Consider the following 288,358-nt stretch of genomic DNA (forward strand, 5'->3'; position numbering starts at 1 on the left):
AGCTGAAGAATAAATCCAACTAACCTGCCTAAAGAGGAGGTAATATGCTGAATCTCGAAATAATAACACTGCCCTGTAAGTTTCATTTGTGGCTTTTCACTTTAAGCTGCTGCAGCTCCTGTCACATACTTGTAGTGCTCTTCCATCACTGCACAGTACTAAATATGTAGAGACTTGAATTCTCAACACCTGGCCGAATAATTGTTGACTCAGTTGATATTGATCAACAACCATAACAAGCCCCTGCGGACGTATCGTGGTTGTTTTGTGCCGTTGGACGGGAAAAACTTTTCTTTTTTGCTCCTTTCAGCGTATTCATTCTTTATACGGACACGGTGTTACTTGGCAGCATAAACAGTACGACAGAAAGAGAGAAGAGAGACGAATACAACAAATAAGCCTTGCCACAACACAACACAACATGGCTGCGCGTCGTCCCCAGGAGGTTGAATGCGGAGGCCCGCTGCCCGCTCGCCCGGCCAGGTACGCTGCTTTGCTCTCAAGTCTTGGGGTGATTAATGAAATCTTAACGGCAGGCCAGACACAAATATTCATCACCTGGCTGCCCCTATTGTAATGCATGTGGAGAAGCCGGAGCGTGACAGAGGAGAGGGGAGACGAGAGCCGGCCCAGAGACAAAACACAACATGGGGCAAGGGGATTATTACCAGGCCCACGGAAACAACGCTTTTTGTTCTCCTCAACAAAATGGAGGCCTGTGATTTATGGACAGCCAGCATCTGTTTGGAGCAAAGGGAGACACAGATTCATGTCTGCTATTATGGGCTGTCCATGTTACCGGGGTAAGAATTTGAAAGGGGGGGCTAGGGTTGTTGGTTCGCGTTGGTAGGGGGTTGGTTTTGCTGCCGTTAAGAGCAAGACCTTCTGGGAAAGTACACCGTGTCAATTCCTCGTCGTGCTGTGAATCTGTGACATTGTAGTGTGTGGGTGAGGTGTTGTATTACATTGTATATCACAAACAGATGTAGGCCTACGAGCCATCCGGGGCCATTTTTTTTTTTTTTTTTTTTCTTTGGGAAAGAGTCAAGTGTTTGGTGGGTGGGACTGAGAGCAAAACACACACACACACACATAGACACAAAAAAGTTTGATACACCAACTGATAATGTGTTACCACGCGGAGCAAGAGGGAGGATGAAATCTATTGTATCATCACTCCTCGCAATAAATACGGCTTTGTGCGCAAGACTGATATGATCATTTTGATTTATGACATGCATACAAGACTTTCAGGAATCCCTGGGACTGTGTGTGCGTGCACGAGGTCGACCGTGTTTCTGCGTGTGTGTGTGGATTTTTAGTGTCTTTGAGAGGAGCAGCGGCAGAGGGACAAAGAGACACACATAAATACAGATGGAGGGAACGAAATAGCCAAGCAGCGGAAGTGAGACAGAGTGCAGTAGACAGTGAGGGAGATTGTGTGTCGGTGTGTGCAGTGTAGCATTGACTCCTGCGTGCTCCCAGTGATAGATAGTGTCAGGTTAGGCTGCTCAGTGGCAGGTCTCACACTGTCAATGCTATGGCTGTGGGGAGAGCAGGGGCCTGAAATGTTTTAACACCCATCGCTGATCCCTGTCAACATACACACTAACACACACGACATCAGGCGGCGCAGGCTGATACGCACCGCGTATACGTGCACCTGAGTGTGTGTTTCCATGTGTACACGACGCCCCGAGTGCCCGTGCGTGTGTGTGTGTGCGTGTGTAACAGTGCACACTTCACATTCTTTTGTGCATAGCATCATCTCGTCTCCTCCCTGAAAAACTACAAAAAAACTACTTAACATCTCCGAATCACAGCCTTAGAAAACAATTATACCAGCCCATTTTTTTGTTTTTTTGTTTTATAAGGATCTTTTTTTTTTTCTTCCTCCAGGCTACAATAGAGAGAAAAAAGCCCCTCATTGTTCCATTGTTCACATTGTGTCATTCTTTGCCTTGGAACAGCGATTGTTTGCTGCACAGTTAGGAACACAATGGTGTTCACATAAAAATGAGCCACTTAGCTCTCACACTAAACTGCAAATTGCAGAGCACTGCAGAGGAGAGTCAGGCTTTCCAAATTCGCTTATTCACATTTTCCGCTCCTTACCAGCCCTATAAAAACCAGCCGCTTCTGCTGAGGTGGACAGAAACGGTGACAGCCGTAGCGTACACTGTATCGGTATCCTGTGTTTTGATAGAGTAAGAGGAGTGATATTCAATTATATGGGGAGAATTTGTATTATCATTCGGCGTAAACATTTGGAATCAGCTCAATATCCTGTTGCAAATAATATCTAACAACAAAATATTAAGCGCAGACATGTGCAACACAGTTCGTGGAAGTTAAAGGGGGGAAGTGTGTTCAGTGTGACATATACGCCTCCAGTGGGAAATCCTTTCTGTTTCTGTGAGAGTCCTGTGCTCACTTTTACTGTAAATCTTACATAGCACGTGAATATTTCCCCCAGCTTGCATAGCAAAAGGTGGCATGCTGCACCGCTGCAGCTTTAAATCTGAAAAGTGGCCGTGAGGTGCTCCCTTTGACGAGTGACTGGAAAGTATTGTGTCATCCGTAAAGAAGAAATAAAAAATGGTGCACAGGAGTGGGTGATTTTTCCAGGCGCTGTTAAAAAATAGTTTTGCATGGGTGCCTTTGCTCTCCTGTTAGTAAAACACGTCTCGGAGCCCTCCCGCTGCCGTGACCGAGAACGAAGTACTCTCTTGGGCCAGACAAAATCAATTCCTCACTCGGGCAAATTTCCTCCTTCCCTGCTTCTTTTTTTTGGAGTCCAGCTATTTGTTTTTAATGCTGGCATAGACTTATGGCTCGGGGAAGGCAGTTATGCCAAACATTATAAACTACACCTCCTGACAAACATTCAGAACGCCATCGAACTTTCATTCATTTTTGGTGGTGTCAGCCTCAACTTTCCGAGGCTTTGTTATGAAGAAGTAGTGTTGTAAATTCCAGTTTCTCAAATGTGGCACGTACCTTTTTTTTTTTTTTAAAGAACGCACATCCGTCTATGTCTTTCCAAAGCCTGCATTTATCATTGAGATCTGTTTATTTGAATGATCCCCTGGATGAATTACCTGTGTCGGTACATGCACAGCATTTACAAGAGATAGAGGGTTTTTTTTTTTCCTGTGGGAAATCAGAGTCTCTGACTCAGTAGCCAGCACTGCCATTAAATCAAGTAGAATCCCATCTACCACTAAACACTTATCCCGAAGTACAACATTTGTGTCATTAAATGCTGTTGCTCACTCAATCATGATTTACATGTAGGTTTTTGTTTTTTTATCAGGGCTGATTCATACAAGTGACTTTTAAATACAAAAAAAATCCATATACTTGCTGCTCTTTCCACATGATTAGGAAATGCTTTAAAAGTCTTCTCATCGAGTTGTATGCAAGACATTCCTATTCTTATCGATCGCAAATGCCAATTTACAAGCTATAGATTTGAAATATGGACTAACACATTGGCATAAGAGGAAGGCCATTGTATGAGCACAATTCCTTTTTTGATAAAAAAAAAAATCCCCTTGTGAGCAATCATCTTTGTGTATTTGGCCAGAGTCGGTTTCACACGGTTTTCAGCTCCTCCTCCACTCTTTCTGCATCGACCCGGGGTGATTTCCATGAGAATCAACGCGGCGATTAATCACAGTGTTCCTCCACTCCCAGATGTCATTCAGGGCCTTTTAAAGACATCAGCGCTCTGTGATGTTTATGGGAGAAGAGAGAGATATGTGCTTGGCAGCCCAGCCCAAAGACCCTTGTGCAATCTCCCTCTGGGACACTCATACAGTCAGTGAGCTACTACTGTCCTGGATCGTCCAAAACACAGTCCAACTTCCTCCAACAGAGACAGAAACAATCAAAACCAGGCCTGACCGACAGATGTACTCAATATCTGATTGATGGTGTTTAGAAATCTTCCGGATAGTCCCACACGCTCTCTGTTGTGTATTTATATCTGTAATTTTTTTTTACCAAAATGTACTAAATTTGCTGAAAAAAATAGCAGACTTTTTTTTCTCTGACTGACTGGGTGATTTGACAGTTCAAAGGGTTATGTAGACATTTTCGGAGCTAGGTTTTCAGCTTACCGCTAATTACAGTAGTTTTACTTGTTAGACTCACACATCAGTCTCTGCACTCACCATCGCCCCTATGCCTATGGTACCTGTAACTTAACTTAATTTGTTGCTCATTAGACATTTTCAAGAATTACTTTTATAAAACTTTATAAAAACAACATTTCCTCCCCTTTACTGGATATCATAGCCCCAAGGCAACAGAAAGTGTTCTGACTCTCACACCCTATCATTTATAAATATTTCACTTTTTTGTGTGTTTAAGATGAAAACATCATTTACCATCATTTGATTTGTCTGGGAAAAAAACGTTGGACTTTGGGGTGGGAACAATCTCTCACAAAGTAGAGAAACAGATAAGGGTAATATAAATTTGACGATTTAACTTGTTGGGGGAAGAAACTTTCCCCGTGGATTTAAGGACATTCAATTGTCATATATATATATACACACATTTTACATATATGGCACATTGTTCGCCCTGCTTGAGGCTAAATAAATAAATCTATAAATATACACATATTTATAGATTTATCGACTCCATATTAGAAGACCAAAATCCTCCAAATGGTAGGATAACCTTAACCCAAGCCTTACCCCTAACTTAAAGATAATAACAATAATTACAAAATGATTTGCATACTGCAACACAGTGTGCAAAAAATATATCATGTGGCGACAGCTTAGTCATTACATGATATATCATATAGTATTAAGTGAATATAGCTGATGATGCTTATAGTGTAAGAGCAGCTTCTCTCTGCTTTATAACCTGCTGCTGGACCAAAACAAACAAATCATCAATATTGCTTTTTTTCTTTTTATTTAATAAAGTAAAAACACGGCTGCCTCCACGGGAAGTACAGGCAGAAATGAGGACAACAAAAGCAAGTGGAGGGAAATTCCCCTACATGAACCGAGCTAAAAGGTTGAGAATTCCGCGCTCTACCGGGTCCCTGATAATGAAGGGGAAAGCGAACGGCTTCCAGTGACGTCTGAGTGAAGGTGGTGGGTGGAGGGGTTAGCTCAGTTTAAAGAGCCTAGTGAAGTCAAAGACGTGTTAATAAACAGTTATGGAGAGCCCCGGGGGGGAGGGGGTGCTCGGGAGACGTGAGGATGGAAGGAAGCAAGAAGGGTGAAGGGGTTGGGGAGGGCAACGGGTGCTGGGTGGTGGGGGTCAGGATCATGGTAGTCAAACTGCTGTTTCCTCCTGGGGAGAAGAAAGGAGTTAATGACACCCTAGAGCTTCCCACCCCCACCCGCCGCTCCTCCCTCTCCTTTATGGAGGCTGAGCGACACACACAGCCCTCTCGGAGGTGAGGAGGCCAGGGAGACAGCCATGCCGTCCCACTGCCCCGCTAGCGGGAGGCTCTAACAAAAAGGAGGGAGGAGGAGGAGGAGGCGCGATAACTGTGATTATTATTACTAAATATAATATTAAACAGTCAGTGCGGGGGCGCGGGGAAAGGGATCCACCCATCCGCCCACATGCTCACGATTGGAAAACTCTGTTGAAGATGCGGGGACAGGTTTAAAGACAGCGCCTTTTCAATGCCAGGGGAAACGGGAGGGGTTAATGAGGGGCTTGGTGAACGAGCTTATGGCAGGGTGAGGGGTGAGGGAGTGTAGGGGGGAGAGGAGAGAGGGGTAGCGGGGTGGGATGCCTGGCTGCCGTGGTGTCAGCGGAGGAGACGGCGGAAACAGACCCCGGAGACAAAGCTGAGACAAGGCGACAGTGAGCATGTCTTCTCCCCCACAAACCAGGGACAATCAGTAACAAATATGTCAACGTGTTTTTTGTGCTGTAATTGTAGCTTCCTCCTTTGGCCAGGAAGTGTAATTTTTGAAAAGGTGAGAGGCATCATTTCTCCCAGTTTTGTCAAAATGAGAAGCCGGGGTGTCTGAGGAATCACATGTATGGAGAGAGTAACAAAGTAGCTTCCCCCGCCGTGCCATTTTGAAAATACCACAATGTTGTCGAGGATATTTTTGTTACTGATATCTCGTCTGTTATTTATCATGAACTGATACATCATTTCCCCAAGTTTCATGAAAAGTGGAACAGTGGTGACAAACCAGCGAACAAACAAATAAACTGACACAAAGCCTTTTTCTTTGATACACTGATAAAAGAACGAGTTAACCTGATTCTCTGTGACGAAAACGACAGCAACGAGTAGCATCCTGACAGCCAACGGGGAAGTGTTGACCATTTGTATGTCAAGTTTAGACAACACCAGGGCAAGTCAAGGTCACAGGAAAATCGGGGTAAAGACAGTAGTTAAGTGCTGATGTGCTGTGGCAGCAGCCCTGAGCAAAGGGGGCACTAAGTACGGGACGGTCCAGGCTGGAGACCCAGGACTATAAATCCCTCCTCTCCCTGTCCAAAATTCATTAATGGCCACACAAAGTGGCCAGCGAAACCAGATGGAGGGGGAAACGAAGGGGGGGGGGGTGTATGTTGGTGTGTGTGTGTGTGGGGGGGGGGGGCTCTATTCTTGGGACGCAGTGGGTCCTGGGGTAGCGGATAACTGGTTCTACTCCAGTGTAGTGTGAAATTATAAAGCGTTACCTGCTTTAATTTTCCAAATACAAATTAAATCCTCAGTAAGCTGACTTTAAATCAATAGTTTCATTTAAGGGGCCGCGTGATTTAACAAAAATGAAAACTAGCTGGTCTGCTCAATGGAGCCGGGTCATAAATCACAGAGCTTTGGGAGGCAAAAAGCCGATTTGACTTGTATATGGAGCGGCCGGTGGCCAGGGGGGAGCGCGGCGGGGAAATGAACTCAGGCTTTATTAGGACTCATATTGACCTGCCTCTCCTCTACCAGCAGCACCTTCACTCTCCCAGCGTCATGCAGCAAACACCCCCCGATTGAAAAACCAAGAGGCGTTCAACTGGAAAACATTTAAGTCACACGCAACCCTGAGTGAATTTTCTGTTTGTTTTTGCTCCTCAATTCTTGCGACTTTCTGGTTCAAGAGGAAAGACAATAAAGAGATAAAAAAAAACATTCCAAAACTTTTAAAAAGGGGGGAAAAGGTAAACTTGAATCGAATCTGGAAACAACAGAAACAACAAATGTATTGTCAAAATGCAAGAAGAGGGAAGAAAAAAACACATGTCTCACCGGTGAGGTTTTTATTTGTACATCAGTTGTGCATGCCAACATCAAACATTTAATGTCAGCATTCTTCAGAGACACAGACGAAAAGAAGCGAGATGCAAGGCTCACATTGTCATCAAACAATCAAACAGTCATCCGCTTCTCCAAACAGCTTGCAGCTCAGCTCAGCTGGCACCAGACACTCACATTACAATAAACATCTCTCCTAATGTTGTGCTTACACCACGCCATGCTTACACAGACACAATGCACACAGACATGAAAAAAAAATAATACTCTGTTTAATAGGTCGGCCTGACAGCTGGAAAATGGTAGTCAGAACACAAGTCACACACAAAACGGCGCACACACCGTCACGCAAAAGATCAGCACTAGTTGAAGGCGCCGTCAATACTTTGCCAGAGGATAATAACAATAAAGGAAGGAGGCTATGAACATTATGCTTGATTGTGAATGAATGGCTCAGAGCGCCACAATAAATCCATTATCAAGTTGTTATGTCATACTTAAATTCTCCCCCAAAGTGTTTCCATATATCTTGTCAGTGGTTCATTAGCCATTTGGACAGGTAAAGCTTTCTGAGTTCGGCCCACAGCTGACCCCATATTCTGCCTCTGTGTTCCACTTAAAAATAATGGACATCCCCTGTCCCGCATCCATCAATCACACGGCGAGAACCCCCCTGGAAAAATAGTTTCGAGGGTTAGGAATTACAGTTACAGCGGCTTTCTGACTGTGGATAGATTAGCCAGGCATTAGCAGTGTTTCATTAACCTTGCGTTAAGTGACATCCTCACATGATTAATGGACATTATTAACAAAAGGGAGATTGTATTTCCGAAAATGAACCTTTTGTGAAATGTCTGCCGCATTGTTAATAGCTTTGTTTATTAATCATTCATAGGAGAGGGCCTTCATTTCTGAGGTAGTGATACATAGAATGGCTATGAAGGAGACTGACAGCAGCACTGAGTGAGGTCCACGCAGAATGCAAGCATTTGTCTGTCGGGGAACACCATTTGCATGTGAAGTATTCAAACGTTTCATGCAAGCATACGCAGTGCTGGGAAATAAACAAGTACTGCACTGAAATACAATTTCAGGGTACTTTTCCTTGACTGGAGTATTTCCATTTCATGCAACTCTATACTTATAGGTCAGAGGAAAACAATGTACTTTTTACTCCACTGCATGTATTTGTCGACTAGAGGGACCAGCTACTCTTCAGATTAGATTCAGATTTGACATAGATAAGAAGCAGGATTTTGGCTTGTGATTTTGGCTTTAAATAACTTTTTGAGGCCCCCCAAGTATAAATCACTCAATATTTTACAAAAATAAAAGATAATAGACACATCCCTCCCCCCAAAAAAGTTTTGTGTATCATAACTTTGTTTTAATCATTATATTTTCCTTCTTTGCTACCCCTGTAATCATTCGAAGACCCCTCAGATTTATCTTGTGACTCTTTGGAGGGGCCCGACTTCTTTGTTTGGAGCCACTGGACCAAGGTTAACAAAATATATGTAAAGTAGTTCAAACTAGCTAAACAACTGGACCCACTGTAACAGTAATTTTCTAAATGCTAATGCTAATTGATAAATCGGCCACAATCTAACAGCATCATGTATTAAACTATAACACTCTTGGGGCATTTTTAGTTTTGATACTTCAAGTACATTTTGCGTATAATAAGCCTGTACTTTTACTTGTAATTTTCAAATTGTTTCACTTATTTCAGTAAAGGGTATGAGAACTTCTTGCACAACTGGACATGTGTCCCTTTTCCAACCGTCAATCACTAATATAACACAGTAGTGAATCAAATTTCAGCTATTATGAAGGCTTTGACATTTGCTGTTATAAAAACCAAGCGTGGGGCACACAGGAGGTGATGCATTTGACATTTTAGATTAAATGTGAGCACTGATAACCACTGTGGCTGAGCAGACAACGAAAAAAGCACCACCTATAGAGACTTAGAGGGAAAAGACACCCCACAGACACCTTGATTGACACACGAAAAACCACAAGGCAAAGACATCAAAGCAATGTATGGGGGACAAAACACAAGCATTTTGAGGGATTACCGCTTTAACTCTGTTTCCTTTTTCTGTTGCCTCATGTCACAGCGAGCTGCCTGTCCGTGACGTGGGCCGGAGAGTGGGCGAGAGTTCACATGGGAGACGGCCCATCCATCACCTCTCATCCTGCCCAGGGCTCTTCTGAGGGTTGCTGTCCTGCTCGGTGAAAGGCAGCGGGTGAGGCAGCAGGTAAGGCCGGGGAGGGGGTGTGGGGGAGGGCATGAGATGCTGCTGTCCGGGCCTCCTGTCCTGCTGTCTGGAAACTCTCCAGGCCACATGGGAGCTCGCGGTGCTGTCGGCGCTGTCGGACGACCTGACAAACCCGGGCTGCCGTCACATCTTCCTCGTGTATGTGGGAGGTATGAGGTTGCAGGTTTGTTTGAGCGCACACCTGTGTTTGTGTTTGTGTGTGTGCCCTTGACTGCCATGAGTGTTTGTAGCAGGCTTTTTATCTGCGCCCCTTCTGGGGTGACATACTGCACCCTCCCGCAGCTTAGGCCTAAAAATATATATATATATATATATATATATATATATAAAGCAGCATAAAATGAAATAAAAATGTGAGTCTAGCCGTCAGGTCTGACAGGATAAGCAGCTCAATCATCAACTTGCTGGCTGTCAAATCCCCAAGCCCGGCACAAACACACACACACACACACACGCACAAACACACACACACACACACACACACTCGCACACACACAAGCATAATGCAAGAGGTTAGAGAGCCACCAGAGGGGTTGCATCAAATTCTAGGACCGGCTGAAAAAAAATAGGTATTGCCCCCCTCCACTTTTTTCTCAGCAGTATGTATGTGAAGCATGGCGTCGCTATGGAAGAAAACTGAGCTCCATCGCTTTCTTCTCTGTCTGAATGTTAAAAATATCAAATCGAATGCAGGAAGCTTGATGTGTTTGCATGTGAAATCTGAGATTTCATTTTCCTGTAAACGCTGGACTCTCCCATCCTCTCCACCTCCTAGTCAGCCTGTGGTGGAGGTCTTCCTCCCCCCACCCCACCCTCCACTCCTCATCACCGTCCTCCTCTTCTGTGTCCCACAGCCTGCTGCCGGGCTGGAGGATGACTGACGCTGTCATAACGTCTGGCAGTCAAACAGACCCGCTCCTGACGGGTGGCGGCAAACGCAATGTGACACAGCCAGCAGTATCTGGTTTCTCCTGCACCGACTACATTTCACATGGCTCAGAGGGGCTTAGAGCGGCCACGGGGAGGGCGTCTCTGTGTGTGTGTGTGTGTGTGTGTGTGTGTGTGTGTGTGTGTGTGTGTGTGTGTGTGTGTGTGTGTGTGTGTGTGTGTGTGTGTGTGTGTGTGTGTGTGTGTGTGTGTGTGTGTGTGTGTGTGGCTGTAGGAGGTAATCGAGCAGATGTCAGGAGAGAGTCTGAGAAAGGATGTGTACACTGAGGGACGACTGAAACCTGTCACATTGATTTTCATTGGTCTAGTAGCATGGGCGTGTGTGTGTGTTAGTGTGTTTGTGGAGTGTGTAGAGTGTGTCCATGTTCAAAGCAGTGGTAACTGAACAAATGTAATCACACTGTAGGAACACACTGTAACATTCACTTGCAGTTTGAAAACCCAGTTGCATGTAGAAAGAACCATTAAAGAGAAGTATTGACGTAAAAAAAGAGAATGATGAATGTATTTGATTTTTGAAAACAAACCATATCAGATTGTGCTCGGAACAGGTGCCAGTATAAATGGCAAGTTCATGAATCATGATCCATTTTAAGCGAGCAAATTTCACATTTTCACATGTTGTATTTTTCAGATAATCATGATTCCCCGTTAACCCACTAAAAAAAGAAACACTCCAATCATTCATGTCTGGCAAAAAGAAATAGTTTAGTACAGATTTAAAGCTGCCTCCGCAGCACCGGCGTGAAGAAAGAATGATTAAAAGAAATCAGCAACACCCATAAAAAGACAATTTTTGTGGGATTAATGAGCGTGCTTCGTGACAAATTTGTTTAAAAAATGATGTATGAAAGGATCTTTTTCATTCCCCTCTCATTTCTTTTCCAAACCAAACATATTAACCTGTACAAGGTGTCTTACCTGGTTAGTCGGGGCATTTATTTTCTGAATGAGACGTTAAAAACACAAATCATCAGAATAACCATTATTTTTAGCCACATTCTCAGATTGCACTGTAACTCCACATGTTCTACAGACAAAATGAACTGAGGTGCTCTCAGATGAAATGTCACAGCCATATATCCTCAGGCTCCTTTTAGTGTTAAAGCAGCCACAGTACGGCTTGTTGAACAACACCGGCAGAAGCATGACATCCGTTCACCTACCTAGCTCCTTCTTCTGCCTCCTCCTCCTCCTCTATGAATCCTAGAAGCAGAAGATTCCCAGCAGAGGAAACACAGACGCTCTCCAGGTTCTAGGTTAAATACAGACACCACACGGCCGCCACAACGCTCATCACAACCCCTCATCCCGCCATACATAGTGTGCCATCTTTTGGCCGCTCGTGGAACTGCTCCCTCCTTCCCTCTTCTCTTTTCCTTTTTTTTTTCCATTTTCAGGAAAAGATCATAAAATCAGTGAAATAAAGTGAAATGGTTGTCTGGGGATGGATATGTCCCTTGCAACGTGAAGTGGAACTTGAGGAAATCGACGGATCTCCTGCAGCTTTGCGGAGGACTATTGCTGCAGGGCTCTTTTTTTTTTAAAACCCTTACAATTTATGCAGGGCTCTCCAGCCGTAAAAACACACATTTCTGCCTTCTGATGTCTCACACGCTCGCTCCTGATGAGAGGATTGGACGAATGAATGAGCCAAGAGCTGAAAGTAATTATGGCGGTTAAAAACAATTAGACATAAATATTACAACTTTGTAAATCACAAGGACTTGTGTGTGTGCTTGTGAGTGTGAATGGCATGCATGCATACACTTCCACACTGCAAAATACAGAGAGAGATAGAGATATTCACCTTCGAAGGGTCACTCTCCTCTTCCTGGCTCATTAAAAACAGCCCCATTAGCAGTGTTCCTTCAGAGCCTGACTGCCGACAGATATGTGAGCGTGTGTGTTTGTGTGCATGCGTGTGAGTGTGAGTGTGTGTATACACTGGATTGTAAAGACATGCAGCGTTTTGGAGGCCTCTGGGCTGCCGAAGAATACATTAAAAGCAAAGAGCCCCTCTCCTCTTCCTGACTGACTCCTGCTGGGACTACTTAGCATTTCTGGGGTGAAAACTTCTCCAGCAAGGTTGTCAAACACTATATACAAATTACGGTGGAGCTAAATTGCTCCCGTATTTAACTTTTGTGGTGGCTCGTGTGTGTTTTTCAGCGTGTGTTTGTCTTGGCCTGATGAAGGCTGTATTCCCTCGATGCACTACGGGCAATGTCGCTGGAAGGTAGAGAGCAGATTTGTAAGAATTGCAAAAGAGACGTTCAAAGCTGCAAATCCCACAAGAGTCCAAGACAACTTCACAATCGTTTGCTCATGAAAATTCTGGAGGTTTTAATGTGTTTTTGGGTCACAGATGGCAAGAGGAAGTAAAAATATCTAATTTCTTTGCAGTCATTGTACCATAGAGATTTAAACTGAAAGATTAAAATTAAGATTAAATGCTAATCACAATCAGTTCACATCTACGTCTGTCCTTGTTTCCTCATAAAGCTAATGAGTGAGGTTTGATTGGTAAAAGCCTGATCTCGGATCAGCACTGGAAGTCAGTCTCCAAACTATTTTATAAGGTGTCTGTACTGTACTTTGTCGCTCTGTTTGAAAGAACTACTGCATGTTTTAGACCTGTCATTTTGGAAATTTCAGTGGCCTACTCTGATTCTTAACTTCTGCTGAAGTAACAAATACATCATTGTAAAGATATTCCTCATGTAGACAAACTCCTTTCAAAAGTAAAGGCACAGAAGTATTGTCAGCAAAATGTACAAAAAGTTTCAAATGTAAAAGTAGTCAGTGTGCAGAAAACTGGCATTGGATAGTTAGTACTTATGCATCAACGTGTAAGTATCATTTTACAGCTGTAGCTGGTGGAGATGAAGCTACTTTTCACCACTTTAGTTTGTAGTTTAGTCCAGTGTTCCCCACACTACGGTTCCATCCCCCTCCAGAGGGTCACAAGAGAAATTTGAGGGGTTGTGAGAGGATTAATTGCAAGGATAAATGAAAACACAAAGCTTTGCTACACAAGTTTGTATATATTTTTGGACTTAATTCTAAACTCTATGTACTTTTTCTGTGAAATGTTGAATAGTTTCACCTCTTTGGGCCTGGATCAGTTATTTAAATGGAACTCCATTTTATATATAAGTTTATAAGGGAATTTCTCCTTTTGGTGTAATTGCTGACAACTCGTAGACATCCGAAATGTGACAAGTACAAGTACACACTTTTTGTTTATTTGTTGTTTTTTATAAGGGGTCACAAGCCTCTCAACATTGTGATACTCTTTAACAAGGTCATTCCACCACCCGGGATTTAGATTTTTTCTTTTTTTTTTTCTTTTAAGGTAGTTTAAGATAAAGACTTGAGAATAATGTTTTTGAATATGTATTAATTTAGGTTTCATAACACTTAAAAAATGTCCTCTATATAATAATTTAATGAAATTCATGTTTGCCTGTGAGGACAATTATTATGATTTTATCAATTTTCTTATTGATATATTTATATTTTAATTGAATTCCAATTTAATTCTAGCTCAGAATAGTCAAATTAATTGTGTCTATAGTGATCCTTAGGACAGAAACACCAATGTGTGTGTGTGTGTGTGTGTGTGTGTGTGTGTGTGTGTGTGTGTGTGTGTGTGTGTGTGTGTGTGTGTGCGTGTGTGTGTGTGTGAAGTATCTTGTAAGAGTGATAACAAATCGCACCTCGGCTCACCACCACCAGTCATCCATTAAAACTGAACCAAGATTCAAATACTCCACCCATCAGAGGTGCCAATAACGAGGAGCCCCTTAGAAAATTACAGGGGAATTTTAGGATGCTGGCTAACGGCATTGGCACCGACACTTTGCCAATACACATTTAGTTGTGTGCTGGTGCGGCTGGCCCGGGGTGCCGGCGGAGACTGACACATCTCTCTTGAGTCTGTCCAGGCGGGAGATTGGCCTGTCTGTCAGCGGCCAGGTCGCTGCCATTACCCATGATCACCCCCAGCTCTTCTTACCCTTTTAACCCCCCACCCCTGCACTAACATAGCCTCTTCTCCCTTTGTCCGCAACATCCCTCCTTGTTTTCCTCTCTTACTGCCACCTCTGTCCTCCATTCTTGTATTACAGCAGTGTTGTAGTGGTAAACAAAAAAGCAGTTTAAACTCTGCCCTCCAGTCGATGATCTTAATGAGAGCAAAACAACCGACGTAATAAAAATCAGATAAACCTGCAGAAAAGCTCTAATTAATGGGCTTTTTGCCTATCATCATTTGGTTTATATGATACATTGAAATTACTCTGGAGCACTGTCAGTTATGTTACAGTACAGTACTGATTAGAACTGATACTGCTAAAGTGCCAATGTGTCAATGCTAGATAATTATTTTAGTTTAATTGCACTTATTGAATAGAGATACAAAAATGTGATTATAAGGATATAAATTAAACTCAAATTCTTAGCTTTTGTTAAAAACCATACTCAATTTAATTAAGTCTGATGTGGTTCATATGCTTTTTTGCGTTGGTTAAACTAATTTTATTGACTCTTTCTTATATTATCTAATCATTTTTTTTGCATGAGGTCAAATCAATTTTAGTGATTTTTAGTTAAAAAATGGTTGGAAAATGTGTCCTCCAAGTTTTATCAAATTAACAGTGTAAATAAAACGAATTTGCATTGGAATTAATTAAATTTAATGTAAGTTTTTTTAAATTAAAGGTGACATGAGTTTTTGAGGGTTTACACCTTTAAATCTCTGCATCCTCCCCTCTCAAAAGAGGTATTTCCATTATCAAATTACCATCATATTATGAAAATTTGTAGCCGGAGAGGCTGATGCTAAGCCACCTTCGTCACATGCCCGCTATGGGATCGTGTGACCTCCCTGTAGAAACACATGGGAAAAGCTCTCTGCCCTTGAACAAGGTTGGAGACCATCACTAATTACCAGAGAGGAGGGCGGAGGGCTGGCGGAGACTGTCGTTTGATGGAAACACAATGCCCATTTTTCACGCAATAATCTCCTCCATGTACAGATCTAAGTGAAAGAATGATAATAAAATGCCAGCGTTTCTTCAGGCCTTGTTATCCTCTGTGATTTGGCTTTGCTGGGGGAAAACTACAGCGGAGTGAGGTTTGAGCCGCTGAAGGAGAAGAAGAGATGAAGGGTATCGGACGGCATTTGTTTCAACAAGAAGGGCTGGGGGTGATAGAGCAGGCGTTGAGCCAGAAAAGAGATGACCCCCCCCTTTTTTCTTAATCTGCTGCGATGGTCGTGTCAATTGGTAAAGGGGGTGTGACCGATAGAATAGATTCCCAACTTAAAGGCTTTATACGACTCCCTCCCTCCCCTTCTTTAATTCTCCTTCCTTGTTGTCATCCTGCAAAGGAGCGGAAACAAAGTGTAAAAGAGGACGACTGAAAGATCTCTGCCAAAAAGTGTAACGTGAAGTTTAAGCTGCAAGAAGCAGCTGGCAGCATTAGCCGGTTAAGTATCAGCACCAGAGAAGGGGTAATGAATGTAGAAGGGGAGACATATGAAATGTCATTAATGTTAATTCTAATCACTTTTTGGCTATTAAGCACAAATTAGTGAAGGCAATGTTAAATGTCATGGTCTGTCCTGGGATTCACATAAGAGAGGGTGGGGGCCACCTAGGTTCCTCATTTACATACTTAAGATCCAACTTAATTCTCACAAGGGGTGATGGAAAATGAAGGCGAGTCGTAACCCGATGACGATGAAACGCAGGCTGGGGGAAAAACACAAACGTTTTCTGGCGGCTGATTCTTCATTGTTCGTGCTCAAGGTTATTTTCATGAGCTTGTCGTCGAACGTCATTCCCTTGAATAATTCCGCTCAGGCTTTTCCTCCCTCTGGCTTTAAGGTTTGCGCTATTTAAGACCAATCATGTCAATGTGGAGAAGAATTAATCCTGCTTAAAAATATCTTACATGACTAGAATGTATGTTAACAGCCCCCTGATTCTGTCTCTGGATATAGACTTTAGTTTGGTAGAGCGGGAGATAGTTGAAGTAAATAATCATGCGGGCTAGATATCAAGAGGAGTTCATTGTCAAGTTCACTTACATACTCACAGGGGCTGTATTTTCATGTAGGTACTCTGTATCTGTCAAGCGCTCCAATCCTGGAAAGAAATCAAGGAAGTGAACAATGCAACATTTTAAAAGGAAGTCGAGCTAGAGCCCCACAAAAACCATGTCATGTAATTCATTGCGATGGATAGATTAACCTCAGTGCACCGCAGAGGCCTCTGCATTCTTGTCCACATTGTTCTAATGGCAGCCCACGGTCTTTGGGAATATCCTGTTTTTATTTTTTTTCTTTCCTTGCTGCTCTCTCTTTCTTTCCTCTGTGGCTACAGTTGACTGTGGGAGAGTAAATAACATTTGATATGCATAAACAGCCCCTTCCTATTCATTACTGTCAGCGCGTTGGAGTGCAGGAGGCGGAGGTCAGCATGTGAAGGTCCTCCTCAGGCAGGAGAAACGCCTGTGGTAGCTGTCACTCCTCAACTCCCCACCACCACCACCACCACCACAACTCAACCCCCAGCCCTCCCTCCATCACCTCCTCTTCCTCCCCCTCCCTCCCTCACTCCCCCTATTAGCACAGGCTCCGGGTCATAACCTTTCCGTGGCATTTTGCGATTCCACAACCCTTTGATTAGTGCAATATTTACATATTTCACAGTGGTGAGGGCGTTCTTGTGTCGCAGACACTTGAAGTGTTGTAAATGCGTTTGGCCTTTTGCCTGGGAAATGCGGAGGAGTCGGACTCTCTGGTGGTAACTGTAGTCAAGGCTGCCGCGCTGATATACAGCGTAGTGTGTTTTAAGTATATTTACCCCTCCACCGCCCACGCTGCCGCAGCCACTGCACATGTACAAGTGCCATTTGGTTCTGCCATGTGGCCTCTTGTCCTCCTGAGGAAGGCCGTTTAGCAGCCATTAGAGAGGGATAGTGCTCCCTGGTGGCAGATATAGATCATGCCCTCTGCCTTGGACGGTACACAGCAGAGCTCTAGAGGGTTACATGCACAGAAGAAGAGAGGGAGCTACTCCAGACCGATGACTACAGTTCATTCTTGACTGCAGGAACAGCGCTAGAGAGACCAGAGAATTGTGGATGAAATGCAAGGTATACTCATGGTGAGCCACATAATATAGTGTACTGAAACAAGGGTCAGAAACTGGCCTGCTGTTTTATCATTGATTGTGGTTTGAAGTTTGGTTTGTAGAAGAAACACATGCAGGTACTGAACTGGATACCAGTCGGACAGCTTTACCCAGTTATTGTTATTCAATTTGTGATCAGACAGTTTTAAAGTGTTAAATGGAAGGATTTTAGTCTTACAAGTGTACTTTTAAGGATGGCAGCCTGTCAATTTGTCAGTCCACCACTTTGGCTTAGGCTGAAATATCTCTACAACTGTTGGACCAAGGGCATGGGTTTGCATATTGATCTTAGGGACATGTCCCTACCAATCTTTGGGTGAATTCAATCGCATTATGTTTTGAATGAATGTCATATTAAATTATTTCAATGTGCCCTCCCAGAGGCTACGTCTCCCAGACGACCTAGCATGCTTGCATTTGATTGGCTGAAAGGGAGAAGCCCATCTGAAGGCTCACTTGTCATCACACACATCGTACTTACTGACGGCAGGGAGTAGGAGTGAGCTGACTTCAAGTGCTTCAGTTATTTTGACATGGGGAAAAGTTTGGACTGCAGTGTGGCGTCTTTCCTCTGACCTGTAGCTCTGTGTATCTGTCTCTGTGTCCCCCTCACTTAGAGACAGCTTTGCTCTGTTCGGGATTGTCTCTGTACTGGCTGGGAGCTGGACTTTATCGAAAGTGGTGAAGTTACATTTGTGTGGACAATAAGCCACATGCAAAGAGTCCAAAACAGGGTTCTTTATCTGTCAGACAGTCCGCATAACGTAATACACATCTAAAAGCAGAATGTTTATAACCGTTATGAATGGCCAAATATGAAAAGCTGTCATATTAGATTTTTCAAATGGGGGTCTCTTCTTGAAGTTATTCTTGGTGTTGCACTCGTTTGAACAACACAAAAAGTGATGAAAGTATTTGCGTGGAGAATGAAAGAAGAGAGACTCAGAGGGTAAATCTTACCTACTTTCTTACGTCAGTCATGTGTGAAATGGGCTTGTTTTTCAGATTTTGTTTTAGTAAAGTTACGAAAATTGGCAAACACAGCCCCCTCAGATCCAAACTCAAAAATGTGTGGAGGGAACGGGATTCCAATGCTGTTGGACAATCAAAATCATTAGAAGCATTCTGATGTCTCAACTGTTCCCTGGAACAGTTTAAATGTTGTTTTAGGCTTTCTTACCTTGATCAGAACATGATTCTGATTGAAACAAGAAGTCCTTTAAGTGGTCACATAATATCCCCCACAATGAGATGTCTTTCCAAAAACCCTGTCTTAAAGACCGGTATTGGTTGAACCCAAGTTGCACCCAGACATAGGTAGAATAGACGAAAAAGTTATCAGTAAACATATAACCCTGTGGTAAAAGCAAAGACTTCGAAAGTCAACAAAAACGCTTTTCTTTTGCAACATAAAGACGTGAAATAAGAAAAGCACATAACACTGGGTTCTCCACCACATCTATCCATCAAATCTGAGTCAGCCTGACGTTCGTCGTATTTTCCGCCTCAGTCAGTCATTCAGTCAGTCAGTCAGCTTCTCTCCGCTGTGTGACAGAAAGAAGAGATGTCAGCGAACAGGTTTTTCCAGGGAGCTCAGGGCCGTAACGTCTGCCTTCGCAGTGACGGATGAGGTTGGGAAGAGTGACGGGCAGCTGCAGTCTTTTCTCAGCCCGCGGGCCTGCCTGGCATTAACGTTATGTGCCATGTTCTCAGAGGGAACCTGTCAGTCACCCGTCGCTCAAACCGACAGACAGATGGTGCACATAGACACGGAACATGAAAGAGACTGGCAAAGTAGCGACGAATCCCTAGGTGGTCCCTCCTAGTTGAAGGGTGAGGGTTTCTCATCACCGTTGCTTGGCAGCTCGACTTCAACCGCACGGCCACACATGGACATCAAGGTGCCAACGGGCCCGGATGAAGATCAAAGTCGCTATCCATCAAATATGTCACATGCTATGAAAGGGAACAGCTTGCAGTATGGCTTAGGTCTGATCTGTTTTCACCTCATCCTCATGAATCATGACCACTTTCACTGTCCTCTGCAGGACGTGGAAATTGTGTGTGGAGCCAAATCAGAGCCACATGGGTTTTAGAAAATAGATGCAATTAACATTCAGCTAGTTGATTTTTGGGATGAAGTTGCAGATCTGACCACATTTGTGGCATAAAATAGCTAGAGAAAAGCATTTCTCCAAGGATGGCAAGTTTGTTTGAGTGTGGAAATACTTCTATAGGAGCTTGTTCCCCATAATGAGATACTAAAATGCCAGAAATGGGAAATATGTAAGATAGAGATGTCAGACCCATCGATTCATCCATCCAAATAAGCAGATACCTATCCCATTATTATAAAGGTTGTGATAATCCTGGACACTGGATACGTTAGTCACACCAGTTAGGTTGTATCCATGTTCGATAAAATGTATATACCAGAAAAACAACATTAGAAATTCCTCAAGTACTCTGTAAATGTTAAAGTGGCTATAAACATTACTTTATAATAACAATGTATCATTTTCAGTTTTAGCAGAATGCTTCTTTTCACTAATAAAGCTTTAAAACAGCAGACAGACACATAGCAGAGTGTTTAGCAGCTTAAGAGTCAGATATGTCTCTCAGGAGCCGTGAGAGACCAAAAACAGAACCAAAAGAGAGTGAATGCTGGCATTATATTGTCCAGGTGGCCAGAGGCATGACTCCAAATTAATGGTAACATCCCACTATGTGTTGAAGTTAAAAAGAACACAACCGGCTTTCAGGAGAGAAAGTGAACAAACTAAAGCCAGGTTATATCCAGGTAATAGCTGTATTATAACTCTGTATAACTGTGGTTTATATTTCACCATAGATGTTACAGGTTAAGCAGATAGGTGAATGTGGTTTGTCTCACTTCTTGCTCACACAAAATGAAGCTGGTTTAAATTAACTGTTAAACAGGAATGTAAATAGGAAAAGTACCTATTGCATGAAAAACTAACTTACAGACAGGCTATTTGTTACTTCAGGTGGAACAGCACCAAGTCACTGGCCTGTTAGACAGGCTATTTGTTACTTCAGGTGGAACAGCACCAAGTCACTGGCCTGTTAGGAATCTGAGGGTCTGCAACCTTTGCAGTGACTTTCTGGGAGACAATATCCAAAAAGGATACAGTTTATGGAAATGAGGTTACAAACTATGTGCAACCATGGTTATTTAGAGCTTCTAGTAAATCTAACCTGCATGTATATGGACTGTGTGAGAAAACCAGAGCACTTAAATGAAACCCAGATATGCTGGGACAAAATATAAACTTAACAGTGAAGGTCTGGTGTATAGGATTTGGGGGTATCTATTAGCAGAAATGGAATAGAAAATGTATATTTTTTGTTTTCATTTGGGTATAATCACCTAAAATTAAGAATTATTGTGATTTTGTTCTCTTAGAATAAGCCCTACATAACTTCATAGGTAGTGGGTCCTCTTTACATAGTCCATCGTGTTGCACTGCCATGTTTCTACAGAAGCCCAGAACAGACAAACGAAATACCCGATCTATCGAAGGCCTTTCGCGTTTTTACATTTCCTGAAGGCTACCGTAGTTTCCGGCATGGTACTGCCAGCCTCAGTCTACCTCCCGTTGGGCCTGAAGTAGTGTTATTATGGTAAGGGTGGCCCTGAGTGAGGGAAACGTAGGCAGCAGCCTCCAGGTCTGAAAATGAAAGCCCGTTCCTTAAACTTACATTCTTTCTAATGGCCATGAGGGGGCAACTCTTGTTTGCAAACAAAAAAGACAGAATGTCTATGAGAAATTTACTCACTGCTTACCTGAATTATTGCATCAGTGAACATTTTTAACATGAGTTTATGGTCTAGATTGCTAGTTTCAAGTCTACTTCAATACAACATAATATTCCTTTTGTAAATAATGGTCCTATTTAGAGTAAAATAGACCTTTAAATAAGGGTATGCTTGACCTTGTGATTGACAGGTCGCTACCATGGCATTGTCCAGTCTGTTATCAGTGTCTATGTGTTACAACATAAACCCTATCACAGCGTGTTTTCAGTTCATAAAAGTTGATTTTAATAGTTTGGTTGCCTAAAAATGTCTTACATAGCACTCTGTTGTACTACCAAACCAATGAGTGATGTCACAGTGACTACATCCACTTCTTATGTGTAGTCTATGGGTGAACAGCTATCCACAGTTTTGCATTAAATCCTACACACTTGTCCTTAAATATAAAAGCCCCATTTACTTTAATCACAGGACTGCCTTTTTGAAAAGTGGCATGGCTAACCATAGAGTAAAATCCCAAGAACTGTTTTATCAATTCATTTAAACTTAAATTATTGCTAAATCAAAGTTTGTTGTAGGTTTTTGTGTACAGTAGCAGCAGTCAAGGATGAATCAAGGACATTAATATTTAGGATGGATATACCAGTACAGCTTGTGTGCACAGTGCTGAAAGTAACATCCGATGACAGTGAGTGACCATGGCAAGAATATGTTGTATGAGAGACACAAAAGAATTTAAAGAATATGCCCGGTTTTTAATCAGAGATGGTGCACTTTTTGGATGTTTGTAAATTTCACACCAGTAGTGTGAGTCAAAGGAAAAAAAGAACATTTGCAAACTGCGAATCTGTGTGAAGCTTTTTCATCTAAACTTGGACGTCTTCAGTCACAGTTGCTGAGGTAGATTTTAAACAAACAAGCAAAACCAGATGAAACACCGCCAACAGGTGCCATTTTGTGTGTCTTTTTATTGTGGACATGACATTACATCTTTTTGAAATGATGTACAAAAGTGTAACAGAACTGAGAATGGCTCAGACGAGGTAGAGCTTTCACATCGGTTGCTGGCATGAAAACTACACAGTATAAAAACAAAAACAACCCAGAAAATCAAATTAAACAAACGCTCCTGTCTGCCTCTGTCCTCTAATCCTTTTTGAAGTGATAATAAATACAGATATCAACCAAATACATTTGGAATAATAATGTCTTCTAAGGTAAATTAATCATGAAGTTCACAACAAATAAAAAAAAGCAATACGGACACAAATAATACAACTTAAGAGGCATGATAAAAACCCAACCAAAAGATAAGAACAACACCTGCCAGCCCCTCTGGGAGGGCAGCCATGACTAGCTATTGAACAAATCCTACAGTTTAGCAAAGAGAAGGACAAAAAACACACTCTTACATCTTTATGAAAAAATTAAGCACTGCTGCACCTAGCATTATCAAACTTTCAATGAGGAAACAAAGCTAAAAAGCTGTGCCACACAGCCGTCGAAGAACAAATCATTTGTCATTAATATCTATGGAATCACCCTAACAAAAAGCCGCTAAACCAGAAATGACATTGAAGTGTGTTAGCTGGCACCATTAAAAAGACACTCTCAAAGAAACCTTAGCTAGAGTTGGACAAAATGAGAAACGGTTAAAGCAGTAACCTAGTCTAAGTGCACTAGTAATGCCATTTGGTTTCTACCGCTGTATATAAGGGTTTGGTAAGAGTGGATTAAAGATAAACAGTTTATATATACACTCACTCCTGCTTCATAGTTTTTCTAAGTCACACTTCGGAGTACAAATTCATAACTGAGGAGTTAATCTTAAAGGGAATTCTGTACAACATTGGTATTAGTACTACACTACCTCGAAGGCTAGAGTATCCGTTTTCAAGTATTTTCACTACCCACACCTTCAATATACACATTTGTGTATTATTAGGCATATTCAAGCACACCACGTAGTATGCATAACTCAACAACCCACTGGTATAGCAACCATTTCATCATCATGGGGAAAAACTGCTGAGGTCTCAAAATAGATGGGAAGTACAGTACTCTGTATGCTCCGTAATCTAGAACTGTTTTGAAATTTGGATTTTATGCGTATAAAAACACATGTTCCACTCTTGCTCTGTACGTCTGAGCTGCTTTCAACTGCCTTGCTTTTTTCCCCTCTTTTTCCTCGATGTGTCAAAGCCGTTGAGGAGAGAAAAGCCCAGGACACGAAAACGGCATCTCCTCCTAGCAAAGAACAGTACCGGCTTCACACCAGCCTGTTAACTTAAAAACAGGCTTTCATTGCAAAGGAGGTAGAGGGAGGCTGGAGTACACAGGAGTTAGTCAACCTCTTATACAGTATGGAGAGGTTTGAAAAGAATGCACATACACATAGAAATGCACACTATTACACACAACTGTGTTTAGGCTGTGACGGCTCGACAGTTCAATAGGCTTCAAAACGTCTCCATCTCGTCTTATCATACCTGAACTCTCTGGAAGCCTGACCTCCTGGCTGCTCTCTCTCTCCCCCCGGTTCTCTGAACTCCTCCCTCTTTCCTCCCACAATGCGAATCTTCACATTGCCATTTTAGAAATTAGACCGACGGTATGGGAGTCTGGCTCATTATTCTCCTAAATGCTTTGGTAACAAAATCCGCTCTGCGTCTCTTGTTGTTTGCTATGTCGGACATGCATGCAGATATACAATGGACATGCTGAAATAAATGTTTGCTTTATCTGTTCAACAAACCTGCCAGTTTTAAAGGAAGAGTTTGGAACATTTTGGGGAATAAGTTAATTCATTTTCTTGCTGAGATTTAGATATGAAAATGGATACCACTCTCATGTGTGTGCACTAAATATACAGCAAGCAGCCTGTTAGCTTAGCTTAGCACAACGACTGGAAACAGTGGTAAACAGCTAGCCTGGCTCTGAATTTCCAATCTCAAATTGTTTAAATTAAGTAATTTTCAGAGGCCTGAGTGAATACAATTTTTCAGACTTTAGCAAGATTAGAAAAGTCACAAAATATAAACCTAACTTCATGTCGATGTTTTGTTTTTGAATCAGGTTACAATAGTGCTGAGGAATATATGTCGCAAACAGGCATTTTAACAGAGAGACTGGGTTTGTTTTGGTATCAAAGCGTTCATCACATAAAAACCAACAGGCCAAAAAGTCATAGTTGTCCTTTAGCGATATAAAATTAAGATGCATCTATGCTGGTAAAAACTTGCAGGACCATATTCTCTTCTGCAAGTGCACAAGTTGAAGTTCAATCTGTGAAATCATAAGCTGAGCTAGCGTCTTCCTGTCGTCCCCACTGTTCTGAAGTCAGTCAAACTCAAAGTCAGAAGTGTCGGAGTCGGAAACACTCCTTAATGCGATGGAGTTATGGAGGAAAACTGCTTCCACTCAGTCCCTTCCTCTTAAATTGACAATAATTGAATGACCATAAAAATGGTACGCTCATTTATATAGGCTATTAAAAACGCACACTCTTTTTAATGAGCACTAAAGCAGACACCCCCATTAGCGTTCTCTCTCTCTCTCTCTCTCTTTAATCCAACCTCTCGCCGACTCCCTCAATGTCCTTCTAATCATCAGCTACACAGCCTCAGAGTGGTCACTGCACTCCTAACATTTCACTCTGGAGTGGAGGGAAGTGAGTTTAACACGCAGACACAAATACACACACACACACACACACACACACACACACACGCACACACGCAGATGCAAGTCTTTATCTTCATGAACCCAGAGGAAAGAACAAACTTGCAACGCATCAATTGTCTGTTGAGGAATTGCAGAGCATCTTCTCTCTCATCTTTCTCTGATGATTGGTGTCCTGAGGAATGCACAAACTCTTATACAATAAAGCTTTAAAAAAGAAAAGAAAAAGGGAAAGAGGGAGGCAACTACAGCAGCCATGCAATGCAACAATCCTTGATTAAAACGCTAACAGTTGCATTCAAGTTCAGCTTTTCTTTGCTTTTCCTATAAAGCTGCGCTGGGCAACTTCACGAGTTGGTACCTCCGAAATGGCAGCAAGAGGTAACTCTTTGAATTTTGAGGGCTTCTATATTCAGAAATCCTTTAAGATGATGTAAACTACACACAATTTGCTTTATTTTGCCGACCTACAAACTAAAGAAGCAAAAGATCAATCAGCTTTCATGCTGAGGAGACACTTTATATTTCACTCTTCAACAGAAATTCTTCCTGTCAGTAAATAAGACACTCTTCTCTGCTGCAGCCCCACATTGTGATTTTAAAATTGCCTAGCACTGCTTCATCCAGCTTGTTATGAAAAAGAAAAAATCCCGAAACTACAAGAGCCTTCATTGTTGAAAATTCTTCTTAGGGCATTAAAGGATAATAGGTGGAGAGGAGAGTCTCAAAACGTCTATCATGAGTCTTGGGTCCTACTTTCAGGAACGAGTGGTGGTGATTTTGGGGTGTGTGATTCCCTGACTAGTCTGGTCTCAAGTCCGGAGCCTGGTCTAGCAAATGGTCTCTACTGCTGTTGTTGTTGTTGTGGCATTGGTGGGTGTTTGGCTGCCAGCGGTTCTTGCTCTTCATGGCCTAGTATCAAGCTCCTTGTGTCTGGGTACTGGCTGTTGTCAAAAGGCATATGGTGGACACTCTGGACGTGCGTCTTTAGGTTCCCTTTCTGAGATGCTCGGTATGGGCAGAGCTGGCAGCAGAATGGCCTCTCCCCTGAGGAACAAACACACACATTAAGTTCAAAGGTCAGAGAGCACGTCATACATTGGATTTGGAGAGGACAAGGCTTTTTTTTAGAGAGTTTTGAATATACAGGGGATTTTACAAGACACAACGATGTAAGCCACGGATGAGACTCTGCAGTGGAAACAAACAAAAAAAAAAGATGGAGGAACAAGCAAACACAGACAAACATAAACCAAGACACACGGCGGCATTAAACTAGAAATACGGGATTATTATTCAGGTCAAGAGGAGCATTCACATTTAATTTTTTACACCTAATATCACTTAGAAAGTTTGCTTCTCTCTCCTGACCCAGATGGACAAACTCTTCCTTTCTCTTTCCTGCCATCTGGAGAAGAGCACCACACATCCCCCTGTCTGAACAGTCCTAATTTCGTCTCCATGTATTTTTTTTCTCAATCACCCGGGCCACCCTATGCCCCCACACACACTTCCAAACACGCTCCACACATCCCGTACTCTCTCTTCTAATTAGACTGACCTACAACGGCACAGACACCTCGGCAAAAATATTTAAAAAATAATAATGAAAAGAAATGCAACACACACCTGAACAAAACAAATGAGATTGCCATTTAATTGCACCTAATTATCATTTTGATAAATGGAAGAGTATCAAAGCGGGAAAACAAATGACTCCCCGTGCCCCTCCTGCACCTTTCTCCCCGAAGAAGAAACGGGGAAATATAGCTGTTATCATACATCATCAGAAACACAACGGAGAGGAGGAAGAGGAGGGGGGTTGGCGGGTTAGGGTGGGGGGAGGTGTGTTGAGGAAGAGAGAGATAAAAACTAAAAAAGGTATAATTAATCACACATAATTCCCCCCAAAAAATAAACAAACAAACAGCTGGAGGGAAGGCGAGGGCGAGACGTGGGAAGAAAGCGAGATCCTCCACGACACCGTCCTGCGAGGAAACATCGCTGACGGGACCCGTGCACTACATTATAATAAAGGTTATCGTCACCGTAAAGCAGCGTCAACACTACATCTAATTGGACCCCTCCGCCGGCGCCTGCTCCCATCATTCATCGCGTGCGGTAAATCTGAGACCTGTGTGTGTGTGTGTGTGAGATGTGTGTGATTAATTAAGATGGAGGCGCAGCGCGTAGAACCCAGCTCTCTCCGAATGTCAAAGCAGAACAGATTTACTCCTCTGTTCCTCCTCTGTCTCAATGACTGACTCTAACAACTCTTTAAAGACTAAACTACAGGGAATGTTTTCTACATGTTTGTGCTAAAACCCTTTAACACGTTTTTCTTGTTCCTAATAAGTGACATTTACAAGCATCTGGTAACTTTTCCTCACCTACTAAAATACCCACTAACCCTTCAAGTGCAACTAAGATCAAACATTTTTTCAATGAGACCTCTGCGGTGTGAGTACTGGATGAACACAATAATGTCAGGTGTGATCCAGCAGCATATGAGAATGCCAGGTGTTAATGCCAGGTGCAGAGAGTGCCACATGTGACTGTTACACATGGAAAAAATAAAACATTCACAAAAGGATGGGGGCTGTGTGGGGTTTGACACAGACACACATGCAGAGACGAGACATTAAGAATACGAAAACATGCAGAAGCGATGAGGGAGCCCAGTGGTTAGCCATCGTGCCACATACTTGTTTGGGAGCCTCAGAAGCGGTGGTGTGAGCGTCAGTACCTCTGTGGAGTCCGTTAAAATCAAACCCAACTGTTGGGGGGAAGAAGGAGGATGGGGAGGGGGAGGGGGGAGGTAAAAGGAAGTGGAGGGGAGGAAGGGGAGGAGGGCATTCGGTTAAAAGCTCTACCAGTTCCACACAAGCATTTTTTTTTTCTTTTTCCTTGCAACACCACCACCACAACCACCACCCGCACACACTAGCGTTTGCCACCAGCGCCCTTGCTAATAGAGGGGGAGTTGGCAGTGATGATGGTGGTGGTGGTGATGATGATGATGATGATGATGGCGGCGATGATGGTGATGGAACCTGGTGGAGGCAAGTCAGTGATTTAATATGACGCATGTTAATGGAGGCCTCGGGGTGGCTGGCCTTTTCTGCGTGTGCACGTCCATGCTGAAGACAACCGTCGGTGACAACATTAATTACAGCTTCTGCGAGTGTTTACAGACCCTATGCATGGGCGTGTGTGTGTGTGTGTGTGTGTGTGTGTGTGTTTGTGTGTGTGTGTGTGTGTGTGTGTGTGTGTGTGTTTAGAGCAGGGCTTGGGGGGAAGCTGAGCGCTGCATCACTTACCATTTGGCCTCTGTCACTTAGAATCACTGGCTGTGCCACATATCATTCACACTCTCTATAAAGAAGCTACTTATCTCATTGTCTAGTGTGATCACTGCCGGGCCCGGTTGATGGACATGACAGCACAGGAGAGGGAAGAGGAGGAGGAGGAGGAGGAGGAGGAAGTGGGAATTGAAGAGGGAGGAAGGCAGACAAATAGGAGAGGAGAGGAGACAAAAGCGAGAAGGACAGGCGAGAGGAGAAAAGGTGATGGAGAGGAAAGAATTGAGGAAAAGGGGAGAGAGAGAGAGGGGAGGAGAGACGGAATAGGTGGGGTGAGATGAGACAGGAGAGGAGAGGAAAGAACAGGAGAGCAGAGTGGATGATGGGAAACAAGAGAGGAAGAGTAGAATAGGAAAAGTCTCATACTTAAAATGAGAGAGGAAGAGTACAGGAGAAAAGATGTGATGAGAGGAAACAAGAGATGGAAGGAAAAAGAACAAGATCAGAAGATAGGGTGAGATGCCAGGAAGAAAAGCAGAAGAGAAAAGGTGAGATGAGAGGAAACCAGGAGAGGAAATTAAAGTGCACTAAAGAAAAGTAAACAGGAAAAGGAGAAAGTGGAGGAAAAGGCAGGATGTCTAAACTGAGCTGTTTAGTGAATGGCATTGGGACGCATGCAAATGGATTCATAAGGTTGGCGTGGACAAATGCTGTTCTGCTTCATTAGAATGCGCAATTCCATCTCTCTAATTGACATGTGATTAATAATGTATACAATTTGTCACAGGTCAGTATCCGGAGCAAATCATGTTTCAGTTTAAAAAATAGAGACAGCTGCCCAGCCCAGGGCGGGGAAGGACTCACAGACTTGCTGTCACACTCAGCTGAACAAAAAGATCTGTTTTGATTTATTTTGGAGAAAGCAGGGACGCAGCGGACGTATGGAGAGTGAGACGATGAAATATCGTGGAGAATGTGAATCCCCATGCATATATTCCCTATATCCCATGTGAGTGTTTCTGGGCGAATAAATAGCGGCGAGGGCGATAATGTGTGTGCACGGCTACCACCGGAATGAGTGACTGTTGAAGGATTGGCCAAAAAAGTGGGAACATCTAGTAATACATGAATAACAAGTAGTTAAAGAGGTTGCTCCACAGGTTAAAGCTGGACTTTTCTTACGTACAGAATGCTAAATTGTCATTCTTGTTCGCTGAGGTTGTTTAACTAATGTTAAAGGAGTTGATTGTTCTGTTTGGGCTCCTGGAGACCAAAGGCCCTGTTTAATAGCACAAAAAAACAAATCCAACATTATTTGATCACCTTGATACTTCATGGCTTCTAATCGTTTTAGGAGAATTTGCTTTTAGACATGATTCATGCACATATTCGTGTTTTTACCTTAATAAAAAACATTTTGTGGGTTAATACTTTTCTAGATATTGGGTTTAATAAAGTCAGAAGAAAAAGGAAAGAATATATCTAGGATAAAAGCTTGATTTTGCAATTATTATTATTATGATTATTTCTACACATACAGCAGTGGAGTCTTTGTGATCCCAACAATGAGGAGGCAAAGCCCATTTCAACAAAACACCAGGGTTTAAAGTGGTGATTTAGTTGACTTATAAACACATTTTTAAGTAGGTGTTTCCAAGACAAGCTTCTGGAAGAATGCGTACGTATGTAATCTGTGTTCCTTTGGGTGTGTTAGTGTGTCACCATCTTGTGGCTGTATTTACCTGTATGGGATCTCATATGCGTACGCAGGTGGCTGGGCTGACTGAAACTCTTCCCGCACTCATGGCAGAAATACTGACCCTGCCGCATCAGAGACCTCAGCATCCCTGATCACATACACAAACACACATACAGAGAGAGAAACACACGATGAAACAAGGTATCACAGAGCAAATCTTAGTACAGTTCAATCACAGGTGCATTATAACAGTGGTAAAAAGAGGTATGATATAGACTCAATATATGGTATGTACCGTTAGCTGATACAGCTGTGCTAAGATAGTTCTAGAAGTTATTCAATTTAAGTCAACTTTTTTTTTTACCATTTCATCAAAGTTTCATAATTCTGAAAATGAGAATGGTATCCTGTATATATATTTAATTCCCTAAAAATCCCCACAATGGAACAAAAAAGTAGTGCTCATGTTATGTACACTACTTTCTGCAAACAATACCACAATGCAATTTGTGTCGCATTATATAGATGCTAAATGTACTGTTACTGTCATGACCATGATTCATACTGCAGAGTAAAGTACTGGGAGTCTATTCTTAGAGCACTGGTGACTAAAAGCAACTTTTGAATGTTATTCCAGATCAGTATTTCGTTCTTGCTACACCCCTTTCTATTTTATCAGACCATATTAGACAAATTCTGGTCTTGATTGAGTGTCTCGTGCTGTTTGCGGTCTTGATTTTTCTCTTAATTCTTAATCTTAATTTCATGTGCCAAAAGACAATTAACATTTTAAAATATTATGCGAAAAATTTAAAAATGTTCAGTAGAGTGTGCTTTGAATTCATGACTTTTTCTTAGGAGGGGTGGAAAGGTGGACATCAGCATCAGTTTATTCCGAGGCGGAAGACTTGAATGACGCAGTAAAGGTCAGTAGTGGGCAGAGAGTGAGCGGGTGTACACGTAAGCTCAGAGCCTGGCTGCAGCGGTGGAGGTGGGTAGCGTCAGTAGTGGACTCTTGCATGCAGGCATCATTAGTATGTCTAATGTGTCATTATGAGCGGCTAGCTCCAGGGGCTGGACTGCAGCTGTCACACAGCATCATCTCAGAGGATGACAGCCAGACACACACACACACACACACACCGCATAAATTACAGGCAATTAAAACGCCCCGGCTGTGATGTGCCCGCTCCGCTGCCCGTGTGTCACATGTCAGGTGTGTGTGTGTGTGTGTCAGCATGTGTGTGTGTTTCAAGAGTTGTATATGTGTGTGTTTGGTCCAAAGGGAGGAAAGGAAGGCATAGACTGGCTACACACACATATACACACACTCGCAGTGACACAATGACACTCCCATTACATGCACATGTCAGATTTACATGTTAATGGCCTTGAATGGCAAAAGAAACTTGTTGAATTTTGAAGACTTCAAATCTTGTAAATCCTGTCATGTGACATGACGCGTGTAAATGAGAAATCAGGAGTGTTTTTTCTCAGTCGGTCCGTAGTGGGGGTGGGGAAAGATTATACCGTTGTTGATAAGTTCCTTTACTTTCTTGCACTGATGGTATTCATGCAAACTTTTAAATACTCTTGAAGCTTGCCATCCAGTGTTGATAGCTGATACAACAATGCATAAAAATCATGGCACTCACACGACATTAAAACCTCCTCAAATGAACTGCTCGGCATACCTTTCACTTCTTGTTTCAATGCTATAACACCTAACAAGAACATAGTTATGTTAATTGCAGGTAAATTAAATGTAAAACTTTATTTAAATTTTAGATGCTAGCAGTCCCATATATCAGCTAATATTAGCTTATTTAAGATATACTGTGATCAATGTATGTGTCTGCCAGTACAGAAATGCCAAAGTAGGTTCGAGGTAATTTAGAAAAAGTTTGTCACTAGAGAGCACCTCCAAGCTGATTTTTTTTAACAGTGAAATGTCCCGCTAAAAATATATCTGTATATATCTGTTTAATACAAAGACATCAGTATTACATTGTATTAGGATAGATTAGATTAGATTGTATATTGTTTATGAAAATAAAATACTGTTGACTGATATATCATTAACCGATTCTTTTACCTCCCCAATATCAGTTTCAGTATCATCCAGTCACTCATTTTTTATATTACTATAAGAGCAATTAAAACCAATAAAAAAGGCAAAACCAAACAGTATCCAACTCAACAAAGTCAGTAAAAGTTCTGAAACTATAGTGAGGCAGTATAAGAAAAATCCCACCGGGTAGTTATTTGTTAAGTGAAGCCCAACTGTGTTTGGTAAAGCAGACTAAATGCATGCTGAGTGGCCATTCAGTAAATAAACTTGTTGTTACCTGGTAAAGAATGCTGGAAGAGCAGTATTTAAAATGTATTAACATTTTTATAATTCAGAAAACTATTGAAGGACCTGTCGGTCATGTTATAATCATGTTTTCTGGTGTGTGTGTGTGTGTGTGTGTGTGTGTGTGTGTGTGTGTGTGTGTGTGTGTGTAAATGTGGTCAGAGCAACTGGAGCCACAGAAGAAAATGAGGTTTAAGGTTCAAAGATAGTTGGCTCCATTTCATGTCAATGTGACTACTACCGACACACACACACTCATGCACACAAACACATACACGTACACGTGCATATGCACTCCTGTGACCTCTCCTGCTGACAGATAGATGGGGGTTTGGTGATTCTTTGGTGAGGGGGATACCTACTGCACAAACCCCTGGCATTAAAACCCAAAGCACTAAGGCTGGGCATACACCTGGGCAGTGCCCAATAGTTGTGTTTATGTTTGTGTGTGTGGAAAGTGGTGGGGGATTGGAGGGACACAGGGAGGACAGGGGGGCGGAGGAGGTGACAGAGAGTGTCTCTGGCAGCCCGACTGCTGGCCTCTGGATACTCTACTTCTACTCTGGGCCGCCAGCCCTTCTCACTGAAGCACTAATGAAAGACAAGACAGAGCTGGACGGAAAACACAAGCAGACACACACACACACACACACACACTCATACACATATTACAGGGAGAAACAGGAGAAAGACTCAGTTGCTCAAAAAAGGTCACTTTATAGCTTGTGACTCAAAGGGCTAAGGCGGATCGTGACGATATGCGCCTGGACGGCTGACAGCGATGTCATGTGTCTGCTCTGGGGCTGTTGTCTTTGACCCCTGGCTCCAAACAGCCCCACTTGACCTTAGAGACACAACTGAAAATGGGCAAATAATACGCGTGTACGGTAATGACCATTTCCAAAGCAGCTGGTGGGGTAATTATTCTGTCTCATCTCTCTCTCTCTTTGCCTCTTATTTTCCCGGTTTCGCCTCCCTCCATTCGCATCTGTGCGAGTCTCTCGTCAGGCGGAGCCGTGACCTAAACAGTTTGTGACAGCTTTCTGGGAGAGTGGAGCTGGAGACTAGGCATGCCTCGCAGACCTGAGAGTAGCAAAGGTTCTCTCATGTCTCTCACATGAAAGAAAAAAAACACACACACACAAGCACTCATTTTGCATCTAAAAACCCAAACACATATGGACACACATGCACAGATACGCATATACACATGCTGCCCCAGATACAGCTCACGAACATGCAAAGCACACGGGTGTGTGCCCGTTTAATGGATCTCCTCTTCATTATTCAAACGCTTGTCAGATTCAGGCAGTACATGTGTCTGTCAATCACTCTCTGCCAGATGGCGAGTTAGAGTGAGAGAGGGAGTCAGCATGTGTTGGAGAAGATAAATAAACATACTTAATTGAATATGACTCATACGTTGAGTGTGGATCTATGTTCTACTGCGGGTGTATTTTCCTGGTTTAGACTGTCAAGTTTATTCTACTCATGACAGCTCAAAACAAAAATGCCAAGTCACTGGAATACATTTCTCCTCAACTCCTGACATTTGGCATTTTCTCCAAAGCAAAGATCATTTGGTCATTTTGTACGTGAGCTGATGGAGATGTGATTTCCTTTTCTGATTGATTATTAGGACTTAAAGAAAAAACAATTTGAAATACACAATTTGGGTTTTCTACACATTTTGCAATAAATCAACAAATTACACCAAAATATAAATTGCTCCCTACCAGTGGGATCCATCAGTGCATTGGCTGTACCCCAGCGCTGGTAGAGGGCAGCCAGCTCATGGGGGTTGTAGTTTTTGAGAAATCCAAAGAAGTCAGTTGGCGTATCTGGTGTCTCTGCAATTGGCTCCTGCTTCACATCTCCGCGAGCCTCGGAAGGCAACGACGTAGAGGAGGAGGAGGAGGAAGAGCTCAGCAGAGCGCCTCCATGTGCCTGGGAGGCTCCGTAGCTGTGTCCTGCTGTGGAGCTATGGGTGATGGTGCTGGGCCTTGTCGTGTTAGCCCGGCTCTGGCCGTGGGAGTTGGTAAGCGGTTGATGAGGGGAACCCCTTGCTCGGCTGTACTCTGATAGGCCATGTTTGCTGGACAGCATGAAGCCGAGGCCCTCTTGAGGGATCAAGTAGCGGTCAGTGATCCGGGATGCAGCAGCAGAGCTTGGGCTCGGGGCTGAGGATCGGGAAAGTGCACCGGTGTTCTTCTCCAAGGAGCTGGAGGAAGACGATGAGCCTCCCCGAGGGTACATATCCACTTTGGGTCTGAAGCGAGACTGATGACTCTGGTCCTCCACGTGTCTGACACTACTGCTGCTGTTGCTGCTGCTGCTGCTGCTGCCTGGCCGGACGGGGACTCTCCCAGCTTGGGTGCCTGAGGTGGATGAGGAGCCTCTGGAAAATGAGGAGGAGGGGGTAGAGGAGGACGATGATGATGGCATGGCAGCCTGACTGGCTGGCCTGCCCTTCTTTAGAACTTCGCTGGAGTAGGTCGGAGGCCGGGTACGTTGGGCACGCATCAGTGGAGGCAGCGGTGGGCATTCCTTCCCTTCCAGGACTGGAGGGGGACCAGTGCGTCTCCTGGAGGATAAGGAGTTGTCCCTGGAGCCCTTGGAGCTGTTTTTCAGGGCCCATTTAGGAGCAATATTGGAGCTGCTGCTGTTGATGCGGTGAGCCACAGTCTGGTGCATCCAGAGCACCTCTGGGTAGCGGGTGGAGTGGGAGCAGAAGGAGCACTTGTGGCTTGGGAGGCTCTTCCTGTCCTGGGTTAGGGAATCAATGCCCCTGCAGCCCTCAGCCCTCACACATAGATCCACGGGGGTCAGGCTGGGATTGAGCGGGGAGGATCGAGCCGATAGGTAATCAGGGGGGGATGCAGAGTTGCTCAACCCCTGAAGGAGAGCTTTCTTCAGCTTGGGATAACCACTTGGGGTGCCTCTGTCCGAGCTGGAGCTGGGGCTGGGAATGGGGCTCGGTCGATCTCTGGGGGCAGCCGGGTGTTGGACACGAACATGAGTCAAGTAGGCCTGCAACTCTGAGGTGACAAAGTCACAAAGGCTGCAGATGTAAGGCTTCTCATCTGTAGGGAAAAGGAAAAACAACAGAGAGGTTAGCGGCTGCAAAGAAAATGATCTAGATTTTACTCTTCTTTTCTGCCAGCTATAAGTCAGAGTTCATTACTACAGCTCACTGTGCCAGATTCATATTGTTCCATCCAGATGTAGGTTTGCTGAACAGCCACCAGGCTGCAGTATTGGCCAGTATTCTCATATCTCCTCCTTTCATTCTACATGTCAACGTATCCTGAAATAAAACTATTTATTCTACTATTATAAGCACAGTAAACATATAAACAGAAGAATAAACATACTGTATCATCATTAGATATTGTTTTAAGGATTTTTTTTTTTTTAAATGACACATATTGATGCTGTAATAGTTGGTACTGCTGTAAAGGTTATTATGTTGAGATGTTGAAACTGTCTCAGAGAGTTGTTGATTCATCTCTATGGTAATGGATGGTAATGTATTATGGACCATATGTTGAGATAATTACACCAGGAAAATAAACAGCACAGTAGAGTCTCAACACATTTTGACAAATTAAACAAATGGGATGTTAAAAGGCATATTAAGTTGGTTTAATCATTTTAAAGAATTCATTGTTTACTAATATTGCTTCCTGATTCCTGAAGTGCAGCACTATGAATTTCCCACAAGGTGGCGTTTGTGACCAGTCTTTTCTTTACAATTGAATTTTACTGTTGTCACTGGGAAACGTTTAATATGCACAGTGTTCAATTTCAGGAATTAAGAGAAAGAAAAAAGATGTAGATAAAAAAGGTATTATGGTAGTAGAAGTAGTTGTATTCATAGTGGATGTGAAATGGTATTAAATGAAAAGTAATGTAAAACATGAAAATCCTCAAGTTTAAAATCAGAGGTTTTGAACATAAAACCATAAAATTAACCAGAGTCCAGGTCATTATATCATCTTACACACTCCAGCAGATCAGATACTATAAGTATTACAGCATGGTACTCCCCACTACTCCTCCTCTTGTTCACAATAACACCAGTAACATGCCATCTGTTTTTCATTTGGCTTCCTGTTGGCAGCACTAGCCAACACACACAGCTCAAACTCTGCCAAGGTGAAGCGCCGTTGCAGGGCAGTTTTAGTTGGGAGGCTAGTTAGACTAGTGTGTCCTGTTTAGCAGGCCGATATAGGTCTATTATTATTGACTTAATAAAAAGTTAAAGTCAAAGAATTGAATAACCTGATCATAAATAGATTAACACTCACTGTTTTATTGCTATTCCATAGAAAGTATCAAAACTAATCCTGAATCAGAACTGATTTGTCTGAAAGCCTATCAAGTTGGTATGTGCATACACACTGTCACTTATCATCTGCATTCCCAAAAAGTATAGCTGTAGGGGCATCAGAGTATTCACAACTATAGAGCGTCCTCTGAGTGTCTCTTTCCCAATTGCCAGCATCCCTCTCCATCGGGAGGTGACTCTATAAATAACCAATCCCTCAGACGTCGGGCAGCCTGGCTGGCTCAATGGTAAGAAGAGTGGATGAGTGACAGTGGAAGTGTCACAGGAGGTAACCTTAGAGATTAGGAAAGAGCCAGAGGGTGACGGGGATAAAAAGGATGGACGGATGGACAGAAGCCATCTCGACAAAATACTCTTCCGGTAAACTCCAAATTGTCTAAAACCTTCACATAAGTTGGCTTTGTCATTAATATAAATACATTTCATCAAAAGAAATGCAACAACAGATTCTTTTTAATTTTACAATGTCTATTGACGTTGCAGGTTTTGTATCTGATATATTTGATACATTTGTATATAGTGTATAGATTGAGCTAAAAAGATCCTGTGTTCCAAATGCAATTTCTGAAACCAGACACCAGGGTGCCTGTGGGTTGGGAGAGAGTGAATAATGTACAGTATATGTTTTATTAGAAATAAACCACACCTTTAACTGCTAAGAGGACAGGACTGTTGTTATGCTTCATAACTAGTTATTGGTTGTTATACAATAAACAAGCGAAGAGAAAAAAAGGAACATGCAGACAGATTTTCATGGCAAAGACATAAAAAGGAGAGCAAAAGACATATTCACGCACAGATAAGTGGGGTGAGGGGAGTTTCCTGAGACAGGAAGACCTGAAATAGCACACAGCTCGATCAGGCCTGAAGAAATGTTGCTGCTATTTTTGAATGTCTGTGCTAACAGGGAGGAATGGAGGCAATCGCTACAATTCTTAGCCATCCACTATATGCTAACCTGTACAAACAGTGTTTTCAGTGAGTCTGAAAGTTAAAAGACAAAAGCCGGAGACTGTTACAAAAAATCCTTCCTTATTTAATGCTGTGATTATGGGTGTTTTGCCCTTGCATGGGTAGGTTTTTCTTTTTCTGCTCTGCAGTGTTTATTGGTTGTGGAGGTGAAAAAAATGATAGGCATTCCAAAAATGCCCTCTCCTTTACTGACATGCCACTGAAAGGCACAAACATTTCACTTAACTGTGAGCTTTATTGCTCTGTGATACAAAATAATTGGGCTGTTGTAAACAGAATTTTTCGGTGGCCATTAAAGTTTATTGACCATATTTGATAGTATTTGTGTGTAGCACTCTATAAAATCTGAAGTCAGATGTAATTCTGACATTTTGCCACACGGTGGCTACAGCTCCCACTCCACAGAGACTGACAAGCTGAGGAGCTGCACCTACACAAAGCACATTTCATCAACAGATGTTTACTAAGGAGTGACAGAGGCAGAGGCCTCGAGTGGGAGGCTTGAAAAAGTCGACAGTCATTTCTGCCACAAATAATGCTGCAGAGCGTGCTTCTATTAGTGAACTGGTCAGTATACTATTTATCTACTTGCATATCTGTAACATTTTCCTATTAAAAACATTACATTTAGCTGTAATTCCCAAAAGACTAATACTTACCTGACAGTAAATTCATCAGTGCCAAGACATTGCTCACTTATTAGACTATAGAAGGAAAAAAAGATGAAAAAAAAATGAAGATTTTGACCGACCTGCCATCTCTCCAGAGTTTGCGGTACCCATCTCTGAGGCCTGGTTTCCATAGGTGGAGGCTGGTGGAGAGTCTCCATACCCCGGGGTGCTGGGCCGGCTAGGGGAGCCCGACTCTGGATCACTGGTGGAGCCCCATCGGTCGTCTCTTGTAGCTCTCTCCTTGTCACCCGCGGATGCCCTACCTCCATCCTTCCTGTGGACCCGTTGGTGGACGATCATCTGGTGGCGACTGCGGAACACCTTCCCGCACTCAAAGCACTCGTTGGACTTGGAGGAGGATGGACGCCGTCGGTCCTGGCGAGACGAAGGCCGGTACTCGGAGTCGCTGAGGCTCTCTGGTGTCCGGTCCCCTGAAGAAGCATGGCTTCCAAAACCTGAGCTGCTGCGTCGGCCTGAGCTGCGTTTCTCTTGACCTTTCAGGACATAACGGCTGCTCTCCTTTTCAAAAACCACAGAAGCTCCAGCGAGGGCCTCCTCCCCCATACTTCCTCCTCCATAGGAGGCCTTGTAACTCTGCTCCAATGGCTCAACAACCCTTCCTTTAGTAGCTAATTGCCAGGCCTGGTAGCTGCAAACTGGATCTAGCTCTGGGATTCTTTGACCTAGCATCTTCTTCTCACTCTCCTCTTCTTCAGTCAGGGTCTTTTGCTCAACAGGCTGGAGGTTTAAGTAGTCAATAAAACGTCTCTTAGCAGCTGGTGAGTCTTCATCATCACCAAGTCCGCATTGGCTCTGGGATTTCTTTCCATAGCTGACACTGTGGATTTTATCATGGGCCCTCAGACTCTCTCTGTTGTGGAACAGGTTCCCACATTTGGAACACATTTGATAGATGGATGTAATAGAACCATTGGCAATTTCAGGATCCTGGGCCACGTCATTAATGGTGGCTGGATGCTCAGCGGACTCTGTTTTTGACCGTGACCTGGATTTGGTGTTGTGGGTTTTCATGTGCGATTTGAGGAACCAAGCTTCGCGGAACCGCCTCCCGCAAATACGACAGCAGTGGTCCAGGATCCCTGCATGTTTCTTCATGTGTGACTTCAGGAACCAGGCCTGGGTGAAGACCTGGCCACAGGTCTCACAGGGGAAGGTCCCATCACTCTGGGGTTGGGCGACATCAGGTTCGGGCATAGCCTCTTCCTTAACAGTGGCCTCCTCCTCTGTGTCTGCTGTTATGTGGACCTTTTCAATATGGCTGAGGAGCTGGTCTTCTCGATTAGCCTCGTAGCCGCACAGACGGCAACAGTAAGGCCTCTTGTCGGTCACAACCTTCTCTCTTTTCAGGCTCCTCCCAGGCACTTTCCTCCTACCCTCCTCACCACTATCCCCATTGATCATCCGGTTGCAGGCTGAGCTGCTCTTAGTTGGACTCGTACCTCCGTCGAGACCCTCTGAAACGCTCATCTCCTCCTCCTCAGCCACTCCCTCTTCATCGTCATTGGAGTGGTGGCTGGAGAGCGTGCCCAGTTTGTGGCTGCGGATGTGAACTTTGAGGTTGCCCTTCTGAGAGGCCCTGTGGTCACAGTAGGGACATTTGTAAGGGCGCGCACCAGTGTGGCGTCTCATATGCTGGGACAAGGAGCTGAGGAACGGGAAGCTGCGTCCACAGACATTGCAGTCGTATGACCCGGGTATTTTGTCATCTTCACCATCAACCTCGTTTTGGACCTGGTCTCCAACTAGCTTCTCCTTCCCTCCCGCCTGGGTCTCCATCACCTCCACACTGTCTCTAGGATTCATTGTACGATCAAAACTACCCCGTCTACCTGGCCTTTCACAAGCTCAATAAAACCCCAAACTACTGCTATCTGCAGTTGCACATCTAGGGATGTCTGGCGTGCTTTTGTTGGTCAGTTAAAATGCTATCTAACGTCAATCATCCAGATATAAAGCTGCTTACACAGCAGCTCATTAAGCACTCTCCAGTTACTGGATGAAACACTATCTATCCATCTTCATCTAGCACTGTCAGTGAATCAGTGGCTCAAACTATCTGTGTGCCGCTGGCACCTTAGAAGGCAATGTATGCAGCTGTATCATTTATTTAGTCATAAGTAGTAAAATGTCCCAGCATATAAATCATGCATGAGATATTATAATGTCTTTGTCCAAATAGAGTGAGGGTTTTCACTCAATTCCAGGTCGTCATTGTGTCCGTTGACGTAAGTCTCGAGGGGTCTTTACATCAGGGTTACTTTTCCACCCCACTTCTGTTCTTCATTTTATTGTCGTCTCTTCATTCTCTTCAGTTTTTAAGCACATTAGCAGCATCCAGGTCATGTGACATTGAGCTCTCTATAGCACGGCCTGCACGCACTCCATATCATCCACCTGAGAAAGACAGGCGAAATAAAGAGACAAAGTGCGGAGGAGGGGGAGAAAAGAGACAAAGAGCATGTTAAGTAAAGCAAAACGTCCAAGGCACATTCAGTTTTCAGACACAGTCAGTTACTATTAGCATAAACAGCTAAGCTAGCTACACTATGGAGGCGGACTGCATGTGTCGGAAGGGAGATCTGCATTTGTTTGTTTAGTAAGCTTTGAATTATAAAGTAGGAGCCTGCGGTTGGTGATCATCATAAGGCAACAGCCAACAGAAATAAAATACAATCCATGATATCTTTAGAAACATGTACGGTTGTGATTTTCGAGTGCGACTGCAAACCCTAAAACACAAGCAACTTAAAATGTTTTTTAGGTTCACTTTATACAAAATCAATGAGTTTGATAATAAACTCCTTCTCCTTTGACTTCTCCTTCTTAAACCCCTAGATCTTTTTATGAGTTTTAATTTACCTAATAAAGATATACATCAGTATAAGTTGATGGGGTATTATCATGTCCACTATGTATCTATGGCTGGACTTGCACGTCTATGTGTGTGTGTCCTGGTTGTGCATTAGTCGTGCAGGGCTTGGGGGCTCTGACGCCACACTGGCTGAGTCGACACTTTACACAATCAGCTCGCGTGGGTGGGGGTTGGAGGTGGTGTAGGTGGTGGGCTGTGTTCACATCAGCAAGATCAGCAGTGCCACCATATTCCCTCCCCGTACTGGCCTCACACACCCGCCTCAACTGACACTATCACATGACAGGGATATTAAGTACACAACAGGAAGTGGCTCTTCAGACAGTTTGCTTTGCTCTATTTCTCAAACTAGAGTTGAATGGGGTCAGGTAGGGAGTCAAACAGAAAGAGAAAGAGAGGGGGTGACAAGAGAACAAAGTGAACGGTGTTGACTAATTGCATATTTTTATCAACAGTTTATGTGTATTATTTCTTGCAGCAAAGTCCAAATCTTCTCACAAAAATCACCCAAGGTTAATCACATCTTTATTCTTTTCTCTTTCTCAGCTCATCGATAATATCATTACAAAAAAGCCCCTTTCTGTTACAGCTTTGTTGATTACAATGACATTTTTCCTACTGGAGTATTCATTTCAGCAGATGCTAGAGCAGCCTGAAAGTGTGGACTATATGAAATGTGACTGACAGCATTATTACAGGCTATTATATAAAGTGCCAGGGCCCATAAGCTGAGTTACTGCCAGGGTCTAATTATAAGTGGATAATTGATCATAATCATAAGAGGATAAGGTGGTGGAGGAGGGAAGTTAGCACAAGAACAATCATATGTCTTAAACTCTCACACTGAAAATGACTACCCTGCGCCAGAGCCCCGACCTATCTTGAAGGATTTATGCTATTGAAATCAACGCCCCCCAATGGTTCACCATGCTTCCTCCTGGAGTGCTTAGTAAGCTTAGGCTTCCAGCTAGCGAGTCCAATACTGTTCCAGCCAGAAATACTGCTGTGGCTGACATTACCTTGAAACAAAATCTATTTTCACATCCTGAACATTTACTGTCTACATATAACATACAAGGCTTTATCAAGGTTGATCTAAACAAGAATGGAGGGTTAAAAGCATTAAAAACTATTTCACATTTGTGGCAGTAATGTTCTGTTGGTCAGACTAAACTACTTGATGGATTGACATAAAATTTGGCACGACACTCATATGTCCCACAGGATAAATAATGATCCCTAACTCATCCTGAAGCAACATTACGAGGTTCACGTTTTCTTTTGAGTGAAATGTCTCAACTATTTGAATGGATTGCCATTCAATTTGGTACAAACAATAATGTCCTCTTTGGGGTGAATATAATCATCAGGTCAAAATTTGAATTTCTCCAATACTTTGGTTCATGACAAAATACCTGCAAAACTTATGACATTCCCATCAACCTCAGCTGCATTTAGTTTGGTGCTAATTAGTTAATGTTAGCGTGCTAGCATGTTCACATGCTGGCCTTAACATCTAGCTCAAAGCACCACTGTGCCTAGGTACAGCCTAACAGAGCTACTAAGATGCAGTAGACTCTTAGTCTTTTTTTAACAACTATTAGAATTTGTAATGCATGCAGGAGAATTAACATTATTATCAATGTGATTTGTTTGCCTTTTGCAATGACACAGCACAGCAGCACAGGTTCAGTGTTTGGTAGGATTGATTCAGGTGCCTGGGTTACATAAGATACTCACAAGCTGTTTATTAAGTAGAAAAACATCAAATCTGACCAATTGAATTTCATGAATTTATGAACTTAGGCTTTGTTAGAAAGATTAAAGAAAGAGGAAGATTGATAAACTTGACAAACCACTTTAATGAGGAACAACAAAGCTTAAGAGAACTACATCCAACACACAGCATGATGGACAATCCAGTTATGATGGACATAAATCAACAAAATAAGTAACTTAAAGCCCTCCAACCCCATCCACCCATCCACTGTTTTTTTTTTCTCCATCTGTTCCATCTCTCTGTCTCGACACCCTAATGTTGCTCATTAATACTTAGTAGTTTCTTCCAGTTCTGGCGCTAAAAACTGCAGATAATAATCTCATTTCCTGTTAAATGGCCTCGCTGATTGGGGGTCAGCAGGGCTGGGGGGATTGAGAGTATTCAACAGTAAGCCTGTCATCCACCAGACAGTTGCATGTGCAAATTGAAATGTAATGAGATTAGCCCCCAGAAGGGAAACAATGCAGGCTCCTCACTATACAGGCAAAGGGAGGGGGAAAAAATGACAAATTGGCTTATGGAGGGAGAAACTGTCCAGGAGAGACGGACATATTAGCAATCAGCCAAGTCATCAAAAAAGAGAAGAGAGGCATCAAAGCTCTCTTAAAGGCCAACATGGTACAATAAATGGATAAAGTGTCTTCATGAAGCTACCAAGAACAGTCCACTTTGTAAATCCTGACTGTCATTGACATCCTCCAGCTAATAAACCACTCACACACACACACACACACACACACACACACACACACACACACACACACACACACACACACACACACACACACACACACACACACACACACACACAGATTTGTAAGACTGGAGATAGTGTGTAGCTGGAGTGTGTATTTCTTATAGTTAAATGCGATATTCTGATGGAAACACTTATGACTTATGACTGGTTTTTTTTTCCTGCCGGAAAATGATCACCTTTAAATACTTCAGACCAGTCCAACCCTCGTTGGGAACGTCATTGTACTGATATGACGTGCCATTAATGGACACTTAAGCAGCACCACCGTGAGTCACAGGGAGTGAGTGGAGGCCTACACTCAGCTGATAATGACTGCTGTGTCGAACAAAAACAAACTGTTCTTTTCTTTTTTTTTACCCCTCCTTTTTTGCATGCTCAACCTCTGCTGTTCAGCTTTCTGAACGCTGAACCGTGGCAGCTGAGGTCCGGCAAGAGGAGGAAATCCACTCTTATTTTCCCATCCATACACATCCTTTGCAGAGCGGCCTGGCTATTTCTGTTCCTGAGACTCCTGAGGTTCACATCTGGAGTGAGTCTTGAAACAAACAGTGTCAAACTGTGCATGCGGGCCAGCAGAGAACCTGCTTACAGCTTTAAGGTTTTCCGTTTTGTTCTTGTTTTCACACAGGGTTAGGGTTAGTCACTAAAGGCAGAATTTCCACTTAAAAAACTATGTTTCATACCAATACTAATATGGTGCTGTGAAGAGCACAAAAAAACCCATCAAGCAGTACAATGACAAGAAACTTTTAATATTTAATAGAGGTCTTTCTGACACTGCAAAAACTCAATGAGTCAACAAGTTGAGGAGGAAAGAATCCAGACCATCTAGACCAAAGCTGTTTGGCTTTTTCTGTGCCATCATTATTGAAATCTGATAATTTGCTCCCTCTAGAGGCCACAAATCCAGCTTGCAGAACACATTTGGTGCACTAATATGAAACAAAGCATTAAAATTTGGTAACAAAACAAAACTAGTGCAGTCCGCTATTTAAAGAACATTTTAAAAAAGAAGCTTTAGCAGAAGGTGCTCAGCCCTCAATTTTTTTTTTTTCGCTTCTCTGTGATAGAAAACACTGTCATCGAGCCAGGAAGCACCTTCATCATAGCAATCATCTCAGTGGCAGCCATGGCACAAATCTCCTGCACCCAAGGGTGTGGAGATTGGCTTTCATAACACACTGACTCACTCACGCTGTCACCTTATCACTGATAATGACTGTAGGTCGTTCTCGTGTGGGACATCCTTCAGCCGTGATGGGCTCTGCTTCCCTCCCACACAGCGGCACGGAGACGAGCATTAGAGGTTAAGAAAAAATACACAGCGGGTGGGGGGGAAATAAAGAGTGGACCTCTTGTTTAAATGCACACACACACAAGCGTGCGCTCATGCATACATGCAGGGGAACTGAGGAATCAAGAGGCAAACAGAGGGGGCTTTTAATGTTGTCCATACACATCTTTTGAAAGTCTATATGTGCACACTGTGGGCTTTTAACACTGTTTCATACAGGCAGCATTGAGAGCTTAACGGCCCATACAGAGAGCTGCTCACACACACACACACACACACACACACACACACACACACACACACACACACACACACACACACACACACACACACACACACACACACACACACACACACACACATTTACACACACTGCTCACGGAGCATAACATACAGAGAGCACTTTACAAAAACCTTGCTATCCTCTGTTCAGTTGCTCATAAAGTGGAGACATTCAGGGCTCAGAGTGGGACAGAGGGGATGGTATGGAGTCTTAAACACACACACACAAACACACACACACTCATACACACACAAACACACACAGTGCAGAGCCAGTGAATTCTCAGACCAATCAATAATCCATTATGAACAGACTGCTCTTCACCTCACACCCTGCTCTGAATCGGCAGACAAAGAGGTCTACTGCAAGCTCCACGATGAAGTGAGAGAGGGTCAAAGCATAGCTGGATGCACACACACACACACACACACACACACACACACACACACACACACACACACACACACACACACACACACACACACACACACACACACACACACACACACACACACACACACACACCTACAGGCTGTTTTCAAAACACACGCACTGTAGCTTTAGGACATTATTAGAGTGACAAAGCATCAGCTGTGGAGCACAAAAGAAGCTTTTTGAAAACTTAGTGGTTGACACACAACGTTCTGCTTCAACTGCTGTTAAGTACTGTAGATTCAGAAACTCTGTCAGCAGTTGTAAGTGGAAAACACACATAGAAGAGTTATTCCCTTCTTCTTTTCACAATAAAGGTACAGGGACACTAAAAAACAAATAACACTACAAACGGCTTTCCATAAAAGGATTTTGCTGTGATCATTTTACCTGCATTGATGTAATGGCATTGTTAAAATGTATGTGCTCAATCCAAGATTCACTTACATTGCTCACATACTTGCACAAAACCACATCTGGCCATGTATGCATTTGTGTGTGCATCCAAGCTAGATGGGGCAATCCTTTAGAGACTAAATGCAGATGTATGTGGTGCAGCTGTGTTTAAGTCTTTTTTGTGCTTGATGTTGCCTGATTTAGGTCTTTACTGACTCCAGATTTTGTCTGGACTGGCGGCTTATGAAGTTTGACTCAAGTTTTTCCCACTATACTATGACTCAATTTTAACTCCAGCTTTGACTAGTTTTGGTGTATGACTGATTTTTATATTTTCTGGCTTGTTGGTGTTCTTTTGAGTCATTTTTATTTGACACTAAGTAAACCCCAAGTATACACATGGTATACACATCACAGGATCTGATCATGTCTGTTTTCTCAAACTGCACAATGTAGGTATCCCCATTATCAGGAAATTTGACAGTTTGACAGTGGTTTGGCAGTTTGGCTCTGAATTGATTGCTGTGACTCATGTCTAGATTGACTCATAAATTACCCTAATTCAGGATCTAATCTTTGAGCAGTTTATGGGTTTTTTTGTGTGCATTTTGGGCTGAGTTATGTTCTAGTTTCCCTCTAGTCTGCGTCCGTCCCTGGACTGTCAGAGCAGGTCATGCTCATAAGCAGAAAGAGCAGTGGGGGGTTTGGATGCATTGTTGGGGTCTCCAATTCCAATCCTATCCATAGTTCCATCCCTGCCCCCCCACCCCATCCCTTAAACCCAGCCAGAACAATAGAGGGGGTCCACGCTGTCTGCCCCCCCCCCCCTGATAAATAGGCTGACAAGGGATCCTGCCTGCCTACTCTATTTGCGTGAGAAGGGCCTTTGGACAGAAAAGAGTCCACTGGGTCTCTGTGTATGTGTGTGTGTGTGTTGTGTGTGTGTGTGTGTGTGTGTGTGTGTGTGTGTGTGTGTGTGTGTGTGTGTGTGTGTGTGTGTGTGTGTAGGAAGTGGCAGGTGTTTGGGTCAATACTGTCATGTTACATTTTGGTGACCGGTCCATGCTAGTGGGATTAATGTACGGGTCAGGAGGAGAAGGGGCCGGTTCTCAGCCGTATAGCGTTCACAACAGAGTATATCACACACCAACAAAACACTTGAAAAACAGGAAATTTGACGGAACAGCTGCCGGTTGAGACTTATTAGTTTCCAATATGATTGGTATGCACCTGTAAATTGGTCTCTGACTGTTGCATCGTGTGACTTAATACTATTGTGTATTTTCTTGAACTTCTTATTCTGGATACTTGTTTACTACTTTAAAATAGTACACAACTGATCAACATGGAGCGATACCTGCTGCTTTCATGAAGCTCTGTTTAAAGCCGACAAGAGCTGCCTGCTCTCATGGGCCCGACCATCTTCAGCTTCCTTTGGGACTGTGTGTGTGTGTGTGTGTGTGTGTGTGTGTGTGTGTGTGTGTGTGTGTGTGTGTGTGTGTGTGTGTGTGTGTGTGTGTGTGTGTGTGTGTGCTTCCCTCCCCCCTCCTTCTCAAACTCTGCCTGTTTTTCTCACACCGCTTGTTAACCCCTGGGTGCTCCTGCCCATAGAGCCCCCCTTCCTCCTCCTGCACCACAGCAGCATTCCTCACACACACACACACACACACACACACACATATACACACATTGAGATCTGATGTAACTGTGCAACGCAGACTAAACTATCATTACATGATCTAAACTACTCTAAAGTATAGATATGCTTCCTGCATAAACTGGTCTAGTGCAGGATTGTTAGTTATAATACTTCATGTCCAAACACTTGAAAGCAACTTTAAACCCTGACCTAGACTTTAATTTAATGCATAAGCCTAAATCCAAATCTTAATCCTAAACTACTTGATGAGATGTAAGGATGATCAAAACATGCTTATGTAACAGGATCTTGCAAATTGTCCTTCCTTTAAGTACAGACATTTAACAACACTCAAACATTCATTTCTAAACTAATCATTTAGAAAGTTACAACTGTGCTTGTTCAAGGATAAGATGTTTCATTGTTTTCCATCTAGATCATAGACTGTATAGAAGAAGTGGACGTAGTCACCATGAAGTCATCTATTGGTTTATGGACTACGGTTTTGAAGCCTTGCTTTAAGCATTTTGGACGTCGCAATCTTTGTTTTTTGCAACCAGAAATGACCCAAGAGGGAGGAGCTAAGCACAACTGAATGCTGAATAAGACATTTTTAAGGAACCAAAATAATAAAAAATAACTTTCATAAACTGAAAACACTCTGAGGAAAGTTGTTAGACTAAAACACAGACCAAACAACGCTGTGGTAGTCACACCCTAAAGCATACCCCGCTTCTATTTTACTCTAAATGGCACCATCATTTACAAATGAACATCACACTCTATTAACGAAGACTTGAATCTCACGATTGAGACCACAAACTCATGTTTACAATGTTTACATAAATCAAGTGAGAAGTAGGGTCATTCTATCATTCTATCAGGCTTCAATACAATCTCACTTATTTTTGCAACCAGAGGAGTCGCCCCCTGCTGGACATGTGAAAGAATGCAACTTTCAGTCACTCCCGCTTTGACTTCAATTTTCATAACCGGATTTTGGCCTCTGGTTAAGATCTATGCAAAAGGCTGCAAAACCAGTTCCCTTCTATGAGTTCCCTTACATTCACATCAAATACAAGGAGAGGCAGTATAAGCCAGAGGAAGATGAAGCTAAAGCACACCAGGAGCAGAGGTGAAACAAGCGCTGCTGCAACTTGTTGGTGTGAAAGCTGCGAAAGCAGAAGAGGCACTCGTGGTAATAGTGTTCGATTGAAATCTAAATTGAAACTCCTCCATCTCTTTTCACTCCATGCCCAACTGTCCAACCTTCGCCAACCTCTCCCTGTCTTCCACCTCCTCTTCCTCTGCGCCCCTCCATCCGTCTGCAGCCCCCTAACAACCTCTGCAACTGAACCTAAATCAGTCTCTCTGAAGTGTAATTAGACCGCTGACCCTAACGCCGGCCACCAGTCTTTCAGACTGTCACACTTTCTGATACAACCGTTTTATTCTTCGGCTCGCTGCAGCAAGATGCTCCAGTGGCTAGTGAGTTTACACACACACACACACACACACACACACACACACACACACACACACACACACACACACACACACACACACACACACACACACACACACACACACACACACAATTTCAGAAAAATGTCACCCTTTAAGGACATCAGTTTACAACAAACCTAAGAACAATGATAACGAAATGACTACAACTTGTTTTAAGATCCAAGGTTCAACTTCAGAGCTGTTCCACTTCAGCAGAGTACTTTTCAGAACTTTTAGCATGGAGCTGTCAATGTTGTACTAGAGAACCAAAAAGGATTTTGCTGTCTGTCATTGTGTTCCTTAAAAGCTAAATTGACCATTTATGCAAGATTTTAGGAACAGAAGTCCATGCTGAGGTGTTAAGCTGGCAATCTGATAGCTTTGTTTTTCCTGTGCATGAACACAGTGTGTCTGTTTGAATTTTATTTTACATCTCATTTACATGGTTACTTGTTCTCGTTGTTTTGTTTTAAAGCCTGTCTTTACCTTGAGGCAAAATCTGAAGATCACATCCTGTAAGAGTTGTCAGGAGGATATATGAGAACATAACAGGGCAACAGATCTGACTTTGACTCTTCATTGCCGCCTTCACACAAACAAACACACAAAAACACACACACACACACACACACACACACACTGGCAGGCAGGATGGGAGGGTTTCCACAGAAATCTCCTGATGGATCTACTACAGAGAGAATATGTGGGCTCCAACAGGCAGTTGTTGTTGTTGTTGCGAGGTGGTTCACACACTGCTCTTACAAGTACAAACACACACATGAAAAGAAATAAAAATAACACATACATATTATGAAGAAAAACTCCAAACAAACCTGCGGATAAAATCCAATTGATGCCCCTGGAAAACGTATCATCTTGCAGAATACACTGGATTGAGTATTGAACCCCCTTGGTGTGTGTATAAGCATGAACGTGTGTGATACCATGGGAAATACAAAAGCATATATAACCTACTACAAATCCTTATTGGATAGAAACATTATATGAAATACGTTATGATTTGTAAAGAGATAAAACTGCCCTAGATAATGCCATAAAAACAATACGATAATAGTGCTTTGCAATATGGTGGAAATCAATACCACAATATGAATAGAATTCTTTTTCCCAATACTGATGGTTTAAAAGCATTACATCACACAAAACTCTACATACATGTACGACAACTTAAATTACCAGCCCTTTGTTGCTAGTTTTTCATTACAATTTTCTGTGAATAATTACCTTAATAGACATCTTAACCTAAAAAGACTAGAGGAGGGAAACAGGTAGAACTGGAGTTTCTGGTGAGTTTGAGTTCAGTCAGACTGAGGTGAACACAATTAGTAAATTACTTAGCATTAAGTAAATTTTGTTACCTTTTGATGGAGCTAATCTCACTGTTTCCCGGCTATTTCCAGCCTTTATGCTTAACTATGTTAACAGGCTGTTGGTGATAGCTTCATATTTACTGTTCGGATATAAAAGTGGTATCTTTTCAACATTTTACCAAACTGAGCTCTTCCCACTAAAAAAAGATAAAACATGACATTCCTTTACTATCCACTTTATTATGGTGCCTCTAAATCCACTATTATATCCAGCAGACATACTTTAAGTCCCCATGGAAATATAATAGAAATATGCAAGCCATACAATCGGAAATGAATAATACCACAAAGTTCACCCAAGCTCATAATTGGCCATAATAAGTCTCTGAAGGAATATTTTGTTTGGAGAGGAGTGTTTTTGTTTGTGTGTGTGTGTGTGTGTGTGTGTGTGTGTGTGTGTATGTGTGCTGAAACATCTGCCCAGGATTTCATAGCCAAAAATAATAATAATAAAACAAGTAAGCACCACACAGGAACTGGGGCTGCTAGATGAGAATAACAAATGTTGTTTGCCACAGAGTTTTTTCTAGAGAGCGCGCCGAAGCTACATGACACATTTCTTTCATACGCAGGCTGACAGCCATTACCGTGAGAGAGGGAGAGCTTTTGTGGCTACGTGGTCGTGATGGATGGCAGTGCAAAAAGAGCCGGAGATCCCATCTGGGTCACGTCTTATCGGGCTGCCTGATTCACATTGATGAAATTGTGCCGGCTTGTTAACCCACCCAGTGGACAAAAAAACCTCTAAACTAATACTGAGGAAAACAAGGCAGCATCTGACGAGAGAGGGAGAGGGACGCATGTCAAGGAGAGGAGAAAAGGCTGGGCAAATAATGAGAGGGTGGGCAGCAGAGGGAAGATAAGTGGTAAATAGTGATGTAAAGTCATGGCAGGAGATAGATTGGGATAATAAGAGCTGACTGAGAGGGAGATGTTAGAGATCGAGGCAGACAGAGAGCAAGAGAGAGAGAAATGAAGTCCGTAGGGCGCACACTGTAGAACATGTCCATCATACAGGACTTTTTTTGGGGGGACTATTGATCATCACTCTGATGGGAACGGTACGGAAAACAGATGTGTGTTTCTTGTTATTAGCTGCGTCTGGTGTTTTCTCACTTTCTTTAAGGAAGCGCAATTGAATCACTCGACACCAGAGTACACGGCTTGTTATGACAGATATTCTTTGCAGTGTAACCACAGCACAGGAAATTGGCCAGGATCCACTCACTCAACATTCATCCAATAGTCCTACTGAGACAATCTGCTAGTTTAGTTACAATCTAACACCCTTCAACCCCCCAAATCAACCCACACTGGACTGTGCAACAGTATGCGCAGCATGTGTGTGTTTATGTGTGTGCGTGTGTGTGTGTGTGTGTGTTCATCAGGTTTCTGTGTAGGTGTGTTTGTGTAAAGGTGGGTGGCTGTGTGTGGGAAATGATGAGTTCTCAAGAAAATTTGACTTACTTTTTCCTCTGTTTTTACAGATGTTTCAGTTTGAAAACATTAAAAATCAAAATATCTCCCTCTATAGAGATGGCCGTTTAAATCTGTGTGCTTAAGTAGTAGTAAAAATGAAAAAAATCACCCTAATGTCTTTAATGGCTGAAAACAGCTGTTCCCAGACGTATCACTGAAAATGACAATTTCATGAAAGCAGTTACTAGAAATGACACTTAATGCAGTGTGAAATGTCTCCTCGAAAATTTGAAAAACAAGAAAAACACATGATATCTGTATCGTAAATGTAGCAAAATAAGGGGGAAAAAAAATCCCATCTTGTAGCTGAATCTGGTTCACTTTCCCTTCTGATGCAGGTGGGCTGAAGAAAACCAGATCACAGCCTCTTGTCGGTACACAAGCAGCATTCCTCAACCCGCCTGTTTGCAATAAACTCACCAGCACGACCCAATCTGCACCAGTTACTGTGTTTAGACAGTAGTGGATTTACCAGATCGACATCTGGAAGCATGCAGCTCCTACACTGGCATTAATGTCCGGCTGACAACCTGTCTGCTAATGGGCTACATCGTGTCAGTGGGGATATTAATGGTAACAAATTGCTGTCAATTGAAAACCAGCCCACTTTTTAAAAAGGTTTTTGCTTTAAATGAAGGAAACTAACCTCCATATGATTGAAACAGTGTATGGTCAGGGTTTGTGAATCTCTTTCACATTATATATGTGGAACTTCTTTGGTTTTACTTCCTCAAAACACTTTTTGAGGCACTACAGTAACATTTATTTATAATATTTGTACATGTTCAGAAAAGCCTCTGTAGTTGCTCTGTGTTAGTTACTATCAGACACCAAAAATCTATTTTCTAATGCTCATTCTGGGACTGACCCTGATATTGAGGAGTAACTGACGCGTACAATGCTGGTTGGCAGCTGTGAGCCTTGCCTCACTCTTCAGCACAGAGATATCAACTGACTGGAGATATGTGCCTGAATTTGAATGCAGCTTGTATTGATGACACAACAATGTCTGCACTCCAAAAATCCACCCTTAGCACAGGAAAAAGCATTGTGTGCTATGTTTGTAATAATAAATCAGACCCACTTAGGAGATATGGGGTATTAGGCTTTCATTAAAAGTAGTAGTAGAAATTGTAAAACTAGCAATACAATAAACAAGAGGCGTTTGCATTTCCACATTTGTGGCAAGACTGTGTTTCTTTTTCGAACTTGTGCAAAGCAGCACAGTATATCAGCTCCACTGTGCAGCACTCCAGTTGATGTCGAACTATTAATTCGCAGAGCAACTTGGGGATAATACAGGAGAGGGCAAATGTTGCATCAAGCAGTCGTGTTTGCGCAGCTTTCCCTGGAGAGATCAGACGCATCCAACGGGAGTTACCTGCATCAGCCAGGCAGCAAAACAGCCATTAAGCCAGCTAACCAGCCAATCAGCCCGCCGTTAAAAACCGACAGGCCTGTTACTGAAGAAATAAGCGACAGAGGATTACGCAGACTGTCAGTCTCTCCACATCGCACCACTGGACCAGCTTTACAAAACACGTTGTGCCGGGGCCAGACTCAGAGACCGCAGGATGGGTTATTAAATATGGAGACAACTCACTCCTAAGCACACACACACACACACACACACACACACACACACACACACACACACACACACACACACACACACACACACACACACACACACACACACACACACAACACAAAGAGAGAGAGAGAGTTGTCTGGTCAACTTGCATGTATTTGTATGAATCTAAGATAAGCAAATGAAATAGTGCCGTAGGTTTTGCTGAGTGAGAAAGAACAGAGAGATGGTGACAGTAATCGAATACAACAAATATGGTTTGAGACGTAGAGATCATGTGAGAACGGAGCTTCACTGTAAAAACTTTATCAGAAAGTAATCTTGAGCTCAGCTTGTGTCTTACAGTGTACAAGATATTGATTGTTACAAAAATATGATAATTGCCCTTTATGGCAGATCAGAGGGACTGTTATATATCTGATATTGTTGGTATGATGCAGCTTGATTGATCACACAATTATAGTAGAATTAATCAATACTACACTTGTTGAACTGATTCTAATAAGATATTTTGAATTGTTCCAACACTATTAGCAGCAGTTTAAATTGAATAGCTTGGTATGAAATGCTGTTTGAGGGGCTTTTGCACACTGATTATTTGGAGTTCCTCGAAAGGTTTTAATATTAAAATGTTTTTAGAAATACGGAAATTTGGCACAGAATTCTCATGCTTCAGTTTAAGAGGTGGCAGTACCAGCCTTCCTGATACACACAAGTATAGCACAGAAACCTCTACCTCAGATCTATCTGGGACAATGATGCCTGTGGAGCCTGCTGTCCAGGTATTTAAACCTAAGCATACCAACTGCTTGTGGGACTCCAGGCTCAAACCTAGTTTTGAAAATCAAATATGCATTTAAAAAGAAGTCATATCAGAATATGTGCAGCAGCCAGCTACAACCTTAAATAACCAGATTAGAGTGAGGCACTCATAGCATCTGTAGTTGGGTGGTAATATCCATCTCAGATAAAGATGGTCTCAATATGGTTTAGTATATGTTAACTGTCATAAAAAGATCTGTTGTTTCTATTGTCAGCTCTTTTACTAGATGAGGAGTCACATCCATGTTTAGGCTGTACCACACCTGCCTCTCCGTTTGAGACTCAGTATTAGATTAAGACTCCATAAATGGGTCAGATTTATCGGGGTTTGTATTTAAGGGAAGACAGGCTTTTGTGACCATTGTTAAGACTATTAATTGGGTGATTTTGTGGAGTTGGTGAACTATAATCTGATGGGATTAGCGGCTATGCTCTTTAAATAGAGTTATACGGCCGGGGATTAGATGATCACAGCCAGTCGGCCTCAAGAGCAACAGATTTTCATCTTTAAAACACAGAAACGGGACTATACAGTGGGTCACAATGCTGTAATGTATGTAGAGGTGTGTGTGTGTGTGTGTGTGCGCAATTTAAAAAAACATTATGGGATATTGAAATAAAAAAATTGAATGTGCGAATGTGTTTGGGATGTGTTTAGCTGGGATGGTGTGTTTAGGCGGGCTGGGGGTGGAGGGGGGCACCACCAGGGGCCCCTGCCTTCTTCCCCTCAACTATCCTCCTCACATCTGGATACAATGTGGGAACAGGGCACTGAGGCCAGGGGGATAGCTGAAGGGAGGGTGTGAGTGTGCTGGGGGATTCTTTACAAAACATCAAGAGCCAATGGAAAAGGGTGGTGGTGCTGCTGCTGCTGCTGCTGGTGGATGTGAGGCGGTGGGGCTGTTTGTGTTGTGGTGGTGGTGGTGGTGGTGGTGGTGGGGAGGGGGTTACTAAAAAGCTCTCTGTCTTTGGTCTCTTCTTCCCTGTGTAGTTGACTGCGAGGCCCCGAGCAATAGACAGATAGAGAGGCAGCTGGGAACAGAGGTAGGGAGCAAACTGCAGCCCAGAAAACACAATGTGGGAGCATGAATCCAGACGAGGTAAAACAAAAAAAAGACGGTGTTTCTGCTCTTAACAGGGTAAATACAATGGGTATAACAAGCAGTCACTCCAGGTTTAGATTCCACTTATGACGTGAAACACAGGAGTCAAAGGAGCAGGGTTATGCAGTTTATGCAGTGTTCACCAAATTAAATTTAGGACTTTTAAACGCATTTTAAACACCATATCAAATCAAATGTAATACCTATTTCATGCCCATACCGGCCAAGTACGATATGGCCTGTAATTATTTATTATCATATCATATTAAACAATGAAAAATTACTAATTCATCTAAGCTATTTCTTTTGCTAAATTTACACTTGCCCTGCCATTATGAGACAATGACCTTCCTGTAGCTTTCTTTTATCTACCAGTAGTGACGTAAATTTCTTCAGGTCTGAAAGCACTGAATGAAAGTCAACTCCCAAACCATTGTTTTAACAATCCCACATTTGTTTTACAGGTGTATAACGTCCCCCAGGCAGCCTGCAATCTGATATCTATTTTTTTTTAATGACTAACTAGCAGACTTTGTGCGACAAAAGGCTTTATACAGTTTTGTTTTTTTAACATATGCATTACTACTCTACACTTTGATGCGTTTGACACACTTAACTTATAATATCATGCAACAGTCCATCCCGTCAAGCAGAAATCTATCTGGTGAAAAACCCAAATAATCTCTACAATCTGATTTGGCAACATTAACAAAGCACGGCCTACAAAGAACGTCTCGCTTGAAAGAGTATAATGTAATGTATATTACTCCCAGTCATGACAACATTTAAGTAAGTGGTTGAGGGGTGAGTGCTTGTGCTATTTTTGTCGGTAACGGGGACTCTTTGTAAAAAAAAAAGCAAATTGCATAAATATGATCGAGGAATGAAACAAATGAGGAAGAGTAGCACTGCACTTGTTTTTTTGGCTGAATAGAAACCCTCAGAATAGATGATCGATGCAAATGGCCTGAAACTTGTGAAACTCGTTCTTGCATCCAGCTTACATTCATCTTGCCTGCATGCTAGGAGTTGAACTGTATCTCTGATCCACATGTGGATTTGGGGTGAGCTCATTAGCCCCTGGGCGACCTGCCTCCTCCTCCTCACCTCTGTCCTTGGTGACCCTTAAGCCTCCTTGACCTTGCAAGAGCTCAAGTATTACTTCCTATAACCTGTTTCCTAACGCCTGTACGATCCCTTCACTGCAAAGTAGCACATTAAGTATAAAAACAAAGGGAGTAAGACTGCCACAGTATTACTATCGCATATTTACTCATAGATCCATACATCCAATCATTTGGATTTTCAAGCTCTTCCATTTGGCTGATAATGAAGCTTTTACATTGCACAAACAAAGTCACTTGTTACTAATATGTGTTCTTTTGACACATTTTGAGGCAGCCAACCTATTTCTGGCAGAAGGAGTAGTCAAACTTTATTTCCATATGAGTGGGTCTGCCCTTCCTCTTTTCCCAAAGCAAATGGACATAACAATAGTGACATGCAGGCTCATCAATTACTTTTTTCCATTGTTCTTCGACCTACAATTTTGATACAATACTTTTTTTTTTTTTGTTTAAATCCCATAATCATAATTGATTATGGTCATGTCTTACTTCCTTATAATGATCAGAAAAGCATTTTTGACAGGATTAAGTCCAAACGTACATACGCTCTCCCGTACATAACACACACACTCACTAAAGCGCATCCTGGCAAGGTTAGGCTGACATCAGCGCCTAACGATCAGTTCCTCTGTGGGCCGAATGATTAGCTGCAGTAGCCTGGAGACTTTTCCAGCTTGTTTCCCTAAGTTGGTCAGACATGAAACATCACTGGCCTTCAATCTGTACTAACTACATCCACTCTCTTCCATTCTATCGGATTTCAAAAAAAGAAGAGACTTTTACAGACTAATAGATGATGCTAACAATGCAGAGAATGTGGGGCAATTGAGATGGATAGACAGATTTAAGTTTGTTGTATTTAAAGTTGTTTCATGGAGTTATTACAGTAGTTCCTTGAGGGAGATTAGACAACACTGTGCATGTGTGTGTGTGTGTGTGTGTGTGTGTGTGTGTGTGTGTGTGTGTGTGTGTATGTATGTGTAACACACACAAACACACATCAAAGTGAAACTAAAGTGAGAATAACAGGTTGCAAATATCCTTCAACATGTAATCCCTAAATTCCTGTTTTTTTCTTTACTAGTTTCTTACTAAAGTTCTTATTGCTCCCTATTTGCCAAAAATCACGTATCAATCAAATCAGTTTGAGCTCCCTCCTAATTCTAAAGCAGCTTCAAACAAAACATGACTTCCTGTCATGTGCATCTACGTCTTTTGTTTTCTTATAAACTGACCTAAATTTGTACCATTTAGGACCTACTTTAACTTTTTCGCAGTCTTTTTCATTCCCATTTAGAGTGTGTTTAATAACTGGAACGGACGGTGAATGCTAAAAAGGAGCCTCTCTGCTTGGGAAACATATCACCCAACCCCCACCCATCCTTAATGCCCTCTGGGCTGCTGTGAGTTTGGATTAAGTTTGGGTGCCATGTCCCCTCCCTCCCGAGCCCTGCCGTCACCCCAGCAAAACATACATACACCGTCATTGAGTGGCCCATCAAATGTGGAGAAGGCCATTAGGAAGGCCACAGTCTTACAGAGAGATAAATATATTAGAAAGACAAGGTAGAAAGAATGCAGAGGAAAGAAAAGCTGTTTTTACAAATGATCAGGGAACTAGATGCCATGCATATAGTTAAATAAGTTTAAAGTAATCTATTACATGTCCAACTCCTAGCTCATCAATCAAAGGGCTTTGTATGACCCTTAGTAGAATAATTATATGTATTTAGACATCTATTTTCTGGAATAAAGGTTGAATCAAGGCTAAAAGGTGTATCTGTAGCAGCATTGTGTGTTGTTTTTTAAATTCCAATTATAAAGCCTACTAATTAGAGTATGAGTGCATTTGTGTGTGTCTGTGGTGTGTGTGTGTGTGTGTGTGTGTAAAGCAGTGGATCAATAATGGCAGTCTACTACAGTGACATCTGGGCTGGACAAAGAGTGCTGTTCCTTCCCCCGGCAGCTCTCCCCTTCTCTCTCTCTCTCTCTCTCTCTCTCTCTCTCTCTCTCTCTCTCTCTCTCAATCCCTGATCACAGCCACGTGGTTCTCTGGGCTATTTCTCCCAGCTAAGCTTATTTCTCCTCTTTAATCCCGCAGCAATCACAGCGACAATGCCCAGTGTCGGTGAATGGACGCAGGCAGAAATCTATTAACTATGATCAGTATGTCAGCTCAAAACCTGATAAGCACTGCTAATGAATCCGGCACATTCAACTCAGCGCTGTGTGCTCCCAATTGTTATTTCATTGGATCATCAATAATGTGTAAGATGGAAAATCAACATGAGTGCCAGTGATGGATAAGGCCGCTTGAAATGTAGTAAAGGGAATTCCATTTAAAGATGAAGTGAGATTCTACTTTTTGTTTGAAAAAAACATCCTATCCAATTCAACCGATGGAATCTATATTCAGTGACAGGAAGCTCTGACGCTGGGCTGCTGCGAGTGTCCTCAGTTAATGCACACACAGTTGGACTGAAAAATGGGGTCGATATCCAACTCTGATTAGCAGATTAGCAGCCACTCAGTGTGGTACCGCTCTAAATTTAAATGGTGGTTCCAACCTTTTACACATCTGATGGAATTATTATTAGTACAGCTTCTATTAATGGTGGTAGTACTAGTTTGACCGTGCAAAACATAACAACGTTATTACACACTGATTTCACATTATCTAATCATTTAGAATAACTCCAATACTAACATTTTGGTATCGGTTACAAATAAAATGTTTTGTGAGTTTAAAATGTTTCAGTGTGTACAAAAAGAAAATTCCAATCAGAGGAGTAAGAGTTTTGTTAAAATACAGTCACTACTTACATCTCTCAAATATATTTACAGCAACTGTAATCATCTTCTTTCATCACTAAAATATTCAGGCTTGGTGCTCATCACTGGGAATGATCTCAGCATTTAATGTTTCCAAATGTTTCTTATGAACTCTTTCATGTCAATTATTGTAGGTGCAGCCTTTGTTCTTTCTTTGACATTCAATGTGAACTTGTCTGTAGTCTCTATTTTTCTCTTTTTGTTGTTTTGTTTTAAGCTGTCGATGTCAAACAACTGTGGGTGTGTGCCTAAGTCGTAATAATGTTTATAATAATAAGCCTTTTACAATGCATGTTGAACAAAATGGCTACACCTAATTAGTGTGGGTTGTTTCCACACAACTGGCGTTATTTGAATGACAGGGCCTGTAAAATAAACATTCTCATCCTTTTATTAGTAACCCTGGAACATCAATATAAACCCACATTACATAATTAGAGTAAAGACAATTGTGAAGTTTTCATGTTCAACTTTGGTTGTAGGTATAAAACTCTAACGATCAACTTCTTGTCTTAAAACATAGATGTAGTTTGGCTTGTACTGGAGAGTTCTAGCATCCCATGATGGAATGCTGCCTTCAAAAACTCAATAACTGTCAGAATGGTTAAGTTTGATGATTACAATCTCAGCAACAAAAAAAAAATCAGCTATCGACAGCTTTAAGAAAAAAACTAAGCCTTTATTAGTCCCGCAATGGGGAAATTCGGTTCTCTGCATTTGACCCATCCCGGAGGAGCAGTGGGATGAAATGAAGCGCCCGGGGAGCAATTTTGGGGTTGGGTGTCTTGCTCAAGGACACCTCGGCATGTTGCCTGTAGAGGGGTTCGAACCACTGACCTTGTGGTTGCAGGTCAAGCGCTCTACCTCATGTGCAACAGTTGAACCCAATGCAACACCACTCGCTCCTTTCCACCCTCTCGCACCACCATGGGTGAAGGCGTAAAAAGGCCCTGAGCCTTAATCACCCCACCCAACCCCCACCAACTCTAACCCCTCTCCTACCTTAATCCTTCTATAACTACATCATTTTTTGGGGAGTCTAATTTGGAAACAGCTATCGGGCCCTCACAGTTCACTACCTGGACAGTGCTGCTTGGCTTGGCAGAGACTCTATTGATCCTTATGGGTGGGGAGGCTGCAGGTGTGACAAAAATAAAGGGATTAACTGCCCCCACCTGTTAGCAAAATTAACGGCAACACAGAATGTTTGTGTAATTAAGAATGGACATAAAGATATACTGTAAAATTTGTAGGATGATAGTCACAGAAAATGTAAATTCCTTCTGATTATACAAGGCAGTAAGCAATATGTTTCCCATGGAGGGCTCATTTATAATTTAATCCAGGAGCTCGGTGTTTCTAGGCTAACACAGAGAGATTGCCCTTTCAGAGTGGAAACCCCCACCATGCAGTGGGGAATCAATGCCGTCACCACAGAACAGACACCAGACCTTGTAGTATTTTCGTTTTTGTTTCATATCCCCCCTCCCAAAAAATTAACAGCTGCTTAAAAAACGTGTTGTTTGCTGCCTCTCTCCATAATCCAACCTCAATATACCACAAAAAGTTATTTAAAGCTGTGAAGGGAAGATACATCTTTGTTTTCCTGTAGAAGGGATTGATACAATCTACTAACAAGGAAGAAGTGAGAGAACAAACAGAAAGAACAGGACGCATAACACTTCAGCCTAACTGCCTTTAAATCCTGTAAATTTCCTCGCTGCGGGACTAATAAAGGATTATCTTATTTTATTTTATCTTTAACTGAGTGTCAGTCTTGTGACTTATTGATGTTTTTTCATATTCATTCTAGTTCAAAGCCACACAATGTAAACATGAGCAGTTTGGACAGAGATAAAGAAGTAAAGCCAAGCAGGGTACAAATTACACTCTTAAAAGGACTGAATGGATTCAATCTATGACATAGGTATTCACAGACCAACTAGCTCCCTCTGGAAACTCTTCCAGACGTGAATTCCACAAGGTGCTGGAAACCACCCACAGAGACTTTGATCCACGCTAACACATGTCAGTATTACATTTAAAAAATGGACACACATAAGCCACTGACATTTTCCAGGAGTGCACAGAGATACTAACCAGGAGAAACACCTGATAACAAGAATAAAAGCCATAAACCCTGTGTGCTCCTCCTTAACCTGCATCAAGTGACCTTTTGGCCACTTAGGGGCAGCAGAAACATCAATTAATTAAGTTAATATGATGGATTTAGCTCACAGTTGCTCATTTACATATCCAGTAACTGCTGAGCAGTAATCTGAGGTTATGTATCTGTACACCTGATGAATGTGAGACCAATAATCACTCTCTTTAAAGCTCTGTTTAGGTCTAAACCAACTCCTGAGGAAAGTATCTGGTTATTTAGCTGTTAATTAATCCAATATTTTCACTTTGTAGTTCCTTTTCTTTTTGAGCAGATAGCGTGTTTTTCTTTTAGGTTTTTGCCGGAGAAAAACGACGCCATGACAGAATGGACGGTGGAAAAAAAATATAAAGTTGCGTGCCAGAAAATCGAAACTACGAATAGTCATTTGATGTATTTTTTATTGTGGCATCTTTAATATTAACTGCTGTGTAAGCTAAATTTCACTTATCAAAAAGCAAAAAAAACAAAAACAAAGGTTAGGTCCATATCCAGCTCCGTGATTTTACCTTAAAAAAAATGCTATGACAGAGTCTTTATAGCAATGAAGTTGATCCCCCCCCCCCCCCCCCTGTTGGTGAAGGTAAATGACTATGTCCATGGTGAAAAGGCACAAGGCAGTAATGAGTAATGAAAACAGCCGAGTTAGTGCTGCCATTCAGTAAAGGGCCTGCTGCTGTGGAATGTGAGGCGCCATTCATTCACATGGGTTAAAAATGCATTTCTGCCACCACAAAGCCCTGCCTTGTCCTCATTGTTTCTCGCCACACCAATAAAACACTTCTACATTCTGAGGGGAGAAGATAAAAACAAATTAAATTGCTAATTTTACTCCTACAGATACAGGAAAAAAATGAAGGGTGGGGGTGGGAGGTGTGGTGAACTTTGCAAAAAAAAAAAAAAAAAGTCAAGTCTTTGGAGGAGATAAACAGTCACTGTAGAGTTGAAAGTTTGATCATGATAAGCACGGGGATGGAAAAGTAAGCACAGGAGCTGCTTAGAAAAGACAAACAGTCCTATTGACAAAAGCCCAATGTGTACAGCACTTATTCAACGTATGAAAAGAGACACAAGGGTGGAAGGCAAGCACATACAAAAAAGCTTCACTCGAGTCATGTGTGAGCTCTTGAGGGATGTGAATATGAGGCATCTGCGACAGGCTCTCTCTAAAAAAAAAAAAAAAAAAAATCCCATTTTGCAACTGAGGAACAAGCTTGATTCTACATCAACACGTATCACATTAGAATTAGTCAACCGATACTTCCACGACATGTCACATTTAAACATAGGTCATGTTCCTCTTTTTCCTCGCCTAACAATGCCCAACAAGTGATCTCAGACATGACGATGTTTGGACACTTGTATGACATAACCATCTTAAGAGAGAAAAATACTTCCACATGGTGGCTTTCCCTTGAACAGACATGAAAAAAACTATAAAAATAAGTGTGACTTAAAGTCTGCCAGTTCTGCTATTACACACCAAAATCAACCAAATGTTTAAAAAAAACATTAATTACATTTTCCGTAAAGCGTCACGGACTAAATGTGTTTACCTTCCAACGTATTCCTGGTGCTATTCATGGGTCGGAAAACAGGTGGCACTCTAAAGGACTATTTATTATCTAACAGTCAATTTGAGGAAGTACCATCATTTATTGTTGTGCTGTGCTGCGTTCACTCCTATAACCACAGAGTGAGGGCTGCAGGCTGTAGAAGAAATGTTTAACATAACGTCTGAAATCTGACATGGGGGAGACAATGTAATCCTGTCTGCAAAACAAGGCTCTGTCTCTTTCTCCCTCCCTCCCCTCACCTCCCTCCCTCTAGCTTCCTCCCTCCTCTCCCTCTCTATCTCTGTTTCTCTTTCTGTATGTGACCTTACACAGAAGAAAATACTGTATCTTTACACAACTGGAGAGAAAAACACAGTACACCACAGAAAGACAATATCAAAGGGTGTGGGGTGTGTGTGTGTGTGTGTGTGTGTGTGTGTGTGTGTGTGTGTGTGAGGGGGGGGGGGGGGGGGTGTTGTCGAGTACAAAAAACTCACAGTTTGATGAACCCATGCACACTCTGTGAGTTTGTGAAAAGATAATTCCTGGAATACTAAAGAGTGAATAGAATACTCATATCACCAACTACACACACACACACACACACACACACACACCACACACCCCTCTCTCTCTTTCTCTCCCTACTGCAAACTATGCTTTTACATAACTATCTCCTGTGATACTCCAGCCCCCTCCAGAGGGAGGGTCACTGTGACAATCATGTAATGGTACTATAATAGGTATATTATATGTTTAATAGCTTTTATTGTGACCTTGATGGATTTTTGCTCCATATTATCACCTATTGTATAGCTATTATTGTCACTTATGGGCTCTTGCTGCTGGTATGTAAGTGTATAGTGCTCTTAAGCTACTTTACACTGTTATATTGCCTATACTGTCATTATAAAATCCCTTTAAGAAGTTAGTGTTCTGTGTTGTTTGTATAGCACCCTGCCTAACTGTATCCTATGATTACTGTGACTCTTTTTTTCCCGCAAGGTTCCAACTCTGTTATCAGTCAGACATTCCTCAAAATGACCCTTATCTCCATTGTAGCACATGTACATTTGCTGTCCGTTTCTTAATCAGTCTTTTCTACACTCTTACGGGGGAAATGACTGGGTTAAAAGCAAAGACTCTGTATTAACAGCCAAAGGGTTGCACTGGCAGCAGCGCACCCTCAACATAACAAACAATGATAATGACACACAGTCACTTCCTTACCAGCTACAACACCGCTGAGCTCAAACACTCACAAAAAAAAGGGGACCGGTGCAGCTCTCCAAAAAAAAAAAAAAAAAAAAAAAAAAGCAGATGTAAAGAGTCCAGATCCGGCAGAGATAAGAGGTGACACGCTGAATCTTCCGGTGCAGCGACTGACAACAACGACCCGTGGTTCAACTCTGCAAAGATCGCGTGTAAATTCTTATTATCTCTGGCGAATTCCTCTCTCCTTGTGTTTTAGAGCAGTACAGGTTCCTCTCTCGCTCTCGCTCTCTCTCTCTCTCTCCCCCTCACTGTTTCCCTATGTCTCTCTCTCTTGTCTCTTGTCGTTGCACTGTTGTTGCCTTCAGGTGTTGTCGGAAATGTGGTGACTCAAGAGATCAAAACTGGCAAACGTAGGAATTCTGAGGTAAATTCCGTGGTTAAGTTAGCTCATTGGATCAGACTCCAGTACCTTAACATACAGTAGTCTGTTATTCATATCTGAGATTCCTAGCTGATATGTCTTCAACGGGGGAAAGTATTGTGGGATATTGGGAGTGTTCATATTATGCTAGTATATTGAGCTGATATGTCATGCAGGGATAGGCAACACTATGCTGATAACAGAGTTGAAAACAATTGTTGATTCATTTACTGGTTGATTGAATAAAAAGGAAATAGCCACCTTGAAGATTGATTTTTTCCAGTTCCTCTTTTTAGATGTGAGGATTTGCTGCTTTTGTCTTTCATAATGACTGACGGACTTTAATCAGACAAAAAACATTTTGATTGACACTTATTTTGTAATGTGGGAAATGTTCTTTATTGTATACATTTGTTGAGACTAATCGATAAATGAACAATTATAGGAAATTAACCTATATCCGTTAATAAACTTTTATATTATAATGGTTTACAGATCAATCAATACGCTATATGGCATGAATCATTTATTTATAATGAAATCTGACTTTTCTCATAATTACATTGATGGGGACCTATGCCCACTCCATTTCCCATAATTCACTCATTTACAAGGAAGTGCAATAGGTAGTTCATAGATGGCTTCCTTTCCCCATCAAACAGGATGTGAGTATTACTGATCAAACTCGTGCGATTCAATCACGAAAACGGCGGAGCTTTTGGGAGCACCTGAACGCACCACGAATGGAAAGAAGCACCGTGTGTGTGTGTGTGTGTGTGTGTGTGTGTGTGTGTGTGTGTGTGTGTGTGTGTGTGTGTGTGTGTGTGTGTGTGTGTGTGTGTGTGTGTGTGTGTGTGTGTGTGTGAAACACCGAGGACAAGATCGAGGGCGAAAAAAAAAAAAAAAAAAAAAAAAAGGAGAAGCAGAAAAAGTTTGTCCCCGCGGTGCACAGGCCCTGTCACTCAAGAGATCACACCTTCACAGTGTCTTCGTTTCAGTCGTGTCTCCGGCGCTTCTAATCCAGCAGGACCAGCTGATGTGGTGTCCTCCTGTGTGTGTTTAGTCTAAAGTGTCCAGAGAGAAGGTGACGCTGAACAACTGTCCCCCAGCTCACCAGCAGTCCCACCACCACCACCATACATGCGCAATCGGTTTTCGTGCATATAAAAAAAAGATACGTTGGTGCCACTGGCAGATAGCGCTAGTATGCAAAGTATCCTATATGCATATATATATACTTCCTTTTGCGCACACAGACTCATTCTGGTGCGATCACCTGTACGTACGGGTCCGATAATGGAGTTAAAGAGACCCCCCCCCCCCCCCCGCAGCCTCATCTTAATCCCATTGTGTCCCTTCCCTTTACCATAACAGCAGGCTCACATCCTGTAGGTGCATCATCATTATTTTTTTTTTTGGGGGGGGGGTTACATGCATGGACCCCCCCCCCCCCCCCAAAAAAAAAAAAAAAAAAAAAAAAATTAAACACACTAAACACCCGACCCCCCCCCCCCCCCCCTTTTTCCTTCACTCCTCGCCACATGTTTCCGCCCACCCCCGAAACGCACACAATCACACACACACACACACACACACACACACACACACACACACGCACGCCGCATGCAGATGAGTTGCGAGAGCTCGACTTGGCGCAGAGATTGAAAGAAGAAGGAGAAATGTGTGCGACACAACAGAGATCTTCCAGCGGTTTCAGATCCTCATCTCTACAGAAGAGCAGTTCAGGCTGCAGGCACCTGTGCCTTGCTCAGTGGCAGCTCAAGGCTCAGTGCCATGTATATAAGCCTATGTAGGACACGTCTTCCTAATATGGATATCCCCCCCCCCCCTCCTCCCTTACGTCCACCTCCACCCTGTGTGTCTGTCTCCGTGTGAATAAAACAATCTTTAAAAAAAAAAAAAAAGAAAGACACTGTCCATCCATCTTCCGGATGTTTTCTGCACTGAGCTGTCTTTTTTTTTTTTTTTTTTTTTTTTTAAATTACACCCGCACTTTTGTTGTTGCCACAAATACTCTGTCTGCCCGATGCTGCGGTGATTGTGTGTGTGTATGTGTGTGTGTGTTGTCCAAAAAATTACTCAAGGAAGAGATGAGTGTGTATGGTGAGCTGGTGGAAAGTTTGCTGAACCTCAGGGATGTTGGCGGAGGATTATGAGTCCGGCCGTTCTCCGTTTATTCCTACATGTCTTATTGGAATAACTGACTTTAAGCAGCTTTTTAAAGCTTGACATTAACTTTGATGCCTAGCATGTATCGCAAGTATCATTATAAACCGCTGCAAATTACAGCCTATCGCGTAGCCTATATGAAAAGTGGAAATTATAAATATATTTTTTACACACTTGGTGCCTTGAGATGATCACCGACAGGAGGTCAAAGAAGATTTTTTTTTTTTTCTTTTATCAACCACTACACCCTTGCCTGCATGTAACCTATTTATAAATCAGGATCCGACAATCGCCTTCCACCTACTTCCCATTCAGAGCACACGGGCTGGTCCGCTAGACTCTATATGCGAGTAATAAAGGAGGAAATCAGAGATGTGCGTACCTGTTTTATCCAAAAGAGTAATCCAGGGTGACTTCAAGAAGCATAGACAATCCTAAAGGTGAAAGCATGCTCTTTGCAGTGTATTCTGAAGTGCATGATTGAGTAGGTCGAGTCCATTCCGTGCCGCGGGGGTGGTCTGTGATTTCTCCCCGCGGTGATTTGCATATCGACGACTTGTTTCGTCTTGAAATTTATCAAATGAACTCTTATGCTTGATTTTAATCACGACAACGACCTCTATAAAAATTGCTAGCTTGGTGCCCTCAGTGCGTGTTCTGTTTAATTCCTGACACCCCTTTTTGCGCGGCCGAATGGTTTCTCCCGCATTAAATGGAACTATCTGCTATTGTCTCATCAGCGAAAAGTTGTTGATGCTGCTAGGCACTCAAAAAAAAGTGCGTGAAGAGCGCGAGAATGTCCACCATGATGACTTTTTCGGACTTGTGTAACGACTTTAAATGATGTCATGGCAAATGAAAGGGATACAATCATATATGGCGATGAATATTCTTCTCTATAGATAGCTAGTCATCCTTCTTGATCGACCCTGTTGCAACCCTCAGGCAACTGTTTCTGAGGGAGAAAAATATTGTGTTTTTAAAAAAGTGAACTGTATCTCTCTGTAATGACCATGAATTCCAAGAAAGTGTCACTGATTAAAGCGTTAAATAACCTTCTTTGCTGGTTAGAGCTGGAAAACACGCACTTCCTCTTTTAAACAAAGATCATACACACACTAATACCATTGTTATATTATTCTTCCAGCACATTTTTTCCATTATGTGCTGTCAAGACACTGATTTTTGTTATATGTGCAAAAAGGATTGAAAGTAATGCAACTGCGTCAAAACAATTATTGTTGTATTTTTTACAGGCAGAGTTTCCCCTGTTTTTGATACTGATGGAATGTATGACTGTAGCCTAAGTACTTTATTTTCAGTCAAGCAGGTTCTCAATCCTGTTCCATGCACACGCTTGACAATGACAAACAAAATAACACAGCAACAGTTCAAGTTCAATCTAGGCTCAAAAGTTAATTACATAATAAATGTAACTACAAAGTCGTTACAACACACAGAATCTGCAAGTTGTAGCTCTCATATTACTTCACACTTGCTCAATTTATGGAGAATAAGCCTAGAAAAACTGAAATTAGGTGATTAATTAGGTCCTGTGTTACACATACCCAGTAAATGCCAGACTAAAAATAGGAGATAACGCCCTTGTAATCTATCATGTAAAATAAATGTGATAACCTGATGGTGTAGAAATATGGTTTTTTTTTCCTAATACCATTGTTAAAATGTACTCCAGTTTATTGTATGCTGAAGTCATGTGCAATAACTGTCACTCCACGGTGTTGTTGTCGGTTTTGTGCAGAGGTCAGGCTTGTTTGCTCAGCATGTGTGTAGTGAGAGGGAGCCATGTTGCTGACTGGAGATGTACCAGTGAGTTAAGACACACAGACATCTTATCAGCGAAGAGCCCTTGGAATCCCAGCAGCAGTGCATTATATATATATATATATATATATATAATAGCTGTAACAGCAGTGCTTTATATATACATAGCTTCCGGAGCTCCAGTGGGGCTCCCTGAGCATATGCACACATGAGTATCTTAAGCCCTCAAATGCATCGCTGCTTCGTAAAATGTAAGGACATGCATATACAGATGAATGTAAAAGACTGTTAAGTAATTCATTATATCCTTGATGTCATATGATCTACTCTACTATCTTCACACATAAGAAACACACACATGAAAACACACTGATAGCCCCTCCAGCACGTGTATACACAACCATATCTACTAAAATGCAGCACTGCATTCTTGAAATGTGATCTAATCGCACACTCAAACACCCACGCCCATACACATGCATGTGGACTTCCTTACACACAAACACACAAACACACACACTCACAAAGATTTGTTTAACATGCAATATAGATTCTAAAAATCCGTCATTCCATGTTTCAAATGGTCACACACCAATGCACTCCCCCCCCCCCCACCCCCCCCACTGCTGACGTTCGTTATTACACGAATGGAGAAAATAAATTCTCCTCACACCCATGAATGTAATAACCAACACACAGGACATTAGGTGGTATTTAGTTACAACACAATGAACAGAACCTCCCTGCTTTCTCTATCTCCTTGTGTGTGAGTCACTGTTCAGATACTTCCTGTTGTAAGAGAGCAGTCTTTAAAACAGCCCCTCTCTCTCTCTCTCTCTCTCTCTCTCTCTCTCTCTCTCTCTCTCTCTCTCTCCAATCCTTATGTCAGAGGGAATGTCGGGGCAAAATGCACACCAAGGTGTCCTCTCTCTCTCTCTTCTCTCTCTGAACCAGTGGTTAAAGAAGCCCTTCAGTCTGCAGGTCACCCACTCAGCATTTTAAAAACAAACAAAACTGAACCCTCACCTTTAAAAAAAAAAAAAAAAAAGGGGGTCTAAATATTCTGCTACCTATTGTACCAGCGGTGCAAATGGTTACAACAATGCATGCATGCATTTGCACACTATTGCATGCATAGCTGCTTGTGCGCGTGTGGCAGATACAAACATAGACCTCAGGGCAGCTGTTGTTATAGCTACTCAATGAGGGGCATTGTTCTAGGCAGCGTTGATGTATCACTGTGTATTGTTTCTGTGCATGTTTGTGTCACCTGACTACAGGTTGAACCGGGCCCAATAAAAGGTGGATGGTAAATATGTAAATGTTGTTAGTGGTCCGGTGCCAGTAGTATCAAATGGAGGTCAAAACCTTAAGGCAAGTCATAATCCCTATTTATTCTTCATATTGTCTACTTAAAAATAAAATGCAACTATAAAATATTTTCTTATTTTAAAGGGGTTTACACTGTCTTCAATTTGTTGTGCCCCGCTTTGCTCTCAAAAAAAGTTCATCTTCACTAGTGTTCGGTACTAGGACACGCAGCTATCACAAGCCCTCTCCAGTGACTGACACCTTCAGCCCCCTTGTGCTCAATTAGCTAGTAGTGCATTAGCGATCGCATGCTAATTGTCAGATGGCAAAGGAGTGCAAGAAGAACCCTCAAAGGAGATACCTCAGGGAGGGGGGGGAGCCGGGGGGGGTGGTGGTGGTGGTGTGTGTGCTTTGTTGCCAAACCAGCCCATGAGCAAATACAGTATCTCCGAACAGCAGGAGGAAGCCCACATCTTGCCATACAGCGTGAAATATTTATGGGATCTCAAATTACCTCTTTTGAATAAGACAAATTACACCCATTTTGTTCCCCGATGCCACACCTCTCTTGATTCATTTGATCAGAAAAAGAATTCAACTCAAGTCAAATGTGCTTTTTTTAATACCTCTTATACATACAGATTTCTTCTTTGTTACTGCTGATTGTGTTAAGTGGTGGCAGCTTTTTACGCAACATGTTGTGTTTAATTACTCCTTCTGTCTCTTCAGGTGACGTTTCAACAGGGACAAAGCTTTCCCCAATGAATGCATATGGTTTTGTACTGAGAAGGACTGGGTTCTTTTGCCTCCTGTTCGTTACAGAAGGAAGTGCGGCTCCCTCACTTTCTCTCTCGTTCTCTATCTTGTTGACTCAATCTGAAACAGCTTTTGGATCTCATCTATTTCCTGGTTACACGTCTCTCCTCTTTAAATTTTTCACATCCCTCTCATTTTGCCTCCCCTCCCTCGACTCCTCTTCTTCTCTTTTCTGACCACCTTTTCCTTTCCGTCTCATCAAATTCCATAGGGTGGGGAGGGGAAGTGAGGGTGGATCCACCCACATGAGTAATCATTCTTGCTATTTTAGCGTTGTCGTTCTCAGCTGGGCCGCAACATCCACCTGCAGAAAGCTCCCAGTGCAACACAAATCTTGTTGTGTCACTGGATCAACACAAAATCAGAGAGATATAAAAATGGCAATACAGCCCAGTGCAAACGTTGTTAAATTATGCTTATAATAGCTAATTCACCACCACCAGCAGCAGCACCAGCAGGGAGGAGAGAGATGAAGGCAAATGGCTGACTCCTGCTGTTGTTAGTTCAGGGTGTGTACATTGTGTATCTGTGTGTAAGGCAGGGAGGGGTTGTTGAAAAGTCCTCTCCGTACAAAGGGAAGGTGACTGATTGAGAAGTCCCAGGTTGTGTTCTGTTGCTAATATAGTTATGTGGTGTAATCGTGCAGTAATAACATCATAATCCCATCTGGAATGAGAAACTGTGGACTGTGTGCTACAGTGATTGAGGCCATTTCCTGTGTGTGTGTGTGTGTGTGTGTGTGTGTGTGTGTGTGTGTGTGTGTGTGTGTGTGTGTGTGTGTGTGTGTGTGTGTGTGTGTGTGTGTGTGTGTGTGTGAGTATGAGTGAGAGTGAGAGAGAGAGCGTGTGTGTCTGTGGCAGTGCATTTTAAGCAGCGGTGACTGCAGGAGGCAGCCTGATGGATACAGGATCATACTGCAGCGCTCACATTGTCTTCAGTCCTCCTCCTCTTCCTCCTCATTCACCCTCCCCTACAGTCTGCCTGCCTCTCAGCAGAATTATCACTCTAAAACACACACACACACACACACACACTAGCCCTGAACACACACACACACACACACACACACACACACACACACACACACACACACACACACACACACACACACAGGAGCAGCCACATGCAAGCATAATACACATCCTCTGCATGAAAAGCATGACACACACTGAAAAAGTGCACAGGCTGGTTGTAGGAGAACTGGTGTCCAAAAGTGCTAGCACACACTCAAATGGTATCTACCCCCCCCCCCCCCACCCCCCCCCACAGCTCATTCAAAAGCAACCATGCATGTTTAGGGACAAGGTGCCACGAGAGCATACAACTAAACAAAAAAAACTGCCATCGGGGATACAGCGAGAATATCACAGTATCACAGCGTGGGATTTCATCATCATGTCTTATGTTGTTCTGTGAGTGCGTTGCAGAGCTCACATAAGGATCCCATGTCTGACTTACAAAAGGGGAAACAGGAAGTAAGACAGGGAGCTGTTGTCATACCTTTTTTAGTACGTGTGGTAAATTTTACCGGAACCCGGTTACATACAGCTTGTCACAGAGGAAAGGAAGTATCCACTCCTGTCGTATGGCCCTTTAATTCAAAAACAGAGTCGCCTCTGTCTGTCCCCAGGTTCAAAAGAGATAGAGAGCAGGGAGAGGGTGTTGTGTGTGTGTGTGTGTGTGTGTGTGTGTGTGTGTGTGTGTGTGTGTGTGTGTGTGTGTGTGTGTGTGTGTGTGTGTGTGTGTGTGTGTGTGGGGGGCAGGAAAAGGTACCTAAAGCGTTTGCATGTTTTATAAGTGTGCAAGTGTGTATGCTGGCCCGCGTAGCAACCTCGTTCTATACACTGGCACACATTGCAATTTGAAGCCACCACTATTGAGCTTTACATTGTGTCGGCCACTTGCTTTGGCATCTGATGCTGCGTGTCCTTAGTGCACATACCGTGTCCAATGCCACTGCTGAAGAAAAAAAAAAAATGTTTAACATCCTTTTTACTGCCTTCTCTAGTATCACTTCCAGTTTTCTCATCAGGTAGGAAAAAGCCTGGCGTCATTTCTGTGAAAACTATGTTTACAAAGGGTATGGTGTGTGTTGACACTTTGTAACATGTAAATCCTGTGAGATTAATAAATGCTCCACAAAATTCCTAAATTCAATTTCAGTAAATGTAACTTCAGGCAAGTATTTATGTTATCTCTCTGTTTTTAATATAACCAGGATGCTCATTCAACATCATTAATGGCATATTGAATTTGAAAACACATCCAAAATGATACCTCTCCTTAAAAGCTGTCATATTACCACCGTGTTTATTTGTGTGATGATGCTGTAATTAACACGTTAGCCCTGGACGGGTTGCCTGTTTGACATTGTGTCTGACATTGAATCTGTTGGTAGACAACCGCTCAGAGGCATGTGATGAGTATGCCGGCGAGGGGCTGGTCTAGACTCCAGGCGACACACCATATGATATTGATTATCTTTTGTTTGCCTATCTCTGCAGCTCCTTGCCCTAAAGGACTTAACTCACATTATTGTCTGGCATGAGGCTCTATTACTCCAATTTAGCGAGCTTTCCAACCAGCGGTAAATGCACCACTGTTGAAATGTGTCCATGCGATCCCATAACGAGGCAGCTACACATTGCACTCATAGGTTTTAGTTACACAAACTTTTTACGATAAAAAATCCTGTTGAGTTAAACGTGCCAGAGATCCTCAGTTTTGGGGATCATAAAAACAAAAGTAAATTTGAGATGTAAGGTATAGTAAGTAGAAAGAATATACACAATCATTTTAAGAGCTGTTAGTTTTGTAACTACTATAAAGGGCAACATTTAAAAAGATGTCCAGGCAGTACAGAAAATTAACAGAAAAATTAAAATCTGTAACTTTGATCTACATTGATCTGTAACAAACTAGACGAGTGGCATTTCTATAGTGTTCATGTGTATGTGTGTGTTTAAGCTTGTGTTCTTCTGTGAGTTTGAGTTGATGTTAGGAGACAGAAGTGTTACTTTGTAGAATATTTCCATAACTTGAAACTGTAAGCACCTTAAAAAGTTAATAACCTTTCTTTAAAATAAAGATTTGGCATACTGACCCAGACTTTGATCAACAATGATTTGGACAATTTAGAGATGCCTACAGGCTTTCCCATAGCCTACATTTACAGCGAAGCTACAGCTATAACATTACATCTTCAGTCAATTTCACACGTGCTAGTGAGGCTCATTAAAATATGCTTTACATATTTCATATAAATAGCAAGCGCAAGGGTTGAAAAAGGAAGCATTATAGCCTAGTGAAAAAACAGATTTTGGTCTCTATAGCTGATTTCGCTTTTCAGGGTTTACATTTTACATATAAACAGCATCCTGCTGGCCATTGTGGGGGCGTTGGAGGATGGTCTGGAGCAAGCCTGCAAATTTCCCCGCTGCGGGACTAATAAAGGATTATCTTATCTTATCTTATCTTCCTTGCACGCAACAGTATCCAACGGGATATCAGGAACTGTTTTGTCCTGTAAGTTGACCTGTCAATCGAAAGGTAGCCATGCCCTATAGCATACCCTGCTTTATCATCTATTTTACTCTAAATGGGAGCATCATTTACTAAATGAACATCATACTGTGTTGAAGAAGACTGCCAATATTGGAAATCTACACCTTGATTTCTCGCCTACAACTACAGCTTCCATTGTTTGGACCGGGTAGCTTCCCTTTGGACTGGGGGGAAAAAAACATGAGCTACCATGTTTGAGTCGCTCCTCCTGGGCCTGTCTAGTTCAAAGCGATGATTAGCATTATAGCTAGGCTAACGTTAGCATTTAGAAACTTAACGGTGATGTCACAGAGGATACATTCACATTGTATACTGTCATGATTATATTCCCTTACTGTTGGCACAGTTTGTTAACAGTTTTTTAGGTTATAAGTTCAGCCATGGAGCTATACAGTAATACTTTGTTTACATTGTATCCCATCCCCAAGACACAAAAATCTAAATAACTTTTCTTTTACACACTGTATTTGCTATTTGATGAAACATCTTTTAAAAATCATGGTTTTGAAATACAGTTTAGGCTCTCTGCCAACTATTAACCTGCATGCAATAATATGATAAAGCATTTATATTTAGTGCTCCTCAGGTTGTACTTCACACTGTTGTGTATTAAATAAATATATTGAATGAAGATGGGCATGTGCAAGATTATGGCTAGTTGGAATTTTCTGTTGACATTTTAAAAGTACCTGGGGAAAAAGCTTAAAGTAAACACACTCCCATGAGTAAATTTAGGTGACTCCCAGTGTTGCTTTTTTCTCTCTAGTTTAACGCCCTGGACTATTGACAGTCCATGAAACATGATTTCAGCTGGAGGAGCTATAGAGGTCAGGACCCATATTACCTGCTTTGCAGACACTTACAAAATCTGAAATAGTACTATATATAAAACCTGCTTACACCCCCACTCATCTAACCCTCGCCTCAAACACTCACCAGCATACCCACCTCCACACTAACTCACTTCCCAGTCTGTACGGAAAGCTGAAATTGATATTGCCACTACAATTAATAGTACTACTGCTACGGATACTGCTATTACTGCTGTTGAAACTGATTACAGTAGTAGTTGTTGTGGTTCAAACTGTCAGGACTAACATCAGTAATCCAGTGATTCAGTGGTAAAAGTAAAAAAGAGGTCAAGATATATAGTGCCTGGTAAACACCTTTGTCACACCTTTTGTAACACAGCCTTTCTAAAATTTTAGAGTCTTAGCCCAAACTGAGATAACCTTGATAGCATCACTGTGACATCATCAGGGTTATTTTCTCAGGCTTGACAAAACTTAACTACAGCAGCAGAAGACATTATACCGCCTTAATTTTCACATAGGTGTCAAACTGCTAGTAGTTCTAGTTAACTGATCTGTTGTGTGAAATAAAAAGATATCTATTTTTTTATTCTTTTTTATCAAAATATATATACGTATATATTTAAAAAATAAACTGGTCTGTGAATATGTGTTTTGCATCTGTCAGCTGTAATGACCAAAATTAATAGTCTCACCCTCACCCATCACTACCTGCCATTGAAAGGTATTCAGGGTCATATTTCCTCACAGCACGCTTTGGAGCATTTTTTCTTCCAAAAAAGGAATCAGTTGTATCACTGAATCCAAGAGAACGTTAGCTACCAAGACGTTTGTCTTTACCTGATGATGTGTTGTGATCGGTGGGATGATATTCAAACAGAACTGGTTTATTGAAATTATGCCTTTTTTAATTGACGTTCATTTATGTGAATATCTGAGCACATTAAGACATGAAAATAGCTAGCTTTGTAAATTACCCCAAAGTTTTTTTTTCCTCATTTAATCTAACCATTTTACATTACATCCACTGGCCACTAGTTGGCGCTCTGAGGCCCAGGGGTTGAGATTAGCTGCTCTAGATATCGACATCTTTCTGACCATATCAATATGGTACAAAAATACTGCGTGTTTCTCAGACGTATTGGTCAATGGTCCTCAGAGATAAGTCATCTGTAAAAAAGGAATATCCTTGTCAGGTTGGCTTTTATTTAGCTCACTACTAACAAATAAAGTTGCATGTGTGATTCAAGGCTAAGTGTATACAATCCGTCATTCTAACCAAACATTCTCAGACTGAAGTAATTGCCTGCCGGTCGTTGGATAGAAACCTGCATACATGGCTGGGCTGCCTTGCTTTTTACACACTCCATAGTACATCCATCATCGGATGTACAGAAATAACAGTGCTTACTAATATATAAATCACAGATCAGGGTGTCAGAGCCTTGTGTTGGTTCTCCATTCACATCAACTTAGTTTACATTTACCAGTTTTAATGGTAAACAACATGCACAGTACATTCACCTCACAGTTGCTGCATATTTATCTACCATTGTGAAACCTAACAAATAGTTGTTTTGCAGCACACTAAACACACACACAGCCATCTTGAGTTGGGCTACACTTACCTTGATCTTGCTAATTATATCCAAGGCGTGTGTGTGTGTGTCGGTGTGCCTCTGTATGCAACTGTGTGTTTGACTTTTCTACTTATGCCACAGACAGCTGTTGTTTGTATCGCCCCAAGTGCTTGAAGCGACTTTGTAATTAGGCCTAGCTGTGTTTTACTTTACTTCAGTGATGAGTGAGTGTGTGTGTGTGTGTGTGTGTGTGTGTGTGTGTGTGTGTGTGTGTGTGTGTGTGTGTGTGTGTGTGTGTGTGTGTGTGTGTGTGTGTGTGTGTGTGTGTTTGGTGAGGAAGAGAAGCACGACCCTCCCCGCCTCCAACACCACCAGCACCATGCCAATTCCCAACACCCTACCCACCCCCAATCCCTTCTGCAAAGTCGAGCATGAACCATCCACACACACGCACAGTTCCAGCCAGTAACAATGGCTCCAACACAGAAGCCATGTTCAAAACAGCTGACATTGAAAAGTGTCGGTTTATGACCTCATTCCGAAAGAATTGAGGACATATGGAGTGTAAGTTTATGTGGAATCGTACTAAAACAATATTTATCACAGTCCACTGGCATATAAAAGCTGCTTATTATTCACAGAGAAACCTGTTGCCCCAAGCAGCCAACCTGCCAAATAATTTTCCTAAATCAAAGGGAGAGTCAAAAAAAGTTGCATGAATCAGGATAATATCAAGTGTTTTGCATTTTATCAGAGACTGGAACAGAAAAGTTTGAGTTGAATAACACAGAACTCAAATAGGAAGGTGAGGGAGGAAATCATGGCAAGGCGTGCATTTTTTTTTTTTTAGCGAGATGGGGGATGGGTGGCTTTTTAGATTGTCCCTCCTCCCTCTTCCTCTGTCTTTTTTTTCTCTTCCCTCTCATCTTTGTTCAAGGGCTGCCTGGCTAAAACAAGCCACTCCTGCACACTGAAGGAAAGTCACAACAAATGAGTCAAAAGTGGTCGACAAGACATTGTCACTGACAGGGAGTTAGTCTGTTTACTTGAGATATTGTATATTATTTTTTGTGGTGGTGGTGGTGTGTGTTTGCGCTTTTGTATGTGAGAGTGAGAGAGTATGTGTGTGTCTGTGTGTGTGTGTGTGTGTGTGTGTGTGTGTGTGTGTGTGTGTGTGTGTGTGTGTGTGTGTGTGTGTGTGTGTGTGCGTGTGTGTGTATGTGTGTACACATGGGAATGAGTTGGAGGGGCGTCAGGGGAATTGCAGTGAAAGGAACGCAAATGAATGACTAAACACACACATATTTAGACTATTCATACATTTAAAAACATATCAATAGCAAAATGTACATTGCTTTGTAACAAAACAGCATCATTCTTACTTTTTTATTCCATTCTGCTATGAATAACACACAAAAACATCACACAAACATTTACCAGCTCCATCATCTCCTTTTTTTCCTTTTTTCTTCATCAACGTACTACAAGTGGCTCCGGTGTATATCTTGCTTTAATGACCACTGATGACGCACAAACACAATTTCTAACTCCATCTATATGCCGTGGGTAGGCAGGGACACACAAAGCTCTCACTGAAAACCCCTCTCTCTCTCTCTCTCTCTCTCTCTCTCTCTCTCTCTCTCTCCCTCTCCCTCTCACAAAGCCTGCATGCCTCTCATTTGTAAATCACTTAAAAGCATGGCAAATGTGCATTGGAAGTTTCAGAGCGTCCCTCTTGAAAAGCATTTTCTAGTCTCTCATTCGCACCCCTTCTCCGACACACCACGGCAATTGTACTAACTAGGCATATAGCTTGGCGTTAGATGCATGGTAATGGTCACTTAATTGCTATCAGGATGGAGGCAGGTCAGCGTAATTCTGCTGATTACATTGCGAGGTTCTAGTAGCTGAGCAGAAAGGAGTTTTGGAGTTGTGAAATGATTTGAAAGCCAGAGAATGTTAGACTAAAATCCAAAACAAAGGAGTCTTGTCTACAACACTAATCCCACAGGAACATTTGTACCGTAGACTGGGAATTACTCTGTATTTCAACCATGTGATGGGCTATCAAGCACGGGGTTACAGCATTTTGTGTGTGTTTAGGTCTGAGCTGATGGAATTTATACCTCCACGATGGTATTTTACAATGTAGGTTCTGAATGAAACGTAATGTATTTCAACATGTAAACAGATCATGTTATTAATAGAAAAATGTGGGTTCAGAAAAGGGAGGTGTAATGTATTAACAGCACTGTTTTAAATATGACCCACCAGTGAGAAGATTTCAAATGGGTCACTAGGGGTCACAAATTAAGTGGATATCTCTCACTGCAGGTAAACAAATATATGTGTTCATTAGAAACAATATAGGAAGAGAGGTTTTAGGCCGACATTGACTTTAAATCTCTGGTCTGCATGTTCATATCTTTGAGAACAAAAATTTGAACCATTTCACGTAGAGAAGGACACTTATCGACAATGCAAAATCTTAAGGTGTCATGCTCACTTTTCCACTTCTTAATGATCAAGTGCTGCACTTAGGTACAATTTTGAGGTAGTTGTAATTAACTTTAGTATTTCCATTTTATGCTACTCTATACTTCTATTTCACTACATTTCAGAAGACAATGTTGTACTTTTTTAGCCCGCTACATTTATTTGTCAGCTAGTTACTTGTTACTTTAGATTATAAGATTTTACATGAAAGCATGCAATGAAGATTATAACTAAGGGATTAAACCTCTTTGACTTGTGCCTCCTAATATAAAAGCAGTGTTCAGGTATTTTTTTCATGTAAAAAAAACATTTTTTAAAGTCTAGTCTTTTTTTTGTCCTCCCAATCCAAATAATCATCTCACAGCACTTCAGACTTTTGTCAACATTTTTAACTGTTTACCACTGGCTGGCAGACAAGCCTTGCACATGTAATTACATGATTAAAAATATGTAACCATCCACTTTCAGAACAATGCTGGCTGTCAACAATGACTGGATGTTTGACTGTCTGCCTACGGACTAGACAGTTATTACAGACACAAGATGGGACTTTGGTGCCAGTCCTTGAATCAAACAAAGACAAACTCCTAAAAAGCTGGACTTACATTGAAAGTTTTTTTATTCACTGGTTGTCCATGACCTTTTATATGTGCTTCAATGTAACTGGGATCACAATTTCTACAGAATAAGGTGTGTGTTCAAAACCTATTTGTGGAATAATACAAATTGGTCAATTATAAAAAAAATTAGGGTATCCTTTGATAGGTATTTGTTAGGTATCCTGTGACCATGATGACAATGTGAATCATGTCTCATACAGTAGGGAAGTAGGTAAGTCTGTGCTGTTGCTTTCACTTCATCTTTTTTGTATTATCTCTGTCTTTATGAGACAAATGAGCCACGTTTGAAGAGGAGCAATAGCTCTTACGTTATACACCTGACAATTTAAACTGATACAGCTATCACACCTTCATGATTCACCCATAAATATGCTCCTAATGAAAAATTAATGAGGTATACTTTGTCAAAGGATAAATTATTTATCTCTGCACGAGGCCTCAACACCTCCATTAAGCGTCTGGCCACTCCCTGCAGGGCTGTTATCAATTCCCCTTCACCACAACACACACAGTGAAAGGATTCCACGTCACATCAAAGTTTTCAGCCTTTATTTCTGCACTTTGGTGTCTTTGTCCACCGAAACAACGGCCCATAATGCACATATGCACGCCTCCGCTTCCACACCACCACCACCACCACCACCACTCTTGTGTCTCTGTATCAGACCCCTGCCTCGTCCCTATTGTCATGTTAATTACCTGTTTGCTCTGTTTTGCTGGAGCCCACCATCCATCAAAGCGTCTCCCAGCTTTTCATCTCACACAGTGCATCTCCACCTGTAATTAGGTTTGGGCGAGGGAGAAGATGGATTTTGTAAGCACCCTGCAGAGGGAAAAGAAGACATTAGGAAGTCTCCATGGCTGTTCTGGGACCAGCCTTTAATGGTGTCTAATTGATCTGAGCTGCCATGGGGCCATGGCTTCATGTGATAGGAGGCTGATTATCCTTATGTGTCATCCTCAGTGCACAAGCATTAGCTCAGCGCTCTGGCTTTTACAGTGTGATGAGGTGGATGCACGCATGTGCGTGCATACAGGTGTGCACGATGACGTGTAGGCAAACATTACTACAACTTTCATTTACTCTGCATCTGTGTGACTAAAAGGTGAAGGGGGGATCCTGTTTGTGCTTGTGTCTGTGTGTGCATTGCATTCTGGCTGTCACAGATTAGTATGCACTCTTTTGCTGTGTGTACAAACGGTGAATTAGGTATGTGTGTATTTTTAAGGAGGGTGTGTGCGTGTTTCAGGAGAGGCTGCGCTGCGGTCAGAATAATTTAACATCCAGATGTGCGGAAGCTTGGGGGAAATCGATACAGACGATGGCTCCCAAGCAGGTGATGAGCATACTGCCATAATGCAGTGAGGATGGAGAGGGATTAATATTTAAAGGTAATCTGGACAGAAGAGATGGCCGTTCAAAAAACGTTGAGGAGTGTGAGGATGAATTTATACCAAGGACAAGTAGCCACAGTAAACAGTAATATAACTTAAAATAATTAACTTGTGTTTAGATTACAGCCTGTAAAATGACTGTAATTATTTTGTGTACGGGATATCATTAAAATATGTATTGTGTACCTATATATAAGTGCAAGGGAACAAGGGAAGAGGTTCGTGAATAATGGGGTAACAATGTTGTGTTAAAGAGGGACTTCGAATACATTTTTGCTCTAAGCATGTTTAAAATTATTGAGTACATATTTGAAAAAAAATTATATTTTTGTTTATTTATAAAATAAGTTAAAGTGCCACATTAAGTGTGGCTCTGTTAGGCTGTTCATGCAATTATTTAATATGTTCTAGGTAATTACCTCCCTAAATGCAAGTGTTCTTTTACTGTCCTTTACTTGCAACAATAGGTGTCTAATAAGTATTTTCCGTGTACTCCAGTACCCGGTACCCATCTACTCATCTAAAGCATGTTATTGAAAAGATTAAATTACATGAGAGATCAGATTACATGACTATCTTGAAACAACCATGGTAACATCACAAGCACTCAATCAGAAAATTCTCATCTATTAAAAGTGTCCCTTTGTGACAGCATATAAACATGAATCTAAGTATGGAAGGAGCAAACGTAAAAAAGGCTTTCTGTACGTGTTTACTTCCTCGTGTTATATACTGTGGGGACGTCCATGCTGCTCTGCTGACCTTCAGCATGAAATGAAAAGTGTCTGATGCCTCTGGTGTGTTTGGAGGGGCTTTCTCTTTTCCGAAGATGGACAGCCATGCATTATTGATTACAAAACACTCCTGCAATGCTATTTCATCTTTCCAGCACAGCTGACCGTGAATTGGGCTCTACTTTTTTCCGGTTTGGTTTTTATTAATGTGCGCACCTTTTTGATTGGCTGCATATTTTGTGTGTATTGCTTTCTCCCTCTCTCCCGCCCCTCACCCCCTTTCCCTATAACACCCAGTGGGAGGCTCAACGGTAGATATGCAGAAACAACTCCCTTATCTCCACATCCCACTACACAGTTCGCTGACAGAATCACACAAGATAAAAGACAAAGGTAGGCACAGACACACCAGTGTGGAACAATGGGAGGTTGAAATACAACCTAAATGGTTACCACACCAACTCTGTCACACCTAACAGCATTAATTGACCCTTATTTTGAGATTTACAGTACAGCAGTTATTAATACACACACCCGAACACTGAGGCACTTTGAGTACATATGCATATCAAGCACAAGTATGTTCACATGTTTATTGCACAGGCTGCTGTATGTTCACACCTCAATGAACATTTTATATGCTTGCATACTCCAAACCTCTAACTCCTCTGTCTCACTGTGCTCTACTTGTGTTAATATTCATTTGATTGCTTGTTTATATGCAAAAGGTTACGTGACATGGTTCATTTTTTCTTTGTATATGGCGTCTTTAAATTTAACAATGAAATGTAAAAATCTTTTTGCAAGGCCAGAAGCTTCTGAATTAAAGCAGAGACCCAGCAGACCAGTGAGTGTTGCTGAGCGTGGCCTTACCTCCCCGGTGCCCTGTTGAGGATGGTCACAGGGGAGGGCGCCCATGGCAACCACGGCTGTCAGATGCTGTTTCCATGATGCCGAAGAATGATTGGTTTCATGGATCCGGACGGCGCTCTGTGACAGCGCAGGGGGAGGACTCTGCCTCACCTGGGAGAAGAAAACACTGGCAGGATGTGAAATGTTACTGGACAAGGTTGTTCCAGGGGTCAATTGTAGGACCTGTCATCCGTCTCCCCCACCATCAAGGAATTTACAGCCCGGCCTCGTGCTTCATACGGAGAATATTGTGTCTGAATTTATCCTTTGTTTGAGATGGAAGTCTGACATGGGCTTTGTCTGCCTTGGCGTGAGGTGGTGGGGAATCTGCAGACAACAATGTCCTGGTTTAAAAAAGGGAAATGTACAAGCCAAAATCAGCAAGGACACCCTCCAGGCCATGGTTGTTTCTGTTCTAACTGTGAATAGTCTGGTGTCATTGAATTTGCAGTAGAAGCATTCTGACTGAACAGGAGCGTTTTCACTAGATACCTCATCTGCAAAGTGCTGCAAACAAGCACCGCATTTTCAAGTCTGACTCATGTCTAGCCTAGTCAGTGGAAAAGCGCAGCCAGTATCATTGATGTCAGTGCTGTTGGTGAGGCTTGTTACCATGAATGACAAGGCTGGAGATGTAGCTCAACAACTGTGGCTCCCACACTCTCACAGTTTAGCGCGTCTCCTACAGAGGTGGGCTTCCTGACAATCCCACTCCCAGAGCCCGTGACAATTTTAATGATTGATCACTCGCCTCTTGACTGCGGTGAGAGGGAAGCGAGCAGACCGCAGAGCAAAAAGAAAAGGAGAGGGAGGAAAGAGGGGCGTGGACAATCCCACAAGGTCAGAGTGATGTCCAGTCTTTTGTTTTCAGTGGTGAGATCAGTGGCCTGTGCAGCCGCGGCGGGACAGGCAGAGTAACTGGCGGCCTGGCAGGAACAGATGTTCTTACACAATGAACATGTATTTGGTTGGTTGCTTATTCACTAAAAGTCAAGGGGCTGACTTTCCCTTTTTAGATACAAAGAAAAATACAGCAGAGAGTCAAGGCGTTCTGCCTTTAGGCCCATATCAGGGTAAAATGTTGCTGAGGCAATCAAGCTCCTATACGATTAAGCCTTGCATCTAAGGTAATCTATTTATGGGCATGATAATATGTTGAACTTTCACATAATCCCAGTGTGTGTTTGTGTGTATATGTGGAATTTTTCAACATTTTTAAGAGGGCAAACACTTTTTTTCTGGAGGGTTAGAAATAGTTTCTCTGTTTAGACGAAGTGGCTATTTCTCTTAAAACTTATTGTTTCCATTTAATCCTAACTTGACATTTGACGTTTGTACTGGAAGATTTTTTCTTGATGATTCCTTGAAGCATTACACTGCACTCCAGACAGTTACACAACACTATATTCAACTAAAGTATGACATGGGCTATATTTTGTTTTTAGTAGCATTCTGAATGAATTATTTTCAGTTTGTAATCTTTTGCCTCACCAAACAATTGTCCCATGTAAAATGGAAAATTGTTTTTTGCAATTCTCTTTGTGTAAATTCATACTGGTGGAAGCAGTAACTTATCAGAGGGGACATACAGGTTTAAACAAGAGTTTTTTCATGGTAATTAGCAAGGACTGAATGATAATACTACACTCCTTCACATTTGCGGATACTGTAGACACATTTAAAAACAGATCTGGGGTCAGGGTGAAATTAAATCCTTTAATGAGACAAATATGAACACAATTTTTTTTTCTTTACTTTTTTGTTTTTGACAATCTAAAAATGTATGGTATTCCAAGAGTGTCATGACAAGGTGGAACCCTGTGAGATTTATTAATATTTGGTCATTAATATAATAGAATACATTTACTTACACACATTAATACACAAAGTGTTTTTGTTCCAATCCCTCTGGACATCCATACTCTCTCGTTCTTCTTTTATTTTAACACACAGCCCTGCTCCCTATTGTTCTGTATTCTATATTTGTGTCAATTGAAAACATACATTATCTTGACTTCCTGTCATTGTCAATGTATGAAAAAGATTTTATGAATACAATCACCAGGTTCCAAACAACCGCATTTGAAATGAGGCATGGATCTAGTCATAAACATGACTTATCCTGTGTGCATTTTTGTGTGGGTGTATGAGCTGCCTGTGTCTTCAGTTGGAAAGTAAGATCAGTTTCAAGGATATTCATCACATACCAATTTGCTGGGAGTCTTTAACTCATTCAAATCCAGAGGAGATCTGAGTGAAACACACAGTCTTTCAGGCTGTTAAGATCAGGAGCATAGTCCTAAACAGGAGCAGTAGCACAGTCAGTCTTCATGGCATATCCAGGATTACTGGCCCATAAATGACCAAAGCCATTCATAACTCATTGCCTCCCTCTGCTGGTTTTGGTGGACAGTAAAGTCATTTTACAACGTGCCTCATACCTTTTTGAAAAATCAATGATATTGTCTACAGCACTCAGTTGTGAGTGCAAAACTAACATATCACACTTGTGCCTGCTACACTTATGGGAATTAAACTATGATATGAGGGAGTTTATAGTCACCTTATCATGCTTTTATTTGCTATTTGGCTGTTATATTTCAGTAATATATCTGCAGGTAGTGTACATTATGAGTCACTGCAATCAATACTGAGATTCATATCTGGTGTTTTCTCTCCTATATGTAGTATTCCATTAATATTCCTCTTGCAGTATAGTGCTTTTGTAACACTCAGGATAAGTTACTCTCTGTCTAGGATAATTAGACATATTAGGGTTATCAATGACAATCACTCTTTAATAGAGGTAATTGAATGTGTGTGTGTGTGTGTGTGTGTGTGTTGGTAGTGATAGGAAGAGAGGGGGAAAGAAGAATTGAGAACAAGATCAATAGGAACCAATTATCCTCTATCAATATCTCATTTGTTTACATTTGCAAAAAGTTTGACTTATTGTATTGTTAAAACTGGATTGACAGTTTCCTTTTTGGGCTCACGTTCAGACATTATTTACTTTTACTGCAGTTTATATCCTGTTGGTAAAAAGTTACAGGGCAAAAACGAGATTTAGGCTTGTTTCTTCATTCTCACTGGTTTAACATAAAATATAAAGTAATATTTGTAATTTTTTTCATGTTGTAGAAAAAGGAGGTAATGATACAGTACTCTCCTGTAGGGCTCTATCGTTTCAGTTATTAATGAGCTTTTGTAGTGCAAAAACTATTGCCAAACAGTTTGACAAGACATATTCTCTACCTCAAACCTACAGAATAAACAATGGGGCTTTCAAGGCCCCGGAGGGTCTATATAGCCTGCAGTAGGCCTACAGCTTAAACAGCTACAGCTACTTTAAATCAATAAAAAAACACATATTTATACATGTTCCTCACCTATTGTATTTAAGTAGGGTATTTACAATTAACTTAAATTAATTTAAGAACAACGAAAATGATTAAATTAAAGAATTGAAGTCACACTGAAGGTGTTGTAAACAAATGGCTATATTCTATAAATATAAAATGTATTAGCTATTCATAATTATAGAGCAACTCACTACCTTATATGTAGAATAAAACAACAACAACAACAACAACAACACCAAAGTTTATGTTGTTGTGTGTAATTAAAGATGCAGGTACAATGAACCAAACGGTAGATGTCTCCCTACTCCGTGCAGCGGTGTGTCTTCATGGGTACGATGCTGTCTACAGATGACGGAGTCGCCATTTTGAAAAGCGAATCGTTCACAGCACACCCGCCCTGAGTACTGGAACTATGCCGCGGGGCCGGCCTCGCAAACTGAGAGTTAAAAGCAACGACGAGACAGGTAACAAGTACCAAAATGCAACGAATAAAAAATACAGAATATGGGCTATCCAAATAACCTGCTATTATTAGGACAAACGCCTCAGTCTCTGATATAATAACACTTCAATGTAGTGTATATAGTCCCCGGATATAGTATTGCGGGTGGGCTTTGCTTTGTGCGGCGAAGGAGTGATTGAGGCGGAATGATATTAATAACGTTTCGGTGGCTCTTCTTATTGGCTTCCAGTCTAAATTGGTGTCCGCGAAGGGAACAGCCTCCGCTCCGTACCGCGCTAGGCAACGCACGGTTCTAACGCGTAATGCTCGTTTATTAATTATTCGCCGTTAGCTTGGTGTTGCTAACTAGCTCCTCTTGCTACCGCTAGCTTCGAGGCTAACACGCCAACACGTTTGCCATTGTTGTTTTGATCCTGTGAGGCATGACACTCCAGATGCTGCTGCTGCTGCTGCTGCTGGGACCGTGGAGCTGGGCTAACGCTGAGTTCATAACAACGTGTCACGACCACGTTTTGACACGGCCCGAAACAAACACTGAAACGTGCTGCCGCTATGCATTCAGTGTGATGGTATTTCGGTGTAATCATCATTCATTTCCTAAATGTTGTTATCAATGGCTGTGACTGACAGGGGAGATGGGCGTGACGCGACCAAACAGTTCACTATCTCATCAGCTGATAAACACATGTTCACAGGCGATCCCTCTGTGATAGAAACTTGATCTACGTAACATTGCAAATGCATTAGTGAGTGAGTGAAACCAACTTCTAAAATATATTTGAATTGTCGTCATTGGTCTTCGACAGACGCAAATAAGGTGAATAAAAAACGTCAACGTTATTTCACGAGAGAACCTCTTATCTTCACAGACCTCACTTTTTTGTGGTCTGTGGTGTTGTTGAACAGAGTCTAATGTATTAGTAAAATACATTAAACGACCAGTAAAGTGGGCGTGGTTGTTTACAATTCATCTCCATGCATACATATGAAAGACATTTTTAAGAGTTTTTATTAACAGTCAAGCTTAATAATGCAGAATATAAGAATACCAGCATACTCACGTTACAACTTTTGCAGTCATTTTTAGCCATGATTAGCGAAGGCATCAACTAAAGGGAATCTCACTCAACAAAACAACTCCTATGATATGATGAAATGAAAATAACCTTCTCATGCATTCTTAGGGATTATGTGATTTTAGGTAAATTAGCCTATTCCACTTAAACTCTGAAACTGTGAACCTATACTCCACTTTAGGAAACACTGGATTCATATGGATGTCACTGTGTGTGTGTTTCTCTCCTTAGTATGCAACTACATCAATATCTGCCAATACTTTGAAATTAGGGTGTGAAGATTGTCATACGATGGCTTGTATAAAAAAAACAAAAACATACAGTTTGGATGCAAACCTTTGGTTTTAGACAGTTTAAAAAAACAACAACTTAAAGCCACTGAATGCAGCACCTGTTGAATGTGAAAATGCCCTTTATCATGTAATTCAGCTATTCATGTCACAAGAAAGCCTCTTGCACCAGATTAATATATGGAAGTGATCTCTCTTGGACTCAACCAGATGCCGATCCCAGTGACACTAAGGGGGACAGTTTCAGTGATGGAGAACTCAAGGACAAGAAGTGCACAATATGCGGACAGATCTTTACCACTGAGAGCCAGCTCCAGAAGCATCTCCGTGAACATGAGGTCAACGATAAGGTAAGTACAGCACACATATGTCGGCAATCCTACAAATGTGAGCAGCATTTGTTTATCCTGCCAGAGTATCATTATTATTATTATTATTATTATTATTATTATTATTATTATTATTATTATTATTACCATTTACCTCGCAACAGCCAGTTGAGATTCAAAAGCTAGTCTTCAGGGTAATTCTTTGCAATTCTATGCAGGATATCAAAGAGTGGTTGTCACAGTGCAGCTGGGATGGAGGTATGAGCTCAGAGCATTCAAGCCCTTACAGGGGCCGTGGGATTCATCTGTAGGGTAGCTGACCTGTTCTGGAATACCTTCACAAAGTAGAATTAAAAACTCAACTCTTCACCTCAGTTTTGTGCAAGTGATGACGATAACTTTTTCCCAGCAACAACGATGGATTTGGGCCAAGCTAGTGGGAAGTTTAAAGCTGCCATCAAAGCTGTTTAGAAAGTGTCCAGCTCTGCCAATTACAATATTTGGTGCCATATTCGGCTTTCAAAGCTTCTGCACTGTACTGTTAACTAGTAGCTGCATGTTTTTTCTTCACACAGACACATCTGGGGTTATTTACTTATACTTATGCAACAGTACATTAGAGCCACAACATTCTGTATCACCACATGTTTTCAGTTAACAGGTTAAGATGTAAATGAGCACAGCTCAGTCGAGTTGATGAGATAAACTGCTGCTAAATAACACTTGATGCTGGACTGTTTAAGACATGTCTTGTGCTATATCTGGAAAGAAATGGGGCAAAAAAGCACAACATGTCATCTGCTTCTGAACTCAGTGGAAACTGTTGTCAAACTGCACTGGCACAGTCTTGACCCTCCGGATGAATGAAAAATGACTGGCTGCATCGGTCATAATACATTGAGTGGATTTGTTGTGAGACATTCCAGATCCTGATATTTTGATATGAAAGACCAAAGTTGCTTAATGCTGCAGCCTCTCCCTCTCTGGCGCCCATTAAAGGTCTTAAATAGCACAGCAAATATTAAACCCCCCTTTCTCGTAGATGTTGAATCACAGCTGCAATTTCCTCTGCTGCAGTGTTCACTGGCTGGTAATATTAAATGGGTTTCAGTGGCTATTTGTTTGAATTACCATTCCCTCCTCCCATATTTTGTGGCCCTACATAGAAAAAAATCTTAAAATGCATATTGCAGTAACTCAGAAAAATAATCTTCATAGTTAGCATCCACTGAGTCACCAGATGACTCCGAGGGATCTGCTAACATTGCTTTGTAAAGTATGATAATTAACATGTGTTAAGATACTGTGTGAAGGACATTCCAGCCAATCAAGGAGGTATGATGATGTGTTTTCATTTTTAAGTGGCATATTTAATGTTAAAATAATGCATGTTTTTAAAAAAGACACACATAACAAATATGCATTAATTCATGTTGAATAATGCATATTTTTGTAGTCACTAATTCATATTTAAATATTCGTCTAGAAGTCGCACTTTGGTGTCTAAGTGCGCTCTCTTCTCTCTGTTTACCAGCTGTGGAAAGCTTTATGGCAACACATCTTTGCCCTCTCCCCCTTGTTAAGATCCATCTGCACTCCCTTTCCATCTGGCTGTCTCTCTCTCGGAGTACTCCCTCTCTCACATTACACACATTATCACAAGTTAAGGGGGCTAACTTCTTCACGTTATGTTATTAACAAGAAAGTGAGAGTAAAGATAACTTTAAAAAATGTTTCTGTCCTCTTTTGACCGTCTCTTCTGGCATGAAAACACAATAATCAGACCCCACGTTACTTAATTTACAGCTGCACCTGCAGATGAGGGCCATAAGAATTTGTATGGCCGCTATGTTCACTCACATAGACACACGCTCCAGGCTGAACAGCAGCAGCCTCGGGGTCTGCCACTCTGAGTAAGCCTCAGCGGTGTCAGTTCTGCTCTCTGCCTTCACTGCAGTCAGAAAGTACTCTGAAATTAAGTCAGTCAGCTCCTCTAATAGAAAGGAAATTCAATATTGTAGCCATTTCTGCCTCATAGGAAATATTTTTATGCTGTTTTGGTTATATTCTACTTTTCTCTCTTTATGTTTCTCCTTCTTTCTCAAGCTGAGAAACTAAAAAACAAAGATTACCCTCTCCTAAAACATTTATGATTATAAAATATTATGTTTAAACACACCTGTTGTTTTGCAGATTGCCGCCATTGATTCTAGTAGACACTTAAGTAGAACAGTGGGAGAGTATTGGGAGACAACTTCCACAGCAAATGCAGTACCTTAAGTCAGTTAAGGAAGTATATTGATTATGGTGCTAAAGGGGCTCCTGTCTCCACCAAGAGTGAGAATGAAAAACAAAGACATGATTGCAGATGGCGACATCTAAGATCTGTTCCACTCACACTCTTCACTACTTTCTTTAATCTCTCCTTCCTCTCTTGCAGCCTCATCGATGTGACCGGTGCCCACAGACATTCAATGTGGAGTTCAACCTCACACTGCACAAGTCCACACACACCACCTGTGACTTCACCTGCCCCGTTTGCAATAAAAGGTTCTCCCGCATCGCCAGCCTCAAATCTCATATCATGCTGCACGAGAAGGAGGAGGTTAGTCAGATGAAGAGTCCAACATGAAAACGTCATTGATTTGCATTTTCCTACCAGTTAGGAAGAAATGTATCTCTCTGTTTTGTCTCCTCTCCCACCTCTGCCACCCATTCTGCAGAATTTGATCTGTGTGGAGTGCGGCGATGAGTTCATTCTTCAGAGCCAGCTGTCTCTGCACTTAGATGAGCACCGTAAGGAACTGTCTGGCGTCAAGGTCTACACCTGCAAGACCTGCGACAAGGAGTTCAAGACATCTGCACACCTCAAGGAGCACATGAAGAGTCACAACAAGATGAGGTCAGGCAGGGCTACAAATGATGATGGATTTTGTTTGACCGAGTCAGGTGGAAATTGTTTGAAGTTAAAAGGGGGAAAATTAATATAACAGGTTTCAGATGTAACTATGAAGGCCTTGTTCTAGGTCATTTAGAGTCAAAGGTCGACCACTGTGATATGATATTGGGGATTATAGCTGCCCACAGACATCTCGTTTTATTTTCCAATTTTTATGACACATGAATTACACAGAGGTGTTGGTAATGGAGACATATGGGCATCTGTAACAGCAGTTAGACAATCAAGAGAAAGTAACTCTTTCATAACACCAAAAAAAAATAGCAGTTCTGTATGGCAGAGTGACAGAAAGACTCTGAAGATTTAAGTTTAAATTCTTCATTCCAGATTAATTAGTTTCTGTTCATTTTAGTGGTGAAAAATGTAATATGCTGTGGTTAGGAATAAAAAATACATTGGCTGCATGAGGACACGCGCAGCCTACCATGGCATTCGGCAGAATGTTTTGTACACTCTCATTCAACCTTGTTGATTTAATGCACATAACATGCAGTTCTACAGCCTATACAAGTCCTAAGTGCTGTTATCTGTTTTAATTGAAGCTTATCATTAGAACCAAGGTTTAAAAAGAGCATTGTAACAGTAACATTAAAAGGTCGGGATGATACTTCTAGTACATTTAGTGCTTTAGCAACTATGTGTGTATGGAAAATAAAGATATTGTTTGATCTTAAACTAGAAACCAAGAAATATCTGTCAGTATTAGGGACATGCCAAGTGGACAGACAACAACTGACATGATCAAGTGCCATAGTTCCATAGGGTATAAATAAGCTTTGTAACTTTATGTCTAAGGAAACATAATGTTTTTTTACTACTTTCTGAATTTATTTTCATACAAATCTTTAGGAAAATATCATGCTTTACTCTGAGCTTACTGTACAATGAAGCTAGACTTATTCTTTAGTATTATCAAAACGACTACATTTGAATTAATATTCATTTTTATCTCCTATCTTCTTTTTTGTGCTTACTCGCTCCGCAGGCCGCTCAGCTCTAGTTCAAGAAACTACAAGAAGAACATTGACCGCAGCGGGTTCCAAAACGGCTGCCACCACTGTGGCAAGGCTTTCAAAAAGCCCAGCCAGCTTGTTAGGCACATACGAATACACACAGGTGAGTGAAAAGGACGGATCACAACATGATGTTATGTAGATCTAATGTCCATTAAATAATTCATGGTCAGGAACATTACTCTGTGTGAACAGTTTGTCCTGCAGCTTCCAAAAAACCTGAAGTGGATGTTTTTAAGGTGTGGGTGGGCACTGGACAGGTTGTAATTGGTGGGGGCTCAGCCTGCTGTTATAATAATAATTAAGCCTTTATTAGTCCCACAATGGGGAAATTCAGTTCTCTGCATTTGACCCATCCCGGAGGAGCAGTGGGCTGCAATGAAGCGCCCGGGGATAATGAAGTAGGTCGTGAGTGCAGCAGGATACTATGCGTGTGTGTGGGCAGTGGTGCCACAAACGGGAGAGTCTGCAGCTTTGTGTCTTGATTATAGTTTTTTTTAAATGGTTCCTGAATTTAATTCTTGGCAGTATTGTATGACTAAAGTCTTACATTTGTCTTTCGGAACTGGACTTTCTCTGATTTAAGGTTTCCTCCATCACATAACTCCACCAACTTCTGAGCAGTTTGCTGACTTTGTCCTCCATTTCCAAACTGTACGCTTCAGTGCAGCTCATCACTCGGCTGTCATACAGAGATGTTGTGTGGGTAAAATGAAAATATGATTATATTAAGTGTTCTCGTGAGGTTGTGCGCTTGTTCAGCCGTCTGGCTTTGGGCATTGTAGGCAGTAGCTTCCATTCACATGTTGGTTAACGTCATCCACATTAATTTGTTCGGTTGCCTGGCTGGTTGGATGACTAATAGTTGATGGAGTTTATTCTCCTGTGCCTCGAATCTCAAACAGCCCTTAAGCTGATGAAGTGAAGAGTCGCTCGGGAGAACACACACACACACACACACACACACACACACACACACACGCACACACAAACAAACACTATTCCTCATTGTCTCACTCTCTCTGACGCACAGACCAGTTGATAAGAGCACAAGCTTGGATCACTGGTTCAGAAATCGATGATGGAAGAACCTAACTAGTGAGCCATCTCGCTTCTTTCTCAACTCTATAGAGAGTTGCATTAGCTCAGTACTGATAGGGCAAATGCACAGAGTGTAATCTTAGCAGTAGCTATAATAATGCCAGCAATTTGGCAATATTTTACACTGGGAAAATACCACCCGATAAACGCTGACAAATTTTTAACGCGGTGGTATCTGATCGGTATCAGCCGAAACGAAAGTTCAGATATTGGTATCGGGAAGGAAAAAATGGTATTGGAACAGCTTTGAAGGCAAATTAAAGCCTTGTGGCAATCTTTTTTTAAAGTAACCGCTGTACTTGAAAAGAGTTATATTAACTTGCTGTTCTAAATATCAAATGCTGTAACCAGCCTCAAAATATGCTTTAATGAATGAGTGGAGTAAGTGAGGATGTCTCAAAGAAGCCTCCAGTATTTACGCCTCGGATTCACTATTTATCTTTTTCTTTTGAAGTTGTTAATTTAGATTCTATAAAATGCAGTTAAGTGAAATTGCTTTGGTGTTTCTGGCTGTTCGAGCTTTAATTTCAACCTGACCTTGCCCTTCTCTTCAGGTGAGAGGCCCTATAAGTGCTCACATTGCGGAAAGGCTTTCAACCAGAAGGTGGTGCTGCAGACCCACATGGTGAGGCACACTGGAGAGAAACCTCACCTCTGCATGTTCTGCCCTGCTTCCTTCTCCCAGAAAGGGAACCTGCACTCGCACGTTCAGAGGGTTCACGCTGAGGTAAGAGCACAGAACTAAAGGTTTGATTGTGAAATACACACACCTCAAGTACTGTATAGGAAACATCTCTGTGCAATGTGATGCAGTCTCTGATTAGGTAGTATGGTATTACAGCACTAAAAGACACTACCAAGCAAAAAACTGTTGCTTTTATAACAGTGTTTAAGAGTTTTCTAATAAATCTATAATTAGTTGTCCCATCAAAATTGGTGTGCATTTTTTGATTGAAATAAAGAAATGGGCTCACTACCAGTGTGTAGGACTGAAAATGTGATTTCAAAATACATACATTTTACGTCATCATTTTTCAACAAAGTCTGATATTGAAAGACTACTTGAATCCCTGCCTAAATCCTTCTGTGGTTGCATTTTACCCAACTGAAGGCTTCCATTCACATGATGGGTAATGAGGTGGGAAAAAAAAGTTTCTGGTTTCTATTTTTTAAACGAAACCCAGCCCTAGACTACAAGTTTAAAAAGGAAACAAATCTAGGGCTGTGGTTGTGCACAAATACTTGGGTTTAGAATGGCTAAGCTCAAGCAGTGAATGAAACAGCCTTCAGTAGAAGGGCCTAGTGCTTTTAAATTTAAACGAGAATGGCTGATAATCCAGTATTTGTTGTTTTATTGCAAAAGGAGAGCAGGAAACCAAAAAACTAAATGGTCTTAAGTTGTTAACCAGGTTTTGGTTATTTAGTATTATTTCTTTGATTCTGGTTGCTGTCCAAGATATTATTTTTGTACATCTCCTTCACTCACATACCAAATTGCCTGCCTTCCTGCTCACAGCTTGTTACATTCAATACAACAGGACACATTGCCATGTTGTTGGTCTGTTGGGAAGGGAATGAGGTGAAATTGCTAGCTTTTTGTTCCTCATTTGGTTCTTCTCCTTTTGTAAGGACTTCACAGCAGGGCCCTCCTGATTTATCCATCCTTATTTAGTCTGGACTTTTGTCTCTTACCTTGCTCAGTCACTAAGGTCACGTCCTCTTAGTGCCTAAATGTGGTTGAGGGGTTGAAAGAATTGTTACACATCTAAATCCTCCCTATTCCTAAATGTCCACTTTGACAGACAATGAATTCTCCTCTTTGTGGATGTCCTTATCTAGGGATGGTAACAAAGACCATTATTGGGTGTAGAGATAGTGGTGGGTGTAGCTCCTAGTTGATGCCCGCTTCCAATAATGTGGCTGCAGTGTGGATTGGGTCATCTTTCTGGCAGCATGATTGTAAAGCAACACACTGATCTCCATCACTGGAGGTGCAGTGGGTCCCCCATCAGTGGATATGCCACAATACTCAGCGCTAGTGCATTTAAAGCAAAAAGGTAAACAAAGCCTTAATGTATAAAAGTTTATTTGTGCTTCCACGCCAAGCTCCACATTAATTTGGCTGACTACTGCTGGTGCGAGCTGAGAAATGAATTTAACTGTTGTTGTTTTTTTAAACTATAGCAAAAGGGGAAAGTATGTTTACTTAAATAATATTTATACTGAGTGACTAAATACCTGCAGAGCTAAGGATATACCAACCAGCCTCAGCTTGCATTGTATTTAGTTCAAATATAACATGCTACATGCTAAACTAAGATGGTGAACATTGTAAACATTATTGGTGATAAAAATGTGCATTTTAAGATTAGCATCACTATACAGTTTATATGAGATGCTAGCATAACTGTAGACTCTTAGTCTTGCTAGTAAAAATCCTTTTGGTTTAGTTCTAGTAGTTCTTTTTGTAATGTGTAATTCAAAAGTTACAGAATATTTTTCAGGGGTTCTAAATGGTCAGATAGGCTTTTTATACACTGTCTCTTTGCCTTTTTAACAAAAAGTTTAGAATTCATTGAAGCGTGGCTTTTCTTTTTCTTTCTCTGTTTGCAAACATGATTGTTTATTCCATGCTAAAAGCCCATGATGGGGCCAGTTGATTGAATTACTCCTGGAAAGCCAAACAGCAGGACCATTTAAATAATGGATCTAATTTTCACAAGTGTCCTTCAGCTTTCCTGTTCCACATAGAGTTTGTCCTTATGATTGACTGACTTTATGAATAAATTATGGTCAGGCGTTTTTCATAATAGATTTCACAAGCAGATGCATACTCAGGAGCCAGGGAACTAAAATCATCATGGTTTGAATCCAATGACGTGTTTTGGTCACGTAGGGAGGTGTATGCATGTTGAGACAGAAACGGCAAAAATGGTATAAATCCGCGGGAGAATATAAATCTAACGCCACCTCAACTGAATTTCTTCAGCTTTCAATTATTACACTTCAACTGATACTTCAACTGCTTTGAAGTGCTTGAACTTCAACTAGGTTTCCTATATATTAAACATTTTCAATTTAAGACATTTCAACTGTTTTTACAGAAAGCTCCTTTAGTTACAAAAAGAAGTCCGATTGTATAAAAGTCTATGAGAAAAGAACCCTACTTCTCACTTTATTTATTACTTCAGTTAACACTGTGAACATTTCAAGTCTTCTTCATAACAGCATGATGTTAATTCAGTAAATTATGGTCCCATTTAGAGTAAAATAGACTTCAACGCGGGGTCTGCTTTAGGGCGTGACTACCTTGTGATTGTCAGGTCGCTGCCATGGTGTTGTCCGGCTTGGGAGTTGTTTACGTTTTTCGTCTTACAACTTTAACCCTTTTAGAGTGTGTTTTCAGTTCATGAAAGTTAATTGTTACTGTTTTGTTTGCCTGCAAATGCCCTATTCAGCGTTTGTTTGTACTTTAGTGTCACTTCTGGTTCCAAAAACCAAGACAGCACCAGAAGTGACACCACAAACCAATGGGTGACATCACGATGACTATGTCACTTCTTAGAAACTGTCTATGGACCCCACTTAACATTTTAACTTCAATTTCCTGAAAAAAATTGAAGTTACCCCCCCCTTTATTTAATATCCCTTATCCCCCACATCTCCCTTGCTGCATAAACCACCAAATATGTTTCAGCCTCCCTTGCACAATCAATGACATCAGAACACAACTTCCAAAAATCTACCAATTTCTATGTTTATGAATTCTGTCGTCCTTTCCGTCTCTCCTTTCTCCGTGGACCTGATTTCTGCCATGGTCTTTTCCCCATTGTTGCCTTCTACACCTTTACTCTCTGCACTGGCTTCTCGGTTCAGTTTTGTATACATTCCCGAGTTAACAACAGGAACTTGCATTTCACCCGCCAACTGATTTTCAGTGACTATAATGACTCACATGATGGAAGCTCTAACAGCAAAACACATATAAGGCAGCCAGGGATAATGTTTTGTATGTGTTTTATGTTCTCTTACAGACTAAAGGCGTACCACTGTTTCCATGCATGGACTGCAGCTGTGTGTTCAAGAAGCTGGGCAGTCTGAATGCCCACATCAGCAAGATGCACATCTCTGTCATTGAGGTGCCCTCATGCACTTCGGTAAGCGAACAAAATGCAGAATGCACGACAGATGAGCAAAAAGGTTGTTACACTTAATGGGCCCAGCATCCAATAGGTATATACAAGTATGTTAATTATTTTGAACCTGTAAACGAGGTTAATAAGTATAATACACAGGGACAGATGCAGGGTACTGCAGGTATACTTAACAGCAGATGAACACAGGGCATCTAGTTTAAATATGTAACTATGTTTGAATCAGAATTGTAAAAAATCACTATTTCCTACAAAGTATTTGTTAGTTGCTTTATTTAGTGCAAACAGTTCAAAACCAGTGGGATCCTTTATAAACCATTGCTTCTTTGCCAAATTTGTCACTGTCTTTTTCCATATCAGTAGAAAATGATGGTGGTTATTTTTTCCCATCGAGTTTCAGTACTTCCACCGTTTCCCTTTGCCAAAAATTCTAAAGCTTTAGCGTCATTGCACTTCTGCAATTTCCCTTTTGCCATAAATTAAGCAAATTTGAAGCATCCTTCAGTCTAAAATGCAGCGCAGACCCTGCCAAGTTTTCAGGGATGGCCTTGCGTTGTTTACGACAGTGGTAATAATATGTCAGCATAATATGTTAATTAGTAGGTGATTCATTCACGTTTATTATTTGCAGTTAAGTGACGTTAAAAGGCAGTGGCAGAGTCAGTCATGGGCACCAGCTGAATGGGTAGGGCATCAGTGTGCAGAAAAAACAACTACAGGGGAACCAGGAAGGCATTTTTCACCATAGATACATCATGATGGTACGTTGTCTCGGACTTAGAGGCCTACAGCTTTTGTTTTCGTCCAATGGATGTGCAGCTAGAGGGCTCTGCGTCACATTTACTCCACTTGCAGTTCACACTAGAGGGTACTGCAGAATATTTTCTCCACTGGTAGGACACCATAGAGGACAATTTATCCAGTTTAAACTACCATAGGGGCATCCAAGAGGGCACATTAATGGCAACATGGAATCCACCAGTGTTAAAATGTTACAGACAGACATTGTATATGTAACTGTAGCCACTGTCTGTATTTTTTTCATTGTCTTTGTTGATGAATCAAAGTGCCGGTGATTCACACATATGAAGACTAATTAACATTGGTTTCAAGAATGCCAATGCTCAGTTCATTTTATGCTTTAGAGAACTCCTACTGAAAATGAGTCAGCTTTCAAATTGTAGCCTGTCATGATATTGTGAATGGCCCTTTGTAAAATTGGTCCTCATCTTCTTTCGCCTCTCCTTCTCGCTCTGTTCCCCCTCTTCTTCTCCCTTAGGAGACAGAGGTGACGGGTCAGGCCCCTGGGGGACCAGAGGGCGGCGAGGGGGTGACAGATGTCATCCAGCAACTTCTAGAGCTGTCTGAGCAGGTCAGCGGGGAGACAGACCAGCCCCAACCTCCAGAGCCAGCTATTACCATGGAAACTGCCATCAACCAGGACATCCTGCAGGTGAGCAAAGGACATTCACCCGCTCTAAATAAATTAGATGACAAGAACAAGAGCTCCAGAATGACATGCCTCTGACCTAATCTACAATATGATAAAAAAATGAAGAGATTGCACCACTTCAGCTCCAATCCATCAATGTGACTCTTGAAGATATACTACTTGTTCTGATAATTCTCATGGTCTTTTTGTGTGTGTAAGGTGCTTGCAGAAAGGCACAGCAGCACACAAATGTCATTTAAGACCTCTAAAAGTTAGTGGAACCATTTATGTGAAAATGATTCTGCTGGAGAGAGGAGGACCCACTGTGGGAATATATTTCGACACAGGAGGAGATGAAAATAATTCACTAAAACTCTTTTTTTTGGTGGAAACTTAATTATATTCTAATTTTCTCTCCTTTGGTGACTGAATGGCAGGATTTTGGTGCTTGTGGAAACAATATCCGTCAAGGGGAAAGGGGACAGTAAAATAGTAGATGTTTACCAGGAAGCTTTAGGAATGAGTACTGCTGGAGAGTTGGATAGAGCCTCTTCTCTCCAACACAAAATTATTTGATTATCACTGTGATTTGGTTCTGGGCCATCATATTGTTTTGGCTAATGTTTTGTTAATATTTGTCACATTATTTCAAGTCATACCTCAAATTGTTAAATCTCTAATAATAATAATCTTTACATTATTCGGTTTAGTATTGTTTCTAAATTATTGAGTAAACATTCTTTCCATAACTAGTTGTTTTGTATAATAGGGTGCTTGATTAGTTGGTGACGTCATCGGTACAATTGTCGGCTCCATGAGAAGCAATCAACAATCGGTGATTTTGTTACCCCGTCCATTATAGCGAGTAAGGAGGGATCAGACAATGAGGCAGTGAAACAGGCAAACTCACAGACAGACTGGGAGCCCTGATCAGTTAATATAGGGAAAGTTAAAGATATGATATGTTATTTATGTCGGGTGCTGTTTGGAAACACACAGCATTGAAAGCTGGCAACTCCTTCTCAGCTCAACAAGCCAGCGAGGGAGAGAGAGAACAGCGATGGTTGAGGGAGCTATAGAGTGATTGAAGAGAGGGGGCGTTAGTGAGAACAAGGCGGTGAATCAGAGAATGTTTCTTCCTATTATTTCAAGGCAGTCATGTTCCAAAGCACTTAAAGAAAAGATACACACCTCTGCACAGCCCTGTGGGAAGGTGCCGCGTTGCTGGAATGCAGCCAACGGGGCTCGCTTTATCCTGACGGTTCTGCTGGTGCGTGTGCCTCAGTAAAAAAAGACACACAGCCACTCTGCAGACAGCATAGGAGAAAGAGAAAGGAGAGCAGGGGAAAACATTTTGTTTTCATCTGTAGAGACAAAAATAACCACACGCTTCTGTCGGGTCACAAGTAATGATTGACGGGGTTAATTTTCTGTATGACATTACACTTTGTTTGTTAGTTTTTTACTCCTTCATATTGTACCCTTAAGTGTGATTTAAGCAGCTGTATATGTATATTACACTTCATCAAATGAGACAAAATTGACTTTAAACGCAAAAAACACAAGGGGTCTCCGTGCATCTCACAGAGTAAGTGTGAATTAATTTAATATAATGAAAGGGCATCTGTACCTTGAGAAAGGCGAGAGACGGACGCCAAAAATGAACCACTTTCTATATGGATTGGCTGTAAATGCTCTGTTGTTATAGCAACCCCTTTGGTCTATGACAGGACTTGGTATCAGTTGAACATTCTGTTTTATCAGCTGAGTAAATGTATGATTCATAATCCCAATAGATTATTCAATCAATAATCGATTGATTATTCCACTATCAAACTAGTCGTCAGTTGCAGCTTGAGTACATGAAGGCTTTTTTAAACCGTGGTATTAGATCAGATTTTTGTTCTGCTCCTTTAGCAAGCTCTGGAGAACAGTGGGCTGAGTGTGGTCCAGCCGCAGAGCGACGCCACATCCAGAGAGTCACAGAACCAGAGCAACGATAGCGCTGCTGGAGAAGGCAAGAAAGTACAAGGACCCGACAAACCGGCCAGGGAGAAGAAAAGGAGCATTTTCAAGAAACCAATTCAAATGCCAGGTAACGCATGCATTGTGACATAATCACGATAATCTTTAAATGAGACTTTGCATCCTTAGTGTTGAGGCTCAGTAGGTTGGTGTTGCCTTTAAGTGAAATTATTCATTAAAATGACTTCTCTCTTCTGGAAATTTGTAAACCATGTTGCAGAAAAGATTACTCAGCAAAGCACGAAAATATATCAATTACAATAATTGAATGAGTTAGATTATTTACTAAGTAAATATAATGTTCATTTACAGCTTGAGCAATACATTTAAAAGACTTGCTTTTCTTATCTGCATTCATATAATATTGCAATCTCTGTTTACTGGATACTGTTCAACATGAATAAGATTTTTTTTTAAAGCCTTACAGAGATGATTGATAAATTCTGTAAGAAAAAACTGCTTTCAGTTGGAGCACCAAGCTGTCGGCGGACAGAAACGCTGGACAGCTGCTTCACTCTGTCTTCCTTTCCCAGGCTCCATCAGGGAGGAGAACGGCGTTCGATGGCACGGCTGCCCATACTGCTCCAAGGAGTTCAAGAAACCCAGCGACCTTGTCCGCCACATCCGCATCCACACTCACGAGAAGCCTTTCAAGTGCAAACAGTGCTTCAGAGCTTTTGCTGTCAAGAGTACCCTCACAGCACATATGAAAACGCACACGGGTATCAAGGCCTTTGAGTGTCAGTGCTGCCTCAAGTGCTTCTCCACTTCTGGCAGCATGAAGGTACACATGCGTCTGCATACAGGTGAGAATCAGGTCCACTTCATGAAAGGGTTACATTTAAAGCCAAACTGAATTCAACCTTTTGAATGCACTTTTTTCACTTTATTGGCTCATTCCTCATCTGTATGCCAAGATAACCACTACGCACCTCGGCAAAAGATGACATACATGAGCTTTCAACTTAATGTTTTCAGTTTCCTGGCAGCCTGTGTCATTTAGTATTACTATACTATATGCCATGATACATTTGGCAGCAAATGACAAAAGCTGGACCTTTGTGCCACTAAAACTAGAGCCCTCATTTGCACTTGTGTTTACAATCGTTCTGTATTTTCTTCTTTTCAGAGAGATTACCTTTAAGAATCATTCCCTGGACATGAAATGTCAGCATTAGTGTGAATGAACAGAACTGTAACAGTTTAATAATTATGTGCAATGTGCATTAGTTTTTGTCTCTCAAATTGCTATGTAATGGCACTTTCGATGTTACGTGTTTACTTTAGCTTTGGTTATATGTTAGCTCTAAGCTAAGGCTTTCGTTAGATATGTTATTTCTCACTAAGGCTTTCTGCTAATGCAGTTTCATATCTTTGTCACTTTTCCTTGTGATGTAATTTGATTTCTTAGAAATACATATTGTCTCCTGCTAACTGAAAGGCTTTGTAACCTTTTGTAGACAAAAAATGTAATAAAATGATATGAGCCTGCTTACATTTTTGGTTTATGTGTGAGTTTCATATTTATTCAGATTGGCTTAGGGATAGTGAATTTGGATATATTTTGCTTATTTTTGTAATCTTTCGCTATTTGTAGCAAAGTACTTATGTCAGAAACAATCAAATTCTCTAAATACTAATTTTCCAAAAGTGCTGTTTTTCCCCACTTTCTCTAGGTGTGCGTCCATTCCCTTGTCCTCACTGTGACAAGATCTTCCGTACATCAGGCCACAGGAAAACACACATTGCTTCTCACTTCAAAAGCCTGCAGCAGAAGAAGCACAAGTTTGCCCGCAAAACCAACAAAGCCAAAGTGTCCAAGAGTAACCTACCTCTGCCTGATATCCCCCTGCAGGAACCCATCCTCATCACTGACTTTGGTAAGAACACTTGTTGACAGTGACATGTGAAGCTGCTTTCTCTGGTTTGTTTTCTCTTGAGTTTCTTCACAAAATGAAATGTCTTTTAATAAGGAACACTTGTGCTGCTTAGCAGGCCTCATCCCCTCCCAAAACCATCGCTTGACTTTTCAACAATACCTTGAGGTGGTTGACAGTGACCGGCCATACAAGTGCCAGTTCTGTAGTAAGGCCTACAAGAAATCAAGCCATCTGAAACAGCATGTCAGGTAAAGCTTCTTTATAAATTTGCATGTCCAGTGGTATTGAATGTGTTAATGGATAATGTGGAAGCATTACAACAGAGAACAAAATGGCCCAAGGATGGAGTCTTGGGGAACACCACAGAGCAGTGGGGCCACCAAAGAGGGGTATCACCAACAACTACTGGTTCTGTTTGACAGTAGGACTTTGACCAGTCATGCCCCTGATGCCTAGCCGTGTTTTTGTGGGTTTATCTCTAGTCCCCAGAAGATGAACCCTACTGATTGTGATTACACCTTTGCAATATTCTCAGGCCAAAATGTCTTCTTGAATAATTGGCTAAGACAAGGAAAGTTTACTGTAAGGATGTCCCAAGGAAGGCTGGATGAAATCAAAGCAAGACAGAAGTGGGTAAGGAGAAAGAGAGAGTATCATAGTGTAGCATTGACCAGCTCCGACTTGGGTTCCAAAACTATACCACGGCTCCTCTCCATAGACTCTCATGCAATCGTTCCAGATTTTCTTCATTTTCAGGCTGGTTCGGTGGATTTTGAGCTATTCATGGTTAAACGTTGTGCCTGGTTCATGTGTAATAGTAAATTTATTACCGAGAGATGTTGGAAGTAGGTATATAAACGCAATATTTTTATGTAAAAAACGGAGTACGTTAGCACACCATTAACTAGCTTTAGCTACGCAAGCTACTAAAGGGTATAGTAAATGTATACACATGCTGATCTTGCTATTTATTTACTTGTAACAGTGAAAGAAGTCCTACCCAGCTTTACAGGAACAGTGTTGTTCATTAATCTCATTGCCTTCAGTCTCGATCGCCAGGTGATGTGGTGGTTCACTTTTACACTGTGAGCCTTAGGCTTTAGCTTCTATCTTTATCTTAACCTGTGTTGCTGCTGAATCAGTGTTGACATTGGGGGATATATCATTCAAATGCATATTGTAGCCCCTTCTGTCTGTTCTCTGACCAGAAATTAAATCATATTTATGCAGAGAGTGCAGTTAGGGACAGTGTGGGCTCCATGCAGCTTCACGGAGAAGCAGTAGGGGGCGGGGCTTAGCGAGGGGAACAGTGTTCTTTTCGAGTGAGTTTTTAAAACTTATTCTAAAATACCCCTGAAAGTCATGCATAAAACAAAATAATGAAAGAGCAGAATGATAAATTGCCCAGTCACTCAGCTTCTCTAACCAATATATCTCTGTTGAACTTTCTAGCCTTTTTATTATGAGCGGAATCTAGCATTTATCTTCCTTTCAGTATTAAGAGCTTAACCTAACTAATAGTGCTGTCATCCTTGCAGTGGTTCTAGTGACAGCTCCCATGATTCACTGATAGACCTGGAATGTTAACACTTTATAAAAACACCATGGAATTTGATTCAATCTGGCCAAGTAATAAACTGTCATGACAGTTTGACAAGAAATGCATTGTTTCTTTCATAAATGTTCTGCAGAGGTTATAATGTTGGGAAAAAGTTTTAAGTACATAATATTACTACATTTTAGAACACTTCAATTAAAAATATCAGCATTAGCAGTTCAATTTTTAATTATATGCTACTACTGTATACAATATGTCCCATTATAAACTAAATTCTGAAACTGTAGTTTCATGCCTAACTAGCTGAGTGTTGCCTTCCTTTTATCATCCCAGGTCTCATACAGGAGAAAGGCCCTACAAGTGTGTGCAGTGCAGTCGAGGTTTTGCCTCCTCAGGGGTCCTCAAGGCTCACATCAGGACCCACTCAGGCCTAAAGGCGTACAAGTGCCCGATGTGCGACACCACTTTCACCACCAGTGGCAGCTTGCGACGCCACATGACCACCCACAGTGACCTACGACCTTACATGTGCCCCTATTGCCAGAAGACCTTCAAGTCGTCACCCAACTGCAGGAAGCACATGAAGACACACAGGTTTGAGACACATGACGACCCATTGCGCTCTTTGTACAAGTTTATGCAAAATAGTTAAGGAGCATCAGATATGCAGTGGCAAGGAAGTCATAAACAAACCAGTAAAAATGTTGTATAACAATAATATATACATTTAAGGTTCTGCTTTTCTTGTTCTACTAAACCAGGTATGAACTGGCCCAACAGCTACAGCCCCAGTCAACAGATGACCCCTTAGGAGGGGGCACGGTAGACCATGATATGCAGGTGGAAATAGAGGGAGATTCCCTCCAGCAACCACCTGCTACCTCAGCAGAGCAGCGTAGTATGCTGGAACTGGGCCAGACAGAGGATGTGAATGGCAGTCAACAAGTGACATTGGAGGCACCCCTGACTGACCAACCCCTTGTACAAGGAGAAGGTAAGCAGGAGTTGTGTGGCTAGATGTGGCATATCAAAGATGGATTACTGAACAGTCCTACTGGGTACAGGGCCAAGGTCCCTGGACCAGAGTGCTTATATTAAGTAATTGTTAACATTTCTTTTTTTAAAATCAACCAAATGTCTACAAGGAGACACAAAATGACAACAAAGGGGTTCAAAATGACTGTAAAGAGACGCAGCCTGACTACAAAGAGACACCAACTGGTGCAAAATGACCACTAAGAGATATGCATCATCTGATTTGCCCTGAAATTTGACCTTTTTGACATTTTTAAAGAATGTTTAAGAATGAAACTTCAACCCAAAAAAATGACTCTGTTATGACATAAAATAGGTTATGGATATTTGATTTTTTGCAATGAAAATTTCTGTTAGTCTGAAACAAAGTGGCAAACACAAGTCAAAACTCTCAAACCACTCTGATTAATTTATCCATGATCTATCTGTTTGTTCAGTATATGAACACGCCTAGTTTCCCAGAATAGTATTGCTTACACTACCTCCAGTGGAGCTTTAGATCTTTGAGGAGAGTAAAGCATGGCATTGCTAACGCTGTACTCTACAAAGACCAGGACCTGGTCTCTGAAATGATGGGTCATGATTAACCAAGCAGATCAACCTCGATCTCTAAAAAGTTCATGTTTTCCATAATTAACTTTATGTTGCCCGTTTAGAATAGGCTTTTCTAGAAACCACCTCAGTTTTAAAATGCATGTCTTGTGGTCGGGTTCAGTACTCTTGACCTCAGCTATCTATATTTGATGACATTTTAATAGTGTATAGACTGCAATCTAACCTTCATACAAAGGGTTAAAAGGGAGACAAGTCTATAGCATATAGTATCTTTATATTGTTCTCAAAAACAGCACCTACTGTTATTAGCTAGACCTAATCTTACCCCTATTCTTTACCATCAATAACACAATTATTATTATTATTATTTTATTATGAACCTCTTCTTAGTTTGCATAGCTTTCATGAACATGCATGATGAACTGTGAAGTTAATATAAGCAAGTATTTTCACATGCAAGACATTGTTTACATGGATAAGGGACCTGTGGAAGTGCAGTGGTCAAACACCACTAAGGATGGAGACAAAAATAACACCAAGACCGGAACAATTGCACTCAGTAATCAGTTGTTCAACTGCGCCCTATGTCAAGTCTATGTCATTATTTTAACCTTGAATAGATGCAGAACAGTTCAAATGTCCTCTCTATCTGACTTTGTGAGTATCAGCCTAACCTGTTGTATTTCTGTGTGTCTCTTTCTTTGTGTTGACAGACTCGTATGTGACTACTCAACATTCTTTGCCTCAGAATATCAGTCAGTTTGAGACACAAACACTTCCCCAGCCTGCTTTTGACCAGCAAGCTCTAACGCAAGGTACAAAAACACACACTTTCTGTCGCACCAATTTCACTCATGCAAGCTTTTCCATTATGTTCCCCCACCCTCCCCTTAGACAATACACTATTGAGTTAGTGTTTATGCATGACAAAGAAGTAGAAAATCTGTTTTTCCTGTCATCTTTTATTGTGCAAAACATGTTTTCTGATTGGAAAGTGAATAGACAATGAGCTCTAGCGAGTCACTTATCGTTCCAGTAATTACCCTGCAGTGTTTTCTGCTAAAATAGCACATTTATTGTACAGTGTGCAAATGTCGGCCTAAAGAAATCACCATAGTAATGGAATCTTTCACTTGAGAGTATAATTTACTCTTAAGGACACAGCAGCTGTTGGTTGTGGGTAAAAGCCAGACTCAAACAGTTAATTTGGTCATAGAAAGATACAAGTCACTTTCACAGATGGTACATGTACCATCTCAATGCTTTCCTCCCTCTGCATTGTGTTACTCTTAATCCATGAACACGAACATATGGTTGGTACCTTTTTTTTTTCCACCAACTAACTCACTAGGCTCCGACCACAATTCCCAGCCAGTTGGCATAACTGAGTGTTGCTGGCAGCCTGGGTTCTGTCGAATCAGAATAGCGAGCACTGGCAGGATAGCACATTGAGAGCAAACATCTGTCTGGCAGATCTACTTTTTATTTTCTCTCAGGAGGCACTACAACCTTTTAATCTGTCCAGAACAGACCTGAAATCTGATCATTCTTATATGACCTTGAGTGCCATCATATTTTCAAGGGCATATTTTGTGTGTGTCTGGGAAATGGGTAACCTGGGCAGCTAAACATATTTAAACCCCCAGTATACCACATGTATTCTATATTATAATGTAGTTATTGATGATATAACTTGTAACCTTGATCCCTAAGGTTTCACGTGGGAAACCTTGTATTGTGTTTTAATATTGTGTTTGCTCACAAATGTCATCATACTTATCTAAAAGTCTTGGTCACTTGGTAAATTGCTGCATCTCCAGGTTCACTTGTGCACGTGCTGTGCTTCGTTTGACCATTATGGACTGAGTTTTCCTAGATTGCAATTATTATTTTTGCTGAGAGAAATATTTGTGCTTTATTGACTTATCCACTGCATTTGTGCCGAGTTGTAGATCCACTGTTGCTGTTAAATGCTGTGGTATTGCTTCTCTGTACATAAGAAGTGGACGTCTGATCAATAACTCAAGAGACTGATTTTTCTCTTTTTGCTTCCTTCAGGCTTCACCATCACTGATTCGAGCTACAGTCAGTCCCAGTTCTCCACCGTCCAGCAGCTGCAGGATTCCAGCACCCTGGAGTCTCAGGCCCTGTCTTCCAGCTACCACCCCCCGAATCTGCTCCACGTTGCCAGTGCGGAAGTGGTGAGTCCTGGGTCTCCACATGTGTCATTAGCCCTTTCGTGCACTAATCTAGACTTCAATTCTTGGATTTAGAAAGCAGATAAAAAAAATATAAATCAGTGTTTTAATTGTTTTTAGTCATGATAATAAAGACTGACTTCAGTACTATGGGTTGTCTTGAACTTGAACATTTGTTGAATAAGAAGATTAACTTCTAACTACACTACTCAAAATTGTGAGAAAGATACAACATTCATGAGAAGGAAAAAAAAACATTACGATTAATAAAATGGTTAACTAATAGTTTTTTGGTAATTCTCTAACTATTTACTATTACACTATTAAGTATTTGTAGGCGGCCAAACTGTTACTGAATATTTCTCATAATGTTGAACCTATTCTCTGAAGTAATATCTGAATCAAACACAAGACTCTTGAAAGTAATAATGTATTTGTAAATGTATTTCAATATGCATTAAAGTGGGTTTATATTGTTTATTTTTCTTTTATAATGAAGACAAATGGGCTTCTGCAGCAGAGCAGTCAGGATGAGCTTCAGCTGACCACTGAAACACAGGAGTACCAGGAAGATAGTGAAGACAACAGCAAGAGAGCCTACAGGTTAACTTCTAAATTATTATTTGTTTGTGTATGTGTGTCTGTGTCCTGCATATGTGTGTGTTATTGGCCTCAGAAAGTACTCCCACCTCTTCAGCTTTTTAAATCCCAACCCCTTTGTGAAAGCACAAGTTTCTTGTCTGATTCTTGTATGATTTGCAAAGGCAGTTTTAATCTTTCTGTCTTACAGATCCTTTAATGTCTGTCAGAGTAGTTATATGACATTAGTGGACTTTGATCTTAAGGACTTAATCTAGCATTTAGCAGGGTCATTCAAGGACACCCATTGACTTTCCCATAGCTGCTCCTGTTGTCCTTCCTGAATGACTTTAGTTGTATTGAAAAGTGAATCTTTGGCAAGTCTGATGTTGTTTACCTTCCCTTCAAATCTCACCCATCATCAAGCCTCCTCATGACTTGATGCTGCTGCCATAGCCACATTTCACACCAGACACGGTGTTAACCGTTCCATGGAAAGTACCTGGTTTTCCCCAAAGCACTTGGCATTCAGGCCAAAGAGTTCAATCTTGTCAAATCAAACAAGGACATCTTTTTCAACATGCTCTCAGGGTAGTTTGAGAGCCGTTTGGCAAACTCCAGGTTACTCAGGGGTGGCATTCATCCCACCATTCAGGCCTGATTGCATTGCAGCTCCCTGGCCTGAAGAGCTATGGTGCTGCAGAGATGGGTTTCTGTCTGACACGTTCTCCCATCTCTGGACATCAACTTATGCTGGCCTCCTATTTGTTTTTTGTCTTGGTCAGCTACTTCACCAAACAACTCATTTTGCCAGGTGATTTGCTGGTCATTCTTTATCTCAAAGGGCTAGTGAGAGTTACCCTGTGAACATTGTTCAAGATTAATTGCAGTGCCATAGCAGGTCTAAACCTGATCTAGATTGAGAGTTGGGCTAGGAATGCACAAGTAATTCAAGAACTTTTTGCAGATGTTTGATATTGTTTTGATAATTTAAAACCAGATACTACCCATAGATTCTCTGTTATCTAAGATCAGTGTTTGTATTGTGCTGTGTTCTACAATAGCCAAACATATATTTTGCAGGGCATAAAGCAGATTAATTATAGGCACAGTCATAACCACTGAGCCCGTGGAAATAAAAGGCATTGTTTACAACATTCACAAATGACTGCCTTTAATAACTTTACCCACCTTTGTTATCAGCATATTTCATTTCAAGCTTTTTCCCCATGAAGTAATAGCATTGAGAGTCATGCCCCAGAGATACTTTCATGTTTGCGCAGGTATCTAAGGCTTCTCCTCAATATGTTGTAATCACTGTTCCATCTATATATCAGACCTACCAAGACCTTCTTCACAATTTTGTGAAAGGTAGAAACCTAGTCACATCCATGCTTTTTTTTTTATTTATTCCAATTCATTCATGGGATTTGATAAGAATGAAATAAAAAAACCTCATGTCCTCTATATCATATGTAGTTGGATATTTCACCCTGAATATTTAACACCCCGACAAGAATGCACTTTGCACGCTTCCTTTTTGCTCCCTGACATCAGTTTAATATTTATGAATGTCTAGTGAGGGTTGAGATTTTATCTCTGAAGAAAGTTTTTGGGAAGAAAATGAAGGAAGAAAATCAATATACAGCAGAAAAGGTGTATTACCTAGGTCTGACCTTATGAGGAGAAACAAATAAGTCTGGTTTTCTAATTTGGTCATCAAGTGGAACGAGACAGCCTTGAATCGACAAGCGAAATCCAGAGATTCAGCTTTTTATCTCAACATAAAAGTTGAAGCTAACTTCCTTTGACACATTTCTATATCTCAAAGTGTATTTAAATGTTTACAACATTACACAACATAATTAACAGTTGCCCATACCTGCTCATGCAGCAAATAAACAACATACAACACCTTCATTTCACCTGACAGCTGCTGTTGGGACAGTGGACACTTGGCTGTCAGCAAAAGGCGGTGATGTTTGACGATGAGTGCTGTCCTGAGCTATATAGCATTCTTTTGTTTTTCGTTGACAAAGAGGCAGACGGCTCATTAGCGTTATTTGGATCATATAGCTATGAAAATAAGTATTTTCTGCTGAAAGATCCAGAGATTTAAAAATAAACTGAAAAGAGGAGGATTCAAAAATTCAAGGATCATTTATTGTCATTATGCCACACAGGGATGCACAACACAATAGCAATAGCATTTCCATTCAGTGTTGTTTTTTCCCATCTATCCAAAGATGCACTTTATGGTTCCCTCTATAGATAAACCATAAATAAATATCTTGTGAACAAGCTTTGTAATAGTGTTTGGTGTCAATTCAAACCAGATTTATTTTTAGTTTAGAGTGTATGATTTAAATTCTGTAACATATTTATTCCCATTATTATCTAATCATACTGCAAATATTACCAACAAAGGCTTTTTTCCCTTTTCAGGTGCAGTTGGTGTAATAAGGGCTTCAAAAAGTCAAGCCATCTGAAGCAGCATGTGCGCTCCCACACCGGGGAGAAACCATACAGATGTCATCTCTGTGGACGAGCGTTTGTATCAGCTGGAGTGCTGAAGTCCCACCTCAACACGCATACAGGTAAGCTGGGAAATCTCCAAATGTCTTCCTAAATGAATTAGATTTTACAAACTGAAAGCCTTTAAAGGTATTAAGTATTAAATATATCAAATTCCATTGTATTTAAATTGTAATATTTAAATGATTAAAATCCAAGTGGCACACTGATTTAAAATGTTAATTACCCTCATCTCCCAAAGTATACTCGTGCATATCATTCACACCACGATTACAAATTTAAAGGTGTTGAATGAAACTTACAGGTATTCTTACACTATTTCTTCCCAAAAGTGTTGCTGTATAAATCAAAGATAAGGGAACAATTGAAAAAAGGAAAAAAATAATGGTTCCCATAATGGAACAAAATAAGTTCATGAAATTAACGTTTTACCTAAAAGGAAGTACCTAAATGTTATCAATGTTAGTTTGAAGATTAAATGAAATCATGAATAGAATAATATACAAAATGGAATTCATATAACTGCTTAAAACAACTAAAGGTAGATGCATACATTGCCTTATTGAAACAAAAGTTTATTTTTAGGGACTTTTAGCAACAAACATAAGGTGAATTAGCAGTATTAGAAATGTTAGGAGTTTTATAATTTCTTTTTTTTTTTTGTTCATGAATAAAATCTCTCTAAAAACTTGTAACCTCCTGAGACCTGCAGACACTGTGTGTGAAACCCTGCCTCTCTCATCTCTCGCTGACAGGAGTAAAGCCTTTTAAGTGTAATGTTTGCGATGCCTCATTCACCACCAATGGTAGCCTGAACCGCCACATGATCATCCACATCAAATCCTTCAAATGCTCCATATGTGACGAGAACTTCCGGACCAGCCTGCTGTGTAAAAAGCATATGAAGAAGGAGCATGCTGTGGAGGATCAAAGTAAGGACGCCTAGACAACATTTGGAGGTTTTTTGCACACAGGGTCATTCAAATTGTATTGCATTTCCATAGATATGATGGCCGTTTGAATAGTTTGAAAACATAACCAAACTTCTAGGAAGATGAAACTGATTTAAAAAGGACGAGAAAGGGGAAATGCTACAGTGTATCAGCATGCAACAGATAGATTTTTGTCTTTGGACCGTTTCTATCTCAGGTTTCAATTAAATTGTGCGTTTGTGTGTGGAAATGACTTCCTGCTCTTGGTTAAGAGTATATTTTTTTACCCACTTAGACATGTTTAGATTTACTTAGTGGGAAGTGTAACCCAAAGACGCATAGTGATGATAGACCCCAATTCTCACAGTTCTAGGTCTGGATAGTCAAGACGTTGAGGAAGAGGAAGAAGAAGAAGAAGAAGAGGACGAGGACGGGGATCAAAAGTCAAAGAGGAGGGGTTTGGAAATCATCACTTTCACTGAGGAGCAGGCGGCCGAGCTGGCGAAGGATCCCGGTGATGAGGCCTCGGTGTCGGAGCGGATCCTCGCCCAGTCAGCGGCTGAGAGGGATCGAATCAGCGAGATCAAAGACAAAGCCGTGGAACTGGAAACAGAACCCAAGTTTGCCAACTGCTGCAGCTTCTGCCCCAAGAGCTTCAAGAAGCCCAGTGACCTTGTCCGGTAAATATCACGCCTGTTTCATATCAGGAGAAACACGTCAGCTTGCCATGGTCTCAATGACGCAAAGTTTTGATTACAATTAATACACTACATATGTTTTTTAAACATTTCTGTACGATCACGAAATTCTAGTATTTTTCAACCCGGGTCTTATTCTTATAATTGTGGCTGTTCTTTATATGGATCTTGACAACTTTGCATCCGCAACCTTCATTATAGACGTGACTTGTAAAACAATGCGCATCAGGAGAAGCATTGTGAGCCTCCTAAAGCTTTCCAAATATACTTATGTTTCACTCTGCAAATATATGTTCTATTATATTGTTGTAAAAACATAGTAAAACACAAATACCAAAACCTTCTGACCTGTCACCATGGCTATTATAACAGTAACATGAAACACTAATCTGAAAACTGATCTAGTTAGCAGCTCTTTGTAAATAATAGACAGCAGTAGACAGACTCGTTTTCATCTAGCTCTGGCAGTCCTCTACACTGTACATTGTTATAAAACTGCTCAGATGTCATTAATGTCAGTTAAGCTTTTCCCCACACCATCATGGCTATCAGTTTAACAACACTGTACCCATATAGATAAAATATGGACCTGTTAAATCAAGTGTTAGTAGGTCATCCAAACTCCCCATGCAATTTACAGAGGCAGTTAAGTGTCGGACTTCTTAATTAAAGATGAAAAGTGGTGAAATGACAGAAGTCAGTAAAAAATACACCAGGTCATTCCTGAAACTCAGAAAATAGCTTTGAAATAGTTTGAAAACAGTCCGATTTTGGAGAAGAATTGTTCTAAATAATTTAAACAGTATATACTTGAAATCGCTCCAGAAGCGGGTCCATGTTATTGGGCCAGTTTTCTTTTGAACTGAGTGTTGACTTGTCTATTCCCAAACAAGTCAGATACTCACCAGTGAGCCACATGTATTATTGAAGTGTACATATTTGGATTCAGTGCGCAAGTTCTTGCAATCTCATATAACAACAGCACTGAGAACTGGGAAAGGCATGAGATGGCAGTTTGCTCTTGGGTAGTAACCAGTAAACAACTGCAAGGCTTTATGTCCTAATTCCATTATTTCATTCATGCAAATAAACTGAAGTTGCATTCACTTCCTTTCTTTTTTTCCACTTCTAAATCTCTCATCTGTCCTTGTGCTCTTTAAATGCGCCTTTAACAATCTGCTTTAATGTCTAGGCACATTCGGATCCATACAGGAGAAAGACCTTATAAGTGTGGTGAATGTGGGAAGAGTTTTACAGTGAAATCTACCCTGGACTGCCACGTGAAGACACATACAGGTTCGAGTTTTATCACTAGATTTGGTTGCCTAATTTAATTGAGGTTGAAATTGTTTTACTTTCCTAGAGGTTTCTACTGGTGGTGGATTTTCTGGAACATTGTGGTATTTGGACAAGTGAAATATTAGATTACTTAAAGGAAGAGTTTCATATTTTGGGAAATTTGTTATTAGTTTTCTTCCGTGCCGTTAGATTGTTACCACTCTCTCTCATATCTGTGGTAGCAATCTTCTAGTCAAACTCTCAGCAAGAAAGCAAATATGCCAATTTTACAAAAAGTTGAATTTTTTCTACAACAGGCATTTTGAAATTGTTTACAACCCAACTGTATTGACATCTTTTTAACTACTGCAGAGAGAGAAAAAGTGAAGCTAAATGTATGCCTCCTAACCTTATTTCAGCTTACTTTGGAGCAGTCCTTTTGATTTTAATGCTGTTTGATATCATCAACTATCAGGACTATTACATCACTGATTTCTTACTAGATCCATATTACACAAAGAACAGAGAGGACATTTGACATTTTGAAGACAAAGAGACAACAAGCTGGTGAAGCCTGGATTTGTGATGGAGCCACAAGTCTTATTTACTCTCCTTTCTATATCTTTGCAGGTCAGAAACTCTTCAGCTGTCACATGTGCAACACCTCCTTCTCTACAAAGGGCAGCTTAAAGGTGCACATGCGCCTCCACACCGGCTCCAAGCCCTTCAAATGCCCCTTTTGTGAGCTCCGCTTCAGAACTTCAGGCCACCGCAAAACCCACATCCAGTGCCACTTCCGGCCAAGCCTCGATAGCCGCAAGTCCAAGCGGTCTGCCCTATCTACCGGTCAGGGTCAAGACCCAGAGACGGGGCATACTGTGGGACTGGGCCAGGGGCAGCATCCAGCAGCTTCAGAGGTTCTTCAACCTGTGGGTCTGCTGCAAACTTCCAACTCTGACCCCAACATTTACCTCCCAGCCAGCCAAGTCCTGACTGGGCAGTTTGACCAGAATCTACTGCAACCGGGACTGGTAGGACAAGCCATCCTGCCCGCCTCCATGTCAGGTAGGGATTATGGATGGGTCACACAGTACAAATGATATCTTGTAATTAGAAAAACATTTGCATATTTTACTGCGATGGATGCAATCAGGTGTCTTTGTTACAGAGCTTTGATTTTTATTAAATCAAAAGTAATGGAGTTCCATTATCAGCAGTCATAATTTTGAGAGGATACATTTACCAAAGACAGTAAAATGGGGGCTCTACATTTTATTATCTCAAAGAGTGTTCAGTGGTGTTATGGATGACAACAACACATTTTATTTGAATTTGGCACTTAATCTGATCATAATGTCAGGCTGATGTTTAATACACTTCAGTTTGTGGGTGTAACTGAAAAGCAGCTAGGGATCATCAATTCTAGTGTCGGTCGGTCAGTTGGTTGCTAATCAGTTGGCAGTTGCTCCGGACTAGGACCAGGTTAATTTAGGTTTAACATCAGCACAAGTTGAGTATTAATAGCTAAATGTGAATTATCTAAATATGTCTTTGTGTGTGTGCTACAGCTGCAGGAGACCTGACTGTGTCTCTCCCAGATGGCCTGACCACGCTGGATGGCATCCACCTGCAGTTGACGCCTGCCAACCTTGTTTGCCCCAACGTCCAGATCTCTGGCATCGATACCAGCAATATCAACAACATCACACTACAGGTCAGACACACCAACTACTGAGCATTGTGTTATTATCCATGTGTGTCATCACCTTGACCTCAAAGGGATAGTTTGGATAGTTCTGAGAGGGGTCGTATGAGGTACTTATCCATAGTCAGTGTATTACCTACAGTAGATGGCAGTTGGCACGCCCCCAGAATGGAGAAGAAGACAGGAGTACAGGCACGGGAAGAAAACAATGTAATGCTGTGGACAAGGGGCAACAGCCAAACATATTTTAGCCAACTAAAAGAAAGGCCCTTCTAAAAACATCCATGTTAGTTTAAATGTACACTATATTTTAAAAAGTTTCACTGCTTTTCCTTTACCTCAGACAGCCCTTTCTGGTTGGGTGCTAAAGCCGTTATATCCATCAATGCTCTCTTCCTCATTTTATCTTGCAGAACACGGGAGTTGCAAGGTAAAATTTGTGTCAAAGGAGTCTTGTGTCTTTGAAGAGAACATAGATAACGGCTTCAGTTCCCCTTTAGAAAGGGCTGACTGACGGCAAAGATATTCTTTATACATTGTACACTTAAACTGATATTCATTTTATTTAGGAGGACCTTTTTTTAGGTGGCTAAAATATGTTTTGCTGCTGCCTCCGTCCACAGCCGTACCTTTCTTAACTTCAAGGCAGGTCCTGAGAACTTCATAAGGTTCTAAGGATCCGTCTGTTTCTCCAAACTGCAGAGAAATGACCACCATCTACTGTAGCTAATACACTGAAAGTTAAGTAGTTCATATAACCACACTTCAAAAATCAGAATTATCCCCTTAAGTTTTTAAAAAAGTAAATTTAATTAATTTATGCCTTTTGTGTTGGTTGTAATCAAGTTTTTAATCAACGGCGATTGACTTTTATGACTGTATTTCATGAGAAAATTGAGCGTTTTTTTATTTTTATTGAGGGTAATCAAATATGTTTAAGCATCATTTGGATGAGCAATTAGGAGAAGTAATCTCTTTGCCATGTGTTTATTTCCTAAATCAATGAAGTCTGATGACCCAAACCTTCCAATATGAGATTAAGCACCATCATTGACAAAACTACCAAATCATTGCAGTCTGCTGCAATGATTCTCATAGGCCCATGAGCCAATACTCTTAATTTACAGAGACATACATATCAAGTCTTTCTTGAAAAAGTAAAAAACATTTGGGTACATTAATATTTTGTAATAAAAAAATTAAAATTAATGTTACTATGGTCTTTAATGAATCAAATGTCAGGTTGTTATTCTTAGCTTTACTTTTGAGTGCTGAGAGCTGTTTTAATTACACGTCAGTAAAAAGGCTTTGATATCCTAAAGACTGTAGCTTATTTCCCAAATAACATTTTCAAAGCTGTACATCTTGCATTTTCATCATCATTTAATTGAGCATAAAACGATTTAAGCAGTCGGCTTTAAAATTATTTCTGATTTGCATATTATTTTGTCAGAACCACTTCACTCAATTAAACAGATTAGTTTGTGCAAAATGTCTCTCTGATGGGTTAATGTATCATCAGCTTTATTTTAGGTAGAGTAGATCTTAATCAAGGGCTTCTACATTTAATTTACATGACTAAAATGTAAAACCACCTTGTCAACATTGCCTTATTAATTAGTAATTATGATATTTGTTTTTTTTAACCTATACAATTTTGTTCGTTTTTGTGTGCAAATGTATTCAGAGCAGCAATGATGTTTTTCAACAACCATTAATGAGTTGCTTTTAACTGCAGCTGCATTGCCTTAGTGGAACTGTAATGATGCCCCTGAATTGGTCCAGGGCATCTTTCGGCAGCAGATGTATAATGGAAGGTTTTTTTACCATAATATGTCTAGTGAGCGTATACGCGTTAAACCAAATGAGCAATCCAGTAGAGAAGAAATCCGACCACAAGAGCACCAGAACCCATGATGAGTCTATTCAGTCAGCTGTAAAATTAATAAAAATATGTTTTCAACGTATCTGATCTGTACACTGGGTTCCCAAACAATCAGGTTTTTTTGTGGTTGACTGATATGATTTGGAGATTTAGATTTGTTCAGATAGTGTTCATATCCTCCATCAAAACTCAGAAGTTTACTTGCCAGAAATGTCATACATTAAATGCAAGGATAGATCAGAAGCGGCCTCAAAAAAATATATAGGACATATAAGTAGGTTCAAAATCACCAATTTTCATCTTTATTCTTGGAATGTATTGTACAACACAAATATAAGTTGTCCAAAAGTATTAAAGGGTGAAATTTTCCCCAATGACCCTGAAAACATTTTTCAAAAGCATCTATGTATCTATAGGCTGTGGCCATACATTTGTACAAGTCTCTCTCTCCTTTTCCTCTTCCAGATTGACCATGCCCTCTTCCAGCAGACCTTACAACAAGGCGGTCTCCTCTCTCAACCGCTGAGTGTTGACGCTGGCCTCGTCTCCCATTCTGGCAACCAGCTCATGTCCGCCACTGACCCCACAGTGTCTGCCAATGTTGTTATCCACCCACTGACCAGTCTGGCCCTGCAGCAATCCGCCATCACACCTACTCAGGTCACAATGACCAGCCTCTCTGATCATGATGCTACAGGTATGTGTGGTGGCCTCAGCGGAGAAAAAAGCAAGACACTCTCTGTTATGAGCTGAATAACTGATCTGTGTTTTCCTGTGGATTCTGCAGGTTCTCAGGACCTAAGCCATGTCATAGGCAGCTCTGGACTGGTAGCTGGAGGCACCAGTGGACAGGAGATCACATTGACCATCAACAATTCCAGCCTGACTCAAGCCCTTGCCCAGGTTCAGGCCCAGGCCTCAGCTTCTGGTTCCAGCAATGCAGCAGGAAACCCTCAGGAGATCACCCTCACCATATCAGGTATGGAACACTTAACCATGCAGGGCCAACAAAAAAACACAAATCATACAAATGCATAGCTGATTACGTTTACAGTAATCTTGTCTCTTACCAAGGGCAGAAACAGACTCACAATAACAACACAACAAATGACAAAATCCCCTCAGGGATCTGTAACACATTTATTGATGTCCTCACTCAGGAGAGCAGGTATGCAAGCAGACGAGAAACACGGATGCAATAATAACTTAAAGCCCTTAGATTCATTTTGAAGCCGCTTCACAAATCAAGTTTAAAAGCCACAGTATTAGAGGTTAGCCATCTTGACGAACCATTTTTTTCCTGCACATCATCTCCAACACAAAGCCAGCTGGTTATTAATCAGCTGGGGATACATGTGGTAGCCACAGCGTAGAGGTAAGAGCCTCTTTGAGCCCCCTTGAATCCATCTAGATCATTCCCTGCCTTTAGGACTGGAGCAGTCTGAGTATATATACCCTCTAGGCACTACTTGGACTGTCTTTCAATCAGCACATATATATTACTGTATTGTGATTGAAATCCTTTAAATTAAGGCAATAGAACGGTATTGTTACATATCGCTTTTTTTTGTTTTTCTTTCTCTCAAAGCTGCATAAAGTCATTCAGTGGAGATTTCTTTCCACAAGTTCATCATTTTTCTTTAACTAGAGGCAGTGGAAAAGAAGCAAAGATGGATGCAAATAAAACATAATCGACATTTTCAGTCTCTCTCAGTAAATCAAAACTTTGATTTATGTCTTTCCATCCCTGGAGATGTACTGAACAACAACACACAAATGGACCAACATATTCAACATCCTATCCTACCCTTGTATAAGAATAATCAAAATGAGCTTGATAGGTGAATGACTGTGAAAAATATAGCTACTTTCTTCAATTCTATACTATAAATTGCTTTTCTCCATACTTTTGCAGGTCAGGATCTTCTCCCCCAGCATAGCCACCCTAATGGGGCCGAGATGACCGGCAGCATCAGGCTGGCATCGCCACTCAATAACCAGCCGACCAGCGCAACCCTGACTATCACCAATGATCACCTCCTACCTCAGAGCCCCGCAAACACTGGAATGGCAGGTTAGGACTTGAATAGATGTCTATGTTTTGTATCTAGGTGACCACAAGTTCATCTTCGCTATGAAAAGTTGCAATGCGTATTCAAAACATGTTCAGTCCCTGAAGCAGCTGTTATGTTAGCAGACTTTTTATCAGAACCTTTCAAAAAAATTGTTACAGGCTGATTTTCCTTCTCTTTGCGCTCACTGCAAACCATGCAACTTTGCTCCAGTCGGCTATATGTTTAAAGAGGATACACACAATAACAACTTCCTCTAGGAGAAGTAAATCCCACATTTTCTCTCAAGTTTGCCAGACATCAGTTAGTCTGGCTTGCGTCAGATCGGACTGAATGATAAAAGGGGATCAGTTTGTGATTCATTTATTGAATTTGTCAAGGAAAATGGATCCGATGGCTTCCATCCCTTAGAATTATAAACTCTATCTCCTTAGGAAAAACACACTTTGAAAGGCCTGTGACTCAACACGAAGCCGTTTCTGTTTGTCAAATATGGCTGGTGAAGAGTAGAGATCAATAAAACAGCAGAAAGCTGTGGCTAATTAAAATACAAAGGGTTCACATGACAAGTGAATGTGTGTTTGTAGTTCATGAGAGGACCATGAATGTCACCACGTTAGAGAAACTTTAGCTTGAACCTTTTTTAATGGTTCCAAAGGAGCTTCCCTTGCCTCCGCTACCAGTGACAGATCCCAGGATAAAACTAATGCCTTGATGGAGAGGCTCAAACAGTCTTTCGATCAATGCCCTTTGGCATGCCAAGGTCTGTGCCCCCCACCTATGGAGTCATCAAAGTGAATTTGGGAGCAAAAAATTGCTGCAGTGGAAAATTGACACCAAATATCAAATAAAAAAATGCTGTTTACAATAGTGGTCTACTCGAAAGTCAAAGTCATTTTTGAAACTGTAAACTAAAGAAAAGCAGACTTCTCATTTCTAGCCTTCAACCGGTGATTTCATCAGCTGAAGTTACTACTCGCAGCTAGTTCTAGCTAGAAAGTTAACGCTAACTTTGATTAAGTTACAACTTGCGTCTCCAGCTGACGATTTAGTGTTTGTTTGTATTTTCATTTTATTTAAGAACCTTGTAATAGAGTCTCAAATATACTGTGTATGCGCTGGCTCCATAGGCCTACATGATATAAATAATGTCTGAGGGTAAAGCTACATGTCCCAGGGAAATAGTAAGCATACTTTGAAAGAAATTCTAGGTTATTACTGTGCTGTAGGCAGTAAACTAGGTTGCCTGGCATGCTAACGCAGTTTACTTTAGAGCAGCCAAACACACTGTGTATCTATTCATTACACTTTGGTGTTGTATTTTTTCCATACGAAATTCCCAAATAAATGACCATATAAAGTTGTTTCTTGTATACCGTGAAATGGTCCGTGCTATTTACAAAATTGAGCTAGGCCACACTTGGAACGTCTTGTTTAGCTCAGGAACATCATCTCATGAAAGAAAATACATGTCTGGTGGGTATAGAAGCCTGGAATTACCCTTCTTTATCTCCATGTCCTTGGTTTTAATCTAACCGGGGATCTTTGTTGCATATCATCTTTTTGGGCTATAAAATGTGGGAAGTGCAAATGTACATTTACTTTACAGGCATCATTCAAGGGGGTGTACATTTGAGTTTGCAAACTATATTTGTATTTGTGTCACTTAATAATTGTTCAGACCAATGCATGATGAGAAAGTAAAGGGCTTGTGCATTGTGAAGTGATCAAATATGATTTGTCAGATGGCTTGCTGTTTACCTAGAAGCTTAATCAAATTTCCAGTCTCTCATGTCTCTCTTCATTACCCGCCCTTCTCAACTCAAGTGGAAAACATTGCCACGACTTCACAGGGACACAGAGCATCTCTGCTTTTGTTGATTAGACTGAAGCATTCCAAACACTCTGTATGTTAATATGGTTCAACCTGCACTTTGATTGATAAACTGTACGGGGCCAATACCGGCCTTTTTTATTATAATAAAATGTCGCCTGGTGTTATTCACCGCTAATATATTGGGAGTTTTCTCCCCGACCAAAACTAATGAAAATGTCTTTATTATTTTTAGTCAGGGAGCAAAGCACCAAAAGGGCTTTGGTAGCCAGCTAGTTTCAGAAGGCCTGTAACCGTAGAAACCATTCCAGTGCAGGCTGGCAAGCTTTTATTCAAAACATTCATCTGATCTACCTTATGTTATATTGGTTATTATTTTTAAATATTTGTCCACAATTTTAAATAATAATATTAAATACACATTTTAATTAAAATTAATAATAATCTGAATCTGAACGTGACCATCCTTCATTCTGAGAAGTATTTCATTTTTTTTCATTAGTAAAAAGCATCAACATCATTGTAACATTTAGTTCAAATTTGCATTTGAATGTAAAATATACTTAAACTACTAGCAGTTAAATTCATAAATGATAAACATAAAGTTTGCTTTAATACTACAGATCTCAGAATTCTGGCAACAAACAAACACTCCTTGTGCTGTACTTGGTCAGAAAGCATCTTGCATATCTGTCTATAGTGAAGCCCAACATTCTTACATTATTTTAATAAAGTAATTAATCAATATATGGTCACTTTTGAACTGATATTGGATGCGTAACTTTTCACCTAACTCTGCTGCTCCTGCTTATTTCCGTACTCCTTGCAATATTAAGTTGAATACTTTTAATGTGAAGCAGCAGCAGAAGAAAATGTCACTTGGCATTAGCAGTAACTTCTCTATATCTCTGATATGGTTGTATGAGAGTGACCAATAGACAGTAAGGATGATATGAATGTTTCTGAACTGTATTACAGTTCAAATAATATAATAATAATAATAATACAAAGATCATATTAGTCCCCATTCAAATACAGTTTGTATACATTCTACTACATTCGTCACAAAAGGACTCTGACTGTTGTTGAAAATGCAGTCTTAAACCAGTTTAGGAACTGGGTGTTTAAAAACTCATAGAACTCTAACCCTGTGGTCTGTCTTCCACCTGTCAGTCTCCAGCCTGCAACCTAGCACCACCCTATCACATACTGCTGTGTCCCAGAGCCTAGTGATGTCACCAGGAGGTGTTGCCAGCGAGGACAGCGTTACACTGACACTGGCAGATGCACAGGGAATGCTGGATGGTGTCACTTTAAACCTTAATACGCAGGTAAAAAAAGACAGCAATGCACACAAAGACACATTTAGATGCACTACACAATTAAGGGGCCATCTATTGCAATTATTTGGTATCATGAATTTATCAACACTGTCAAATACTTACAACATAAAAAAATATGCATGTGTGATGATCAATCTTGACACCATGTAGTTTGTCAGCTGGTTTACAGGAGTGTCTTTTGATCTTTAGGGTCACTCATTCCCTGCAGTGCTAAATGACCCAGGACAGCCAGCCAGCTCAGGCCAGCAGGTCATACTGGTCAGCCACCATTCCCAATCCACAAATGGAGCGTCTGACAATGGATACAATGTGAGTGTTTGTGTGTGTCTTGTATGTGTAGTGTACAATTAAGATGTCCAGGGGAGGAACTGTCAAACAAATGTGGAAACCTGTTCTACAGTGATGAACTGAGCAAATGCTTTAAATTGCGTCACCGTAATCCACTGTGATGGATTACCTGTCTCAAGCAAATAAGTATCCACCAGTTGATTGTTATTATTAACATGAATGGTAATTATGGGCTGCCTAGAAGATGAAAAACACATTCATCAATCTTAAAAACATGACTGGATTTGTATGGAAATATGCACCATAAATGTAAGACTTTAAGACAGTTTTGAGTTTAGACCAAGCTATGGAATGAAACTACAATGTGTATTGTAAGCATTGTAAATAAGTACACTATTATACAAAAAAAACCCCACAATATTATTATGATTTAAGTAGGTGGGCGGTGAGTAATTATAAATATGTTACTCACTCACCTTTGTGTTTGGTCCAAGATTACGGATGCTGGCCATAAGGGTGGGAAGGATGGCCAGACGGACGCTGACAATCGGAACCAGTGTTACTACTGTAATCAAGTGTGTCTGAATGCCAACATACTGCGACGCCACTGTAGACAAGCTCACGGCAAGGACCGCTGTCACGTCTGCAGTCTCTGTAACAAGGCCTTTAAGCGAGCAACACACCTGAAGGTAAGAACCTGTGTAAAAGAGAAGTAGACATGGATGATAGACAACTTTAATGTTCAGTTTACTGATGGCTTATGTTTAATGATGATATCAATCCAGCTACTGCTTTCTTTCTATAAACAAAGTGGTCATTTATTTAAAGGAGTAGAGTGTAGGATTTAGTGGCATCTTGTTTCAGAGAACCAGGGTGCCTTTCGGATAACCTAAAAAATGTGAAAGGCTCTCACTAGAGTGTTTGGTTTGTCCATTTTGGGCTACGGTAAGAACATGGAGGTGCAATATGGCGGACTCCATGAAGAGGACCCGCTACCTATGTAGATATAAACGTCTTTTATGCGATAAAAAAACCCCACATGATTCTTAATTTGAGGTGATTATAAACCAATGAAAATATAATAATGATTATCATGTTTATTTTCTGAGAATAAATCTGTTCCTTTAAGAACTCAGCATTGTATGTGAATGAATAAAAGGCTCTATGAATACAATAAACTTACTCTCACAAACAGATCTTATTTTTAGTTACCAGTGCCTCCACCTCAGGCTGGAAAAACGAGTGCCATCTCACTTCGAGAGTTCTTCATCAAGCTGCATTTCAATTGGAATCCTCTAAACTGTCACTTTCAACAACAAAACAAAACACTTAAACTGAGAGGTTCTTTGCAACCGAATTAGGAAGAGGAGCATGTGTGCTTCTCTTTTTCTGACGAGCCCCTTCATGTGGTTAAGACACTCGTGCTCTGGAGGAAAGAGGAGGATATGGCTTTATACATAATCTCTTTTCCCACCAGTTGCTTTTTTTCTAAGCAAAGGCCATTGTGCCATAGATTTTTATGTCTGTAAATGTGCTTCACTATACTGAGCAGTAATTGTCTTTCACAAAAGTAATGGCACTGAGATTATGTGGGTGTCACAGTGAGAGTGACCGAGCTTCATCCTCTCCAGCTCCCCAGGCTGTTCATTAGTCTGCAATAAGAACTCAGATGCTGTTTTTAGATTTTAAAAAGCCCCAGTGGTTAAAGAGATAAATTGGTAGTGCTGTTATTTTTCTTTTTTTGTTTTGGCCTGTGGATAATATTTTTGACATCCAATTATAGCTGGACAACCAAAAACAATGGCTTTATAATTTGGAAACACAGGAAAAGCATTTAATAATGAAGTTTTAGAAATAATCAGACATTTCTTCTTGACAGGCAGTGCTAGATGGGCTGGTGAAATCAGCAGTTTCACACAGCGGGGGAAAACTTATTCTTCTCATGACTTGACAGCAAGATAAATTAAGGGGAATTTGGTGTATCAGCCCACTTTGAATCACCTCTTCTTCAGCTTAGACAGTGGTTTCACATGCAACTTTTGTTATTCAATCATGCCAGGACGCATCATCTGTCAAGTCCGTACACTCCAACACCCGCTGTCTGAGTCGTGTTAAGTTACTGCTGGTGAAAATCCCAAATTTCCTGATTATGCTGCTTCAAAACAACAGCTTTTAAATAACAAAATTATGGGGGACTTTTATTGTGAATAATTCTAGAAATTGAAATGTGTTAATCAAGGAATTATAGAGCTTTGTTAGCGGCTAGTCTACTAATACTGCAGTCAGGAAGAGTAAGCAGTAAAAAATAACAGGGAAGATTATTGTAAAGACTTAGGAAATATAAATGTGTTTTGCAGCCGCTCCTTTGTCCATGAGATATATCCGATCACTATCTCATTAGGGTTGGTCGCATTAAAGTGTTGACACATGCGGACAAAGCTGAGTTATGATCCGCATCCCATCAACAAAGTCACATTGAAAAAAGAAAAGGTGCAACCACGGCCTTAGACTCTCTAATTTGTTACTTAAAATCATAATTTTCCCATGACACAAACAGGCATGTATTAGTTCAAATTGTAAGATTTGAAACTTTATGTCATTTTTTACAAGAATAGTTAAGATTTTTTTTTACTATTCCTGCCAGGAGTTAGCTGAGAAGATTGATACAAGTCAGATGTGGTTGTAAGCTATGTATGAAGCTACAACCAGCAGCTGGATAGCTCAGCATAAAGGCTGGAAACAGGTAGAAACAGTCAGCCTGGTTTGTCCAAGTGTAACAAAATCTGCATACGAGCAACTCTAAAACTTACTAATTTTGCACTTTATTTACGTGTAGAAATAGATGTGGTTTAATGCTAAGCCTCCCTAACCATCTTATTTTGCTTTTCTTTTAGCAGACATGAGTGGTATTGATCTTTTAATCTTTTTTTTAATCAAAGTTCTACTCTTTTTCCCAACTAACCCTGAGGCACTTATAATAAACACTGCCTCCATAATGAGCCCAACAACCTCTAGACCAGAGCTTCTCAATCTTTGGAGGCTTTAGGCTTCCTAAAAAAATCGGTAAATCATCAGAGGCCCACCCGCATCTCATTTTGTCATGGACACATACCTAATTAGTAAACAGTGGCAAGTAGATGGTCCATCAGAGTCTAATGAGATGGGAAATGCTTAAATGGCCACAAGCACCAAAAATCCAGCTTCAAAGAGAAATGTTGTGTCAAAAGTCATTGGAAACATAATTGCTTTGTTCAATAGTTCTGGGTATTTGGTATCCACATGCAACCCCAACTATATTTTTAGAGCCCAGGCTGCTGCCCACACATTGGGAAGCACTGCTCTAGACTTAACCTCATTATAAACTTGATGCAATTAAAGCAAAATCATTTTTGCCCTTGTCCCTATAAACAATCTTAGTTTACTATCATAAATGACACAGATAAGCATAACATTGGCCTGGTAGTAGCAAATATTTTCCATTTTTGCTTGAAAAATGACAGAAACAGTTATCAAAACAGATGCAGCTTAATTTTGATCGACGAATAAACTAATCAAATAATCGTCTCAGTTCTATGATACAGTACCGCAGTGTATAGCGGATGTTGTTCTAAACTGATGATACAAAAAAATCAAGTCAAGTAACTGTTTAGTGCACACAAGAGTATGCATAGGCATAATGGCTAAATTATTGGCTGGAATGTCCAATTTCCATATTTAGTATTTAACCTTTAAACTATGAAATATTTTTACATGTCATCAAAAAGCACATTTAGTGAATAATGTAGGTCATTTTAACATCAGCTTCGAAGGGATTGGCACAAAATTGAAGTTTTAAAACAAGCATTTTATCAATATCAACCATGTTTATACACACAGATTTATCCTGTCTTTTTTATTTTTCATCTTATCACATCAGGAATCTGCCCAGCATAGAGCAAATTAACAACCTTACACCCAAAAAAGAAATAAATCCTAAGAGAAGAAAGAAAAGAAAGTGTTAAAATCTAAGTGTCTGTTACAAATGATTGTTTGGGCGCCCAGACCCTTGAGAATCTGTTTGATTTGTAGCTCAAAAACATGTCATCTTCTCCCAGGAAAATCAAACAGATCTCTAAAATCTCTGTTCTAGCCACATTCGGGTAGATGCACTTTATGCGCTAGACTGTGACGATCAAATTATTTTTTGGTTCCGGCTACAGGAACACGAACGAGTGCACCAGCCGGGCCCGTCACCCAGCTCCCAGAAACCCAGAGTCTTCAACTGCTCCTCCTGTGTGAAGGCCTTCGCCAAGCGCAGCCAGCTGGAGAGACACAACCGAACACACACAGGTAAGAGGATTATTGCACAGTGCATGTCATAACATAAACATTGTGATCGAAATTCAAATGTATTTTATCTTTAAAATATTAATAATATTATATTATATAATAAATAATAGAATTATCTTACATTTTCATTTTATTTTTCTACATTTCTACGTTGTCAATTCATGATGATGTCACTTTTTTTTCATTATTTGTAAATTAATTGATAAATCTGAAATTAGGTTACAACAAGAATTAATTGGTTCCATCTTAAAAGATGTCTATGCCTTCTATGTAAGCATGTTGGATTTCGAAGGTTACGTTTGCAAGCAAGTATTTAAACAATGCCGCTCACACTACAGCGGTTTGTCTACATGTACACATTGGTTTAAAGAAAAAAAAATATCATGCGGCTTAAACAGCGGAGATTGCTTCATTTGTGAGAAATCTAGATTATAATTTTTTATGGATATTAAAATGGTAGAGCACCAATCTTAGTTTGTACAGCCATGTGTGTATGAACATGTGGGAGGCCACTGAGGAACTTGTATTTGCTCAATGGAATAAATCAATAATAATATTTTCGTACAACCATTTTTGGGGCTCATGGAATGGTTAGCTTGAACATCATATATATATATATATATTACATTTTTTTTACAAGGATTACTGTTAACTCTTTCTGCCACATTTCATATTGCATTATTGAGTCCAATAATCTCAACTCCAACATGGTTTCATTTATTTGCGCTAATTATTCCAAAGTAAAAACTGTATATCACAATTAATCTGACCAAAAAAAATACTAAATACAACAAGATTTATAAATGACCTGTTACTTTGTGTTTTGCAGGCGAGCGGCCCTTCAAGTGCAGCCAGTGCGACAAGGCCTTCAACCAGAAGAGTGCTCTGCAGGTCCACATGGTCAAACACACTGGAAAGAAGCCCTTTAAATGTGAGATGTGCAGCATCAGGTTCACCCAGAAGAGCAACATGAAACACCACATGAAGAGATCCCACGGCTACGGTGAGCAGCTGACTGGCCCCACGCCAGTTTACACACAAACCCAACCAAAGTCAACCGGGTGTAAAGCCAGCTGTTTGTGCAGTTAGGCAACAAAAGTCAGTAATCAGCTCTCTGTTGTCTGATTAATCGGAGCAGATTGGATGTTTTACAAACTTTTGTTATTAGGTGAACTGGGCCCTGACCGGTGGATTGTCGCACAGCCTCTATCAGTCACACGGGGTTATCGGACGATTAATTGGCTAGCGGGTTTAATCCTGCTCTGAATTATTGTTATTAAATTGGCACATAAAGATTCACTGTTGGTCGACTGTATTTGCAAGGAACTGCACATTCAAACGTGTCTCTGAGCACCTCAGTCCGCCGAGAGGCAGTATTGGCCTTCCCCTGTGGAACGTTAACTATCTCTCACTCTGGTTCTGTGTATGTTGCTTTTCACTTGATCATCCCTCTCATTATCAGCTGAGTAATTGCCTTCTGCCAACGCTAATGTACATGCACACACACACACACACACACGCGTCCCCGTCTCGCAGACTCTGTGATGTTGTAGAGCAACAAAACTAAGATGACATGTGCATCGACTTTGTTCGAAGCTGTCAGAACAGCGTCCTCTTTGATATCAGCAGATGCATGCCCTGAATGTTAAATCATTATTTCTCGCTGACAGCCTTGGTTAAGGTTTAGGTCATGGCTCACCATTGGTTAACCCTGGCCAAGACTGTGACACACACACACACACACACACACACACAATTGCTCGCATTACTATTTATTCATTCCATCCAAACACCTCATCCTGGAGCCTGGCAGGCACCTGTTGGTGATTACCTGAGGAGGGGAACAATATTGACAGATCTGTTCTAATTATTCAACACTTTCACAGAAGCTTCCACTCAGGTTCCCTCTGGTGGGTGGATGTAGATAATTTATCAAGTCATGTCTGAAACATTGGCTTCTGTCGTGTCACTGGGAATAAGGCCTACCGGGCTCTAAAAGGTTAGGGCACACTGACTTTTCATTTTTTAAGGGTTTTCTATAGTCATGCAAATCCCAGAAGACTTGTCGTTATCAAAACATTTGATTATAGGTTGGATAATGTTTCCGAAATGTGTAAATATTGTTTAACATCTGGAATAGTAATTCATTTTTAAATATAACTTTTTGATGTGGTGAATTGGTTGCCCAGACACAAACCAGCTGTGTCCACACAATTAATATTTGAACAGTAAATTTGTGTTTGGGTCTGACGCAGGAAGAGAACAGACCTCACAGTTAAAACCCCTGGTACTATCGTACTGAAAAGGGATTGAAAAGTAGAGGCCGAACCGAATAATTGGCAAATAGGGCGCTTTACTCACTATCAATATTGGCAGAACTGGGCTCCTAGTTATATCCGACCCATTTTCCCACTAAATATATCTCTCAAATATATAATGCAACACTATCAATTCTTCATAGGTAACAGACAATTAATCTGTTATCTGCTATTCCTACTCCAAACTATCGTTAATTCGGGAACAAGTTTACAGGTTTTGCGCTCTTCTTCCTCCAATCAATTTTGAAAATGTTCTTCCACACAGCTGAAATGTAAGCTGCCATTTTAGCATGAAACATTATTGGAAGAAATCACTTCAGATTTTCTTTGGAAACTAAACCAAGAACTCCTGGGAAATACCTGGGTTTCAATTTCCAGTTTTCCATCTGTGACTGCATATGTTCGTAGGCCTCATGATGTTAACATGGTTAAAATAAGATCACATTCATTCTTGATATTTGTCTACATTTGTGTTGCTTTTCAAGACCCTCTCTTAGTCATTTTGCTTGTGAAAAATACTGAGGATTAAAGGCCCACACTGATGGGCTTGCAACTAAATGAATGTGTTTAAAGTGTTTCAGATATAGAGAGCAAAAGTAGAGGGAGATAATTAAATGACTCCCTCTGCAAGACTCAATTCAATGTGTTGCCTGAAGAAGCAGGAAAAAGCGCATCTCTTAGCCTGTGACTTAACGTTAACGTTATGTGTTAAAACTCACAATGAGGATATTTGCATGTGTCAAGTCGTATTATATAGTTTGGGTGATGGACATGGTGTTTTCAAAAGAGCGAAAGAGAATGTGAGATACTAAAACAAATGTTGGATGAGTGATCACAGGAAGATTTCTTTTTAACTAATGGTCTCATTTGCATCACAGCTGCTGCTGGTGTAGCTCTGTAAATGCATGTTAATGGGCTTTCCCTCTGTTTTTTTAAAACACTGTTATAACCTATCTCAAGGAGTGTTTAACTGCACTTGAGTCATGCAAACTCCCTTCTTATTCTCATACCTTCCTTTTTCCTCTCTCCAGGTCAGATCCAAGACGTGTCCCTGAGCCAAGAAGAATCAGCGCACCAGGTGGAGGTAACACCTGAACTCGACCTGGAAGTGGTTCCTGAACCATCCGGAGACTGGCACAATGTCTTCTCCTGACCACAAACCACACAAGTCCCTATGTTAGATCACTGTGCAGTGTACTGATTGAGTTTTAAAACTAAACAGCAAAGCTTTGCCAAAGTCTTTCTTCCTCTATAAAGACTGATTAGGTTAGAAAAAGAAAGACTATAGATTCTCTCCACTGTATACTGTTTTGACCTAGTAGCAGCCTGCTGTTCATCCAAATTAGCAGTGATGTAAGGAGAGTCTGGAAACTTGTGATTGGCTTAATGACTTTTATCTGTTTTGCTACTGTCTGATTGTCATCAATTTGATAACCTCCAGAGAGGTTTGGCTCAATAAACACAAGCATCCCAGGGAGTTCTCCAGGAGATGCAGGTCCCTCTCATGCTGACCCTGTTTGAAAGAGAGGAAACTGCACTCTGCAAAAAATCTCCCAAGAGACGAGTGTGTTGTTTCTTCATAATTGTTGTGCCCACAGGGATGAAGTGGAGCTGCCAACAACTGTACTGCTGTCACAGCTTCAATAACTTATAAAGCTTTTTCATGGGACTACAAGAAATATGTCACTTTCTTTTTTACATGTGTACTGTATATATTTAATTTTGAAGTTAAATGTAATTTGCAGTTAGTTTCATGTTTTTTTATGATTAGAAACGGTGCACTAAGTGGTGTTTCAACTTTTCAATGATGAACGGTTGAAATGTTGATTGTTCCCTGGATTTTATTCTGTACAAAGTTTATGACGTGAGCAGTACGTTTTCTGATTTTGTTATGTTATTTGACCCAAAAGCAACAAGATTTTCATTTAATCTAGTTCATTCTGTAAATAGTGTTGTTAGATTGCATCTATTTTCTGATGACTCGCCAAAAGATGGATTGGTTGGAAATATGTAATTTGAACATAATGTTACATTTGTAATGAGGCAAAGCCAATGTATAGACAATAAGCTTTTTTTTGTATTTTCTATTGTCCATAATAAATTATGAAGATTAAAGTAATTTTTCTACTAATTTAAACTTTCATCTGTTTTTACTGTATCTTTGATTGTCCCTCTATCAAAAGAATAGTTTCACATTTTGGAGAAAACTGCTTAATCCCTTTCTTTAGATGCAGTGAGATAGAGCAATACATACAAATCTCTTTCTTATGTGTTAAAGGTAAAAAAAAAGCCATAGTGTAGTATGTGGAAAAAAGCTTAGTATGTTGAAAAAACTTACAAAAAAGTCATTGTATAGTATGTCGAAGGAATGCACAAAATATTCATAGTACAATATGTCGAAAAAAGCCATACGTTAGTATGTTGAAAAGAGCTGTTAAAGCTGTTGAAGAAAGCCATAGTAGAATACTAATAAAATGTCATAATATAGTATGTAAAAAAAAAAAAAAAAACATTAAAAAGCATTAAAAAGTCATAGTATAGTATGTTGATAAAAGTGATAGTAAAGTTTGTATAAAAAAGGTACAAAAAGTCATAGTATGTCATAATATAGTAAGTAAAAGTCATAGTATGTCATAATATAGTCAGTAAAAAAGTCATAAGTAAAAGTCATAGTATGTCATAATATAGTATGTAAAAGTCATAGTGACATCTATTGCATTCTGTCCATCCTGGGAGAAGGATCCCTCCTGTCGTTCTCCCATAGGTTTCTTCCTTTTTTCTCCCTGTTAAAGGGGTTTTTTAGGGGAGTTTTTCCTGTGCCGATGTGAGGGAAGGGCAGAGGATGTCGCATGTGCACAGATTGTAAAGCCCTCTGAGGCAAATTTGTAATTTGTGATTCTGGGCTATACAAAATAAACTGAATTGAATTGAATTGAATAGTATAGTAGGTTCAAAAAGTCATAGTATAGAATGTCGCTAAAAGTGATAGTATAGCTTGTAGAAAAAAGGTCAAAAGAAATCATAGTATAGCATGTCAAAAAAGGCAAAAAAGTCATAGTATAGTATGTTGAAAAATTTCATAATATGGTATGTAAAAAAAAAAAAAAAAAAGCATTAAAAAGTCATAGTATAGTATGTCGACAAAAGTGATGGTAAAGTTTGGATAAAAAAGGTACAAAAAGTCATAGTAGTGAAAAAAGTCATAGTATAGTATGTTGAAAAAAAATATAGTATTTTGAAAACAGCCCATAAAGTCAAAGTATGTTCATTCATTCATCAACCATTACCGCTTATCATGTTGAGGGTTGCGGGGTGCTGGAGCCAATCCCAGCGGTCATTGGGTGAAGGCACGGTACACCCTGGACAGGTCGAAGGGTTGACACATATAGACAGAGAACCATTCATGCTCACATCCACACCTACGGCAGTTTAGAGTCTTCAATTTACCTAAACTGCATGTCTTTGGACTATGAAGCTGACACTGGCCCCTCTTGCTGTAAGTAAGTAATACTATAGAATGTCGTAAAAATTGATGAAAATGTTATGGTATAGTATGTAGAAAAAGTCCTTTGAAAAAGTCATAGTATACTATTTTGGTAAAAGCAATAATATAGTATGTCGAAAAAAGTCATAGTATACTATGTCGAAAAAAGTAATAAAATAGTAGTAGTATAGTATGTCAAAAAAAGTCATGGTTAACTATGTCGAAAAAAATGGATAAAAAAGTCATAGTTTACTATTTCGAAAAAAGTCATAAAAAGTAATAGTATAAAAAAGTAATGACAAAATTCATACTATACTGTGACTTTTTCAAAAAAACCTACACTGTCTCATAAAGGCTTAAATAAATCAAGTAATAGAATGTTGCTGTAGTTGGTCGAAAAATTCATGAAAAAAGTCATAGTATAGTATGTCAAAAAAAGTCAGTTTATTATGCTGTCAAAAGTCATAGTTTATTGAGTTGAGTCTTAGCGAGGCATGTTCAAAAAAAGTTTATAAAAATATCATAGTACAGTATGTCGAAAAAAGTAAAAAAAAAAAGGATTAGCATAGTATCTCTAAAAAAGGGTCTTAGTTTAGCATGTCGAAAAAAGTATAGTATAGTATAGTATGCCAAAAAGTGTGTAAGAGTGTAGTCTGTCATAAAAAAGTCAATGTATGTCATTAAAAAGTTTTTTTCTCAAGTGGGTCCCTGATGTATATTGTATCCTGGGTTTAAATGAAGACACATGCGCTGGTATGCACAGCCTTTCTGCTGCAGTTCCACAATATTTTACTAATTGACAACTCCTACAAACACAAGGAAGAAAACTGCAAGCTAGCAAACATGGATGTTGACAATGTACAATTTAAAACATATTTTTCAAATTGCCACTACAAATGTTTTATGAGGAAGTACATGCATTCACACTACGTTTTGATGAGTATTTGTAAATATGTTTTGTTTTTTTCACAAGCAAACTGTACTTTCAGTCAGGAGGTTATTTGCATAAAGACTGGAAGTAAGAGGAAAATGCTAGTCTGGCTCAGCACATGAAATCACAATTTGTATCTTTTAGGCAGCTAGGACATTCACGTTGACATCAATGATTACTATGAAAGGTGTCATGAATTCTGGCTCTATGAAAGAAACCACCTTGCCTGGTGTGATGCTGTGACCTGAACCAGTAACACCACTTCTTTCCCCTTCAGTTTTTTTTAAATGAGTCATCTGCCATTGGTCGCGCCAAGCCAGAACAAAAACACACATTGCACAACGCTGAGTTGGTTTTATATTTTTTATTTTTTTATTCTCAGTTAAGTGGCTGGTCATGTTTTATTACACATGCAATAATGAAGAGGATCTTTACATTCATCCACAGAATCCATTCAGAAAAACACATCACACAGCATTCACAATGCTCAAGCAAACACAAACAGTGGAAGAGATGAACGCTACAGATCACAAATGCCTGCTTTTTAACACATGTGGAAGACGGATGTTTTGAACAGCACAAGTGGGAGGGCTGAGCTATTTTTTTTTTCAGAAAACTTGCAAATTACACATTCCCCAAAAACACTTTATAATGTGTCACTACAGAGTTAGTCACAGAGCACCTTTCTTGAAATTGTGTTTTTTTTATTATCCATAAGAAGGCATCACAGAACTTTGGTGTTGGTAGTCAGGAGGAAAAGGCACTTGTAGTTGTGCAATGTTTTTTGTGAATTTACTTTACAGTATGTGTGCCATGTGGGAGATAGAAAACAGCGAAGACAAAATAGAGACCCAGACTACACTAAAGCAGGGAAGGTCTGAATCTAGCATCATTAGTGTTTAACATTATCTCATGGACCAAAAAAGAAATTATACGTTAGAAATGACCCCTTTATTTGCTTTCTTTTTCAGTGGCTATTGCAGAAAATGTGATTAAGAAGGTTTAGAAACTCAATTTTTACCACAAAAAACCACAGCCCCGCCGTAGGCCCTAATGACAAACATAGATCAACATCACAATCATGACAGGACATTTAACTACAGCTAAGACACAAAGGTTGAATGAAAACACACTATGACCAAGTGGCTCTCATAAGAATGAAAAATCTGTTAAACACAGGTTTATGTTTGGGTTCACAAAAAACGTTTGAGGGAATGACAAAGACAGTGTGACGAGACAGAAAAACGCTCTTTTTCTAAACAGAAACACCCCGGCCTTTTCATCCAATTAGCAAGGGGCAATGACGGTCAAGTCAGTCGAACTTGCACCGGCCGCAATCCTTCAACTGCTCCAAGTGTGCTTCTGTTTAGCCACCCTATTGTTAGAGGAACTAACGAAGACGTCCATAGAAACTCAAGCACAAGTATAGAGAGCCATGCAGGGGGGGTCAGGGGGCCCATTCAGGCTGAACACGTGAGCGGCTTCAGGGTAAAATTTCAGCAAAAAGTTCACGCTTATGATGACGACTGCAGAGACTCACAACGCATGCAGGGGAGGGGGCAACAGATTGTGTCGCTATCTACCAGCCAAAGGGGTGGGTATGTAATAAGGAGATGAGGGGTTTAGCACAAGTTAGAGTGTTAGAGGAGGAGGAGGGGAAGGTAATTTTAGGGGGTGACAAGATTTATTTCTTTTATTCTTCTTTTTCCCCACTTAAGTCATGTGATCTTGAACATCTGCCCTCTTGCTGTTGGAAGGGGGTGTAGAGAGGGACTTCAGCGTTTGGCTGGAGAAGCACTCCTGCTTCCCTGTAAAACAGACAAGACATTTGTGATGAATATGTGGAGGTGGCAGTCCCACAGATCTGGTTCAGCATTGAAGGACTACCCTGGTCTTTTTTCAGTCTGGCCCTTTGGTAATTTCACTCTTTTTCTCTTCAGTGTCATGGGAGTTTTCACATCAATAGACGCGCTTAAGCATGTTAAGTAATAGGTGGTTGTAGGCAATAAGTTGTGCCTTTATGAATCATCTATGACAGCGGTCTGGCTAACTAATCACATCCTGTGTTACAAAAGAATCTTTAAGGCCTTTGGGAAGAACAGAGAGGGTATTTCATCATTAAATGAACAAACTTTCAGGCTTTTTAGATGTCGCAAGTTCTCCTCCTGAGTAATGAGACCAGGGCTTAACACGGAAAAGTCAGAGTAGCCTTTTAATGTAAGAAACAGGCAGGTTAGTATGTTTGTGAGCAATTTTCAGGCCTGCAATGATGCATATTTATGGAACCAAAAGAAACAAAATAAAAAAATAAACTGATGATCAGGAATGATAAAGACTAAAAAAAATACTGGTAGCAAGTCAACATTTTGATAGAGTAAGTGAAGGTTATGATATGGAATAAAAACTGTGACTTTCAAAATACAAATCTTATCATAGTAAGTGAAAATTATTAGAAATCAACTTAAAATAAGAAAGTCAAAATTACCAGAAACTACAGTTATAAGATGTGAGGTAAACCCCCAGGTTTTCCATTTATTTTGTGTTCCCAAAGTTTCAGATTAGACAATCCGGTGTTTATCATTTTCACAAAGCCTATCTGAGACTATTTTGTACTTTTACCATCCCACTCTCTCATTCAGATGAAAAGAGTTTGGACTGAAAGCAGAAAGATTATACAAATGAGAAAAATCTTGATGGATTGTTTAGGAAGATAATCCATAACGTAAGAAGCTTTTTACCCTTCCTCATAAAACAAAGGCTGGGAACTGACTGTTTGGTCTAAGCTATTCTTGGAGCCATTTTTGATCTGTCGTGAAAGAGAAAAATCTCAATATATTTGTATCTAAAAATGAAAAAATATTTAAACAGAGTTTTGAAAGGATAGTGAAAGTGTGATCGCACTGAATCAACTCTATCAGAAAGATTTGAAACGAGAATCCCAGAGGTTCGTCATCTCCAGAGCTGTTTACTCTCTTATAGCTTAGTGACAACAATTCAGCCATTACAGTTGAGGATGCAGCTCTGGGGAAATTTGGATTTCTCTAAAGGTTCAGTAATTGCTAAACTAAGTAATCCAAGGTACAGTGAGAGAAGCTGGCTAATTAAAACCTAACAGGTTAAAACTGGCAGAACATGAAAGCCCCCACTACTTTTCATGACATATGAAAACAAATTAACAAGACGGATAAAATGGAAAGACAAGCATACAGCAGTCTGAAGTACATCACGATAAATAGGGTCAAACTGAAACTTTTTCATGTGGGAGTTTGAGAACATCAGTTCACTGAGTCATAAAAGGAGTACAGAGTCATTACTGCAATCAGTTTGAGGTCACAGCTAATGCTCTTATCTAAGTACGAGATTTTTAAGACCTAAACTTGGAAAATCAGTAAACTTTTGACTTTAAACCCCAAATACAATACTTAAAAGCAGCCTATAAACAGCTAATAAATGCTTTATAGCACACTTTACAGCAGTTGTTACAGGAGTAGCCCTATATAACTATAACTATATAACTGAAATATGCTAAAGGGGAACTGTAGAGGTGGGTGACCATTCTTATTGATTATAGCAGCCTTAAAAATCATACGTAATTATGTAGTTAATCATAAATCAATAATCAGATATTATAAACATTTTGCTTACAAATTATTTGCTTTTACATGTGTATCACTTAGTAATTGATTTATGAAACACTAAAATTGTGCTAAGCAATTATAACAATACCATTTATTTAGATATTAATAACAGATATTATACATTACTGGCCCTTGAATTATTGTTTTTTCCTGGTACTGAGTACCTAATGATAGGTTTTATATTCTGCCAACAACTGTGCGCCCTGAGTCCTCCATAACACACGAAGGAGCCAGTCGTGCCTGGCAAGTGATTGAAGATATTGCATAATAATGGAATATTATACATGGTGCATAAGCAACCACTCCCTCCCTGTAAAGCAGTTACAGTATGTAAGCCAAAGCCCTGCTGGACCCTTATGAGAACTGGATCCATCATCTTTAGCATGAATATATCAGTGCGGGCATAAAGCTTGTAGAATGCATGATGATCAATCTTGTCTCTAAAAGCTTCTTATTATTCGGCTGCTGCAGTAGTAATGAGATTAGTATGTCTTCTAAGCATATCAATCTTGAGTGAGTTAAACTCAAATATCCCTAAATCACGAATCAGTTACTCACTCTGCTGCTGATATCATCACTGAGGCAGAAAAAAAAACAGGGGCAAGAAAGTGATTAGGGAAAAAAAAATCCTTTTTCTATGCAATCGTACTTTAAGGAGAGAGAGAAGCTGTCTAGAGAAGCCACTGGGAAATAACTTGGGAAGTGTTTGACAAGCAGTTTTTTTTTTACCATTTTGAAGATCCTAGTGAGGGTGCCTTTGCCGTCCCCTGCACTGGCCTTCTTGGCTTTAGCAGACTGTGACTTCTGGTCGCCCTGCCCAAGGGAGAAGAGAAAGGAGAAAAGTAATCAGTGTTCAAGGAGTCTCTGAGATTTTTGTCAGGGGATTTAGACTTAATTTGGTTAACCTTCCTATAGATTGCCCTAGATTAAAATTTCAGAGAATAAAGAGTAAAGCATAAGACCTCCTTCTCTCAAGTGTGCTCGGGAGAAACAGATCTGTAAGTCGCTTTGGATAAAAGCGTCTGCTAAATGACTGTAATGTAATGTAATGTAATCTGTGAGCTCGACAAAACCCCAAAGTATCGGCTGACTCTAGGTATAATAAAGTGTAATCCAGTTTGGCCTGACTTTAACTGTATAATTGTGTTGAATTTCTGGCAATGTTTTCATCTAAGCATTTTGTGTGAATTATGCATGAGTTGGAAAAGCTACAGAACACCAAAGTTGGATATGAAAAGACAAACGTTTTTTTTGCCTGCATATTTTGTTGAGAATTTGAAACCAATGGGGAATTTCATTGCACAACAGTTTATTTCTTTTACTTTTTGGAAGCATGCTAACTTTAGACCAGCATCGTGACCATGTGCTGACACTTCATAATTTGACAGCAAATGCTAACCAGCTCTTGACTTTTTTTCCTTTAGTTACTTAATGACATTTAGTAAACTGATTTATTCAGCTCCTTGCGCTGGATGCAATGAACAGAATGTATTTTATTTTGGAAATATTTCAAAACATTGCTGCTTGACTCTTATATAAGAAACACCGTATATGGTTATAAAGCTTCAGCGTTTTAGGTGGCGATGCTGATATCCAATCACATAAGCATAGAACACATGTACTATATAAACTGGTTTTAAGGATCATTCCCTTAGAAAAACACTTAGTGACTGTATGAAAATTATAAGATTGGTGACGGGGGTTGAACCTTATGTTTCACTTTATCATAATATCAAAGGTTCCCCAACATCATTAATTCAAACAATAATATCTTCAAGGAACTTCTAACGCGTGCTATGGAACACATTAACAGAAACACAGGTGGAGAGACAGAGCTGTGCATCCTTATGAACCATGGCGCAATTAACTATTTCATTGCATCTGAAGGCTGAAATAAAAAATAAATTCAGGACAAGAAAAAAAAGTGATCTGCTCTCCCCTGTCCTACCCAAATAATGTTCATACAGTCCCTTCTCAGTCTCAGTTATCTGAGCAAACACTTGCACACACATGGATGAGGGCCCTGAGTTAAGTGCTGATAAGGTAGCATAATGAAGCAGAAGGCAGCCTTACTGCACCCAACCACAGTGGAATTTCTTTTGATGAAACTAGGCTAATGAGGAGCAGAGCAATACCTGTGTTATCATGAATATACAACGTGCGTACATGATATGGATAAGTGATGCTGCAAAGCTACAAAATGGGTATGATGTATTTGGAAATGGACTTAAGTCGTAAGGAAATGAGGGCGTTATCGCTGATGTATGGACAGATTACGAAAGCTAAAGTGGTTGATGGAGACTTAATGGAAGTAGAGCCACAGGCGGCACACTCGAAGGCTGTTTGAAAAAGACCACCTCCCTTGCCCCCTTGGTTTAATTAGGCATGATACCTGTGTTTTTTAAAGTTTTTTTTAAACCACCTACCAGGCCTATCCTGGCTGCTAGTCCTCTCCACTGGACGAGTAGAGACACAAGAAACAAGGAAAAGAGGTAAAAGAGAGAGGGGACAAATAGAAATGTGTGTCTTACTCAGCGCAAAGGCAGGATGGGAAGGAGAGGAGGCAGATAGGAGGGTCCGTCCGGGGGGAAAGTCACAGGGTCACAAGGGGGCAATAGGAGATGAGGCAAAGGGAGCAGATATGTGGGGGGGGAAGGAGAGAGGAGCAAGGCAGATGCTCACGTTGGAAAGAGCACAAATTTAGTGACATTCAGCAGCAGCAACGACGTACAGAATGTGGAAAAATAATGTAGAAGACACACTGCCACATATATGTCCTAAGTACTAAATGAATAAGTTTAACTGGAAGCATTCTGGTTAAATGGTTGTTTTTTTTTACGTTGTATGAGCTTTTGTCAAACTTTATCCAAATGTTGCTATTTTTGTGCATATTATGTTTGCAAATTTGCAGTGAATGGGTTTCAAATTAAATGGCTCACTACTTAATATTAACTCAAATCACAAGGTCCAGTCTCTGGTATGCACTTCCTATAAGATAATAATTAGTCCTTTATCTTAACTGATTGCAACACTGTGATTAGATTTTAGTGTGCAGTGGAATATGTTACATTCCTCCTAAATACAAAAGGAGAATTTTGGTGATCTAAATGTTGTTTCATTGAATTTGAATTTTGTCATAAAAATATACACATTTTAAGTGATATTATCACATCCTGGATGTTCAGTGATTTACAGATTACACTACAGGTACAATCCCTAAACAATTTCCTGTCACTATTATAAATATTGGTCTACTATTTTTGTCTTTCACGTTTGAGTGAATAGTAGCAACATAAAGCAGACTTACCCTAGACTTGGGAGGGGCAGGGGAAACCTGAAGAGGAGTTAATCACAGCAAGTAAAGAGATTTGAAAATTGAGTTTGTTAGAGATCACAGAAAGTAATAGAGGAGCAAAGAGACAAACATGGAGGGACAGTGGCTTGAAGAAACAGGGATAGTGGCAACACTGCTGATGCAGACTCCTACTCCTGTGACTTTATTATTTGTATTACTTACGATCGTGCGGAAGAAATGGACCACAGCGTTCTCTGCTCCACGCTTACGTGGGGAAGTCGCAGAGGCCTTCTGGGGGCCTGGAGAGAGAGCACCTCGGAAAGATCCCTGGGGATGAAAAGAGGAAAGGGAAGAAAGGAACAATAGACCTACAGGTTAAATACATATATTCATATGCACAAAATGACTTGACCTTAAGCTCTTCAGAGTAAGATGCTCAAATACAGTTTCACAGGGATTTTCTCAAAAGCTTTAATAATACATGTAAGATTAATACTTTAGACTTGGGAAAGAAAAGGTTAAAACACTGGGGTTATATAAATGAATACTTAAACAAAAACTAAAATCAATAGGTTTGCCTGTCTTACTTAACCACTGAACAGTGAGAACAAAAACACAAAATCACAAAAAAGAAAGGAATTGTTTGAAATTTACAAAAACTCAGTACATTCCCATATTGCCGTAACACCAAAGGTGTATGCTGAAGGGAGAAAGTGGACTCAAAATCGTTTTGATTTTGATTTAATCTCTTAATCACATGATGCTGCAATATGCAACTTCTTTTATTTTATAATGTATTAAAGGGTAGTTTTGCTATTTTTCAACCTGTATACAACAAAATGGTTTATAGGGTCCATGTTGAAAAATATAGGATTTCATTAAGGCATACCTCCAGCTTTTAGATGATGTAAGGATGCCTTTGGGTGTATAACAATGGAGGGTACAGCAAAGAGATACTCAGAAACTTGGTTCCATCCAGCCATAGAGATTCATTCAATCAGCAGCATTAATGGCAGCCTCACATCGCAGACGACTCCCACCTCATTAACCCCTATCCCATCCTGGCAAAAACCTTTGACCATGAGTCATTAAAAACTAACTAAAATGGAAAAAATAAGCAGTTGAGGATGTCAGTATTATCTTGTCAATGGCTTGATCTCAACGAAACGAACTAATTATCATCCCAAAGACCAAATCAATGCAGTCAAGTTCCTCGAAGTCAGACTTTACAAAGAGTATGCCAAGATGAGTGTTTAATAAGGTCGATACTCTTTGACTTTGTGGCCTGAGTAAAAACACTGGGCCATTAAAAGAAGCCTCTATTAAGTTATGCAAACAGCACAGATACATTATAGGTGAAAAGTATAATTCCTCTAATACCAAACGCCATAAACAGCCTGCAGCCCATGGGAGAAAAAAACTAATTTCCACCCACTCAGTTTGTTCAGTCTTTTCAGTTAATGTTACCTCATTCATCCCTTTCTCTGACCCCATTAATGTAACAGGAAAATGTGTGTGCCTTTATTTGTGTGTGGGAGCAGTTGATGATTCACATCCATTATCTCACATCAAAGAACCGTAAGGTAACAGAAAGAGGGGAAACCTTCACCGCCACCACCATTTACACAATATGATGGTTGTGGTGTTAGATTATATGTCACCTTCACCGTCTTTTGTAGGGTTTTGAAGAAAAGGACCAACCAACAATTAAATCAATACAGAGTAGGAAACACAGAAAAAACATAGTGTTAATGAAATTACTATTAGAACTATTTCAATAGAATTAAATCTGGCCTTTCTTTTGTGGACCTCATCATGTGTATTCCTGCTCTGTAGCTTCACGTTTGCTTCAAGAGTGACGCATTTATGATGTCCTCTTAAACAAGTGGGTGTCTCTGTTTGTGTTCTGCATTGTCTGTTTCTGTCAGGATGTAAATGATTGGAAATGCACACAGAAATGAAAGGGAGGGGAGAAAAATAATGGTGTTTAAATTCAGCTGGTATGGTCTCAATTTCCGCCAGTCGTCCCTTTGATGTGAATGAGGTCTCCTCTGTATTTGTTCTTTTCTCTTCTCATCTCAGCTTGAAAACACTTTTATCTGTCTTTATTTTTCCATTATGAACTGCTTAAAAAAATTGTTTTACATTTGCTTCTGGTATGCTGTTAATGATGATGATGGAGAGACTTTCAAATATTGAGCAGTGATGGTTTTCTGAGGAGTGACAGTTTCCTGTTGCTAAATCAAAAGTTGTTTTGGTGTCTGAAGCGTTTGAGAGTGAAAAGAAGGTGCAGAGAGACACTAAGAGAGCATCTGCCTGTAACACACCCACATCATTTGCAGGCATTTCATATAGAATATATAAAAAGTTTGTCCAGTTAAGTGACGACTTTCCTTTGGAAGTTTGAGTTACAATAACAATTACAGTTACAATCACTGATCATGCTGAATATCCAGCTCTTATATAATTTGAACAAAAATATATAAATTTAAAGAAGGAAATAGTCAGTTTGATTTCCTTAAGGGCTTCTTTAGGTTGAATTATAGTTGGTGTATTTTAGGAGGCTGACCAGACAAAAGGACATGAAAATATCTTGAAAGGAGTAGTTTGACATCAATATCATTTGCATAACTGTGTATTCAATATGAAGCTATTGAACCAGGAAAACTGCTTATTCTTAAGGTAAAACAAGACTAACAGTCTACAACTATGCTAGCGTCTTTAAGGGTCTGTACTTAAGCACAGCGTTGCTTTGAGCTAAATATTAATGCTAGCCTGGCAATATGCTTATAACTATGATGCTAACATGCTGAGCATGCTAACCATGGACACACCCAGATCTGGCTTCACTGCTGCCTCAGCACCAGCGGGAGGTGGAGAGCTCCACGCTTGGAATTAGCTGCTCCTCCGCTGGGAAGGGAGGCAGGGGAGACCCAGAACCAGGTCTGTTCGGGGAAGACTGTCAGACCCTGCTTCAGCAAAATGAGAGGTTTCTAAAGGGATTCTGGAGGTAGGACTCAATACTCCTTTTGTCCTGAGGGATCAGTAAAATCAACATAAAGTTCCTCTTAGTAGCTTTAATATGTTATATCTTGTTTATTTAATTCATCTTTAACATATTTATTAGTGATCCAGACTTGCAGTTTTCTTATTTAAAGTCTTTATGCTAATCTAAGATAATGATCATCTCGCTCCAGCCGCGTAATCAAAAGATCAGCTATAACAGTGGTATCAATCTTATCATCTATCTCTTGGCAATAAAGTCAATAAGCGTGTTTCCCAAAATCTTGTACTGTTTTATTTTATCTCTAAAGGTAAAGTGGGCAGCTCTCAGATGCTTCTGCTGTCACATAGACAGTATATTCCGGATACATGCATAATATGAGCTGGGTGAAATGAGTAAGTGAGAAATCAGGATTCAAGAAACAGAGTGAGATACAAGGAAACTGTACCCTGTCATTTATCACAATGTGCAGGTTAATGATCACAACCGCCTCCACTGAGGTTAGAGGTCACATTCTGATAGGAATCTGTGTCATTATGGATGACTGTTAATAATTCATTGGTAGCAGAGGGGGTGACTTGGAGATTCTTCATCATTACTGTGAATCACCAACCAACAATATGAGAGGTGCACTCTTTAAGATTCATGAACAGAGGAAGCCTGGGGCAAATCTATCAAGCTGACAAATGCAGCAGCATGTCTGGCGGTGCAAAATACACAAATATGACAGCTGCAATCAGGTCTTCTGCCTCGCAAGTTTAAATACCAAATAAAAAGGAGGCTAATCAAGCCTTTATCTGTGTGTCAGATAGCACTGATAAAAAAAACTCACTCATTTTCTTAGGGACTGTATGGAAATGGGAGAGTGGAGCTTAGAAAAAGGGAAGGAATATGTTGTTTTTTTCTGGATGGAAGGCAGTCTGGTGATCTGGCTATTTCTTATTCTATTCTATTATTATTTTTCCAACCAATTAAAGTTAACATCATCTCAATTTATTTGTTTTGTTATTAATGGCAAAATAACTCGTATCAATCAAATGCATGATATACTTACAGATATTGTCTGGAGGCTGTTGTACATTTCCTCAGTCAAGGTGAAGGATACGAGAAGGCCTTGCCTTTCAATATGATTTAACGTAATGTTAAATTATTATCCATAAATTATTATCCCTTAGTCCCTAAGTCTAGTTGGTTTTCATTTTGCAACTCTTACCTATGACAGACTTTAATTGTTTCTTGGTCTATCTAATTAGGGGATACAAACACACATGTTTTCCATCTAAAAGTGAAATAAAAATGAGCCTGTATCAACTGAATGTCTGAGCAGAACTCTGGTTCCTTTTTGTAATCCTCATGAACACGCTGCTGTCCATTTTAACGCAAAGTTTATTTCAATTTACGCAAGCCTCCAGAAAACAAGAACATTTGGTTTGTGTTGATTACTAAGCTCTGCCCTTTTAGTAGACAAACTGTGACTGAAAGATGTTCTATTACAGACAAGTCAAGCCAGTCATCCATTACTCATTACTATCAGAGTGGATACAAACTATAGCTCTGCTTTCATTAAACTTTTTTTTGCAGTATGTCCATGTGATTGATCAAACTCTGGAATATATTAATTTGTGTTAGAGTCTATAATCTTAAATCTGAGACAGCAAACATACACAAAATCATTGAATCTTTGTTTCTTTGGGCTAATATAAGAAAGAAACATTTCCACAACTCTTTAAAGAATTTGACAACTAAGAAATGACTGGCTGTTACCAGTTGTTTTTTGCATCAGAATTGATTTAAACCTTAGAACCTTATTTTTCAAGTACTTGAATTTAATGAAACATCGTATTATAATAGTGGCATTCATTTTTCATAAACAATAAACAATAAGTCAGGTGTCTGTGTGTGTATTCTAATAGCATTAAATGAAAAAAGATGACTTATTGTTGCAGCTGGTAAATGTGGAGCTAACTCTATTATAAATATATATATATAAATATATATATATATATATATATATACTGTTGGGTAGCTTGGGCATTTCCTCCAAGGGACAAAAAAATCCTTATTGATTGAAAAGAAAATGTTTATATTATTATATTTTGATTTTATATGTTATTAGTAATCTTAGTCTGCTCTTATTCTGCAAAGTAACTAAAGATGTGCAATAGATGTAGTGAAAATGGCAATATTTATGAGCTGTAGGGGAGAAGTATAAAGTAGCAGAAATTGAAGGTTCAAGTTACCTCAAAGTCAACCTTTAGTAAAGTAACGCTATTCTACATGTAACGCTAGCTAGATACTTTCCACCACTGGTAACTTAGTTGAGAACTAAGTTGCTCACTGCCAGAACAAATTAAGAGCTGCACTGTCACGTTATCCCCGAAACATGACATGGCAATGCACGTTATTGTTTGTTACAAAATAAAACCTTAAAGCAACCTCAAGTTTTGATGCTTGACTTTGTTTACTTTCCTGACAACTCCCATGGGCAAGAGGTAAAGTACACTGACGTAAACAGTACCTGTACTGTCGTATGACATCCAAGTTGGTTACACACAACTTGTAACGTCACATGCGTCCCACACAAACACAGACAGACCCACACACGCAAACACAAAACAAATATGCATTTGTTATTTATGACGTAAAATAAATTTGTTAACAAAATTCATAACTTTAAAATACGTTTAAGACCCCGCAGATGACCTTTATTACACTTATACGATGGCAGAGGAACCAAAAGAAAAGCATCAAGCATTAAAACAAAACAAGAAGAGTGTTGAGGGTGTTGTTAAAGAGTTTAATCAAGCAAGAAATCCCAAAAAGTTTAGAACAGGATCAGGTTAGGAACAGGTCACGGGTCACAACAGTTCACAACAGCTACAAACGGTTACAAGTATCGCAGGTTGAAGGCGTTACAAAACAGGAATCTGCACCGATCAACTGCTGGTTCAAAGAAACTCTCTGACTGGGTCAAACACACATGAACCTGAGCTGAGCAGACTGATGTGAAGGGGGCACCACCAACACCCCCTCTTCATCCAAGACACTGGGGTTAGAGAACAGTATCACACAAGTTTTGGTTTCGACTGTGTTTTGCTGAAGCCTGATTCATATCACTCCTGCGTTGCATTATATGACAGATTCTGTCTGCCATTCAGCAAATTAATATGCAAATTAAACATATCTGTTCTTGAGTCTACATTTCTGTTTGAATAGCTAATGCTCATGCAAAGTAAATTTTCCCCCAAATTAGCACATCATTATCCCTGTAATTTGAAATGATCAAACATCTGTTATCATTCAAATGCAGATTTCCTGCAGTTGTTTCAAGTCCTGAGACCTGAGAGTTTTAGCGTCATCTCAGAACTAACGTGCCGTCTTAACATTTTCTCAAAACCCAGACTTGGCAAACAAAGGACATGAAAAGCCCAAAGGATCATTTTGTAAAGGTCTCCACACCTGCCACATCTTAAAACAATTACTCAAGCATAACTCAAACAGCCATGCATATTAAAGATCCAACAGAAAACACTGACACAATCTTTCCCAAAAAAATACTGCAGCATTGAAGTCAATGTACGCATTAAGGAACGTCTGTGGAGAACCTGCGCACACAGACAGGCAGGCCGGATCAGAAATTAAACTGAAAAATATTTGTCTTCATGAGGAATTCTTCTGGAATAAAATAAGTGTTTTGCAGCAGAAAGTTAGTGCAGGTTGGTCTTTTGCTAGAGGCAACGGAGGTGGGGCGAACCTGTCTGTCATTCACTTAAGATGTGAACACTCATCATTTGAAGGCAAACCCTTGGTGAATACATAAATATTTATTTGTACAACTTTGTTTTAGTAAACCTGTCATCAATATGGAAAGCAATGTACAATTTTATGGCATAAAGAATAAGAAAATCTGCAGCAAATTGGTCACTAGCCTAATGTTGAATGAAAGCTTCACAATTTGTTCTGTTGACATTTTCCCTGAACATTTCATGAGTAACATTTTACAAAAGCAAATCAATATCTGATCAGCAGAACAAACTAATGGAAAGTTTTTTTTAGCAAAAAGTATATACAGACTATTTTTTTATCCTGAATCCTACAATGAACACCTATTCATAGTTGATGCATATGTGCATGCTGCTGAGTGATTTCTTTGCAATTACCTTACCAAATCTGCTTATTAGCGCTCTGCAGGGTAAGAGAAGCTGGATAACAAAAAGCTTTAAATCAGAGAGGATATTTTTCAATCAGCAATGTCCATGCTTAAAGGCAGCAATCAAAATGAGCAGACTCATGATGGGACATACAAGACGCTTTGGGATTTAGTTTCAGCGTGTTTCAGTAGTGTTGTCAAGGTAACCAAGATTTCGATGATGTTGTGAACGTTTTTTAAGTTTTTTAAATTCAGGTTTTAAAACTCAAGCTGAAATTCCGTTTCATCACCACCTCCAGAGGGCATCACTGAGTGCTCACACAGCCCATGGACTGAAAAGGGTGGAACCAGCAGAGCTACAGTCTGGTTCTTAATGGGTTTGGCAAAAGTGCCAAGCAGCCCAACATGTCTGGAAGTGGATCCCGGTCTGTCCTAACTGATGCCAGGAGTACAAATGGAGCTTTGCCTACGTGAGAAAAGGCAGCCACTAAACCAACATAGAACGTTTTTTTACAAAGTAGACCTGATCAGTAAGGTTTTTACATTTACTAATGGTCAAAATGATGGTCTCTTGACAACACTAGAGTACAAAGTAATTAAAAAGCAATGCAGGCTCCAATGCCTCATAGTAATAATCACTTGCCTGCAAGATAAGATAAGCCTGTTCTTACTTTATAGAATGCATACTCTATATAATATGCCCTTAATGTAATACATATCATTTAATGTTAATACACATAATATATCTCTTTGATCTTTTATAGCATAATGTGATCCTCAATAACTTTGAAAGTGACTTAGTTGGATGCGGCACCTTGCAAACAGTAGTCAAGTACCTCCCTGTGGCTTATCACAGATGTTAAACTTTACCCCAGAGACAGAGACATCAAAGACACTAACTCTCTACAAAGAGGCTCTGCAGAGGACCCAATGCCTCTACAAAATCCGAAATAATGTACCACTATCACATCTAAATGACACATATATGAATTTCCCCTATCTCTTACATCATCATCATCATCATCATCATTAAGGAAAGTACCTCTGAAACACGGTGGTTCTTAACTCTGGTTTGACGATCCAATAAACAAACTTTATAACGGTAGAAAACAATTCCACCAAATCACTTTTACAACAGATATATTATATTCAACTGAGGAGAAAAATGCTACCCATGTCAGTACCATTCAAATAAAAGCAAAACAAAACAATATAAAAATGTATCCCCAAAATGATTCAAAATCACAGCTCTTAAAAATTAAAACAAAACAAAAAACCCACCCAAAGTCATTATCCGGTGTCGACCCATCAACCTATTAGCCAGTTAATGTGAATCATAGGACAAAGTCAGACTTTGGATCACCATAAAAAAAAACAGTAAAACCAACACAAATCTATATGACAAATATGTTGCAACAAATTCTCACAAGAGCTGTTAAAAGAATCAGAAGTAAAAAGTGGTTCTGGGAGTTAATCGGCAGAATGAACAGATACATGAGAAGGTTCGAGCTTTCACATCGACTCTCCTTGCTTCCTCACCTTGGTCTTCCTCTTCTTGTCCCCTCCAAAGAAGTTTCCAATCTGATCCAGGAGGCCGGGGTTCTTCTTCCTCCGGCCCAGCCCGAAGGCGGCCTGTGCAGAGCTGCTTGCAGATGCCATGGTTGTAGTAGTTGGTAGTACGTTTGTATTTGGCAAAATTTGAATGTCTCTCTCTTAAATGAGAGAACGAAAAACAGAGGAGGGTAAAGAGAAAAGAGAGGGAGGGCAGGAAAAAAAAAGCTAGCCTATTCTAGGTCCTGTTCGGGACTATCCGACCCGCACTCTGAAGCCGCTCCGCTGTGTTCCTGGATGGTCTGCAACTCGTCCGATTCAGAGGGTCGCTCTTTGAAGGTGTTGTCCTCTCGGCCCGGGGCATCTCGGGAGAAGAGGCGGGCCAGGTGGGGGCGTGGTGTGGCGGCGTCAGGGTCAGCTGTGCTGGCATCGGGCCAGGGCTGGTGGGGGCCCTCAGCGCCCGTGGAGTCAGTCACCGCCGGCTTCTCCAAGATGCAGCCATTGTTCTCATTCGCATCTGCCTCACCCAGGACTGCGCAGAAACAACAAGGGTCATCTATGGGCTCGGGCCTGCATGGCACACAACAAAACCACTACAGCACAATGGGCTCTTTTGACGGGACCATGCCCTTCCTGCTGCAGCAGAGACCAGCAGAGCTTACATTTCACATTTTAATTTGGAAAAACCTTACCTGCTGAAGAGGAAAGGGAGAAATGTGAGAATAAAGACGAGCAACTGAAAGTGTAAACTAATTACTGTTTTGTCTCTGAGGTCGGCATTTCATCTCTGAGGGCACTTCCACCACATTCTGTTTTCTTAGTGGGCAGACTTTTGAGTCAAAACATTTATAGAGTATTTTTACAAGATCATTTTATTAAATAAGACACTGAAATAACAGAAATCTCTGTGAATTTTAAGGCTGCACCCCCTACATCCCAGTGTCGTGCATCTTTTCACCCCTCCCTACATTATCATGGCTTATTTTTCAGTTCACCCATGTAAAATCAATGTTCCAGCAGATCAGTTCCAGTGAAATGGAAATACAGCTGCTTCCCCAACATCCACTTTGACAGCTATCTATTAAGTTAGCCAGCTCCCACAGAAGAGGACATCGAGTGCATTCCTGTGTCCAAAAACAATATACGCACTGTACTGGAAGAAATGGTGTAGCACTACACCAGAGAATCTGCATGTTAATATCGGCTGAAACAGTGGCCTGTTGTCAGAGCTGCATAGTTATTACAGGAAAACAATGGGCCCAGTGTCCCTAAAATAACTCCTATAAGTATGGATTTTCCACCCAATGCACGTTGACACTTATCTGATTTCGGCCCGAGAGCTATGAGATCGCTTTCTCTGGGTGCAGAGCTGCCATGTGGAAGTTTATACTATGATTTCTTATAATTTCAGATGGAATTACTATTAAAATGTATCTGTAGCAGCAACACCAGCATAATACTCTCTCATTATTTGGTCCAGTGACTTCTCCGGTTTGATTTCCTTCCAACAGATATAGTTATGTATCAAATGTGAATACAAATATGACTTGGTAGGTAAAGAATGAGATCAACTTTAGTTTTTTAAGGATCGGAGCCCCAAGGAGGCACCATTTGTCTTATACACATCACTGCTTCATATTAAAGATAACTACACCCTCATCAAAACAATGTTTATAGAACAGGTTCAACTTTTTTGTTCTTCTTTGATACCTGCAGCAGTTTTCATTAAGTTTTCAGAAGAGAAAAGTTTTAAATGCGTATGCTGTCCGCATTCAAAGGTGTTTTTGTGAGAAATTTGAATAACGATTTTGATGTTCTCATCAGTTGTTTCACTATAGAATGAGGGCTTATTTTTCTTCCTTGGCTTTGTCTACAACAAAAGGTCTCATAGGTGAGGACAACAAAAAACATCCATAAAAAGCATCATTTTTTAACACCTTCTGTGATGAGACATAATGGTGAAAAGGCTTGAATGAAAAATGGGCTGATACCACCACTCTCCTGCTATTGGGGTGGTCTCTTTAGCACGTCCATAATCTCACTACCTAAAAGCCTGCTGCAGCCTGGCCACACACACAGTACTGCTGTAATAGTACTTAGTGAAAGCTGTCTCTCTGAGTGTGTTTCATTTTCTCATAATTCCATTCTTGACAAACTGAAAAGCCATTTTATAGGCCATTTTGAGACACTAATAGACTAGTACAATTTATTCAGGGTTATAGCTGCTTTGAGGCTGATGACACATCCCATTCAGACTTGCTCTTAAGACTTTATTTCTAAAAAGCATAACTGCATGGTAAAATGAAAGACTGAAATGAACAAAAATAAGACTTCAAGACAGGTTTTAGTAAGAGATGAAGACGCTTATATTAAAGCCACTTTGTGTAAAAAATAAAATAAATATATATATATTTTTGAATACCTTTCAAATTATTCTGACGGCAAAAATGAAACAATTTGAATAAATTGGTGCAATTTATGCGTAGCTTTAGGCCAATTTGTCTCCATTTGAGTCAGATATATGGGCAAAGTGACTATTCCCCACTTTGTTAGACATCTTTCTTATACAGATGATAATCTATGTTTCTATATCTGCAGTAAAAAGTCTATATGCTCTCCTCTGAGTTTTGAAAGTAAGTGGTCAGATACCAATACTTATATTTGATATCAGGCCAATTCTGACTCAAACCGCTTGACCTGATGTGGGGTCACCATGGGGTCGATCTATTCAATGAAATTTTTTTTACACTTGAATGACTGTACATTAACTGTAATTCCCGTTCATTTTGAAGATCTTACAGAGTGGCTGGTCTACAAATTGATTATCTTAATAATAAATAACAAATCATATCTATTTATTTATTTGTTACATTTTGTTTTACAAAGCTAGGAAAGCAATGTTCAGTCAAACCTGATGTTGCCTTACACATAAAGAATGATACCAGTCACTTCCACACATAGAGACATACAGCTCATAAATGTAATATTGATCTGTACTCAGTATGAGCTGATACCCAAAGCCCAGGTATTGGTATCGGAACTGAAAAAGTTGGATTGGTGTATAATCTTTATTCATAAGCTGGATGCAGTGGTTTCTCGATACTTTCTCTTTGGCAGAGTTTGAGTGCACCATCGACACAATGGTTTGAGTGGGTTGTGGTATTTTTTTGCTTCATTGGCCTAAAAGTTCTTAACGTGCTTAAAAAAATAACTTATTGTTGCGCTCAAGTTTCTCCCAGGAGTTTGCTAGCACACAGCAGGACCTGCCACTCATTTGAGCAAAAGCCACCCACCAACAGTGAGGCTCATTAGAGAAACACTGTGCATGTTCAATGTGTTTTATGGATCCCTGACATTTCTAGATGGAATGCAGCAGCTCATTTGTTTAAGATGTGAATGTGTATATGGAGCTATATCCTCACATGCAGCAGCACAGCCTCATAAAACCATGGCAATGCATTCTAATTACTGTAAAATCTCTGCATTGTTAATAATTACAAATAAATTGTATAAAAATGTATAATTCTTTGTCACCAACAGTGGATATGTTATATTTTACTGTTCCCTCTCAGGAGAGCTTCTGTGGCTTTTATTTTACCGCAAAAATTAGATTAAATAAGAGAACTGCAGTTTTTTTGTCCTTCAGTGGCCTGCCCATGAGTCCTCTGAAATAATGTTAGCATCCATCAACTGTTATTCATTTTTCTAAGCCAGTCGGTGTTACCATCCGCCACTGGAATACCAATAAAATAAAAATATCGAAGAGATAAACATCCTGACATGGTTGACCTTTAATAGCCCCCCACAGTCCATAACACTGCAGCATAATACTGACTGCGTGTCCATCATGTTTGGCCATAAAAAAGGTTATGTGCTGATGAGTGACTTATTAATCATCTGACTCCCAGTATGCCCTCTTTAAAGGTGCACTAAGTCAGGGTTTTAGTGTCCCAATGCACAACCTGACCAAAACACATGCGGGATTGATAGGATTGTTGGTTGATGACTCAGTGATTACTGAGCCAGGTGCTTACATTTTTGGCTAATCCGAACCGTACTCTTCTTGTGGAAAAACAAAAATCCTCCCTCACACGTTTTAACTGCCTAATAATGAAGGATAGTGGACGAATCAGGTGACTCAAACCAAATTGCTTTCAAGGTTCAAACATAAATGACTCAGTAGTATTATTGTTCTGGGATTTATCATTATGTTATTACTTAGCAATTTTGGTAGATCTTTACTTAGATCAGATTGCTGACTCATCTGTGTAATGAAGACTGATTTGTGCCCATCGCCATCCGAATACACACTGGATCAGATAAAGAACGATGTTGTTGATATTCTCTGGTTGCCAAAAGTAGTCCATTAATTAGAAATTAACTAGGGGATGATCCGTTAATTGCTGCTTGTGATTGTAATCAGCTGTTTTCAGACACTGTAAACCAGACCATTATTAAAATATGTTCTTATTAAATTGTAAAAAACAGCGCAATACCTGTATAAGGTATTTGTGAAAGGTTTTTAGGTGGCTTAAGATTTAAGAGTTTTAGCCATGTAAGCAAAGTATGATAAAAAGCAATTCAAATGTGTATGTTTCCAGTTCAACGTCCCTCAAATGTATATTTATTCAGTGTTCAGCAGTGTTCAGCGTCCGGGGCTGGTCTGATGTCACACGGGCACAAATGAAGAGCAAACAAGGGAGATGACTTTCATTTTGATTCCTCACAGAAGGAAAATCACAGAAGTAATTAACATTAACATCTCCCTAGGGGAGTTTTTCCTGTGCCGATGTGAGGGAAGGACAGAGGATGTCGCATGTGTACAGATTGTAAAGCCCTCTGAGGCAAATTTGTAATTTGTGATTCTGGGCTATACAAAATAAACTGAATTGAATTGAATTGAATTGAATTGAATTGAATTGAATTGAATTGAATTGAATTGAATTGAATTGAATTGTTTTATGGGGAGAGGCAGAAAATCATAAGGTATCCTGATGTAGACGACAAGACAGCAGCCCATGGAACTGCAATCAATGTGATATGACAAGCCCAGCATACTACATAATAAAGTTGGGAGGACAGGATGATCCTGTTGGTTAGACTTCTCTTTGCCTTATGGATATCTACACTCATAGCCGGCCTTTTTTCTATGATACATTCGCCGAAAATCCCTGCTCCTGTTATATGATATATTATATCATATTGAGTTCAGAGCTTACTGTAAGATGAACCTGACAAAACTCTGGTAGTTCCTTTCAAGCCACCTAGTTTCAGTGGCTGGGTCACCGACAGCTGTGTGACAATAATTTGACATCTGTAAACTTTCAATTTCGCTGTGGGAGCTTATGGCAAAGCGTCGGTGTGTTTCCCTTGTAAACATTTGATTGGTTTTTACTGTTTGCTAAGATGCTGATAAGAGAAGTGAAGAGACAGGGGAAATAAAAGGCCAAATATGATGCAGCATGTTTCTTTTTCCTCATCCTCCACCACATTTGGTTATGCAAAAGAAGCACAACACTAAGGGCCAATTATCCGTCAGTCTGACTCATAACACTGCAGAGAGAAGCAGGGGTCTGTTACATTCTCTTTCTTGGTTTCCTTTATAAATACTGGATTTATTCATGTGTTGAAATCCCAAGAGAAAGTCTATCCAACTGTCCATCTCATCACTCTGGACTTTATCAGCACCAACAGATGCTAGCCTAAATCAAATTATGTTTTCAGCACTTCTCATCATGTAGCCAAGATATTAACACACTCTGAAGGTGACCAGATAATAGCCTGTTACCTCATCTTTATAATTTCACCATGATAACTACAAGATGTCCCTAAGGCAACTAAAGGGGCAAGATGGCCTCATAATTCTTGTGAAATAATGGGGGACAAATGACGTGATGTAGCGCCTCACAACACCTCTGTCTACTACACGATCTAGGTTAAGTAGTTAGGTGAAGGAATCAAAAACTGATCAGATCTGATCTGTTCAGTGGAGATATTCAGCATCCTTCAGGAGGAGAAAGATTGGCATCTAGGGAAGAAGGAAGAGGTATGCAGGGAGTGGGTCTCAATCTCCTCATTTTTCCTCCTCTTCCTCAGAGTGAAGAGGATGTGCAGCCTCTGGGACAACAACAAGGACTGTGGTGGGACTGAGGCACGGGAAGCATTTCTCTGAAAAAACATCCATAGCTATGTGGCCCCGGACCAAACCTCCCACCAAAGGGCGCAAATCGTTCTGCAGCTGCATTCATGGTGGATCTGAAGCACCCACAAGCCTTGAGAAAAAAGCCCCTCTCTGTCTTGGAAACCCTATTTGGCATTCAGGACGTTAGTCCTCCAGAGATTTTTCTGGAAGAGATAAGAGCCCCAGCAGAACCACTCCCTTCTTATAACCCAGGCCATCCTCATGACCTTTAAACTTGACTTTGAGCAGTGACTTTGATGGGAAAGGAGGTAATTCAAAAGGAAAAAATTCACACCACTGTACCACTGTTGTGCTGTGATGATAAAGTCTGTGATCTTTTTGGCATGTGAAATTGAAACCAAACATCCCTTTGAATTTCCCGCACTAGATATCGAGGCATGAGCCACATTTGGCTTGGCATGTGTGCTGTCAGTGTTGCAGGCTCCATCATGTACACAGCGGTGTCACAGCTTCTGTATTCTTTCAAGCAGCTGAGAGCCTCACATGCAATGAAACCAAATATAATGAACACCGATGCCTGTCATCACCAACAGCTCCTGGCATTGATTTCTTTGCTGACAAACATCAGTTATTTTCGATCTCTACTTTTTACACCTCTCTCTCTGTATCACTCTTAATTAAACATTTACAAGTTTGTTTGTGTGTGTGTGTGTGTGTGTGTGTGTGTGTGTGTGTGTGTGTGTGTGTGTGTGTGTGTGTGTGTGTGTGTGTTTGTGTGTGTGTGTGTGTGTTTGCCATTCGATGTGCCATATTGGCTTGTTGTAAATTCTCAACAATATTAAGAACATATTAGTTAGTTCTTCTGCTGTTGCTCTTAAAGGTCTTATGAATCCAACAAGTAGCAATGGTCACACCAAATGAAAATACTGCTTTATTCTGTTTGGGGATGCAACTTATGTGTAGTAATCTTATTTTCTGTTTATTGATCATTTTTCCATCAGTCTCTTAAATTTCAGAAAAATTGAGAAATGCCCATCACATGTACCCAGAGCCTCCCTTAGATGGCTTGCTATGTTCCAACAACAGTCCATAACGCAAAGACATTCAATTAGATTATTTTTTTTTATAAAAACAGGCAAAGAGGGAACTATTAAATGTTTGACATATTTGTTTGACAAATTTGTTGAAAAATGAATTGATTATCAAAATTATTGTTGATAGATTTTCTTTGCCTATCTATTCAATAAATGGACATGGAAATGGGCACATATATATGCTTACAACTTGTTGGGACTTCACTGTGACTCACTGGTTAATTATATTCTTCTACAAGCTCACTCATGAATTGTAATTTCAGTTCAGTGAAAGAGCAGTGAAATACTGCTCCGATAAATATAACAGTAGTCTGAACAAGAATTACCGCCTCAAAATTGTATGCCTCTGTCAATCACTTAAGTTGAAGTTCCCATCCATGTCTGTCAAACATGCCATCACTTCATCATTTTATTCTATTAGACATGTGCGTAAAGTTGTTATAATTAGCATATCAATTCTTCAATTATGGTCAAAAACGTGTTTTCTGAGGTCATAATGACCTTGACCTTTGACAACCAAATTTTAATCCGTTCATTCTTGGGTCCAAATGGACATTTGTGCCATATTTTTTTCCTGAGATATCGTGTTCATAATATTGGCAGGGACAGAATGACAGACAACCCAAAACATAATGCTTCCTGCCAAAGCTGTCGCCAGCACTGTGGTATAATTTAACAGGGTGGTATTAAGCCTGCATAGCTGCGACCAGTGCTCTGACTAAGATCTAAGAGCTATTCAGTATTTTCACCCACTAGGAGACACAAAAGGTTTATGTTGCACAAAATCACACGTCAGCTGTGGGACAGCTTCATTTGCTGGTGGAAAGTGGACTCTGATACAGCAGGCCTGTTCACATTGGCACGGAAATTAATTTTGAGCAATCTGATCACAAGCAGACAAAACCGGTGCAGGAAGCATTGATCCCATTAACATCTGTCAAGTGTCACATATCATGGTAAAATCCAAGTAAACTTTTGTTTACTCAACAAAATGCGTCTCTGTTAGTTAGATCACACATTTGATTGCTGTTTCTATCGCTAAATACAAATATTGGAAAGCCCAACTTCACACTTTTGATATTCAGGAACTACTTGATCCGCTCAAAATACAAGGAAACGCATAATATAAATTTATGCCAAGTATAAATTTGTGAAATTGAGATCTAACTGCAAATGCAACATTTGGAAGTTGTCAAGGCCACATGTCACAACAAGTGTGTGTAGTGAAGTTTGAATGAAAATGCGTCCCTAATTGCAGTGAAGGTCAACTGTGCATGTAATGTGACACATTTTTCCCTCACAGATGAAAAGGCTGTTGATTTTCTGATGCCAAAAACCTCAGACAAGGTGTATTAATTTGGACCCAAGGCTAGTTAACAAATAGACACAGTGGTCTCCGCCAGCTGTGTTAGGTGACCATGAATGCAAAACTTTCTCTGTTCCCCATCTGTCAGAGTGGTCCCACAGATAAAAAACAAATGTGAGCAGTGAAGCAAAAGCCGATGACAAGCAATCAGTTGAGCCACACTTGAGACACAATCTGTTGCCAGGTGTGAACTGTGATCCTTCCCAACTAGATTTCAACACAATCTGAATGTTTCTGGATAAAACATATGACGTCTTAACAGGCCTCAGGTATCACTTTAATTTGACATTGCTGTTTTTTCTTCTGAGGGGGAAAAAAAAGCCAGTTCATCATGTCCGACATATGGGATTCAGTAGCTAGGGTAGTACTTTTGTACTCTCTTACCCATCATGCCCTCCCCCTGGACTCTTGTAGCATCAGAACCAGCTGGTAAAACACATACACACTCAGTGATTGTCCTGCCAGATGGTCGAGGCCAGATGACGTGGCCTCCTGAACTCATGGCAACACCAAGGCACAATCTCCTACAACATTGCACACAAACACAAAGACCCAGAATGCACAGATACATACTGTGTGTTTTCATGAAATCGATCAGGAAAAGCGGCTGACAGGAGGGAATAAACATGCATTTGGCCAATCATAAGGGATGATTTGCATGCAGTGCATGTTGCATTTACCTTTTAGCAGTGATCTTGAGGTTAATTAATGTATTAATTAATTATTGATTAAAAGAAGTAGAAAAAAAAGAAAGAAAGGGAAATATATCATAGGCAGATCAGAGGCGTTTAAGCAAGGTGAGAGGGGACAGAAAGGGAGAATCTGAACAATGGTGTCAAACCAAAGAACACTGGTTCAGTGATGGAAGCTGCCCTTTAACAATCAGAGCTTTTGAGGGGGAAGGAGAGGAGGTGCTTCGTGTTGGCAGTGCCAGGGCCCGTACCAGCTCGTGTCAGCCTCGGCCACAGAGACAAACGACTGAGCCACTGCATATATATATATATGCGTGTACAGCAAACAAATGCACAGCAGAGGAACACACTCATTCATATTCTCAATACTGTGTGGTATGCACAGTCAGCAGTGCTAACACAATCTCAGGGAGAATATACAGTGCATACACATTGATGCAGATTACCACATACAACAAAAAAGCACATGGTTGCAATTTCAGTGTAGGTGCTAAAATGAACAATGGATTTTTAGGGTGTAGTACAAGGTAAACAAAGGGCGGCAGAAGGTAGAGACGATATAGAGGATGTAATTACTTCCTGCAGGATTTGGACAGTCTACACCATGACTTTTGCTAGTCTGAAAGCTTCCGTATTTTAAATGACATGTTTAATTTCTTACCAATACCAGCCAATTTATATTAGAAAAAATTGCAATAAAGGCCTACTCATTACTGACTATGTAAATATGAACTATATGCTCCATATTAGGGCTGCAAATAACAATCAGATCTGTTGAATATTACTTCAACTGATCATTTTACTCTACTTGTTTATCCACTGAAAATATATCACAATCTGTGTTTAAAGCAAACAGGGAGGCAAAATAAGAAAGAAATAACCTGCAGAAACAAGAGGGGGTTGTCCAGGCCACATGAAGGGCAAATCGAAACCCAGCTGTGTACATCACATACAATGCCGCATGAAATCCATCATCTAGCTCTTTCTCTTAAGAATCTAAACCAGATATTAAATATTCACAAGACTTCATAGGCAGATATCTAATTTCTAAAGGGCATGCTCTGATTCTGTTTTCATTAGGGTTTGATCTGTGTTTGCAGAAGCTTCTCTACTGAGTTAGTAACGAGCGGAAATAGAGAGGGGGAGTCTAACATCCTCTACCTGCTCACTCCTCGCCCAGCAGTGAAGAGCACTCTGACCAAATCGATGCACCCTGAAGCAGCCTCTTCCACCCTTAAGATTTCAAGGGTAGCCAGTAGGTAATTACATATTGTGGGAAATAAGTAATAACTGGCTCACAAAAATATAGTTCAATACCCTTGACGAAAGCTCAAGTGTGACCTACAGAGAATGAATCTGAAATAAAAATGTATAGGACTCAGAAAAAGCTATGAGAACAGACTTGGACACGAATGCGACGGACATGTTATGTTCCTAGCTCTGTCAGCTGCTTGCTTTGTCAATTTTCCATCAAATGCTGTTATGTTTTGAAATGTTGATTTTGATTCAGGAAGAGAATCCAATTATCTTAGTTGTTTGCGCTTTCAGGGTTTTTTGGAGTGTGAATGCAGTATGTGCAGTTTTAAAAAGTCTGAAAAAAGACTAGAATTAATCAGTGCTATTGGGTGCTGCAGTTGAATATCAATTGCTTCCTCACAATTTCCTTTTCTTTTTTACAATGCAAATGTAGTTTTGGTGTATCCCAGATATCATCCACCCATAAATTGTGTAAGGTAGCAAAATAGGATATTGACAGTACAGGTAATAAAATTACAATTCATAAGATTTTCATTCTCATTTTTAATAATGTCTATGAAAAGATTATTTTCAGCAATAGCCATTCATTGTATTTGCATTCTGTAATTGTCCCTCTCTATATGATACTTTCCATTGTTGTTGACTGAGTCCGCCTATCCCATGCAGGATTGAAATGAGGTCTCACAGGGAAGGATACATGCATTGTGTAATTAATGGGATGCGGAGGAGAAAACCTTATGCATGTGTGCGTTTCACTCACTGCAGAGGATCATATAAGATGAGCTTTACTGTATAATTTTAAATGTCTTCTTTTAGTCTTCTTCATTAAAACAAAGTCCCCTGGGGATGAGCTGTAAACCGATACAGATGCTTATCCTCTGTTACATTGGTTGCACAAAATGTGTCTGCTGACTCCAATAGTTGATAAGATAATAGAAATATCAGATCTATACACCTTCATGATATTGCTGTACAGTATGAACATCATATTTACTTTAGTGTCTGAATTATCCAAATTGAGAAATCCTATTAATAAGATGCATTACTCCTTCATAATTCAACTTTTATATCCAAAGAGCCTTAATGTATCAACGTTTTTCTCAGCAGCCTCATCTCACAGACCTTTTCCAAACAAGTCTTTAGCAGAAAGCAGAGTTATTGCCTCAAGGACAATGTGCAGATTCTTTGCACGGACGTGATATGAGGCTAAACAAGATGTCCTCTGGGCTCGCTCAGGAGTGGTCACTTGCTGACTGAATGCAATCGAGTGTTTATCTGGTCTCTCGCATTTTCCTCTCTACCTTGTGGTGAAGGCATACTTGGTACTGGGAGGAAACATGCAAAGCTTAAGGACAAAAGGAAAAAAGCTATAAGCCTTTGTGTGCTGAAATCTATATTTGAATTAAATGAAGGACTATTAAGAATGAAACGTCTCCGTGTCAGACTTTGAAAACTTTTTTTCTTCATATAACCCACTCTTTTCATGATAACTGATGTATGTATGTAATGTTAGAGCTCAGGTAAGCCTAACCCATATTAATTAATCTTGTTAAAGTCATTTTTCATGAGCGTGGGTGTAGGAAGAGACTGAAGAAAAACAACAAGACTTATTATATAGAAAGACAATCTTTTTTAATCAAAAGAAGGAGCAAAAAACCTCTTTGCTCGTGCCTCCTTATGTTTCTTTTGTATGAACCCGACAGCCTTACAGCTTAAATAAGTGGCTGTCCTTGAATGTACTTTGTTTTATAAGGACAATGATTTTTTTTTTTACCTATTATCTACATTTCCCATCCCTGAAAACTATTTTCTAAAGAAGAGAAGTCATGATGAGAAAAATTTCACTGTGGAGAAGAATGGATGAAATGTATTTGTATGCCAGGTACGAAAATTAATATTGTGTTTATATTCTGAAGTACCGTTTATCATAAGTAGCAGCTTGGAGGATTATGTGGTGCAATTCAATCGAAGCACTTCCTCAGGCAATACATGCATTATTGTGTCAGCAATTTCACCCTAGTAATGTTTTGGCTAAAGTTGTCTGAAAGACAATCACTAGGAAATTTTTGTCGTCAATTTAACTTTAGACTATTTCAATCCCCCCACCCCCTAATTTCTCCTCACTTCGCCCTGTGATGATGATGAAACAGTGACCCAGACAGAGTCAGGACGGAACAGGCAGACAGACAGATAGATGGAGGGGGTCTGTTTTGCTGAGCGGGGGCCTGTTGCAGGCCGGCCCAGGTAATGGGGCCGTAATGGGCTTTTATCAGCCGCACAGCTGATGGTGGTGTTTGCCCTTCAGTGGAAAAGCAGTGCAAACAGGAAGTGCTGCATGGAGACATCCCCAGACGCTGGACGGGCTGGGATGAGTCATGACGCCTGCTGATGACAACTTCATCAAAACAGGCTCCAATAAAGCAAAGCTAACCTGCCCATCATAGACCACTCACATTGTGCCAATTTGGTGGCAATTCCTTTTATTTATTTTGCCCGCACCCTGAATCAACCTAATGGCGCTAAATTAATACAGCCTTGATGCACAGGTAAGAGGAAGGCTTTAGATGTATCCTAACAGCAGTGTTCCCTCAGTAAGAGTAAGGAACTGATAAGGAAATGGGTATTTTACACACTATCAGAAAGCCCTGCTGACTGAGCAAAGAACCAGTTAAACATTAAGCAAAATGGAAACTGCACTGCGGTGCTCTTAAGCAGCTTTTTGATCAATAAGGATCAAACATAATACATAATATGATCGAGCTTTGATTTCCACTTTCCCTCACTTTGGAGCTAACTCCTTAGAAAACCTGAATGAGTGTGGTAGACACCGCAGTCGGTTCATGTTTTGAGTCAGCGGCTCACCTTCCATTTTAAAGAGATCGCACCTTAAACCTGCATCCTAATCCACTAATGTTTTCATCACGAGCTGCCAGAAGCACCTGTGTGAGGAAGCGGAGGTCCGCAAAGAGACTAGTGTAAGAAAAACAATAGCATCATGCCATTAAATATCTGAAGCAATAGGCAAGCCTGGTTACTAGAACAGTACCAGGTCAGATGATTTCATGTCGGTTTCTTGGTAACCATACCGTCCCACAAGGGTTAAAAGTAATTGTGTGTTGCACTGATGAAGCATCACTTGTGTCAATGGTTGTTCCTATAAGTCTGCTCTGTGCTGATCAATGGCAAGTGTTAAACAAGAGGAACATAAATGAACTGAGGAGAGGGTGCGTATCGAATAGCTAACATATCAACGTGACGAAGCCTCTGCGCGGTTTACTTTTCCTGTTGATAAAAAAGCATCAGTGGGAACAGCAGACATTAGAGTTCCCCTGTGCACAAGGAGGCACGTATACACACTTGAACAAACTCCTGTGACATTACATCAATATAGACATAATTCAATCATACATGCATGCACGTACACACACATAGACAAACACAGTGTCGCTGGGCTGAGAAATGAGTTTGGCATAACATTGGGTCAATATTGACCTTTCTTTGAAGACCATTTCGTTGGTGCATCCATCCTCTGCTGCAGTTTACACGATTTGGTATTTGTTGTATAATCATAATCAATACTATATTGACGGGTTAATGGAAGACCCAAACTATTGCAAAAGACACAATCCGATCAGAGCAGAAATCTCCATGTGTAGTAGTTACACAACGTGTTACAACTGGATAACTTTCATCAAACTGTTACTGTGATCTTCAAATCAGTAGCTCCCTCTTCTCTGATGAAGTGAAGCAGGTCATCAGATACGACTCTGATGGCCTTGAGCGCTGACACTTTCCCTTTCACGGAGTGTCAGTGGGTGGTGTCACACCCGGAGAGAGAGTTATTCTCTACTGTTGATTTGATGGCGAGAACAGTGCCATACCCTCTCTCCATCTGCAGGTGACATGTGATCCGTCCAGCACCAGTACACCCTGAGCACAAACACACAAGTGTCGTCCCTTAAAATGTGGACGGTTGTAGCTGAGAGGCAAAGAGGAGCCGGTGAGAGTTCAACAGAGTACCAAAGGGATAAAATACAAGACATGCTGAGGCTATGCAAGCTCCTGTGCACACACAGCATAGGAGATCTGATCAAGCTAGTCAGCAGAGCAGAAAACACTGTCACTCACGACGTCTCCCTCATCTCATACATGTTTGATGCGGACAGAACTGAGTGACAACATTCTTAGCAACAACACTGATGGGTTTGTGCTCATGGTCTATTGATGCTGGAAGTCACCTGCAGATGGAGAGATGGGATGGCACTGTCTTCCACATTAAATCAAGAGTAGAGAATCACGCTCTCTCCGGGTGGGACACCACCTCCAGTCCAACTGTGAAAGGGAAGGTGTCACCACTCAAGTGCTATGAGAGTAGTACCTGTTGACCTCCGTCATCCAAGAGGAGGGAGCTACTAATTTGCAGATCACATCTACAGAAAGCGAATACAGTAGGAAGCAGTGTCTAACAAAAACCTGGAAAAAGACTCGCCACTTTTTGAGCATGAAGACAAAGGTCACTATCTTTTCAAACCTCAGAATCTCTCCACCAAACAATCTGCAAAAGTCAAATAGAAAAGAAACAGCAGCAATGCAGAGAGGAGATTAGTCAGCCCAATTGTAGTTTGGCCAACTCACGAAATCTGCTTTAATTTGTTTCAACTGAGTAAATTCGCTAGTCACAGTTATCATTACTGCTGTCAAAATCGTCAGTTGCTGAGTGATTTTTTCACTTGTTTTTGCTCATAATTTGAGTTATAGCCTTATTATTTAACCTAGGCTAGTAGTAGCCTAAGAATCCACCTAATATTTTGTTCATTATATCTTATTTATGCCTGTGATGGTTCAGAGGCGATTCTGCCCTGTGAGGGAGGCAGAAGAAGGGATTTGTAGCGTTTTGATGCTTAAATTGGCTATGGAAAGAGACTATGTAACAGCAAATAATACTGGATATCTAAACAAACACACGCTCAAATAAGTAGTTACAGGCTAACTATTATCTCTTGTGCTGTAGCTATTTTAGTCAGTACACGTGGCCAAATCCTTCCCATCTCTTGCATTTCACCTCAGCTCACCCTGAAAACAATCGAGACTGACACAGAAGGGAGAAAACAGACTGCGCTTGTCTTCCTTTCCCTATTTCTTGAACGTTCCATGCTCTTCCTACACAAATGTGGTCAACGTCTTGAGGGTGTTATTCTTTTGCAGAATGAACAGCGAACTTTCCCTTTCGTTATTACACTTTATTTTGCACGATTACATTTTTGGCATACCACCAAGTCCCAACATGCAACTATGAGAACCCAACACACTGTAAGAAAGTGATGTTTGGCTTTGGGCGTTTGGCCACTGCACACATTGTATGAGAGGAAAAATGATTTCCTTCACCCTGGGAGGTTGCATCTTCACTCTGCTCCAGGATGGCTCAGTGACACTGACGACTTCATTCAAGGTGGGACAAAAAGACATGGAGGATGTTGTTTTCATGGGAAAGTTAAACTTGCAACTCTTGATTGAGCTTTTCCGTTTTATTTTTAATCTATTATGCATGCAGCAGGCATTATTTAAAGTGTATATCCCAGCAGAAAATCCAATCTGATTTGCCTGAGATTAGAATTAAATCAGAGCTGTTGCCTCATTAATAATTGAAGAATGCAGCTAATTTCCACTAGCAATTGCAATTTTCTCCAGGCTAATCCCCTTTATCCCTTTATTGAAATCAATCAAATTAGTGTCAACAAACTCTGCCTTCATCTGCTGAGCTGCATTATTAAAAAGGCTTCTTTTAACCAAGCACCCATCACAATGGATGTGTCTGAGGGAAAACTTCTACTAAGAGCACGACTGTGAGAATGGAAACGTTGGGGTGCTTCGAACACTGACTTCTGAGATTTTCTCATTATGAGGAACTATTGGCTTTCACAAAACACTAAAGTTCATTCATCATGCTAACTGCTAACTTTTCACCAGCCAGACTGCTCACTCCAAACAAATGTCATACTGCAGGATTAGCAGCTTCTAAGCAGGTGTTGTGAAGAAGAAGCCTTTCAATGTTTTGGAGGGGAAAAAAATATTTCGAGTCAAGACAGCTGAGTTGGTGGCGCTACTGTGTGAATGTGGTTTTAAGGCTGTCATTCCAGGTTCTGCTGATTTCTTGATAACAAGTTTCAATGTTTCCCACTGTGCTACCTGAAACTACCACATAATCTATATTTCAATCAATGATTAGCTTCTTTGGACCAAAAACATCCTTAGTTGATTCGTTGTAATATCTCCAGTTAAAAAAACACAATTGTGTTATTGCACATTTATATTCAATACTTTCTATTGATGGTGTTGGAGATTCAGAGGTTGCCAGGATAAAAACATGTATATCACTTAATGTGTCAGTTGTTCTTTGATGTGTAGCATAACACTGGGAGTTTAGAGTAATGTCAATGTGCATGTAAATTGAAATTCAAGATGTGGTTTGACCCTTTACCAAAGACTTCATCTCGTGATTCAGGTTCTTCTTCTGCTGCTGCTGTTGTCTGCACTTCTTCAGGTTCAGGTGACGGAGCCTTTAATAGGAACACAAAAACAGATTGAAGAGGTGAGGCACTGAGCTGCCATGGCAACGGAGCAAAGACAGAGACCAACGAAGAGAGAGCATATGAGAGAGAGAATGACAGGGATAGTTACATCTATTAAGGCTTTTGGGCTTTATAATTGCAGCAGAATTATAGTCAGAGACCCACTCATTTTACATTCAAAAGAAGGTGCTACAATTTTTTGAATCAGATACATATGGAGATTTGCCCATTTTGATACCAATTATAAATATCTAATGTTTCATCAGTCGTATTCAACTGAATTGTTGGCAGGATTCATACTGTAAAGCAAGTGGGTTGACATGGTATTGATATAGGTCTTGAAATAAATTCTGTGGGTTGTGATCGGATCTATTTGAAATCTAGTACAAAAAACACAAAAAATCATTACCAGCAGGCCATAGTCTATTTGTCAGTGCAGAGCTCCTTCTAAAGCTGGACAGCTCAATTTTTGAGACGGTCATTGAGGGGAAGGTCATATTGAGGAAACATAAAGATTAAAAGAAACCCTTTAATCTTTGAATGGAAACAATAGTCTTATCAGGCTTTCCAGACATATAGGAGTATTGATTCAGCTGTAACTCCCTGTCAGCTCTGGTCTGATTCAGGCTGTTCATGAATCACGAGTGAAGATTATAGAGGATGAATTGTTATACCTCCCTGTACTGACACTTTTTTACTGGCACAAATGAATTTTCCATGTCATTTAAACAAGTCCCTATGTCATGTTCATTTATTTCTATAGTTATTCATGATAAGTAAAGTTACTTGTTTCTATTTAGTGGTTCCAAGTGAACTAAATAGCTGCATTTGCTCATCCTAACAATTTATAAATTCTCTCACTGATTCCTTCCCCCTCTCTGACGACAATGTACACTCATCCAGCCCCAGCTTCCACTTCCGAGTGGCTTCCGAGTGGGTTCCGAGTTGGTACATGGCTCACAATTACATGAGCATACGGAGGAGCGCAACTGTGACATATTCCTGTTAACTGAGGGGAGGTGGACAAGTGTGGTGAACAGGCACTTACCGATGCAAATCACGTAAATGTCAACAAAGTGCCACGCTTTTTTTGTCCATTCAATTATGTAAACAAATAATGTAAAAAAATGATTTGACACAATGAGATTCAGATTCAATTAACAGGCTCAATGCTGGATTCTCTATGTGCTCTTTTCATAGTTTTGAGGTGAGCGGGTCTCAGCTGAAAACACATTACTGACTTCAATGCATTTGAATCAAAATCTGATGACGTTTGGGGGGTTGTTTTGTCACTGTCAATGTAATCTGATGAAACCACAGCCACCAGTGTCGATGGAGAAAAAAGTTTCTTAAAACATTTTTGAATGTTGAACTCTCAATAAATAACTCACTTTTATTTTTCTTTAATTTTTGCTTATTTAGTAATCCATCCATCCATCCATTTTCCGTAACCTGCTTATCCAGTTAAGGGTCGCAAGGGTGCTGGAGCCGATCTCAGCTGTCAATGGGCGAAGGCAGGGTACACCGAGGACAGGTCACCAGTCTGTCACAGGGCTGACATATAGAGACAAACAACCACTCACCCTCACATCCACACCTACGGGCAATTTAGAGTCTTCAGTGCACCTAAGCTGCATGTCTTTGGACTGTGGGAGGAAGCCAGAGAACCCGGAGAGAACCCACGCTGACACAGGGAGAACATGCAAACTCCACACAGAAGGTTGTCCAGCCCGGGAATTGAACCCAGGCCCCTCTTGCTGTGAGGCGACAGTGCTAACCACTACACCACCGTGCAGCCCCTTATTTAGTAATGAATATTTATATTTTAGAGGAATACCTGCATAGTTCATGAACATTTTTTAGGGGCTTCAATTTGATAAATATCGGACCTGTTTTTTATTTCATTCAAATTTGTTAGAATTACCTTAAGAACATACAAAAGAACAAGTTTTAAGACGTATTTATCAACACCTACTGACAGCAAAGTGTAGGAACACTGACAGACAATGATATACAAGGATTTACCCTACATCTGCCATTAAAAATGTACATTTTTTGATAGGTAAAATATAGAAAGGGATGAAATATTAGGAATTTGACCCTTCACTAAGTCCTAGCCCGTCCAACGCTGATTGGTCAATCATAGCGATGCATTGGCCGGCTCTGACCATGGTCTGAAAAAAACCTGGATTGCTCCACTGAGTCTCATGCAAACGTTTTAGATCTCTTCATTTTCCAGCTTGTTTTGGGGATTTTGCACTAGAAATGGTTGTTCAACAGTGATGGAGAGATATGTTTCTAAAACGTTACTTTTCCACGTAAAGACCTGTGCAGCTAACATTAGCAGAGAAGGTAAGCACATCAATGACTAGCGTTAGCACTTCTTTGCTACACTAGCTACTGAAGGTATACTGAATGTCTGCTGCTTTTGCTTTTTAATACTTGTAACATGAATAAAGACCTACCCAGCTTCACAGGAACAGTATTGTTCATTCATTTTTATTGTCTGTTGTCACAATTGCCAGGTGACGTGTTGGTTTACTTTTACAGCGTGATCTTTAGGCTTTAGTTTCTATCTTTATCTTTTCAACCTCTTTTCATTGCTAAATCAGTTCGACATCCTGGATATATCCTTGGAGTGCATTTTGTAGACCCTTCTGTCTGCTTTTCAAAGCAAGCGATTTTTCTTAAAAAATAAATAGTAGCTCTGAAAGCTTGACGGAGGGAGTGGCAGGGCTTAGTGAAGGGACTATTGAATGAAGTGGGACTGAAAAGAAAACCTAACTGGAGCAAGAAATAAAATTAAAAAAAAGGAAAATTGGGATGACTAGTGCTGCCATAAAGATGTACATACGGTGTGTACATTATTTGTGTTGTTCGCTCTATGTGTTCAAAACTTTCTCTGAAATGCTATATAAGTTGAAGGCTACTCATTTATCAATTTTTGTGCATTGACATATCTTACCTTATCACTGCATTCCTACAGTCTGTCTACCAAATGACCATTTCTTCCCATAATTAAAGCACTCAGTATTCAACATTTGTTGGATTTTGTCCACACACACCCACACGCATATATACAGCTGTCTTAGATCTCAATTCAGCCTTGCACTTTTTGTAAGTGTAAACATTTAGCAATGCAAATAACAAATCCACATTCCTGGAGCTGAGTCGCCGATGATTGGATGCTTGTTGAACTGATATTGTTAAAGGCTGGGGCAACTCATCGGACTGAATCCACAAGTAATTGGGTTTAGGGGGCCTTTTGAAAAAAACAAGAAAAAAACTATTGGATCTTGACATAAGTGAAACTGATAAAAATATGAACAGGATTTCTCATTTCCATCATTTTTAATTTGATGATTATATCAGGCCTCAAACAACTAATTTCTATCCCTGCTGGATAGTACATGATGCAGAGACTGAGGTCTCAATTTTCATGAACCCAGCTAATTGCAGTCATGTCCGCCTTGCCCAGTCCTTTGGAATAGTGCCAAGAGCACTTTTGCTGAATTTCTGTGAGCTGTATTCACTGTATCCAGCCACACAGCATCTTGTATACTACTTGCCAAAATAACAAGATAATCATCCCATATTGTGTGTAGTGCATTTGCAACTTTTAGGACCTAAACAGAATTATCTGCTCATTAACGGACGTCTCTTGCCTTATGTAAGTCTTTTTTTGGCCACGAACAAGTATATAATTCAATGGTTTGGCACCATGTAAAATTTGCTTGCAAGCCTGGCGCTCTTCCCGAGGGCTTGGTGAATACGCACATTTCCAAGTTCCAAATTTGTGTCTATTCATTGACTTTGTATGTAATCGTATCCCACGAAAAGTTCGCTTTGAGTTTGGTGTGAGCAAACCATTACGCTTTCTCTTACTCTCTTTGTCTTGCTAAAAAACAAGAGCAATGCAGTTGTAATATCTATGCCTGTTAGGCAGCTTTAGCATGTCTTTTAGGATTTTTTACATGATGCATGTAATCATTAATTGCATATTTCTGACCCCTTTGACAAGATTTTCATTTTAAAATGAGCCATTTGGAAACATAAAAAAGTCAAGTGCAGGCAGTGTTTTCAACAAACTCACCTAGTTAACATTAGCTTAATTAGCTAGTTAGCTATATCTGATAAAATATGCCAGCCACACTAAAATCTATAACAATTTCAAATGGAAAATATGCCTCCTTTATCATTGTATACGATTGTTGTCTCAGAGCTATGGTGGTTCCTGCAGCAGCCCCACTCAGCCCTCTGATCTCCATTCAGCACTGAGAGTGGTGTATGGGGTTCAATGTGCCTAAGTACTCCTTACGTTTGAGTAGGTAGAGGGAAAGAAGAGTGCAGCCATTCGAACACCTTTCAGGGCTCGGCTGATTTTAGACTTTCAAGGAATCCTCTTCACCGTCTGGGGTTTGATGATAACTGTGCCCTTCAGCGTTTCATCCTGTTCACATTTTGGAGATGGATGGGATCATCTCCTTATCACTAAGACATAAAGAGCACCAGACACACTGTGTCTGTACCCACAAAAGGCCAGTTTTATATTATAAAAATGTTCATCAAATGTCAAGAGGACAATCAAATATCTCCAACATTCACCTTTTATGTAGAGCTGTAAGGAAGTAATTCACGATACCTAATTAGTGCCAAAATGCCATAGGGCACAGAGATAACACTCACAAATCCAGCAGTGCTATAGTTAAAGACTCTCTTAAGCTCCGATTTTGCAAATACAGTGTCAATGAGAGAAAAGCAAACTTGGTATTCAGGGGAATCAATAGACTTTTTCATAGAAAACACAGAAATACAATATTCCTACTGTGAAGCAAGTATCCTGCATTATTTGATAAGTCTGTAAAAGGCAAAACAGTTTGACAGAAATATATTTCCCAGATACAGAATGAGGCATTAGGTCTAACTGCCTTCTTGACTTGAGGAGAATATAAATCTCTTGCAAACAAGCAATGGGCTTTAACTTTCAACGTTCAAACAGATGAGACTGTGAGCCAAGTAATGTTATTCTCAGTAAAGACACAACAGAGTACAGAACAGACTTGAGGTGACAAAAGTGTAATTATGATTGAGATGTGGACAGATCTTATACAGAGGAACAGAAGCGACAGGAACAAGCCTGCTGGGCCGGTCACAACACAGAGAGCGCTTTAATTGGGTACAATAGTAGAGCTGAAGCCTGGAGATCTGCTAGCTGAGCCTCAAGCTCCCTCATCTGGTGACTGCAGTCTTCAATTCAGTAGTTCAACTAATATGACTGTATCACAACCAATAACAAGGAAGGATTGACAAAGTAGCATCGTATTGTGAAGTGGTTTTAAACTGGTGGACCACACATAAAGCCTCCTTACAGCAAGGACCAACTGCTAAGCGTTATAAATCTAGAAGACCTTTTCAACAGGATTTAATTCATCTCATTAAAAATTGAGCTACTTGACACTTTTAATTCCATCTGCTGCGACCGTGGCCATGATCCCCCCCAGTGTTCAGTGTGTTTTGATTAGTTTTATGTGTAGCCATAGGTGATGGGCATTGGCCACACCTCTTCCCGACTGCAGAAGAAGAACATTCAATTTTAATTTCTCCTAGCAAAAGGGAAAGGGGCTCAAAACCTGAGAGGCGGGTGCTCAATTAATTAAAAACATCTGTACCTTTGCTCCATGCTATGAGAGAGTAGGGCTGACACACAGCAGGTACCATTACTTGTCATTTAAAGAGTTTCTAGGTGGGTGTTTATTTACTGAGGCTTCCCAAAAACAAAAACAAAAGATTTAAATGTGTAATGAACAGATTAAACTTTGCTCTAACATACTTTGATCTTCCAGTTGAGATTATTTTTGCGGCTGTCAGTTTATCATCAATGCATATTAGTTCATTGTTGATACCTGAAAGTGCTGTAATAACTTTTGGGTTGCACCCACCTTTACTCAATGCATCTTATCTCAAGTTATTTCTGTATTTTGCACAATAATTAGCTAACAACCTCATTCTTGACCTGTTTGAGATTTCCTACATTTCCCAAAATCACTTGCAACACCATCTGAGAATGTGAATTGTAGGTAATACTTGCAGGTGGAGAGAGCCCTGGTTATAGTTATTGCAAGTGCAACCATGTGGCAAAAGAGTCACTTTTTCATGTTCTTTTTCCAAGCTGAGAAAAGTGAACTGTCTATCTTTGCTGCTAAGGATTTCTTTCTGGTTGTTCAGCATCAGTAGAAAATGGTAAGGTTGGAGTAAAAAGAAAAAGAGGTGCACTAAGACTCTGCAGCCTTGACACCACATCCTGATGTTTACTGCCAATGTCTTTAAAGTCTGAAAAATCAATTCCTCTCACTGTAGCTAGGCAGGAAATAACTCATCATAGTCTCTGGGGGTCAAAAGGGGGTCAAAAATACATGGTTTATTGCAAAAGGAGTCATTTTAAACTGTGTATTGTTGTATTATTAGTTGCATTTCTTTCCGCCAAAAGAGCTGGATCAAACAAAATGCAATATGATATGAATGAATCATACAAAATGACTAAATAACAGTCTATTTTTTATTATTTTATTGAAAAATTTGTAGGCTTTTCTACGAAATGACGACTCATTTTGCCAGCATCTCAGCATACTCTGTGCTTTTGTCTGTAATTCAGTGATGATGACACAACATTCCGTGGGTCAGGAGAAATCTGCACCAATCAACACAGATATGTTTGCATTTAGGAACATCTGAACAACCTTTGTGCCTTTGTTTCTACTTTGGCAAAAACACAACATTAAAGACAACAAGGGCTGTGTTATTCTGAGTGGGAATTAAGGCTGTAAAATATCAGTGGTGTGAAAATGTCAGAGATATTTTGTCAGAGCTGCTACTGAGGTGTGACAAAGGAGGTACGGGTACATTTTACCCTTCCTGAAATGATAAGGGACTGGGAAAGGGATCACGACTGAGACAACAGCATCTAAACACAACCTGCTCTACTCCGTTACGCTGTGTTCCTGCTTAACTGTCACTATGACAACTGGCTGTTTTGCCAGACCTTTAAATTGACTTTGATGTCACGATAATCAAGCCTAAAGAGAGGGGAAAAACAAATCATAGAGATATACAATTATAAAGCTGAATAAACAATGCGGCTTTGGTGCGACATGCAGCCCTAACACCTCTCCTGGCAACTTCACACTTGACAAATTAAGCCACTTCTCCTGCTCCTGCTCTTCTCTCTCTAGAGTGTGCTTTGCAGACTAAGGAAACAAATCATCTGCGGGCTGAACCATCAACCTCCCCGCTGTTTCGGGCTCCCCTCTCCCCTGGTGCGCCGACATGATCACTCCGCCCATTACAGGCACCAGCCAGGTAGTTGGCCGTAAGCCAGACCACACAGGCAGACCACAGGTATTAACACTGCAGCCCACAGCGCCTAATGCTGTTTTGTCTTCTTACACCACCTTCCTCACAGACTGCCGTGAGGGTTGCACAAAACAAGCTAGCATCTGATCTCAGCCTCAGCCATAATGGCCCAAACCCATTTTCATCCGGCGTAATTTTGAAAAGCTGTGACAAAGTGGACTTAGGCAAAGCTGGGGTTAATTACATGATGTCATTATGTTACATTACTGTCCCAGTTTAAGCCGGATCCTCCTCCGTACTTGGCGCACAGGACAGTGTCTGGCTTGTAATTTGCAGAAAAGATGAGTCAAAAAAATAATAATTTCAAATTCTATCTCTCAAGCATATTTGCTCTATTTAATTACAGCACTATTAGCGGCAGACAAGTGCTAACCCTGGGGCACAGCAGAGCACCTTGTTTCCGGCCCAATTAAAAATGCCTATTATGAAGGGCCATAACGACTTTGTTTGTCACAAAAGAAAAAGAAGAAAATCACTTTTAATTTCTTACTGCCTGTTTGAATTAGGGCAAGGATGTAGAAGCTTTATTTTTCTCAAACTTAATGTACATACACATTGATCCATCCTGATGCTTGCATATGCAATTATCACTCCTGCCCACAGAAAGAACAAAGTCCTACAACAGCAGCAGACACAATCCATCAGCCAACATAATGTTTTTTCCGCCTGAGACTTTTATCCAGTTTACTGTTTTCAGCATGACTCAACAGCAATACAAGCACCAAGTTCACTGAAACATCTAAACATTTCACAACTATCAGTTCCGACAGAAAAACTGAAAAAGCAGTAATATCTAGATGGTGAAAAATTGTTGCTGCTGACGGAATAATGATGTTGTGCTATTTTATAAATGTCAGACAGCTGAACTTTGTGGACGTAGCCAAACAGAGTCCTGATGACCACCGGGCCAAAGCTAATGGTTAAATTCAATAGGTACAGGGAGAGGTCATAGTGTCAGCCATGATGCACACAATCACGTATCTATTTCCTCCAGCTCAAACGGGTTCTATCGCGGAGCACTGTTGCAACGAGGCTTGTGGTTTTTAATAGGTTGTTATAGGGCAACACCCAAGAGTCATGGAGACCCATCATGCTCCAAACAGGCACCCAACGGATGGGCAGGGCACTATAAATAATAAGGTCCTACTCCACTACAGTGGTCTTTGAGTCAAATAATGCATACAAATGAATGGATATGGATAGACATCCACTCACCGTTTGCAAGTCGTCTCTGCTTCATCCCTTCTCACAACAAAAATCTCTATATGAAGCAATGAGACTGTTCATTGTTCTAAGATCACTACTTCTCAATACGTTTGAGAGATGAGTCTGAAGCGTTGCCTGGGACACCTGGATTCATTATCCAAGTAACGGAGGTGAGAGAGTAAGTTGTAACCAGAAACACGTAGGTGGCTCAGAAATATATCAAATCACTTTTAAACATTGAAGAAAAAAACATTACGGGATAAATACACAAAAAATAATTTAGTATTTGAACCATAGTGCTTTGTTACATGAGCTCCTTCTTTTTCAAAAGACATTCAGGACTTGCGCACTGTTAAGTGGTTAACAGTCTGACTGAAAGCTGAAGGCAATAAATCAGAATGACTGAACAGAGTCCAAAGTCCTGCTGCTAAAGGCCAGCGTTCACACTGATAGGGTTAAAGAAAATTCTCCAACACATGCTTCATTCTCAGGCCATCATTTTTAACAAAGAGCTCACACACACATTTCAAGATATTATTATTATTATTACACAAGCCCAAAACAAGACATTAACACACCTGCTGCGAGGACTCTTACCTTGCTGTCTGTGGGTGACTCCCTCTTTCCTAGATGCTGGCCCATGCTGCTGTCAGACTAGAAGAAAAGCAGAGAATGTGTTTACACCAGAAGACGACTGTAAACAGCATATTATGTGACGATTATGTACTCCTCCTTATCTAAGCAAGAAGAGCTACCTCTTGAGTCAGTGTGTGAAAGTGAAGCATCACACACACAGCTCTAAAAACACTGGTGCGTTTGCCAGTTTAGCGCGCTTCGTTTGGGCTGGTGTGAAAGCTGTCAACGGAGGCCTGGTGGGAACAAATTAACTGGACCGGGGCCGATTGAAAAGGAGGGACCAAAATTCAAAGAAAAGCAATGTTTTTTTCCTCTGAAAGATCATTCAGCTTTACTTTCTGAATAATCTTAGCATGCATTTTTGGCTTCTAGGAGAGATTTTACATTAAAAAAGGCTTTCATCATATTTGCCATCTTGACTATTTTCTTTTCTGGTATTTCTTAATTTTATAACAGCAAATGTAAAAAATTGTCATAAATCATGCTACAATACAGTTCATGCTTAAACATACGTGCAGTTTATATATGTTCTGTTGATGGTCCACATTGATGCTAAAACAGGTGTCTAACATTTGGCTGGCTGCACAGCCAAGAAGACAGGAAACTATCCAACCTGAAGCCAACAATGTTGAAAAAATGATCATAATTCATTCATGAATGCAGCATGCGTCAGTTTTTATTGTTTGAAGCCCCTGATATTTCCTACTCACCTCAGTCCGAAGGAGTAAAAAATATGTTAAGGCCTAAACATAAAAAAAAAAGATAAAATCATGACTGACCCATTACTGCACATTTATGTTCACGCACGCACACACAGGAATTAACAGGTTATTTCCACAGTGAATAAATATCAAGCATTGAGAGGTGCTATTAGATCATTACACTGTCCTCTGAACAGGGAGCACAGGGGACCAATGTTTACCACTGGCAGCAGTTTTAGCAGTGCTTCAACATTCACTATAGTGATTAAGAGTGAGTTTCTCTTCTGACAATCAGTCTAATTATACTGTAGCCTACTGATGCCTCTCTACGGAGAGGAGCAGCCGTACCTGAAAATGAGCTTATTAATGAGGGACATTTAACAGCCCTGAGCATTTTGTTTGGTTACTTGTAAGAAGCAGAGTTACTGTGAACACATATTATCACATACTATATCCCACTATGGTCACAGCTAGTCGCTAACGGTGTCTGTGTGCTGTATGCTGCTGGGCAGGTAATGTACAATTGGTATTCTCAATCTTTTTTGGATGGAAACAAGGTTGGTGAGAGCTTTGAGAGTGAACCAAAACAGTTGTGGGTAGGGATGTCAGTGTTTAAAACTGTGTTTAGCTTACTATCCAGACATTCATGCTAATGCAAACAGCTAACCAACAGAACCAGCTAATAGCCGCTCAATCAGACAGGGGAGCTCTGGGTCAGACAGTGGAGAGCATCATGAGAGTTAAGCAGCAAATGTTAGGGACAAAAAGTATTTTTCAACAAATCAAAACAAAAGCTTTGAAGTTTCTAAATGACTTTCCCTTACTTTGGCCATTAATCCAATTTACTAGGGGAAGTAAATTCTTAAAGGATTCCCTGGGCCGGTAAATTAAAGAGATATTTGCTCTTTAAGGCTACAGCCACTACCTCTTTGATGATACAAGAATAATGTGTTTACACCATAGATCTGCCCATATTGATTTATCCAACTTTGAAGGAGCATGATTGGAAGCATTTCGACTGACTCTCACCATGTCAACGCCTGAGCCAGCGGCTCATAGCTAAAAGTGCTAACAGCACTAACAGTTCAGACTACGCAAACATCTTGGCAGAGCTAACAGTGTTTATCGTCTGCAGTGCAGCGATCCGACTGTAAGCTAGCATGTGGGGCACGCTCACATGCACAAACATGCACGTACTAAAAGTACACGCATCTGGCCATGTCAACAAAGCAAAGCGTAGCTCGGATAACAGCACACACAGAGGGAGAGCGACTTCATTCTCTCCTCAGGTAGACATTATTCCACTACATTGTAACATAGCAAATATTTGTTTGCTGCTATATTAATGCTACAAAGTTTCACTTAGGTTCTCGTTGCAATAAAAACTGCTGCAGAAAGACTTTAAGCAGCTTACAGAAAAAAAAATGACCAGACTCACATGAACTTGTCAAGAATCAAATCAAGCTGACTAAGTTAGCTTCAAGAAGTTCAGTAAAGAAGAGGCAGTCTGTGGTGGTTGGAGATCTCTTTCCTCAATGTGAGGAATCACAATGCACATGCATGAAAAGTTATCGCATTTCTCTCACAGTTCGTGAGAGAATATTAAACAATAAACTTCCAATGAACTTCCAAAAGAAAGCTTGTAGATTAGTAGATATATACCTCACTGAATGAAGAAAAGGGCTGTGGTTTATTTTTGTGAATAATTAACAACACACATCTGCATAGAGCTAATTCTCCACTGCACCTCCTTGAAACAGACAGCCATGAGATTTGTAACACGATTTGAAAGCTAGCGACTTTTAGAAATTAATTAGCATTCTTCAACAACATAAGGGCTTAACATTGATTAGCTCTATAGAGAAATATTGGTGTATAAGCTGAAATCCCCTTAGATGGACGTAGGGAGACATTGCAGGAATTCTAGTGTATGCGACTGAACGTAAGGCCTTGCTGCCAGTTTCGCTCTCGAATGTTACACAATCAAAAGGCTGTATCCTGTAAGGACTTGCAAAAGATTGTTGCATAATAGAGTGTGAGATGCAGAGAGGAGGGTGGGTGGTGGGGATACAAGGCACAATTACAACAGTCCAGCAGTACTTTTTACATGTAACTAAAAAAAACACACACTTGATTGCCTACTTTTTCCTCACACATCGCCCTGTAATTTTTGAAATTCAGAGATAGGAAGAAGGAACAAATGTAATCGCTCCTTCACAAATTAACCCATGCGTTGCTGTGTGTCTGAGTGCCATTTCTGTTTGCCTTTTAAATACACCATCAGGATGGGAAAAGCTCTTATGATAGGGCGGCTACAAACAGGCATACAGCACCTAGAAGAATCCATTACCACTAAGCAGAGTCTGCAGCACATATGAGAAATGAGATGTCTAAGCTGTCCATCACATGTTGCTTTTACAAAAAAGACTAAAAACCAAAAACCTGCATGTCAACATTCAGACAAACCTCCTACCTTTTATTTTCTGTTTGCAGCACATACTGGTTCATTTTTTCTGTTCTCTTTCAGGTTTCAGTTTCCCACCTTTACAATGGAACAGAGTTCATGTAAAAAGGTGTTTTTTCCCAGAGAGGATATTCAGTGCTTTGCCATTTTTGGAGAAAGAGTAACCGTGTGATAGCAGCATTGTCAACCAGACGGATTGCAGAACAGCTAAAGGTATAGTATCTGTAATGAAAACCTTCTCTAGGCCGCCTGTTGCAATTTTGGCTCAAGTAACATGAAATCAATCAATAAAAAGGATAATCCTTCTGTTTTTCAGTGACGATAGAGGTGGTAAAGTCATTTATTTCACGGACTGTAGGTCTGTGAAGATGAGAGGGATATTTATTACATAGCTGCAACATAAATCTACCTGTCAGGATCAGATGAGCAGTTTATAATACTGTCAAAAAGGGAGAATGGATTACTCTTCAACAACCACGCAATAAAACTCTTGGGAGCAATCAGGTTTGAAAACAATATCATTCGGCACAATGAGGCTTGCTTTATCACCCTGCAGTAAGTATGTTTGTGGTTCCATTTTGGAAAAACAATTACAAACAAAGCCAAAGCAACATTCCTCAAATGGATTTCACACCACTGGAATTGCCCTGCCTGAAGGATACTTGCTCAAACGGAGGGTCGGCGAGATGGATGTGGGGAGCCAAATAAAGAAATGGTGCGTTTCTTTGGTTTTTTTTCTCTCTCTGCAGCCTGTAAGTACATTAAAATGTCACCCGCTAGTATGCAATACAAACATTAAAATCCAACTTTCCCATAAAGGTGCAGATGAAAAAAAAAAATCCTTAGGGGAAATGAACTTCACGCTGGTGAGATTCTGTTCTGTTGGGATTTAAGAGGGTTTTAGGTCAGTGACTCCTCTAAGACAGGGTCACTACAGTGCTGAACACACAGAAGATAAAGCAGAAAAACAGTCAAAGTTGTATCATATTATCATAGATTTATACATCCTGTCTGGTAATATTGTTATTACAAAGTTCTAATACAGACCAGTGCCATACAATATGTGTCTAAACAGCTTCTTTCTAGATCTGTTACAGCAGCGCAGCAGCATTCGCCACCCGACTTATAATGACACACTTACAGGGCATGTATTCTGCACTAACCACTGCGTGCATAACTGATTTGATAAGAAGCCTGCCTGGCATGCACACCATGTTGACAAACCTATTTCTTTCAGTTTACCACTGAAGCTGTAAGTGGCTGGAGCACGTGTTTGTCTCTCTGCCGTTGCCTGGCTTCTTTGTTTCGCTTTAAGTTTGCTTGTGAAAGCGAGACAGACAACAGTTTCTTTTTAACCCTCCGGCTGCCCTCAGTGACTGCACCGTGTTGCACTCTACTGAGAGTCAATTACGTAATGAATACGGAGCCTATGAATGTGTGTGTGTGTGTGTAGAGGGGAGGAGAGGCGACACAAAAAAGAGTGAAAGAATACAGTTACACACTGCAAGTGTACCGGACTCTCCTCTTGACAAGAGATTTGAGGTCAAAGGGCAACACTACTTCCTCTCTCTCTCTCTCTCTCTCCCCCTCTCTCTTTCAGACTAGACTTTTTTTTTCTTTTTTCTGTGAGGATGCCAGAACAGGGCCATAGCATGTCGGACAATTAAGGTTAAGGTGAAAGAGCGAGTGAGAGTGATCCCTTGCTTGTAAAGAGTTTGGAGGATGGTCCCTTTTCCTAGGCTTTCTCAAGCCAAAAACAACAAAAGCAAAAGTGTAAGGAATGGATTGAAAGGTGTATCTATCTGCCCTAATATAGCATAACATTAGCTTTTTAAGATAGATTCCGAAACACTGCAATCACAGTTTGTTCAAGTTATAAAGGTGACATTAATTTATTTCTTGTTGAGACTGTTGCAGGGTAAGCAGTAGAAAAATACAGCCTTAACGTTAAAAAGTAATCCATCAGGGTTAGGGGTTATGGGTAATTGCATGTAAGTGATTGGCCGACGTTGCATTAAACATTTTTGCACGGTCGACCCGGCATTTTTTTTCCTGAGCCCCATGTGTTTGCACCCCCTGCTACATTGACAGACTTGCAAGCTTTACAATGAATGGAAGGCCTTTCATTTTTCCATATCACACTAGGAGTAACTAGCTCTACCCTACAATACAAGAACAATGCCGTTTCTTAAGTAACATATGGTGAGCTTGCTGACGTTTTGCAGCTTTAGCAAAGAAGCATATTTAAGAAGCTTAATTAGCTCACTGGCGAGTGGCTGATAAAATTGGACAGCAACAGTCATCTTTCTCTTGCTAGAAATAAGACGCCTGTGCTTGTTTTGTTTTGTTCAAATAATTTGGATTTTGAAACACAGAGAACAGAAAGCTTGTCTGGCATAACAACAGTGACTAAGGAGGGTGGGGCTTATTTTCTGGTGATGACTTTTGATAATCATGACAATCACCACTCACCACAGCCTGCAGGCTCCAGCTTCCTGTCTAAAACAAAATTGTCGCTGCTTTTTTACTTTAGTTTCGTTTTCCTTTTGTTTGACATAAAATAATTGCCCATTCCATTTCTTTCTAGCACACACACAGTGGTGAGTAAACCAACCAAGTAGTTAACTCCAGGTCAGAAAAGTGAAGCCAAAACAGAAGTGCTTTAAACTTTCATTCGCTCCAATGGCCATCAGGGGGCAAGAAAATGACCATACTTTACACTTTATTTATTACCCCAGTTCACTTTGTAAACATGAGTTTATGGTTTAAATCCCTAGTTTCAAGTATTCTTCGGTACAACATGATGTTTATCTTGTAAATTATGGTCCTATTTAGAGTTAAATAGACCATTCACCAGGCGATGCGTAAGGGCGTGGCTACCTTGTGATTGACAGGTCGCTAGCATGGCGTTGTCCGGTCTGGGAGTTCTCCGTGTTTTCGTCTCATAACTTTAACCCTTTCACAATGGGTTTTCAGTTCATGAAATTTAACTGAAATTGTAAACGTTTTGATCGCATAAAAAGGTCTCCTTCAGCATTTGGTTTTACTTACACCACCCTCCCAAATCACTTTTAGTTGCAAAAAAAACGAGATGTCGCGGCCACAAACCAAGATGGCGAAGGGCGAAGGCCAAAATGCCAAACTCTCTTCAAAACAGCAGTCCAAAAACCAAAGGGTGATGACATATTGACTATGTCCTCAACTTACATAGTCAATCAATGGTACAGACAAATATACAACCGTTATTCTGAACAAATTTCTGAAAAGACCACTGTGGGACTCTCCTCTTGAAGAAGCATATGGCTCTGAGGGAATGTTAGACTAACAGAAAAACAATACTCGCAGGGGCCAAAAGCTGTGTATAGCTATTGCCTTGTCAATTCAAGCATATATTTGTTTTGCTTTGTTATGCATGGGCACCTCCCGTCACTCCCTGGGGTGTCCTAGTCATGAAGCCCCGGGCCTGAAGCATAAGCTCAAAGCTCCTCGGTGGAGATTCACAACCGCTGCCACCTGGGGTTTGCTACCTAATAATCCAAGCTACGACCCCTCGAATTGGATCCACATTCAAAATATTCAGCTCTACCATCTGCTGCTGTGATCCCTGAGAGGAGCTGACACGCTGCAGGCTGTGACACCACTGGGGATGACAGTGTAGCACCCTGAGTTGACAGGCAGCACCACGCCTTGGGCAAAACTATTGCATTTCCGCAGAGGTGGTGTTCACATAGCAGGTAATGTGACTCAACCTGTCTGCCAAGAACAGGCGCAGACAGGAGGGGAAGTGAGAGAAGAGAGGAAGTTTATGAGTCTGCCAAGACGGAAGTGGACTAACCTCAGTGAATCACCTGCTAACACGGATACAGAGTGCAGTCAAACACACATTTAGTCGGAAGAGTGGGAAAACTTTGCTCAGTATGGGAAATTGTAACATAACAACTAACTTTTTACTTAAGCCTCTGCAAAAACTACACTCAAGGCCTGCTGGTATAAGCCCGTCTTGTACATGAGGCAAAGGAATGCAGAGTGACACACGTGACAGCTAAGCAAACCTCTTGGCATGTTCTTTCCCGGCTGAGCTGAGGCAAAATCAAAGACACGCAAAGGTATGCATTCCTGCTGCTTTCGCACCTCAGGTATTCACAGGAAAACAGAGTCTTCTCCTCGAACTATTCGAAGGTTAACTTCCAAATGCTGCTCCCTACCCACAACTATTTTGGTTCACTCTCAAAGCTCTCACCAACCTTGTTTCCATCCCGCTACGTATACGTCAATACAAGTCTTGTATAGTAATCCTTTTTAGTAATCCTTGCCATGCCACAAAAGCTCTAAGATCATCACAAAGAGATTTCAATCACTGCAGCAACGATCTCTGTCGAAAGTAAAACACTGGTACAATAATGTTATCTGCCATGTGTGACCATGACAAGATGATTGTCCCATTACACGCTGCTCCTGATATGTATTGAAAAAACACGATCTTGAACAACTAACATGATATGCTTGTATCAAATGGAGCCAGAGGTTACCTTGCTGAGTGTTCCCTGGCTAGAGGACATCCAGGGCTTAAGGCTTTAATAAATCAGTGCAGTTTAGATGTAAGCAGCCACTCATGTGTGAGTACTTTATTTATAGACGGTGCATACAAGCGAGAGTAAATGAGCATGTCACTGCATTAAAACCCACTTCCGCTCTTTGTTTTTGAAACAATGAAACTAACAGACTGTGTGTAAACATGACAGAGTCGTATACTGCTGTTGAACCTTGGCAGTACTCCTCTTCAACAGATCAACAGTGCAGCAGTCAACAGTTGTTCTGTTCAGTTCAACAGTTTCTGATACATGCCTAAACTGTTTTTATGTGAAGACGAGTAACAAGTAAAGCTTGCTGTTGGACATACCTAGCTTAGGATGCAGAGTGACGTAATACATCATTTCCTCCAGGCTTCACAGTGTAGCCTATGTTTTCCATTAAAAGCCAGTTGAAAAAGACAAAAATACAATATATTGAAACCATTCCCCCTTGTCATTGCCATATCGCCATACAATATAGGTGTAAGCCTCCATTTGAAATCTTCAAATTTAAAGAAAACACAGTGTTGATGCATGATGACATGCATCGTTTAACATCATTTATACTGTTAAATTATTCTTATGAATATCTGATAAATTCGGCATGTATATGATCCACTTTTGAAAACTCAACTTTAAATTAAGATTAAAATAAATAACCCCTTGGTCCAAGGGGTCCACCGCTAACCAAACACACCGGGGTTTCCGGTAGCAAACAGTTCAGAGCAATTAGAAAAGTCTGAATTTTTTATTTGGTTAAACTCCTGCTTGGCATTGAAGAAAACCATTTAATGATTGACATCAGGCCTTCAATTGACGCGGGTGGTGGTGGTGGGGGGGGCGACACCGTCAAAGCACATGACAAAGCTGTGACACTGTCTGGTGACAGCGATGCTTATTAAACAACAGTTACTACGATCGGCCACATCGAGTAATATAGACTCGGACGAGCAAAGAAAAGATTGCATTCCGAGCATATCTTCCTTTGCAGGTTTCGAAGCGGCTGTAACGCGTTGTAAACAAGTCGACATACAACCGTTACGCCATTTATTGTGGTCAAAAACGTTGTGGCGATAGTGCCGCATGTGTGTGACGCTCTTTACGCTTACTTTTACGCATTGTATTTGATTTTTTTGGTGTGTTCATTTTTTTACCAGGTCGAATGTGCACATACCCTTCTCCGGTTAGTCTGTGTCAAATGCATCCACAGCTGAGCCTTGTACTGGATGTAACCAGCTGTCAGTCTTCCTTCAAACAGCGGTCGACGGTGGTCGTCGACAACAACAACAACAATAAACGCCCTTTTCCCCTCTACGGTTCTCCGTTGCAGTAATCACTTAAGTGTCTCCGTATCAACAACAAAAAAAGAAAAGGGAAAAGAAAAAAACGTGTCACGGTGCTTCCTGATTTAGGTACTGTGGTGATGATGGTGTTTGTAAGGGGTGGGGCGGAATGCAGCTTTTAGTCCGCCAAGAAATATGTGTGCTAAAAAGCACGTCGGTGCACGTCTGAGCATGATTAAGTAGCTCGTGTTTCTTGGCAGGGAGGGTTAAATAAACGCGCGAGACAGAGTCGTGATTTTGAAATATGATCTCACATCGGTTTCATAAAAAAAAAAAAAAAAAAAAGGACTCAATCTCAGAGACAGTAGGCTGAAAACAGCTCATTTCCTGCACCATTCTGCTTTATGTTCGTTGTTGGTATCAGTGCCTTGCTCAAGGGAAGTGGGCACTGGTCAGGTTCAGAATCAGAAGTTGTTTTTCGCCAAGTACGTTACACATACAAGGAATTGGCTAGGTGATTATTTGGTGCGTAACAGTAAATGACAACAACAAAACAACACACTGCAATAATAAAGAAATAATTTAAAAATAGAAATATGAAAATGTTGTTGAGGGAGAGGGTGATTGCTGCAGACATTTTTCATGCTGCAGGGCACAAAAAACCACTATCTATGTTCCTTTAAAATGTCAGATTGGTAAATTACATTTCCTAGGGTTTTGACCCATTACTGATTGTGTGCATTATCAGACAGACTGCCACTGAAACAAAAGGCTGAATATTTATTTCATAATTCGCCTGTGAATGCATCAGCAAAAATATTACACAATATTTGAATAATATAACACTGAAGCAAATTTCCAAAGCCTACTTCACTTTTGCTTTTCCTACTTTTTGGTGACATTACTTCTATACTTTTAGTTAAGTGACTGTTTGAATTCAGGCCATTCACTTTAAATGGAGTATTTTTACGTTGTAAACTGAGCTGAATACTCTTTTCAGCGTTGCACCTGCTGCAGCTCACAGTCAAATCATTACTTTTCATTTTGAGATGATTCTGCATCTTCCAAAATCAATATTTTGTTCTCAGAAATATTACTCTTACCTTACCTTACCTTTTGAGAACATGAATTACATTTTTATTTAAATATATCGTACTAGTCATAGAGGCAAGAGTTAATATTTTTTATTCAATTGGAATTAAATTGAATCTAAGGCTTCTGAAAATGTCAGCAACTATGGCACAAAAGTGCTCTTAGAAGGAATGCACTTTGTACAACAAGAGGTACTTTTATTTTTTCACACTTGAAATAAATATCTTATGGGATTTGTATTGATTCTTTCATTTTTTCTTTGCTTTAATGTCCCTGAGAAACATGTCCTCAAGTGATATTAATATAACTCATTTTCCACAAATTCCCTCCCTTAATTGAAGTGTCTGTGTGAGCCATGGAATCCCATTTTCTGGTGCTGTTTACGGATTAAATAATACTCAGTTGCTACTTTTATCACCTCAAGGCACCAGAGTTCTTACTTTATCCTCCGTGAGCACCAAAGCAAAACTGCTAAAACTTCAATGATTATGAAAGTGAAGTCTAACTGAGAGCAAACCCCAGAGAGGAAACACCCGGTGACCTAAATTAATCTTATTTTTAGTCTAACGTATGCCTGGTTCACACAACGCAATTTTAAACTCAACACTTTTGGGAGTTTCTGGCAAAAGTCCCAAATCAGGGGCAAATCTGGGATAGCTGGGTGCTCGAACATCGGCCTTCAAGCGTGTAAACTGTTCAAAGTATGCAAGTCTGGATTGCAGACGCATTTCAGATATCTAGCATTCCTAATATCTGGATCTGTCTGGGAGTTATAACCAATGGGAGCGCATGACACGGTTTGATGGGAAACCAGGCGGAGGGATCGCCTCGCATGAAGCTTACCTGAGTGTGCTATGTGTTGCATTTGCAACACATACACATGTTGTTGTTGTCGCCCCAAGGGTGTTGGATGTTTGCAATAATAAATATAACACAGTGACTGATCTACATAGAGGAAGTAGCATGACTAGGCTATGCCTGTGTCACTTCTCGTGTGTTTTTGTTTGTGACAAAAATGTAGTTTTGAGACCTCCCAGGGGATTCCAGATGAAGGGTCCTGCAGTGTGTGACCCCCTGTCGCAGGTCAGTCAGTTCTTGTAAAAAAACCCACAAACGTCAAGACGTTTACAAGACAGCAACTTGTGTAGTGTGAACAGTAAAGCGATCTGTTGAATTTGAAAGTAGTGTGTGAACTTGGCTTCAATGGAGATGTGTGAAGACCAAAATCAAATCCCAAAACCCAACACTAATAATGTCTCCTTTTTTAACCAATTTGGAAAAATACAACCATTAGAAATGCCATGTATTCAACTATTGGTATACAACTACAAGGCTTTGCATGGCCAGGCGCCAGATTACATCAGTGAACTTTTAACTCCCTATTGTCCAAAAAGGCATCTCTGATCCGCGGGTCAGGCCTGCTAGCTGTTCCAGAGTCCAGGTGAAAGACTAAGGATGATCGAGCGTTTACTGTACTGGCACCTCACCTCTGGAAGAGTCTTCCAGTTAACATTCGTTCTGCTAACACTGTTTCCGCTTTTAAATCCTATTTTAAGACACATTTTTACCGACTTGCCTTTTCGCCTGACAATTAATTATATTTATTTATTTATTTGTTTGATTTTAAATATAGCTCTGTTGTGTAACCACTTTTTTAAAGTTTATTTAATAGTATCACCTGACCTACCTATATGCTTTTGAATGATTAATCTGTAAATGTATTTTATACAGTCTTCTAATTGTGTGCTTTTATTATTCTGTTTTTATTTCTTGATATTTTGTATATGTATTGACCTGCTGCCTATGGAAAGCTCTTTGTGCTCCAAGCTTGAAAAGTGGTATACAAATAAAATTATTAATATTATTGTATTGGACATACAGTATATAACAACGCAAGCTGCACAATTTATTGTAATCTTCTAGCCCTAAAATGAATACTACCTGTGTAAAACGTACAAGGTTGATGTGAAAAGAGTCGAATCATCTGTATGGTTCTGTAATTTCAATAGTGATTGTGTTGGATGAAGTGCTTTATGCTTTTTCCTATAGTTCGTTGTTCATTTTTTACTTTGCTGTGATTAAGTTTTGAGCTTTGTTCAGTCTGGCTCACAACTCTTAGATGTTTTGAAGCAATGAGAGAAAGGATTGAATCAGGCTGCTGCCAAAACTCCAAAGGCCTTCAATTATATCCTGCTTTACTCCCCTCAAATTTGTTCATTGATTTTTTCATTGTTTTTGTTTATTTGCTTTCATTTATTGTTGGAGTCAAATCAATTTAATTAAAGCCCTACAATGAGCTGTTTCATCTTTTCCCTCTTCAATAGCTGAGACAAAACATTGGCAAAAAGTCATGTTCTTCCGTCAAATTTGTGTTAAGAGACATTACTCATTGAGATATGTCCAATTAGTCATCAAGAGCACTCAATGAGACCCTAAGCAAGAGTCTGCAACCACATGGCTCTGTGAGGCTGAGGGAACATTACAGCTTTTAGCTAAATGCAAACATGCTCATGTTTAGCACGTAGAATTTTTACCATGCTAATGTTGGAGTCATAGTTTGTCACTTGACAATTTCTCGAGCCGTAGCAATGCCGCTTTAAAGATGATCAGATTCGATGCTGTAATACGATGATGCAGCGAAGACCAGAGATATCAAATTGCCTGTGATAATGTATCCGGGAGGGCCGGGTCCAATCCATCCTGACTCAGAGCCCTTGATAGCATTTGTGACTGCAGTACAGAGGCTTTGTGAGAGTTGGGCAGTGGGGGGTGAGGGGCAGCGTTGGGTGGTAGAGGAGGGGGGCAGATTCGACAGATTCGAGGGAGATCAGCCCAAGGCAGAGAAAATGACTCAACATCGTCAGTCATATAATAATAACCCATTAGCTTTGAGCCTGACTGATTTCGACAGAGATACAGTAACTCGTTGTCATGGAAATAGCCAGGCCTCAGTCGAGGTAATGGCCCTAAAACAGCATGGATTATCCATCACAGTAACTCAGGGGAAGGGGGAGGTGTTTGTTGTCTATGTATCTGTGTTGAGGGAAATGTGTACTTAATGCTTAGTAAGATGTACGCAGTCATATATACCCTTATTCTAAACTACAAAATAATTAGATCCTCAGTTCCTGATTGAAAATACAATAATCACGGGGTTTCCATTGCACAGAAGGACAGACGGTGAATTAAAGGGCCTGAAACAGACACATCCTCATTATTTCATGTTTTTATGTATCACTGGATGTTTTGCTTGATTGCCTTCAGGAAATAAGTCCAGGTGTCTTGCTCTCATCTGTATTTGTCCTGAATGCAATTAGCCCGATTGAAAGTCCTCATGCATACAGCAGCAAGATGGATTTCCTCTCATCCTTCACTAAAAGGTTAATTTAGATGAGGTTTGAAGATCTTCCAACTACATGTAGCCTATAGAGTGTACTGTTTCCTGCTGTTTTAATGGTTTGTTATATGACCTGAACCACAAATGGGTCTGTAGACTTTAAGAAGTAAAGGCCTTACTGGGTGATGGTAATCAACAACAACAAAGCCAACTGGTGTTACTTCTTTTGAGCAAAGAAAGACATCCAATATAAAAGAACTTGCAACATAAATTTTGATATTCTTATGTCAGTCGCATCTAAATAAGTAAGCAAACTCTTACTTTTCATCAAGCAAAAATAGCTTCAATTGTCTCGGTTAACTTAACTCCATCACCTTCATAAATAAGTCAGTGTTGTTTAACAGTTATTATACTGTCGGGTAATACATTTCAGAAACTGACAAACAGAAAAAATATATGAAATTATGTTATAATCTATGTTCACGTTCACTTCTCCTATTGGGGTTAATAGATCTGCCGCTTGCCTCCTAACATACGTGGCACTGATTAAACCCATGTGACATGGGAACAGGAAACTGACTCCGGGATGGGTGTCTATAGCTAATGGTGACTTGGTGGTCTTCCTATACCTATGTATGTACCTAGAAATATTTTGTGGTTTGTTTGTGAGTGCATTGATAGAAGTCAGTTAATATTAGCAATTAATAATTGAACTGAGAATTTGCTCAGATGTTTCGGTACAATGAGACTCAAGGAAACGCCCAGAGGCAGCGGCAACACTGGCCAAGTGTGAAGCGGTGACAGGAAGCGTTAAATCAGCAAAGTAATTAAAGCAGGTACCTCAGGATTCATGCAAGACATTTCAGCTCTTTTAATTCAAAGATGAGACGTCTCTCACTTTACTAATGCTGACGTTCATTCTAAATATTCAGGGTTAACTGATAAAATAAGTAATTCCATCCAAAAGGGCACTTTGGGACGTTGTATGAGCTGTGCACCTTATCTCTACACATTTGTCTATTGACCTCCAAGGAACCATGTGGATATTAAACGTCCCCTGGGTTCACCTTTTCAGGTTTAATCACGTAGAGGGGGAAAAAAGCTGAGATAACATCTCACACACAGAGCAAAGCTGTCACTGCTGCCAGGCATAGCAATAAATACAAATCATTCACACAAAGACTCTCATTTCACACAAGATTTCACTGGTGAGGCTGATAGTCAGGCCGTAAGGTTTGGATATAAAGGATTTGTGGTGCTGATGCCCAGAATAGAAATTTCACCCCATAATGTAACCATTTAGCTCTTTTTGTGAAAACCACATATAGGGATTTAGTTTACAATCCTGTCAAAGGCCGATTTAAAAGCAGTCCAAGGCTAACATCACACTCACACACATTAATACAAGATTTGCCTAAAGTTGTGGTCTGACCACTTTCTCTGTTGTCTCTAGTGATTATGCTGACACATGGAAGTAATAAGACTTTATTACTTTGAGTTTTCTAGGTCACAACTCTCACAAGCCTCAATAATTGAAGACAGCCTTTTCATTTTTTACTTTATTGGAGAAAGCAGAACACTAATGCTTAAAATCTTGACTTTGATCAATCAAATTGCCTGCAGTGTCCCATTCCATCACAGATACAACACAGATTACCATCACAGCTAGGTTTTAAAAAGTCTGGAATGCTTGGCGATATAAAATAGCGCCATCTAGTGGAAGACATGTCCTTCAAAATGTGTAAAGGAAAATGCTGGCAGCTAGTGGGTGTTAATATGCTTTTGGATTGTTTTATGCCATTTTCAAACCATACAATACCATTTTAAAGGGGCACATGAAGAGCCCTACTAAGCTTTTGAAATTTCTTCTGTGTCTCTGGAGGGAGCTTTCTCAAGTCTTAGAAAACGGAGAGTCTGAATTGCAATCTGGGGCATGGAGTTTGAAGGACATTGGAATTTACCAGACAGAGGACGTATAACAGAAGCTGGGATTAGGTTGCATTATGGGACAAGGATTTTTGGGGCTTGAAACATAACTTGGAGTTAAAGGGACATCTTGACTTCACCTACAAAGATTTTGATCATTCTTTGTTTAACATGTCTCTAGTTGGCCTCCCAACTCAGTGGAAGTCCAACACATAATCACTGGAAGACCTCTTTAAAAAGATAGTTTTACATTTTGGGAAATACACTTATTTTCTTTCTTGCTGGCACATTAACACTGTAAAAAAAATCAAACAAACACAGCAGATTGTCATTGTCAGACATTTTTAGTTTTTGAACGGCTTGAACAAATGACATATAACATTTTATTTAGTGAGCTTTAGAGGTGCTGGTAAGCAGATACTGTTACCGTTGTACTGAGGCAGGCTAGCTGTTTAACTCTGCCTCCAGTTTTTCCGCTAAGCTCGGCTAACCAACTGCTGGCTAAAGCTTCCTAATTAACATACAAATATGACAGTAACATCAGTCTACTAACTCTCTGCAATAAAGTGTATTTCCCCTAAATGTCAAACTGTTCCCGTAACGTGAGTTAGGTAAAATTCAGGCTTTGGACCAACAAAAAGCAATGAAGCACATCACAGAAAGAGGGAATTTAATAATACATAGAAGTAGACACTCAACACATCCTATGTTTACTGTACAACAGAAGTTTCAAAGTATTACAAAGATAATTAAAAAAATATGTACAGAAAACTAGGACGTACAAAAAATGTATACAAAAACCAATCTGCCTTTTACTGTAGAATGATCTTTTTGTTTTGCATTGGTTGTTATTGTGTGTCTGACCTTTGAATAATAATTATACTGACCATTTAGAGTTCAATCTAACCATGTCCAAATGGATTGATGGCTGTTGTGATGTGTGTTCTCTCCATTGTGCTTTGCCTCTTGTCAATTCCGTTTCTGTTTGCTTACACTGGGCTCTGAGAGTCTGACCAGAGCATGAAACCGCAGTTATTCTCTTCTGACCCGTCCTCACCTACGCATTTCTACTGTTTTCCCATCACTGCTGGCAGAGCTCGGTGAACCTGCACCCATTTCAATTCTTCTAGTACAGCTTAGTGTCTCGTGGCACACAAACCAATACAAAGGATGTCAGTAGAGGAATAGGACGGCAAAGAATGGACAGCGAAAACGAGCATGCCTTCTGACATGGAAGCAATCACTGTCCACAAGGAAATACAACCAGCACTGCTGCAAGAAAAATCTGTCCATACTAAAGTAATTATCTGTGACATTGAAAAACAATCAATTTGCATTTGTTTATTATTGATTAATAAAACACAAAAGTATATCCAATTAAAAGAAGATTTAGGATTTTATGTTCTAAACCCATTTACATCGACAGAGAGTGGGAGGTTGAAGTAGAACTAGCAGTAATAGCCAATGAAACGACAAAGAAAATCAGCACCTACACAAACACAGCCTTCACCGAAAAACTTAAAGCGGCTATAAGAAATATTTTTTATGACCATAATGTATCCAATGACGATGTGAAAACAATGTGAGAGGGGTCTCTCGTTATGATGAACCTTAACAGACTTACCAACTGATTCTGCAGCTTCCCTTGGCTTATGGAGCTTTATTTACAGCTGGTGGTTTAGCTGTCTGGCCCACAACTTTACTGTTTTGATTTACTGTCACCGCTTTCATGACCTTTTTTTTCACTGCCTTTGGGCAGTCAGCTTTTTCTGTGAAAGCCACAGCAACTGTGTGATGTACTTCTCTGTGTAACTTTGTGTTATTCGTCTTGTCAAGCTGTCTAGCTGTTCAGTGCTGTTCTATCACTGCAATGATTTTTCAATTGTGACTGCGGATGAAATGTGATCGAATTTTGATTTCAAGGATGACTCTTGACAATACATCAGATGCTAAAATTTATATTTGATATTGTCCATTGTAAATGTACATAAAAAACAGATAAGTAAGAATAAACAGCGTTGTTTCACGGTGCAGCAGGCAGCGCTAAAAACAAACCCATTGTTCATTGCTCAGTACCAAAAGGTTAGTTAGTGACCAGGTGGTGAACATGGTCAAGCATAACTGTTTTACTTAAGTAATCATAATACTTCTTCCACCACTGACAGCAGGGCACAATTGTACTTTGGCAAGCAAAATTATCAATGAATCCCATTATTCTCGGCTGTGAGTATTTGCTTTGTTATAAGTGCATCTTTGGATTTTGGGCTGTAGGTTGGACAGAATACTTCTGAGAACCTGCGATGGACATTTTTTCTAACTTCTTACAGACTAAACGATCAATAGGTTCAATTAAAAAGAAGGAATGGTAGATAACTCAATAGTAAAACTAACCAAGGTAGAGCAGCGCCAGAGACAGCTCTGTTTGATCCTGGAGATAAATATGCTTATCCTGAGGGAGTTCAGCATGGCTTTTGGTAAAAAAAAGGATGACCCATCTTATATATATTTGGTGTCTAACTTGACTTAACGGATTCCTATAGAACCATCTAGCAGTTTAGGAAAGCACATCATAATCAAAAAGACTAAAGACAATGAACCTCAAATAAGGCAATCAGCTAGACTGCCAAACGGGATTGTCGATCCAGTCGAATAATCACAGTAACATTTTCAGGGGCGCCGAAAAGGGGGGGTAAAGGAGACGGATTCTAGGGGCCCATGATGGAGGGGGGCCCAGAGAGGCTGTACATGTCAACTGTCATGCTGTTCTTCTTTCACAAATATGGTAATGATAGTCAAAAATACCATTAAAATGCATAATTGTATGTAAAATAGCATCAAAAATTTTTGCCGCTGTGTTGGGGGCCCTGTAAAGATTCTTTTCATGGGGCCCAAAATCCCTAGCGGCGCCCCTGAACATTTTTACCCGAGAGATACTGTGTCAGAACTAATTAAGTCTGACTTAAAAAAAAGTACCTTGGCCTCTGGCAATCCAAATTGTGTTTTCAGAAACCAAACGTACCCAGATAAATATTCCTTTTTTTTTTGTTGCTTTTCCATCAGCATTTCTCGGGAGGTGGTAGGCTATACTGGGTGCTGACGCGACTGACACAGTCCCAGCCCCTTCTATAATGTGAGGGGGGGAAAGTCCACACGCCAAAGAAGAGTGGAACAGTGGAACAGTGGAACAGCGCGGTCGGTGCGGAGACGCATCAAGGTGCGCAACCGGGCAAGCTCCAAGACGCGCAGCGGCGAGACCGACGCATGGGCGTACAGAGAACCAGACAGCTTTGATTACACCTATTACGAATGTGAGGTGAAATAATAAAGAGGGGGAGTCAGCTAAATAGAGATAGAGGAAAAAAAAGAAAGCTCATGGAGACGCACCTGACCACAAACCCTTGCTCCTTAAAGTGTCATTAAGCAGACCTCTTACAGGTCATTTTCTTTGCAGCAGCATTTCAAGTTCATCTCAAGAGGTGGTGGTGGGGGGGGAAAAATATAAATCATGAACTTGTCGGAGTCCGTGTGGCTCTTGGAGGAGCCGTGGAACCTCAGCAGAGCGGAGGAAGAGGACGAGAAACTTTTATTCGGGATCGGCACGGATAACTTCATCACGCTGCTGGTGTTCGGGCTCATCTTTTCGCTCGGGGTGCTGGGCAACTCCATGGTGATCACCGTGCTGGCCCGGAGCAAACCGGGCAAACCGAGGAGCACCACAAACATATTCATCCTCAACCTGAGCATAGCAGACCTGTCCTACCTGCTCTTCTGCATCCCGTTCCAGTCCACCGTCTACATGATGCCGACGTGGGTCTTAGGCGCCTTCATTTGCAAATTCATCCACTATTTCTTCACCGTGTCCATGCTGGTGAGCATCTTCACCCTGTCGGCCATGTCCGTGGACCGATACATCGCCATCGTGCACTCCAGAAAGTCCTCCTCTATCCGGGTGGCGAAGCATGCTTTGATCGGGGTGGTGGTGATTTGGATACTCTCTCTGGCCATGGCCGCGCCGGTCATGTATTACCAGAACATCTTCCACAGAGGAGAGAATCACACCTTCTGCTGGGAAGTGTGGCCCCCGAACCAGAAGAAAGTCTATGTGGTTTGCACGTTTGTGTTCGGTTATGTTCTGCCTCTGCTGCTGATTTCCTTCTGTTACGCAAAGGTAAGGAAAGCTATTCACATGGGGGGTCACAGGATGATTGTGTGAACAATCAAAAAAGATATCTTACCTCTATTTCCTTTGCTTACAGGTTTTAAATCACTTGCACAAAAAACTAAGAAATATGTCCAAAAAGTCAGAGGCTTCAAAGAAAAAGGTACGTATTAAGCTGACTTTTATAGGGGTGAGAGTTGGGCCATATGTTACAGCGAACTTGTCTGACTGTAATCAGGAAAAAAAAAAACTCAATAAACACTGGATAACACACACAGATGGGACGATTTGTTACCTGTTGATTTACTGAGAATAACATTATTTTTGTTGGATTTTAAATAATAAACTAAATGACCCTCAAAGTTTAAGCTCATCTGTAAAAAATAATTAGAGTCAAAAATCACGTTTTTACATATAAGTGACAACCTGAACACTTGAATTCAAAATGAAACAATGATCTGCCACGATGACGATGATTATCATTTTTCCAATGATGATGATGAATGATGAAAAGATGTCATCTCTTAAGTGTGAACAAGTTGTAGCTTAACTGAAATATCCATCTATCTAGATCCATGCATTTCATACAGTTCACTAAGCAGCAGCCTTTTCTCGCCACATATAGTTTGATTCAAAATAGGAGTCGGTGTTCTTGGCTATTAGGGAGATATATGTATATTACAGCTACACTATCCTGTGCACGTTACTCAGCATTGGATGTACCATATGCCCTACCTTTTCCTGCAATTCAAAAGGCAATTGAGGGGAACTGATCCCATCGTCTCTGTTGTTCCTTAGGGTCAAAATGATGAATATAAATGTTATCATGCTGTTAACTGGCACACTCGAGCAAAGTGTTTCTAAAAAGGTGATGTGCAATCAGAACTGCCATCGAGCCTTCATTATGCCCAGTGGATTCACGATCATTTAGCTTCCCATGAGAGCCAGTTATCTGCTGTGGCCCTCTTGATTGTCTGTCTGTCTGTCTGTCTGTCTGTCTGTCTGTCCGTCTGACTGTTGTCTTTCACAGCTGGTACCGTCCGATAACAGCCTTGTGCTATGAAATCATAGAGGGGGGGGAATTGATGAGAATTTAAATGTGCTTTGATACGCACCATCCCAACATACATGCTTTATTGACTGATGCTTAAAACAGGAATTTCACATACTCTTGTCACTGTGCCGAAATCTGATCGAGAATACGCAGAGGAAATGTTATGGTGAAAGCTTTGTGACAAACAGTAAGCAAACAGTGCATTAAAGCCAGATTGAAATACATAATTCAACCTGGTAGGATAGCTAGTGTAAAACTATAACTAATGTCGGAACAGACTGTTTAAACACACACACATATTAAATCTGAGTAAGGTATCAACAACTTCAATCCAAAGGATTTCTGCCAGAAAAGCTGTTAGGCTCTGTGGCCAAGTGTGTTTGTGTGTGTGTGTGTGTGTGTGTGTGTGTGTGTGTGTGTGTGTGTGTGTGTGTGTGTGTGTGCGTGTGCGTGTGTGTGTGTGTGTGTGTGGCGGGCGGCTGTGGCGTGTGTGTTCTCCATTCAGAGGGTCGTGGTTCGTGGCTTCAGCAGTCGATGTGTGGGCAAGACACTGTGTGTCGGTGTGGACTGGATGTGAATGTGTGCGTGGTGGCACCTTGCATGTGTGTCATCAGTGTGTGTGGGTGAATGATGTAACATACTACTGACTGTAAGTCGCTTTGTAAAAGCGTGTGTGTGTGTGTGTGTGTGTGTGTGTGTATGTAGCGGACTGAGCGGCTTGCCACTTAAATGAGAAAAGCTGGTCAACATCTAAGGCTGGCTCACCTGAAGCAGGCCTGAAACAAAGTTGTGGCCAACTCGGAGCTAACCCCCATCACTCTTAACAGCAGGTCGCTATCGCAAAGCACACAACTTACTCATCATTAAAGGTGTTCGCTCATTGCTTAACATGTGACAGAAACTTGTATAATCAATGGACAATGAATAATAGATGTCAAATAGATTAGATGATTTATTGTTAATTGTGTGTTCTATTAACCCCTTTTAAACCCAACGTCTTCCCAGACATGAACATATCGAAATCGTTTGTTATTTGTAACTCTTTGAAATAATCAATACAATTTTTCACACTTCTAGACTGAATTACCATATTTCTCCTCGTACGCAGTATCAACATTCTAAACACCCCAGACCAGTGTCTTGAGCAAGACACTGAACCCAAATTGCTCCAGATGGTCCGGCCAGTGCTTTGCATTGAGGCTTGTTGCCATCGCTGTTTGTCTGTGTGAATGTGACACAAATTGTAAAGGGCTTTGGATAAAAGTACGACATAAATGTAGTCCATTTAGTTTGTTTAACAAAATCTAAACAGACTCTCACCTCTAAAGCTCGTTTGTCTCAAAGTAAAATTGTGGCTGTTCTGAATCAGGGTAGTGTGAACATATAATTATGAGGTCAGCGTCATGTTTGCATTACTGGATCTATCGTACAAGCTAGGGGGTTTTCACAAAGGTTAAAATGAGTCAAATAAATAAACTGCAGTGGGCCACTCTGTGTCCTTGGTGGAAACGGAGGAGAATTTGTCCAAAGTGTTTAATCATTAGTTTGTGCAGCTCACCACTAGGCCTGTGAAATATAATGTCAGTGACAGCTGGGAAGAGCAAGGTTACTCCCACTGCTGTTGTGAAATACATCTAGACAAGTTCTTCTTATCACCCTGTGTATGAATCAGACAGCCTGCTTGCCTTGGCCAAGACCTTTGAATCTGCCCACTCCACGAAATACAAGTTGACTGATTCGCCCGGCATGATGATATGAAACAATTTCCTTGATTAAAAAGTAATGGACCAACTAGAGCTGCCTGGGGACTAAAGATGAGCCTACCTACCATTCAAAGCGCTTTACGCATTGAATGGTACACATTTACTCATTCACACACAATCATACACAAATGGCACAGCCTTCGGTAGCACTTTGAGGTTCATTGCCTAAGGACACTTCAACATGCAGAGTGAAGGAATCACCGATCTTCAGACCTGCTCTACGTCTATGCCCCGGCACGTCTTCTCAATATCGCTTGACATTGAGGGTTTATTCTGTTTTTTTTAACTTTCTCTTTTAACTCACTTTGCTCCACTCTTAAAACACTGGTACATAGTATGTTGTCATGGTAACACATCACTTCTCGACTTAAAATGGCGGTAGATTCAGGCGGGTAAATAGATGTCTAGAGATTGGTTAGCAGAAATCGAAAATAAGAAAGAAAAAGAGTATTAAATCTTCCTTAATCTGTCTGGAAGTCCATTGTGCATAGATATGACAAATCCGGTGTTAATAAATCTCTTTTACATAACTCACTTTATGTTGTGGTCGGATAACGAAAATATGAATTTTTTTTTTTTTTTGATTAATGGCTCCTGGTTAATGTTTTTGGAATAACAAAGTGTTGGGAGTTCATTTGACTTGGCAATGATGTTTCTAATGAATTTTCAGTGCAGAACCAGAGGTTAAAAAGCCAGTAATTAGCACTGTGTGTTTAGGAGTTTCATCTAAATGATAAGTGTCAGTCAGGCATCCAGATGGAGCACACAGATGGTTATGGATAATTAAGAAAATGAATATTTGTCCAAGTCGTCTTGAAATTGTTTAACAGCATCTGTAAACTGAGACAGAGAGTGCTAAGGACTAAACAGGTTCAGAAACCAAACTGCTCGTCTTTGACTGAGGCCATGTCCACATTAACATTTGTGAGTGTTACTATCCTGAACTCATAGACATCATATAGGTAGACGCCGCCTCCACTGCTTCAGCCCGTTGCCTCGGCCAAACGCGGCGCCGCCATATTGGTACGGGAGCTCTCTGAAGCCAGAGGTCTGTCAGACGTGTCAAACAAGCGCAAGTTGCCAGGAGCTGCGGTTTATCTGGATAAAAATCACGATAACCTTTTACATTTCGCAACCAATTTCATGGAGTATTCAAGGGTTTATGCTCTACGTGAAGTGTGTGAAAAAGATTTGCCTCTACGTTACTTTGAATCTCGCTAGTTAAATCGCCAGTCATACATGTGCATGGGTCTATGATAAACGCTCACTTTTCTTGCACAGCCCGTGCACTTTGAAAATACTGAGAAGATCTATAAACTATCGAAATAGTGCTTCTTTAGTTACTACGTATTGACCATCATTAAGAGAAAGAGCATACATCAAATAGTGAGAAACTGGCAGTCAGTGTGTTTTTCATAGTTTAATAGTTCCTTTTCAAGTATGTGCATTAAGAAACCTTGAACAGTGCAATTGGCAATACACATTTATTTCACAAATCAACATTACCAAAAAAAGCTATATATTTCTATAGCAGTAAAAATATACACATCTCAATATATACATACACATCTCAATAGTTGAACTGTAATATAAATAACATAGCATATATATAATACAATATAATATAATGACTCAGTATAATGTGCAATGGAATAACATATATATGATATATATAATATGTGAAACAATATAATATATTTTAAGTATAGGTATATATATTCATATTATATAATATATATATATATATTTGTACATTTGTACAATTTGACATAATATACAATCATTCTCATAACATTTTCACATCTATGCAGTGCAATTGACACAATATATAATTTCACACAATATATGATATAATATAATAATTGAATCTAGGCTAGAACCCTTTAAAAAGTATTGTCTTGCTGAGCTTTTTTCGACTGTTGCCAGTCTGTAATTGCAGCGTGCTCAGTTTTGCAATGTGGTGCAGCCTGATCTTGTGAAATACAGACACAACCAAGGACAACAGTGCAAAGTGGTGGTTTTCAATGCCAAATTGTGTGTCCTGAATGTGCTCCTTGAGGAGAAACACATCATCTGTCCAGATGTCAGCCCGGACAAACTGCTTGACCACAGACACACTGACAGCTTGCCCTGATGCACGCTGGCGAATGAACCGCTCTGCTGACCTGACCACCTTCACTGTCCCCTCTGAAGGAATCATCAGCCCTCCTTTGTTCTTCAGAGTCATAATGGAAGCTAATGGAAGATCTGAAATGCAGATAGCACAGAGTAATTAGTAAGTGACTGAAAGAGTATGAATGTCATTATGAAAACACCAATAGGCTAATGTGTTTATTTCCAGGCAAGGCCATATGAATGCAAATATGTAATCTTGTCGTGGCTGTAGACAAAAGCCAACAATCATTGTCTTAATAGCTCTAGCTTAAAGATGCACAAAAGCCAGGAACCATGACTGATTGCTCTAAACAGGTGCCCATAAACACCTGCCAACAAAGGTACCTGGCTATTGTGTGTCTTGAAGCTAGAGCTATCAGACTATGATTGTTGGCTTTTGTCTGTGCCAGATGCTATTCAAACTATGAATGGGGGCATATTACAGACGTTGTCAGGTATTTGGAGTTTAAGTTTGATATATGAAATTCAGACAAGCCAAGCATTTGAACACATTATTGCAGTTGTATTTCTTTGGTTACAGCCCTAAGATATACATGACATTCAAAGTTTAATTTCAATGTTACCTGAGTATAAGTCAAGCCTCTCTTGCAGCTCTTCATTTATGAGGTTCTTCCCCCTGAGGTCCTCCAGAAGACAACGCACTGTTTTCTTCGCACTCTGCTCTCGGGCCTTTGAGTTCCTCATCTCTTTCTCAAGACTCTCCACCCTAGCCAGGGCTTCATTGAGTCTAGTCTTGAGAAGAGTGGGAGATGGAGGCAATGCATAAGTGTGTTCCTAGTAAAAAAGGACAAAACAGTAGTGAGTAATGTTTATGATGCCATGATGCTCACTGCTGTTTTGGGGCATAGCTAGTGTAAATACTCACAAGGTAGTTAGGTGAAGGTTCAGTGACTTGTAATGATTGTAAAGAACAGTCAATTACAAGGCTCGCTTCAGCCTTCCTTGAGGCTTGTGTAGTCCTGGCTGCCACTTTCTAAAACAGAAGAACAAAATACTTGAACAGGTGTATCTCATTCTCAATCATTCCAAATGAACACACACACACACAATAAAACCATTTTCAGCAAGCTTAGTGATGCACTTACTCTTTTGAGATGTGTTGGGAAACTGAACACAGATGGTTTAGTTCCATCCCTGAGCCTGACATTTTGGCCTGTCCGGTCAAAATCCTCCGGCTGAAAGTGCTGGCTACAGAGCATTGACCTCTCATTGGCAGAAAAGTCTTCCCTTTTCACAGCCACTTCCCACTGTCTCCTCAACTGCTTCTCTTTGGGAAACCTTAAAATTGCGAGAAAGGTTAGCTAGCCAGTCAGTCAGATTCATAATACAGATGTATCTTTAAAAAACAACAACATTTAAATAGAAATAACGTTTAAAACGTCAATTTCGGCCGGCGACTGACTGCAGGTGCATCTCACAGGTGCATGTAGAGTATCGTGACATTTTTTCCGTAGTTTCATTCATTACGTGACACCTTCATATATTGTAGAACCATTACATATACAGTGGCATGTTTTGAGCCTTTTTTTGTTTTAATCTAGTCTCTTTTTTAAATACATCACAGAGAGAAATTAAGGCCAGTCGCTCAGCCGAAACGCAGCTTTCCGTCGCGACCATAAATGCTATATAATTACATTATACATACATTGTAATTACTCACAAGCAAGTAGTGGTAGATTATATATATATATACTGTATATCCTATATTTCTTGACAATATTATCTCCTGTTGACGAACGATAGAATAAGGCTTTGCTCACCATGTCCGTTTCACGTTAGACTAGCTATAGTCTGATTCTGGTGGCAACTTAGCTGTCTCAACAGCTCTTAGCTCTCAACATAACACATGATCTACGTGACATGACTGAATTTTACAATTACAAATAGAAACAATTGTTTAGTCTTACTTGTGAAAGGTAATTCCTTGCGATCTTGTTTGAATCGTCCTGATGGTGGTGCACCCCCAAGACGAAATAACTCCCGTACCAAGATGGCGCCGACATTTTATGCCGCCCAAGGCCGAAGGAGGCGTCTACCTATATGATGTCTATGTCCTGAACTGAGTGTTACTATGCTAATTGGATAAATTGTCACTCAACAACATGCACTAAATTCTCAGTGGCTTCATGGTAATTAAGCTCTGAATATTCGCATTGTGGAAGAAAATGCACATGCACACAAACTTGTGTTGGTCTTTCGTTAATTTTACAGGAATTGCATAAATATTTGTGCTACATTTGGATGGAAACTTGACCATATACAGTAGCTTTGAGTAAGTAGTTGGCATAAAGTTGGATACGATTTTTTCATACCCCACTAATGTTAAACTACAAACGTTTTTTACAAACGTCTTTATAAAAGACTGAATATTTAGTTTCATTCCAGTAGGTCTCACGGATTGGATTATAATTAGTACTTTCTATAACAATATTATTAGCTTTTATACTTTTGTATCAGATGAGAACGTGTCTGCAGTTGGACCCTCCTCCAAACTCAACCAGTCTTACGGCTGCAATGGGTTCTGGTCTATTGAAGCTGCTGTCAGAAACAGCCTCAATCCAAACTAACCTCAAGAAAAACACGACACCTCTTTAGATGGATTTCTCTCCCTTTGATTATGATGTAAAAAAAACTGTTGATTATCACTGATGCTTAATCATATGGACATATTTCATGCAACAATTTTCCTTGAGGCTAAAAACTCTGCAAGATTTGTATATCCACACACAGCCAGTTATTATGGTAATAGCAGAAATTTAGTACAGCGGAAAAATGAGCCGTGAATTGCAGAGCACATCACATCATGTTAATTGTTTTTGGCTTTTAGTCTTTTTTAGTGTGTTTTTACTTTACAGAGGCAATGTGTAAGATCTAGGCAGACTTTTAGTGAAAAACTGAGCACAGATGATCAACAGAATGTGAAGAGGATAGAGATTTCAAGTTATATCAAAGACGTCTATGTTTTGTGTATCAGACGTATCTACTGAAATGATCATGCTAACCAGCCCAGGAACATACGGTCTTGTAATACCACCTGTACATAGAGAGCCTATGGTGAGTCACCATAGCGTCCAGTCTGCTCTCAGTACACAGAACAAAGAAGTAAAACTGCCCCGATGGCTTGACAATTAGGCATTCATGGTCCGTGTGCATTTTGATAGTTTCTGGTTTGTGATATATTCAAAGTAGCAGAAACGAGAAAACTGCCTGCACCTTTGTCTCGTCCTGCTCTGCCGGCTGTAAAGCATGCGGCAGCTCCGGGAGACTGCATTCCCAATTAGCAGATAGCTAAAATTTAGCCAGTGCAAACCCATTTCTACTTTAGATTTAGTCAAATATACAAACTATCAAGGGTACATAGGCCAGCAGTGTGCTGGGGTGTCCACTGGATACGGTGGAGGTGGTGGGAGACAGGAGGATGATGGCCAAGCTGTCATCCCTGATGAACAACACCTCCCACCCCATGCAGGACACCCTGGCAGCTCTGTGCAGCTCCTTCAGCCACCGGCTGCTTCACCCCCGGTGTGTGAAGGAGAGGTACCGCAGGTCCTTCCTTCCTGCTGCTGTCAGGCTGCACAACCAGCTCTGCTCCCAGCAGACCACATGACACATGACAATAAAAACACTGTGCAATAATAGTTAAAATAGTTATTTTTTTCTGTCTGTAAATATAATATTTCAGTTATTGTGTTTTTCTACTGTTTTTATTGCTTATTTATAATACTTGGTTTTTTTTTTTTTTATTTTTTTTTTTTTTTTTTATCTTGTCTTTCTTTACTATGTCTCTTGTGTGCACTTTAACTCTATGCTGCTGTAAGCCTGCAAATTTCCCCGCTGCGGGACTAATAAAGGATTATCTTATCTTATCTTATCTTATCTTATCTTATCTCAAAGTCCCCAATTATTGGCAGAAACACACAAATGGCTAATGTAAACTGAATGCCGACGCCGCATGTAAGTTTATATGATAGCAGTGTTATTTTGACTGGCTATCAGAGTTTCAGCTGTTTTGTTGATTTTTTTCTTATTCTTGCCCTGCTGTTATTTAGTAGTCTTTTTTTTATAACTGACTACTGTAAATTTAGATTGTAGATTCTTTGAAGCAGGTGGCGAGACATTACACATTGCACCTTTAAGGACAAAAGCCTGTCTTGTGTACTTTCATCATCAACTTGAATAAAATACTTAACTTTGACACACTATAAGATTGATCATTTTTAACTTAATATATCAATGTCAAAAATACATCTTGACAGCTTTTAATCAGTAATTGGATGTGTTGCAGGGACCGTTTAGCTTTCAACAGTAGAGGATTACAAGTAGAGACAGAGTGGGTGGAGAAGAAGGGCTGAAAGGCATGATGTTTTATTAGTTCTGTCTTCCTGTGTCGAGGCTGCTGTTTGTATTAGCCTAACTGATGGCTCTCGGGGTTGAGGTGAAGATATGAATGTGTTATGGAGGCTATCCAAACAAAGCATGGTTATTAGGTTACCGCTCTGTGGGAACCTCTCCCTTGCTACTGTGTCTTTGCCTATACGTGTGTGTGTGTGTGTGTGTGTGTGTGTGTGTGTGTGTGTGTGTGTGTGTGTGTGTGTGTGTGTGTGTGTGTAGTGTGTGTGTGTGTGTGTGTGTGTGTGCGCACACGCTTGCTTGTGTATCACGGTGGGGCTTATATCTCTGGACAATATTGACCGTTGACCCTATCGACTGTGAGAATTTGAATTATGATCATGAAGCATTTCAGCAGACTGCACAGACCTTTGTACATACATGCTGTCATTGCTTTCGTACTGCTTTTCAATGGAGATTTTCGAACTACAACTGTTCCCAATGTTATTTGATTTTGGTTGGAAGGCTTGGAAAGCTTTATTTCCATATTGACTTTCCTCTTTGTTCATTCTACTGCATTCATTTTCTTTATTGATTAAATGCTTTTGGCCATTTGGGGCTGCTCAACAAGCTGTAAACACAACATTGATATATAACATCCTCTTGTGAGGTTATTACTGTGAGCCTGTTAGCAAACAGTCGCCCATTTACACTTCCAGCAGACACAGAGCCACATTAGCATTAATTAGGAGTCTAGTTTATGGCCACCTGGTGAAATAAAGTCTAATATTCACTCTCTGTTTTGCATTCCATCAACTCCTGAAGGAAATACCTGGCTCTACAGATGCTACACCATGTCCACCGTCTAGCTATTTCCTTATTTAACTTTGTCTGTCTGATACTTTGTCTGGTGATTGGCAGGCAGTGCACAGTGGGTTTATCAGTGTTTCACTGAAAACAGTTGCCGACTGCTGCTTCACTGAGAAGTGAGACGGAGCCAAAGACTGAATGTTAACAAAATGAACATAACTCTGTATTTTCAAGCATAAAGTGTTCCCACATTCAACAACTAAAGCAGAAAACACATTTGACATCCAGAGGGTCTTCATTTCTATTCTACAGTTTCCAAAAGGTTTTGTGCTTTTCGGTACAAATAAACCTTCAACCCTTCATTATAAACCCATGTTGTGTCAACAGGTTTTGTCCAAAGCTGCAGAAAAAGTAACTTTCTGAATGCTGTTTTTTATTCTTATGTGTAAAATACACATAAAAGATTGCATCTTGTAATATTTCACTTCCTAGATACATCACTTAAGTGAAGTGTTGGAACAAGTAGAGACAGAATTGGGTAATACTTTATTTGAAGGGGTGTGTATAAGACTCACATGACGCTGTCATGGACATGAAGGAGTCTTTATTAATGTTAATGCCTGTTGTCATTTTTGACACTTTTTTTAATGCAATGTTGCTATTGTTTGAGATGTCTTTGTTGTGTTGACCTGACATTAACCAAGACAACATAATCTGTCCTAAACATGCTTTTGCAGGCCTAATTGTCAAACTTAAAGAAACTATTTAGCTTTATGTGTTAGCATAACATTAAACTGTCATGTCATGAGACCAATTGGGTCATGAACAATTTCATAGAACTAAACTACAGAGGAACCATCAGGACTTGTCATAAAGATGCCATTAAGTTTTACAAGGTCAGTTTGGCGACAGGTCGTATAGTAGTGAGGTGATATATGGAGTGATGGACAGCTTTACTTGTTGCTAAATTAACTGCTAATTGCTGTTAATTGCAGTTGGTGAAGTTAGTTAGAAAGCTTTATAAGCCGTGCAGCTAGCAGTCGTCATACTGGCCTCTGTCGGCCGTGTTCACTCGGAGCAACAAGTAATCCATCTGTCCATCACTCTGTAAACCACCCCTTCAAATGAAGTGTTACCAGTGGCGATTTTGGTATGAAAATGTTGTTGGGTCCACACAATAATCATACAAGAAAATGTGATTGATGCAATCCAAACAAACCATAGATATTTCACATTGCAACAACCAATAAACTGTGCGCCAGTGAGAGAGGGGAGACACTGAGATTGCTGTGACCAATATATCACTCCTACATGTGTGCAAACCTCTCTTTGACCTAGCTATTAAAATCCAACACTCCATGGAGGAGTTCATTTTCAAATGCATAGAAAGGGCATTCAACCTCTGCTCTCCCATTTTATTCCATGTAAATGTCTTTATTCTTTTCAGAGTCGAGAAGTTTCTCTCGGATTCAGCGCTGGTCATTGGTGTTGTGATGATGATTTGGTTGTTTTCATGAATGCACTTCAATAGAGAAAGTGCAGTGTTGCCTTTGCTCAGTTCACTGTGCTGGTAGAGGGTTTTTCAATTTTGCCTCATTTGTTAGTTGCCATAATTTAACAGCACATTCTAGTTCAGCCTCTGGAAATGATTTCACGAATTTAGGGAAAAGTTTGCAATCAATGGGTTTTTCTGCAATCAAATGGTCACTTTTAGCGAACGTCTCTTCCACTTGACTTGACACGGTGTCGCAGGCCACTTCCATGATTGCAGCTGTGTCGATTTTTCCTCCTCCTCTGCACTCTTTCTTGCACAATCACATCAGCTCGTTCCCTGAGACGCCCTGCATTCTTCTTGAAGGTCTCCATCGCTAGGTTGATTCTAGCCTCATCAATTTCCTGTTTTTGGAGTACATAGTACAGTATATCCACTTCTGGCATGAGCTCAGAAAAAAACTGCAATAGCTGTAGGAACTTTGGTTCCTGCAGGTGAATGGACAGGCCTCAGGCCTCTCTGATGGTCACTCTATCCAATACATCTCGTGTGCGTATGTTGTCCAAACACTGCTTGTTCTCCTTGCGGCTTTCCCAAACAGCATTAACTGCTTTTGAATTTCCACCTCGTAACTGGAGGCCTGGGGATGCGCTAGTTGAAGCCTCGGAAAGAGCAACTGTTCTCCTGGGTGAATTTGAGAAAAACGTGGCTAATGCTGACGGATCAGCAAAAGACACATTCAACTCTAAAATTCTTGCTGAGCAGCTTTGTTGAAGTTTATTTGATGCATGTAACAGTGCGCGAAGTACACGCATGGATAGTGCTCCTTGAAAAGAGTCTGAACACATCTCGTACTTCCACTCATTTCCCCAGCCACGTCATATGTTTGCGCTATGAGCTTGTTTGTTCAGGGGCTTAAGAGATGCCTATATATCATTTAATATCAGTGGCCGATTTATCCTTCACCTCAATAAATTCCCCCAAACTCTCGGTCACTGCGTTATTTAACATATAGCACAATACTATGACCGTTTGTGACTTGCAGGACACATTTGTGGTCTCATTTGCCTGTACAGCAATGCAAGGTGCATTTGCCAGTTGTTGAGCAACCTCATTCTTGTAAACATTGTACATGCAATCCAAACACTTGTTTTGAAAAATGAAGTGCCCTTAAAATAGGGTTGAGCATCGTTATTGTTTCTTACCCTTGAGTTTCCCCCGCACATAGTCTCAAATATGCAAATAAAAATGAGCCGGCAGACTTGTCATGTCCAAGCAAGGCATTTTTGCACTTTCCACTTAGTTTTATACAGGTTATTATTCTGCCAAGAACATACCTGTTTTCTTCGATCTGACGGTTGTGTGTTCAATGCCCCGTCTGTATGCACTGTCAAGCTGAGAGGCAACGTTTGTTGTTCCCAGTAAGCATCACTTGATGGCATCATCCACATGTGATGCACAACTCTCGTTTTTACCAGCCTTTCTGAAAGATGTTTTAAGTCTTTAAATCCACTTGCTGTCCATACAGTTTCCTCTCTGAAAACAAGACATGGAAAGTAGAACAGGGCTTTTTTTGATATGTTAGCAGTAAGACAAGTTTTCCTTTTGAACCACTCATGGTTGAATTAATTTATAAATCTTATTCTTCTTTATAAGTATGATATCATTCCCTCTTTAGCTAGCTGGCAAGACATGTACACCCTTGCACCATTAAAATCAACGGATGGGATGCATATAAGGGCCCTGGCCATCAGGCCTCACGGAAAGTTCACGTTGAACGCATGCACATGTGAATATGGTTTGTCAATCCAGAGCTACAAGTGCAGTATGACCAGTTCTGCTGTGCCCCACCAAGCGGAAATAAGCATGCAGCATCAGGCACAAACACAAATTTACATGCTACAAATCAATATTTTTTCAAGAGAAGAGATTCTATTCAGAATATGATAAATGATAATAAAGCTATTATTATATTAATTAGGAAGTAGACAAGTTGAGTTTGGCATTATTGCGTCTCAAATAGAGATAAGCCTATAACTTCTTCCGTACAACAGCGCCCTCTGGTGGGGCCGTGCACCACCGGCCCCTAATGCAAAAAAAACAACGCAGATAAGTGTTTCCCAGAATTTATATGGAATATGGAGAACTGTCAAAGTGGGAATGAATGTTGTTCTGTGCCACTAAAAGGGAAATGCAGTGGGACTATTGAAAAAAGTTAGATTGAATTGATCATCGTAGAATCTGGTTACTATGGCAGCTTCAAATAAGGCAGCAACAATTCAACATAGGTCATCTAAAGACTGTATCAGTCAAATGTCAGTATGTACGTTCAGAATTACTGAATGTATTTATTAATGTCTCATTCCTTTGCTATGCTGTGTTTTCCCTGCTCAATGTGTCACTTTACACGGAAATCAAATCAAAATCACTGAAATGGCTAGATGTTTAATCATGTTTTATTTATCATTTCTAACTTTCTTTGAACAGAACTACAGAGGAAGCAACATTTTTCATTAGTTTGTGGCTCCTCTGTATTTATTTATTTTTCTGCGATGGGAGCTAATTAGTCCTAGAATAAATCCAATTGCTACCTAGGAATGCAGAGGAGAAGCTCGGCCGATCAGACAGCGTGTAATTTGTTTTTTTTTATGGTGACACATCCCAGCTGAAGGCTTTAGCTTTACCAATAGTCTTGCATGAAAAAATAACATCCACCCATTAACTCATAGACATTCCACAAAATTGGTTTGTCATAACTGTCAGATTAAGTTTCCATGTTTTATATGATATATCTGGTTCAGTACATCATGTTTAATTGTATCTTATTTTTGTGTCTTACATGAGGGTGGGTTCTACTATAGGTGGTAACCGAGGAGAACATGTCCTGCTGTTTAGATCAGCAGAGCAGAATGATCAGAGTCTATGCAATTGTACAGTCACTGTTGACTTTACATATTGTTTTCTCCTCATGGAGTTGTTTTGTAAAGTCAGTTAGAGTTTTATTTAATTTTGTGTTATATACAAGTCAGTGTAATACCTATAAAGCCCAATGTTGGACAAGCCTTATGGAGGAAAACTTTGTAAGCCTTATATGTATTACTGTACTTTGGAGACATGTACAAGACTGGAATGAGATGTTCGACAGATTTTTTATTATTTTCTTTTCACCCACTATCAACAATGCCACATGATCTACAGTATTTACTGTACAAGTGCATAATTCTGATATGAGAGGGGTTCTAAACATATATGGATTGCAGCTGGATCTGCTGAGTGAAATGTCAATAGGATAATGTGATTTATGTGGTGCTAGTCAATTTAATAGAATAATGGCTTTCATTAGGCCCTGATTGAGAATGTGGGCCCTCTGTATTTATTGGCTAAAAAAGGAAATACAGCTAATATTCATCAATTTAAAGCTGTACTAATCAATGTTTTCATATTAATAATGGATCAAACAATAATTTGAAGTGTTAAATGGGTCACTCATAGTAACAAACCCATACAAAGTTATCACCAAGTCAATCAGATAAATGATGCATTTTCACATCCTTTTACACATTGTTTTTAGTTTTTCAGACTGCAATTTATTATTGACTTTGTTTCAAGCGGTAGCAGGGAGCTGTTGTTCCATGAAAAGACTCGAAACCAATAATTACCCAGCCCCACATGGCAGATGGACAAACTTAGTCACTAGCTGGCGAACATAGTGGATCATTTAGGAGCTTAAGAGCCAGATATGTTTCTCAGGAGTTTGTAAACAGAGCTAAAAGGAGAGAGAATATCATACCAGTATTCCCCAGATTGCTAGAAAACACAACTCCACATGAATGATCGTGTTGTTTTTCCGCCATGATAACATCGATAATAGGCCAAAACGAAACAAAAACATAAATTCAGCTTTATGGAAATATTTTGGGACTGGCATGTTGCCCAACTTAACCCTTTTTTAATTCATAAAATTGACTTAGCCCCATGCTAAAACATCTGGATACACTAGGCTTATCAATAACACATACATACCAGTAACTCTTAGTCGATGTTTTGTACGCAGGTTGATATCAGTATTTCATATTTTGTATTTATCTGCCATCAAGTAAGTTTAAACCTTATAGTCTCACTTTGGCCAGGAAGATCACTCTGTATTAAGACATAGTAATATTCCTTTATCCTGAATACGACTTAAACCTGAGTACAGCATTAATGTTCTCACTGATGTCCCTGCAGGCACTGACTAAATCTCTCTCCTACTCCTCTTTGTTCTCTGTTCCCAATCTGTGGCTCCCAGACTGCTCAAACCGTCTTGGTTGTGGTGGTGGTGTTCTGCCTCTCCTGGCTCCCTCATCACGTCGTACACCTGTGGGTGGAGTTCGGGACCTTCCCGCTGAACCAGGCCTCCTTTGTGTTACGGGTGGCCGCCCACTGCCTGGCGTACAGCAACTCATCCGTCAACCCGGTCATCTACGCCTTCCTGTCGGAGAACTTCAGGAAGGCCTACAAGCAGGTGTTCAAATGCCAGATCGGCACCAGTGACTCCCCGCTCAACGACGTCAAGGAGATCCGCAGCAAAGCGGACACGCCACCCTCGACTAACTGCACCAACGTCTGATAGACAAGGTGTGGACTGTGACATGAAAATGAATTATGGCGACTGTCCCGCTGAAACGCAATGTAAAGTCACGGGGACAGAGCCATCAGACGTGAGTGGGTGTGTGTGGATCTTTTCTTGTAGGTAAGTATGGTTGCTTGGATACTACTACAGCCATACTGTTCCACATGAGCGCTGTTCATTAAACCTGGACCGGAGTAGGTAAAGCCACTGTGGCTGCAGGGCATGATTACTCCCTCTTTGATCAGTCTCTGTTTCCTTCTTTCATGATAAAAGTCTGAAGTCTGAAATTCAGGAAAATGATCCTCTCTCCTAAACATATTTTGATTGTAGACATATTTCAGATCACTATATATTTACAAGCCAATACATAAATAAATACGTGGTTGTTGTACTTTCAGACAGACAGAAGTATAAAAAATTTCAAGACTATTAATGTATCATATTGAGTCAAGTAAAACTGTTGTTTGAATGTGTGTTTTCTGTCTGAAGAACAGTGTTGGAAATTGTGAAGTAACATTTCAACAGAATTGTGATTACTTTCTTTTTAAGGAACGAGTAAGAGAAAATATTTTTTAATTCAGTAATGATTACACCAATTAATCCCAGTCACGCTCTGTTACTTTGTCGATTCAAGGGTTGACTTGTTTGCTTTCTTTCCAGGAACTATAGATGGTTGGATGTGCGTCCAGTGGAGAAACTGGTCATCTTAGCTTGGATAGCTTGATGCAGGTAGAAATGCGGCTCCTGGTAACTCCAAATTTGTTGTAAATGTACATGTTGTAAATTCAGACAATCTACATGTGGTAAATTAAACTTAGCTGATACTGTTATTCACTTCAGAGTTGGAGGGCACATCAACGTGACAGCAGTGGCCGGTTTCATAAAGATAGAATTAGTCTTACTAAAAGTCAGACCTCAGGTAACTGTCTTAAAGTATGCGATGCACAAAGTTGTTGACTATCTTAAAGATGACTGATTTGTCATAAGTTTTGGGTAAATTAAGACCAAAAAACACGAACATCTCCCCTCACTTCAGTAGTTTGCCCTTCTGGAGAAATTCAAAAGTTACAAGGACGTTTTACTTGGGAAAATTCTGATAAATGTAAAATAAAAAACATTTCAATAGCATGGAATCTCAACGCACTGCAAAGCTTTAGAATAGCTGGTTGGCAAGGCAAGGGCTCAGTACTTCTGCTTACTCATCTTGCAGGCTCTTGATAGTTTTCTTGGACAAACAAAAAGGACTGGCGATGTCCTCAGTGTGGTATATTTCCAACAGGTTACCGTGCTCTCTATAATCTCTGTCTGCTTCTCGGTGTTCACTCAACAACACTGTCAGAAGACAACAAAACATGAGCCATGTTTTCCATGTCACTTGGTGCCAGCATTTTGCAGAACTGTGCATTATAGAGCCCAGATTATATTATTCATATTATATATTAATACTTTCCGACCCTCTCTCCACTGTAATGTGAATACTTATTTAGTTCTGGTAGGACGGGTCCCCTTAAAGGTCTTATTTACTAGAAACCGACCCCCTGGACACTTTACTGTAGGCTGACCCCTTGTTAAACAACAACAACAACAACAACAACAACAACAACAACAACAACAACAACAACCGTGACTCACTTTTCCATTTCTACATATTAATTTCAGAAGATATGTGTGTTTGTGTGTGTGGAGTTTTGGAGTTGTTAACAGGTATATCGGAGCTGTTCTAAGTATCTAAACTAATATAAAGAGTAATTGATTACATTTTTCAGTTAACTTACCCAGCACTGCTGACAAAAGGTCGCCACTGTAGAAAAGAAAAAAAAAATAACATTGTCATTGTACCCAGTATGATTAAAGCCTGATGTTTCTTAATATTATGAACACTAAAGTTGATATTCACGTATGCCTCACTCTATTTTTGGCTGTTATTTCACGTCAACAGTTTTCATATTATGTCGTGCTGTACGACTGAGCCAAGCTGTTGGTCATACAAAGCTTGTTGCTTGTTTTGCACCCTTTCTAGTAGCCATCTTTCTAACCACCAAAAAAAAGGTGATCCTGTGGAAATTAAGAATTCTTAAGTTGTTATGCTATATATATGTATGTATGTGATGTGCCAAGCCTCCACACAGCAGCTTTTACCTCAATATAACAAGATCATTAAAACTAAACAATACAAGACCTTTAAGCCAGCCCCGGAAAATCATACAGTATTTTATGTACATCTTCGGAGTTGAGTTCATGGTGGACTTTTAGCCTGTGGTGAGGCAACGAGGTGTTAAGGAGGGGAGTGAGTCTGCTGCAGCAACTTCATCCAGAGAGGAGGAACTCATCACTGTTATCAGCAGACTTTCATCCTCCCTGTCAGCGAGGATCTCAGATATGAGAGTCAAGGACTGTTTCCGTACAGGAGATGCTGTTGATGACTTGCTGACTATAGTGCTGATGGGGCAGATGGTGATGCTCATCCATGCCCACACAGGACTGAGGACGTTTTTTAAAGGAGGCATGTGCATGAGAATGAAATCCAAGTGGTGCCAGGGTAATGTGAATTAATGAAATGTTTGCAGCAGACGATACAGATGTGGAACACAAAAAGAGCGTTGTTTCCTAAACACCCATATAAAGAGCACATGAACAAAAGCATGTCTTTTCAGCAAAACACTTCAGATTACCCACAAATTACAGTGTAATTATTTACTATATAAAAGGTATGATTTTAATACTAATTTATGGATGGATTACTGAAAGAGCCGCCCTGGCCTTCATCTACAAAATATCCCTCAAAGTGACACATCCTGACCAAGAAGAGACTCAAAATGATCACAAAGAAACATAAAATAACTACAAAGATACACAAAAAGACCAGAACAACTCCAAAGAGATGCAAAACAGCTGCAAACAGACTCAAAGAGACCAAAAAGAAACTCACAGTCACTATGAAACGGGGCAAAACAACCACAAAAAGACACAATATGACTACAAAGAGACACGAATCAACCTCAAAGACACATACAATGAGAAACAAGCATCTGTCAAGAGAATAAAAATTACAACAAAGGCACATAAAGCAACTACAAAGTCACTTTTTATTTTTTAAATTATGTCTTATACTATTGCAGTGTGTTTATTGTTGTGCACCAATCACAAAGCCATATCCACGTACTTGGCAATAAACTGATTCTGATCCTACAAAGAGACCCAAAACAACTATAAAGAGACTCAAAATGATGACAAAGAGGCATAAAGCAACTACAAAGAGGCATAAAGCAACTACAAAGAGACTTAAATTACTACAAAGCGACACAAAACAACCATAAAGACTCACAAAACAACTACAGGAGACTCCAAATGAAGAGGCGCAAAATCACAGAGAGATGAGTTTCAACCTCAAAGAGACACAAAATGAATATAAGGAGATACAAAACCACAGGGAGATACGTAACCACTACAAAGCCCAGGTACCTAATGTCTCATATTCTGCAAATGACCGATACCTATACCAAGACACATATGTAAGCACATAGGAGGAAGTGATAAAAGGAATAAAGGGGGAATGAATTTGTGTTTGAGAATGACTACTTAGAAATAAATTACACTGTGCGTATTTCTTTAATTACCAGGAACCCATTTAATAATTACAGAGTACAGTGATATTATTACTGGGGAAAAAGGACACAAGCGAAATGAGGAAAACAAAATAAAATGCAATATGCAGCATTACTTTTTTTGGCATAGTTACACAGTACCGTTGATCAACCCAACAAGTACTGTTTCGCAAAAATAAAAAAATAAAAAATGTAGATCTCATTGTTAAAATAGATGCTGAAAAGTAAGGAGAATTTAGTTTTTGGTATTTGGTAGTCCATATGATAAAAATATTCACACTGTAATTTGTGGTTTATATTCTAAAGTGTTAACTTTAGGTTCGCAGATACAACTTTCAAGATATGATTTCGGTTTAAAGTGCTAAAAAGAAGAGAAAAAAATATTTTAACATGACATTAACAAATATGTGAAAGCAATCACACTGAGCTTGCCCTTGACAGGGGGCATGGGATAAAGGTACTCCATCTTAGTGGAGGTTTCTTAAGGGATTCACTTTTTATTTGTTGATTTATTCATTGACTTGATGATACTCTTTGTACAGCTTTTCAGTGCTCTGTGTTTTACTGAGGTGGTCCTGGTGTGTCTTTTTAATCTTGTTACCTGTATTGATTCAGCTGTGTCGTTTAAATCAAATGATTTACCAGAGGAGGAAAAAGAAGATTGTTTTGCCTGTTTAATCTTTCTGTGCTTGAAAATGCAACGTGTAAGAAAAAAAGCCTCTCTGAAATACTACAATTCTATTAAACTTCGTGGCATTTCCTTGAAGATTTCTTGCTATTCCAATACCTGCTTTGCATTATTTTAAATGTGTGTTTTAATAAATGAAAAAGGTGTTCTTACATGTTATTGTGGCCTTCACTAAGAGCAGCTTTTCTTCTGCCTCACTGACACAAAACAACAACCCTCACCTCCCTCACCGCCGAAACGGGGAAATAACAGAGTAGGTTCCCACCATTTGGGCTCCCCTCAGAGTTTTGGTTTTGCTGATTATACACTAGTCGAGGACATTTCCTGGCATCGACTCAACCCGACAATCCCCAAGAGGCCTGAGGAAATAATCTCTTTCTTCCCACGATGCCTTGAAGCAATAAGGGGTCTTTTTTAGGGCAACTATACTAGCAAAGAATGTATTATTTACATGGGACATAATCTCAACCAAACCATATCAGAAACAGCCGATAAGAGTAGGCGCAGCAGTTGTGTCCACAGGTGCTCTACTGAAATAAAATGACATGAGGGACATTTGGTTATTAAATTTGGTACATATATTTACACTCCCTCAGGGATAAATTGCAACAGCTTAAGTGAGCTCCTGACTTTTTATCTGGCGCCATCATCAGTTCAAAATTTCCACATGTCCAATACTTTGGTACCTGCTAAACAAATGACTTTCCATCAACCTTTGTGTTTCCTGCTTATTAGTAAATGCTAGCACGCTAAAGCGCTAAACTAAGATAGTGAACATGGACTACAACCGCTCATCTATGCTTCAAGCTAGCATCTTGAAACTACATAGCTGCAAGCTACTGGTGCAACACACCTTAATCTCTAAATGATCTGTCTGCAGTTGAGCTGCATTGTGGGTAATGTCACCCGGCCAGCCAGGATTTGACAAGGAGCATTGATTTTGATACTTTTCTTTATTAAACCGCCTTGTGCAATGCTTAATCGGTGTACAACTATTTTAATTACAGCCTCACAGAGCTGCTAGCAAGTCTTGTTAATAATACAATAAACAACAATATTAGCTTATAATAATGGTATTCTATAGATGTTTTGTAAGGCGGACATTAAGTACATTGTGAAAATGTCACAGAGTGTATGCTGTACTGAAAGCTAAAATAATGGTTGGGTTAAAGCTGAAAAGGATACCTCAATACACACACACACACACACACACACACACACACACACACACACACACACACACACACACACACACACACACACACACACACACACACATGCTCCCTTCCAATAAAATTAGGTCCAGCTGTTAACACTCAATCCAAATCATTTTATGTAAAATTCTTATAGCTGGTGCTCAATCTTCTCAAACATCCACCAAGCAAACTTTGCCTTCATCCATTAAACACTGAGGCAGCAAACACACTGTGAAAGGTGCATTGTGGGATCAAGCTTTGAGAACAATGTTTTGTTCGGTTGGCAATGGGCAAGGCACAGCTCTGCCGGACAAGTCTATGTGATACTGTAGATGAGCACTTTGTTTTTGTCCGTCCGATTCATTAATATTCACTGCGGTTGTTTAGATAGGCAGGCTGGCTGACACTCACCTGGATTTGGATTCTGATAAACATACTGTGCCAAGAAAATAAAAAAGGGGCACTTATCCAAATTGAATCTAGTTCCATAATGCATTTTGATTTGTGTCATCATCCTTTCCTTTCCGATGACTGCAGATATCTGAGTGATGAAGACAGGTCATGTGGATGCCCCCTTTTGTTATAAGCTTGGCTTGAGCTGCAGAGTGTGATGCTGAATTACTTGCAGCGAAGCTCCTTCCTACAGTGGACTGCTTTGGTTATCCTGTTATGGTCGTTGCTGTTTACTTTCAGGCAGAATCACGACAAACAATCTTTCAACAGTTCTTATTCATTTTATTTTATTCATTTTTAGACTATTTCACAAGTTACCCTATTTAGGATATATTTGAGATAAAATATATTTATTACATTTTTTAATATATCCCTACACGGCATACGCCACCCAAAAATCTATTCTCAAATTTAACACTTTCAAATTTGTTTGAAGTTTCTTCAAATATTTATCAGTTACTTTTTTAAATCCACATTGAACCACTGAGGTCCAATGAGGTCCACTGCCAAAATAATCAGAGCCCACATGGCCAAATGCCAAGTTACCATATGACCGGTTGTTGACAAACAGTGAAACATTTTAAATGGCTATTTTTGGAAACAGAGACCGGCGCAGTGCTCATGCCACATGAAACTCAGCGTGGCTACATTACATCACTTCCAGCATTCTTCATACAGAACAATGAGGGCAAAAGAAACAGCATCTCTGGACTGTTTTAACCGAATATTCTCTGGTCTGGTTCAGCTAAAAACACAAAACTGACTGAATCTGTAAACACTTCCCTTCACTCTTCAATGTCTTGGCATGTTTGTTCTATAGTCCTCGCTGGTCACTAACTATGGTTGCTTAAGGTAGAGATATTGAGAAAGGCCATTGCGTTCGAAGAGAGTTCTTCTTCGCCCCTTACGTTTGCTTTGTTAATCACGCTGGTTGCTGCAGCAACAGAAGCACTATGGATCTTGTCGATGTTAATGTGGTCTTGATGATTCAGATTTCACACTAGAACTGCATAGAAAGATAATAATTCATAACTGTCCTTTCATTAAAAAACTAATAAACTCATTCTGCCTTCATTAAAGAAATACAATCCTGAAGAATACTCGCTCCATCTCATGTTTTTTTGGTCATCTATTACATAATGCTTCTTTATTTCTTTCTCAAGAAGAAATTACTAATCTTACAATCAGACTTGGAGATCAGCACAAAAGCTCAGAGCCACTCAGGTTGTGTTTTTTAACATCACAAAAAGATGAGAGACAAAAAGCACTCTCTTTGCACGCAGAAGGAAGAAACACCCGGCCGAAGCAGATCAACACGTAGACTTAAAAATAACTCACTCACAAACACGGTGCTCACTCTACCCACATGCACAGCCTCATTTCCTCTAAATTTTCTGTTATCTAATTGACACTGATGGAGGGAGAATGGGTTCAAGTTCAGCTTCACTGAGCAGCTGTGCCGACTGGAGATAGAATATCCAAATATATTAGAGAGTCGGATTTAAAAGGTCTACGTGTGTGTATTGCAGAATTAAATATTTGAAATGATTCATTAGAATGCATATAAACCATTAATTCCCTGAAACTTCCACATCCCTAATTCACTTCATTTGTAACTATTGTTGCCAGTCTCATATTAGCTTCTACAGTGTGCATACTTGTGCTTAAGCTGTCTGTTAAATGCAAGGTAAGCACAAGCATTATGCAAAATAGAATTATTTGCTTCCAAACTTTCCGGAAAATGATGTGCATTAGGTTTTATTTTCCCTTTCTGTGCCTTTTTGGGTTTACTTAATTCTCTGCCAATAGTAACAGTAAAAAATATGGTGCATTCATTAGTCCAAGATAAAGAAGCAGAAAATCAGTTTCAATGCCTCTGCAGAGAAGGTTTGCACCATGCTGTGAATGTTTGTGTTCTTGTAATTATGACGGATGCATGATTTGTGGAACCATGGTTAGCGTGCAGCGCGTTTAAACCGGAATCAATTCAGATATATATTTTTCTTAATTAAGGATAAGTGAATTTCACTTAAACATCATGTGTCTGCTGCTGGCAAAAACAAACTACAATCAAGAAGCAACAGCAAAGTTAATCCAACAAAGTAGTGTTGGCAGCACTACAATAACTGGCAACCAATATATAATTTTCTTTTATATATATATATATATATATATATATATATATATATATATATATATTTGTGCACTTGATGGTACAATATTACAAATACAGCATGATTTGCTTTCTCCCTTTGTTATACTGCTTAAAGGTCCAGAGCAAAAGACCAGAGGGAAAAAGCAATTACCACAGCTTCATGTCTATTCCCAGAAAAGCATTAGGGAAACAGCATGGGCTTTCCCGACGGGTGAGCGTGGTCTTACTCACTGACACACAATACCAAAAAAATAGGGCACATGCGACTTTGACAGCCTCAGAACTGCTGAAGACCGATATGAAACATAACTCCCTCTCCTCCCACACAATCAAGAGTAATCGACGTATTGGCAATCTGGCCTGCATCTGTGAGCGCGAGTTAAAGCACACAAATAAAAAACATATATGAGCTTCATGAGAGAACAAATTGCATACAACGGAGGACCATCTTTAACCCAGGACATTGAGCCTTTAGTACCAACGTTTTCAGTCACTGTTATACAGTCATGTCTGAAAAAAATCAGAGCATGTGCGCGAGTGTCTAGTTACAATAAAGAAAGAACCCTGATGACGGCGTTAATTCCCTCTTCTTCACTCCCCCGCTGAGGCATCAGCTACTCCCAGTTACCCTGAATGGAATACCTAAGGCAGGAATGTTAAAGATCTGATAATACTTGAAGCATAATGACCATAGTCCTCTCCACGCCACCATTCATTAGAGTCCTGTGATCAAGTTTTTTATTTTTTATACAACCATATCATTAGCAGCAGGAGATCTGAAATAATAATAGGTAACAGCTACATTTAAGGCTAGTTCAATATCTCTATATCTCTCTATATATTATAATCTAGTTATAATCTACAACAGAGGGGAGATGGGTTTCTTTAAGCTAACAACAAAGGCGCATGTGCATTAGTCTGCATCTGGTGCATCGTTCTCATCAAAATAAAGTTTTAAATCAACATGCACAGTGCACAATTTAGCGCTAAGTTATAATTGTGATGTCCAGTTGGTCACACACACAGTGCTTGAGGGTATTGATGGGTTAGCTTTAAGGTGTGTTCACACTAAATTAAGTAAATTGTATAGGCAGCATGTTCAGGAAGGTGCAAATTAAGGCCTCATACACCTCAAAAACTAATGGATGGATTGCCATGTTATTTGGTACTTATGTTCATGGCCCCATGAATCGTTCATGGCCTTGCATCTAGCAGTTAAAGCCTTCCCTCTTTGATGATTCCTTAATGTCTAAACAGGCTGTGTAGTGGGAGCGTTCAGGTACAGCACTGTGCTTAAGTCAACCGCATGTTAGAGCGCAGAGATCCATACAAAATCCCTGTTGTTGCTTGCATTAAAAAGACTTGAATCCTTAAATGGCAAGCTGTAATGATTAAAATAGAATCAACCTGTTCCGTCAGCTGAACCACTTCCTGTGTACACAAACTATTGTTTGTGGTAAACAAGAATGTGTGCCTGTGAACACTGAGTCAACAATACAGGCTTTGCCAGTTTTCTCTATCGCCGTCTCATTTTTCTAAACATAACTTTGTGCCACAAAAATGAGTTGGAAGATGCCATTAACGCATATAAATTGTAAACACAGCAGCTTCGACAGAGCGAATCGTGTACTAAAGTTTTCTTTCCACCTCCACAAATGCGCCTCAGTGTTTACTGTGTCAGCTGCTGACTTGCAACTCTTTTTGCCACCACACAAAATAATTAACCCCCCCCTCGCTGTCACGCAAATTAATATTGCTAAATAATGATAAAAAAGGGTGCACTATTTCTTAGCAAAAGAAAAAAAATCCAGAAATGTTGTATAAAAGCAATATTTGAGGCCCTGCTATACTATTCTGCTGCTGTGTTGTATATGTCATATAGATCATTAAGTCTGCTACATGTACTATCAAAGAATACAAACTCGTATTCCTTATTCAGGATAAAGTACTAAAAGTACTAATACAATGATGGGATATTAATGACTCAATTTTTTTCCTCTTTAAAATGTTACGCGTTCTCCAGACTCGGCCTGAACCAAAAACAGAAATCAGACTTCAATCACCAACAATAAACTGTGCCTGTTATGTATTTGCAGTGTTATTACTGCTCTACAGGAGGTGATGATGCACAGGAAATTACACCGAATGAAACGCTGGAGTGCTGTGCTGGAGGAGGCAGTTTTCGTATCGTGTGTCAGTTACATCAAATCAATATGGCCGGTGTGTAAAATAACAAATCATCCCTCATATATAACTAGTTATAACCCCAGTGAAAAAGAAAAAAATTGTTACATTTGCCAATTAGCATGTTTATAGGAAAATCAGCATCAACATGAATTCACTTTTATCCTGTAGTATTTTATTCCAGCGCAGAGCAACAATTCAAGTGTAGCAGTTATTCCAGCATTATTACATTTGTTCAAGGGCATTTATAGAAAACATTTAGCATTATCACTTATTATATAAAAAACAATATCAAGTCAAATTAAGTGAAAAACAACCTGATTGACATGACAGAACAGCACAAAATATGTTGAAAACAGTATACAATGACTATTTGACACTGAAATATGTACCAATCAAGACAAATTCTTATAAACAGATTAAAAACAAGTAAAAACATGAAATGAGTTGTTTCGAGAGTGCACATTCAGCAGGACCCGTCAAGTAAGGCGTATGAAGGTTAAGACAGTAAGGACATTTTGTAGCAAGTGAAATGTTTGCTTTAGCCTCGTTTTCCCTGTTCTGAGATACGATTTAGCAGATAAATATTAAAAAAATGTAGTAGTGCACATTTCGCGAGAATTGAATCTACAATTTCCAGCCACATCATGAAGATTTTCCCTCATTTGTTACAAATACAATTAACAGCTGAAGCTCAACTAGAGCTTCTCAGTTATGTAACACGCACACTCCCTCTCTTAGCAAACACTTGATATGTTCATTGATATTACGGAACTGTTTAAGTGACAAAAGATATACATATATTTTAGATTAGGCTGAGTTGCCTAGATACAACATAACAATGACAATTCTATCAAAAAGTAATCACAAAAATCTCATGAAATTACATAATCTGTTTGAAGACCGATTCATACCAAGAAATGCATCTGAATATTTTTGTTATAGTGCAAAACTATACATCTATAGAAATGTTTTCAGAGTATGATGCACTTGATCATTAACTTTTCACAACATATAATGTTAACACCTAACGACCTATTAATACTTTTGAAATTAATTTCATTCAATTTAGTTACAGGGAGGACAATGTCAGTCACTGCCATCCCTTATTAGATCTTTCTAACATACAGTATCTTAGAAAAATGTACCAAGACACAATTTTTGAACAACTATGATATAAATTTTAAGAAACATCAGTGGTTCTTACAGTTTTAGTGTACCATCATTTACTTTGTTCAAGTTTTCTAGCAACCAAGTAAAATTTATTTTTTTAAAGGATCAGTTCAACCATCCACAGTTATTTTTTGCAGATTGCACTATGTGTCAGTGGGAATGTACGATTTTTATTATTATTATTATTATCGTGCATTTGTGTAAACTGAACTCTTAGTTTAACAGTGCTTTTCTTGTGAACAAAATTGTGGTCAGGGCACCGTAACAGCCACATTGTTCCTTGTCTCATGACGCTAAGGTTGAGTTCTGTGTACAGCCTGAAGTATTGATGTGTAAGTGGTGGCGGATCAAGCCCTAAAACTCCAGCTCCTCTGAAAGGGCTGGAATGGTTTCTTGAGGTTGAAGAACATGAGATGAGGTTTGAGCCGTGGAGTTTTCTCTGGTAAAACGGCCGCTTTGCTTTCCTCAGTGGGAAATCGATTGTGGTAGACTTCTGGGTACGACCTCTGGAACTGATAAGGGGAGGATATTACTATACAATGCATTCACACCAAAGACAGACTGTGGGGATCACAGCTTTTTACTCACCTAAACATATTAAAAATACAAGTCTTTGAACATACAGCCACATTCTTTAACACAAACGGCTCATAAGTACATTTACAGGATATTGCTGATTATAGTTTATAGTAGTAGTCTGATTTTGACCCTCATATATTTAAAGAGGCATATTCAAAATAGTAAAACCTTACCTGTTTAAGCCGTTTCCTTTTGTCCTTGGCAGGAAGTTCCTTGTCTGCAATCAGGCCTTCAAGCAGCACCTGCAGAGGGGTCTGGGTTCCTATCACCTTCGGCTCCTCAGACTCCACCCTTCTGATTTGTTTAAAAAACGCTGGAGATGCGCTGAAGTCTGTATCTGAACCTGCATATTTGATCTGATGGAAGACACAAAGGAATGAACATAATAAGTAATTCATTGAAAAAAAAAACTATGATATTGTGAATATCAGCTCTTCTGCTTTTTAAAAATAACAAAGTACATATGGAATTTCTTTATTTACTGCATAATCATCATGATTAATGTCATGAGCTCACATTACAACTCAAAACCATAAGTTCTGATGCAAAATATAAACAAAAACTGCAACCAATAACCCAACCTACTGAATTACCTAGCTAGTAAATACAGCATATCTGTGACATTAACACACAGTACTTTTTTGAGGATTCATTTTTATATTTGAGGACCTAGCCTCTCAGCAGCTGTACTGTAATACCATACAGTGGGTAGCTGGTTATGCCTATATAATCCCCAGAATTGATCAATGTGGATAATTGATATGACAAATACCGAATGAATAAGATATTAAGTGTGTAGCGTGGTTAAAGTTTTCTAATCACATTAACAGCATTCAGATAGGATGAAATTATGTTTTCAGTCCTCTTCACAGCATGGAACGTGTAAGCTTATGCATCCAGTGTTTGGCTAAAAGATAAAAATCAATCATCCGTAGGCCAAACAATTTAGAACACAGGCTGTTAATACAGTCTGTGCTCGGGGGATAAACAAATTAAATTTAAGACTAAACTACAATGAAATTTAAGACCAAACCACGAGACAACAAAGCGCACAGGCTACCGGACATTTTCTGACATGCACACATCAATATGAACCAACTGTGCACAGAGGAATAAAATAGGAGAAGGGCCCCTCTAACTACATGAGCGCGATGGAGAAGGCAGACAAAAAAAAAAAAACCCAACAACTATGGATTAAAGCGTGGATTCTGATATTGTATGGCGTTTCCCATAGCAACAGATATGAACCAGATATAGGAACACCAGGTTTCAGTGCAGCAGTGAAATTTGGATTAGAAATAATACTTTCATTTAATATTATTGATGTTTGAACTAAATTATGCAAATGCCTCCGTGTCATATTGTCATATACAGTAGTCAATTTAATTTCATCCCATGATCATTCTGCAATTATTCTGCTAACCGGCTGCCCTCACCTCCAATCCATCTCAGTTTACCACAAAAGCAAACCTGTAGAATTTATTTTGCCAGACGGGACACTAAATCAACAACTATTTATTGGACTTGTTTTAGTAGTTGATGGTAATGCCTCTAGCTAGTGCAACAAGTGTTTCCACTCACAGTAACTTAGAGATGTATGTAATATCCTGATGTAATATGGCTTTAATTAATACCAAAACTTACCAGTGACTGTAACAATTTTCCACACAGTGCTTGACAAGATGACGGAATCAATTGGGCACATTGTCTTCACAAATGATTAGAGATGCACCGATTGATCGGTCAGTTGTCAGATGATGGTTTTAAAACAGACCATACAGCCAGCAGACAGTTAGCCCACACACACACACACACACACACACACACACACACACACACACACACACACACACACACACACACACACACACACACACACACACACACACACACACACACACACACACACACACACACACACACACACCAAGTTCTTCAGTGCGAGTGAAGAAGACATAAAGCTCCCAATTTGGAAAGTAAAACATGTTAGATAAAGTGTGATTTACTGAAAATCATTTTCAGTTGGATTTTATTTGTCAAGTGCCCTTGAGCACTTTTATTTTTATATTTGCTTGAGTGAGAGTTAGAGTAGGGTACTGACTTGAACTCTTTTGAGGTGGGACAGGTGCTCCTCAACCTGGCAACGCAGCTTGGAAGGAACTTGAAAGATGGTGTTGTGGTGCTCCATCATAAAGATCACCAGCTTGGTGGCAAGCAGCTCATCCAGGTCCATCTCATCCACTGAGCCCAGGACGCAGTGTGAGAACATCTGCACCATCTAGACAGAGACCACAACAGGGGAAGGATTAAAAATGACCTTCCAGTTACACTTTGCGAGGATTATGGACACATATTTCCCATAGCTCCTCTCTGCCCATAAGCCTGCATGTTTTTTCCTTGTCTCACTCAGAAAAATCCAATACAAACATAAGAATCGTTGGCAAATAAAACTTCCCTTACACAATAAAAAAGTGATATAAAGGTAGTATTAATCTCAGGCCTATCATATTGTTTGTTGATTACACTGTGTCCATGCTGTACCATGCTGATACATGGGAATTCCCAACAATCCTAGTCTCCCTTAATAACAAACAACTGTTAGATATGTGTACCAGTGTGCGGGTAGCAATGGTGTCATTGAGTGGAGGCATGTGGGGATTCTGGCAGACCCGGGCCATTAGACGCATCAAAAGCTGGAGGCGTCTTCGGTTGGGCGGCGGCAGTAGGAGACAGCTGACTTGAAGAGCCTCAGTGGCTACTTGCTGCTCGTGCAGCAGACCTGCAGAGATATGAGGAGAGAAGAGTCCTGATCCTGAGGGCAAACATACGGGCTGGACACAAACTGAAAACCAGCAACTGTTTATCTGTAGCAGTGGAGAAATATCAGTCGTGGATTCACATGGTGAGGCACTCACTGAGAATGTTGACAAAGACTTCATAGAGATGGAAAGTCAGCAGGGGTTCTTTGAGTCTCTGAAAGTAATCTGCTACTGTTTTCAGAACATCCCTCTCAAAACCCGGGTACACTGGCTGTTTGCTTCCGTTGCCATTAGGCCCTGAGAGAGAAAACAAGTGCAGTTTTTAGGAACAAAACAAAAAGATATATAGTGTTAACCCAAGTAAATGTCGAATACATGCACATAAACACCCAGAATGGTGATTAAGTTTTTATGGTGTTATACGTGCTCACTCAAATACATACATACATTCAGATAATGTATAAACATTTAAAGACAAAGTGAGCCTTCAGCCATCTGGAAAATATGGCACCTACTCTTTCAAAAAGATCATTAGTGAAAACAGTTACCATGTAGCTTTATCTTACAGACTGGAGGCTTCATCAATCTTTTAAGAGATTTTACTTTTGTCCTTCAGGTCCTTGGACCGACTGCAGTCCCAGTCCCAAAGCAGATGGTGATTTTTGTTGTTTTTACAACAGTTATTTTTAAAGCGAGCATAAAATGTATACTTACAATTGGCGAGACATTTCATTGCTGATACCACCCAATATGGCATGTCCTCTGGAGATGAGAGAGATATGTGAGACATTATATACAAGTTGGAACAAAACAAATGTTTTTCTAATTGTGAATCAATTGCATTTTACCGGCTTTGTTCTCCAAAACGACTATGCCCGTCTTATTTACGCTGAACACATTGTGAACAATGTGCTTGCCGTTGACATGCGTGTGGTTTAAAACGCCATCCAATGACTGCAGCCCCAGCACTCTCTGTAAACTAAAAAAAGAGTTTGCATCAATTATCTGGAGCAGTGGTTCCCAAACTGGGTGCTGCGTCACTCTGGGGTGACTTGAGTCTTTTAATAACGTGTCAAAACATAAAAACATTTAATGATATTTTTCCAAACATGTCAAAACACAACAAGAAAAAAAAAGCAACTATTATTCAATTCCAGTTTAATAGCAGTTATGTCGTAGATAAAGACGTGATAATTAACGGTTACCAGTTGTCATAGTAACACAACACACTTTCCGGCTAAGGAGTTTTTTCCAAGAGCACAGCAGTCAGAAAATTTGTGACTGTCAGAGCAAATAATTGGTAATTGGTTAGCCCTATATTATTATCTTTATTTCATAAAACACAACATTATACTACAACAAGCATCCGTGTTAAACAGTATATGCATGCTGTAAATATGTTGCCATGACAAAACATTTATTTTGAAGGAGTGCCGTAGCTTAAGAAAAAAGTCTTGGAACTACTGACCAAAAGATACAAACATGAACAGAGAAATGGTCTAATAAGTGATGTAAAAGGGTTACATACTGTGCAACTGTCATTGATTTCCAGATGTTGTCCACTTGCTTCGGAGTTATCTCTTTCCTTCGTATGAGCTTGCATTCATGTACATCCCCAATAGCTACACTGTGTCTTTTATTCCACAAATCTGAGGTCTGATCAAAAAGGAACAGAGACATGAATGTAAATGTTCACAGTGACAGAAAGATAGAAAGTCATGTTTAATAACAAGCCAAAACAAACTATTACTATTACTACCATGGTTAAACTTTGTAAAAGGAGTACTTTTCAATTGTTGTTGATATTGTGTAAATATGAACTCAAGGGTAATGGTATGGTTCATAATGTACTTTGTACAGTAATGTATAACACTATGTTGCTTTTTGTTTTAGACTACAGAAGCAGTCTGAACAGTATTTTCTGCTGGGCTCTTGAACTGCATTACATTAAACAGACCTTTGATTTTACCGTTTCAGTAAACTTGAGTAGAGAATGATGTAAATGACTGATCACAGTGGTAACTGAAAGAAGTTGGATTCTTAAAATGTCTCAACTGGCCATTTGCTTACACACGTCAAGCACAGCATGAGTCTTAGCGAGCAGTAGAGGAGCAGAAACACCTCTTTCTCTTTCTCACCACGACAGAAGACTTCAGGGGGGCCATGTTGTCCCGCTGAGGTAATTCTTCATAGTCATCCCAGCGTATCAGTCTAGGAAGGTCACTGCTATCTCTCAAAAGAGGCCTCGTTGGATAAGACTTCAGGGGGGACGAGGTGGGGAACCTGGAGAGAAAGTCAACAGCACTGGGCTCAGCCAAAGGAACAAACTGAGAGGATGCAGCAACAACGCCAACAGTGAGTTACACTACAGGATGACACAACAGTACCTGTACAGATGACCATTGTCCTCAAAGTCCTCTGTCCCATGGCGTCCTTTGATGTCTTCAATGACGTGGGCCTTGAGGAACTTCCTGAGCAGCTGCAGAGTCTGGTTGCGCGTTACCTCAGGCCCAAAGTTGTAGTTTCGCCTCAGCAGCTCATGCAGATAATCCACAGCCTCAGATCCTGCGAAACTGCAATCATAGTAGCGGAAGTGCGCCCAGTGCCTTCTCAGCGGCATGCCTCCACGGAAGAGTTTAATCGTTTCATTCCACTGCATTAAAAAGGGAAACAATCTTGAGTGCTAAATGTTGTAAAACATTTGTCACAGACAAGGTAGAGCGCTCATACGAGGTAGAGCGCTCGTCCCGTAACCACAAGGTTGGTGGTTCGAACCCCTTTTGAGTCACCATGCCGAGGTGTCCTTGAGCAAGACACCTAACCCCAAGTTGCTCCCCGGGCGCTTCTTAGCAGCCCACTGCTCCTCCGGGATGGGTCAAATGCAGGGAATTGTAATTTCCCCCATTGTGGGACTAATAAAGGCTTAATTATTATTATTATTATTAATATACTGTTAAGATATGGCTAAAGATATTTCACTGAAGCTACAACTCTGATTGAGCCCTGATACCATCAGTTTATACATTCATCAAGTCCGTGTTTTCAATGTTATGAAAGCAGTTTGGAAGATGTTTCTAGTTACTTTACAAAATGGTGCATACAACATAAAAGCAGCTGAAAACAAAAATATACAGTCCTACGGAATAAAAAGAATACTGCACATGTTCTTCATACTATAGACTAGATTTATACTGCAACATCAAATCTGTGCACAAAACAGTCACCACTGTCTCTCTCAATAGTGATAAAACAAAGAGACACAGGATCCAGGCCACACTCATCTAGTCACCAAAAAGTTAGCAGATATAGAACACGATGTCCTCCTTAAAGTGTTCTGGATGGTGCAGGGTTTGTAGATTATCAGATCTCCCAAATGGGCAGTGAAAAAAAAAGATGGAAGTAGAAAAAAGCAGAGAGATAGAGAGAGAGAATTAATCGACACAAGGACATTACAACCCAGGAGAGTAACTACTTGAAGCAAATGCTCCCCACTCTGGCTGGCCTGAATTTTGAATAGAGCTAAACTTTATAAAACTTAAGACAAGTAAAAGCCAAGAAGCTAGCCTTGAGCCTAATGGGAAAAGAGACAGGACAGTTGTGTCCTATGTCTATGCATGTTGCTCCCCTTCATAGGTATTTTTGGGGCAGCAGGTGTGAATGTTATCGCTTTTTCAGTTTCTTATCTGAGAAAAAATGGCTCTGGGACATTTAATGCCATTACCTATGTATTGGAACCTTTGTTGAGAATACACCTTAATAAACTGCATTTTTATACCAGATGGCACAAATGCGATATACAACAGCTGAAAAGGAAAGACAGAAGCCTAAAAACAAACATACTGTAGCAGAATGAACTGGACAGAAACATATAGTATGGTCATTCTTGTTTTTTTTCAAGTGCACTGGCAAACGCTGTATCTTATATTTCTTGATGATTTTCAGTAGATTCTTGATGCTGGGCATTGGCCCTTTTTTTTTAATTAAGATTTTGACAAGAAAGGAACAGGTGCAAATAATAAAATGAATGATGGCTTAAAATTTCCATTTGGCTGGTTTGGTGCCAGGGTCCTGCTATTGTGCCAATGGAAATTTTCAGTATAAAGCATCTATTGTTAACGATATTAGAAAACACACCTGTGCCTTTCTTAAAATGACAAGTGAAAATGTCTGCTATGAAAAAGGCTTACAGGAAAGCCTTAAATAACAAGGGTGAGTGTATTAGCGTTAAGTGAATTAACACACTAGCATTATTCAAATTGGCCTTTAAAAATAAAAAAGTACAGCCTGATGTTCATATGGTGTGCTCTGATATAGCACGTTGCAACAATCACATAAATGCAGTATATGATTTTGTTCACAACATGCATACATGTAGAAACACCTAGTTAACATAACAGCATGCGAGTTATGATGGTTTTACGTGAAATTAAAAAAGAAGGTCATGCACATGATGCATTAACACGATTAACGTCAGTTCAGATAGGTAGTGTTACTCTAAATGTAGATGAGGTTATTGAAAACGCTTTACGACACTGCTGCAACGTTGAGAAAGACTCGCAACACAATGAAAACATAAAAGGTTAACATTGCAAGTGTTTGTGCTACTATGGTCACACTTTAAGAGCCGTTTTGCGAGCCAGCCTTTTGTTGTGAGGACAAAACGCTTGAATTCCCTGCTCAAGTAAGTAAAACAACCATGAGCTAAACTAGGGTTGATACGTTGAATTTACGTTACATTTAGGACTAAGGTAAGCTTCAAAGTATGGTAACGTTTTCGCCTGCTAAATGCATAAATGTAAAATAACAAGGCAATACACGTGATCTACTCTAAAACAAACTGTACGCATTTATTTGAGCTATTTAAAAGGTAACATTAACTTCACTTTGTGTACGCCTTGATAACGTTATCAACAGACTCACCAGCTTGGTTGCCCTGTACGGACCCGGTCCAATGACTTTACCGTCCATTCCGAAAATAAAAAAAACCCCACTTCCCTCGTATTAAAACATGAAGATATATAACTTTTACAAGCTTTTCACAAGCTTTGGCTGCCGATGAAAAGTTGCTCTACGAGAGTATCTCAACAGGAACGTTGCTGCCAACTTTGAATCTCCTGCGTCAGTGCGTCACATCATCTGAACGACGTGATTAGGCAGCGGGCTGGTCAGGTGACCACAAAGGAATGCAGCATTTCTGAATGGAGGTTTAGAGAGACATCATTGTTCTGCTGCTACAACTTCTACCACTGCTACTACTTCTGCTAGAGGCTACAATAACAACAATTATACTACTACTAATAATTAACTTTTACTTTTGAGAATAGGTTTTAAAAAAAAAAAGATTTACACAAGGATCATATAAACACACACAACAATCTTTGAAAGTCCCAATAAATAAATAAAACCTTTTTTATTTTATTTGAATGTACCATTTACCTGAGGAATTAGCAAACAGACTTTAAAGAATACCTCAGGTATTATCTTCATTTTTATAGAATAAGGGAAACTTTATGTATACATTTTGCCAAACTTGCTATTTATCACGTGGACAGATTTTTCACAGTCAACTCTCCTTCATTTTCAATTGAAAGTTGTAAGTTATAATCATTGAAATTGAGCCGTTTATTAAGTTCAACAGGATATGTTTCCAGTCACAATATGTCTGAATATATGCAGACCTTGATAGAAATATCTAATTCATTAAAGGTGACATTTGGTTGAGGCAGCCTAACTGCAGTGCAATTAAATATCAAAATACACTCAAGTATGAAGTAGTAGGTGACGTGAACTTTCCTTACCAATTATAAAGCTTACTGGATAGACTGCAGGTACGACAGCAAGGTCTTATGTGAATTGTATTAGACTAAGCAAGTGGAAATTACAGAGATGACCTTCTTCAAATCAGTGGCGGAACAGTGTGGTTTATAATTGAAATGTTTTTTATAACAGCATAGAGGATGATTGTGCAACCCCTTTAACTTGCCTTAACTAAACTTTCTCAAATTTAACAAGTAACACCTGGAGCACCGGCGAGGTTGTTCTAGTTTTACAGGTTTTCAGATAACTCAGTAAACGTATTTAAATATGACCTTGCACTCACAAAGAAACAGTGCAACACAAATAATAAGGAGAATAAAATACATCTACAGTGTGTGTTTATTTTTCATTTCTACGGCATTGAAGAAACAAATAATCTTGGACATTCATCTCCTCCTATCAACATTGCTACTGAGGTCACTTTGGAGGGGGTATTCTGAATAATAATGGCTGAGGGAGAGCAGGTATAGGCAGGTGGAAAGCCTTTAAAAACAGGGCACAATAAACTGATGTCCATTGCCCAAGCCCTTTCAAGGGTCATCCAAACCACACTATTTTTGCAAGTTTCATTTTTACAAGGCTATGGCTCTACAGGGATGATGTTCTTTGCAGCAAAAGGGCAGAGACAGACGCCTGATCAGTTTCAAGACACAGTGTCTTTAACACTTACACCTCAGATTGATTGAGAGAGAGAGCACTCTGGGAGAGCGATCATAACGAGCTTTCAGTTAATTTGTTTTCAAGTGCCTCTGTGTCTCTTTGAGTACAGGGAGAGAAATAGACTAAGTTCATAAGTCAATTTAACACTGCCTCACAAGTTACTTTGCTAGAACCTGACATTCATAGCTTAGACAACATCTGCTCGAAGATTGATATGATTAAGATCTTTCTAATGATTCCTGAACTGTGGTACCATGCCCAACATATCTCCCACTTGTATATTATGTCATAGTGAAAACAAATGATCTCATTGACCTATTCAGCAGATAGTAAATTACTGCAACTACAGGATGAGCTCTTATTTTTCTAACCATTGTGCTCATCGCCTCCATCACTGTGCTGTATGAGGACATAGCAAATACAGCAAAAATATGCATCTGCACATGCCCAAAGGTCCTTGCTCCACAGATACATTCATTTTTATCATGCTCTATGATAAAATATTGATTACTCTTTAACTAATCAGCAAGTGTGTGCCTCACTCCCAATGTGCAAGTGAGTAGGGTTGATTAATGCTGTTATCAAAATATAATTTCTTACCATCTGCCTCTGCTTGAGAGCAGCACTCAAATACTGTCTCACTTTATTTCGCTTGTCAGCCATGAGACTTATGTACCTGTAATTGTTTCTGTCTAAAGAGCAGGCTTTGCAAGATTGTATTTCAAATCCTTTTACCATTTAAACTCAACCAATAAAGCTCTGATTGACAAAATATTAACTAAAAAGTAGTATTATGAGAAAAGACAAATGCTGTATCTCTCCCACCATGGATTCAAATAGTTGATACCACTCTACTAATACTTACTTTGGCTGCTATGCTTAACCAATGTTGCCAACTAGTGCGTGACAGCTCTCATTATGACCCTCAATGTAACAGCAAACAAATAAAGCAAAAGCGTATTCTAGGCATGAGCCAATGTCTCAGCAAGTCAACAGTGTGTGCTTTTCCCATCTGTATTTACATTCAGTTCAAATCAGTGGAAATATTGATTTCATCTTCATCTTAAAGCAACTAGAATATTTTTTCCTTTGGTGGATCCCAGTGGCAGCACCCGTCGGCCAACTGATAGCGATGTTCAATGATAATAGTTCAGGGAAGATTGTGTTCGGTTTTCTTAGAACTGTCTAAATATATGGAACCAGAATGGTGCATTGCAAAAGTAAGTTATGATAAAAGTAATTCAATCAATATGCAACAGAATAAAAACATGAAAGTTCACCAAAACTATCCAATCCAATCTAGAACTGTGAAAAGCGAATGAGCACTGCCGAACTGGGATTTGCGGTGCTCCAAATTATTACATTTTAGTAAATTAAGACATTTGTCAGGATAAATCATCATTATTAACCACGATCTCAAACTTACAGAAAAACAGTCCCATGAACTCACACATGTGCTGTACTGACGGCAATTTGAACATGCCAATAGGCTATTGGACGTGAGGATGTGGTTTAAAGTGTGTTGAAAGCCACAGTTCATTTCCTCTCAGGACACTCAAAAAAATGGAACAAAATGGATTTTGAGAGCACGAGTGGAGAAGGAGAGCACCCCCTCACTCTGCCTCTGATTCATGTGATTGACTGGACTTTCACCACTTTAACATTAGCTTACTACTCATGCCTGGAAAAAGGGCTTTGATTTTTGTGGAATGGGCTAGGATGCTAATGATAGCGGCTAATCTTATCTGCCAATCAAAATGTTATCAAATTGTCAGCAGAATGGGAAAATGATGCTGAATTCAGATGGTGACGTACCATATGTTGCAATAACTGCCTTTATCTCGACATCCAGTCCCTCATTACTTGAGGTATTTGAACACTACGTGTTGGAGGAAAAATAATGACTTCCGAAGCTTTTCTTTAATCTTTCTGGTGATCCATGAAAATCAGGGATTTAAGCCAAGAAGAAGAAAAATAGAGTGAAAAAATGCTGGAGGTTGCAACAATTTCCAAAATGATTATATAGACTCATTTGTAAGATGCTACAAATCAAATATTGATTAAAAATGTTTCACGGATGACACGTAACATGCATACATGTTTCAGATGTATATGGCTGTATATGGCTACAGGTTCGTTCTTGTCTATTGCAAAATTAGTGGATTAAAAAATGTCAGTCTGCTCTACAGTGATATAAAAGGCCGCTCACACTCTATGGTTACAGCTCAACTATTATTAGCATTTGCATTAGCACTACCTTTGCTCTACAATACACGTCATAAATCGTAAATGTACATTGCCTGGGTTCTAGTTTGGAGGTAGCAACATTTCTTTAGCAAAAAGGAAGATTTAGATGCTTAGCTGCAAATATAAATCCTGGAGCTTACTCATTCCCTCTGATAGCAACACAAAGATAGCCAACTAAAAGTAACTTTGACATTTTGTAAATGCAGTGCTGACTGCATGGGTGTTTTAATTGTCGATGTTTTGTATGTTCTCAGTAGATTATAGATGATTTTAGTCCATTATGAAAAAAGTCGATCGAACATCCATAAATCAGTTTTTTCTGAGACTTGTTAACATCTGGCTGAATCAACTTATTAACAAGAGATATTTTGGAGGAAACAGTTTTACTGATCAGCAGGGGTGGAAGTACCCTCTTTTCTGCGAGACCTTTTAGTGTACTTGTACTTTTCTGAGAATTTTTAAATATTAGTAATTTTACTTTAACTTAAGTACATTCTATCTTAAGTATACCAATTTGCTACAATAGAAGTCCAGTGAAAGCAGATCCTCATTCAGATCAAAATGTTGATTTGAGAAAAAGGATGGTCAAATGTCCAATTCTAATGATGGTGAGGCTGTGTATCAGTCTACTCAACCAGGATTTTGTAATGAGCTACTTTATTACAAAGTGGGGAAATATCCAATTGGAGCCGGAGGGAAATTTCATCAGCTTTATTTCTTCCTGTCCACATGGAACATCATGGAGAATAATTCCTCTTCGCCATCAGGACTGGCTGATCAAAAGCTCATAGCTGGAACTGTAGTGATGATGACTGAGGGGACTGGTATATACAATTTGTGGATATGTGTCAACAAGCATTATGTTTGACAAACATCAGATACACTGCCCTGGATGGCAATGCTTTCTATCTTCCATCAAACACACTAACATAAACAAGAAAGATGTCCAACTAATTACACCCAGCTGTCCTGTTGGTGATAGAATCTGGGCAATGTGGTGGATCACCAGTGCTCATTAAGATTTCACTTTTACTGAGCTACCACTAATCTCTATTAATGCCTAGTAATACCTTTCATTATCCAAAGGTTTAGTTTTATTTCAGTCTTTGCAGATTCATCTTGCGGTTGGTGAGTGTGTTCCTCTATTGGCTTCACCACGAGGAAAATACTTAGGAGGGTTCATAATCATTGTTGTGCTGTAGCTGTGTTTGGTAAGACAGCAGAGCCAGCTATGGTTGTCCATCTTGTCCAGTCTCCAATTCTACAAAAAGCTCAACATTTTTCATTAGGAATAAGACCAAAGTTATAAATTGTTAACTTTAACTTTTTTTCCCCTTAGGTCCTTTGATAAGATAACTGTATTGATCCTCAAATGAAATTGCAGCACATGTATACACACACTATGATACAATAATGTGAAATATATATATTTAAAGAGAAGAGAATACATGAAATAGCATATAATAATATAAAAATACTATAATAATATATTAATATAAGTGATGTTATGTGATGGAAACTTAAATAGTGTTGATATGTTACGACTTCTTATACAGCTACTCCCTTATTAATAATACCATCGAGCATCAACTGATCACGTGATCCGCAAACTTGTGACGCTGCAATAACAGTAAATTAGAGTGTTTAGAGGAATGTGTCACACACTACAGTTTCCATATGTGTCAGTTTACAAAATGTAAATACAAATCAACATTAGATATTATCTAATTAAATCAAACCTTTAGGTATTAAAGCTTCAAAGTGAAGCATGACCCCATTTTCTATCTGAATATTATTTTGAATCAATTAGCTATTTGAGTTTTGAAGAGAAAGATGTGATGAAAATGTGGCCTAATTTATTGGAAACGTTTGAGCTGTTCTGTATAAATTAGGTCGCCCAACACTGGGAGGAGAGATGCAGCTGTGCAAACCTTCTGCAAAATAGGATTTTAGCCATATGTCATCTGTCTATTGAATGTGGCAGGAGAATTCAAAAATCCATCTACCACTGCTGGGAGAGGTACATTTTCATTTTTGAGTGTTCAGCCACACTGGAATCACAACTATGTGATGGATTGCTATTGCATTCTTTACATACATTCATGGTCCCTTGAGTATGAACTGTAATAACCGGTGGTCTTGTGGGTTCTCCTCTGACGCCATCGTCAGGTCAAAATTCCAGCTGGTCCAACATTTGTTTCATGAACAAATCTCTCCACAGCTAATGACATTCCCATCAGCCCCGGTTGTACTTTGTGTTTAGTGCTAAAAACAAAAAGCATGCTAACATGCTAAGCTAAGACTGTGAACATCATAAGCATACTGAAATCAGCATGTTAGTATCGTCATCGTCAACATATTAGCATGCTGATTTTAGCATTTAGCTCAACGCACTGCGTGTATGTTTTTTTTGAGACTAAACTCTCTTGCTGTTCCTTGAAGGCTAATTAAATGTTGGGCTCTTTACTCAATCCTGTTAAAATTCAAATACCTCTGACTCATAGAAATACTGTCTTCCTCAACATAATTATAATCACTAGATGCAAATGCAGCTGATTAATAATAATGAAGCATAAGGAAGGTTATTGAATCAATCACAAATACCCTGTGGAGTTTTCTTGTAACAGTCACAAACCTGTTTACATTCAGTCTCTCTCACCAAAATCCATTTTGTTTATACTTAAAGCCCAATCAACTGCAGTTTCTCCTCATTCGCGAAGCTGATTTTTGGTAACGTTAGATTCTTATTGGTTACATCAGTAAGAATAGTTTTCTTCCCTGCCATTTTCTAGCAATTATTAACATGCAGTGTGCCCTGTCGTATGTGTACATGTGCATCCCTGTTTGTCCTTGTATCTTGTTCTATGGACAGAGACATAAACAAAATGTGGCCCCGTCCTCAAAACATTGCTCTCTCATGGTGAAAAACTCCACAGATAGATCTCCTGGCCCTGATCAATCTGGCCATTACATCACAATCTGTAATATCAAACCTCGGTGAGTATAATGTGCATGGTAAGTCTACAGAAAAGTTAAACCGTTATGCAACCATTTGACATCATTTGTGAGGCTGATGTTGCATCTCCCCAAACGTCTGCTCTATTAAAACCATTAAGTAGAATTAGGCTCATCTTAATTGAAATCCTGTCTTCTTCCGTATGGATGCTTGTTGTCATGGAGACAGGGCAGCTTTACAGTATCCTGATAAGCATGGTTCAGAGTTGAATTAGGTCTAATCAGGTTGACTGTCTCAGACTGTCAGTCTGCACTGCCTCTCTACAGCATAAAAGCAGCAGCTTTTATTCATCGCTTCTTAGTCCACAGAGTCAGACACAACACTGAGCTAATAGGTACCTCAGATTAGCTCTATAGGTGCTTTTATTAGTCTATTGGAGTAAGATTTGGTTTTGAAGGTGCTAAATACAAGATTGAGAGCATGTCTATTGCCTACCAATGGTGATGTTGACATGGCGACGGCTGAGCCCGACGGCTCACATCTAACTGCACTAACTATCTTACCAACGGCAAAAGTGATAACCGCCGACCTATGGCAATGTAAACAAACAACAGATAAACTTTGAATACGACACATGTAAGGGGACAGCGATATCTTTCTTTGCTCAAGTTGTCTTTACTCCACTATATCTTTACATAGTTAATAGTTGTTTGGTGTTATATTAATGCTCTGAATATCAATTTGAGTAACTTTAAGTCGATTGCAAATCATTAATACTGCAAGATCTCGTGCTGCGCAACGGAGGATCACATACATGTTGTTTACTAGGATTAGAGAAAGTATGGATGTAATTCAACATTTGGTGTCTCAAAAATGTAATTAAAAGGTAGCAGAAATTTCTTTATGCAGTCTAATAATTAGTGAGACACACCGCCATCGACTGTGAAGTGCTTCCTCTTGAGATCACTGCTAATTTAGGTATAATGTCATTATATAGAGCAGTATTCATGTTTTCCTTTCCATCATGAGTATGTGTTGGCCCTCTCACTGTGGGAAGCTGAAAGGATGAAGCTCTGGCGATTCTATACACAGTGTTATGGTGACCTCTGCAGGTTTAACCCTCATCTCTTATTCTGGTGGTAAAGGATGCCATGTGGGATGTTCTTATTGAGCGAGATGTGACACGCATAATAACCGGTAAAATACACCACTGTTGAGTTAAAGGGTAAATCAGGACTTGCAGGTTTGCGTTGCATTGAGCCCTTAAAGCCCAAACTTCAAGACTTGCCTGCAGCTCTCTAATTTGCTGGGAAGACAAGGAGGAGTGATATTAACATCTGATGTAACCTTTATTTTGACTGCCAACAGGGAGCTGTGAAAAAGGGAATTATACAACAGAAGAATAGGTTTAGTGCTGTGAAAGGTTTATTTTCTTTCTTTATAGAGTTCACTGAATGTGTGACAACAGAGACTCTTGTAACAGAGCCGCTAGCATAGCCGAAGATTCGTTTAACAGCAATGTATAATAATAATAATTGGATTTATCAAAAACAGGATACAAATAATTTTACAGAAAAATATCAGGTTTGACTAATTATACGGAAAAAAACAGCAATTGAGCTATCAGACTTGGTAATTAATTCAAGGAGCAACTGTAATACTCACAGTTCCCCACTTGGTGGCAGCATTGTGACTTGATGGAACATTGTATGCTTGCATGAGAGCATAAACTACAACACTAATGCCATGAGGACTAAACTGACAAATGTCATTATTGAGCTATTATTCTGTGTTGTTTGGGTGATGGTGAAAAGACATAATATAAATACACAGTTGTTTATGGTCATGAACATTTATTTATTCATGCAGTATTTCATTTATTTTTACATTTATCTGTCTCTGTTGGTTAAATTGTGTTCTTGTAAATATGCCTAATTAGTCCACCTGTCTGGTAGCTGTTTTATTTCATGTTTGATCATTTCCTTCCTGAATATTTTTTGTACAAGAACTTGTTTATTGGGAAAAAAATTCTTAATGAATTGTGTAATTTTTATTCACTTTTACCTTGGGAGAGCTCGGAGGAAATGAGCACAACTAATTATTGTTTCTTGTAACCCCAGTAAACACACTGCCACAACTTAGACAATTAGACAAAAATGCAAAACTGATAAAAGTTCCCGGACGGTTTTTAATCCTGGAGGAGTGCTCGTTTAGTTATTTCCTTTTGACTTGTTTTTGAAGGGCGGTCTTTGTTTTTACCAAGATTAAAACACAATGAGGAGAAAACCCAATGGAGTGTAATAAGAAAAACAAAAATAGCCCTGCATTGCAAGCCAGGAGGTATAGAACGCCATTTGTGTTTCATTATTTATGGTGAACCCATTCTCTTTTTTCCCCCCTACATGTCCTTTCCCCATGTTGCTGGGAATTATGCACTGCCTGTAGTGGAGTTGCCATGCTTCGCTGCTTACTAAATTGACAACTCCCCCATTGCCGCGCACCGTTCTCAAGCACATTGTGCCGGGGCCCATTTTGATGACATCATCACTGCTGTCACTCTCATTGTGGACGGACCGCTCTGGGTAAAAGTGTCATGGACTGCTGCACACCCATATCTGCTCGTCCATTGCCCAACGCAGAAGTATCCCCCATCAGAAGTCCCTGCAGTGTTGCTTTGCAGCAGCAGATTATACTTGATGACTTCATCTTAATCACATTCACTTTAATTTTCTTTTATCTCCTCAGCGCCATGCCACACTGGCTGCGAAACATTCCACAAGTGGCTGCACACAAGCCTCTCGGAGCATATGCATTTACACAGGGATACACACACACAGACACACACGATGACAAGCGCACATAAGTCTGCTTCTGTTCAATTTGAAGGAAAACTTCCTGTCCTAATGCCACATGGTTAACAATACTTTTAAATGGGAAAGACTTCTAATCTAACTAATAACGAATAAAGCAATCACCCCCACCATAAAAACTAACAGAAAACATGTTGACACTTAAAGTGAATAATGCATCCATGCAATGCAATCTACATATGAGACATTATAGAGGTCTTGTAAATGATTATTCATAAGCATGATACATCGAAACTGTGTTTAGTACGTACTATAAATTGGTGTTGAATCAGTCGCAGCTTCATAGAATTGCTTACAAATATCCAAACTGTTAAATGTAAAACGTTTGCAATTCTCTTTTAATCTAATTCGAACTGATACTCCATCTTTACAATATCTAAGATTAAGCAAATTAAAAAAACTATTCGAGATACAATACAGTGATGAAAAATCTAAAACACAAAGTATCATACATAAAAAAAAATAGAGACAAAACTTAGAGTTAGTAATTTAACATAGTTTTTCCAATACATCCTCTGAGGTCAACACATTTTTAAGTTTTCCTTAAATTTGGTGGTAGAGTAGGTATTCAGCTCCTTTTACCACACACACAAGTATAATGTATATATTATTGGACTAATACTACTGTAAGCAGTATTTTACTGTTGGTTTAGGTGGAAATCATTTTAATAATTCCCTGTATAATATCTATCAGCAAACTGGAAATTCTCAGTTGCACCAGCACTAGTGCAAAAGACTTACTTGTTTGCACTTTACCTGAAATGGTAATGAATGAGTTATCAGATGAGAAATGTATACTGTAGAGGAGATCAACAGTCCACTGTGATGAACAAAGCGCTGAATGTACAGCAGCTTATTCTGCTAAAGTGAGCTGGGTCTCCTCACTAGTCTGTTAAACACTTTTGACCTTGCTCTGTGACTCCAGACACACACTCAGAGAAACATGGTTTTCTCAGACATGGCAGCGGGCCAAAACAAATAACCTGCCCTCAGAGTGTCGGCAGAACCGCAAAGAAATCCAAAACCCAAGACCCGGCCCAGCGGCACTCACTCACAGGGCTATCAGCGAATGACTTGCTGAAATTTTAATTGTCCGAATGCATCATGTGGTTTGGAAACAAAATCAAATCAGGACGGATCATCCTTCCTCTCTGACACCCATCCAAAGGAGAGTAGCATTTTTGATTAGGGTTTCATTTATTTATTTTAGGAGGCTCTGATTTCAAGGTCGGGTTACACCAACTTGGGGGACAAACAGATGACATTGTATGGATAGGTAATCCAAGAGTCTGCATGCTTCGATCCTCGCAGATAAGCGGGAGATAAGAGACAGGTGTCTTGTAGAATAGAGGACATCCATCTAGAAATTCAATCGCCAAAGCTCAGTATAAAATGGTTTCCATGAAATAAAGGGATTGATATCAATACCTTCCTACAATTAAGGAGATCAGAATTTCAAACATACGTGCTGACACATCTCCAATAAAAGATTGATGTCTTTTTTCGCCACTTTTTATTCAACTTGACACCAACTTAGTTTACCATTTAATAGATTTTCCATACCAAGTTAAGGCGATTTGTTGGAAGTGAATGCATGTGAGCGAGCGTTTCACTGTCCGCACTACGCGGCTGCAGACGTCTCCCCTTCTGTCCGGTCTAACCGTCGTATCACTTGTCTGATGTCGACACTCCAGTCAGGTATTACAGCTGTAAATGTGATTAAAGAAATGCTAGAAGTAGACAGTAGACAGGACAGCTCTTGTAAGCTGTAACTCTGTGTGTGTCTATGTTACCGTGAGTGATCCGGCAGGGACAACTGAGATTAATCAATGCTTTTTTTTTATTGCACAAATGTTTAATTCACCAAACTTTGCTAAATACTGCAGGATAACTCGAATAAAAAAACTAGACCAGCATTCGGTTTTGATACTTCAAATACTAAGTTTGCAAATGCATAACAGTCTCCTTTATCCCCCCTCTTTCTTAAAAGTAAAAGCTTGCAGACATCAAGGCTTATCTTCGAGTTGCTGAAGGTGCATTTTTAAATACACTGGAAGTCAGTGTGAATGATGGGATGGCGACTATGTTGAGCAAATATTGGAAAAAGGGTGATGAACATCTCTGACATTCAAGGTAAGGACATATGGTCAGGAAATGGAAAAAAATCAATGATATTCTACTCAGCAACCATTGAGGGACAAATGGAGTGAGACCTTCTGGAGAGTCACTTGATCTTGTTTTTAGGGCAGATGCAGACCAAACTGATTTCTCTACAGTAGTCTGACTGATAACAGCTAGACAATATTCCATGACTTAAATGAAGGTCAAAGAATAAAGAATAAGCCCAATGATTAAAATTCTACTCAACATTATGATAATTAAATGTATCTATCAATTTATATTACAACCTTTATCCTGAGAATGAATAGTGTGGCGGAATTTAATGTGCCAGCCTTTTAGGTTGTTATTAATCGCCCCGGCCATTAATAATTGGACAGTAAATATTCATTACAAGCCTCCATATCATGACATAAAGGCTATGTCTGGCCAATTAAAAATGCATAAGGAGTAATGGGGCTTTATGAATAACTTATCAGATGGCTCTCAAATGCTGGAGCATGGGAAAAGCAACAAAGACTTAAACAATATGACAGTTTTCTATACAACATTTCACGTATAATAGTGTAGACAGAATTCTATATCTGGAGGCTTCAATAGAGCACAACAGTACTACATTAATTCTTCAAGGTCTTTGAACAAATCAACTTATTAAACTATACAACACCATACAGTCTTAGTATATGCACCGTTGAATGAGATACAACACACTGCATATCATTGGTTTTTTTCATAAATGATGTAATTTGCTATATAGCATTCCTTTTATTGTTTAACTTCTTTTTCATGCCTTCTGATTGTTAATCCAAGTGTACTGTAGTTGCCCAGTAGATGTCAGGTTTGTATAAGAGAAGGTGTTGGTGACGCCTACATGTACCTTACTGATACCTCCACAGTCACTCTCATCCTTTTGGTGCTTCGTGGATACAACACACTGTCCAAAATGTAGCCCAGTTGACATGGATTTTGACTCCACACATCAAAACTAAGCTGTTTATTCATAAGATTAAATCACAAAAATATAATAATGTGACACATTGCCTTTCTTTTATCTCTATCTGCAAGTAAAGCTACCACTACCTCTTAATGGATACTACTGTGTGTTGATTGACACCTGATCACTTAACTACAAATAGTAATGGTTGTGAAGTGAATTAATTAATCAATATGTGCAAATAACTAGATGCATTAACTACGTTTACCCGAAATACCTGCCTGAGCTACAGTGAACTAATTTGACATTAGTCATGATTTTCTTATAAGCAACAGTAAATATAGAATGTAATTCATCCAATAAGACTAAGAGCACGTCTTACTGGAAACCATTGATCAACTGAGTCAACAAGCTGCTCTTTGCTCTTTAAGCTTCTGCTTACAGTTTGCATTTCAGAAGAAGATGTAGGATGAGCTACTGGGTTAGAAATAAAATGTCTTGCCTAAAAATAAACTATATCCTCTTAGTTGTAAGTTGGTCACATTGTCACAGAGTCTCCGATGAAGGCTTTTGTTGACATAGTTATATGTTTTTTTTTATTATTTTAGATGAAAAAGAACAGGAATTGTTGGGCGAGAGAAGGGACGCAAAAGCATTTGATTGGTTGACGATTCTCCGCGTCATTGGGCGCTGCAGTCGAGACCAGTCCAACTTTGATTTTGCTTCAGTTTGTAGCTTCATGTCATCAGCTTCCATTGAAAATGCTTTGTTGCCTGTTGCTTTGTCGTTCATAGTGTGAACATAGCATTAGAGGTACATATGTTGCTTCCAAGTGGCTATGCTGCTCTGTAACAGACCTATGTGAACGCGATGGTCCTCATTCTATTGTACATGTGAAAAAAAACACTTTTAAGTGGAAAGTTCTTTGTGTTCACACTTTTTCATACTCTATAAAGCTTGTTTGTTGACAGAAACTTCAGAAAGTCAGCCATATAAGCTGAGGTTGTGTGAGCAAATTGTTTAATTTTGGCAGCATTACACACAGACTTAACTTACGTCGCTGATCACCCATAACAAATCTAATTTTGGTGTTAAAAGATTCATTAAGCTTCTCTTGATTTGCTTCTTTTGTTTGTCATAACCTACTTGGCAATAAAAATTATTCTGATTCTAAAGATGTGATTAAGTCAAGCATGTGTATTCAGGTTTTAATTTGGATGAATTTCTATTTATCTCTGGAATATGTGACATATATTTCAGAAAGGCCTTTTGACAAACATGTTTTTTTGACAGGGATCTGTTTATTTTCAGAACACTCAGCTGTCATGCACACATGTCCCTTCACATTATTTTGAAAAGGCATTGCTATGGCCACCTTGACTTAAGTGCTCAGCCAGATGACTGCTACTGGATCACAAGATAAAAAACAATCTTTTTATATACTCATTATATTTATAATGAGTTCACTCAAACCTGTCTATGCGCTCAGGTGTTGGTGATCCAAAGAGCAAAGTAAGTTCTTAAGTGGTAGTAGGTAAGTATGTACAGTGTATTGTTTAATACTTGTTGCTCTAATCTCTTGTTTATTTTTTATAAAATTCACATCGCCTGCACAAATAGAATGCAGTAATCAGTAACCAGGTTATAAGTAGTGTTTTAGGGATATGCATAAACCGATTTCTCTGTTCTCATGTAAACATCATATACAGACTATGAGCATAACCAGGATAATTCTCATATATGGAGTATTCATATCTATGTAAACACAATGAGTGGTCAAATGGCAAGTAAGGAATGATGATTAGGATGTAGAATAATCTGACAGGGAAGTAAGTCTCTTAAAAAAGGTCCTAAATTTGAAATTCAGGGCGATAATATAGAAGAAAATAACTTTTTGCTGTGTAATGAAATAGTGGAGAAATTGCATCCTGAGAATGAAGTCAGCCTCCCTCTGTGTGTATTGTAATCAGAGGTTCTCTGTGCTGTGTCTATGTAGCCGGTCCGACTGAGCGTGTACATCAGCCCATGTGAGTCCCAGTGTGTGTGGCCCACTAGCTGATATCAGTTGCTCTGCACTTCGCTCATTTGGCCGTTCCCGCTGATATGCCCAACCTACGTAGTTGTCATGGAAGCATAACACCGAGCAAATAACGCCGCTAGCTGCCGGAACAGTTGTCTCCATGTTGAGAGCCGTTTGGAGACAATTAGTCATTCATACATACGCCCTGAATTTCGTAAAATGCACCTTTAAAAAAGTGCTATTTCCTTAGCTAGAACAGTATACATCACTTGGGTAGTAAAGCAATACTGTAGGTATAAAGTCAAAAATCATACAATACTGATTACTTGATACCATTCTCAGGATGCACTGGCAATTAATCACACCCTAGAGGCATATGTGCGCAGTTCTCCCTTTGCTTGAATAAAAGCCTTCTGTCCAGTGCAGACAAGGATTTGCTTAAATATTGTGAATGGTAGTCGACCCAGTTTGCACGAGGTTTCGTGAGGACTAACTGAGCAGTGTTGAGAGCACTGTCATGTGACAACTGCTGGCTGAGACTGTTCTCCAAACCATGGAGTGTTCCTTTGGGACAGGTGGTGCATCTACTTAGTTGAACAGTTTGTTTTGCGTGGCTGCTGAAAATAAACATTGACTGATCCAGAAACTTATTACCAGTGTCCGTCCATTCGTGGACTGTTTGGTTGCAACATTGTCCAATTGAACATAACTTGTCTGTGATTGCTTTTTTAAATTATTTTCTGGTTCGGAGATCTTTCTATTGCCATATGTTTCGAGGGCTCAGCAGAGATGTTAAAGCTGCGCTGCACACTGCGGACAGTCCTGCAGCCCCGGAGCAAACGAGCGGACATATATATCACTTGACTGTGTGTCAGGACGATTACTGGATAAAGATCACAATATGACACTTTTCCTTTTCTGTGCTGGCTCAGTGAACAGAAAGAAAGCTCCTGCAGCTCAGCATGCCCCTGTCCAGGATATTGATCACAGATCTCAGGCCTAAGACCTCTCAAGCCTGTTAGGGAAAAAATCATTCTGCCTTTTTCATTGTCAGAAGATCATACTAATTCTCATTTCAGGAAGTGTAATTTTTAACAATGATAATCTATTTCTACTGATTTTGGAAGAACGGTCCATCATCTATTTAGTGTCTCTGTTCTTCCAGTATATTTTAACGATGCATCACCAGCTTAACAGCAGCTTTCATCAGGGATTTTGTCATTTTATCAGTGCAAGTCTAGTGGGGGACTTTGTGTGGTGATAGCATGCCGAATCTTTGTGAGGAAGTAACGCACATTTTTCTTGAGGCCTTTTCAAAGCATTTTGCCTTCACTCATTGGAATACTGTGAGACCCATTTTACATCTTGCTCTTTGAATAATACATTTTATAGAAATCTACACTCACTGTCACTCAAATGAAACATATTTAAAGTTGTTTCGCACGGATATGCAAAGAAATTCATAAAACTAATTTTGTGGGTCCTGATGAATGGTTGAACACCCCTGTGGAACATTTGTCTGGGGAAAAAATAGTCGGACAGACCGTTAAATTCAGCGGTTCGACTTATATTATATACAAACATATATGTCTGACTAATGAAAGAATATTAATATTGCTGCATGATAATTAGCCATGTGCTTCCGTCGGTTGCATGGAGAACGTGTATTTTTGGAACAATGGGCCTTGTTTCCGGGAAACAGACATTTTTCAGACATTGGTGTTTTGGAACATATAAAGTACAATATATGGCTTGAGATTGCCCCACAGCTGGAATATGATGCATGAAGTGGATAAAGGGGAGAACGGGGCTAGCCGCAACAGTAAACGTTCAAATCAAAATAAAATCAATTTTGGGGTCTGGTTAGTTTATGTATTCTGTGGTTAATGTTAGCCCCTTAGACATTTTCTGTCTGGATTGTTTTTTGTTGTGTGGAGTGGACACGGGCAACGTGAATAATGTGCGCCAGAACAGATGTGTGTAGTTGTTATGCCAGAAATTTTAATGCAGATTTTCCATAGTCCCGCATTGCACTGGATGCGAAATTGCTTTAAATCTTCAAAAAAAAAAAAAAAAACTACCATGAGTCTCAATACTTTCTGACTTCTCTTCTCTCTCAGTCTTTGGAACTCAGTCCCAAACCCATTTGTTTCAACTCTTGATGGTAATCTTTAAAAATGGGTCACACATGTATCCTTCAATTTAAAAAAAAGAAAGAAGGTTCAGTAATTTCCTAAAACAGATGGACACTGTGGTCTTTAGCAAACGTTAACTTCTTTCAGCCGCAGATTAATACATATTTGGTGCCATAGTGAGTATTTTACAAGGACTTAAAATAAGTATGCTCATGTTGAGTGTTGTAGTTTCTGGTCAACAACGGAGCTCTGTGACACAGAGGACTAAACTAACAGAATAACATTTGGTGTTTCCATGGGATTCGTGGACATTTAGAAAAAAATATAATATCCCTAGATATATTCATCTAGACGTGTTTTATCTTCTCTGCAATGTTGTACACTGTTCTTTGCTTTTAGTGAGAAAAAATTACTTTGCTTTTGGTGCAAATATGACCGCTTTGTAGGGAGTATTCCAATGCATAGATTTACATGAAAGCTGTACTTCACACCCTGTGTGTGCTACCTAAATCAATCAGATATATTATGATTTTGTTTTGGTATTGTGGGAAACATATATTGTCCACCTTTTAGAGGTGTTTTCTTTTTTTTTTTCTCAATGTCCTTTTTCTTGGCTGTGCTAAAGGGGGAGCAGGCAGTATGACCCTTAATCTTTTCTAGAAAGGCCAGAAACAAATCAATAGTGCCAACAAAAGCATTTTTATATATGCAGTTATTAGGTCATAAGCTACAGTAAGTCACACTTCATTTCAGCAACAGCTGAGACCTCCAGTGGGGCCGGCTCTCCCCCAGCCCTGTCCCCGCAGGGACATTATGGGAATCATAAATAATACGTGCTAATGAGATATGAATTGATTACGTGGGGAAAAGCTTGACGCTCTCAATCCATCACCCTAAATGATGTTTAACAATAGATTACCAGCCAATAATTCCTCCAATATGAGATTAAATAAAATAGCAGGGCAGTTTTCAGCAGACTACCGCCGCCTCCCTCTCCTCCCATTTTCCGGCGGGTGGAAATAAATTTGCTCAATTACTGTACCATCAATCCGTTTTTCACCGCTAAGGACATTATTATTTCATTTAGAGCTTGTTCATGCATCATAGATTATTTCATTTTACTCAGTCAATACGGAGAAGTGCAGTATTTTATGTTATCCACTGGGGCTTATGGTGAAGTGGGGTTTTAATGGAGCGTACAGGGCTCAGGATGAAGGGGCTTGCTGTAAATGGGAGAAACGGGGTTTTTCACCTGGTTGCAGATGTATATATTCATGTTCACATATTCAGTTTTCTGGAAGATATATACATTTGTTCCACGCTATCCTGAGGCACCTGACAGACAATGAGAAAATGGTTCTCCCTCAAACCTGTGATCAATTGAAACCACATTAGCTGTGCCTATAAGATGATTTGGAACATCACTTCAATCCCAAAGAACAATGAAAATTGGATAACACACATGCTCACTGGGCTCTATCTTAGCTGCAAATCATGTTAAGGTTTTCAGTGAAGCCAAAGTTGTGATTGGTTATTTCTCCTTTAACTGCATCAAGTTGTACCTCTGAGGGTTTACTTGTGATGATCTGTGTTAATGTGTGTTCTTATCGCTTTTCTATGGCTCAAAGACACACAGGCCTGGAAACAAACAAACAAACGCAGAGAGCGGGAGTAGTTGGAACAAAATTTCAAATAAAGGGGTTGGATCATTGGCATGGGCTTGAAAATGCAGCATTTTCACTTAGTAGGTTGGCAGTTTGACTTATTTCTGACAAAGCAACCACATTCAGAATGCAGAGAGAGAGAGAGAGAGGATTTCAAAGACAGGTTTTAGTGAGAAGGGCATTAGCTATTAGCTTTATCTCAGGAGTGCAATGCTACAGACCAAGAATGGTTCACTGATCCGGTGACTTTTCTTCTCCTTGGTGACCGGTCTCTGTCACTGCTTCTGTCCCATCATGCAACAAACGATTGAACCGCTGTGTAACTGAAATTGGCTTTTAGAAGTTCTGCATTATAAAGTAAATCCTAATGAGTTAAATCAAAAAACTTTGGTTCTAATAGCAGATCTTAATCAATTCAGATGGCAATGAAGGTATATTGGCTATACCGTCATTGCCATCTGAATTGATTAAGATCAATTCAGGTAAAAGTTTTTAATTTGTCCAATAGTTTTGGCTTTTTCTCACCAAATGTTTTCAAACCTTGGAACATTCCCATCAGCCTAAGCTGTACTTTGTTTAGTTCTAAATAGCTGATGTTAGCATGCTAACTTGCTAAATTAATATATAGCTTTTTAGTCTTGTCATTGTGAGCATGATAATGTGCTGAAAGGCAGGGGAGGTAGTGATTGGTTAGGGGGTACCACAGACCAGTAAGCCGATCATCAACGGGTACCTGAAAGCAGGAACGTACCTGCGTGATGTTCCGGATTTTAAGAGGCCCTGGGTCCGAGTGACGGGCATTATTCCGAAATTGTGGAGGTTTGCGGGTTGCACCTGCATGTTTATGGAGCCTGGTAGGAAGAGCCTGCAATGGCCCAAAATATTGTTAAGGACAAAGATGCACCAACACCAATATCGGATATCGGCTCGATACTGACTCAAATAGCTGGCTCGGTTATCGGTGACTATTGGCCGATCTGGTGTCGGATACACGCTTATTTTTTATAAATAACAATACATTACTGTAGATTTTTATCTATGTATTAATTTTTTACATTTTGCTTTACAAAGTTAGGAAAACAATGTTTCAGTCAGGCCTGATGTTACCTTTACCATGAAAGAATGATCACAGTCACTTCCACATCGGATTGATACTCGGTATCGGCCGATCACTAAAGCCTAGGTATTGGTATTGAGACTGAAAAAGTCAGATCATTGCATCCCCTGGTTAAAATATGGTTCAGAATCAAGATATCTTCAGTGGATATATGTCTTACACATCAGTGTCTGATCCAGCCATAATGATCTTTCAAAGATAATCCCCCTTTCTCAAAGGTATCACACTACAGTTTATCTAAAGCTTCAACTCTTCACTGATTCTTACATCTTTTATCTGGAAGTCCCTTTATACCATGGCTTTGTAGCATCCCTCCTCATCCCTTCCTATCCTGTCTTCCCAATGCCCATTCAATCCACTTCTCCCTCTGTCTCTTTGCTCCCTGCGTGGCCTCCTGTGGGTGAGGAGTTGAGTGGGCTTGTCTAGGGGCTGAAGTCGGGGCTGGATTGGGAAGAAGTGGCTGTCACAGTGTCTGATTAATGACCCGTCGGTGGCGTGTCCAGCCACATTAGGTCTCCATGTATCTACCAGCGTCCACACGGGGCGAGGGGCTTTGTTCTGGGAGGAAATGGTGTCAGCTGCCCACAGCCGTTTGCTTATAAAAAGAAAAAAGATTTACTGTCATCAAAGGGCAGATTAAAGCCCACAATGGCGACATTGATTTTTTTTTTCTAAACCAAAAAATTCACATTTTGGGAAAACCCATTCCAGCACTAGAGAGAGATATGATCAGCTTATTTGGAAAGGATAATATGGGATCTTCTCCCAGAATGAACTTTGAAAGAAGTAAATTGTAAATATTGATTTCTGAAATGAAGTGTCAATCTTGGTTGGGCCAAGATTATTCCTATCATCTGGCTGAACCCCCAGCAAACGATGAATTCAAAACTGCTGACAAAGTGGAGTGTATAGGATTTCTGTTAGGAGCAGTCGGCAGCGCTTTACCGCTTGGCCGGCCTGAGCCCCTGCCGGTAATGGCTGTTCAATTTTATCAGATAACGGAGGAGATCTCATCAGAGGCGAAAAATGAAATGAACTGTGACTCCGAATCAGGATCCCTGCTCTTATCCCAGCAAAAATCATCCGCACGGGGCCCAGGGCTTTCCATTATTTCAGGTCACTTCATTACGGCCCTGCACACAGGACCCAATTGCTACAAACAAAGCAGGCCCTTCCTGTCTCACCCAGGGGTCGAATGTGAGGGGCAGTTTGATAGGCTCTTGACGTGTCCAGGGTTATCCCATTACCACTTAAGAGGGTTGCTGAAAGGCAGCAAATCTCGCCCACTTGTTTGTTATCCTTTCCCACCCTATTGTATCATGAGGGGTTTTATTGCTCACCTTATTTCTCATGGTGGAAAATAATTCATGTTTTCCAGTTGTGGTTCAAAATGGATTTTTTCTTTTTGGTCATATGGGTGATGAAGATAACGTGAATTGAGGAGTACAAATTAACCAATGCATCATGACATGTACAGCTTAAGTTATACTTTGACTTATTTTGCTAATGCATTATATTGAACATGAATATCATTTTTCCGTTCTTCCCCTAACCCCCAAAAACACTACTAAAAAACCTTACCATTATGATTTTAGGAAAGGAAATAATCTCTGTGTGATCATCACTTGCTACTTTCTGAAGTTTGTGTTCATATACGTGTGTATTTCTCTTACTTGCAATAATGAATGAAATAAGCTGTTATCGCCAAGGAATTTGTAGCTTTGTGAGTAATTACAGTTTTTGTTCCAGCCTCCATGGGCTCTGCATTGATCTCCGGGAGGAGGGTGGTCGATACACATGGGGGCAGGGGCATTTGATAGCTACATGGGAGAAAAATGACATTGGTCCAAGCGGGGAGGTTTGTAATAGAGCGATAAGACGAGCTAAAGGTAGGGAAACAAAGACTGAGGGGTTCTCTGCGTTCCTTGACTTCCTTGATAACAGTCTTCATTCTGAAAAGTGACTATGTCTGCGACTATTTTGGGCTGCTGTTTTGAATTACATTTGGCTTAAAAATAGGCCCAGGAAAAAAGAAATCAATGTCCGAAAATGGAGTCATATAATTGTAAATTAATAATTCAGTAATGTAATGACACATTTAAACACTTGCTTTGTAATCCAGTCATACTTTCACACAGTTTCTTAGGGTCTTTCTGTCTTCCTGTTTTCATCTTTTCAAAACAGCTTAGAGCAAGCGTTCAACTGATTGAAACTTATCTGATCTGCTTTGAGCTCTAGACCACTGGGTCTATACATTGATCCATTCAGGCTTGAGTTACAACATCCCACTGTTGGCTGTTTTTTGTTTTTTTTTTACCTCACTGATACATAACATCTTGTCTCAGTGTCACTCTCCAGTCACAAAGGCTCAAATGCAGTGCGTACAATACATGTTAATCTGCTGGAGATCCTCATTAGAGAAAGCTGTGGCCCTGTTTATATTAAATCACTGTTTATGTTTAATCAATCATTAAAGGTTTCTTAAATAAAATCTTGAATGTTTAAGAGACCTAGTCCTTCAGGGAATTTGGAGGGAAGAAAGTGTTTGGAGCACAGTGATTAACCAAATTTGAGAAAATGAACATTGCAAATTTTCACTTGCCACTTCGCATTAACCATTACGCGACCCCGGAGAGGACATTAAGTTCATTGCAAGTTTGTGTGACACGTTTCAAATCCATTTTTGTTTTTTAATAGATGAAGGTCAAACGTTTTGTTAATCAGAATGTGCTGTTTAATATGTTATGTTACTTTGATCAATTCAAAAAACCTAATATTATTTTATTTCATTCTTGTACTCTTACATGGGGGACATTTGCATAATTCTAAGAATATATAAGGCATACTGTAATATCAAGGATTTCTTTGCTAAACTGTTTTAATACAATATGTATATTTTATTATTATAGCCTTCTCCATTTTATTGGATTTTCACTGGGGGTTCACTGTTTTATTGCCAATGACTTGTACTTTCCATTTCATGCTACTTTATACTTATTCTGCACTATTCAGAGGGATTTTTTGCATTTTATTTCACATCTTTAGGTACTATACTCTGCAGATTAAAATTATGCATTGTTATAGACAGGGATGTACCAATACTGGGCCAATACTGACTCAATTAGCTGGATCAAGGGTGAGTGTTACATTTTATCCTTATAAACTAAATACATTATACACTTACGGTTTAATTCCCGTTTAAGTTTTGACCAATTTATTTCTGCATTAAAGGGTTTACATCTTAGATTTTTAACTCTTAAAGTGAACTCCACCCTGACAACCAAAACAGAAAAAGCTACTTACACATTACACAGCGACCATTTTTCTGAATTGTAAGTCTTTACAATGTTGATAGTTTTAGTGCAGTTTGTCAAAACCTATTTTACATAAATTACATTTCAATTTCAATTTTACCCGTTTTTTCATATTGCATTATTGCTCCTGAATACTTTCTTGACTACTAAAAACATTCTCATAGATGGGATGAATTGATTTGATTGGAATAGATTAATAAATAGATTTATTTAAATTTTAGGTTACATAAGGCTCGTAAGGGCTTCCCTTATGTTCCGAGAAAAATACTTAATCTAGTTTACATAATCATCATTCATCATCACTGATGTCTTACAATCACATCAAAGTGCTGGAGATGTGACAATAAAAAAAAGTACTACTTGTACTACTTGTATTTTGGTTGTTGTTGTCGTCTGCATCCCCCTTTACTACTAATGCTGCACATTTAAACACCCAAAACACAAGAAAAGCATAAGCTGTGATTTATAACAACTTTACTATCTGTATAACACTGTGAAATTATTTCAAGTTATCTAGGTACTAAGTCATTAAGTCAGGTCCAGTGGCGGTCTGCTAAAGTGAGGTTTCCAAAATAAGATTGGGTTGTTGGACTGTCCATGTGGTCCACGGATGTCCCACCTAAAGAACAATGTCCAGGAGAATTCCTCTGTTTGAGAGACATGTGCCATGGTGAAGTCCCTGAAGAGGTCAGCTTTCACTTCCTAAAATTGGCCTGTGTTGAAAATCCCCTGGTCTGCTATCTCCTTGGACGCTCCAGTGCGACCGTGCAGAGGACATTTACATCAAAAAGAAAATGGCCTTATTCCCTCCCTTATCTCATCCTCTCAGAGTAACACAAAGTTGACATTAATAGAAAATAAAAAAAGGGGAAAAAAGTCTTAAAACAAAGTTGAAGCCTTTGGTTACGTTTCAGAGCACAGGGCAATTTAAGAGCCTGAAATGTGGAATTAGAGAGGATTTGATGCATTTCAAATTGAACGGAGGGGGACACCGTCAGTGGCGTTTGCACCTTCAGGCATTATTTAAGTAATGTCTTGTGGCACGTATGAGGCATCGGAGGCAAGGGCATAGAAATGAGGGATTTATGCAGACGCCGCTGCGGTTTTATCTCTCTTCTTCAGTCTGAGAGCACGCTCCGCTGAGTAAAAAAACAAGCAGACTTACAAGTAGATTCGGATCATACAGAGCATGTGTTTGAGCTATCTGGATATTCACTTTAAACATCTAAATCAAGCTGCTCTCAACGGACCTCATCCACTCCTTATCGAAACACAGGCGGTGCCAGATAACTTGATTTGCTTAAGGAATGGGGGAGATATTAACAGCACTTGACTACAGCAGTGGCCCCTTCTGTTGTTCGTATTAAACCCATCCAGCACTTCATTATACCTTCACTCTCTGGAGAGTCTCTGCGTACAGTCTCTCTTTATCTCCTCTTTTCTCCCGTGTTTCCCTCCCTCCTTCCCTCCCCCTCTCTCCCTCTCTCTACCTCATGATACAAGCATCCTGGTAGCAGACAAGAGCATCATCAACATGCGCGGTGTGCCGGTGTCATGCAGATAGCCTCTGTGTTGGTAATGGAGGGAACAGCGATCGATAGAGAGCAGGAGATGGCTGCAGCTGAGGAGGCTCTGTTTGGCTAGCCCTAATCCTGATGAGTAATGTTGCTGTCATAATAGCGGGGATAATTTAATGCTGACACTTAACTCTGTGATGAATGGCCTGTCGCTGACACGGGGGTCGAGTCGAGCAGCCCGTCACAAGTTTTGAAATATTAATTTCATTCCGGATTCGGAGACTATGTGGTGGAACGGGCATTAGGAAAAAAGTCTGAAATGATCAGCCAAACCAATCAAGGATGGAGAAGGACTCGGTAGTTGTTTTCTTTGGGGCTCGGACATTTCAGTTAACGTAATGAGAGCATCACAAAACGCTCTAGTTCAGTTAGAGGCCAGATTATATTTTGTGGACAATTTTGAGGTACTCACAGGAAGGGAAAACATGACTGTTTAAGGTTATACAAATGTGTTTCAAAATCAGTCATAACTTTAATTGATTATCAGTTTTAATTTTTTTTGCAAAAAGTTACATAAAAGTCCACCCTGAAATTGTGTTAGGTAACAAGATATCACCTATTCGTCAACCACTGCCAACATGGGGAGGGAAGTCACGAACTGGCGAGTGCTCAGTCTAACCTGTCATTTCAAGATGGCCAGTGTTCCCCATTCTAATCAGGTTGAGTGCAGGTTTACTCCTGGTCATTAGCACAGGCAGTGGTTCAACAAGTGACAAGGGCCTCACCTGTGTACTTCAGCTGATCTCTCTGCATGTTGTAGTAACATCCTTCAAAGCTGGCTGCATGGCTATCACACACACATGCACAGTTTCTACATAAAAATCAACATCAAATTATGACATACAGGAGCTTTTCGGTGATCAGAACCCTGTTTCCATTTTTACTTGGCTTAGAGCACTTTCTTCTTTCTTTTTTTTTAAAGCTTTTTATATGGTTTTGATAAAACAAAGTGTTTTTCCTCCCATAATCTTAATTAATTAATTAATTCATACTGTATCACATAAATGGATTCAAATGATAAAGAAAAGTTTCTGATGAACACCATCTACCCCTTTTACGAGACACTTTGCAAAGTCTTATGACTTCCTTTAGGGAAAATAGTAAAAAAAAAAACGAGTCAAGCAGCTGGAGATAATGATCGCTTGAGATTCTTTTCTTTTCTCTTATAAATGCCTTTTTATGCTCTGGGAAAGAATATCTCGGGGGGAACTAAATGCCATATACTGACAAAGTACACTATTTGTTTGCAATAATTATGATTGAGAATGGATACCTATGGTCTTTATACATAAATTAGAGTTTTTGTAATGTTCAAAACTTCTTTTTTTTGCATATTTAGCACTTTTGTGCTTTATCTTAACAGTTGACTGCTCTCATAATTTTGACAAGAGAAAATGTGATGATAAAAACATGAAATCATTTAATTGAAATGGTCATAAAATCCTTAAGTGCTTTTTATTATTTGGAAAACCCAACAAAATGCCATGCCGCGAGGTGATTTAAGACATCTGTGACGAAACCACATTCCTTCTAATTTTTATTTTGTCCTAAGGGACATTTGGATCCTGTATGATTTCTGACAGTCATATTACAGCAGGATGACATCCCCTCATCTCTCCCCACAATAATCCATTTACAGTTGCTTCACGTTGAGATGGTTTTGATACTCAAACTGTTTGCGGGCCACGCTGGAGACCTTGTGTACAGAAACTTAAATTGATTTGATTCCTAACTCCCTTATCTATAAATGTTTAGGAACAGAGTAGTTTTTTATGATTTATTACTTCAAAGCCATAAAGTCTCTTGTTGACACAAAAGCAAAGGACTCACTTACTTCTTATCCAGTGCAGCCTATCTCTGAGGCCACTGCGGCTCAGGCCCAGAGCTGCACTTCCTTGCATGTCTCAAAAAGGCATTTTGATTTTGTTGACAGAGGTTGTGGGAGGAAATAATGAAAAAAGATAAAAACTCCAATTATGATTTTTTTTTTTTTTCAGGAAAAGCATTGCTTCAGTATGACAGATGGTATGATAAATGACACATTTGGAAGTCAGTTGTTGTTGAAGATGTGATGATTTCTGGAGCGGCAAATAAGCTAACTTGACCTTTTTTTCTCATATGCAATTGTTTGGTCCCCTGTGTCTGTTTTCGATGCAGGAATTGATATGAAGTGATGGTGCAAAGAAGTACATCGCTAGATATTTTCTTTATCTTAATATTCTAAATGTTACATTATCTCACGTTCATCGTGATGTCTGGTCTTTGAAGAGTTGACATTTTCCCGTAGCAAGTTGCTGCAAAAATCTTCTGCTCTGCTCTGCTTTGGATTTGTGTACATTGTTTCTGCTGAGACCTTAAGACCAATGTAGCTAAGCTGGAATGGACTAACGCAGCCATTTGACCTTGGGTGGCTTATTTGCTCCAGTGAGACAGCCTAAATATTTACCTGTCATTGTTGATGATACTCCAGGCTTCAATGCCCTTAATGGTTTTGATGGAGAAGCAGGGCTTTGCCGCACCGGGGTGATGGAATTGCAAAATTAAGAGCAGTGAATTGGGCAATATCTTTAGGACACTGTGGGCTTAATTCTGTCTTATAATACAACTGCCTTAATCTGTAAAAGACTGGAGCAAGATGGAAGAGTAGCGGGGAATTGCAATGGAAAACAATGTGTCAACTGCCGGAGTTTAACCTTGACAAGGTCTGTGCTGTGGGAGTGTAGTATGGGAAACTGCAAAAGTGCAGGTACTTAACACAACCCATGGTTACAATCATAAATAAATGATAAAAAGCATACCAATGCTAACACAGCTGCAGATGTTTAAATAACTGACAAGTTGGGGGCCCTGCAGATTCTGCACATTATTTTACATCCAGTGGCAAAATATTAGAAATTTCACTCTCTACAATATCTGTATATTAAGGCATGGTAAAGATTAGGTTAGGTTGTAGTTATAGCAAATAATCTATGATTGAGGCATGGCCAGGGTTAGGTGACTAAAACACTTGGTTAAAGGTATACTCCTTTGGATTGTCATTCAGTTAAAGGTTATCTTCACAGAATTCAGAGCATTTCTATTGCCTTCCCTTAGCTCCTAACGTGGATAGCAGCTAACTGTGCTAAGGTTGGGAACTAGGCTTAGTAGGGACAGGGTTATCAGCTATAACTGTTGTATGAGCGCAGTGCAGAGGGACGGCCGTGAGCTTGCCAGTGGGCTAAAAGGCACAGCTGGCCTGGTTATGTTAACAAAGCACAGAGAAACTCAGATTATAAAACACACACAGAGGGAGAGCGACTTCATTCTCTGCTCAGGTTCTTTACTCCACTCACTCTTTACATAGTAAATATAGATAATATGTATATATAACTTTTTGTTGCTATATTCCACTGCTCCAAATATCAAGTATTTTTCTATTTCACATTCATACTGGATATCTACACACGAGGGATTATCAGGACATTTTATCTCATTGAAATCTGCCTCACAATTTACCACTGTGTAGAGAGCTGTGAATTGCTGCTAATAAAGATAAAACATTTACTGCTACCTCTGCTTCACATTAAAAGCATGCATCTGGCAAAATATCAGGTGGCTTTTGCTGGGACGCACTCAGAGGAAACGCAATGTATAGGTCACTGAGGTTCGTGCTGACCACAGTTGTTCAACAAAAATCTGTCCAAGGGAGACAACAGTCATATTAAGCATTTTCTGACAGCAGATATTTTACAAAAATGTTGCAGGGAATAAAGACACAAGAATGAGCAGCCACAGCTAGATGTCAGATGACAAGCTGCAGGTGACAGGCTGCACACCTCCAACTCCTCAGCAAGGTAAACCGACTTCACTGTTCACTGCTGCTGCGTTGAAAAGTCCTTATACTGTGTTCACCGTGATGGGAGATTGAGTTTACAATGATAAATGTCTGACCCCTTTGTTCAAAATAGTTTGGCTGTGCTGTAATGATACACCAGTGGCTCTTTTGTGATGTTTCTGACATTGTGGCAGTATTAGCTGTAGTATTAAACCCCACTTGCTGTGACCACAGGAGCTGCGTAATTAGATAGGACTGGAATTGTATGACTTTTAGGTTAGGAAAAAAAGGTAAATGTACCCTAATTGCAAATTTTGCACAGTATATGACCTCTGGTCTCCTGCATGAAAGTCACTGTACACGCCCAAACACCACCCAGAACTCCACGCCCTTATTTCTAGCCTTGCTTCTGTCGTATCTTTCATGCGACAGTGCTGTTGAAGTGATGAGAAAGGATGCTCCGCGGACACTGTTCTTGCTGGTATAATAAAGTTTATTACAAACAAGCAACACATGTCATGACGGACGTCTAGAGCGCCCGGAGGTCTCGAGTCGAATCTGTGAGTTCCTGCCTTTCGGGCTCTCACACCTCCTTATATAGGGTACATGTTATTCACATTTGGGCTGAAGTCCAGACCATGTATGGGGCTCCGTCATTCTACACATTTGCCCTTTGGACCCTGGTATCCTGCACATCTACTTCTTATCTAAGACAAAGACACGTGGGGCCTTCGCTGTATTGTGCAAGACCTGAAAATATACCACACTTCTCAAAGGACACACTACTTCCTGCATTGTGCAAGTGGAGAATCTTGATTTCTTGGGATACTGGTCTGCCTAATCTGTAGTGAAATGCCAGCAGGTGCCCAACAGCAGGTAGCCCACAGGGAAAAGCAATGGCCCTCAGGTCCTACCTAGCCTTCTCCTCCTCCTCCTCCTCCTCCTCTTCCTCCACACTCAGCAGGCTCTGAAGTCTCCTGCTTTCAGTCTCATAGCCACGCACCAGAGGGATTGCTGATCCCCATTTCAGATTATGGCCCTCAATCTCTTATCGTTTACAGCTGTCTACCAGTAAACAACAAAACGAAACAAAACAAAAAAATGATAGAAATAGATGAAAGAGGGGAGGAAAGTAAAAGGGACAAAGTCCTTTGCTCCCCTTCAAGGTTTCACTCCCTCGACACCATTGTTGGCCTCCTTATGACGATAGCCATCAAAATCATAACTGTTTACACTGCTGTCACTTCCTTATCCTCACACCAGAAGTTTTCAATTTCCAGATTGATTTGTTTCAGGGGCGTTTTTTATCTTTTCAACAAAGAAGGGGGGAGAAATCTCCGGCTTTTTTCATTAAACTTTTGATTGCTCCTCAAGCTAAAGCTGCTTCCCTTCAGGAAGGCAATGAGACAGAAAGGTGAGGACTAAACTGGCCTTCCACAGCTATTACTACATCACGTTATGTAGAATGGGCCACCGCGGTCCTCATCCAGATGCACGGCACAACATGGACCATTCAGTGTACCATCTGGTTAATATAATAAGGTAAAGTAATGCATTTTTAACCCTCCCTAATTGGCTAAGTCATTTCATTATTATAAATATTAGGTATCTGTAATGGGGAACACTAATTCCTTTGACTAGACTAAAGATTCCCGCCTTCAAATAAGCATGCTAATCTAATTAGAAAGCTAGCGGAGCCGAACGACTACATTTTCTCATACTTAGCGTTGGAGGGCCGGGGCTTTGTGGAGCAGATGTGCTGTGAAATTAATTTCCTCTGGTGTAACCGGAGACGCTCTTCTCACCGTCTCTGTTATGAAATTTCCATTTCACAGATGATAACCTATTATCACTTTATTCAAGGGAAACATGTTAATGGCCAGGAGGAGGATTGAATTATTCATATTTGCTCATTTCTATTCTGCACCGCGGCCCTGCTCTTTTCATGCACTGAGAGAGGGCTAATGTAAACATGACCAGAATCCTTGTAAATTGGCTTGTAGAGGAGGCTGTTAGCATAGTGCCTGGGGACTGATGCTAGACGGGGATAACAGCTGATATCTGTAAAGTACAGGCTGTGCGAGGCGTGTGTGTGTGCTTAAGTGCATGTGTGTTGGAAAAGAACAACAGTGTGAGAGTGTGTGTGTGTGTGTGTGTGTGTGAGGGGGAGTGAGTGAATGAATGAGTGAGGGTGTAGAAATGTGTGTCAACGGTGTAACAGGGATGCTACCAGCTGGTAATGGAAGCTAATTGGACCAGGAAGCAGTTAGCAACACTGCTAAGTGCGTCACATTGAATGCGTGTGTACGCTGATCTGGATATCAACTTCTAACTTTGAACACTCATTTAGTGTTTAGTTACATTTTCCGTCTTTACAGCTTCTGTTGAAAAAACCCCACAAATATTGCCCTAAAAAGTCACCTCAGCGGAATTAAGATTTGTCATATAAAGTTCTCTTGAGGGAGAATTGTATCCGACAAAAGCATCACAGGGAGGTATCTTATTTATTTTCCTTAGTTGGTGTTGGTCGGCTCAAAGTGCTTCAGTATGGCAGGACAGGAAGGAGCTCATTCACAAATAATGAGCCGTCCTGTCCCAGTGACGTAGATGCTGTTAATTCACTCAACAGCTCTGACCCCCGTAGGACACAAGTGTATTGTATGTGGTGTAAAGCACACAGATAAGCCTTATTTGTATATATTTGTTGATGTATTTCCTTTTCCTTGAATTCAAAAGTAAAAACATGTGTGGTTACACTGTCTTTAATGACTGGTTTGTCTTACATAGCATTGTGTGAGCTGAGAAAAGTTTTTTTTTTTAAGAGGAGCAATGGTGACTATATTTTCCTAGACAGATGTTTAGAAAAAAAAGTGTCTTTTCCGACATACAATTAGTAGTGCTCTAAATCGAGAGCTGGGTAACTTTGTTTCTATATTTGGTATGAAAATAATCTTGCTTCAAAAATACCACACGCAACAGTTGATGAAAGGGGTGAATTATAAATATAAGTACAGTATTTTCTCCTGTCATCTACACCTAGGGCAGGAACATCCCATTTTAGCTAAAATAAGATACAGAACATATGTTTTGACACAAGAATTAAAAAAGAACTCCTGTAATTAAGAAGTTTACAACTCAGTCACTTTGCTGTTTGTCAAAGACAGACTGATGGTGTCTGTCTGAGCCAAACATTTGGCAAAGCATTTAGTCTGCTTTTCAGCCCAGACGATTTTATGAGAGAAATTAAGGGTAGAAAGAGACATGAGCTGCATGTCTCCGAGAACGTGAATTGAGCTCTGTTCTTACTTTTACAGCCAATAATGAGATTATTTTTGAGCTGAAATGTGGCCATCCTCTTTAGTCTTGATAGGAATCATTATAGATGTCTCCAATTCAAATACATCTTTCCCATGGGAGTCTGCTTTGAGGACATTTACATTGCCCCTCATTTACATAATGCCTGTGGCGTCATAAGTATCGATTATTAAATCTATGATGAATAGCATGGCCACGAATACAAACAAATGTACACCAACTCTAAAATGTCTTGTTACTGTATTTTGTGGAATTTATAATTATTTGTGATGATCTTTTTTAATGTGAGCAGTGTAACAATTAGAAAAAGTTCATTTTAATGATATTTTCTAACATGTTAAATTAAATGTAAAACTCGGATATGATTATTTGATATAAAGAAGTTTGAGCTATTTGGGTTCTCATTGCAGAATAATATGCACGAGACACAAAATAATACTCCCATATTCAATGATCACTAGGTGGCAGTATAGTATACTATAATTGCATATATGCATATTCCTCCGTGCAGGTCCACTCCAACACTTGTCCTTCAGTCCCAGAGAGGTCTTTGCTTGGATATGAGCCTAACATGTTGATGGTCATTGGCTAAAATTATATTTTTCCCACTGCAATCATTACACACATGCCATTATTAAACATAGCTGCATCATTACCAAATAAAGGAATAATCTTTTCATTTTATTGGTTCATGTCATGCTTTAGGAATATATTGTAACTAATTTGAATGTTTTAGAAATCTGTTCTTTCAATTTTTTGCACATCAATGTATCGGCATATTTGCCGCCGGTAAGTTAAAGCCCTGTATCTCCAAAGGTTTTGTTGAGGTTCTTTTTTATTAAAACTGAAGCTTTTCTCCATGTGTCTACTTTTTAGATGAATTAACCCATTTAAAACCCTGAAACAAATTTGTGTAGAGATACATGGATTTCACATGGCGGATATTGTGTACAGTATTACTGTTTCATGCAAACGTAACTGGCAATGATGTATTCTGGTGGACTTTGACAGCAACATGCATGAGCATTTGTCCCGATTAATTTTAGACTTCAAAAAAAAAAGAGGACAAAATTAAACATCCTTATAATGCATTGCATTAGAATAAATTAAATTCAAAGTAAGGGAGTCAAAAACTTGTCTAATAAAGTGACTCTGACCGCAATCCTTTTTTGAGGACCTCTCTATTATACTGCTGCTTAACACGATCCATAGCAATCCAAATCCTTATCAATATCAATTTACTCATATCAATAAAGATCAGGCTCCCTTTGGATCAGTTCTCACTGGCATCTGCATGACATTGCAGGCCCTCATCACGCCAAAACAACTCCCCCTCCTCATCACACACACACACACACACACACACACACACACACACACACACACACACACACACACACACACACACACACACACACACACACACACACACACACGCATACACAAACACAGCAGCCCTTGACTTTGGCGTCAATAAGGCTGACCGTCTTTGTGAGAGTATCGACAGTTATCAAAAAATGCCCTTGATGTAATTTCATGCCTGTCGACACTCAAGGGCCATATGCTAAGGATTATGGGATGGCTGTGTGCCGCAGAAGTGTGAGGCACTGCAGATCTGGGGGACCTGGGCCCTGGTCACTTAATAGGAGCCTTTAATGGCCCTCACTGCCAATGTTAGAGCCACAGTGGCCAAGTACAACGGAGTGTCCACTGGGGGCTACCATCAACCTCGGCTACGGAGCAGCCAGGGAGTCCCGCCCCTCCCGCTTGTGACACTAACTTATCACATTAAAGCATCCGCAGTGTCACAGCATATGTCGCGTCTCTGTACTTGAGGCTTTAATGTCATAAGACGCTCATTTACATTTTCAGAGGTATTCACAAAAGCACAGTGAAACAGAGGGCAGCGAGCAGGCAGTGAGTACTCTGGTGAGGACATTTTATGTCTGTTTAGTTTCTTTCTTACAAAGTGTTATTGAGGATGGAGATGATGCAACGCATGTCTGATTATACAACAATTAGTGGAGTTTTTTGCTGGTGCACACAGTTTGTAAAAGCCTGTAATTCAAGCATCATAAACATGTGATATGTGGCCATACAAGTTCATTTTTCTAATGCTTTTGGAAATCTTTGCTATTCCTAATTCATCTTCACTGTAGTTCTGAAGTAGGATTTACAAGTGATGAGGCTCAGATGTTAAATAAAAATTAAGATCAAAAGTGCAATTAAAAAATGTCCTGTAACTGTGTTGTATTGGCATTTCATTCAGTATAAAATTAATAACAATAATATAATAAAATCTTACATAATGTTATCAAAATTCAAACTTTTATCTTTATGCTGCATTTTGTGACAGTGGTTGTTTATTTTTCAGATAAACTGACAAATTAAATGTTACTTTATGAATTGAAAAATTCCTCTACTTCTTAATAAAACATTGCGGGGCGTCGTGGTGGCCTAGAGGTTAAGGTTCGACCATGAACTGCAATGTCCCTGGTTTGCGTGCATCATGCTCTCCCCTGTCATCTCGCTACTTACGTCTGATGAGGGCGGAAAATGTCCGGAAAAGTTGCCTTTAAAAACCCACTGCAATATCTGAACAATGCATTTTCACTGACCTGAAAACAGGGTGTTTGAAAAGTTGAAGTTTCAGAGATACAGGTAAGCGATGTTGAACAACTAGCGTGACATTCTTGCCCTGATTTGTCCATTTTGTTTTGACTTCTAAATTAATACATTCAGTTTCAAGGTCTGCACAGGTATGCATTTAATTTGTTATAAATCCAAAATTCATAGTCCTATTTGGCCCATGGGAGGTTTTATTTTCTCGTTAATAACATAGAATGTGACACATGCTGCATCGTGGTCTTTAAAAGTATCCACAGGCTGTATCAGCTCCAAAAGACAGGTTGTCTTAGGCAGCATTATATGTGTTTTACAACACAAACTAAACACTTTTGCAGTGATTTTTCGTATGTTTGCATCCTTTTCTTACCTTGAATTTAATCAACCCCCCCCCCCCCCAACCCCCCTTCTCTCTTTCTGCACTGCTTTGATTTTCTTCTGCCGATGGTAGCTGAAGCGCCTTAGCTGTTTTGTAAGCATGTGCACATCCTGATCTCTCATAATATTAGTTAAAATCAATGTGCTGCTTTTTTAATTATTGCTCATGGTACAAAGCTGGGAAGGCTCATTTAAGGGGGGATCGATATGGGAGAGCGATTGGTAGACGGTGGAGCTGTACATCAGGCGGCTTGATGTGAAAATCATTGGGGCCTGTGCAGGCTGTGGCTTGCGCTGATCATCCTGGTTAGCCCCCCAGCTGGCTGCAGGGCCTGGGTAATGGGTGAACCCTCCGTGAACCAGCATCCTTAGCCTCCACAGCACCCCTCAGAGAAGCACACAGTCTCACACCGCCCCAGCCGCTACGCAGGCCAGGAATAACACATCATAAACTCTATTACAAATAAAATCCAAAAAGTGAGGCAGGAAATTCAAGTGCATTTATCGTTCTCGTCTCTTCGTCTCCCCATTGATTATCTGTGCCTGGGATTATTTTCTTTTTATTTGGTCGTGTTCCCTCACTTGTGCTTCTCTTTCCCCCATCCCTAGATACACCAGGGCATTGTTCCTCCATGTGCACTTCTATTATCTCTGCTATCTGTCCCCTGACCGCGACCAGGCCTGACTGGAAGCCTGTGCTACTCTGCTCTGTGGGCTTTAAGGAGGTTAATAACTTGGGCCTGCGGACATTATTTAAGGGTGGCCAGAGGAAATGTAACGCTCCCCTGTTTCTGTTGCTTTAGATCCACCTTTGACCCTGGAATCGTCCCTCCCTCCCAAGCCCACATGACAAACACTTCCTTATATCCACTACACACTTTCCCTCATGCTTTCTTCACACTTACTCTCCCCCTTCTTCAGTTTTAGCGAAGGCCAGTTCAGATCTCCTTCATCATGCAGTTTGGCCCCTCTGGCGCTAAACTGATACAAATGACGTTAATCTCGGAAAGTGTGAACGGCAGCGTTTCACAGCCTCTTACTGTTATTTGTCACCATTTCTGTCTCCAAAATGGCTCCATTTGCACAGAGATAAAAAAAAAAAAAAAAGTTAAAAGCCCAAATAATTGTTTTCATCATCAGGTCACTTCACATTTATCATGCAGTTTGTATATCAGCGTCCAGTGGATGATTTATACTGGCTCTTCTGCAACCAATGGGACACAACTATGAGGGTATCAATCCCTATAAGCACTGATCCAATGTACAATCAGCATCTGGGGAAGCTGGGTTGCACATTCAATGTTCCCAAACGGACAAAAAGGGGGAAAAGAAAAATCTCTCTTCCTCGTTTCCTTCCTCTATCCATAAGAAATAAGGTTACTAAACAGCAGTTTGAAGTACAACTATTTAAACCCTTCATGTTATAATAGAAGGAAAGAATAGGAATATAAATGACAAATATTCTTTGTTCCAATGTGTTTTTTCTCTTTCCTGTGGTCAAAAAAAATGTAATTCATGCATTAGCCATTGTTAAAGAAACACATTAGAAATGCATTTTGACAGAAGCTAAAGGCACTTCTGCAGCCACTTAAATCAAATGCCTGTATTTTGACAAGCTACCAGTACATAATATGTCCAATTAGAATTTAATACTGGTTAGACACAGTGACCCTACCCTCTAGATCACATTCTGAAACACTAATGTAATGGTTGTTTCTCATTTGGCCGGCCCTTTTCAGATGATCGTTATATATCATCTGCAGCATGCACATGCTTACATAAACACAGTGATCGCGCGCAAGTGATTCACTCGCACTGAAAGGAAATGCTTATTCGGGGCATCAATCAATCGTCCATAAGAGCGGTTCATTTGCTAATTAAAATCTTAAAAAAAGGACAACGAAATTGACCGAGCCGTAAATTCTTAATCACAAGTTTTGACCAGAAACTGACAATACAATCTATGGCGAGATATCAATCAGGCTCATGCAAACAGCTTTTATGAACCTGCTTTTTTTTTTTGTCCCATCACCAAGGTTATTTATTTTGCCTTTAATTCCCTTCTTAGCACAATGTATTCAATCATTCAGATTGTCTTGTGTAGCGGATGACTCTCTGCGTCTCTTCCTCCCGTGATGACGAAGCACATCGGATGAATAAAAAAGTTCAGATCTGAGTGGATATCAATAAATTACATGCGTGCTTAATTTTCCTTGCTTGTCAACATTGATGCCTGTCAGTTTCAAAGGGGTCCATGTGCTTTATTCTAATGAAAGAGGCGGAGGGCACAACACTCTTTCATTTGGCTTAAAAATGCTCTGTTCAGCCAGATTTAAGATGAAATGATGCCTTTGGTTATGGACTGTGATTAATGTCAAGGACATCAGAGTTCATCTAAATATAGATGATCTGCATCTGCCTACAGCGATGCTGAGTCTGCACCAAGCAGAGATCACACACAGATAAATATCATCCCTGTGCCAACAATAACATGGAAGAAGTAACAGAGACTTAAGAGTATCTGGCTTGATAGGGACTGATAAGAGCCACAAGATTAACACTGCCTTACAAAGGCCGAGAGCAGTAACTACAGAAACAGCGAAGATGAGAAAAATGGACCTGAAGTTTAGCTCTTGGCCAAACATATGCAAGTTGTTAAAACATACAATTACCTCTTTAGACTGATTAATACATATTGTTAAATAAATACATTTTAATATGTGACTTAACGGTCATGTAACAACATCACGCTAAGTAAATTCCACATCAGTCAAAGGCTGCAGAGACGACAGTACCTGACACTCCCCTTAGCTAGTTACATCTGAAGTTTTGTATGAAGAATTGAAATTTACTTTTCAGTCACAGGAAACAGTAGGCTTTAGATTTCACAAGCTAGCCGTATGCAGTGACCGCACCCCCTTAAGAAATACACATTTCGATGGCATAATACTTTAAACATTGTAAAACAAAAAGTCTGATTCTTAACTAATTTATGTACTTTTCTCTGTCAGCAGGTTCCCAGGATAAATATATATAGACATTGCTGAAGACGAATTCAGATCGTATACCTTAGAAATAGAGACAAACTTTGAAAATACTCCATTACAAGTACAAGGAATCTGTATTAAAAGTAATAGTAAGCTAATTTTTACACAGAATGGCCAGCGTCTTTGTGATATATAATATTGGATCACCTAGTACTTAAATGTGGTGTTTTGTAATGTTGCTTTATAGTTTATCTATAACAATGCATCATATTATATACACTGATCATATGTTTTATGTGTAAAACATCTGAAAAGTAACTATGTATAGCTTCTAAATAAATTAAATGAGTTGAAAGTAGCAGTAAAAAGTATAATAATTCACTCTGAAATGTAGTCGGGTAGAAGTTTAAAGAATAAAATGCAAATGGTCATATTTCGCACAGTAATGTAGTAAATGTACTTAGTTACTTTCCACCACTGCACAAAGATGCAAAAATATATGTTCTAAACCTTGAAGTAAGATATTACATTTCCGCCTGTCCCTGTCAATTGAATTCTAACAAAATAACATGATTTATAACATACACATTAGGTTAAATGTCCTGACAAGTGGTGAAAGCTTTAACATACAAGCGTAGGTCTCCAGCAGTTATATTTTTCATGATGTATCCAAACAAACATTGCATGTTGCCACTCCATCATCCTGTAACTGCCTTCACCCCCCCTCCCCCCTGCAGATAACATGGTGCAAAGCCCAGATCCACCGCTGCTTTCATCGAGATTGAGTCAAGTTTCTCTTTGATGGGAGAATGTAAATGTGTCATTTATACCTGTCTTGTCTTTTATCATGATAAAGCAGTTCATACTCCGGGAAAAGGGGAAAGAGAAACGCGAGCAGTGGCTTCATTCATCGCCTGTCCTGTTTCATTCACACGCTTGTGATTCTCTATCATGCTCCTCTCAGCAGCCGTCAAGAGGCCGCCTTGCATTGAAACAAATCTCTCATATTCTGCTTTTTGATTTCATTCTTTCTCCCTGTCGTCTCTCCTATTAGCTTATTCATTCTTCACATGTGACTGCCAGCCTGTTAAGGTCATATTAAACCAAAGCAATCCACTTTAAATGGTTATCTACGACGCGCATTAAAAAGCTCTTTGCTGCCCTTTAAATATTGTGATTGGGTTATAGGGGGGTCGCTGTTTCGGAGCGCTGATCGCTCTCCCAGGAGCCCGCTTCAGAATATAAATTGAGTAATATTATAAAGGCGGGCACTCCAGAAGGACTGGGTAATGAATAGGATTCATGATCTGAGGAGGAACAGGAGGTCATGCAATGAAGTGAAATACTCTAATAACTCCAATCCAAACCCACTCAGATGATGATACATTAACTGAGGGACCCTTGTATTCCTGTTTTATTCTCTCTTGCGTTGGACTATATGAGCATTACATTTATTCCCAAGCACTTGCTGGGGAAAAAAAAGAAGAAGAAAAAAAAGCTGATCCGGGTGGTAATGGTTATTTAAAGTTCTCCATTTGACTTTATGTCAAGGCCACCTACAACGGTGCTAAGGGGTCAGATCAAATCTCTGCAAATCTTGTAATCTTCTGGGAAGAAATTAATAATAAAAAAAGCAGATTTGTATTGTATTACTCCTGCAATTTCATGATCTACTGCAAACGTCTCAAGAAATGTACCAAGCAGATCAGACAACAGATTACTCCCACTGAAGGCCTAAATACAAGATATTAAGATTTTAATCCCTCTGTGATTATGATTTTTTTCTTTTTTTCTACAAGGAATTACATTCATCATCTTACATAGCGAGCTGCGTTCATAATAGGTGGCCCATGGACAGTTTTGCATGTGATCCCTTCAGATCAAGACAAATCTGGTAGATGCTATCATTGGCCTTATGCCTCTCTGTATCTGACCTATCTCGCCGGTACCTGAGGATGACTGATTACATGTTATTTAACTGTTCCCAACTGGGATTAACATTAAAGCTTTGCTCCTCAGGCATAATTTATCAAAAGGAACGACTGCGGCGACACTCAGTGGGCCTATGAGTGGCTCAAAATGTCATTTTTCTTACACATAACATCAATATTTTGATCCTCGTAGGCTGCAATAGTAAGTTGTGGTATTCTCTTCTTTTTTGCCTTTCGATCGAAGAGCTGCAGAGCCCCCCACAGATTGGCAAACATTTACTGTTATATCATGCTTTTAATAGAAGCCGGTGGGCTTTCTCTCTGTCAGTGGATCTTGATGGAGTGTATAGGAGTGCTGGAATGAGTCGGGCTTCTTGCAATCAGGCACAGGGAAAATGGTTAATTCCACTTGTGATGACACCGGCTCGGCAAGCACAACAGTTTTCAAGTGCTGACACTGACCAGTAATGACTGAAGGAATGGATAGAGAATAGAGAAGGTGTGTGTGTGTGTGTGTGTGTGTGTGTGTGTGTGTGTGTGTGTGTGTGTGTGTGTGTGTGTGTGTGTGTGTGTGTGTGTGTGTGAAAGGGGGAAGGGGGGACAGACAAAGAAGGGCTAAGAAAGCATAGAGGAGTCAGTAAAAGAGACACTAGTAAAGTATGAGAGAGAGAGAAAGAGGGAGTAAGAGAGACACAGCTGCTTCTGCACAATCGCTTTTCAGCATCTACAGTCCCAGGCCAAAATGCCATTAATACAAGTGTCAGAGGAGTGAGTGGAATCAAGGCACAGCGCGACGGCTTTGAGTGGCTTGGAGAAGAAAATGCCCAGGATCCTTTGGGGACGGGCCGGTCCGAGACGGCCGTCCATTCTTCTGGCCCCTTTTGTCGTGCGGCCTCTCTGTCCATCCTCTCCCTTTTATTTTCGTGCGAAGATTAAATTGCACATGATCTCTAATGTCTCCGGCACTCCGCTTGTCGTAGGTCGACGACCTCCATGCGGCTGGGATAATAGATACATCCTCTGTTTGTCTTGTGCTGAAACGCTCGTCCGCCACAGTCCAGTAACCCGCCATTGTCACACAGTCTGAGGCAATTAAGTAAAATGGTGGATAAAGCCTCAGTGTGGCCTTTCAATATTTATTACATCCTCTTTGTGAAAAGAGCTATTTAGTCGCTGTATCTGAAATGATCACTAATGCAATTACAAGTGCATTTAGAATACACATTAAGGGTAATCTTCACCCCTTAGAGCGGACCCCAATGCTCCAACGAGAGGAGATAACAGATGAAAGTTACAAAGGATGTCACATGTCTGCGAATAACAAAGAATACATCCACTATATCTGCCATTTAAGGCAAAATGCATGTTAAAACTTGCTCAGATCACCATTTCCTCTTATATTTAAAGTGGTTAACTGTACAATGAATAATTAATCGTTTACTTATCATATTTTAGCTGAAGCTCATTATTTACGCTCATCGCTTGTCCATCAAACAGCGTGAGTAGTATCGTGACTGATCGTTTTCATCAGACTTTGTTTTGCTGATCTTTGAATTTCCTGTACATGGCGCTTTCTTTTTCTTTGTCAGCTCAGACATGCTGGCTGAGACTCCTGCTCTTTCTCTCTGTGTTTCAAAAAACAAATCTCAAAACACAAAACATAGTCTTGATATATGATGCGGGTCTGCAGTCAGGAAGTCAGGCTTGTGTGATGAGATAGTAAAGAGTTTGAAATGTTAAAAACCTAAGCCTCATGAAAGTGCTGCTCAAAATAGGAGCGGTGATTCAAACAGGAAAGTGCTCTTGTCAACATCAAGCCTTTGGTCACAACAGATGTAGTTAACTATATGGCCACAAAATACTTAATTAAAACCCATACAGTAGATGTGTGCTGTGTTTGTGGAAAAAATTAACAAGATTTTACGGGATATACTTTTCCATAAAGCTGGACAACACATAAGCCAATGCAAAACATAAGAGTGTGTGGCCTTTGAGCGGATGCAGCTACTGTAAGTCTAACGTGAGGAAAGCTTTCTACACAAAAACATGAATACAACAGTGTGGTTGGAGGGTAAAATCACAGGGACAGGAGGAAGTTGGGTTTTGGAAGGAAAGCTTGTGGGCATGTAAGCACTGAATATTGTCATCAACTTCTCAACAGTTCAGAATAGTTGTCTCCATACATGAAGTTTCAGAACTGCAAACTCTACAGAAATGAAAAGCTGACAAGGTACGGAACTAAAATCAGATTACAAAAAGTGTTTTTTAACACGCAAATGAAGCCTTTTGGAGTTTTTGAGATTACATGAGAAAACATATTCTTGTTTTAATAAAAAAAACAAGCTTTATTGCTTAATATTACATACTTTACTATTGGTATATACTTATTAAAGCCTTAATTTGTTCAGTGCTTTAATGTTGCACCTGTTAAATGTTGAGCGAATTTAATTTATTTATAAATATTTTCACATTTTACTTTACATACTGCTTGGTAGCTTGTCTATTTCCCCATTGATATAATTATATCTTTATTTATTTATTGATTATATTTTGTTATAAGTTTATCTGAATCTGCAAAGCAATTAGAATCTAAAGCTGTCAGATAAATGTACAATATTTGCCTCTAAGATGTGCCAATTTGTACTTAGGTACTTTTCTTGAGTAAATGTAATTTTAGGAAAGCTTTAAAAAGTCTGCAACGTTATTTACGTTGCATTGTTCTGTAAGGCGGTGGCTACTGTGCCAGCGATGGATGGTTTAATTTCTCAATGTAAATGTTTTAATTCAACAATGACACAGCAATACTTCGCCGTTATGCATAGTGTTGGCACTACTGTACACAGCTAAAATAAAACAAACTATAACAGCCATAATTCATGTAGGCTACTGACATAACAGTGACTGTCTATGACCAACACCAATATATTTCACAACGATCAGTATTTAATGTTTTATTCGGCTATGAATAATCAAAACTCGGGTCCAGTCTTGTAGTAAGGAAAAACAGGATAAGATTTGGGACAACAGTTCATAAATCCGGACCGTCTGGCTGCAGTTAACAGACGTGACTCACGGCAGACTCTTGCATGCCATGGACAAATTATTGTCGCATAATTCCCTTCAGCCTGAGCTAACAAAGTTTCACACTGTAGCCTCCAAACTTAACAATAACAGTGCACCATAATGTTGGGCAGTAAAGTATTACTTAGTAAAGTGGTAATTTGGAGTTACTATTCCCAGCGCTCCCAGTTACTTTTAGAATAGAGACGGAGTCTGCTACATTTTAGCTTGGCACTGAGGCTATAGCTTTTACTAAAAGAGGAGAAAAGCAACAATGAGTAATTTAAACAAATAAGTAACAATGTTGATAAGAATGCAAGATGTATTTTGTGTACTTTTACACCGTTATTCAAGACTGCCTGGTGTACTGATATTTCCAACGGCTCCTGTGAAAGCTTTCGTGAACTGACCCTCACCATCATAAAGGTTCGATAACGTTTTTGAATGAAGTGTAGCAAATAAAGACATCAATATCCTGGAGACTGTGACTTTGAGCCAGCTAGCAGAATACGAGTTGGTTTGACAGAGGCAAGGTTACATCGCAGCGCATATTCCATCATCTAGCACTGAAACAGTGACTCCTGAATGTCTGTAGCCTGGACTGAGTCTCTGAAACATCCTTCCCTCTGTGAGAACCAGTCTGCTGACAGCTTGGAGCCAGTCCCTCTGTCCCCTCTCTCTCTCTCTCTGCACTCTCTCCCTCCCTCTCTGTCTCTCTCTTCCACTCTCTCTTAATTGACTTCCCAGTTTGATAACACATGCCTGTCTGATTGGAGCCGGGCTGTCTCGGTGATGCTCAGAGGAACGTGCCTCTTCAATAGCAGATCAATTAGTCTATTAAGATAACCAGGGACATAGGTCCTCTATCCTGGCTCCTATTTGAACGGGTTCCATTGCTGTAGTCATTGTACTTCAAAAGTACCCAGTTTGTCATACTTGACCTGTAAGCTGTATCTGCATATAGATTGCTTATTAATATATTATAATTAAAAATACAGATTTTGATGTACTGCACATCAGTAAAGGAGGCATTATTAAGATGAAATTTTGCATTATCCAGCTTAAGGATCTTGTTTTACCTTTTAGTTTGTATATACTGTATGGCTCTCATCGTGCATAAATGCTTTGTGATACAGACAGATGGCTGGGCTCTTATTATTATGCGTTTCTTGAGCCATGCCAGGTGGCTTGAATATTCATTTCATTTTGATAATTCCACAGATTACTCTAAGCAATCTTGAAGCTTCACCCTGGCCAAGATTTATATGTAAAAATACTTTCTTATCGGCCTAAATCACAATGTGGGGTTAGGAACAGAGAGAGGAGTGTCCCTGAAGATTCACTCAATTTGCACACATTTATTTCTAATGTCACTGTGATCAATGCCGTTTGATGCTTCTTGCATACCAAGCTGCCTTTTGCGGCAGATTATTATTTAAATGTGTGTTCAGAGTCAAAGCAGAGCCAACAAACTGTTGATACAAAGTGCAGGGTTGCTTGGTGAAGGACGCCTGATCGAGGAAAAGTGAGTTTTCGTCTCCCTGGAGTTAAGAGCATGCAATAACCAGGCAAAATGACAGGTCAACTGACACCACATCATTACATCAGCTCCACAGATCTAGTTTCCCACCTCTGACCATTGAGGTGTATCCAGCAATTGTGTCCTTTCGTAAGCAACTTTTATAGAGGCTTCGCAGAAGCCTCCAAGCATAGAGGTCAGGGGCCAATGTGCTGATGGATTATAGGGTTTCACCGTGCCTGGTGCCGCTGACAGGCTTTATTTGTTGGGAGGATGAGCTTGTAACCCTTTATATAATTATTGTGTTAAGGCCAGTGTGCCCCTGCCTCGCTGGCACTTGTTCCCGAATCAATGTGGAGATAATTTCAGAAATTAATAGTTAGTATCGATCAGCTACCTCAGTGATGGCTTATCAGCCTCTTGGACAGGTTGCTGTAGATTATTGTGCCATTGTCATTTATGGCCTCTGTCATAGAATTTGTATTTTTTTTTTTTTTTCTGAAGCAGGCCTGGCTCAAACAAAGACAATTCAATTTGCAATGGATTTCATTCTGTGTTTTTTTTCCCGAACCCCTTCTCCAGCCTGTGGTACACAATAAGCAATAAATCACAATCGTTTGTGTTTTTATCTCCTCCTTTCCTCTGTTGTTCGTCTGACACCCCAGCATTGGGCTGGTCTCTGAGGACCGGGGGAGGAAGGAGGAAGAGGAGGGCGAGCGTCAGCACTTGAACTCTGGCTGAGGGATTGTGCGAGCTTTGGTTCAGACAAACCAATGACCTTCAGGCCTGGTGTTTGTAGAGGAGGGAACTTACTGTAGTGCTTTTGTTATTTAGTGCTCTTTGTGTGAACTTAATAAGCAGCCGGGAGTGTGGCCATGAAGACTTGAGCATCGCTTTATGAGCTCCTTCTTAATTTTCGTAATTTGTTTTTAACTTTTAAAATACAACTACTAATACAAAACTTGGCTGGAATGGTGTCCAGGGCATGCAAACTAGCGTACCGCAGCACCGCCGAAAGTATGTTTGTGTGTTTATTCATCCAGTAGCCTCTTTGTTTGAGCAAGGCCAGCCCCCCGGTGTCATGTTTATACTTTCCCCTCTTGCCTTCTAAACTGTGAATGACAAGATGTATCCATCAGAGGGCTTCGAGCTCGATTTCAATAGCAGCTCAGGGGGAATCATTCAGAGAAATGTAATTTACTCACTATTGGTCAGTTTGACCCCCGACCTCAATCACTTGACACGGTTGCCATAGAAACCATTGAAAAAGAACGAGAAGAGAGTCAGATAGCATCATTTCAGCTGCTCATCCAATACACACAGTCGAACGGAAAAAAAAAAAGCCTGGGTGGCTGAACAAGGTAAAGAAAATGTGTAAGCAGCAGAAAGAGAAACAAATAAACCAGAACAAACTGGATTTACACCACATCCAGGATGCGGGGGTTCATTAGACTGAGCGGTCTTGGATATTACATAATTACATCAACACAGCTATTTGTCATAACTGTCAGACACAGTCATTTTTCCACGCTACTGACAGATTAATTACACCCAATTATATCAGAAGTGTTCTCATACTAATTAGTCATACAGTTACACAGCGCTAATAGCTCAGGGATCAAAGAAAACAAATGACTATCATACATCATTTCAATTAACCAGCATGATGGATTAATTAACACTCTGTCATTTTAATGCCCTGGGTGGTCGGATATGATGAGGGATGATCAGAGGAGGATTTTCAGTTCAGTAATGGGGTGAATCCAAGAGCATCTATGTGTTTTGTAAATAGTTGCTGTTCAAAATATGAATCGCATAAAAATGCCCTCACTGGTTGAAATGTAAGAAACATTTCATGTATGTGGAGCTATACTTTACCTTAACACCTCAGTTAATGTTAGGGTATATTTTATTCACGGTTTTATTCTTTATTTTAACATTTTACCAATAAACGAAAAAGAAGAAAAAATTGACTTTGATATGATGCAATTTTATCATGCTGGCATTGAGAGCATCCTCACCTTAGGAATAACAGTCTGTGATGGTAACACCTCAGTACAAGACAGGAAATGGTTCAAACTGCATCAAAAAGCCAGGAGCTACTAGTCCTTGCTAGAAAATGCCACCATGAGGTGGTGGATAAAGGTATTCTACCTTTTACCTTCTTTCAACAGACTGAAAAGTATTAAAAGTAGGCTGTTTGCACCTTTAACTCCTAAATCACCACAAGCCGCTTTTATCTTGGTCCACCCTGTCGCCTCGCAATGACGTTTATATACAACTTATTTGCAACAGTATATGTTTTGAATGAAACCTAATGCAACTTGGATTACGTTTTCTCTGTTGCATAGTCAATACAGTATTATTTAACTTTTTACAAAAGGTGCCAAAGCGCTGTCGCTATTTTAACAACAGCACCTCTAAAGTGTTTTCACTCCGGTACATCATACCGTGACTCATATATCTGCCCCCATGTGTGACCGACCATTTTCCTCATTAGTGCCTTTTCAACCAAAACAGCAGAAGCAGAATGAGTTTGTCCATGACAGTTTAGGTCAGCGCTGACCAACTCTTATAGGGAGACCCTCCATCAGTCTCTGCAGCTAAACATTCATCATCACAGGACAGGACATAGGCCTTTCACTCCTTTCTTGTCAATGAGACTGCGGGATGGATTTTTCTGAGCTCAGGTCTTTTTACCGAAACCAGCTAAAAAATTGCCAGATGCTGCACATTTTTGATGGACGTGTCTATATTCTCTCCAAACTTAACGGTCCATACAGAGGATTGAATTTAGGATCCATAGCTTTAAATCTCTCTTGCTGCACGGGGGAAAGCCACATCTGTCCTGCCCCTTCCTCTCATGCCTTGTTGACCCACAGCAATTAGACAATATATGTACGTTGTTGACCCTGCTAATGAAAGTTTGACATTGATTTCTAAATAGGCCATCATTGTGTTTTACTGTAGAGCCTGATGTGGCTGCTCTCATCCAGTGTTTGAGGCTGCAGGCAACAGTTTCTCACTGCCTAATCCAACTCGATATGGCAGACACACTCACTCTTCATTTAAACAAACAAAAGCAGCACATAATGATCAGCCCTGCCATTATGGCCGATTGATCTGATCTGGTCCAGGGCGCTGTGGATTTATTTTCTTTTATGCCCATATAGATGTGTGTCACAGCCTCAATATGCATCACAAGGCATGTGTGTATGTGTGTGTGTCCGTCCCTATCCAAACAAATGGAGGCGGTTTGGGCCAGAGAGCCTGGAGCACTGCTCGTCCTTTAATTGCCATTTACATACTGGCAGAATCATTAATTTGTAATTCCCCTATTATTTGTCACCCCCCCCCATCCCCCTCCCCTCTGTCTGATGCTTGTGTCAATGTCAGGGCCCGTCAGTGTCATCAGACTACAGGAAGTCCCCAGATCTCCAGATCCCTCAGATGACTCATGTTTGTTGTCCTTTTTATGAAGGCTTGCTGCAAAGTCTGTGTTTATTCTGTTTAACATTATGGCCTGTCATGAAGTGATCAATAAGGAGGGTAAAGTCTGACCACAAATCAGTGATCATAAAAGGAACATTAAACTACCACTACACACTCAAGTCACATTCTTTAAAAATGACCCTACAATTATATAACTTGAATTTGAATGAACATAAATCATAAATCTATTCTACCTGGATACTTACCATAAATACAATTAAACCTGAAGATGTAGAGAACCTGAGTTGACATCATTTGTTTTGAAAATCCTACAAATGCAAGGTGCCAAGCTGTAGCATGTAGTGCAGTAAAAAGTATGAAGTTGTCCTCTAAGATGTAAAGGGGAGTAAAAGTATAAAGTGGCAAAAAAAAATAATCAAGTAAAGTACTTTAAAATCGTACTTGAGTACAGTACTTGAGTGAATCTACTCTCCACCACTGTTACTCTGTTGTCTAAAGACGGTCTAGGATACAGAATCTAGAATCCTAAATCAACTAAATCAATTGTATTGAGATTAATTATACTGGTTTTATATTATTAGTTATAGATCTGCAATATGAATGTATATCAACAACAGGCAGCACAAAATAGGGCCAAAGAAGACATCCAATCACATACTTTTTTGACTTTTGAATATAAACATATTCAATATGAAAGCTTTTCAAGTCCTCCTTCACTGGGGATTCCATCCTCACAAGATTTTTATGCATCGTTGAGGTTTTGGTCCTATTTTGGTCCTCGATTTTATTTTATTTTATTAATATCACCAACTTGATTATAGGTAAGGAACATGCAGAAAAAGACGAAATGAGCATACAGAAACTTCCTAACGTCCAATAACGGTCCAATATATCTCATAGTCATGCCTATATTGGACACCCCAAGGAAGGTGAGAGGTCATGTGGCACAGAAAACTCACTCAGTATAAAGACAATGTCAAGCACATTGCATCAGACAAGAACGTCATAGGACGATTCAACAAAACAAAACCCTGCATTATGTCCAGTTCCAACATTAGTTTTTTTCAATTAATGCTATTTACATTGTTTCGCGCACTGCAATATCCAAGCACAGCAACTACAGTATGCTTAAAGTTAGGGAAATATAATGCTAACAAATAAGGTACACACTCTGACCAGCACTGGCACACTAACTTGCAGTAAATAAAACAACGGAGTACTACTCCTACAAGGCATTCATCTGTCACACCTGCTGGTTACAGGCACATATCTGCCATAACTGATAGTTAAAAACATACACTAGATATTACTGTGCAAAAAAACACTAGAGAGCAACCTCTGCAGTAAATGCCCATATGTTGTAATCAAAGCAAAGATCACTGGAGCGTGAATATACCAAGAAATGTACAAGAAACCCAGAGTGTAACATCTGTGTGAACTCAAATATCACCCTCAGTTGTCATAATTGCAGTCTGCCAATCAGGAGACGCTTGAAAAATGCATAAACATGAAAATGCTTTTTGTTTATGATTAAGCCGGGGCCACTGAAATGAATCCCATCACTTAACTTCCAGTCAAAGGGGATTATTGAGCTTTATGATGCAGCCAGTGAACTATCAAAAGTACTGGATGGGGCTGTTGGGGGGTTTTGCACACTGCTCTTTTGTTTGGTTTTAAATGAGCTGCATCAAATCCAATGACCAAAGGAGCCATTAACAATGGACACATTGGATGAGATCCATGATGCAAACATACACAATTTCAGCACAAAAAGCAGAGGACGCAACACTGGCTGATAGGGCTGGGTGTCATTTGAAAATGTTCAATACCAATTCCGATACCTATACCTTGAATTCGATACCACAACAGAAACTTTTGTTTTGACACTTTGTGTGAATGAAAACCTCATAGCCTAATGAGTAGACCAACAATGTTTTTATAAATGACTACTCCTTTCTCTACTATGTGTAAAAAAATGTATAATGTAGAAATTCCATTTTTTTTAAACGACAATTAAACAACCACCCCACCAAATTCTGTTCTCAAATTTAACACTTAAGACTTTTACTGTTAATTTTCCAAATACTTTCTATCAGTCAGTTTACAAAATCCACATAAACCACTCCTCACATCAGCATAAATAAGATTCACTGCAGAGCACCTATTTAGATAGGAAAGTCCTCACTTTTAAAGCTAGTTCCTGACAACAATGTAGCATTTAAAAGGCTACTTTTTAAACAGAGACCAGTGCTGAGTTCACTCCACATAAAACCCACGGGGGCTATATTACATTACTTCCAGCTAACTTAACAGAGAACAATGAGGGCCTCACAGCATCATCAATCTATTTTAATGGAATATTCTCTGGTCTAGCTCAGCTAAAAACACCAAAACACCAAATCTCGGCATGTCTTGTTTTCTCTGCTTCAAAGGTAATAGCGCAATTACCATACAGCACTGAAATTTGGCAGTTTTCCTCAAAGTTTCTCAATACCAGGTAGCACAGTTGTAATACCGATACCCAGTCTTACTGGCTGATGCACTGAAATGAAAAAAAATAATTCATATATGGTTCATGAAACCAAATGCAATTCAACAAAACGCGGAATTTTGAGCATATGAATTTGGGCATATTTACCCAAACCTTAAGCATCACTGTCAAGTTGAATCTCTGCAGGATTGTGACCTTCTTGTATAGATTTTACTAAGCCAGGTAAGTGCTTTGCATGTAGACATTCTCTATTGGACCTGTCGTTGGCATCAGAAGCCCAGTAGTTGCAATTACTCGCTGATCATCGCCACGAGCCAGATAATAATTAGAGGTTGACAAAATTCAGGGCCAGGTTGGAGAGCTATTGATTTCTCCATGTTCCCTCATTGGGAGGATCAAGAAAATAAGACATGAAATTTACTGTCTTCATAAAAGTTTTAGTAAATCAGGCCATTTGAAAGGGCTATCGACAGTTTTTTCATTACCATACATAGTGTTCTCCAAAGCGTTTTTGATTATTAGCAATAAGAGAGCAGCTTTCTCCTTTGTGTCTTTCATGCACCAATAAATAATGGCTCCTTTGGAATATTTGGAGGTAATTTTAATCACCCAGTAGCACATATAACCTCAGCGAGGTTATAACAGGATTACTTTCCAATTTAACGTTGACAAAGACTGCCTTAAGCTTTCAGCTGAGAAATGCACATATGAAGGCGTGCAGAGAGGTGTGGACAGAAAAACGATGCAAAGACACATTGCTGAGGGCAAGAAAAGGGGAGAGAACACGTGATTACGCTGTGTAACATTTTTCTCTAACATAATTTTATATGATAGCTGTTTCAAAGTATCAAAAGTGGATGCAAAAGTTTTCCGACAGAATTATCCGAATGGTAGTACAAAGGCATTGAATGAGATAATTAGAATTGACAGAGACATGAAGAGCAGGCTGACACAAAACGCTGGTGTTCTGTATGCACGCAGACAAAGTCAAAAGCAGTTGGATTTGAGTTGCTGTGTGAGAGAGAGATGTGCGGGCTGAAGCCCAGGGGGTCATTTCCCTTCCTCGATGGACAGACTATTAACTTTTTGATTGGCAGCAGGGCTGACGCTGCCTGCTCATCATTGAGCCCTGCCGATTCCTCAGCATCTGGAAACAGCACATAAATTCAAAGGCCCGAGTATGAAGAGTGCATCTCAGCATCCTCTGAAAAGGGCTGCATCACATGGCCATAAAGAGAAACAGCAGTATTTCACTGACGCTGATTTCCTTGCTGGCAAAAAGTTCCAGAAATAAATGACTTGGAACACTCTGCAGTAGTGAAGATGCTGAGTCCTGACAGCTTCTCTCGAAGCAGTTTTAGTGCATTTTGCTTCCTTCATTTCTCGCCGTATCTGCTGTTGACAGGAGTGAACAAAATCTCACCCTTCTGGACGCAAAGATTTCAGCAATTTCTTTGGAAAAATGGCGACACTTCGCCTACAGTGGAATATTTACGCGATAGAACTTTCCAAACTTCAGCTCTCACTTTAATTACTTGTTAGTCTTTTTATAGGAGAACAAAATATGGCTGTCAGGGTTTATGGGAGGGCAGAAAAAAAGGGCTGACCTGTTTTATCTGCCCTTGCACACACATCAGTGTAATGATGACAAAACGGGATGTTAACTAATGATTAGTAGAAATGGTTGCAGTTAATTAGTTGGTCCTTCGTTTATCGTTCCATTTGCACATTTTGGGGAGCAATCGTTATTAATTAGGGCCATCATGCCGAAAGGGGTGAGGTGGAACCCTACAGCCAAGTTAATCAGGCTGCAATGAAAGCTCCATTATCCTGCTCCGTCCCGTTGGCCTGTGATCTATTAGCATTATCTAAAAGCAGCAACGAGATCAGCGACAAGGCTGAAAGAAAAAAAAAAAATCAAAGGGACATAAACAGGGTGGCTTTGATCGGCCCAGTTCTTGGGTCACTGGTTATATGGGAGAATCTCACATGATATTGTGTGGCTTTCTGTGTCATTGCATAAATCCAAGCTGTTGGTATTGAGTGCATTGGAAGTGGTGTTTAGTATCTGTGGAGGTGGATTTGTCTGTACAGGAGGTGGAGCTGTCTTGATACAGCTCGGTTTGAATGGCTGAGGTTACAGTTTAGAGGTTAAGTTGAGGGTTAAACAGCCACTTTGGTTAAGGAAGTTCTTATTAGACTATTCGGTTTTCAGCAGAATGGCAGAAGAACATGAAAAGAGTTGCAAGAAAGAATAGCATAAGATAAAAAAAAAATACTTTCTTCCATTTAAATTGATTTGAAAAAAAAAACAAACGTGCCCATTAAACCAAAGAAAATTGTCCCTTTGATAAAGCTTGGTATGGTTGTCATTACGCGTATTTATCCATATCTGGTATTTCTCCAGTTTCTAGTAACTTTTAAGTCAGTGTCTGGTGACCATAGGGAAAACTGGTCGAAGTCAACTTTGTTTGAGTCCAAATCAGATGGAGGTCTAAACTGTCAGAGTCTGATGATTCACAGTGCAAGCTTTAAGTATATTGTGTGTTTGAGCTGGTGCCAATCCAGCTGCCTGGCACGATCCTACCACAAAGCAGAAAGTTCATCCAGCTGTTTCAGGGGCAAAGTAGATCCGGGGGCCGGGAAATCACTCCCCATCTTCTGGAGTCATTGTATCTGCTTCATTGGATCTCCTCACTCAATAAAAGACCCAACCTGCATTTAAAAAACAGGCTTATAGTCTCTATTCTGCTTTCCTTCATATTTCATAAATGTTGTAAAACATCATACAAGATAAGCGTTGACTGAACGCAAAAACTTAGAAACTTATTTGGCTTTGCATTTCCAAATTTTTAAATACTATTGGAATTATTTTGTTCTGACAAAATACTCTTAAATATCTTTAGCATTAAATATCAAATCTACAAAACTTTTCAAATGAACACTATTTAAGATGAAACCTGTTTTACCAATTGGCAAACTTTTAAGAAATACTATTAGTCTCTCTCGAAAAATTGAGGACTTGTCCCCGTGCTCGAAAAACTGCTCTCCAAAACTTCTGGTTAATTTTCGTAACTGCACTGTGAAACTTTCGGTACATTTTTGGGATGGGAATGGCTGAAACCAAATATTTGACTTAGTTATCACAACTGTAGTATCTAATAAGAAAGAATAAAAGCATTAACTTATAACAGTCAATAGTTAAATTGTTTATGACTTTATTAATTTCTATTTTCAATCGTTTTTTACATAAGGTTGGCAATACAAAATATTTTCCAAACAGTTTATACCAAAACCAGCAATGACCTGATCCTAAAAATAAATATTGCCAGTGTAAGCAACGTTCAAAATAGCTTACTCTTCTGTGCCATAGATCACCATTGTCCAAAAACTATTGAAAACAATTCACTCCAATGAAAATGGGCACTGCATCTCACGTACACTATTCTGCAGCCATGAATGCACACAGCAAGTATTTGTTAATCTGCGACTGAAATAGTTCCCAAATGTAAATGTTGCTCCTTTTTAAAGAAAAAACATTTTATTAAAATTACAGTGCCCAGTTGTTTCAGAAAATACGGAGCCTTTTCAGAAAATACATGCGAAAACTATATTTGAAACCTGTTTTTAAAGATTTACTTCTTCAGTGTAAACAAATGGGCTTGCAGCCGAGGGACAAAAAGAGGGTTAGAAAGTCAGAAGGTAACACACAGACTTATGCATTGTTGGTTTTGGTCTTTTCATAGAAAATAAATGATAGAATAATGACAGCCATTGCCTTTAAAGTATTTTTTTTTTAATGATTGGAAACATTATGTGAGAAAACAAGAATAATCTCAAATCTCAAAGCAAGCATATAATGCATTGTTTTATTTATCTTCATCAAATTTCCAGCCACATACAAATTTCCAGCCACATACTGTACTATAATCTCTTCACTACTGCTACTACTTACACTACATTCTCCTTTCAAAGTAATTGCCTTTACCCTCTGATGCACAACATGGGTCAAAAAATCCCAGAGTGAATAAATTAGTTATATATCTTTGACAGTTACGCATTTGATTACTCAATATTTAATTAATTCCTCAACTAAATTGTTTTTTTGACATCGCAAATACTTACTTTAACATTATCTTATATTATTTTTGCATTAAAAACATCTTTGTAACATTACCCTAATAATGCACCACATTGCTCAAAAATGACCAGTTTCTATTCTCAAAGGAATTTGATAGGAACCTTTGACTTGTTTACATATTTGCATCAAGGAGCTTATTTATTGAACACCACTCCCCTCAAGGTCACTTTTACATCTTCCTGCTAGACTGCATGGTCACAACTGGAAGTTTTATTATACTTTTACCTCAGACTACATGATGTGCACATACATCATTCTGAAAAGATGTAGTTCTATGGTTAAAAATATGTTAATATAGAACACTTATATGTAGGACTGCAACGTTTATTTTCATTGTCAATTAATCTGTTGGTTATTTTCTTGATTAATTAATCTCTTGTTTGGTCTATGAAATATGTTCCAAGGCCCAAGACGACATCCTCAAATTTCAAATGTCAATATTCACATTTAAGAAGCTGATATCAAGGAATTTTGACTTTTTCATCTTAAAAAACGATTAATCGATTATCAAAACAGTTGGTGATTAATTTTAATAGTTGACAACTAATAGATTCATTGAATAATCATTGCAGCTGTGTTAAAAAAATAAATAAGATGGCTTAATATTGTGTTTTAGCAAACTAACTATTAACCTGTTGTAATATTTAGCTGTTTTATTGTATTATGTATTGTTTTAGCTAGTTGATTAGCTTGTTGGTTCGTTAGTGGTTGGTTTGTTGGTAATGGTTGGTTGAAATGTTATTTTTTTTAATTTTACAAAGAAACATTCAGTTTTGTATTAAATAATATTGAAAATGAACACAGGTAATTTATTATTAAAAGGTGCATTAAAAGGTTTTGAATATCTGTAAAAGACACATTAACTCTCTTTTTTATTGAGTTACTATAGGTTGTTGCCGCAGGTTTGCAGGAATATGAGTAAATGCAAATGTGCTCAACACCATGAGCTGATTATGCTTGAGACTTAATACCATGAAATACTGAGCACATTCATCACAAATAACCAGGGACTGGGCACCAAAGTGTAAAAGAGGAAATCAATGCATTTTCCCAGCTTATTTCATGCAAATGAGCTCTGAAGGAAACTGATATGGTTGAGGCAAGGTTACAGAAAGAAAGGGAGAAAGGCCAGTGTCCCCGAGAAATCAATGGAATAAACTTGAGAAATGATTTAGATAGAGCAGATATGAACATTGAAATAAACAAATAACCTTAAAGGAAATCAATCATATAATTTAAAGAGTAAACGGCTTGAGCCAGGGTGATCTCCCTCATGGTTTAGGCAAATGGAGGATTTTTAATTTCATCATTGATATTATGCCAGACTTGGAGATTTTGCAGATGGTTGCAACCAGGAGGAGGGGAGAAAAATCAATTGAGTCTAGTACTGTGGTCTTAAGAGATGTTAGATATTTACAGCATGGAGGTATGGAGCCTTGTATAAATTTACATTTTAAGAGATAAAAGACCTCTGTATTTTATCTTGTTATTGATAATAGAAACTGTCGACTTTTATCCTGTCCCATCTCAGGGAAGCCTAGCTGTCGGGCGAATGTGTTTGTGTATGTGACCGAGACAGGGGATGAGAGCGTATTTGTGTGCCTG

The 288,358-nt window shown here is 40.0% G+C and overlaps 6 protein-coding genes across 9 annotated transcripts; 2 read left to right on the forward strand and 4 right to left on the reverse strand.

Annotated features, from left to right (window-relative positions):
• Window positions 1–22,321: 22,321 nt before the first annotated feature.
• On the reverse strand, window positions 22,322–67,835 carry LOC129109906 (zinc finger protein 516-like). 3 transcript variants are annotated; one of them, XM_054622056.1, is made up of 6 exons: window positions 67,757–67,835; window positions 38,584–40,918; window positions 34,246–35,592; window positions 30,197–30,301; window positions 27,858–27,928; window positions 26,046–26,199 (listed from the first exon to the last, which is right to left on the reverse strand). In XM_054622056.1, exons 2-6 carry the CDS (start codon window positions 40,325–40,327, stop codon window positions 26,140–26,142), a joined length of 3,327 nt encoding a protein of 1,108 aa, XP_054478031.1. In that variant the 5' UTR covers window positions 40,328–40,918; window positions 67,757–67,835; the 3' UTR covers window positions 26,046–26,139. The 3 variants fall into 3 exon arrangements, with proteins under 3 accessions (XP_054478029.1, XP_054478030.1, XP_054478031.1); XM_054622054.1 differs by lacking the exon at window positions 27,858–27,928 and having other exon boundaries at window positions 22,322–26,199; XM_054622055.1 differs by lacking the exons at window positions 27,858–27,928; window positions 67,757–67,835 and adding an exon at window positions 64,779–64,831 and having other exon boundaries at window positions 22,322–26,199.
• Window positions 67,836–87,104: 19,269 nt separating this feature from the next.
• Window positions 87,105–132,756, forward strand: LOC129109693 (zinc finger protein 236-like). Of its 2 annotated transcripts, none has more exons than XM_054621811.1 (32): window positions 87,105–87,225; window positions 88,801–88,940; window positions 91,360–91,524; window positions 91,643–91,821; window positions 92,864–92,994; window positions 94,547–94,719; window positions 98,027–98,149; window positions 99,426–99,599; window positions 101,496–101,673; window positions 102,137–102,409; window positions 103,280–103,483; window positions 103,596–103,731; window positions 105,375–105,635; window positions 105,803–106,035; window positions 107,345–107,446; window positions 108,690–108,832; window positions 109,329–109,432; window positions 111,854–112,005; window positions 112,699–112,875; window positions 113,243–113,555; window positions 114,766–114,869; window positions 115,482–115,916; window positions 116,420–116,565; window positions 118,907–119,138; window positions 119,229–119,420; window positions 120,357–120,515; window positions 123,521–123,678; window positions 123,880–123,999; window positions 124,473–124,667; window positions 128,178–128,307; window positions 129,137–129,310; window positions 131,657–132,756. In XM_054621811.1, exons 1-32 carry the CDS (start codon window positions 87,174–87,176, stop codon window positions 131,776–131,778), a joined length of 5,580 nt encoding a protein of 1,859 aa, XP_054477786.1. In that variant the 5' UTR covers window positions 87,105–87,173; the 3' UTR covers window positions 131,779–132,756. The 2 variants fall into 2 exon arrangements, with proteins under 2 accessions (XP_054477786.1, XP_054477787.1); XM_054621812.1 differs by having other exon boundaries at window positions 103,599–103,731.
• A 2,647-nt stretch (window positions 132,757–135,403) lies between these two features.
• Window positions 135,404–150,984, reverse strand: LOC129109953 (myelin basic protein-like). Its single transcript, XM_054622105.1, has 6 exons — window positions 150,667–150,984; window positions 142,196–142,300; window positions 141,986–142,012; window positions 141,105–141,134; window positions 139,408–139,491; window positions 135,404–136,848 (listed from the first exon to the last, which is right to left on the reverse strand). The coding sequence occupies exons 1-6, from the start codon at window positions 150,784–150,786 to the stop codon at window positions 136,816–136,818; spliced, it is 399 nt and encodes a 132-aa protein (XP_054478080.1). The 5' UTR covers window positions 150,787–150,984; the 3' UTR covers window positions 135,404–136,815.
• Window positions 150,782–186,176, reverse strand: LOC129109952 (myelin basic protein-like). Its single transcript, XM_054622104.1, has 4 exons — window positions 185,961–186,176; window positions 177,012–177,068; window positions 167,708–167,786; window positions 150,782–151,210 (listed from the first exon to the last, which is right to left on the reverse strand). The coding sequence occupies exons 1-4, from the start codon at window positions 185,988–185,990 to the stop codon at window positions 150,912–150,914; spliced, it is 465 nt and encodes a 154-aa protein (XP_054478079.1). The 5' UTR covers window positions 185,991–186,176; the 3' UTR covers window positions 150,782–150,911.
• Window positions 186,177–195,904: 9,728 nt separating this feature from the next.
• On the forward strand, window positions 195,905–217,249 carry LOC129109692 (galanin receptor type 1-like). The gene is made up of 3 exons (XM_054621810.1): window positions 195,905–196,592; window positions 196,681–196,746; window positions 212,495–217,249. The coding sequence occupies exons 1-3, from the start codon at window positions 195,930–195,932 to the stop codon at window positions 212,813–212,815; spliced, it is 1,050 nt and encodes a 349-aa protein (XP_054477785.1). The 5' UTR covers window positions 195,905–195,929; the 3' UTR covers window positions 212,816–217,249.
• Window positions 217,250–223,252: 6,003 nt separating this feature from the next.
• On the reverse strand, window positions 223,253–232,715 carry depdc1b (DEP domain containing 1B). The gene is made up of 11 exons (XM_054621827.1): window positions 232,531–232,715; window positions 229,998–230,263; window positions 229,749–229,893; window positions 229,139–229,266; window positions 228,459–228,589; window positions 228,325–228,372; window positions 227,767–227,907; window positions 227,464–227,630; window positions 226,953–227,129; window positions 225,025–225,207; window positions 223,253–224,784 (listed from the first exon to the last, which is right to left on the reverse strand). The coding sequence occupies exons 1-11, from the start codon at window positions 232,576–232,578 to the stop codon at window positions 224,620–224,622; spliced, it is 1,599 nt and encodes a 532-aa protein (XP_054477802.1). The 5' UTR covers window positions 232,579–232,715; the 3' UTR covers window positions 223,253–224,619.
• Between the last annotated feature and the right edge of the window lie 55,643 nt (window positions 232,716–288,358).

The sequence above is a fragment of the Anoplopoma fimbria genome, chromosome 20 (genome assembly GCF_027596085.1).
Source record: "Anoplopoma fimbria isolate UVic2021 breed Golden Eagle Sablefish chromosome 20, Afim_UVic_2022, whole genome shotgun sequence".
NCBI classification, from domain to species: domain Eukaryota; kingdom Metazoa; phylum Chordata; class Actinopteri; order Perciformes; family Anoplopomatidae; genus Anoplopoma; species Anoplopoma fimbria.

Excerpts from the sequence above, each read along its gene's own strand:
- LOC129109906 (XM_054622054.1), bottom strand. The coding sequence starts at position 40,327 with ATGAATCCTAGAGACAGTGTGGAGGTGATGGAGACCCAGGCGGGAGGG. Across the intron at positions 35,593-38,583 it reads AAACTCTGGAGAGATGGCAG|ATGAGAAGCCTTACATCTGC; the intron begins GTCGGTCAAAAT and ends TTTTCCCTACAG. Across the intron at positions 26,200-30,196 it reads GCATATGAGATCCCATACAG|GGGAGAGGCCATTCTGCTGC; the intron begins GTAAATACAGCC and ends TTTGTTCCTCAG.
- LOC129109693 (XM_054621811.1), top strand. The coding sequence starts at position 87,174 with ATGCCGCGGGGCCGGCCTCGCAAACTGAGAGTTAAAAGCAACGACGAG. Across the intron at positions 112,876-113,242 it reads GCATGCTGTGGAGGATCAAA|TTCTAGGTCTGGATAGTCAA; the intron begins GTAAGGACGCCT and ends CAATTCTCACAG. Across the intron at positions 120,516-123,520 it reads CGCAAACACTGGAATGGCAG|TCTCCAGCCTGCAACCTAGC; the intron begins GTTAGGACTTGA and ends TCCACCTGTCAG.
- LOC129109953 (XM_054622105.1), bottom strand. The coding sequence starts at position 150,786 with ATGGCATCTGCAAGCAGCTCTGCACAGGCCGCCTTCGGGCTGGGCCGG. Across the intron at positions 142,301-150,666 it reads ACAAGAAGAGGAAGACCAAG|GGATCTTTCCGAGGTGCTCT; the intron begins GTGAGGAAGCAA and ends TTTCATCCCCAG. Across the intron at positions 136,849-139,407 it reads TCACTAGGATCTTCAAAATG|GGAAGCAGGAGTGCTTCTCC; the intron begins GTAAAAAAAAAA and ends TCTGTTTTACAG.
- LOC129109952 (XM_054622104.1), bottom strand. The coding sequence starts at position 185,990 with ATGCATTTGACACAGACTAACCGGAGAAGG. Across the intron at positions 177,069-185,960 it reads CACAGACTAACCGGAGAAGG|TCTGACAGCAGCATGGGCCA; the intron begins GTATGTGCACAT and ends CTTTTCTTCTAG. Across the intron at positions 167,787-177,011 it reads AGTCACCCACAGACAGCAAG|GCTCCGTCACCTGAACCTGA; the intron begins GTAAGAGTCCTC and ends TTCCTATTAAAG.
- LOC129109692 (XM_054621810.1), top strand. The coding sequence starts at position 195,930 with ATGAACTTGTCGGAGTCCGTGTGGCTCTTGGAGGAGCCGTGGAACCTC. Across the intron at positions 196,593-196,680 it reads TTTCCTTCTGTTACGCAAAG|GTTTTAAATCACTTGCACAA; the intron begins GTAAGGAAAGCT and ends CTTTGCTTACAG. Across the intron at positions 196,747-212,494 it reads CAGAGGCTTCAAAGAAAAAG|ACTGCTCAAACCGTCTTGGT; the intron begins GTACGTATTAAG and ends TGTGGCTCCCAG.
- depdc1b (XM_054621827.1), bottom strand. The coding sequence starts at position 232,578 with ATGGACGGTAAAGTCATTGGACCGGGTCCGTACAGGGCAACCAAGCTG. Across the intron at positions 230,264-232,530 it reads CGTACAGGGCAACCAAGCTG|TGGAATGAAACGATTAAACT; the intron begins GTGAGTCTGTTG and ends TTTTTAATGCAG. Across the intron at positions 227,631-227,766 it reads AGTCTTTGTCAACATTCTCA|GTCTGCTGCACGAGCAGCAA; the intron begins GTGAGTGCCTCA and ends ATATCTCTGCAG.